This window comes from Perissodus microlepis, chromosome 1 (genome assembly GCF_051167445.1).
Source record: "Perissodus microlepis isolate ML-2025 ecotype Zambia chromosome 1, ASM5116744v1, whole genome shotgun sequence".
NCBI classification, from domain to species: Eukaryota; Metazoa; Chordata; class Actinopteri; order Cichliformes; family Cichlidae; genus Perissodus; species Perissodus microlepis.
In genome coordinates this window covers 29335127-29573205 of record NC_140461.1, presented here as the reverse complement: position 1 = coordinate 29573205, position 238079 = coordinate 29335127, and the positions used below count along the sequence as shown (strand labels likewise).

The 238079-nt window shown below is 40.0% G+C and overlaps 3 protein-coding genes across 11 annotated transcripts; all 3 read right to left on the bottom strand.

Annotated features, from left to right (window-relative positions):
- Positions 1 to 10791: 10791 nt before the first annotated feature.
- Positions 10792 to 35692, bottom strand: gramd2aa (GRAM domain containing 2Aa). Of its 5 annotated transcripts, none has more exons than XM_084940567.1 (12): positions 35391 to 35687; positions 28300 to 28404; positions 21673 to 21730; positions 20249 to 20549; positions 19403 to 19506; positions 18775 to 18873; positions 16969 to 17040; positions 16809 to 16865; positions 15984 to 16161; positions 12951 to 13044; positions 12014 to 12118; positions 10792 to 11567 (listed from the first exon to the last, which is right to left on the bottom strand). In XM_084940567.1, the coding sequence occupies exons 1-12, from the start codon at positions 35528 to 35530 to the stop codon at positions 11564 to 11566; spliced, it is 1317 nt and encodes a 438-aa protein (XP_084796693.1). In that variant the 5' UTR covers positions 35531 to 35687; the 3' UTR covers positions 10792 to 11563. The 5 variants fall into 5 exon arrangements, with proteins under 5 accessions (XP_084796693.1, XP_084796935.1, XP_084796854.1 ...); XM_084940809.1 differs by having other exon boundaries at positions 20249 to 20321; positions 35391 to 35674; XM_084940728.1 differs by lacking the exon at positions 35391 to 35687 and adding an exon at positions 34071 to 34474.
- Positions 35693 to 36557: 865 nt separating this feature from the next.
- On the bottom strand, positions 36558 to 115632 carry znf609b (zinc finger protein 609b). 4 transcript variants are annotated; one of them, XM_084940371.1, is made up of 8 exons: positions 114795 to 115632; positions 88722 to 89593; positions 59891 to 60116; positions 47675 to 47762; positions 43501 to 45790; positions 43015 to 43369; positions 41335 to 41688; positions 36558 to 40370 (listed from the first exon to the last, which is right to left on the bottom strand). In XM_084940371.1, exons 2-8 carry the CDS (start codon positions 89463 to 89465, stop codon positions 40327 to 40329), a joined length of 4101 nt encoding a protein of 1366 aa, XP_084796497.1. In that variant the 5' UTR covers positions 89466 to 89593; positions 114795 to 115632; the 3' UTR covers positions 36558 to 40326. The 4 variants fall into 4 exon arrangements, with proteins under 4 accessions (XP_084796497.1, XP_084796352.1, XP_084796282.1 ...); XM_084940226.1 differs by having other exon boundaries at positions 88707 to 89593; positions 114791 to 115631; XM_084940156.1 differs by having other exon boundaries at positions 88707 to 89593; positions 114795 to 115631.
- Positions 115633 to 126178: 10546 nt separating this feature from the next.
- On the bottom strand, positions 126179 to 204843 carry trip4 (thyroid hormone receptor interactor 4). 2 transcript variants are annotated; one of them, XM_084940411.1, is made up of 13 exons: positions 204627 to 204841; positions 203592 to 203773; positions 203349 to 203479; positions 202343 to 202561; positions 202175 to 202253; positions 201975 to 202080; positions 201602 to 201817; positions 201367 to 201496; positions 201011 to 201204; positions 200779 to 200903; positions 200104 to 200195; positions 174244 to 174346; positions 126179 to 126498 (listed from the first exon to the last, which is right to left on the bottom strand). In XM_084940411.1, the coding sequence occupies exons 1-13, from the start codon at positions 204704 to 204706 to the stop codon at positions 126434 to 126436; spliced, it is 1722 nt and encodes a 573-aa protein (XP_084796537.1). In that variant the 5' UTR covers positions 204707 to 204841; the 3' UTR covers positions 126179 to 126433. The 2 variants fall into 2 exon arrangements, with proteins under 2 accessions (XP_084796537.1, XP_084796579.1); XM_084940453.1 differs by lacking the exon at positions 174244 to 174346 and having other exon boundaries at positions 204627 to 204843.
- Between the last annotated feature and the right edge of the window lie 33236 nt (positions 204844 to 238079).

The following is a 238079-nucleotide window of genomic DNA, read 5'->3' as shown; positions in this document are numbered from 1 at the left end:
TGTGGTTTGTCAGCTTTGCAAACCGAAGCTGTCTTTTCTCTCTCTCCTGCGAACGCTCCCAAACAAGTCGTACTCGTTCAGTCTTTTTCTAATTGCACTGTCATTAACCTTAACAGCTAACATATTAACTGAGGCCTGTAGAGTCTGAAATGTAGCTCTTGGTTGGTTTGTGTTTCTCTGTGTGCTGCATGCTCTAACCTCGGAGTGATTTTGCTTGGACATTCATTCCTGCAAGAAGTGTGGCATCATGCTAACACACATCTGAATGCTCCAACTGCTAAAACCTGTTTTTATATATCAGGTAATCCTGCGCATTTGTGTACTTAATTTTCTGAGTCCTGCAAATGCTTTGTTTTTCACAGCAGTCACCAGCTCCATAAAACTGCAGCAAAACAAGAAAAAAAAACATACGCACATTCAAAGAAAGGCATCGATAAATGTCTCAAGACTTCTTTTTTGCTGTGTTTTACTTTATGTTGTTCCTGGGATTTTTCCAGTGATTTCGATATTTTGGCTCACCATACTGAAAAATGAAGTGTAATACATAGGTCATAAAAGAAAACATTCAGTGCTCTAACACAGCTGACATCTGTGTTTGAGAATTTGAGGCTTGCCTTAGCCTTAGTCTTCAAGCTGTACTTGTGTTCCTGCATCTCCAAATTTATTCCAGCAAGTATTTTGGTTTTAATTCATTTCAAAATCCTTCAATGTACACACTACACAACATTTGCAATTAATTTCAGGAGCCTCAGCCAAGGTTTCCTCTCACCTCATGTCTCAGTGTCTCCTCAGGAACATGTATGCAAACCAATGCAAACAAGTACTTACGAATGAAACATATAGTTTCATGATGGAAGCTCAAAACTGTCCCCGAGCTCTCAGAGAAAAACATATTTGGGGAGTGTTGGCTCTTGCAAATGACATCATATCCTGTCACAACACATCTGCAGCCAACTTAAACAACGTGGAGCTTCATAAGCAGCAGCATGTGTGAGAAAAGGCTTGATTAAAACAAGCAGCATCCCAAAGAGAGGCCTAAACCTGCTCAGTTACATCCTGAACAGCACAGTTTGCAGGTGTGCCCTGCGTGGCAATGCGTTTTGTTGAGGAGGTGCAAGTAGGCCAAGTCTCTATCGCAATGTCACATCAGAAATTTTAAAAAAGAGAGGAAAAAACTGGATGCTCCACTGCAAGAGCAGCACACATCCCCCTGAGATAAAGCTCAGCATTGTGCTTGGTGTTAACAGCGTGTACTAGTGAAATGCAGACGGGCAGGCCAGGCTCACACCCCCTGGGTCAGGTAGTTTTTATGTGGGACAGTCATTGTATGAGCAGAAAAACTGCTGGAGAATTACAGATTTATGACTTGTACTTTTCCAGCTGTCTTCTGTAACAAAGAAAGAATGAAAAACAAAAAAACAAAACTCCAGCTTCAAGTATTTAAAATCTGGTGTGCAACAGAAACACAATTAAGAACAGATTGATGGCTCTGAGAACGGTTGATGACTCTTACCAGCATCCTTTGGAAACTAGACAATTGGAACAATATGTTTTTAACATGTATTATGTAAATGAACTAAAAACTAACATTTATAATAGATATTATTTAAAGCTCACAAGTTCACTGAGATTCTACACCACAAATTAAAATAAATAAGTATAGCAACAAGAAACACTGAGCTGATTTGTGACCTTTAGAGCTGCAGCTACACGTGGCTTCTTTCAACCTTAAAAAACACATTACCAGTGCGTTTGTGCTAAGCTAAACTAACTAACCATTGGTAGTGACCTTACATGTGCTGTACAAAAATGAGACTGGTATCACTCTTTTTAATTATCTCTGTCCTAGAAAGAAAAAATTCCTACCACAAAATGCCAAACTCTGACTCTGAACTCTCAGCAAATTACAGCAGCCTCATCATTTGGCTCTTTATTTGGCTCAAGCTAAAAGAAAAAAATGTAAACATGAAAAGCAATTTTTCTTAGCTTTCACCACATGCGTGCGCTTGAAAATATTGTGGCCTGTGTCACTCGGTGGACACTGTTAACCACGCTGGCCGTGGTAATATATGGACACTGCGTTTTGTGGGACGCCAGATCTTTCAGCGGTCGGCTCGCTGGGTTCAATTTGTTATTGCTGGAAGGAAAATGAAAGAATCCAAAGAGCTAATGAAGCACAGATGCTTGTGTGGAGAGAGAGAAGCAGACTAAAGGATGAGAGCGGAGAGGGAAATGAAAATGTACATGTCATGTACTACCATGGTAGTTTTCACAGACTACAGTTAATCCATCTGTGAAGATTCAGACCGTCATTTCTCATCCTCTGCAAGTGCTGAGTAGTAGTTAAGTAGTTAAAATGGACTTGAACTAAAATCCTTAGGGCAAGGGGGAACCAGGACGCCAGGTTAGGGGGGAGATATCATCACCCCCACCTGAGATTGGGTACCAAGCCCCAAGTGTGCAAGGAGAAGGATCGTTGAGTGCGAGAGGCACTGACCTGAAAGATAAAATCATGGCCAAGCTTGAAACCTGGATCCCCTGTAGCCGGTTACCAAGACTACGTGAAGTACCCTCAGAAGATCTACTAGATGATGTTAATGCAGCACTACAGACGATACCTACAGTCTCCATTAACAGACTAACAAGCTGATCTACAATATGGCAGCAGTGATGAGTGAGATGCTTGGCTACAAGTTGAACAGCCACAAGGGGCAGTATCCTCCATGGAGAAGGAGGCTAGAGGCTAAGATCAAGGTAGCATGGAGGGAGGTTAGCCAACTATCGGAGTTGCAGAAAGGTGCAATGAAGAAGGTGCCTAAGAAGTACAGGAAGCTGTCCATACCTGAGGCCTTGGAAACTGCCAAGCAATGACTCACAGACTTGGCCAGCCGCTTGAAGAGGTACACCAGAGAGATCGAAGGCAGGAGAATAAACCAGCTGTTCTGCACAGAACCAGCCAAGGTGTACTGTCAGTGGCAGGGGAACAATATGAGAAGAGCACCACCAAGGCTGGAGACTGAGGAATACTGGAAGAGCATATGGGAGAAGGACCCAACCCATAACGGCAATGCTCAGTGGCTAGTGGATCTGAGGGCAGACTACAGCAACCTCCCTGAACAGGGTCCAGTAACAATCACAGCGGCAGACATCCAAGAAAGGGTCTCCAGTATGAAGAGTTGGACAGCACCAGGACCTGACATGGTTCACGCCTACTGGCTGAAGAAGCTGACTGCACTCCACGAGCACCTGGCAGCACAAATGAACCAGCTGCCAGCTGACGAGAGACACCGAGAATGGCTAAGCCAGTGGTTCCCAAACTCTTTTTGCTGGGCCCCTCTTTGTTTTACAAGAAAAATGTTCACGCACACGCATGCACAAACACATCCTCCAACCACACACACCCATATTTTGCTCCATTGCGGTTTATTTCACACCTCAAACATTTAGTAAACAATTAAGCAAATACAAGTAATCTGCAATAAATTACAGGTAGTAATAAAATAAACTACTAATTCTTTTACGCTGCGTTCGCACCTACACGGGTGATTTTGAAAACGCAGCTGTTTCGTCCACACGTAAACGGCGTTTTGAATCAGCGAAAACTGAGATTTTTTTAAAACTCCTTTTTTGTGTTTACGTGTGGACAAGGTTCATCACGCAACGTCAAAGGTATGTGCCTTTTTTCACATCACGCTGTGTGCCACGTTATTGTTTACATGAGAGGAATTGCAGAATGGCAGATAGTCAGATTAACAGTATTTTGTCTCTATCTTCAGGTTTTACACGCTTACATATAAACACGCAGTTACTGTCCCTCTATTTAGAAAGGCAGAGGCGTCACGGTGTGATTATTTTACATGTAGTTGTTTTTTTCCTGTGTGTTTCCATTGCTATCAATACATTTTTCAAAAAATGCCTCTCTGTGCAAAATGGGTTTAAAAACATAAACAACTGTGGGATACTGTTAGTCCGTGATTTAGACAGGGGGGAAAAATCGTGGCAGGATCAGCCTGATATTATTTGTATCCCACTGTAACTTTACTGTATAAAGAGCTAACATCTCCAAAATGTCAGGAGTAGTTAGTCATTACAAGAAGTGTTTGTGAACTAAAAATCAAGAATGTGGGATACTGTTTGTCCGTGATTTGAACAGCCCAGCGCTGCTCCCGACGAAGGGAAAAGCAATTCTGCAGGGGAGACCTACCTCAGCACTTGTGCAGGTGAAGCCAAAGGGAAGATATGCTTCACCATATTTTCTAGTCTTTGGCTTAGAATGAAGTTGGTTTGGAAACATATTCAGCTATGCTTCATCTCCTGCTTTGCGTTTGTGTGGGCGCCCGTGCTAGCAGTGTCCAAGCATTGTTGTTTTTTTCCCCTTTTCATACCGCGCCCCCCCTGCACTTTGGGAAGGTCTGGGCTAACCGAAGTCCTGATCTTCAAGGACCCCCAGAAGGGACCGGTCCCCTCCAACTACTGACCAATAACCTGCCTCAGCACCACATGGAAGCTCCTGTCAGGCATCATAGCGACTAAGATGAACAGGCACATGAGTCAATACATGAGTGGGGCACAGAAAGGGATGGGCAAGAATACCCGAGGTGCAAAACACCAGCTACTGGTAGACCGAACAATCAGCCGAGACTGCAAGACCAGGCTGACCAACCTGTGCACTGCCTGGGTTGATTACAAGAAGGCCTATGACTTAATGTCCCACAGCTGGATCCTGGAATGCCTGGAACTATACAAGATCAACAGGACCCTAAGAGCCTTCATCAGGAACTCAATGGGGATGTGGCGTACAACACTAGAGGCCAATTTCAAGGCCATATCACAAGTCACCATCAAGTGCGGGATCTACCAAGGAGATGCTCTGTCCCCACTGCTGTTCTGCATAGGTCTTAACCCCCTGAGTGAGCTCATTGACAAGACTGGCTACGGATACCGACTACGGAACGGAGCAGTTGTCAGCCACCTCCTGTACATGGATGACATCAAGCTGTATGCCAAGAGTGAACGAGACATCGATTCACTGATCCACACCACCAGGATATACAGCAGTGCCATCGGAATGTCGTTCGGGCTGGAGAAGTGTAGTCGGATGATAACAAAGAGAGGGAAGGTAGTCAGAACGGAGGGGATCAAACTACCAGAAGGCAACATTGCAGACATACAGGACAGCTACAAGTACCTGGGCATCCAACAGGCAAATGGGAACCATGAAGAGGCCGCTAGGAAAGCTGCAGCCACCAAGTACCTGCAGAGGGTGAGGCAAATCCTGAGGAGTCAGCTGAACAGTAAGAACAAGATCCGGGCTATCAATACTGACGCCCTTCCCGTGATCAGGTACCCTGCTGGGGTAATAGGCTAGCCAAAGGAGGAGATAGAAGCCACTGACATCAAGAACGCTCCTGACCATGCATGGAGGGTTTCACCCCAAGTCCAGCACCCTGAGGCTGTTCGCTAAGGGGAAGGAAGGAGGCCGGGGACTGGTGAGTGTCAGGACCACAGTCCAGGATGAGACAACGAACATCCACGAATACATCACGAAGATGGCCCCAACTGACAGCGTGCTCAGTCAATACCTCAGGCAGCAGAAACCCAAGAAAGAGGACGAAGGCGAGGAACCATCATGGAAGGACAGGCCCCCTGCACGGTGTGTACCACCGGCAGATAGCGGTGGTGGCTGATATCCAGAAATCCTACCAGTGGCTGGACAAAGCTGGACTGAAAGACAGCACAGAGGTACTAATCATGGCAGCACAGGAACAAGCTCTGAGCACAAGATCCATAGAGGCTGGGGTCTATCACACCAGGCAGGACCCCAGGTGCAGGCAGTGTAAAGATGCCCCTGAGACAATCCAGCACATAACAGCAGGGTGCAAGATGCTAGCAGGCAAGGCATACATGGAACGCCATAACCAAGTGGCCGGCATAGTGTACAGGAACATCTGTGCCGAGTATAACCTGGAAGTCCCGAGGTCAAAATGGGAGATGCCCCCAAGGGTGGTGGAGAGCTAAGATCCTGGGGGACTTCCAGATACAGACGGACAAAATGGTGGTGGCTAACCAACTGGACATAGTGGTGGTAGACAAACATGAGAAGACGGCCGTAGTGATAGATGTAGCAGTCCCGAATGACAGCAACATCAGGAAGAAGGAACACGAGAAGCTCGAGAAATACCAAGGGCTCAGATGTGGAGGGTGAAGGTAACGGTGGTCCCAGTGGTAATCGGAGCACTAGGTGCAGTGACTCCCAAACTAGGCGAGTGGCTCCAACAGATCCCAGGAACAACATCGGAGATCTCTGTCCAGAAGAGTGCAGTCCTAGGAACAGCTAAGATACTGCGCAGAACCCTCAAGCTCCCAGGCCTCTGGTAGAGGACCCGAGCTTGAAGGATTGACCCCCCGCAGGGGCGAGCGGGGAATGTTTTTTAAAATATATACCTCATTTGTATATATTTTGATAGTAAAATCGGAACTTGGTGCTGCAATTTATTCAAATATGTTCAAACATACATAGAAACAGAATATAAAAGGTGTTTAGTTTGTACAGTTCTAATAAGCTTAACATAATTCTTCGACATAGTTTGAACTCTCTTATTCAGCTTTCTTCAGGAATAGTTTTCCAGGCTTCTTGGAAAGCCATGTTTGCTTTACATGGCTAGGCTGTATACTTTGTCATGCTAAAAAAATGAAGCTTTTGCCAGGTAGATATATATAATGACAGAGCCTCCACTGTGTTTTACACTGTAGACACTCACTGTTGCACTGTTGACCTCCTATGTACACAAAGACAATGATTTGAACCACAAATTTGGCTTCTTGACAGCCGCCCTTCCACTGAGACCATTTCTGATGACATTTCAGTGAACAATAATCAACTGAAGGGCCAGATGCATCCCTCAGGTCCTGTTTCAGGTCTTGCTCAATTTTTTTCCCATATTTCTTAAGGACATGACTTTCACATACTGTTCATCTGCTGTAGACAGTTTTTTCTTTCTTCTTCTTTTTGTCTTCCCCTCATGCAGTTTCCTCAGATTTGCTAAAGACACACTGCACAGCATGCTGAGATATGCCAAGTCTATCTATCTATCTATCTATCTATCTATCTATCTATCTATCTATCTATCTATCTATCTATCTATCTATCTATCTATCGATATCTATCTCTCTCTCTCTCTATATATATATATATAGTCTGACTTGGTGGCTGTGCTGCTCATTATGATTTATGGCTCTCTAGAGACTGGGTGTGAATATTTAGCACTCAATCAAAATATACATATACATATTTAAAAATATAGTGAAGCTATCCAACTGTTTGAGAGCACAGAGGTATGTCTTTGGTCTCAGCCAACCTCATTTAATCAAAACATAGTTTATCATGTGGCGTACTGGCAGGGAAGCTTTAATCAGAGGTTTTCCAATACACCTCTATGAAATGTTGTGGCACAGAGGAAGCACTGATTTTAGGCTCTCAAGTAGAGCTCTAAATCCACAAAAAACTTGTAAATAAGCATTTTATATAAGGCTTAACTCTAGCCATGCAACCATGAGTAAATACTTCCCTCCACTGCAATTTCCTAGCAGACTTTTTACATTATTTGCAGACCATTTGCACAACATTTCAAAGAAAATTGTCAAACTAGATCATTTTATTGTTTCACTGTAGATTGTTTTGATAAGATGTATGCCTCTTGTAATTATCTGCTGCATAGAGATTTCGTACCAGGAGAGGAGAAGAAATATTTGTGGTGTCTTGGAGTTAAAATATAGCACCTCTCACTTCATAAATAGCAGCTGTAACAGACTTGTGCTTTCAGCGGACACAGACACATTCAATGCTCCACTGAGGCAATTTTCTTGGAAAACTTCCAGCAATGTGACTATTTTGCCGTGTGTAACAGAGGACATCAGCGTGACGTCACAGTCAGCCCGCTCCTTCACACCGCACAGGTCAGAGGTCAACAGAAGAGCATTTCAGGACAGACAATATGGCTCCCTGGAGGTATGGATGAGGCTACAGCTTGTCTAGCCATCTGCTTCAACATGCCCCCATTACTCCACAGCTACAGCTGTCTTCACACTCTCACACACACTGGTGTGACACAGTGGTCGACTCCTGCTCTTTGTGCCTCTTGAGATCTCCAGAAGACTGAGTGCTGCACAAAGCAGGTATGTTATACCAAGCTCACTTTGGTAGTTCACGGCATTGATCCATACAGCAGGACAACTTTAAATGTAATTCAATGGCATGAATTCTAGTATATTTTAAGTTAGGCTGTAGTTGCAGTCACCTGGAGCGAGGCCTCGTCTGAAGGCAAAATGCTTTAAAGTAATTAACTAAATCTGTGAAGGTCTTTCTCTATTTTTCACCCCTTAAGTTAATTCTTCAGTTACATCACTTTCATCTGCCTTTTCAAGTTGTCACAGTGAGCCTTGCAGCCTTTTTAAACATTTATTTTCATCTATGATCCTTAAAAAGTCTTGTTAAATACAAAAATCTGAGATATTACTTGATTAAAACATAAACTTCATGTGTGGTGTGTAAATATACTGACTAAAAATATAGGACAGGACAGTCTTACTTTCAGGAACTGAGATATTAAGTTTGGTCTTATTACATGAAACACAGACACACACTAGAATTACTCAGAAAGAAATGTGACTGCACAGTAATGTGAGTGCCAGCCATATTACAGAAAACTCATTACAAGACAGGGAAAATTTTGCTCTACCGTGATTTATACTGACTCCGGTCACTCTCTTGGGTGATTCTGGAGCAAAAATGAGTCAATACAGATGTTGTCCGCCAAATGAAATCAGTAAGAGTTTTACACTGAATAATTCATGCTGCTTTCACTCTTTGCTGAGCGGCTGTATTTAATTTCAGACACTGAGTGGAGTTTAGGGCTCCGTTCTGTTTGTTCACTAGATGTCAGTGTAGTTTCTTGTGATAAAGTTCTGCTAATTCTGCCCAAATCACGTACGCACATCTTTGAGCAGTAACATGAGATTTTATTTAAAATTCAAACCGATAGCTTGCTCTGTAACACACACACACACACACACACACACAGATGTTAATGATTAGCCTGTTAAATGTGCTATTATAAATGATTGATGAAGGATGCCTCTTGTTGCCTACTATGAACTTCATATTACTTACAGAGGCTGGAGGCATGGATCCGTCCTTCTTTTATATACAGTCTTTGATCAGTATAAACCCACAACAGCACCAACAAACAAAATAGCATCGACTGCAGCGTTCAAGTATTCATAATTTCAAATGTGAGACTGTTAAGGAGGGACATGTGCATAAAGCAGTGTACAGGAGGTCTGTAGTTTTTTTGTTGATGATGTAGCATGCCATTGAATATTCATTGCTGGGTTTAAATATTAACTATACTCTGAGTGTACAACAAGGTCAATTAGTCCCGTAGGCAACGAGTCCCTCTTATTCACTTTTCTCAATTCAACTGACATGTTTTTATTATGTCTGTACAACTCTGTGGGCACTGTGATCTGACTCATTAAGCGGACAGTCTGGGCTGCAGATGGCCTTTGAAATCAAACTGAACGATGCTGCAGTGGTTTGGACGTCACCTCACAGCAAGAAGCTTCTTGAGTCGACTGGAACGTTTCCGTGCGGAGTTTGTTCTCCATGCATGTTTGTGGGTTTGTTCCAGAGCTCCGGCTTCCTCCCACAGTCCAAAGGCACGAGGCTTGGATATCACCGACTGTAGGTGTGAATGTGAGGGTTCAGTTTAATGGACTACCTGGGATCGACTCCAACCCTCCGATTGTTGTATGGATGAATTTGTCATTTAATGCGCTCCTCCAGAGAAGCAGATCTATTATCTGTTTTGTTTTTATTAATTTAATCTAATTGAATTACTCACCTGTGATTTTCTGCTTCCTCAGACTAGCTTTAGTGAATATTTGTATTTAAATAAGCAAATCTTTACCCTCAGGGTAACATGTAACGAGGACTCCACGTCATTAATCAACAACACATTTGTCGCATTGCTGTTTGGCTCTGGGTTTAGTTAAAAGCTGAATTGAGCCCCACGTCATTCCTAAGGTCATACGGTTCCTGTGCAGGATGAGAAACCTCTTTCTTGAGTTTATTGAGCATCACGTGATTTTCAGTGATGATGTCTATGTGGCATGTACTCCTTTCTAAAGTCATGGTTGTTTTTCATAGTTAAAATGTTACAAAGTAGACATTTTCAGCGCATGAAAAACGGCGACAATTTATTAAATTTAAACTGATTTCATCAGAAAGAAAACCCGTGCCAGTGATGTTCGGCCAACGTACCGTATGTAATTTATTAAGCGCCGAGTGCATCTGCCAACATCGTGGGCCAGTTTTATAATTTAGCCTGAGCTGTGGAGGTTACTGAAATTTGCAGTGGTCTTGGAGTCCAGCCTTTTTGTGGTCGTGTATGCAGTGCCAATATGACAGCATGGAAAACCAGACAGTAAAAGTCTTGGCACCCAAATTGACGGGAAAACAAGTAAAAGCCACAGACTTTTTCTCTCTCTTTTGCTTATTTACACTGTTTTCCAATTTAATTCACAGGGATTTCACAAAATAGGACTTGAGGGCTACATGTCACATGTCTGAAAACTCATCATCAGCCAACAATATGACACATCAGTGTTATTTTAAGTCTTAACTCTTCATTTGAAACGTATAAAAGAACCTGGGGAACACCTGCCACGCAGCTGACTAGTGATACAATGAAAAACAAAGGAGATGCATGTCATCTAATCGTCCCATTCACATTACAGTTAACACCCACAAGGGATGTGATCGTTCCACTTTATTAAATTATATGACGTATAACTTCATTCAGTCAACAGTCTGTGCTTGCAACATTACCTTTTTTCATAAATATCATGAAAAATGATTCAAACAGTCACATACGTCTGAAATCATGTGGACCTGTACTAAGAGAAAGTGCATAGTGGTAACTAGCTTTATCCTTTGAAATGAGGTTAAATAAGAAGAATACATCTGGTTCAGTTCAGTTTTTGTCAGTCACAGTATGGTGAGATGTGCAAGCTACACCCATAACGTGCCTGACGTCTTCATTCTCAGTCTTTTTTCAAGTAATTAATGTGTTGAATTATCGCTCAGCTACTAAAAAAAAAGATGAGTGCCACAAACAGCAGATTCAACAGTAATCTACTCACTATTTCAGGATCGCCTTACACTGAGGCGTCACCAGGTTAAAGATGAAATGTCGGAGAGAGGGACAGATCCTGGGAGACAATCTAAAGTAAAAAGCTACTTTATATTTAGAAAAAAATAGACAGTCTGTTTGCATAGTCTGGAAGTGATCACTGATTGGGAACTCGTTCCCCGGTGGGAAAGTCCATAAGGAGCCCGGAGTTGGGTTGTTGTTGCAGCTTTGCATGATGCAGCTGGTGCGGAGGTTGGTCTGTTCTGGGCTCTAAGCAGGTCCTGGATCTGTGCAGAAGGGCATCGTCGACTGTGAGGCGGGAGGAGAGCAAACAGCAGCCAATCTGAAGGCTCACAGCAGACAGCGGTTGGTTATCTAGATGAGGAGAAAGCAGCCTGGTAGTGGAACTCCGACACCAGAAATGTGCTGTTATTTATCAGTCTTTACACCTGCTCCCACATACAGCAGTACTGCACAGCATTAATCAGTACTGTTCCTGCTAAACAGAATTAACAAAATACAAGAATATCATAAAATAATACAGTATAATAATCATAACTTAATAATATTGCTGATATTTTTTATTTATTTCTGCAAATTCCAGTTATAATTATTCAGATTATACTTTTTTAGCCTTTATTTTTGTTTGTAATCGTAGACAGAACAGCAGGGATAGAGCAACAGGGAATAACAGGTCGGGCTAAACCCAGTCCTCTGCAGTGTGGTTGCAAATTTAACCAGGTGAGCCATACCAGCACCCATATTACACAGTTTAACATTATTTAAATCACTGATGATGCCACTGACACCACGTGACTTACCTTTCTCTCAGGGGTAGATTTGGGTTACCAAGGAAAGACAGCTGCTGCTCCAGACTGCACACACGGAAGGCCAAGTAGCACGATGACAAGATGAGGAGAATAATACTGAAGACAGAAGAAAAGATGCACCCGTTGGTCTAATTAAAAGTGTATGTCATCTTTGCTGATAGTAATGACTCTTGTAACAAAGTATGAGGGCTGTAATGGCTTTTGATGAACACTGGGTGGCGGCATTTGGCTACACTGTCCTGCAACAACTCAGCCTAAAGAAGAGTAAGAACTGATTCTGTAACAAATCATGTCTTTTCTTTCTTATTATGCAGCCACAGTCATTCATATACAATAATAATAATAATAATAATAATAATAATAATAATAATAATAATAATAATAATAATAATAATAAAATGAAATGTTGGGACTTTTATATAATATAACTTAGCTGTAGTTTTTAAAATATACTCTGCATTATTACATAGTGATAATAACATGATGATTTACCTATTTATCTACTTCTGAATAAGTCTGTTATATCTCAGAGAGATTAGTCTCTTCCTCTTATTCAGACAGGGGACAGGGGTCAGCAACATGATAAACAGCTAGCAGATTGACCTAATGCCCTCTGGATAATGCACAGTCTCCCAGGTGGAGGAATGAGCAAATAATGTCCTAAAGATAAATGATTTATTTATATAAGAGACAAATCTTAGAAAAGTTTCATGGGAGGAAACTTGTTGTGTGGAAAAAATACAAAATAAAATGTGTTTTATCAGCTCTGACCCCCTGTGTTCACTATGAGTCAATCATCCACTATTTATATTTCTGCATTAGTGTGCGTGTGTGTGTGTGTGTGTGTGTGTGTGTGTAGCTGTGAGTCAGCTCCTGGAGGAGATGAAGGTGGTGTTGTTGGTGTCTGTATGTTCCTCAGTATACTCACAGCAGGGTGAAGAACTTGAGCAGCTGGTACTCCATCTGGCCCAACTCTGCCACTGGCTCAGATAAAAGACCTCTGTCTGTCTGCAGAGCTCGCTCTGTAACACACACACACAGTATAATAAAACCATTAATAGTGGTTGACTGTACCACACAGTCCCCTTTAAATATTGCTGCCTGTCTACCACTCATATGCAATTACAGTGCTTTCATATATTCCCTGAAAACGATATCCAGAGTTGAGGAGTCATAAATAGATACTCTAATTCTGTTTCTACCTTTTTCTTCATTCACTGTAAACAGTGCAAACAGTCTGTGTCATACAGAACCACAGCCTCCATACTGCTCTGTTATTATTACACGGCGGCTGACATGTGCATTCTTCTTCTTTACACTGTGGTGTGTTTTTGTAGTGAGATAAAACAATTGTAATATAGGTGTTGACTTACATCCCAGCTTTCCACTCCACAGGCGAGCTGTGACAATAACGTACACAAAAGCTCACGCTGATCTGACATTTAATAGAGAGCAGCATTATTGGAGGAGAGTATGCAGAAACGATATTCAGCAGATAACGCGGAAGCTGTCCTCACACAACTTGGACGGCAGACATTGCTCGTCATAATCTCTACTTAATCTGCACCCGCCCAAAGCTTTTTAATACAAGCCCCTCAAATGATTTAATCTCCATTTGAGGCTTAATGTGTTGTTGCATAAGAGGAACGTTGCAATCCAAAAGCAATTACTCTCGCAATGCCCCCCTCTCACACACGTTCTGTCTGCACAGCATTCAACTAACAATAAAAATGTTAAACAGCAAATAAGTGTGGCTCAAAAAAAAAAACAATTTAATAAGAGTATAGCATCAATTTAATCGAACTTCTGGGATATTTATTGATTCTTTTCCCTACTCATCTTTTCTGACTGTTTTTTCATTAGTTTTGCATTTGGCAAACATGGTAACATGGTTCAGGATGACTGATTGGTGGTGGGTCAGTGATGGTCTGGGGAGGCATATCCATGAAGGGACACACAGATTTCTACTGGCCAGAAAACGGCAACCTGACTGCCATTAGGTATCGCATGAAATCCTTAGACCCACTGTCAGACCCTACACTGGTGCAGTGGGTCCTGGGTTCCTCCTGGCAAGAGGATGCAGGAATTGATAACGCTGACTGGCTTCCACTCTTGGAAGCCTAAATCCAATAAAGCACCTCGGGGGCATTGTGTTTCTGTCCAGGTTGCACCTCAGACTGTCCAGGAACTCAGTGATGCCCGGGTCCAGATCCAAGATCAATTTCAACATTTTTTTCCACTTTGATTTTTGGGTTATATTTGAATTCAGCCCTCCATAGGCTGATCATTTTCATTCCCATCAAACAATGTGGCATCCAGTCCATCTTTATAGATATCCAGCACGAAGATTCTTTTTCCCCATCGAGATCTGATATGTTTTCAAAGTGTTGCTTTCATTTTTTTGAGCAGTGTCTATTAATGTTTAATCGATTAGTCTTCTTCTACTAAATCAATGACATTTAGAAAACACATAGTAACAACATGTCTTCAGTCTCTCCAAATTTAATTTACCGCATACTAAAAATGACTTACCCCTAAACCTCACACATTAACATGGAGTCATTTTTGACCAGGACATGTCCTTCAACGCACATATTAAACAAATATGTAAGACTGCTTTCTTCCATTTGCGCAACATCTCTAAAATTAGAAATATCCTGTCTCAGAGTGACGCTGAAAAACTAGTTCATGCATTTATTACTTCCAGGCTGGACTACTGTAATTCATTATTATCAGGATGTCCAAAAAACTCACTGAAAAGCCTTCAGCTAATCCAAAATGCTGCAGCAAGAGTACTGACAGGGGCTAGAAGGAGAGAGCATATTTCTCCTGTTTTGGCTTCCCTTCATTGGCTTCCTGTTAAGTCCAGAATTGAATTCAAAATCCTGCTCCTCACATACAAGGTCTTAAATAATCAGGCCCCATCTTATCTTAATGACCTTGTAGTACCATATCACCCTATTAGAGCACTTCGCTCTCGCTCTGCAGGCCTACTTGTTGTTCCTAGAGTATTTAAAAGTAGAATGGGAGGCAGAGCCTTCAGTTTTCAGGCCCCTCTTCTGTGGAACCAGCTTCCAGTTTGGATTTGGGAGACAGACACTATCTCTACTTTTAAGATTAGGCTTAAAACTTTCCTTTTTGCTAAAGCATATAGTTAGGGCTGGACCAGGTGACCCTGAATCCTCCCTTAGTTATGCTGCAATAGACGTAGGCTGCCGGGGGATTCCCAAGATGCATTGAGTTTTTCCTTTCCAGTCACCTTTCTCACTCACTATGTATCAATAGACCTCTCTGCATTGAATCATATCTGTTATTAACCTCTGTCTCTCTTCCACAGCATGTCTTTTATCCTGTCTTCCTTCTCTCACCCCAACCGGTCGCAGCAGATGGCCGCCCCTCCCTGAGCCTGGTTCTGCCGGAGGTTTCTTCCTGTTAAAAGGGAGTTTTTCCTTCCCACTGTCGCCAAAGTGCTTGCTCATAGGGGGTCATATGATTGTTGGGTTTTTCTCTGTATCTATGAAGCGCCTTGAGGCGACTTTTGTTGTGATTTGGCGCTATATAAATAAAATTGAATTGAATTGAATTAACACCTCCTTACAGCTTAAAATTTTTATACACCCCCCAAAATTAAAATGTTTAGAATAAAGATACAATACAATACTCACTCTTAGAGTGCATAATGCAGGCACTTTATTCCACTGCCCTGCTGGGAGTAGATTTTCTTTCCATGCTGCACTCCTGTGAAAATCTGTACCTTTACCGCTGGGACGTGTTATACAGAAAGATAATTTATTATTTTTAAACGGAGACTGAAAACCCGCTTGTGAGATTACTTCCCTCTTTTTGCGTCATAAAACTCAATTAGTCAAAACTCACAAGACTCTGCGATTACGTGGCCTTGCGTGAAGCCTTGACCTTTGTATCTATGATGTAACACTGCATCATTATCTAGTTTTATCACCTTCGAGTTGCTGCTCTGATTTGAAGGGTGTGTCCGTGGCACTCAGGCTGCTGGTTGAGTTCCCCAGGAGGTCGGGGAGGGAGGAGGACACAGACACGACCGAGGGTTTCCTTCTCCACTTTAACACTGATGGGAATTCATCAACCACTGGGAACACGTCTGGAGCTGGGAAGTCATCCTGTGGCACAGGAGGAAGAGAACAACAGATCAACACATGAGCTGTTAGCACACGTCTGGTTTTAAATAAATGGTTATTATATTATTAATAGTAAAGCCTCTTTGAAAGTAAAAAGCCTTAAATTAGATCAAAGCCTGTAAGGTTGCAAGGGAAAGAAATCTGGGTGTAAATAATTTTGTTTTGGTAATAATGCAGGTATAAACTTTTAAAAGCTCTTGGATGTTTCACTTTTGCCATAGTATGATGACATGATAATCAAACACCCTGTTTCCATGATTATTATCAGTCCAGGTTAGAGTATGATCAAGGACAAGTACATTAACACAACTTAATTATTCCTTCATGCAAAAGCTGTTCTGTCGCAGTGTAACCTGTGGTGTGTGTGTGTGTGTTCATGCACACAAACACACAAGGTGACTTCAGAGAGCTCTTTGATAGCATCTTGCAGACTTGGGGAATAATGCACTGTGAGGCTGCAGCTGCAACAAAATGATCTATTGATCCTGTCTGTGTAGGAAGGTTAGTCAGCCCTCTGATCAGTGTTTCAAGCTACTTCAGGGGTACACTTGCTTTAATTTTTACAGTTTTAAGATTTTTAACAGTTTTTTTAAGTGGTTTCTCTCAGCGGAAGACATGTCCTCACTGACCAGGGATAAGGTTGGCTCCTCCATGAACTGCTTCAAGCTCAGACTCTTCCCATTGACCTGAAGAGGAAAAGCAGATCACTTCTGTAACTAACATGTACACCACGACAAATTAAATTAGCAGTGTAGCTCTATATGTGTGTGTGTGTCCTCCATCTGTCACCTGCAGGTGTGTGCAGATCCTGCGGAGGACGTCATATACACTGTCTCTTGATAGCAGAGACACAAATACATACTGAGAACATAAAAAAGAGAAACATGGAAATAAACATTCAGTTAACTTTATCATTATAATTTTTACTGTGCAGTAAACACCTGAGAACAACACAGCAGCGTATACCCATGCAGCCAGTTAAGGTTTCTATTTACAATTTTGAGAAGACCCTCAGTTTAGATAAGAGATTATTTCTGTTTCACATTCCCCCTGCCTCCCCCATAATACTAATGCTTATGATGTTAGTCCGCATGCAGTACATTTATGGCTGCAGACAAGCATAAAAATATTTCGATTCTGATTTTACTGAATTGAAAAAATCTGTTAAAAGTCACCTGGACTTTTCTGATCCCATTTTGGCTCACGTACCAATATTCCTTTGACCTGGATGGAAATTTGAATCACTGTGTGTGCGTGCGTTATCAGTCGCTTTTAAGATGATAAACAGTCACGACTAATTATGTTATGTCTGTCACATGCTTCAACAGAGGTGTGTCTTTAATTCCTTAAATAAGATGATGCTATAAACTAACGTGCTGTCCGGTGAGTCGCACTACGTGATGTAAATATAACAACGATTTATCTTCTGAGGTCATTTAGTTGGTAGGAATGGATTTTAGCACGCAAAGAATGTAAACATATATTTGATCAGCTGAGTTAGTGTAAGGAGAAATAAAGAAAGAATGAAAGAAACTGAAGGTAAAGACAGAGGTTGTATATCCTGGTAGGCAGATTTTTACAGTGGGAAGATCCATTGTTAGAATACTTCTGTGATTTGGTGCATTATATAGGTCGTATAATGACAGAATAGCTTTAACCTTTTTGATTCTCATAATGCTGAGGAAGCTCCTCTTTTGTCTATATGTGTGCGGACATATGTCTGCTCCAATTAGAAAGAATATTCAGTAAAATATTTCCTTGTAAAACAAACAAACAAACAAAACATCTGTCTCTGTCTTTATCTATTTAGGTTTATAGCAGAACATTTTAAAACAGGACAACAATGAAAACAATGCTCTCCGTTCTATCTTGTCAGCTGACAGTATTTCTAACCTTGATATGTAGTTTATATGTAACGCAGCACAGTTAATGTTTGACCACATTACTCTATAAATATAGGGCAACATGATAGAGTTCAGTTGTAAATTACTAGAGTGCTGCCACTTCTGTGGGTTTTTTATGAATCACAACTTTTAATTTTTTGCGTTCACCATTTTTTTTTATCATTCCTTTCGAGTGAGCAAATCATGCTTTTAAAAATTAGTTAATTTGCCCCTCTTCTCTCCCTCAGCACAATGCGCGGTGCACACAAATAATTAATTTGGTGGAACAATTCATTAAAACATTTTTCACCCTCTGGGCCACACTGACTTCAGTGTGTTTATAGGTCTTTTTTTTGCGCAGTACTAATTGGCAGTTGAAGATGAATTACCCAGATTTAACTAGATGCTAATGTAGCTATTATTATTCACGCATTGTTGGGGCCAGGGCAAGAGCTGAAAGGTGCAAATTGTCCTTGAAAGCACCACCTGATGAGAGGTTAAATCTGGTGTGACAGGAAGTTAAGAGGCTCATCTTAACATTGCTGTAATGGTGGAAAAACCTTTCGCTCTCTTGTGTTAGCAAGCTGGGACTTCACTCTGCTTCTAACTATAGCACCGTTCTATTTTTTTCCATCTCAGCTTCAGTGGAAAAAACACCCTTGCTGAGCTAATCAACATGAGCATTTCAGTTTATGGTGACTGTAATGTTTACCTTCTGGCCGGTGTCTGTGGTGATAGCCAAGCCATTGGGTACGAGGCCTGCTGTTTTGTGCTTCTTCACCAGCCTCACAGAAACGACAGGGATGGCCACCTAAGGAAAAAAATGAAAAAACAGATTTTTAAAGCAGGAGTGATAAGGAAATAACACCCTTGTGATTTCAGTAGATGGTAGCAGGGAAGTTAGAGCTAATAAAAGCCCTCAGAGAAAGCTCAAAGTGGACACGAAGCGTGTCTTATTTCAGTCAGAATGTGAGGAATGCAGTCTGAATAAGTAGCTTATTGTCACTGAAATGTTAGGAGAGGTTTGGTTTCAAGGAAATGAAGGAAAAGGTACACTGCACAACATCAAAGAGAGAATAACATAGCTGATTAGGTTCAGTAAGTCTAACTGGTCCTCGTATATAAATTCACCGCACATACAGACAGACAGAGGTATTTTATACGTGGAAGACTGTGAAACTTCACCTCAGTCTGTAAGCCTGACTGACTTTCAGACAAATAATTTGTCCAATCAGTTTGTAAGTTTTTCAGATCCGCTTGTCAGACTCTGACAGGGAGTAACCCGGTTCAAGTTTCTCAGTCGGTTTAAATTTATTAAGCTGTCTGCCAGTCATTCGTACCTTGATGTCCTTGCCGAAGAGGTTGGCATAGAAACACAGCCAGTTTCTGGAAATGTATAGCCGGCCTTGTAGGAGGATATCTCTAAGAAGAGCGCAGGAGTACACTGGGGATAGAAGAGACAAAAGCTCTTCTAACAACAGTAAAACTTGATGAAGAAAACCTTAAAAAGCTTAGTAGTAAAAAAAATAGTTCTACTAAAAATATTTTTACTTAAAAACCTGAAAAGTAAAGTACACGCCCTCTGCATGCGCATTAATGTCTGCCAACAAAAACACAATGCAAAAAAAAAAAGAAGCTCCATTTAATTCTCACTATCGAGTTTCAGTAGAGGGAGCTATGAATGAAAGAACGGATGAGTGACTTCTGATGCAGCTCTAGTTTGTGAGGTGACGGGTGGGTGAAGCTGCAGCTCTGGTCAGGACTGAGCAGAGGCGTGTGAAGCCACCGAGGCTACGCCGTGACTGCTGGGCGGTCAGTAAATCCCTTCAAACTGTACAGCTACATCTTGCTAAACATCTTATTTTCTATTTTTACACGATATACAAAAGATTAAAGGTGTGGTTAGGGAGGAGTTGGAGATGTTTAAAGGCACCTGAAAAGCCCGAGGTTGAGTTACATAAAAGAAAAGAACAATATAAAATGGATTAAGTTACCTTTTTAATGAATAACACGTAATGACTCATTCGTTGCAACTTCAAGGTCGCCAAACATTTTATTTCTAATTCATTTACGTGATAACAGCCACCAATTAAACTAATCTTTTTCATTCTGATGATTGCTTAACTGACTCACTTCAGTTACTACAGATGAGCAGCTTGAGCCAAACAGAGTAAAAAACACAGTACCTTTCATGAGGATCTCATCCTTGGGCACGCACTGGAACAGTTTGTGGTACTGCGAGTTGTACTTGCTGACAGTCTGTGCAGAAGGACAGGGCAGAGTCATGAGCAGCTCCTTGGCGGACCGGCCTGCCTGCACAGCACCGGAACCACCACCGCCACCGGCCACTCCGGCTCCGCTCGGCGCAGACGCCACCCTCTCCCTCAAAGGACGCGAGTTCTGCACCAGGCTCAGCACGTTGGCACCATACTCACACACACACTCGCGAACATCCAAGGCCTGGAGCAAGCTGCTGCAAGACACACACTGTTCCCCTGTCGTCGGTCAGTACTGTGACAGAGGACTGCCTCTGTGCAACTACCTCTAGTCAACACGTCCTACAAACACACACGTGGCTCTAATGTGCGGACCTACACACACACAACACACACGCGCTGCAGACGCCTCGGTTTTTACAGCCACTGAGCTCTTTCACAACTACAAGGTTGTCTTTCTCTTCCTCAGATACACCTCCAGTGACACTACACTTTACAGCACCCAGCTGACACCCTCCCTCTTCTCCTTTACACACATACACACACTCTGCCCTCATCTATAAAAAAACACTGGTACTCCTCACTGCTCTCACTTGAAGTCTGCTCTTTTTCTGCCTTTACCTTTCCTCTTCTCCTCTGTCAGCATCTCGTCTGTAGTGTCAGTGTCTCACACCTAAAATTCTTCCCTTGTTCAAAGAAAAAAAACATCAATTTTCCTCCCCCGAATGCACAACAGAGCTCATTCATTCCCCACCCTCCTCTCTCGCAGCTCGACTCACTTCCACCTCTAGCTATCCCCAGCACAAGATTAAGTTTCTTCTTTTTTTGTGTCCCGTTGTAGCTCATCTATCTTTCCTTCAACTCGTAGGTGCTCTGTTTGTTATTATCTGCTGCTCCTGTTTTTGTCTTTCTATTAATAGCTCACACTAGAGCAGCTCCTGTCGTCAGGACTATGGAGCTTACAGTAGGTTACAGTAATTCAGAGGGCTCAAATGCCACTGTGTGAAAGCTGCAACCATTACTGGGGGATGATTTGTTGACAAATTTGTAGTTCAAATGGTATTATGGGGTTTAGTCTGTGGTGCGGTTGTATTATTTCTACTCACTGATGACAACGTTGCTGTAAATTCTCTTTTAATGGGGCAAGAATCTGGTACAAACGTAAAATGAAGGAGTCCAAATGTTTCTCAACTTTATCATCTTAACCACATGAAATAAAAAGGAATCAATGACTAAGCACATTTATCTGCTTTCAAATTCAATTTAGCAGTACAGAGAAAGAAAATAATGTTTTAAAGGATGTTCCACTTTTATTGAGTATTTAAAGTAAAATACAATTAACTGGACTTGAGTCACAGACACAGTTAGGAGCAAAAAGAAGAGATCCGACTCACCGACCCCCTGTAACACTTCTTCAAATCTTCATAGGACAGGTCTTCAATCAGCTGAAACCTGTGATAAAACAAAAAAAATAAATACACTTAGTTATAATGACATATGACATGCCATCTATCGCCAGCTCATCTCAATGTGCTGTTTAAAAACATTCGTTTTAAAAAATATAAGAACACTTGAAGACAGATTGATGTCGTCACGTGAGCTAAACAAGGCAAAAATCGTCATCGTGACAAATGGTTAGTTAATCATCAGCATAAATGGAGGGAGATGTGGGCTGCCATAAAAAAACAACATAAAGATAAACACTAAGCTGTTCAAACACAAAAAGTGGCCATGTCAGGAGATTATCTGTGTCACTCTTTTAATAGTAGATGAGCACACACGCACACACACATATAACTGGCATCCAACTTGCCTCAAGAGGAATAGTCAGAGTGTTGCAGCAGATGTCACAGCATGATACTCATAACTTTTGCTAAAGCAGACACACACACGCTCCCCCCAGCAGATAAAATCCAGTATAATCAGACCTTTAAGGAAAATGTCATTGAAACATACTGCTGTTCCAGTTAAGAGGTTTAAAAGGAGAAGATATGTATGCAACAATAAAGAGTAAAAGGCAGGGTGTTCTCGATGGTTTCTTTTCTGAGAGACTTGCCTTTCTTCCTCTATTTTCTGAGAGCGCTGGGTGATTGACAGCGAGCACAGCAAGATGTAACGCAGCGCTGATATGAAAAGAGCGCTGCTGAAGGAGATACTGATAAATCAGGAGCTCTGGCCAAACCAAATTGAAGCTTCGCATGCTCTGTGATGAGTTATCACACTCCGTGGAAGCCACTTCTCGCACTGTGCGAGAGTAAGAGGCTTCAAACGAAGGGCAGAAAGTGAAACTTGGTATATTCCATCATACAGAGCACAAGTCTGTTGCATCATCTCAAAGTCATTGCTCTCACATTACGAGTAAAAACATACTTGTTAAAATATGAAGAAGCCTTCAAGTGTCAGATAAATTATTAGTCAATCTTATTTTTACACAAATACAGTACAAATCCATCATTTTCAGGCTGATCACAAAATATTTATAGATGTCACTGTATTTATAACTGTATTTTGACTACTTTTACCAACAGCCTTATTTACCTTTTTTACGTACACACAAAATCTACTTCTCAACATGACTTCTTCAGCATCACATTTTGTATTCTCCTTGAGAAGCGTCCTATACTTTATACAATGAGATGCTATTATGTAAAATCCCCCTCTCTGTTGCCCTTATAGCAGCAGGGCTGTCAGTGTCCCGTCTCTCCCCCAGAGGAGAAATGCTCCTCTGGGTAAGAAGATAGCATGACCTCTGTCCCTAAACAACTCTCTCTGACTCTGGTAGTTTTTTCCATGCAGCTCTTTGTCACCGTGGAGATGAGAATGACAAAGTCTGACCGCCGGGGTGCGTGTCACGATGACGCCAAGATAATTACATCACCGTTCAATTTAAGGTTAAACAGCTTTATTTAAAAATCACCAGCATCAGAAAAAATATTCGATAAAACTGAAAAATGCAGTACTAAATATTATATTATGTACTCGAAGTAATGTGAAAAAAGCCATGAGACCACGAGAAATCAATCTGATTATCAGTATGATTCAATATTTGCTAAAATGAGTATTTAAAGATGTTTCTCACGTGACTTTAAAAAAAAAAAATTATAATACAATATAATCACACAAACCACCTGCAACTCAACACCTCAAAGACTAAGGAACTGGTTGTGGACTTCGGGAGGTCCAGAAAAGGTCCACTGCCGGTTCAGATAGAGGGGGAGGAGGTGGAGGTGGTCAACAAGTACAAGTACCTCGGGCTGTGGGTGGACAACAAACTGGACTGGTCATGCAACACAGAGCACCTGTATAAAAAAGCCCAAAGCCGACTGTACTTCCTCAGGAGGCTGAGGTCTTTTAACATCTGCAGTAAGCTCCTGAGGATGTTTTACCAGTCAGTGGTTGCTGGAGTACTTTTCTATGCTGTGGTGTGCTGGGGGAGCAGCACAGCAAAGAAGGACTCATCCAGGCTGGAGAAACTGACCAGGAAGGCTAGCTCTGTGGTCGGCATGAAGCTGGACACTCTGGTGTCAGTGGCAGAGAAAAGGACACTAAAAAAAACTGCTGGACATTATGAACAATGCTGGGCATCCTCTGCACACGGCCATTAACAACCAGAAGAGTCTGTTCAGTGACAGGTTGCTTCTCCCAAAGACAAGAACCAACAGACTTAAAAACTCCTTTGTCCCACATGCCATCAGACTGTTTAACTCCTCTCTGGAGGGGAGAGGGAGGGGAAACAGGAGGACAAGGGAGGGGGGAACAACTAAGCTGTAGTGCCTCTTCACTTCACTGTGCAATACCTTTTGTGCAATACTTTTGTTAACAGTCAATGGTGCAATAGACCTCAATACTTGAAATGTGCAATTCACTTGTATTTTTATTTTTATTCCTATTTATTCTATTTATCCCCTTCGTATATTTTATTTATATATGTCTCTGTATTTATATATGTGTGTGTGTATATATATATAATATTCTGTAACTCTGTAACTTCTGTCGGTGCTGTGCTTTTGGATACCGAATTTCCCAGAGGAACCCACCTGAGGGATTAATAAAGTTTTATCTTATCCTCTTATCTTATCTTATCTTAATATCATTATAGCTAAGGTGTATGTCAAAGCTAAAGCTAGCCGCTACCAACTGAAATGTTAGAGAGTGAGACTTTTAAAAAGCAATAAAATCGTTTGAAGAAAGAACGGGAGATTTAAAAAGGACAGAAAGATGCCTCTAAAATAATGCTAAAGGACCAAAGTGATGACTCCTTCGCTCAAATGTAAGGTGGTCACATGTTATGTAACTTCAAATTTGTAAATAAACCTACAGGGGTTTGAAAAAGTCAAAGTCCACTCGACACACATGACATGCTCTTGCTCCGTGGACAGATTGCTCAGTTGTCTTGGAGACAGATATGCTGAAATGTGAGCTCAGTAATCGTTTGCACCTTTCTTCAGTGTTTGCTTAAAGTTCTGAGTAAGAAGTGCAAACCTGAAAACAGCTCCATCTCTGTGACAACTGAGCCAACTCAAGGTGATAAATTAATGTTGTTGAAAAGATGAATCCTATATATCCAAGAAGGCTTAAAGTATAAGAGAGCAGAGGGTCTGATAAATGCTATGTCAGCCTACTGGCTGTGTGACTTTGTGTGTGCGAGCTTGTCACTGTTGTTTACACAAGAGCAAAGCTGTTCCAGCACTGCCAGGTCTCCTGCTGGTACTCCTGTAAACCTCACAGACCTTAAAGTGATATATCTGTTGTATTATTCTAGGGTCTACCTTACAATATAAAGCGCCTTGAGGTGACTGTTGTTTTGATTTGGCGCTGTATCAATAAAATTGAATTGAATACCAGCCAACTTATATTATGTGTCTGCTTAAAAACAAAACAAAACATTGACATCATCCAATCATGTACATAGACTGTATGAAAGGTGACCCAAATAATTGTTGATTATTGTAGAAGGGTCTTTAACCTGCACTCTCTCTGAGGGCCAGTGAGGATAGACTTCACTGGCTTCAAAAAGAATTTTAGATTGCATAGAAGACTGTTAGTAGCTTCCCCTGTGGTTGAATCCCACAGTAAGAATTTTTCTGATAGCATTAAATTATCAAGTTTTATTATTCTGTGTCCAATGCATCTCTTAACTCCAAATGCTAAGCTTCACCTACGGGTGAAATCTCTAAGCTGAGGCTCAAAAACAGCAGTCTGTGACACCCATCTTTTATATACAGTCTTTGACAATGAATCCAAGTAGCCAGACTGTCTCTTTATAATCTGTATTTTAAATGTAATGAATTTATACTAATATATTGTGTTGTTTTGTAGTATCTACTTGTATTGGGAGGTACATTAACTTACAAAATGTTACATGCTGTGAATTTCATAAGAAATTAATGACCCAAATATGTGAAAATTAAGTGTCATTAATACAAACGTAGAGACCAAAATAAATAATAAGTAAACCATAACCAAGCTAAATAAGAGCCATAATTTAGGCCATTAGATGAGCAAACTAACCTCTGTTCAACCTTTCAAATGTTTCATTATTTAATGTAGCTTGCACTAGATGTGAAATTCACAGTTTTCCTCATTAAGCCCCCTCCCCCTCCAGGCACCCCATCATCTTGTGACCACATTATGAACAACAGAGCATGTGTGCTGCTCTGCCTCCCTGCCTGCTGGTTCCCGCCTATAAATAGGCTACACAGTGGCTCTGCACTCTCAGGTGGAGAGAAGAGAGTGATTATTAAAAACACAGGCGGGTCTGTGGGGACTAGTAGGCTCTCTAGTATTCTATCTCCATCTGTCTCCCTCTCACTCTCTCTTTTCCACCAGATCCAGCTTTTAATCAATACTGCAGGTGCATTTGAGCAAAAATCGGGACAAAAGTGCTTCGGGCATTCCCACATGACTGCAGGATAGCTGTGAATGTGGTTTGTGTTGAGATAAAGCATTTTTTACAGTACAAACAAGGTCACGTTGGAATGATACAGATATGGACAGCTCCACTAAAGTTTTGCTTCGTGTTTATTTTGGGCATTGTTCAGAGGGTTTGAAATGTACAGGCTCGGGAGGAAATCATCAAATGTTCAGTGTGTGCTGAATACAGGAAAAACAAAGAGTAATAACAGCAGCAAAATGTGTTGGATTTGTCCTGCACACAACATATACTGAGCAGCAACAACTTTCTCATAGATCAGGGGTAGAAGACTGATCCCGACCATCACCTCTGAAGTTTGGAAATAAAAACAAAGTAAAATGCTGCCTGTGGCACGTGGGTTCGTGTGTGTATATGCATGCACTAGACTGTCACAGTGCCCTTGGCTGCAAGGCAAAATGGTGAAACTAATTACAAGCTCAAAGAATCCTAAATTGAATCCTAAAATTAGAAGGCGAACACCTCCCATCGGTGGCCAGTGTGGCAGTGGACTCGCAGTCAATAATTTAGCTGGAGGAGTGGAAACTGGGACTGGGAGCACTGAGAGAATACGTCTCTAAATGACACGTGTCCACGAGACGAGACGGGAATGATCGGGAGTTTAAAATCAAAGTGTTCTGAGTGGGAAATGAATAAGGTCACACAAGTGGGAAAAGTAAAGAACGCGTGAATTTTTTTGTCTGCGTGTCCTGAGAAAATCTGCGTTCATTTGAAATATTTCACACAGAAATCAGTAGAGCACACTACAATCAATAAGAATTCTCACTGCTTTACAATAGTGCAGTAATAAAATAATAAAATAACTCATCCTTTTCTTTCAATTGAATCCTTTTTTGCTTTTGCTAATTTTAACTGAAATAGAAAAACTACTGGTGCAGCAATTACTGAAATGACTAAAAATATATATCTGTATGAGCTGTATGAGCATTCAAACAAATGATTTTGTACAATAAAAGAGGTTAGATGGGTAAATATCTACTAATTCGTGGATTTTTAGCCCCTTTGAACGTTTGGTTTTACAGAATGTTCAATGTATCCTTCTTTAGTTACATTAAATTATTATTAACTTTTAATCAACTTACAATGATAAACACCAGGTAATGTTTAGCACCACAACATAGTGGAACATTTAACAGTTTGGAGCTAGGCACTAAATGAAAGTTATAGTTGAGACCAAAAGAGCTGTTGGACTAACAACAAAACAACAACAACAACAACAAAAAGTAGCCATGCCTAAAATCATGCTTTATCAAGTATTTGATTCTTTATGGGACTGTGTTTTACTAAATTAATATCATGTTGTATTAAATAAGTCTCAAAGTCAGCAACAGAGCTCATAAACTCATTAGTATCTACTGAGGTATTAATTGAAGTGGGAATTCAGGTCATTTTCTCATACATTTCTATAAATTCTGAGAAGTCAGAGGCTCTTCTGCACTGGCTTTACTTTAGAGCCATAAGTCTATCTTTTAGAAACAGTCTGTAAATATTTGCATGCTGGAACAGAACCGCATTGAAGTGAGCTACACACAGGAAGTGGATCAAATATAGACACACCGGTCATTGAGCTGCTACAAGTTTAAGCTAACGTGCATAAAGTGTTCAATTCCCTGAGTCCGTACCTCAGGGCTAAATCCCATCCCAGAGCAGATTCCCCCGAGATTACATTGCTCCTGCCTTCAATCCTTCTTATATAACACACCAACACACACATGCAGTATATCTGCAGATGCGCGCACACACACGTCCATATGAATACTCACAAAAAGCATGATGCATTAGATTAAAGCACTTTATTACGAGTATAACTATAGCATGCCTCCCAAGCACATATATCTTCTTAAAGACCCTAAAGGGGGAAGAGAAAAAACATCCTGTCTGCAGTCTCTTTATCCGTATGTATGCGTGTTTGACCATTGTTTGACATCAAATACAGCTGAAATAAAAGCACAAAATAAGTGCTGTGAAAATAAATCTCCTAGGGCTGACACCCGTGACCGTGCACAGGATACAGATGGTGTGTGGGATGAAAAAAAAAACATGGAAAGAGTGTGGCGGAGCAGCGTGTGTTTGTGTGTGCAAGCTTTGCCTGAAGTGGCCGTGTGTGTCGTCGTCCTTGGAGGGGTCCAGGTCCTGCGTTGAAAGCAGGCCTATTTCTTCACTCTGCTCCTGCTGCTCAGTCATGCTCCTGGCCCTGGATACACAAACACACAGCTCTGTGTTAACAGCGGGTAACCTCTCTGCTCGATCTCCATGTAGACGTGTAAAAGAAATGGTTTGTTTTTGCCTCCGTGTTTGACTTTAAAGTGAGCTATTCCCAAAAACTTTATGGGCCAAACAAGTGGACTCTGTCTTCAAAATCAACACAGAGGTGATGCAATATTCAAAGTCTGACGCAGCTCACTGGCACTACATTAAAAATATCTACTTAGCGAAATAAATCTGTGTGCTTGTGCTTGTGTAAACTGGGTCAGTTTGTACCCTCTCCCAGATGTCTACAATGAAGCAGAGCACCCCAGAGGTTGTGCAGATGGCTGACCTGATCTGCTGCTGTGAGCTGACTCAAACATTTTTAAAAATACACTTTATACACTTTTCAGCGCCACGTGCGACGTGAAATTAATTTTTCTCGGATGAGAAAAGGAGAAGAACAAGCCATGAATATGACCATTGGTTGTGCGTGAGCTGCTCAGAACAATATCTCCTCGCAGGCTGTGATTGACAACAAGCCGGGCAAAGCGTGATTCACACCAGGCTCGGTAAAGTGTGGATTCAGCAGAAACTGAGAGAACCAAATCTCAGCTCAGTGTTTACTGTGATGTATAATGAGGCTCGAGTCATTTTAACGGCTCGTTGAGATTGGTGTGCACGCAGTTCAAAATAGATGGCAGCAAATGGCTTTAAACAATCAAACACGCCTCACAATCTCCATCTATAATGAGGCTCCAAAGGCAAATGAATATAGATGATTCATCAGACCACTTAAAATAAACTAGAAAAACTTCATTCGTCACAGCATTTTGAGATGAATAAGTACCCTTAACTAATGTGACCTGTAATATTTTATTTGATGCTGCATGGTATTTAACACAACTGTTCATACGAAGAGAACTTTTTAGTAAAATGTCTGATCAATTTCCAGCTGTTATATGCTTACCTGCATATGTAATCTTTTTAGTTACAATTTCAACTTTAAATCTGTTGCACATATCTGGTTGACTTCACCTGTCTAACGGCAAACAGCTGTTAAATATTTCCCAACCTCTGCTAAATCAAACATGTGCAGCTACCATGTGACTAAGGGTGCAATCTACGTAAAGTAGCATCTAGTGGCTTTTATCTAGTCCAAGGGTTTATCCAGTACTTTAAATAGGTGTTAACAAAACAGTGCATCAACAGTATAGCAGTCCTTAGCAGTTAGCAGTTCTGACTGTGATTATCTCTGACTTTCAGCTAAACATTACTTCCATAGACACTATAAAACATGGAAGTAGCTTCGAGGTCTGACAAATTAAGAAAATGCATTAGTGCCTTTAACCTACATTTTATCTGAAGAGCACCAGATGGCAATTGCTGTGGTTGCAAAAAGACTTGCGGACCCATAGAAGTGTACAGGAAAACAACTTTCTGATTTGACCTTGATAAACACTTTCCTCCTGAGTTAATGGCCTCAGTCACTCATTTTGGATCACACTGAATGAAAAATGATGTCTGGTTTGTGAAAACCTGGTCGTACAGTGGGGGAATTCACAACCCCACTAGCGGTTTCATAGTCTGTGCATCTTTTCAAATGTATTTTTCTGTGAAAACCTTCTTCTTACAGCTCCAGCGTGGGACTTCAGAAACCAATGGATGGCTTCATGGTAGCTACGTCAGCCTCTAACGTAATTGTGTGAATGCTGAAAGGCATTCACACAATAGTTTGTCTCCTAACATTTGTCTACTTTTAGCTGACACCGCTTATTTGTTACTCCTTTCCATTAAGTCCTTTCCATTTCCATAAGGTCTACTTTTAGCTACAAATTTTACCTTTTAGTTACTTTTAAAGATTTTAGCTTTTATTTATTAATACTTTTTATCCTTTACGTTTGACTTTTTTCCAGTTTGTGCATTCGCTAGGTTCCTATGTCTATCTATGACCAGCATAATTGTGGAATCATAATTTTTTTAATATACCTTTACATATATGTTTGTCGAAATGGGTGTTTATGTATTCTCCCACCTATTTTATACACCTATTGTATAATTTGAAATTTCAGCACTGCCTTGCTCTCATTCCCACCGACTGAATAAAGATCTCTGTAACTATATCTCACTCATTTTGATTGCAGTTTGCTTTGCCTCAAAGTTCAACATCACATTCATTTGAAATGTGTTCACTTCCTTTTTTTCAATTTGGATATATTTTTTTTAAATAAAATTGTAATTAATTTTTGAATTGTCCTAGTAGTCCACAGTCTGTCTGGTACTCTTTGGGTACACAAAAAAGGTTTTACCCTTGTAGTGTTTGTGCTTTTACCACATAACAGCTTCACCTGAAAAGCTCTAGCCCATCTATTTTGTTTCCTCCCTCACCTGCACATCTTTTTTTTCACACATGCACACACAAACACATGCTTGCCCTGCGATATACCTCTGGGAGAGGGGAAGTCTTTACCACCTGCTCTGGTTTAATTACAGGTGCTGATGGATATGGCTCCTGCATGCAGTTTCCAGTATATTATCTCTAATTGGCCAGAAGGCAGAAGTTTTGCGTCAGCCGCTGACCTGTTCAAACAATAGCTGTCTGTCTGGCGCTTGAGGTTACATCTGACTTGTTGTCTGTGATCACAGAGGACTAAATGGGAGGTGAAAGGCTGAATACATAAGTATAGGATATGTGGGGTCTTCACTCCGTAAGCAGAGTTTAAAGGATTCAGGAGCAGTATTTGATCCCAGATGCTGTATTACTGTGAATTTGCATATAGCTCACTTCTTTTTTTACACTTTTTCCTCTTCAGAATCAACATATAAAGGACTTGAATTAGTGCTTACTTAACAGTGTTTATTTTAATAATTAAAAAGAAAAAACCCAATGTGTGAGACTTGTGCATTTGCAGAACAGAGGCTTTTTACAAAATATGGGTAAATGTTACTCCAAAGAGATATGGTGGAGTGAAAACCCAAAGAAGTTTAATGCAAAAAGTGAAGCTTTCTGCATCTTTATTTAAATGTTTGTATATATTATTTAGCCTACTTTGAAAAGAAATACACACTGTTATTGTTTCCATTCATTTTGCTGTAGTCTGAAAATCAGCTTGCAAAGAGATAAACTTGACTCAGTGGACATAGATAAATGGACTTTTTACCTAACAGCAGCAATTCTTTTTCACATTTGCTTTTCACATAAGGTAAGACTTTAACTCATTCACAAGCTGCGGGCTTACAGTCTAGACATTGTATAAAACATCTATAGAAATGCATCATAATGACCAACACAAACAGCCCTGAGATAAACCAACTTTATATCGCTATGAGTTTGACCGTGAGGATGTTTAGGCCATCTAAAATAGGTTTTATTTAGTCTGAGTGGGTTTCCTGGAAGTAGACGATGAATGCTGCGTCAAATACACCACAACCTGTGATTTTCTCACAGTCATCTGGCTATATTAGCATGTCTGTCTGGAAAAATTATTGCCTGCACTTAAACCTCTGATTAAAGTTGGACTGTTCATGTCATCCAGGAGCGCAAACTGAAACAAAATATACCAGGCTGACCAGTTTCTTAGGTAAATAAGAGGTGAGACACTCATTCATTATGTTGAACTCCAATGCTGCTGGAAAAAAGAAGCAGCCTGGTGAGCTCTGTCACAGTATTTCAAGACTAGGAGCATCATTCGAAGCTATCTGATAATGAATCCTTCCTGTTTTTGATGAGAAAGTTCAACACGTAGTCGGTTTATGTGAAGGAACACGCTCTCAAAGCTCATAATTCATGAGATAATGACAAAGCGAATTTGCTGCTTTTCAGTTTCAGTTTAGATAAGAATCAGTTCATATAAAATGATTTAACAGGCTTTCTCTTCTACCCGTGCTCTGCCTCCACAAAGATGGCTGGATGTCCCCACGGAGCCACGAATGAATACATAATTAATACAGAGCTGGCTAAATATTCCAACAGTAAGTTTTGCATTTTTCTCAACAAAACAGGGTGATGCATTGTGATGAATACTTCAGTCTGCTGCTGGAGCTGGGCAGGGAGTCAACGCTGCTGTAACTTGGAGTTTGTACCACGATTATGAGGCCAAACAATACATGGCCCATTCATTAAACACACTGAGCCTCAAACTTAGCTAACAAAGCAGCGTCCCACCTATCATCTTACGCCAGTGCTCATAAAGACAATACACACATGTATAAACTAAAGGTTGGGGTCTCTTCTAACCTTTGGCCTTTCTTTAGGCCAACTTTCATTCCTTCTGTCTCACTTTCTTTGTTTCTTGCATGAATGTTTTTCAGTTGAAAGCCATTCTTCTCTTCACCTCTCCTCTTCCATGTCCTTCTTTGTGTCTGGACATTTTTTGCTGTCACAAGACATCCCTCAATCCAATAAACTCTAATCTTGTTAAGGTTGTTCGTCACCGAGGTCGTCCCTGCGCTCTCTCCACCTCTCGCTTCCTCGTAGACCAGTGCACCAAGGAAAATACCTCCAAATTTCTTTTACAATCTAAAGTCACGTCCATTTTTGAGGCTACTAAACCAAGAACTTTGTCTCTGATTAGATGCGTCAGTAATAAACCATCTGGGTTGTTTACAGTGGATGTGCAGGAGAAAAGGTTTAATGTGTCTACAAAGCTGAAGGTGACTTCCTCTTATAGGGACATTGAAGCTGCCAGCAGGAGCTTTCTCTCATGTACAGCAAGTCAACCAAGAGTTTACTCATGAAAAACGCTAACCCAAGGGATATTTGTTTGCAGAGCTTTGGTGCATCACATGGCACGGGATAATTATTATTTTCTTTAGTTTTCTTTGTGTCCTTGAATCAGTCCGTCTATGAAACACATATACAGCCTTTGGACTCTGGCCTGCACTGCTTGAGACCAGACAAAGAAAAAAGAAACCCTCCCCATTGTGCAAGTACCTCAAAACAACCTTTGATGACAGAAGTATGTTTTTAAAGCAGTACAACCCTTCAAAAGTCCATCTTACCTAAGACTTAATGGAGCAGAGTGATTAGTTTAATGGGATTAGAGGAGGAAGGGGAAATTAATAACTTTGTTGAAAGGTTTCTAGTTACTTCTAGTTAGTAGCCCATTTAATAATTTATTTTTTTAATGTACGTATGTCGTGGCAAATCGATAGGCCACTAGCACCTTCAGTTTTAGTAGTAATAAACATGATGATTATGGGCTTGTAAACACGTTTTGAAAATAACTTCATATTTTAATTATATTTTTCAATTTAAGTGGCTACTTCAAGGATTTCTGCATACACATTATATTCGTGAAGTATACCCGCATGTTCAGCGCCTGACTTGGAATAAACGCCGCTTTTTACAGTATTCCCGAAAGCAGCAACGACGTGAAGCTAAACAAGACAATATCTGAATAACCGGAGCCCTTCAAAATAAAAGCAGAAAGCGTTCAAATTTAGAATACAAATAGACATGCAGTAGGCTATAAGGGGCACTAAAACACACACAAAAAAGTAAATTTTGGTAAACTCCACGACCAGCAAGTATTCATACAGACCATCGACATCTCTAAATTCCTCAGTAAATCCCTAAAGGCATCACGGGTGCATTTACTTTTTTTTAAAAGTAATTTCCGGAAGCATTGCTGTTTTTTTTCTCGCTAGCTTGATTTACATAAGGTTTCCTACCTGTAGCTCAGAGGCTGCTGTCGCTTTTTCCTCTATGTTGTTTTCCAGTAGCTCCACTAAATTCTTCAGGTCTTAGCGGTATTTCTCGTCAAATTCATTTTTTTATTTTTTGCTTTTCCACGACAAACTAACAAAAACACCCAGTTTCCCGCCACAGTAATTAAAGCTTAAGCAGGGAAATAGGGCTGAGCTGCAGCGTCTTCACAAGTGAGTCCGAGTGTGAGGTGGGTTGAGCTTACCTATTAGCTAACTGTTTACAGCAGCCGGGGGATTACACGGTGGCTATTTTTTCCCCTCGCAGACGCTCAGAACAGCGCGGCTCGTTCATTTGCACGTGCAGAGATAACGGAAATTAAAAACATGACGTAAAAGATCAAACTAGTTAGATTGTTTTTTTTAACTGGGGGAGGGGTCCTGGCTTTCATTCTATCTTTTATACGTTAACAACATGTTTCCGTTTCCAGCTGAGGAGTTTAAAAGTGTATAATGTCATTATAAAGCGTTACTCAGAGACAATGTCTCAGCTCTTAGTTATTGGCCACGTTATCCATGGAATAAAATAAAAAAATAATTACATCTCAGAAGTATTTTTAAATAACTTTGTAAAGATTATTCAGCGTATCATTGTATCGTCTGCAAATGATCAGACTGCTGTTTCAGACTTACATTCATAGTAATAATAACAACTGACATGTAATGGCTGCCTTGTTACATTGCAGATGTTTTGCACTCATATGGAAGCAACAAATGTGTCATCTGGTGCAAAACCATCAAGTGGAAGATTTAAAGGAGAATCGTTTAAGGATGTTTGAAGGGGTTTAGCTGCTGTCCCTCGTCTTTCTGTGCACAAGTACAAACAGTAAAGGTTCAAGCATCAAGCTGTCTGTGTGCATTAAGTGCTCTGAGTCCGAGCTCTAAGGTCAAACTGAGACACTTTCCAGAGAGGATGTTGCACTGAGGAGTTTAACGTTTGGAATCGCAGTCCAAACACTGCTACTGAGTTGGGTCGTTTTAAGTTGACAGTGCCGCACAAATAAACCCTGAATCACACATTTTGTGGTGTCAGTGATGACTAATTGACTTATCGTAGACATGTGATAACTTGAACTGCTGACACATTTGTGGTGATCCCTTTATCCCTGCTTCTCCTCTGCCATTCATGTTTCAAAGCAGAAGCAAAAACACTTAAATTGAAAACTGATTTTCTACTGCTGTTTAAAACAGTGATCTTTTTTTTGTTTTTGTAATGTATGCATGGATGGGATGCGTTCTTGAATGTGTAACCATCCTAAAAACACTTCCTGTGTGCTGTTCACTGACCTGGCTCCTCTGACTGCTATCCTCTGACTGCAGTTACCATGAGGGTGGCGGTAGTGGGGGACCGGATAGTATCTGTCCTGGCCTGGGGCCTCGTCGGCTGGCAGGGCCTTAGGGCTGGCTGCGTAGATAGTGCATCCCATGAACACCTCCTAGAAGTCACCTTTAATGTCCTACAGTTAGCGGGTGTGAGTCGTCCTCAAGGTATCCTTCCTCTGAGCGGCCTGTCCTGCCCTGATGCCAGCCAGCTGCTCTGTGGAAAAGCCATTGGCTCAGCACATTGGTAACTTAACCCCTCCTTCCCTCTGAATCTCTCCTCCAGCCTCACTCCCTCTAGTTCCAGCCCTCCTCCCTCTGCAGAGCTGAGAGCATGGAGGATAATCAGATTTCACATTTACACTCACCAAAATCATCCCCGGCCTAATCACTCTCTGTCACTGATGTTGCATTATGCTATTGCATAGAGTGTACTGTCAGTTCAGGGGCATTAGGGGCAGCTAAAAATATCCCAACTGCCTGATATGAATGGATGTCGCACCAGATGCAGATAAAGTTTGAGCACTGTGTGCACATATGCAAAGTGACGCTCTCAACAGACTCAACTGTTGACAGCTCGCAAGCGTTTCCCAGAGGAGCATAACATATATTCCAGTTAAATGTATGTATGCTCCTCAAGCACGCAGTGCGAGTCAGCTGTAAAACTCAGAAAGAGGCAAAAATCTGACATTTGATCCCACTGAGACAGACTGTGGTCTCTTTAGAGACACTGCACTCATGTGGCTGTGTGCCATGGTGCAGTTTCTGCAGGCTAAGAGGTTTTTCAGGCTTTTAGACTTCTTTCTCCCAGGATGGGAAAATCAATTTACGTGCAAATCAAACACTTGCCATACACATGCTGGGGACTTTCTGTGTTTTGTGATGGGATATAAATATTACATGACATATTGGGTTGACTCTCATCTGAAATAAGACTTGGTAAAAATGACAAAAGGAAACCTGTTCCGATGATGTGACTTTCAAGGTTGACAAGGAATTTTGCTGGAACGCTGCGTTACAGTCAACCTTGTCCCTGGGCGGTAAACAATAAATACAAAACCATTTTAACTGTATAATCAGCTTAAATCTACAGCACCCACCAAGCACGAGCCATTAAACAGTTCCCAAGACAGATTGTCTCATAAAAAGATTTATTTTTTTCCAGCCCAAATTTACAAAGGCAAGTTACAGAGTATTGTATAAAAAAGAACCATGGTAATGTACACTTTACACAAACTCCTGAAGGGAGGGAGAAATGAGGAGAGGGGACAGAGATCTGAATTTCTCACACAGAAAGAAAATGAAGACATTGTAAACATCCTTGCAAGCACCAGAAGTGGTACTTTTGGGAAAAGGGGTGTGTGGGAATGGGGTTCGGGTTGGCGGGGGTTTGCGTGACAGTGGGCGGGGTCGGGAAAGGACAAACGAGCGAGTGTCTCTGCATTTTCACAGGAGAATGTTCAACTAGGCACCAATTGAGACAACTGCTGGCCAATAAATATACTCTTCACCATGAAACAAATACAGTCCTGCAAAATACAAGAGCCAAGCACTTTCCAATATGTTGATAGCAAAACATTACTTTTCTGGCTTTTTCATACACTTTAGTATATATGATTTTCACTGGGCTTTGCTTACTACTGAGATAACATTACTACTCTCAGAGAGAGAACAAATGCACTTGTCACAACCATTGTTTGATAAAACTATATGTACTGTATGCAGCCTGCTGGTACTAAAAACCCACTGACTTTTAATGACAACATCACAGCTGCCTAGATTACCCTTACAGATTTAAGTACACGTCAAACACCACCACATTCAGCTTACTCATGTCAGCCATTCTTCTTGAAAATGCGTAAAAAGTCAAAATATATACCGTCCTCGCAAGCCTCCATTAGACAGGGCACTGGCAACTTATTTACTTGGAATGTCCAAGAACCTCAGAACGAAGTGATGCAGTTTGGTAACTGAATAGTGTCTCAACAAGCAGCTAACATCCGACGTCAGAGGGTGTTAGACATAACGTTAACTGGTGGTTTAGGGATTTGACCGTGTAGAGTATTTACTGAGAGAAACAGAAACGACAACAATAGGAACATTAAAAGTATAGACACCCCCCCCCCCCAAAAAAAAGGAAGAAAAAATCAATAAAATTAAATTTAATGACAACATGGTCAATATTCCACTCAGATTATAATCCTTTAGAGGAACATTAAGACTGCTCATAAGCCACAGCCCACATTGAACCTTTAACAATGCCCTATCCTGAATGAACCAGCACATCAAATCCAGCCCAGAGTGGATAATGTGCCCCTCCCCCAACACAGAGAAACCGAATCCCTCTCAAATCTATGCAAGTAGCATGTGTATAGAATTTCACTTACAACCCCTGAGGTATAAGAGAACTGTACTATAAAGCCAAGAGGGAACTCTGGTACAAGAGGACACGTCTGCAAATTAAAAAAGAAGAAGAAGAAAAAAAAGGGGACCACGTGTTAAGAGGTTGAAAGGAAAGCAGAGAGCTCATTGGGCAGCTTTGAGCCTCCCGACTCCCGTTTCGCTTTAGTTCACGATGTTCGTGTCGCTCCACATTTTGACTGGCTCACACTTCCTGTTTTGTTTTGTTTTTTGGAACATCTGATTGGTTCATGCTTGTAAGAGTAACAGCTGGATTTTTTAATAGTTTTCTTCTGTTTAATGTGCTAATAAACTGACCTTCCAGCATAGGCAACAACGTAACAATTAAAACTGCTCTGAGGCATCAGACTCATTTGCTCACTTTTCCAATCCAAAGCTAGCTGCTAGTTAAAAAAACAAAACAAAAAACCCATTTTAAAATATATATATATATATATATATATATATATATATATATAAAAAAAAACAAGCTAAAAAAGAATCTGAAGTGGATGTGTGTTAAGGTGAAGCCACATGAGCAAGCGAAGCACCAAGAGAAATTTTAAGCCTTTTCACACTGAATATTAACCTAAAAATGACATTTTGTTCCAGTTTGTTGTCACTGCAACGTACAACCACAGAGTTTGAAGACTTCACCTGTGAAACTCTGCCTGATCTCCCCGTCAAGGTCATGTTGTTGTACAGCACTGCAGGGCTTTTAGCATGGCTGCTTTTTATTCATTTCTTTATTTCCTGCTCAGACTTGTGCCCGTGCGGTCTTCACCGATGTGTTAAAATAGTCACCCTTTGACTTGATTTTTATTTTGGGGGAAGTAGAAAAAGCTGCAGGGAGCCAAATCTTCTCAACAAGGGATTGCGCTGGGTGCCAGAGCAGGTTATGCTATTTCCACCTCAGCATGCTACAGTAGAACTCCTTACTGAGACAGGAATTCATGGTGTCCTAATGTTAAATGTTGTAAAATCAGAAGCATTGCAGAAAGCAGCCCAGAAGTGCACCAGGGAATGACCCTGAAGGGGAGAGCGGCCAAATTTGAAGAAGTCCCGGAAATAACTCGTGAACTGTTGTTTTTGGAGCTGGAAGACAGCAATTCAGAGGTCTACAATGAATCAACCTGCGCACTGCTCGGTTAGGATGAGTGGAGATGTGAACCAAGTTTAAGGTCAAGCAAAGCCTGTGGGGGCAAATAAAGAAGCACACAAGACGTTCAGGAACTCCACAGCAACAGTGACCATCTGAGCGCATAATGGTAAACGCAGCAGTGAAAGCTATTTAACAGTTTTTTAAGCAGTTGCGTGCTGGGATAAATATAAACATTTATGCACATAAAAGTAGGATAAAAGTCTATATTACAGCAGAAAAATACATGGGTGAAATTTCACATTGTTTACAGGAAACAATCAAAACTTGACAAGCTTGAAGAAGCACAATCTTACAGTAAAACAAAACAAAAAAAAAAAACAGAACACACACCAGCAGCCCGATGAGCGTGACGACGGAGCGTCCCGTGAACGGATTGCTCGCTAATGTGGCTTCACTGTTTGAGTGAGTGGCAAAAACGGAGGTGACCCCTTTGCGGTGTGAGGAAAAGATGACGGGACCGATACCAGCATCAGACACATTCGAAGATGAGCGCAATGATATGGAGCAGAAGTGAAGGAAACATGAATAGTGTTTATTCTCCGTTGAGGTGTACGCGGTCCCTTCGCAGAACGTGACGACATCATCCCTGAAACACGACGTGAGGGTTCGAGGAGGATGGGGAAACGGTGATGGAAAGTTGAAAACAAAAAAACAAAAACTTCAGTCTCAGGCTCTCAAGTCTCTGAAGAAAGCAGCTGCTGCCATATTCCCTCTCCCCACGAAATATAGCCAAAAATTTGTCAAGTTAAGGATATACTGTTGTTTCATGGCATACGAGAAGCCAAAGACAGAGTTGAAAACAATTTCAACGTTAAATCATTTTTCTTTTTTTCTTTTCTTTTTAAACAGTCTTTAATTTAGTTTGACCCCTCTTTCCCATCAGCCACCCAACTTCCTAAAATCCCCTGCCAATTTCTTTCTGCATGTGACAAAAAAAAGAAAACAAGAACAAAACAAGAAACAATGCAGTCCAAGGAGAAAAAAACAACAACAACAAAAAACAACAACAAAAAGCTGTTCTGGCAGTCCAATAGTCTCTTTTTGCATTGCATTTGTTGACAGTGCAAAGACTAGATAATCAGCGGGTTGGTGTTTCCTCTGCGTGACAGGGCAGAGTGATGGCTTTGAACCTGGGTTATATTATCAGTTCTGGTACAGACCAAGGTTTGGAGAATTTGGGGTCTTTAACGAGAGGAGGGGGAGGGAGAAAAAAAACAACAACAACAGCAACAACAGTCTGCCTTTCCTTGGGACAGAAGAACTAAAAAATATAGATAGAAACACCATTCAACTGATGTCTAAAAGGTAACACCCGGGAGATCTTGTTCTCATGTGATCCAGTCATATGAATCTTTGCAGGGTTGAGGTGTGACGGTCAGGTTTTCCTGTGAAGGATACAAAGAAAAGAATTATTTATTTACACATATTACAATAAAAAAAAGTGTGTGGAGAAAATACTTTACACGCATTTGTAACTCAGTTCTACTTGAGGTTTTGCTGATCACAAAGGCTGTAATTTGTGGTGCTGTTTAACTCTGGTGCATTATGCATTAGGTATCTTATTTATATAAGTGAGGTGGACAAAATAGTAGAAACACCTATGAGTTAATGTGATACAATTTAACAGTGACTACATCCTAAAGAAGCTTGATACAAACATTTAACATCAAAACCTTTTGTGAAAACTGCACTTAATGTTAATACAGGCAACGCATTTGCAATGGAAGAACAGAGGCATTTGTCAAATTCACTGTAATTTGACTGAGCTGCCACTAGATGTCAGTGCAGTCTGCAGTGGACTTGTGTCTTGGGCTCATTCAACATCTCTATTATCAACACCATGATCCAGTTGTCCTCAGAGGACCTACTTAGGAATGGATGAGCTGAGAGGCTAAAAGTGCTGCATATTTGACTAGATTGCAACAGAGAAGTGAGGGCTTTGTTTTTTTTGTTTTGTTTTTTTTACAGGTTCCTGCATCTCTCTGAAAGCCATGACAAAGAAACATACAGTTTTACTTTTAAATGACATTCTACATCTCTGCACGTACTCCTAACTTGCTGCCTGAGTTTTTTTAAGATGAGCTGCTGTGTGACGCACATTATCTGCCACCTGCATTTGTTTGAAAATGCTGCTCTCGGTAGGCTTGTGTTTTGCCTCCCTGTCAGTTGCTGCTGGAGGGTACAAGTAAGGGGTTGCTGCTTGATGGCTGACAAGCAGTTAAAGTATATTTCCTTCTTATGCTCGTTTTTAGAAGACCTGATGGTCATATGTTTAATTTACTCTAATAGTCTGCTGCATCTGAAAGAAGTGAACATTGTATCTACAGTGAAATGGGATGACTGATTTACCTGTGGCGTAGGACAGGTCATATTGCAGGGGATATCCCAGGTGGTGGTGAGAGGGCATGATCCGCTGGGAGGGTGAGGATCGCGGTCGGTCCACATCTCGCTCCCTCTCCCGATCCCTGTCTCCCGAAGCTCCCCTGTCCTGCTCTCTTTCCCTGTCGTGGGGTGGCTTGTCACCTACTGTGGGGGATTTGCTCTTGTACTGGCTGGTATGCAGATGTAGGTTGTCCAGGGCTTTCGAGTCTGTTGCCGTTTTGGTGACAGTAGGGCTAGCACGAGATTTGTCACTGCCTTCCTCGGCTCCAGCAATTTTACTCCCATATGGGGAAAAGGGATAACCTCCAGGTAGATAAGAACCTGAGAGTGACGAAGAAGATTAGTGATCCACATATTCAGGTTCATATGGAATACAAAATGAAGATAAATACTGTTAAGATTACAATGCAATAGTTACACATTGGTAACTAACCACTTAGTTGCACAGCTCACATATCTCTTCACTAGGGATGGGAATCGAGAACCGGTTTTCATAGAAAACGAGTTCTCAGTAGACCAATTCCTTGGAATTGTTAGTCTGGCTATCCCCTATCGATCCCAGTTACTGGTTCTTGCACTTGCCAAAGCAGAATCAGTGCGGTGATTGCTTTTTTGTGCTGGCTTTCCTCTGTGCTTTGTGCGGTCAGCTTTGTTTTTTACTAAGAGAAAGGTCTTAGAGATATATGTTCTCATTGGTGTGTGGGGTTGTAGCCTCAGGTTTATTTTGTTAAATGTTGATTATAAAACGGTGAGTTTCAACTATTTTACAGAGTGACATTAAAGTAATGTAACGAATAGTATAATAAATTACTTTTTCTCTGGGAGTAATTAAGTAATGTAGTGCATTACTTTTAAGAAATAAAATGTAATAATGACTTTGAGTCACGACTCCAACACTGATCACAGCAATGAGGGTAAAAGCTTCAACAAAAACGCACAAACATTTGACCCACAGCATGCAATACATTTGCATGAATGTAATTTTGGTGGCGACTCTAAAAACAGAGCGAATGAGAACCCAAAAGACAATAATAAAATCAGAATCGCTAAATTCTTATCAATTCTCATCCGTACTCTTCACTGACATCCACGTTGGTATAAAAACACTACTCTTATTTACTCTACATAAAGACTATAATATTTGGGCTATTTACATCAGATCCTCCAGGAATGTGTGGATTAACACAAATTCAACCATGCTACTAGTATTTATAAGTGCAAGCAATCCTGCAAAATGAAGTGAATGCAATTTTTTCCCCACTCTACACCATTTTCAACACATGTAATTTTATTGATAGCCTCTTAGGGAGTAGAATCATTCGTTGACTTCAATCATGTAATTGCCTTGAAAATTACTCCATTGCCATGCTTCATTTCTAACAAACTGTACCAAAGGACTGCAATTATTTCATGAAGCTATTAAATATTACCACAATTACCAGTGAAACAACACAAAAAGTGCTGTTTTTATGATGGAAAAGAAGAAGAATCAACTAATCAGAAAACCTCACAGACTCAGCCAACAATGATAAACTCAAATGAATCTTTACATAAACTGCATTAGCAAAAAGTAAAAGAGCAAAAATTCAAATTTTTTCATGCTACATTTCATAATTGCTTGTATTTGGAAGAAATCCAAGGTCATACCTGGGTAATTCTGCATCATGACCGAAGGCATTCCCCTGTATCCAGGGTGGTTGGGGTCATAGCCTTGTCCGTAGGGGTAACCATGCATGTAGGGCATGTAGCCTTGGTGCTGTGCTAGTGGTGATGAGAACTGCATGTGGGGATTAGAACGAGAGTCTTTGCTCATAGCACGATGATCTTCAGAAGTGATTCTGGGATCACTGCTCTCTTTGCTGTCCTCCTTGGGCCCACTTTGACTGTCCTTGGGCCTGGGCCTTTCATCCTTCAATTTACGATCATGTTCCCGGTCTTTCCATCGAGCATGTTGTTGCTGGTGCTCATCTTCTGCTTGAGACTTCTGGCTCTCAGGGTACTGCTAAGGGCAGAAAAGAAGCTCCAAGTCATCTAAAATCACTATCACCATACTAGAGTGGCGCATACCTGACAAAGCATTATCACAAGTTTTACAAACATATTCTAGCACTGTTGAACTGGACTGCTACTTACCTGTCTGAACCACATGGCCTGCTCCAGCCCTGCCTGACCTCTGGATTCAAGTGCTTGCTTGGGATCTTCCTTTCCATGGTGACCTCCTTCAGTCAGCTTCATCTTTAGTCCCTCAGGTTGTTGGGACTTTGAGTCCTCCCCCTTTATGGTTCCCATGGATTTGGAGGTGGGCTCAGAGGGGGAATCCCTGGATTTGCTTGGTTGCTGCTGCGCCTTTCCAAGGTCTGACTGACTTGGGGTTTTGGAAAGGCTCGGCGGCATCAGGCTTTTTTGTTTCCACTCATCCTTCATGGAAGATTCTCGCTCTTTCATGGCCACATCTGACTTCTTCTCAGCAGCACGATGCTGCTCAGCCATCTGTCGCTGGCGTTCCTCATACTGTTGCCGGTAGGCTGGGTTGGTGCTCATCAGGTAGGCTTGATCAGGATGGTATGCGTACGGAGGGACGTAAGCATACTGGTTGTAGTACAGAGGCTGCATGTACATGTTAGATCGCTGTTGGATGACTGAGGGTTGCTGCTGCTGTTGTGCAGGAGCAGTGCTGTCAGGTTTGCGATCTTCATGAACCTCAACCTTGACTTTTTCCTCAACTTGATCCTGCTCATCATCCCTTTTAATCTTTACCTGACCTTCGGCAGCTGTTGTACCTGGATTGGGCCCACCAGGACTGGGGTTGACATAATTGGGTGAGTAATAAGTGTCATACCCGGGATAGTAAGGAGAATCTTTGTTGGGTGTCTGATTTGGAAACAGTGCCTTTTTGACACTTTCCCTGATGGCTTGGTCCTCTGTCCTGACTTTAACAGCTTCTAGTTTCCCTTCACCATCTTCACCAGCATCTGAAATGTCTGAATATGCTGGGCTGTTGGTTTTGACTGAAGAGTTGTCAGCGCCATTCTGGTTCACTACGTGAAGTGGCGTGAGAGTCTGTGGCATCCCACTACCATCTATTCGACTGGCAACACCAATGGATGGGCTTGGGGCGTTGTCAGAAAAGCTGTAAATCTTGTCGGCTTCAGCCTTTATACTGGCCAAGCGACTTTGATGAGTTTCTGACGAGCCGTTAAGAAGCCCTTCCCCCTTATTCCCCTGATCGCAAGGCTCTGAGTACGGAAGCTTTCCTTCCTCCAGTTTTCCTCCCTTTCCTGGAGGCTTGGGGCTATCAGCTTCCTTTCCACCATCTTTTTTCTTTTTGTCTTTCTTCTTCTTGTCTTTGGAGCTACTGGAGGCAGGATCTCCAATGGCAGGGGGTTTAGGCTGTGTGCCTTTCATTTGGGGACTCTTAGGGATTCCTTGCATCATTTGGGTAAGCCCCGGGGAAGAATTTGGGTTTCCAGGAGGAAAAGAGTAAATCTGCTGGGTTGCTGTTGGGCCAGGGCCAACTGGCCGTGGTGACTTCAAGTTTTTCTTATCTGTTTTTGCACTTGTGTTAGCCTTTTTAGACTTTTCCGATCCTCTCTTATCATCTATACCATCGTTACTAGCCTCATCTGTGAGGCAAGGCCCATCCTCACACCCATCCATCGGTGTACCGCCTGTTTCAGCATCCGTTTCAGCAATTTTCTTTTTACTCTGTTTTGAACCAAACTTGCCAGGAGATGGAGATGGACTTTGAGCATCAAAGTTCCTGCCTTTTGGAGTGGCTGAACGTGCTGGAGACAGGCATCCTTTCTGAGAGATAGATGCTCCATTACAGTTTCCTGGTTCAGGATGGAGAGTTGAGTCCTCCCCATATTCGCTGTCACCATCTAAGTCCAACTTAATGTCATCATCATTGTGCGCGCGGGCTTGGTGGTACTTGAGACCGTTAATGTGCTTGTACTTTTTGTTGCAGTTAGGGTGTGGGCAGTCAATAAGAACAGGGGAAGGGCAGCTACGATCAAGGGGAGGTGGAAGTGGCTCAGTCTTAATAGAAGGGATAGGAAGGCCTGTAGGTCCCACCCCTCCACTGTTGGAATTTGTCCGCATGCGTTTGTTGCCTTTTGTGTCCTCTGAACTGGAATTGGGTTCCATGTCTGAGGTTGGCTTGGTCTTTCGTTTTCCGGCTGAAGAGGGACTGGCCTTAATGTCCTCGGTGTTGCTGTTTGGTGGGGTACGGCGCTCTGATGGTGTCTGACTGCCCCTCCGACCCTTGCTGTTAGAGGCTGCGCGTGTCTTATTATTGGTGGTGCCCTTGCTGTCTGATGAGTTGCTGTTTTCGTTGAGAGGAGTGTTGCTATTCGGTCTCATTCGTTTACCCCGACCGCGACCATTCCTCATCTCCAGATCACTTGTAGGGGATTCACAAAACCTGCAACAGTGTTAAAATATCTCATTTAGATTTGTATTGTCAAGTGCCAATTATCAACATTATGGGTACATAATATAAAGGAAATTCAACTAATGATTTTTTTTAAAATTAACATTGTGGAAACTTAATAATACTACTTCAATCAATACCTCATTCAACTTTCATTTTATTATTTCACACCATTAAATTACTCTAAATATAATTGGCTTTATGACAAGAACAGCCTGTCAAGAAAAATGACAAATCTCATCAGCGGTGCAGTCAGTTGTTTTCGCTTAATGGAAATCACCCGTGTGTAATTAAGATGTCACAAATGATTTTATGATAAACGCACTTGTATCTGGAAGGCAAACCGCTGTTGCCCTCATTACTAGGAAAAAAGGGTCAGTTTCTGGCAACTGTAATGCTCTCTAAGGACCTTTAAAGCAATGGTTTTAAAGCTTTCTTTTTTGTTCTTTTTTAATCTCTCCACAAACAAGCTGTAGGGTTGTGCTTGGCCAGACCAATATTAAAACTATTATGAGGATGACTTGTTTATATTTTCACTTGCAATGTCATATACAAGGTTATCTAGTCCCATCGGTAATAACTTTAATGGCACAGACAATAATGGCGGAGAGTTAAAGTTACAATAAACAATGTCACTCATACTAAAATAGATACACTATTGTCCCCCTCTTTTTCCTCTTGTAACATAATAAACTTGATATTTGGTGCTGAACAAGCGAGTAAGCACTTTAAACAAAGCAACATGACATTCCTAATGAAAGACATGTAAGCATCATTGGAAAAGACAGCCATGAACATTCGAGCTGCTTTGGTAATCAAAACACGCAGTCATTCAAATACTTAAAATAGCAGTTTGGCCTTATCTCTCCATAACAGTAATGCAATTATCTTCAGCACGGCAGTGAAGGTTAGCAGTCTGTGACAAAGTCAGACACAGGGCTGGTATGACTCACAGCTTCCCCTGCAAGTCTCTCCAAAAAAAATTCAACCTCAGCAGGGGATGTGAATATATCGGTAGACTGACTGGTACTGGAATTTAGACACATTACAAGCCCAAGTTTACATTCAGTCTGTTAAAGGCTTTCTGATTTATTCATGGCTTGTCCCTAATGTGGTTGTGCTGCAAATGCAAGATTATCTCAGTCCAAATGCAGCACAGCAAACAACATGTACTGAGCATTATTGTAATATACTGTGATACATTAGTGTTATACAGCCTCTTGTTTTCCATTAGCACTGGTTTATCCTTGATTTCATTTGATTTTTTTCTGTTGCACTTAACCATGCATTTCAAATATAGATTTATATTTACATTTAGATACAGTGCAGGTGTTTCAAATGAAAGCGAGTGTGCCTGGTACAATCCACACACTGTGTATTTTGCATAACAAAGGCAAATACCCAGAAATTACAACAACACCTCATGCTACCACCCACATAACAGTGATCTAAGAAATTGCAGCCGTTGTGATAAAGAATGTTACAGCGTTGAGGAAAAGCTGTCAGTTCACTGAGTGGATTCTGCAATCTGGCTAATTAGAGTATCTTTGTATCTTCTACTACTGCCTCCTGGGACATCAGCTGTTTGCTAATGAATCCTGTTTCTCCAGGCTCAACATAAGGACTAACATGTACTCTGTAGGTCCAGTGGCAAGTTGATGCATTAGGTTTTATATCCTCAAGCCTGACTCTGCTACAGCACATTTATATCAAATAGAATATGAAAAGGTTAAGAGGCCGAGCACCAAATGTTGGAGAGTAAATGTAATAGTATGCAAACCCTGCTTTCTCTAATAATAATAATAATAATAATAATAATAATAATAATAATAATAATAATAATAATAAAGAATTGCATAGAGCCATGCATCTTACCTCGGGGGAGCCCAGTCATGCCGTGTACAGTCCAACAGGGTGCCCACATATGTCTTGTTTCTCCAAGTAACATTGACCACTAGCATGCCTGTAAAACAAAGGATCAAAGATTTACATATTTATCTTACACCACCTATTAGAATACATTAAAGGAAGTGGATAAAATACAGCTCATATACCAAACAGAATATTTTACTGCGAAGTCCCTACATAACAGCAAAGTGTAAGGAAAATGATGCTACAGCCATAATGCACTGTGTTAATCTTCGCTAAAGGGTGTCATATGGAAGACAGTTTTACAATTCAAAGGATCCTTTTTATAATCTTCTTCACACAGTAAAGCCGTGGGGGCAAGACTGACTGATATCTTCTAAATGACTTGGAACAGACTCAGCTGCAGTCGGTATTGTAAAACCTGTAAAAATAGACACTTGCAGCAGGTCTCGCTGAGAACGATCGCATAGATTTTACCGGGAAATACTCACACAACACCCATTCGATTTAAATAAGCCATCTCAAAGTACAAGAGAGTTCCCTGAGGGACAATTACTTAGATGCAAATATTTTCAGCAAAACTTCTATCTCGCTTTGTAGCCCAAAAATGTACAACCTTGGAGAGAATGTAGAGGCAGTACCACAGCTTATGAAAAACAAGCAACAAGCTCCTGAGCTCAACAGATTTCAGTGAGGATGGCTCATTCTGACAGACAGTACATGAATGTGCAAAGAAAGCTACTTGACTTCAGTGGCATTGCAGCAATCTGTCACACTTAGAAGCTTCTGCGTTGCCTATTTGGCTCATGTGAATATCGTAGCATTCGGTGTGAGCTACACGATCCCACTTGTGCTAAGTGTGACACCTGAGCTCACGTTTTACAGTCTAAAATGAGAGATTCTAACATTAGAGATAAAATTAAGATTCGTTTAAGATTGCATTAACTAAAATCCTTGTACGTGGATGTTTAACTGCGGGAGTACGTTTCATATTAATTCAAGCCACATTCCACACGGCGGCTCCTGCTGAAGGTCGTTTTAAATGGACGCTGCGACGGGAGGCAAACGAAGGATAATCCGAAGATTTGACCCGTAAATTCAGAAGTGAATCATCAACCAAACGGCTACAGTGGTTCAGGAGCAACGACTGTGCACAAACACATTCTGAATTTATTGCCCACACCATCCCCCCTCTCTCTCTGCTGGTGACCTCAGCTTGCCACTTCAGCACTGCAGAGAAACTGGAGGCTGCAGTGAGCTAACTTATCTAATGGCACAGGAATGCTGGCTGGCAGCTTCCATCCCTCCGAACATTTTATTAGCTTAGGAAACCTCTCTTGCTCACCCTATTTTCCCTCTCTCCTTCACCCTCACCCTCATTTCCTCTTTTCAATGGTATAACCATCCCTGGCTTACAATCTTTTCCCCTCCCACACACACACAGTTCAAGTCACAGTTCAGACCTCATTTTTCTCTTGCTGCCTCTGGCATAAAGCAGCGAGTGTATAAGGCATTTATATATGTTTACAGGAACCTGCTGACACTTGGCTACAAGTCTCTTCCTTCAATCTATGGCTCGAAAGCATGAATGTTGGGTCCAGGCAAGATCCAACTGCAAATGTCATTTGTGTGTGTGTCTGTGTGTTGCGTAAAGAGAGGTTCTCCAGTTCAGATTTCTGTCACATTAAAAGAACCCAGACCTTTTCTGAAACGCCTTCAACAGCACCCTCTCCCCACCCCCCTAAGCTCTCCAAACACTCCAGCACAAAATGGCTCTGGCAGCTGGTCGTGGCAGGATGTAAATCAAGGCAGGGCAAATGAATGAGTGGCCTTTCATGATCTGCAGGATATAGCCTTCCCAGCGTTCTCTAGAGAAGGGTTTAGAAATTACACCACGAGTTGTTAAATGATTTAAAATTAGCATTTGGTCTTTATGTTTGACTGTGTCTTCAGTCGCTGGAACAATGCATGAGTTTAAGTGGGAATTAAGTGTTAGTAATGCCAGCAGCACTGATCGAGACACTTAAAAGGGGAAAAAAGCATTCTCAGATACACATTTCTTTGCCATTTGCTTGAGTCAATAAGAATTTTGACACGACCGCCTGGAAGAGAAAGCGACACATATATTAAGCAAACAGCTTTACACAGATTTACTAGAGCTCAATCAAAGTGAATGAGTGGTATCTCTAAAACCGTTTTTGAGCCACTACAAAGGTTTTCCATCACGACTCAGGTCTGAGCTCAGTTATCAAGGTCTTTGACAATCTTGTTCTGAAGAAATTCCACGCCGCATTTTATCTTCTGATAAGCATCGCTGTCTTGTTGGAAAATAAATCTTAAGCCACAATCTATTTGACACTGGCTGTTTTGCATGAGATTTTCCTCAGGAATTTCCCTGTCTTTCCCTCAGCTGCAGCTATCATGTGTCCGCCAGTGAAAAGCAGATCACAGCGTAGGGTTTCAAATTTTTAACCTCGAGTAGACAAAGTGGAGGACAGGTGATGAGAATAGATGGTGTGATCAATTTACATTTGCAGTCTAAATAGCTTGCTGATTTGATTGGAAAGAAATATTATGAGCGGTCAGAGCAAAGGGTCAACTGATACCTTAATTATACTATAAAATGCAAAACATTCTGGAAATCTATTGGGGATGCAACAGGAAGTGTCAGAGGGTCATAAAGAATGTGTTTATCATTGTATGCTTCCTTCAGTGATGACAAACAGCATCATTAACAATGTCACAGCAACATGTGAACTATACTTCTACATCAGATCTACCAGAACCGCATTTTAACCCTACGTCACAACCTTGTATTTAACCTGACGTGCGCCAGATAAAAGGAGTTTCTGGTTACTAAGAAAGTTAGGATGCAGATTTCCCACAGAAGTCTACATCAAGCCTAAGGTACTTGATAGTTTTAATGGTATGACCCTGGTAAGCCGATATTTTGTATGCGCCTTTACTCTTCAACACAGCCTGAACTCTCTTAGGCAAGCTTTCTTGGTATTTCTTAATACCAGCTCTACTTTGGATATTGGCTGCCTTTTGTTCAGTTCTTTGTCAAGATGATCCAACACTACTTCAGTAATGTTGAGGTGTTCCTCTGTGTGTGGCTGTAGACACTCACCTCTCTTCTGACCTCCTCTGTACATAGTAACACTGATTTGAAATAAAAATGTCCAAATTTACATTCATCACTCCATTAGACCTGTTGACACTGATTTTCAGTAGAGTTCTTGTGTAATTTGGCATAACCTGGCCGTTTCTCCCTATTTCCCTTCCTAAAAAATGGTTTCTTGACAGCCACCCTTTCACTGGGATCATTTCTGATGAGACTTCAGTTAACAGTAGAAGGGCCAGATGCATCTCTCAAGTCCTATGTCAGGTCTTTACTGGATTTTTCCTCCCTATTTCTTAAAAACATGGCTTTCAGATATTGTACAACATGCAGATAATTTTTTTAGGCCTGCCGCTTATTTAGTCCTCCTCTTGTCCGTTTCCTCAGATTTGTTTAAGGACTCACTGAACACCACGTTGAGATATTCCAAGTTTTCAGCTAATAGCTCTTTGAAAATCATCTTGTTGGTGCAAAAAGTAATATTTTATGTATTGTACACTGTTATCTTTAACATTTTTCATACATTCTAAAAAGAAATGAAAACAAGTTTTGTGTTTGTTTTTTTACGGACTGCTACTTACAAAGTATCTAAGGATATTAAAATTAAAAAAAAATCTTTGCCAAGTTATCTGTCATTCCTTTAGTTAAGTGACTTTTTGCTGCCTGAATAGGTCACTGTTAAGTGGCTAACTAAAAAACAAACATTCCTCTAACAATGATTAGTTACAATGACTAGACTGAAAATGAATAAAAAAGTAGCCAGTGCCCAAAGAAAAACTTTGAAAGACCTTCAGAAAACCTGGAGATCTATTGCTCAAAATCACACCAAAACAATGATATCTGGCTACTTGGAAGTAAAATATAAAGAAATGAAGGGTGGCTTAAGACTTTTGCACATTAGTGTATTTTACTCCAATAGTTCAGAGTCAGTGACAGTGACCTTTTGTATAATCCATGTTTGCTGTTGTCTCTTTTCCCCCACAAAGGTACCTTCCTTTTGGCTGCTTTCCCATGCTGAAGCCAAGCAACCCTGTAATCCTGTCAGCGGTCCTTGGCTTCTGGGTCAGCTCAGATATCTGCTTCTAACCTACTCTGAATGCTAATAACGTAGTTCCTTGAATGTTATCTGGGACACCTCAAGGACATTTAAACAAGTTGTGCTGAAACATTTATCAAAATATGAGGAAAAAAAAAGACTTTAAGTGTGTATGTTGTGCATCAATTACACACAGTATTACCTGCTTACTAAGTAATTAAAATTCACTCCTCATCATGGGGAGTACTGGTATACGTTTTCAGTGCTGACACTTCAGTAGTTGTATCAGAGCTTGGTAAATAAAGTTGCAAGCTCCACAGTATCAGTGTGTCAGAGATAAACAAAGCCTGGTTTTCCCCATACTAAAAGCAACAAGGATTAAAAATTCTATTACACAACTGTCATCCTGCAAATATTTCAAAATTTCTTCCGTCCTGGTAATTATTTACTGTAGATGATACTTTATGAGTAACACTCTAAATTCTTCCTGCACTACCGAGTAGATGACATTTACACTTCATTAAGCAACCGTTATTGTATATTGATGGCACGAGTAGCTGATTGCACAACTATTCCATCTTTGAGAAAATTAATATTTATGCAGGTTATTAAAAAAATCTGATGCTTCATGCTTTCATTTTAATGCTTAACATTTATTACACTTTACATTGTGTAATTTTGACTCAGCTACTCAATAAAGTTTTGATAGGAGTTTCGAAATCCACTGAATTTCTTAGCCATATCAAAAATATGCCCAAGGGTATGTAACAAGATCAGGTTTCAAAGCTGGAACTGAAAAGCTGTTTGAATTTATCTGCACACTTTCATCCTTGGAATCATTTTGAAGCCGTTAGGACAAAGATGTCAATGTCATGTCTGTCTAAACACGGAAAGCCCTCGACATAACAACCCAAACAAATTTCCCTGTGGCAGAAAGCAAATTACACAAGGAGAACTTTCCATGCGTGATCATTTGTTTACACACACACAGAGTTACAGATGAGTGTTTGTGTGGGCCAACAATTCCCCCCCCCCTTCTTTCCTTCACTGGATTTGTCTCGGGGGAAGAAACAAGACTAGCGTTCAAAGATCAAAAAAATACAACTTGCACTTTGAAACTGCAGTTCACTTGGGATTTGTTTTCAAAGGGAGGCTTGCTGTGTGGTGGAAGAAAAGGGTCTGAATTATGTGGAGCAAACATGGTTTCCTGCAATTCCCCCTCTTACTCCCCTCCCTCCCCCCTGTCAACCTTAATAGGGTCACTCAGGATGGCAGAGTGAAATCCACATTAATGAGAGGAATTGACCTGTAATTTCACCACTCATTTCCTTTCAATGCTATTGAACAACAAACAGAACCCCGACTGAAGCGCCAAACTTTCCCGTTTGCTTAGCTTGTGTGCTGCAATGGTGTCCACCATGCCCTAGCCCTGCCTTCAAACTCCCTTCCTCACCACTTAACACATTTCATTAGGCCTCAGTGGGGCCAAAATATCAGGTCCTCTGCTGCTGGTGAAATCTGCGAGGGCCACGGGTTCACTGGCTGACCCCTGCTTTGCCCCATCTCAACAGGAATCCAATGGGGTTAACGGCATTTTCACTGACTGACCTTGTCAAAATGCCTTTGTTATCTTTGAAAATGTAATGACTGGGTGCGATGTTATACGACTCCCCTCCCAAAACACCAAATTAAAGGGTTCTGTTTGTCTAAGTGTGTGAAAGGAATTTCAGTTTAAAAACCAGGCAATCCCTAAAAAAAAATTAAAAAATAATACTTATGTGAACAATTACCAGCACTTGCAATTATCACCTTTTCAAACAGTTGGATACAAATATGTAGAACTTCAAAAAAAGAAAAAGAAAAAAAAGAACATTCACCATTTTCTGTGCAGTAAAAGCACCATTTATCAAGGTTGCATGAAGACAAGAAAGTGAGAACAATGAGAGAAAATAATGCCAGTGTTCATTACGGAGAGAAGATAAAAGATAGCTGTGTGCTGCCGCGAGCAATAACTGTAACCTTGACAAATGAAGTGTTTGAGCATTCAAGTGTCGGGAGTGCATTTCCAACAGCCCGTTTTCATGGTGCGGCTCATAAAACGAAGTCGAGCTCGTCCATTTGTGTCAGTGTCAGAGCAAAATCTCCTAAGGCTGACCTTTGCATTAAATGCTGGGCAAACAGCAATTTGGGAACAACTGTAGGATTCATCTGAAACACTGAAACATACAAACTGACACATTTTTTGGGGGGGGCCTACAGTACAATTTATCCATCCAGAATCCATCAATATTTAGGGGTGACTTGTCCAGTTTGGGACATACTGGGCTGTAGAGATGCCTGCCTTCTCTTGAATATAATGGAACTCGATGATGCTTGCCTTGTGGTGCTCAACACATCAAAAAAATAGAAGAGAAAAACAACTCAGAAGCTATGTCTCTCTGAAAAATCACCATCTCCCCAACCCTGTTGTGTGCAACTCCATGCAGGAAACATTTTCTCTTTACTGAACTGCATCTGCCAACCAAAAGAAACTGGAAGCTATAGATAATATTACAACTCTCCCAAAGGGGACAGCATTAAAGTTTGCATCTCATCACAACGTCACCGCCAGAAGCCTCTCCTTATGAAAAGATTCATGCTTTCTTCAACCGAGTGATCCAGTTTTTTAACTGTCCAGTATTTCTAAAGGCAACTAACAACTATTGCAATGCTTCATTGTGTATGCACATCCTCAGCTGAATATTAATCTATAACCTTCACCAACAACCAGTGAACCAGCCTCTTTTCACTTTCCTGGCCTGTTTCACCCACAGTCCAGTGTGACATAATAAAAACAAATCCTAATGTGCTGTAACCAGACGTGACCATGAATACAATATGTAAATATAATCTGACCTCGGTACAGATCTGGGAGACCTGGTCTCATTTCCATCCAGCTGTCCCAGTCTGACCTGCAATGACTACAACCATGCAACTGTAAACAGGAAGTTTAAACACTAAATAAAGGAGTTGGGACACTTCCTCATTCCTGAAATGCGAGAGGTCAGTGGCAGTCACAGTTGAACTGACCCTCTTACATCTGCTATTTTGTCCATAACAAGCAAACAGCATAAACACATTCATGTAAATTCTGTGCATCTCTACTATCCTCTGTGCAATAAGTTCCTGGCAAAGAAGAAACTGAACACTGTAAACTTTGCAGTCTTAAGCCCTGTTACAAGAAAAAGGGAGAAAAAAAAGTTGCTGACATTAAGCTGCGAAGAAAAAGTTACAGATGACTAGCGGATCAGACCAGGCTACGTTTGATGATTTTATTTTAGATTTCAGAGAATTCAAGTGAGTCCTCTGAAAAGTTCAGCCTCCGGTTCGCGAGAGGTAAAAGTGAGAAGTCGCTCTCGACAGACAAGAATAACAGCCTGTGAGAAGGTCAGTTCTCTCACAGCACTGAGAGGCAAGGGAGGATTGCATTAGTATGCTTTCCACACAGCTAGACATTATCAGACACATGCAGCAGGTTCTTCCTCCCTAAGAAGGGGGGAAAAAAACCAAGCAGCTATGCATGTTTACTCTTGCAGAGGGAGTAGATGAGCAGATCACAAACAAGCAAAGCTTGTAACAGCCAGAGGAAGGGAGAAAATTGACATCTTTACCAACTGCAGTTATTACTGGAAATAATGTGTATGAAGACAATCCCAGCTTCCTTAAATGCCACCATTGAAAAACAGTCTCCCTTAAAACAACCCCTCTGGTGTTTTGCCTTAAAGGAGATGGTGTTGAGATTAAGAGACGGGCCTGCCAAAGGCGTGTTACTCAAGTTCTCCTTGATGTGTATATAGCAAACATGATATCTTATGACAGCCACTGGCGAAGCCTTCAATTCCTCCAGGCACACGATTTACGATTCAAGACGGTTTTAAGTGCTTAAAAAAATGCAGTTGTCAGCCAGTAAGAATAGGAGCCGTTACCAGCATCTCTCTCTTTAGAGATTTGGGTTCACACATGGGCGCCATCTTGTTAACACCACCGGGGGACTAAATTAGCGACTAACAAGACGAGCCTGCTCCGTCAGACAATGACGAGCCATCGATGGCTAAAGTTCCCTGAGTGTTGTTTCAACAGCCTATTTAGGAAAACTGGCAAATTCTTTAAATATGGGAGTGTTATTTTCTTTCCCTTTTTTCCCCTGGAAATTGGCCACTTCCACTACTGCACAGTGAACACTGATGAGGGTAAAGATTGGCTGGGTGGATTGGAAACTGAAGTGACTAAGGAACTGGCAAATGAAAATGTACTGCGTGGGGGCTGCAGAAAGAAAAATAAGTATCGTTTCTACGCTTTTCTCTGAAAAGAGCCTTTAGTGCTAACAGAAGTTGGTCTTCTCTGATTGATTTTTCACTCCGTGTCCTTCTTGCTCATTGGCCTGGCAGACAGCTACAGGCCTCCTGACAACGTTCGCTCTCATTTCAAGGACAGCCTCTAAGGTGGGTTCACAGAGAGCGGCCACCGCTTGCCTTTGTAAAAACATTTCAATGAGGCCACTGACAGGTGTCTTCAAAGGAGCAAGGAAGCATAACTGGCAAGTTAACTATAGAGCCAAGTACTCCTTTCATACAATATTCCCCTTTTCAACTCTCTGACAGGGTCGGAGAAATAAAGGAGAGGGGAAAAAAGGCATCTCTCAAATGTTTATACAGAAATATCCGTTTCACACTGACCTCCATTCCATGCAGATGCCAAACGGCTTTTAACTTCTGTGCTAAAGCCAATGCTCGCAATGCTGCAATCATGTGCGCTGCATAAATAATCCAAGAGACAAACATTTATCACAAGCAGCCTGTATTATTTCTCTATTAGGCAGCTCAAGAAGCTGTGGGACCAGCTCGGGGAATAGCCTGCTGTGTACTGGAGGGTTGGTGTGTTTGAATGCCACACTGGCACTGGCATGGAGCTGCGGTGTTTGGCCAAAGGGGCCCCCCTCTGTGTTCCCTCTGCCCTGGGGCAGGAGCCAAGGCGTTCTGGGCTGCGTTTCAAGAGCAATAAACTTCTCCAGCATTATAGAGATGGCATTTGGAGGTATCAGCGTGCTAAGCCTGGGAGGGGTTGGCCCATTGCTCTGCCGACACGACCCTGGGAGCTGCTACTGCCTCGTCTGCGCCGAGGGGATTTGTGTCAGTGCCGGGCCTTAAAATACCACGGCTCTGCGTGCCTGCCTTCCTCCTGTCTACACTTCACTCACCCCCAGACTGACAGCATGACACAGACTCACTTTATCACATATTATCCATTTATTTTCATCCTGTGCCGGACTAAATGCAGTAAAGGGTGCTTTTTTAAAGCCACAGTGGGTTACTTTGGTCACTTTGAAATCCAAGTTACATTAAGGCTTCCGTTTAGATCCAGTCATAATCCAGATCCGGCTACATCTGAGCTCACATTACGCGGGATGAAAAATTTACCCGGCCCTCATCAGCCAAGATTCTTGTCACCGCTGACCTAAAGGTGCAGCTCCTGTAATCACATTTTGTTGCTTGCTTCCTCCTCATCTGTTTCTTTCACTGGCACATGTTGACTTGGGTGAGGCACAGACAATTACTGGGAGCCTGTTGTTCATTTACTCCCACAAGGCAGAAAGGCGGAGGTGATGAAGCAGCTGTTGGATGGCATGCCAAATGAAATGCGCGCGCATGCATGCACACACACACGCAGCGCATGCCTAAACAGCTCTCTGTCATGCAGAGAAGTGTGTGTGTGTGTGTGTGTGTGTGTTTTGGGTGGGGGGAGACTGCTCAACTTCACTGCTAATCAGAATGCCTCTGCTACATCTTTGGGGCCTCAGTTTTGTTGCCTCTTCCCTGGTACTCTGCCTGGATTCGCCTGATTCCCTCATTTGGTTCTCATTTGTTCGGCTGCCACACGGTGCAAGAAGTCCACGTTCTCTTAGGGGAAACGCAGCTGAACAGCAGTTTGATGTAAGCGGCATCTGGGTCTCTTTCATTTTAAAACTAGCCAGTGGGCTGTCGAGGGGGTGGGGGTGGCTCGTACCGTTAAAATGATGTAGAAGCAACACGCGTCTTTGTGTTGTTTAATGTAGTGTGCACAGTACAATGGGGGATATTGAGAAATGTCTCATTGCAAGACCCAGCCCAGATTCACCCCTATTATCTCTGCTACACTGAAGGTTTACTGCATATCTGTCAATTTAACACCAAGCAAAGGTTCAGAAACGGCGCGCATTTCAGCCACAGCTCGCAGCTCTCTCTTAAAAACACACCAGCTGGGGCCGAGTCAGTCAGCAGTGAACAAGCTGCTGTGTCTTCAAAGAGTGTAATACATTTCTAAAATACCAAAAAGAGTGCACAAGAGACAACTACAGGGCCACTCTATTTTTATCAAACTCGTTGCTTTATCCTTTATATGATATTCACCTGATCTTCTACCTTTAAGTTTTTTTGTTTTCTTTTTTTAATAAAAAAAAAAATGGCTTCAAAGCAAAGGAAGTGGGTTGATGCCTCGAAAACCTGCTGGTGTCTACAGCTCTGATAGCCACAACAACCTGTGCGCTACACCTGCTGTCTGCCCAAACCGCCCTCCAACCGGCTACTCTCCACCACGCCGCTTTTAAAACCACTCAAAGCTCCCACCAACATCCTCCCCACTGAGCCAGATAGAGTAGAGTCAGAAGAAAACACAGATCCATCAGGCCAAACCACTACCTCTTTCAGCCAAAATAGCAGCTTTGAGAGAGCGGAGTGCAGGCAAAGGACAGGCTCGGTTGGGAAAGGGAAGGGGGCAGGGCGTGCGCGCTCGAGAGAGGGAGGCTCAACCGCTCCGTGGGAGGCAGAGAATGAGGGAGCGCAAACATAGTACTGGTGCTGGCTCGGAGCCATGTTTGTGTCACTAACAGAAGTAGCCTTGTCCACCCCTCCCCCTCGCAGCCGCACCACCACCCCCACCCTGCCATAACCCCCTTGCCTTGCACTCGCTCTCTCTCAGTTTGCTTGGAAACAAGAGTCAAGGGGCGACTGGCTGGATGCTTGGTAACAGAAAAGAGCTGCAGTACAGAGCAAAAATCAAAAAAAAAAAAAGAGGAAAGAGAGGGGAGAAAAGCCACTCAATAGCAGGGACTGTGCTTTGGGAATGTTGATGAGGCAGGGACCTTTTTTTCCCTGTTTGGTTCCTCCAAGCGAACCAACAAACAGCTCTGTGGATGTGTGGGCGATTTGTACTCAGCATGCCCGCAGAGAGACTGAGAGCAAGCTGCTTTGAAGATTAGGTGTTTGCATTATTTCACATCCACAAAAGGAAAAAAAAAATAAAGTGGGGGGGGGGGGGGGGGGGCAGTTCTTCAGAACCAGCAGAACCTGATGGTGTGATAGTGATACATCTTAAAATTAAATGAGCTGTATGAGGTTTTCGATCAAAGGGAGGAAAACTCAGAGCGTATAAGATTTCCCTCGGACTGCACTGCAGAAAAGGAGCCCACTATTTTCCCAACTGGCAGGCTGGCGGAAAACAAAAAAAAGAAAAAGAAAGGAAAAAAGAAAAAGTGCTTTGTGTTTGAGGCATGTTGCTGCAGAACAGATATTTCTGTGCAACAAACTTCTGTCTGCGTACTCCTAAGAAAAAAGAAGACGACCCCCCCCCCTCTCCCGAACAACAACAAAGAAATCATCAACCACCTAAGAACTGCCTGCCAACTACTATTCTTCTTGGCAATATTACGCAGCATGTGCGCTGGTAAAGAACGCATTAGTACCACCAACAACAACCATTTCCTGAGGCTGTCTGAGCATATCCAATTACATTTTAGGAGGCAAATATGTACAGTAATGACAGCAAGATGATTTTTTTTTTAAATGACAGAAGATTCACTAAAGATTTGAAAAACCAATAGCTCTTTGATGTTAATATGCAAACACATAGCTGCTCTGGCTTTGTAAATAAAAGGAAGAAAGAAAACCTATCCCATATGTTTTTACCTATTTTCTTTAACTCCACAATCCACAGCTTATTTGTTTTACAGGGAAGAGATTTACAAAACAGCACGTTAAACTGCTCCACTTACCGTCTTCAGTTTCCTGCCACACTATGCCTTCAAGATTGACACTGGTTCCAGGCTCACAGGGCCCCAAGCACTCCGGTTCGGTAGACAGGGCCACGTCTGATGTGTTCACCGCCACCGAGCGTGTGCGCACCATTATCTGCTCGCATGGTGAGGCAATCTCACTGTTGCCTACTGTGGCCAGGAGGTGGAGGGGGGGTGGAGCTGGCGTGGAGACAGGAGATTCCATCTGTGAAGGAAGAAGTGGAGGTTCAGAGAAATAGAAACACACTTCAGAACCACTCTATAAACAGATACGGGCCAGATGTTGAGTCTCAGACCAGCGGATGCCACAATGAGAGGAAGTGAACAAAGCGCTGAATGCATCGAGGACATTCTGGTATTTCAGTGGACTTTAAAAGCTAGCTTCGTTACAGAAAGCGTGATGCAGCAGTTAGCAATGCACTGCTGTGTTTTTCCTCGCTTCAGTGGTGATTAGCAGGCAGGGAAGGCAGAAGTGGAAATCTGAAAAGGACCGTATTTGTTATACGAGGTCGGCCAAACAATCCCTCCCCGAGCTTTCCTCCCACGCACACTGCGAAGCGACGCTCGTGACACCAAATCATCTCGCAGACTGATCACTCATTAATTTCCTCAATTAAAGAGCTAGTTGTGGCAAAGGAGTGGGCTGCTCGGGGTCAGTAATTGATTCCACCTGTTCTGACACTCTGTGACAGCAATGAAGAGACAGTGGGCCGACACGGAGAAGGAAAATGAAAAGGACAGCAAGGGAGGGAGCCGATGAGAACGACTGAGGGGAAGAGAGAACTGCAGGCTGAAAAATGTAGGTGGGAAAGAGGCACAGAGGAAGAGTGATGGTGATTTAAGGGCCGGAGTGACACCAAGCTTAGTGCTCTTTATTCAAGGCAGTCGACATTAAAGCGCTCCAAATCATTAGCACTGAACTGCAGGAGGAATGCCACGCCGCAGCCAGCACCGCACATTTATTAATTGGGCATAAACCACTCAGTGCTTGGGAATATGCTGCCAATGCTGGATCCTATTAGACTTAGAAGACAAAACAACAATTGACACGCTGGACTATAAGCCTGTACACCCTTTAAATAATTGTTCTAATCTACTTACTGCTCCGAGCTGAAAACGATGTAGAGAACTACAGCAAGTCGGTGCTGCAGATGGTGAAGTTACCGCTTACATCTTAGGGATGTCCGTCCACCATTTTATCTGAGAATGAAACAGCTGAAGTGTTGGGAAACTAAACTCTACTAAAGGGACGAGCACAAAACCTACATTTATCGTTTCCAGATGATGAATCCTACTTTAGTGTAATTTTTCAAACAAGTACCTGCAACAGTAATGACATGAGCCACATCGATGCTTTTTATCCAGTTACATTTGCTGCTGATATTACCATGGTACCACGCAAATGTTGCATTTGTTCAAATCAAATATTACCGTGCTAAACAGTGTTCACCACGGTAAACAATATAATGCCTTCTCAACACTGATCATGCTCAGAATGCTGTTCAAAGCACCACTTTACTTAGGTAGAGCTTTTCACAGCCAGCAATGCTTCATGAAATGAGGGGGTTACATCCAAAACCACCATGATGCTCAATTACTGCAAATGCCAGTATGTTTTTCTGCTTTTTTGCATTTTGGGCTATCACAGTTGAACTGCTTTTATAACTTGCCTCACAAAAAACACTGAAAAATCTGTGCCAAACATGAATTAAAACCATTAGCATTTTCATTTCCCCATGTCTCTGTGCCTTTAAGGGGGACTTTTAAAATATAAACCAGGGCTGGACAATTAATAGAAAATGAACCAACATTCAGAGCCTCTAATTGATGTAATCTTGCTGGCTTTGTTTTTAAACTCTATTAATATTCGCCCCATTATATACTATCGCCTTTAAAACATACTACAAAGTGTGTTGTCACGTGACTCTTTCCCATTCAGTCCGCGACACGGAAACATCATTGAGTGAAAGTCAAACATCGAGCCAGTTGAAACAACTCCAGCTGTTTGTGCCAAATAAAAAAAGCTGTGTCTGTTGTTTGGATACATTTTTGGCATCAATAAAGACAACATTAAACAGAAAGCAGAAAGCTGTGCTAAAAATTGCTTTAGTGACCGAAGGTAATACCACCACCTGGAGTGCATCATATTAGCTAAAAAATATCCTAGCATTTGCAGTTGAGTATACAGTACAAACATAGTGAACTATGAGGACTATGATGCGTGTGTAACAATAACTGTTTATTAATTGAAATCGAGGTAAAACATTCTATTAATCGTGATTTTGATTTGAGGACTATCGCCCAGCCCTAATGCACACTATGAATTATTCTGTGTGAAGTGCATCAATCACAGAATAAAGACTCGCGCTCTGTTGTGAATCGAGTGCTTTAAAAACCAAACATTAGTCTTCAATGAAATCTAATATTAGCTCAAGACATGTCATCATAGAAGCTTTATATTTCATGGTTTAGTGAAATCAGCGTGGATAGTCCATTTCTCCCAGTGCTCAGAGGAAGAGCAAATTAATGAGTGCAGAGAGCGACAGACTCTCAGGGCTAACGACATAGTAATCACTGTGTGTCAGTTTCTGATGCATGATGTGGCCAAGCTGCAGGCCAACTGAGACAATGAGACAGGACAGGTAATCACCCAAGCTGTCACCGCACGCTGTTCTCAGGCCTTATGGAGACGCACAGGGCTGCAGACAAGACCACACAATAAACCCTCCCTCAGAGTGACAGCAAACGGTGAAAGGTGATAAACAGGTTCATGCACGGCCTGCTTTAAATGGACTCAACTCTCAAACTGCTCCTAAACTGTGTCCACAATTTAGGAGCTGACATCTTGGATACATTTCTGGCCAAAGCTAGTCGACCACATTATGGTCTGGCGATAACCGGCTTATCGCAATGAAACTACTATGAGGTCCACACAATTAAAACCTGTAGTAAAAATGACTGATAAAACAGTTCGTGGGACATGTGCTTTAATCAGCCACTTCATTATTAATTATTTACTCATACAGACTGACCCACCTTTGCTATATTGCATACAAGTCCTGCAAACCATTATTCTGAGTTAGCTGGGTAATCACTTGGAATATAAATGTCCAATTAATCCTTTTCAATTTAACAAGTAATAATGATTGTAGCCTTCTTCTCTTCATATTTTTCTACATATTTGAAAACAACATTATTTTAGCTAAAACAACGTGCATGTGTTGAGTTATAGGAGGCTAATGAAAGGCTCTAGTAATGAATTATGGAAAACGCAGGTTGAGTGTCACAGCAGAGTGGGGTTCAAGGATTCCCCTGGTTTCTAGGTGTATCAGAAGCCTTTTAATCATTGTACCTCTCTAATTATTTGTATGAAGAACACTGACTGCTGGTGATTCCCAGAACAATTATAATTTCCATTAATGAACTTGATTTCCACAGTCTCGTGCTATATTTTCAGATTAAGTAAAACCTTGCTGAGATGAGTTTTGGCTTCATTTTTTTCTGTTACCAAGCAGGGGGAGGGAAAGTATTTCATTTCAACTGTCAGAAACATACAGCAGGTGATGAGCCAGTCCGTAATGCAACTATATAATAAAAAAAAAAAAACATTTACTAGGTAACTGTATTTTTTTTTTTAAACAAAAAAAGCAGAATCACAGTGGAAACTGGAGCAGTTTTGAAAGTGCATGAATATAATTCTCCACTTCCAGGTTCTGTCTATGGATGAGTGAACAAAAGTACTTTCACTCTGAGGCTGGAGAATGCAAAACCACACACTGAAATGCCCTGTGTCCAGCCTTTTAAAAAAACCCACATGCAACCGAACTACATAACTTGCCAGATTACAAGGCTCTACCCGACTCTCAGCCAATGCTAAATTCTATGATTTCTTCCCTCCTTGCTAGACTTCACAGAAGGATTTGGAAATCTCTCCTAAAAAAACCACAATGCTCAAGTGTCACGCAAACCTTTTCTTAACTCAAACCTTGTGCCAGCTCTACAAGAAAGCCAAAACTGGCAATAATAATGTTTAACTCGCTGGCAAAAATCCCCAAAATCCTGGACTGCTCTTGTGCATATTTCAAGAGTGCTGACTTAAGGGGAACTCTGCCTGGATTTCCAGTGTTCACACAATAAATCAGCTGTGGCAGATGGATGCTTGCTGCACTTTTAACTGGACACATTTAACTTCAGCTTTAACTTGTTTATTAGAGTTGGGATTAAAAAAACTGAGCACTGAGCTTGGGTGGCGATTATTAAAAGGATTACACTGCAGTATTATAGTGACTAAGTTGTCTTGGCTATAATCGGTGATGAGGCACACACACACACACACACACACACACACACACAGTTGACTATTATAACTGTAGACACTTGAGTGCAAGTAAAACAGCTACAACCCCCGACTGTGAGATCCTTTAAAATGCCCCAGTGACAGTAACGTTAAAGTTGCTACAAGGACAGCCTGTATTTTCATTTTAACTTATGATCACTGACAGCAGCCAGTGAGAAAGGATCTGATCAGCTCCGGTGGGAGATACGGGCCGATGGGTAACTTTCTCTTTTAACATTTCCTTTAAAAGGTCAATAAAGCTGTCATGTTGCAGCTGCTGTCATTAAAATGTTTTTTTTCCCATTCTGTTAGGCAGTTTGCTAAAATAAGGGTCACAGACACTGCTGATGCACACGGGAATGAATAAATGGCAGCAGATCGTAACAGCGGACCAAGCTAAATATGATATACAGTCAGCTGGGAGAAGATGTAGTAAGGATTTTACAGATTGCAGGCTGTTGTGTATAAAAAAAAGACGTCTTCAAATGCATACACTTTAGCTAATTGTCAATATACTCAATCAATGTAAGCCTAGTCAAATGTCTCTTTGTACACACAAAACCATCTGTTAATGTTTTTTGCCATTACTGTCCCACTTGTACAAGCAGGTCACAGAGAATCATGTGTGCAACAACAGTTCAATGTGCTTGACAGCTAAATCACACAATTTACTTTGTTGGTAGGGATGCACCGATACCGGTATCGGGTATCGGCCTCGATACCACATTTTCTAAAGTACTCGTACTCGTTAAAAGTCCCCCGATACCGAGGACCGATACCACGGTCTGAGACCTGTCTATGTTTGAGCGGCATGTAAGGGGTTAATCACAGGCGCCGAGTGCCCGCACCCAGGCCCGGAGTGCCCGCCTCCAGGCCCCGGCTGCAGCTCAGAGCGGGGAGAAAGCGAGGCGAGACATATCAGCTGTGTGGAACTATTTCAAAGTGAACGAAGACGCGAAAACAAAGGCGGACTGCAAATTGTGCTCAGCGAAATTGTCCAGAGGAGGCTCTAAAGGTAGCGCATTTAACACAAGCAATTTAATCAAGCACCTAAAATCCCAACACAACAACGAGTACAAAGAGTTTACCCACGCTTATTTACCCACGCTTATTAGCACAGAGGAGCATAGCTGATGCTATAGCAGTGGGACAGAAAATAGTTGGGCATTTTAAACATTCCGCCTTAGCCTACTCCCGCCTCGAGGACATTCAGGGACAGCTCAACCAGCCAATAAAGAGACTGCAGCAGGACGTACAGACGCGCTGGAACAGCACGTATTACATGCTCCAGTCCCTCATTGAGCAAAAGCGAGTGCACGAACTCCCTGACTATCTCACCGCTCACCAATGGGCTCTTATGGAGACGACTGTTGCCATCCTTGCCCCCTTTGAGGAACTAACTAAAAAAGTGAGCAGCTACGACGCACTAGCCTCTGATGTCATCCCAGCTGTGACTGTGCTAGTGAGACTTCTAAACAGAGAAACAGACGAACAAATTTAAAATTAAATTTTGTTTTTTTATAATTATTTATTCTGTAGTATGTTGCATACAACATGCTTTTCATTTTAAATAATTGTTCTTAATTCCAAACTAGTCCCTTGTTTGTTTGTTTTTTTGTTAAATTATAGGACTAAAGCTGTTACCTGCAAATTTAAATCATGTTTTTATTAAGTACTCGGTATCGGTATCAGCGAGTACTGAAATGCAAGTACTCGTACTCGTTTCCAAAAAAGTGGTATCGGTGCATCCCTATTTGTTGGTGATTTTTCTTCCTAAGTGTCTGCGAGAAAACACAAGCAGCATAACCCTCGTTAGAAGCAGGGTCTTTGAGTCAGGCGAGATTGTGAATACTGAATTATGTGGACTGATGGCAGGAGTGGGTTATCGTATCCCTCTTTAAAAAAAACAAAAAAACAAAAAACCTTTATAAAAGCTTTATGAGTAGGTACTGCACACAACAAAAGAAAGAGGAAAGAAATGCAAGCAGATTGTGTTAGTGGGAGGTTGATTAACATTGACAGAAATGTAGATGATTTTTTTTTTTTAAATATATTACATAATTCTTAGAAATAAGCAGTAAACATACAGTCAGCTGACATATCTTGTTAGTAATTAACTGTTTTTACACAAATCAGCAACCTGAAATTATTAGTAGAATTTTAAAGTTTAAAAAAAAGGAAGTGGTCAATTTTATTACCACGTACTGTAGTTATTTAGGAAAAATTCACTTATGTTCAGTATATTACAGTAAATAGTATGTCAGCTAGCTTAACCATGACTTAGTGAAGTAGATATTACTTTCTGTTCATGCTGGAAGAGGGAAACAAACTCTAGTGTCTCTCATTCTCTGTCCTAACATTAGCAGCAGTGCTTCAGAAGAAGTGAAAGCCGCACTGCTGCAATTTTGTTTATGCCAGCTGGCCTGTGTTACACCAACCCAAGGAGACCGCTGTGCGAAAAGTGAAGGCGGGAGAAAAATATTGATATGGTAACACACAGCATCACCTCCTCTTGTGATACCTGATTGGTACACTGGTGACAAATCTCATTATTTTATTAATGGTCAAGGGACCCCCACAGCCCACCTCCCCAACTTTACCAATCAGAATCACTACTTTAGGACTCTTTGTAATGATATTTTTACCAAATGAATGAGGGCAAAGTCAAATTAAGTTAACTGACCTGGAGTGGGAAATTGGCGAACCACGCAGACAGTGGGGGAGAGCAGAGAGCTAATTAATGTAAATGACATGTCATTAAAATTGAGAATAATGATAATACACAAATGCTGACATCTCGAAGCACAGACTAAATACACAAGACGTTCTTTTTGCCTTTTGGGACTCCCCCCCCCCTTCTTCACTTCTAGCAGATATCATGATGTATCCTAGCAACATATTGAGTTTTGAAGAACTGGTGTAACATATTAGCATCATTACTGGGGTATCATTTTAGAAACTTGAATTATTCTCTGAAAGTGGAAAGTAGTAAGCGAGATAACCTGTGCATAGTTACAAATGCTGTTGGTGAATACGTTGAGACCTAAAGCCACCAACAGTGTCGAGACTGATGTATATAACCCCCAAGAATTTCCAGCCTACTAAAGCAGTAGAAATAAAACATCATTTTCGACATCAAAAGAAAGGGAGAAAAAAAAAATCTGTCTTGAAAGAAGAAAATGTAATTCTTTCTGACAATGAACCATTAAGTAAAAAAAAAGAGTCTTTGCTGACTTCTCAGCTTGGCGAAGTTAAGTGAGCCGGCTTCAACTATGTAATTCTTTTTGACTCCAGGGGCAAAGCCTGTCAACATCTTTGGTGAGTTACTGAGGTCGAAGGCCAGTCGAGATTACGCTCCTCCACTGGGACATGTAATCTGCGCAGCATTGTCGAATCCACATAATGAATTTAAGAACAGCAGCATTTAAATTCTAACCAATCAAGACGACGGGAATACGAAGTCTAATGATCAGCATACCGTCGCTGGGCGGCTTTTAGAGAGCGAGTTGCATTACTGAGATCATTGAAGTAACATGGCTATCAGCATTAAGCCACAATTGAAAACAAATGCTCAAGCCTCATCTAATTAGATTACTAAATTGTTCAAAAACAGCCAGGGGACACATACCAACAAAAAAAAAAAAAAGACACATAAAATGACTGGATTCGCTTTCAAGTCTTGAAGGTCTATCCAATTGTTTTCAAACACTGCACACTGGACTAATTCCTTTTCTAAAACCACACTGTCATTCTCTTTGAAGCTCAGATGAATCGCAGAAACTGAGAGAGAAAACACAAACAGGAACACCTGACATCTATTGTAGACCACCAGCTGGCAAAAGCCACTCAGTTTCTAGGCAACTCTTCTCAGTTTTAGCTGCTAATTGCGCTTTCAGGAAAGACTAACCACGCATAAATAATACAGAGAGGAAACAAAGCTGCGATGAAGTCGGTCACCCATGACCTACAAGCTCTTTGGCGCTATAATGAGTGAGCCAGGAACTCAGTCTAAACAGTTATTGTCTGACAAAGATGCCATTTGCCATATGACTCCTTAACATTACAGCCCTGCACCTTGCACAGAAGTGACATCATTTCTTTAAATATACGGCACACTAGAGGAATGAAGCTGGACTTCATTTGTTTTCACCTTAGAAGCCTAAAAAGAAAACAGACTCCTTTTTCAAAACATTTTATTTGTAAACATCTCAAAGAAAATGTCATTCGAGGTCCGATCCAAGCAAGCCCAGATTTTAACACTTAATATTACGGCTCGTTTTTTATGATCCAACGCTTCCACATTTGGGAACTGTTAAAGACGAGTCATAAACATGAAAAATGTCTTTAAAGGCAACAGCTTCATATGCAGCACTGAGTCGACTTTCATCTCAAAGCCCTCGTCCACAGCTGTGAAATACAGCTCAGCTATTAGAATGACATGTAATGCTTTCGCATTTGTGTAAATTTCAGTGGTAATCAAATTTAACATCTTTTCAGTGTGACAAATTATAGCTGTATGCTGCAAATCAGAGCTACTATTTTACCAAGGCCTTTGATTATACTGAAACAAAAAGGCATGCAAAGCTTTGTCAGAGAGAAACCTCTTGTGAGAGCATGAGAGGCTTACCTGTGGAGACATCTGCACTCACTGATGAAAGGACAACATACATTAGTCAGGAGACTGTTCCCACTGCTACCAGCTACATGACGGGAAGTAAAAGTGATATAAAAAGACAGAAGGCACATAGGGACCGCAGGGTAGAGGACTGAGCCAGGATAAGTAGAGCTTACCAATTTGCTCACTTATGAAGCAGTGGCCTAATTTGTTCAGAAAAGCAAAGTCACACAGAGGAAAAAGTCTTATCCATTTAACACTGTGATCAGCTGCCGAATAACACCACAGGGTTGTGACTCCTTACTTCTTTAGTACAAGCTATCTTGAAGACTGTGTTATGTTGACTAGCCAAATGCAGCTAGGTCAGTCCACCCTTAAACTAACCAGCTTATTAAATATCCGATTGTCTAAACAGGCAGAAAATATAAAAACATATATAATAACTGATCTGCTGATCATGTGGTCTAAGTATGTCGAGTCTACTTTAAAGCCTTGGGTCATGCTTTTGACAACAATTTAGGATAACAAGCGGAAATTAAAATGAGGAGCCACCTTTTAAGGATCTAACGATTGTCCAACTGCACTGTAATGAGGACACAATCTTTTTGTCTGAACTGTTACATCCCTGTGGGGGAATCATTTGTACCCATTTAGTTCAGAGATTTCTCAGGCGGGCCAGATGCTTAGTTGATTGAATGGCTAACATCCTCTTGTCTTGGTTCAGCTTGACCTTGTCAACCTAATTCCTTCGTCTCTTCTCTGGTTCAGCTAGCTGCATTGAGCCTAGGTCTGGTATTGTTTGTTAGAGGACGGGGTGGGGGTTGGGTTATGTGCATAAGTGGGGCGGGCTGTTGGGTATGAGGAATGAAAGCCCTCATGTAGAGGCAGGGTAACCTGAATATCCCTTTATGTTTACTACAGCCAAATGTTTTGAATGCCTATGGCCGGGTATAATGCAACTATTGTCCACTATACAACAAAAATAAGAACTATTCTCTTTGTTAGGCTGGGTGTTTTATAACAGCGGTCCCCAACCTTTTTTGCGCCACGGACCGGTTTATGCTCGACAATATTTTCACGGACCGGCCTTTAAGGTGTCGCAAAGAAGATTTATTCATAACACACGTGAAAAGACCCAGGAAAACCGAGTTAACGATAAAAACGATAACAAAATAACGCTGAAAACCGATAAAAACCCTCAAAACCATACATTTCACACCTTAGCCTCAACTCTCGCGGCCAGGTACCAAACGACTCACGGACCGGTACCGGTCCGAGGCCCGGGGGTTGGGGACCGCTGTTTTATAAGATCATCTGTGGTTTCTAAATCAGTCGTTTGTGGCTAGATTATGAGCAACACTTAATAACTCAACTTATTGAGGATATTAAATATGAAGGGTGTTGTATCCTCTACAAAGTGGAAAGCTCCTTGAGGCAAATAAATGATATGTGATATTAGGCTATCCTAGTAAATTTTAAGCTCTCTGTAGTGCCGCATACTGTGCCAGCATGAATTCTAACAACCGTTTTATTCTTTGATCCACCTGTTATTTCCCGTTTCTGTTAACAGTTGATTAAATGAGTAACTCTACTGCTATTCATTTCTGTTGCAACACTGTAAATATGTGGGCAGATTAAAACTATCATCTCTTTTTCCTTTTTCTCTTTTCCCATCCCCCTCGTTCTGACCATAGGTCAATTGACAACAACAGTATCTATTACAAAAATAAGCCACATTCTTGTCAAGGTCACCCACTTGCGCCCGACAGCGAGAGAAGCTGTGCTGGGAGCAGAAATCCAGATAAGCTAAGCTGAGCCTACGAGGATTTCTCTCTCACCAACCCTCTCCATAGTCATAAATCTTATCTCACAGCAAAGGGAAACCTGACAACAAACTGAGAGGCTGTCATCAACAGCTCAGCCACCGAGATTCCCACCCAAATACCAATGAGTCAGCCTTTGGCCAAACACAAGCTTGTGAGATCAGCCCAGACAGGAAAAAAAAAGAAAAAAAGAAAGAGAAGCTAGCAACCTGTGCAGTGTACTTGTAATATAATGTTTACAACTCAGCACAATGTTGAAAGCTGTGACCAAAACTCTAGCTTTGGGTACTTACTATCCTGCTTTCAAATGCTCAAATGCAGCATGCATTAGGCTGAGCAAAAATAAATGCTCCTAGACATACAATCCAGCTAAGTAGCAAAAGGCATACTACTAGTTCCACATATTATACAAGGAAAACAAGTTGTTATTCAGGCTGTGAGATTTCCCCAGAGCCCCTAACCTCAAACTATTTATAGATGTTCTGTTAGTCTCTGTTTCCCTTGTGTTGATGCTTTGCTGTGGGTGGTGCCTTCTCCAAACACTAGAAAGACAATCCTAAGCCACACATCAATAACTACACTTTACAGTTAAAAAAAAAAAAAGAGAGAAGAAAAACAATAGGGGATATGCTAAATTGCTTTCCATTATCTTATGCTACTTATACTGACAAACAAAAACAATTGAATATTACACTTGGTACACCACAGACCTGTCATAAAGTTACAATACGAGGTGATACATTAGGCTGAATTTTGCAATATTCTACACAAATACTCAAGGTAGCTACACAGCAGTCAGTAGAGAACCTTTGGGAGCTTATCAACACGCTCCTAAAATCCATTGGCTATCTAAAAAAAAAAATACAGTGCCTTAATACACCTTTGGGATAGAGAGCTCAGCTAAAAAAGTAGATAATAAAGGTGTAAAAGGTCAAGGGCATACTGTAGGAGTAGAAAGAATCTGTACACCAGAAGGAGTGTTTTGTGCTCTGCTTGGCAAAGAGTGCTCAAACTGCACTTGTGCTGCTACTTTAAGAAGGGCTTGCTACTCTGATTGACCTCTAATGCTTGCTGCCCCATTGAACCATGTCTATCTTAATGGACGATGATGTGCACTGTAACCGAGTGCCAATAGTTCCTGCACCACAGCCTCAGAACCCTATAGACTTCTGCACCTTAATACACCTTAGGGACAATGACTGTTATAGCTCGCATCACACAACATTTCAGCACTGGGGAGAGGGGGAAATTGCTGAAAATGCAGGCGAGTGGAAGAGGATAGCAGGGGAGGTTACCCTGAGTGTTTATTATCACAGCACGTCTGTGAGCTGTTTTGATATTTATAGTTTGGAAAAGCCTTTGGTATTATCTAGAGAGTTAAGTGAGAAACCTTTTCAGGAATTAAACACCAAATGAAATCTTCTTTAGCAAATCATTCAGAAAGCTGTCTGAAAAGGTTTAAAGCTACTCAGTAGATGCCCTATAACATTACAACAAAAGCAGACTGACCCCTCGAATGTTTCTAAGACACTTAACAACATGTGGCAATGTGTTAGCACAATACAGTAAAGCTTTTGCACTGTGGTTGCTTGTAGGGAATCTCTAAACAAATTATATCTCTGTGCCCTTCAGATCATTAAAAGCACTAATAAAGTCAGTCCCTGGTGATGGCCAGAGAGCACGAGTAAAGTGAAACCCACTATATCGCACCAAATCTCCCCTCTCGGCCAGCCGCTTAGCAAAGGTCTGCTACTCTCAGCCATCAGAGTTTGATGACCTTGTTAGTTTGAGTGCCTAATCTGCTAATGCCCTGATAAAAATAAACAGTCAGTGCAATCATTGTAGTCCTCCCCTCCACCCTCCCTCCGCCCTGTCTGCAGCTGCTGTCCATAAACACAGATGATACCTCCATCTTTATTTATCCTGAGGACTTGCTCTCATACTGACAATCTTAAGAGGCGGAGGCGTGAGTTAAATACCTTTTAACACAGTGTGACTTATGTACTCCATGTATCTGTGCACGTTCCTTCCCGTTAATCTGGTAGCACCTGAATGCGTTGGCTTCAACCTACAAATAACCACCCTCGTCACTTTTCTGAAAAAGTTGCTACGGTAACTTTACATACAGATTTATGCATCACTTTCAACATGTAGTCTGAACTGCATGAAGCATGGCTAAGATACGGCTGCGCACGTCCCTTTACAAGTTGCTCAACTCACTACAAGATGATTGTTTTGAAGAACTGCAAGGATATTCTAAAGATAAAGAAGGCACCACTCCCCAGTTAATTCTGACTAAAGCTGAACTTAATAGATAAAGTCTGGGATGTGATGCACCCTGTGGCGGAAAAGGGTTTGGGTTCTAATCTAAATGAGTAATTTAATAAAAATCAGAAAACTTTACTTTTTCCTACATATGTCAGCCAAAGGACACCAGGCAAAGTGCTATTTTTTATGCTATATTTGGCCTTTATAAGCTTTTCAAGTATTTCTAATGTAGTTTGAATCTTTGATGCTTAATATTTCATGGTCAACACCAGAGAGATGAGATCGAAATTAATAATTAAACAAAAGTACATGTTTAAAATTCTTCAAAAAAAACCTCCACTGACGAGTCACTGATGGTTTTTCCATGCTGACTTTGGACCTCATCAAAGAACAGTAAAACTCTGCAGCCAACAACTGTAGAACTAATACACTGTATATACACTGGTCTGCAAAATGACATGGATACACTGAGGTAACACATTTGGAATTCATCTAAATTAGACCATGAAACACTCCAGCTCATGTAGTCTAATGGTCATGCACAGCTTGTACAAAGTCAGTCAATTCAGGCATTATATTTTTTGGTATATTAAAAGCCGCATTCAGCACAAAACAAACTCCCAGGACTTTCACAAAAAAAATTTAGCTACTAAAAAAAGAACAACATTAATTGTGAAAGACAACATAAATAACTGGATTTAACATCAAAATCTCTCACTCTTCAAGGATACATGAGGCTAATGGACAGGACTGAATGTAATTAGACTTCCAGATGGACAGAGATGCCCCATTTACAAAACATAATTGAATGTGCGAGTCAAGGACTATACAACTCCCCAGCCTCCACAACAATCAGGAGCTCATTTCCATATTAACTTTACCTTTATTGATCTGATCACACATTCTCTTTTCTTGCTACCACACCAACAAACTTAAACCTTTTAAGGACCTTTTAAGATTGTGCAGTGTAGAAGAAATGCACTTAGAATTGTTTAACTGTCGTACAAATTGTGCTTATTTAGACAGCTGTCCATTTGGTGCCATGGAAAAATATGGAGTAGAATAATAATACATTTTTAACACAAGAAGCCCTGAATGGCTCACGAACTCTGTCTCAATAAAGCACCATTTGATAAATGGAGAAACCAGCTAAATGTCTTTCTGGCTTGATTTATGGCATCCTAATATGCAACAAGGAGGACTACAGATGAGGTCAAAAAATACCCCATGTATAAAGAGATTTTACATTTAATCATTGTTTTATTAGAAGTGAAACAACTGACACTGAAAACAACATTAATTATAAAAAAGGATCACCCACACAGATGGATCATCGCCTAAATCTGTAGCTTGATTAGCTTTCTAATAACTTGCAGCTCATTAACAAAGCTGTCATAAGACAGCAGGCTGGTGTTTTCACTTTTAAAAACTTACTGGACAGTAGCTGTTCAGCATCAAACAGAAGACAGAAAGCTACAGGTAGAAACCAGCTGGTGGATATAGTGGAGCATTTAGCAGCTAAGGAGCCAGGCATTTCCCACAGGATTTGGTAGAGACCAAAAACAGACCAAAAAGAAAAAGGTTGCTGTTCTTGTATTCACCAGGTAAACAGAAATGCTTAAGATGTATGAAATTTGCAATGGTTTGCCAATGTGCTCATCAAATCCTCTTAGAAAAAACACAAAAAGGAGCATGGTAGTCGAGAGCACTGTGCCACAGCACAAATACGTCAAAAGGCGCTTATATATGTTGTAAGATGATATAAACATGGCTTCCCAGAATGCATTTAAACTGGTATAGTGGAAAAGCGATGGCTCCATTGCATTCAGATCCCTATTAATATGGGATCTTGTGAGATCTACAAATTAACAACACATCTTTACTGTGACCGGTTTTCAAGTGACAAGCAAAGTCTATGTTTCCTCCTCAAAATGGTGATGAAACACTAATCTAAAAGGAAGCTGTTTGCAAGCAATACAATGTGACTTGATCGATCAAGTATTCAGTGAATCTCAACGATGCAACATTTCATCATGCAGCTCAGTTGTGTAAAAAGTACAGTTTAGTAGTCTGCATGTGCGCATATCTGATTAACTGCCAAATGACACAGCATTTCATTGCTGAAAAATGGTTGCACCAGATTAAAGTTGTGTTTTGCCTGATGACATTACATTTGTTGTTACATGGTGGAACCGCCACGGTTTCCAGCAAAACAAATAAGGGTTTCGAGCATGCAGGGCAGTTGTGGAGGCTGCATGTTTTCCCTTGCGTCCGACTGCGTTTTTTCCAGGTGGTTCTTGTTTCCTCCTTGTCCACACACATTCCTTTTTTGTGTTTTGGGGACAATAAAATGCCTTTCTGTATAAATGAGTGTGCTGACCCCGGGCAGAATAAGGCTTTCCTGTGTATCAGCCAATGGTAAGATTCCTAAAAGTTCATTGTTTATGGTGGGTGAATTATTTCCAGACGTATCACAGTCTTACCTGTGACTCATGTATAAATATATTATATGAATGAAACAGACTGCTAACCAAACAGATGTGGAATAAGGACGGGAGAAGAGCACGGCAAGATAGGATGAGCAACGTTTTGACAGGGGACCCTTTCTCTTCCTACAAAAGATAATGCAATTCTTCTGTATTCAAGGACACTGATGCAGTCTCTAGTGAGCGTATCAGCATTCATAAGAGGACTCTGCTGTGGCAGGGGTGACTTTGATGCATGTGGTACTCTTGTTTAAGGAAAGGAAACAGCATGAGAAAATCAAACCATCATACACTGGAGACTATAAAAGCCACTGGCACACAGCCAGTCGTTGGAGAGAGGCATAACCAGAGGACAACCTACATTTATCACTGATGGCATTTAAGGTTTTTAATATAGTAAATCATGGACATTCAAGTAATTTATAAGACAAAGGTTGCCAAAGTCTGGAATGCAGGTGCACAAAATTGAGAAGACTTTCTGGAGAAAGAATGCGAATGCAAGAGTAAACTTGCAGAAAATATTAAAAAGGTACAAAGTGCCAAATGTAATATTTATTTAAACTTCAGTCTATAAATTCTGTTTAAATAGTCCCCCATCCAGTAAAGCCAGACTTTGTCACTATAACTCTTGTATAACACTAAATATTCCCTGGGTGAACATGTACTTTTGAGTCACTTGTAACTTACAGCTGCTTTTAAATGGTAACAACTTTATTAGAACTTTTAAAATATATATATATACTATATAGTGTTATTTTAATGGTCTTGCCCCTTCCTCTGGCCCTTGTCAAAGAGCTTCTGCCAGCTACATAAATTTAAAATGTCACACAAACAGTGACTGACAATTTGATGCCAAAGTCAAATAGTTACATGCCATCAAGGTTGGATGGACTTGGCAGCAAAGCAAGACTACAGTTAGGACAGGAGAACAGTACAACCCAGCCGTGTTTGCACAATTAATGCACGTATAGTTTGTTTGTTTATGCCTCTCTCTTAAAGAGCATTAGGCCAAGGCGAGGATTTAAGAGCTTTAGAGGTGACATAGATTAAGTTGTTGGCGTGAGACCCAGGTCAGTGAGCCACAAGATACTTTACCTCATATTTAAATCTTCATGTGTTCAACACTGACATTGTACTCCTTTTGTTGCTGAACAAAAATATACTCTTCAAATTTGCTAGAACATAACGACTCCTCCTGAATCAACTATACTGACAGTCTTATTTCTCCGTATAACTGAGTCTTCTACACCTATAAAGACAAGTACATGTATTTCCAGATTCTGGGAATTTTTCACTAACAGCTAGTAACACTGAAACATTACATCATTAGTTTAGTATTTTAAAACAATGCTAAATATAAACCAGTTCCAAAATTATTTCAATATGTATGGTGCAAGGAATCTGTTAACCCCTAAATGTTTGACATTGGTCCTAAAGGACGGACGTATTCTCCCTTTAATTTCTATCAGCAGTATAATCCCCTTTTGAAACCCTTTTTAGGGTGAATTAGAAAGGCCCAGTATTCAAAGAGATGAGTGTAGAGAAGGGGGCGGGAATAATCACAAGGGCCTAGCTGTCTGTGTGGATTAGAATGGGAAAGAAAATCCTTTCATCTCAGATCTGTACTTCCAAGCTTGGAAGCATGCACGCACACTCACACGCACCAAACCTCCAAAGTATACTTCTCGCAGATGAAATCAAAAGACTTCTATACTGATATACAAGAAGCTGTTATTTTAAACAGACCATATTCAATTATGCTTAAAATGGGCATGACAGTCACTGGATTAGAGAAAGGCTCGTATAAAAGCTTTGCTCTCGAGGCTGACCTCTCCGTTTGGCTCTCAGGCACGACGGAGCACAGAGGAGGGCAAGCACACGATCTGACTGGCTTCTCCGATTTCTCATGCTGAAATGTCAACTGCTGCTCTATTTTGGGCAGATAGCCTTTTGACATCCAGCAAAATGTAAGGAGACGGATAAACCGGGAGAAGCTCCTCAGTGAGAAAACAACCCAACGCCCCCAAACAACATCATCTGACAGATAGGAAAATGGATTAGCCATTATGTGTATTTGCTCACTTGTCTACCTCTGCGAGGGTTTATAACAGAATGTAAAACGACAAGCCTACGTGAGCGCAACCAGAGTTGACACTAAGAGGAGAGACTGTAACGACATAAATATCTTACACACCCAGAACATAAACATTTAGTCCAATGGCGTGTGTCTTGTGTCAGTGCGATAAAAAATGGCTTATTCTGACCGGAGCTGGACAGAAACAGAGTTTGAGACAATAATGCTTTATGAACAAATCGTATTAATGGCTTTATGGGGTTTATTGACAGAAATAACTGAGAATACTTCTGCATCGCTAAATAAGACTCTGAAGAAACTGCACCCCAAAACTTAAACAGTACAAGCATGCCATACCAATCGTGCATACTTGTTTTCCCAAAAGGTTATTCAACCAGTCGAGTGGTATTTTTAGGACAATTACAGATAATCACACAGTCAGTATGGAGAGCTGTGTTATGAGTCTGACTTGTCTAAACAGTAGCGAGCGTTAATATGTAAAAATAAATAAATTCAGACTATCTCTTCTTTCCAAATCGCTTTTAATATGGGAAGAAATTACACTCGACCCAGAAAGTAGTGTATCTTCCTGACTGTGCTAGTTACTCTGTAACAGCTGGCTGTTGGTTTATGTAGTCTAACAGAAGAAGATAACCCGAAAAGAAGGGGAGCGAGGCATCATATTGTGATGATTTTAAAACACAGCAACATCAGTCTATTCAAATGGATCGCTGCATGCTTAATTCATCTCAACTAGAACCCGACTAATATCTTGGCAGGGCTTATATAACAGCCAATATTATGCATCTGCCAATCTATTGATAATATCACTTATCTTTCAAGCACTTTCTGAGTATTTATGTTGCAACAACAAGCTGATCCACGCAGAATGTAAAACAGGTCATCTGCAACTTGTTGTGATAATAAAACAATATTACTTTTAAACCTCACTGTCATGTTATCTTAGTAAGGACTCATAAATTATATATATATATATATATATATATATATATATATATATAAATAAAATGTCAGGGAAACATGTTTATATTTTATGTGTTAGCCAATACACTGAACTTTTAAAATCACTAAATATCAGTATCTGTCTTATAAATCCTATATCGGTCAGAGTCGATATAAAAATCGATAAACCCTCATAAACGTTAGATTTTTCTGGCTCTCATGTGCAACCACAATGTGCTATTAAACGTCTTGCTTTCGGAAAAAGTGGTTAAGTGAAAAGTTAACGGTTGCATGGGCAATCTGAACTTCTGAGACATGGCAACAAGGGGATGATGCAATGTGGTGAAGAATTTCACAGCAGAAAACGTGAACCCCCTGCACTCGTTTCGTTTAACAAACTGCCTGCAAACAATCCCTTTAAGAGAGTAAAGGGGAGGGGGAGGGGGGTGGTAAGAAGCAAGTAATCCTCTCTATAAACACTCCTGCTCAAACATCGCCTTGCTGTTAACTTCCTCTTTGTCACACTAAAAACGTTCCACAAGCAGCTAATCTCCTGTACTACTTTCTCATCAAATGTGCTTCATGGTCAAACCTGTTTCGCTATTGATAATCATTTTAACGAGCTTCACCAAATACGAGGGGCGGACGACAATAGAACAATGACTTGAAGGTGAAAATTCTTTTCACGTGGTCAAAACAATAGAGGCTGCGGAGAAACAAAGCCTTCTGAAACAAATGAGAAATCCCCAAACACAGTCTGCAAACTCTTCCACAAACATAGCGAGTCGGTACAAACTTGCGAGCCACCTTTTTCCTCATTGGGAGAAAATTCCTGTCGAGGGAAGATGGGGCGGTGGTGGTGGGGGAGCCACGTCTGCTCCTCCCCACTGTGTGGGTTTTGTTCTGCTAATCAGACCACATGCCTCAAGGATTCAGGAATCCGAGAACTCTCAGCCAGTTCCTCTCATTCCACATACAGCCGCAGCAGCCTGTGACAAAGTATTCAGTGAGCTGTGGAGTTAAAGACTCTATCCATTCATAACACCGTTCAGCCCTCCCTCCCTCCCCCCTCTGCTAATCTCAGGCAGTTCTTCAACCCCACCACCACCAACGCCTCCTCCTCTTACCCCTCATATGCCCTCTTCACCACAGCAGAGCCCTTTTTTTATCTGTCTACATACTGCACGCTTGGGTCTGAATAGGTTCATGGTTTATTATTAGACCATGGCACCACAGCTCACCCCTCGACATTTTAATAGAGAAACCCAGAACTGAGTATACATCGAGTTGGTGCAATGAAACTTTTTGCCTCCTCTTTGCCTGCTTGTGTTCCCCCCCCCCAATTCTTATTTTGGTTTATTTCCTCTCTGTTCTCCCCTCCTGGGCTCTCTCTTGCTACTCACGCATTGAGAGGCGAAATGAGGCACGCTGGAAATTTGCAGGCCGACAATGGAAGACAGCTGCTCTTGCTGCATAAGTCTTTCATGAGCTGAATTAGTTGTACAAGCCTTAGCTACCCCTCCCCCCCTCCCCCAACACACACACACACACACACACACACACACACACACACACACACACACACACACACACACACACACACACACACGCTTCCCTCACAGCAAGCTGATCCAGACACAGCACAACACACCTCTTAGAAAGCTTAGGGAAGAGAAAGACAGGGAAAGAAGAGACAAAGCGTGATAGGGGCTTTGTTTGACACATCTGTGATTGCTTTTTGCTGAAGTACTCCTCACATGTTTCATCTCCCTGTGGCAAACATTCACATTAATTCTTAATGATGTTTTTAAGGTTGTGCTGCACTGTGTCAGAGAGAAATAGTTCTCTTTTTAAACAAACAAAACAAAAAACAAACAAACAGAACCTTTTTTCCCCCCAATTAACCTGATGCTAAATACATTTACCCAAACTAACGCTCTTTTCGCCTGCACACACTGTAACAATCTCCTGGTCAGAAATGTACAGAAAGTACATTTTTGTCTATCCAGACTATCCACTGCTCCCTGCACTTGTATACCTTACTATAATTCCTTTGGGACAGGTATCTATAAATCTCCTGGTTCAACACGACCATACAAATGATCCAAACAGAGCACTTTGCAGACAGAAAAAGAACCCGAAAAAACCTGATGAAAACCTGCCGGTGTGGCTCATTTTAAAGAATCTGATCTACAAAGAACAACCACAACTCTTTCAAAGTCTTCTTTACTCCTGATTGCGCTTACGGTAAAGTCAGTCTTTCCCCATCCTGAATATCAAAAGTGACAACAAATCCCAACAGCGTTCAGTAAGCAGACAGATGGGACACAAATCAAACTCAACACTCACTAAGGTCAAGGTGAACACAGACTGTTTTTGTGAATTGGAAAAGACTTTCCAGTATCAAATATTTCCAAACAGAAAGTCTGCGGTCCCTCTCGACAAGGATTTCCTGTGTAACATGACTATAAACTTTGTGGGCTACAGCATTCTTCTCCTAGCTAAATATGTGAATCAGTGGTCTGGTGTGGAAGAATCGTTTATGCATGCTGGCTTGCGCAGTGACAATTCTCTAATGCAGTCTTCTTGGGTTACAGATGATGAGCAACACATATAGCAATGTTCAGACTCAGTGATGCATAGCAGAAGTAAAACTATATCCGCTCAGACAGGCCCTACAGATGCTCATTGTGATGAAAATACGATAATGAAACTACTGCAAGGAGGTTTTTGAGATAACACTTAAACAACTCCCAAAAAAACAGTGTAATATATTTTAAAAATCACTCCACATAAATCATATTACACTGAGGTCCAATGTACATCATGTAAGACACTTGAAGTGATTTGGAAAGATGGAGACTTTTCAGCAGAAGAAGAAAAAAAAATACCACAAGTGCAAACAATTTGGACGCCTAAAAAGATTGAAATTGCTTCAGTTTGGCAGGTTTTTGGGTTCGTATCAAATGACAAGAGTGAGCCAACAATCTTGGAGGCTGTGTGGAAGTTTTGTGGCAGCTTGAGATGGAAATTTATTTTCATCTTAGTATCCGTCCTCAGTATCTACTAACAACTACTCTAGTCTGCTAATCTCATAAGTATGCTAAAGGAAACAGTAAAATACTAGCTGTTAGGTGTAAAAGTAAATATACATTTAAAATCCTGTTGCAGTGTTTTAAGGTTAAAATATTGAATGCCTACACATTAAACACATTAGGTGTGTTTTGCTGTAGTTTTTTGCATTGCTGTGACTGCACTAGTCATTCTGAGATATACTAGGTTTTTAATTTTCACTGGTATGTCAGCAAAGGATAGTATACAGTAAGCCTTGAACACGTGTGGTATGCCTGGTATTCGTCATAGTCTGCAGCAAAAAGGAATTTCCCCAGGACATGGATGTGAAACTATGTAAAAATAAATCTGTGGGGCTTTTAATTTCTTAAAAACAAAAACAAAAAAAAATCCATTCTAGTTTAAAACTTCTACAAGTTCATTATGTACTTCCTTGATTTTTTAGGCAGTCTTGTGCTTTGTTTTGCCAACAAGCTCAAAGCATTACATGTGACAATGAAGGCCGCAGCTAATGGCACACACAGAAAACAATTAATGGTCAAATGGTTTCTTCCTGTTGTAGCAAGGGACTCCCTGAGGCTGCATGCTTGAGACAGACAAAGAGAGTGAGCAGGAATCATAGCACAATGAACTAAAGCTGCTCCATACTACGACATACTGTGAAAGTTTCTGTAGACTCCAACATTACTCATATGATTGTGCTGGATGTAAAACCAGAGTCTGAATGTGAATTTGATTATTTTTTTCAGAGCATACATTTTATATATCACTCAAATAGATGAGGAAAAACGTGACCTATCATTTTACTGAGAACAAAGGCACGGTTAAGGCCGATGATTAAACAGAGTCATTTCTTTATATTTTGCTAAGAAATATAAAGAAATATGTAGTGTTTGATAGTCAGTACTTGGCATGGCCACCTTTATTTATCAATACAGGCTGAACTCTCTTATTCAGCTTTTTTGTAATTTCTTTAAGTAGTCTTCAGGAACAGTTCTCCAGGCTTCTTGAAGGACATTGAGAGCTCTTCTTTGGATGTTGGCTGCCTTTTTGTTCTGTTCTCACACTGCTTCAGTAATGTTTTTCCATCTATACTTCAGCCCCTTTTTCACTAGTACCTACTTGGATCAACTGAGCACGGTTCACCACAGTTTTCAGGGTTTCTCATTAGGTGACAGTACCTGGTACCAGGTGCTAAAATAGTACCTGCTCGGCCGGGGTTCCAAGCGATACGAGCAGGTACTAAAATAAATGTTGTTAGACTGCATGCCACCGATTGGCTGGTCAGTGGCGTCACTCGCTGAGTAATGAGTGTGTCTCGTTCACGAAACTCAAAACCGCCATTTTTGAAACCCAGCAAAGAGGGAAATGAATACAAAAAAACAAGCTGGTGGTATTCAATTGTAATGGAAAACCATTCGATCCGAGTCAAGTGGTGGCGAGTTGTGGCAAGTCGATCCAAGTAGGTACTAATGGAAATGGGTCTTTTTAACTGCACTGGCAGTATGTTTTAGATCACTGTCATGCTGATAAATGAAGCTGTTGCTTATTAGATTCTTTCCACATGGTAGATCAAAATCTGATGGCACTATTCCATCAGCTTTGACATGATCACTCAAGACCACTGGCTGAAACCATGACAGATGGCTGGAGATACTGCTGTGCGCCTCTCCTGACCTCCTCCCTATATAAATGGCAATTTGAACTTATTCTGGATTTTTTTTCCTTTTCTTATGGACATGACTTTCAGACACTCTTCATCTGCAGCAGATAATGTTTTTTTTTTTTTTAGGTCTGCCTCTGCCCGTCCCCCATCCAGTTTCCTCATATTTTTAAGATGAAATTGCACGCCATGTTGAGATATGCCAAGTTTCTGGCTAGCTGCTTTTTTTTTTTTACTGTAACTGCTTTACAAACATAGACTGAACCCATCAACGTCTTAAGACACTACCCAAATGAGATCATGCAGTCAATGTAGAAATTAAACCATCTTTAACCTGCCACTTCCCTAGTTCAAAGTCTGTGATGTCTTAGAGCACCCGAGTGAGAATGTCACAGGTAATTGTCTGGTAAATTCACAGTGGGTGGGTGGGTGTCCTGTCTCCTCCGGCTTTAAACAAGCAACTCCCTTGCCTAAACTAAACAGTATTTCCAGTAATAAGTGCACAAATAAAGCAGACCATCTCCTATTATATGCTACATGCTAGCAAAGACTGTGGACAATGCCCTGACCCAATTCTCCCAACATTCTCTGTAGTTCATGTGTGAAAACAGCTTAACTTGAGACAGATTAGTCAGCTGAGCAGTGCAAGGTAATAATCAGTTCACAAGATCTGTCACGTAACCACACTGTAAATCGAAGTATTTAAAGCTCCTGCAGCATTCAGTCCTGCACGTGAAAACGTTTCTGAAAAAACGGGGAAAATAAAGAACAGCACAATGCACAGTTGCACTTTTTCACAGGACAGAAAAGGGAATTATTCTGTTAACAAAGGATTAATTCTCCTCATACAAACACAATTGGCTTTACCAGAACATTAACGGGTAAGTTAACAGGCTCTTTTTGCAATGAGCCTGTTGGTGTAATTCGTACCCCTTCTCAAAATAAATCACAGTCCTCCTTCTGTTCCACAGCCTTTAAAATCCCTGGCACTACTCAAAAGGAATGAGTCGTAACACAAGAGCAACAGTCCATCAGGCACAGGCAAAGAGAAAGAACTCTGCCTTTCTTCTCATGATATCCCTGAACTCACCGAGCTGGACATCAACAAGAATGCAGAGCTGTATTCAGGGCTCTTTCATTCAAGTGCAGTCTTTCCCTTTTCTGCCCACTTTTCAAAGTAGCATTGCCTATGTAATTTTCCATGAGAGCTGCTCCATTTATCAAGGTCGGTGGCACATCGAGGAAGCTGACGAATGCCTCACTCCTCTAGGTTTGTATAATGAGAGGTGGGAGAGTGAGACACACTCAGAGGTAGTTAGCGCTTGTACAAAGGAAGTAGACAAAGAGAAAGCTTTGGGGACCTTTAACTTAGGACATAGGCAATGAAGCCAAGCTATTACACCTCTGCCATGGAGAACAAGATTACTAGTGAGACAGATACTGATTAATGCTTGGATAAGCCATACAAGATCTTTTAAACTAGATCTTTCAGACAAGCTGTAACAAGGCTGACAAATATCCAAATTTGCTTCCTAAGAATCTGCTCTATGGTTAAACTCTACATAATATACACATTCAAGCATAACATTTATATACAAAAAGCATTCAGACTTTGATACAAATGCCATATTACCCTGTAAAGCTTCTGGATGTGATTGGGTAAAAAGGGAAGGCATTAAATAACAGTGTGCAGAAGGTGGATAAGCAAGTACTTGTGATGACTAAGGGGAGTTGTGAGTCAGTTCAGTGGTCGTTTTTCACATATTTTTCCCCCCATCAGAAATAGTATCAATTTCACAGGCAGTAAAACAAATGTCGTCAGTGGACGCTGAAAGCTGGTGAAATTGGCTTGTGTACGATGAAAAAACAAAAACAGCGTCCAAAATGCACTCAAGTCTGTAAATATTTGGACAGTTGACACTATTTCCAATTTTGCCTCTGTGCACCACCACAGTGGATTTGAAATGAAGCAATCAAGATGTGATTTATGGAATTATGGACAAACCAATGTGATTATAAATCTAAGCACTGTTTTTAATACTTCTCAGTGACTGCCAAAAAACGTTTTGCCAGACATTTACAGAATCCAGCTTCACTCGCTGCTTGTTTCTACAACTTCCTGCCTTTGGTTTAGTCTTCAGTTAGTGAAAACCATGCTTATCTGGGCTGAGGTCTGGGGACTGGAGCAGCCATTTAACATCATTCAGTTTCTCTGCCAAAGAAGCTCTCAGGTTGCGTTGGCTGTTATGTTTCAGGTCATTATCCATCTGTACAGTTAAGTGCCGTCCTATTAGTTTCCATTAGCTGCTATATTTGCCCATGCTATGATACGTTATTCACCATATTTGACAGAGGATGTACGCTTCGGATCCTGGGCTATTACAAGTCATTTTGTGGCAAAGGTCAGGTCTAATCAGGTCTTTCAGTTCCTGGGTGTTACAAATGGTTTCTATGCTGTGGTAAACCTTTTTTACTTGCATTCGCGTGCAGGACTTTGTGTAGATGACCTGTACCATGCGTTTCAATTACGTGGGGAAAAAAATGGAGCAGGGTGCGCCATGAGAAGAAGAAAAATCAGCACAAGCGTTGCAACGCTCTGGGCAATGTTTGCTGGGGTATTTGGCATTCTGGCATCTGCGTGGATACTTTTTCACAGGTACCACCAACACAAAAGTTACTGCACACGAACCACACATCTCTGAGGTACTTGATCAAAGCCAGTAAGGAGAAAAGATTTCAAAACCAACTCTATGTCTACATAAGGATTGATTATGAGCCATGAAAATGAGAAAACCATAATTGTCTACACTAACAGAATAAAAACTAATGCACAATATAATGTTCAAGCTTGATCTCCTAGTGCTAATCAATACTTGTGGTGTTTACACCACATACAATGGAAAGGAATGCACTAGCATTTATCTAGCACTTTTCTAATCTTACCACTCAAAGTGCTTTAGACTAAAATTTAATTATACATTTATACACAGCTTTCTTCTTTATATTTTAAGCACTTTATTTATCTCGCATACACGGTAATGAATGCCTTTGGATTTTAGGTAGACTGCCCAAAGGAAATCCATGTAGGTACAGGAAGACCTCTGTTATTAGACCTCTCTCTGCATTGAATCATACCTGTTATTAATCTCTGTCTCTCTTCCACAGCATGTCTTTTGTCCTGTATTCCTTCTCTCACCCCAACTGGTCGCGGCAGATGGCCCCGCCCCTCTCTGAGCCTGGTTCTGCCAGAGGTTTCTTCCCGTTAAAAGGGAGTTTTTCCTTCCCACTGTCGCCAAAATGCTTGCTCTTAGGGGGTCACATGATTGTTGGGGTTTTCACTATATGTATTACTGTAGGGTCTACCATACAATATAAAGCACCTTGAGGCGACTGTTGTTGTGATTTGGCGCTGTATAAATAAAACTGAATTGAATAGAACACGCAAGCTCTGCAGGAATCAGGAACTTCCTTGCTGTGCGGAACACTGATAATCACTGCACCATCATGCCGCCCATAGCAACATTTCTACTGCCAAACAGACCTATCGCAACTGTCGAGGTCTGTATCACTGCGATATGTACATTTAACGCAAAGCTGTAAATCAGGCATTAGGAACAGATGGTGTCCCTAATGAGGTGGCCAGTGAGTGCAAACTTTAGCTATTTAACAAAAGGAAATCAATAAAATAAATACATTTAAAAAAATATTTAAAAAGAGAATAAAATATTCCCTGAAGTGGTCCTTACTTACATGTAACAAACAGTAGGTTGTAGCCTACTTCAAATGTGTTTGAACTAGTAATCACTAATGGTTAGTTTACAGTTACTATATTAGCTGTGCTATTCACACATCAATCCAAAACAACTTTGTATTAAGAGAATTAGCAGGTTAAAGGCTGGCTAATTTCCAGTCAGGCGGCGTCACACATTTGTGTCTCTATCGGTTAAGTCCTAGAAAAGCTCAGGGCTGAAGAGCAGGGCTGAAAGCAGCTTTTGTTTGGTTTTATTCTTTGAGGTAAATGCACTTTTGATGTGTGTGTGTGTGGTTTTTAAAAACACATCCATTAAACATTGGACACCAAATGAAACTGCTCTTCAAGCCAAAACTGATGAATGCAGCAATGCAATCACATCCCTTTCTTTCCTCCACCATCACACTTTCAAGGATACATTTCATCAAGATCGATATTTAAAAGCAGTTGTGACCCCTCTCCTTTATTCAGCGCAGTGAACCAATTCACGAAACCTTTTCATTCGAAATACATCGCAATTACAGAATTCACATTGAAATTTCCTTTCGCGGCACTCGACAGCTCTACAGCTTGTGCTCATGTCTGGGTGTCCTGGATTTAAGGAATCAAACAGGCTTCCTCACAGCCCATCCCCCATGCCACTTTCAGAGCAGCAGGAAAAACGATGAAGGCGTGCTTTGCACCAGCTCCCTCCCCCACACACTGCTCCACCAGGCATTGCTGGGGCTTGTGGGATTAAGAATGGAACACGATGACAGACAAAAACAGTCCTCAGCACCTCCCTGCTCTGCTGTCTTTTATACTGCAAGAGCATGAAAAGGCTGCTATGAGGCATACAATAGAGACAGTGATAGATCAACTCTATGAGTGAACAAGATAAGTGTGGGTGAATAGCTACACGGATCTTTATATTGTTCCTGTATGACAATGTCAGCGTTGAAATTGTGCGAATAATAAAAAAACGAAGAAGAAATTTTGACATTTACTTCACTTCACAGGGATTATGTTATGGTTTTGCGTGACAGTGTGCATTACATTTTAGTCAGCCACTGGTACTTTACTGGCTCATGTGAAGCACATAATACCTTTGATTTCAACTGAGGCTTGTTGGCATTTATTTTTAACATGGAATAACCATTTAAAATAAGCAGGCAATTATCAATCCTGCTGTCAAGAACAGGGGGAAAAAAAACACTGCTGTGTGGGCCATTTCCTGTAGCTGGACTCAGCATCTTATACATCAAGGGTACCCTTTCTCATCGCATGGTAATAAAAGAGAAATCAGCAGTTGGTCTTTTCTTCTGCATCACATGTCAGACTGCTTTGGGGAATGTACATTTCCAAGCCTGCAGAAAGCAACAGGCCCTTACGAGCACAATTTCCAGAAGTCTACGGTATTAAGCACTGCTGTTTTTATTTCTCTATGATAAATAAAGCCAGTGCTGTTTCAAAGATACTTTTCACCTTATAAACAAGGCGAGCATTCTTCTTGCCAACACAGATTTTGATAGAAATAGAAAATATTGTCAAATTTAGCAGGCATTAGTTAGGATAAAAAACCATGTATGCCAATGTTTGTTTTTTCTAGGAGACTAATGAATAAAAACAACTTATTTAATGTCAAAGGTACATTTCGCTAAAACGAGAAATTAAAAAATTCTTTTCACAGGGACAAATATAACCCAATCCAGTGATGCCAAACAGATACGTGCAAAGTTAAAACCCAAAATAAAGGAAAACGTACCTTTTCATTTTTTACCTTCTTTAACGTCTTGCATTCTCCATTACCATTCTCCACCTCCTCTGGTTCAGTTTTTGTAGTCAGTGCTGGTACTATCCCAACAGGTTCAAGTGCAATATTCCCCATTTGATTGGCATCTGCCAAGTCTGCTGATTGCGTGTTCTCAAAGGATGCGTTACGACTATTTCCCAAAGCAACCTGGGCTTGAGAGACAACGTCCTTCTCTGTGACACCTATTGCAACGACAGGGGCGCCATCTGTTTTGTCCTTCTTGCTTTTCCCACTAGCCCCGTCTTTCTCTTTTTTACTGCCGAGAACACCTCTGGAGGCTTTTCCCACTTTTTCCATGTTCTTCCCAGAGGTGGAATTGTTGCCAGCAGCTGCTGCACTTGCTGCTGTGCCTGTTGGCTCCCCTTGAGTCCGCCCTGTAGTTTCTTTTTTACCCCCATCTCCAGCTGAAGCTTTGTTATTATTGTCTTTAGAGTTCTTACTGCGCTTGTATTTGGATTTACTTTCCTTGCCTTGAGAGCCAGACACTGGACTAACAAACCTGATGTTGTCAGGCAATGCCGCAACTGCACTTGGTGGTGCAGCCATACCGTCCTTGGTGCCAGACATCTCAAGTTTGTCCTTCTCTAAGTCAGCGTCAAGGTCAATAATCAGATTTCCAACACCGATATCCCACTCATCCCCGCTGTCGTAAGTGTCCACCGCATTAGAGTCCACACCTTTCCCGCCTGCAGTGCCACCACTTAGGGACATTTTAGTGCCAACGGCCCAGGATTGCCTCAGTGAGGTCCGACACCCTCTTAGACGGTTGGGACACAGGGGCAAGGGTTAGAGAATCCTCACGGTCTACTTGTTCCTGTCCCATTTAACCACATTTTACCCTAGAAAAAACAGAAGCAAGAAAACACATACATTAATCTCATATTTCAGACACAAAAATAACAGCACTATAACTCTGTGCTATAGTATTATATACATGAACACAGCATTTCAGTGGATACAAAAAATAATAATAATAATCGTTTGATCATGAGCCAGTAATTCTCTGATGATCACCGTGCAAACCACTATGGTAATACCCACTGGTGTGACAGCGCTGCTCGAAACCCTCTCTTCATAATCACTTCCCACAGTCGTCATGGCAACCATGGGAAATGTAGCCTAAATCCTGCTTTGACAGCCAAGGTGGCCCCACTGTTCTGAATGACTGGCTCTCTTTTCACAAGCCACTGCTGATAGTGCCACTGCTGATAAATAAGAAGTAGCTGGCCTCACACTCCCCCGCATGGTTTATGGAGCCGTGCCTTTTCAACTCAATAGTACAATGGTAATCTTGAACTAACAGAGGAGCTTAAAAGTATGAATGAACCAGTGTACGTCTCAGGAGAACACCAGTTTGTTGTATTTGCTTACACAATGTAGCCTAAAGGTCATCACTTTTTTATATCTTTGGGCAAATAAATATGACATTCTTGAACAGATCTTAGCTGTATCCATTTGTGGACATACTGCAGATCAAAATGGTCAGAAAAGAATGTTTAAAAATGTTTTTCTCAAAACAGAACTCAAATCTGGGTTTGAAAAAGGTAAGATAGTTATATAAATCTTTTTGTATAAAGATACAAGTTTTTGTTCTTGTTTTTTCCTCTGGAGTTTCAGAAAAAAAGACGTGAGCTCAATGTGAAAATCAAGCTGTTAGCGTGCTTGTTGTGAGTGGGCGACTGTGAAAAGAGGTTATTATTTACTATAAGAAACACTGAAAGTCTGCTAGGAGCTTTGTAAAGTACAACGATGTCTCCGTGTAATTAACCAATGCACAGCACAGCTTCACACAGTTTTACAGTTAGGTAGTTGTATTTTGACACTAAAGTAATAACTTGCCATTAGCTTAGTATTAGCAACAGGTATATAGGGGCTATGTATGACTAAATTTATATGAAAATGGTGATTAACAATAGTGACTAAAAATAAGGTGCAGAAACACCACTTAAGGTCAGCATGAAGTTGAAGCTATGTAGTAATACTAATGTAATGAATTGAGATATGCGTAAAATAACCAAAATAAAACAATGCTAATAATAGAAGCAAATAATGATGAGTTCATACAGATTGTGTTTACATATTATAGACTATTAAAAATATCTTAGTATTGTATCACATAAAAATATATCCTCAGAGGAAATCAAATATTATAATCATTATAATACAATGCTGAATTTCATGCTTAAGTCCCAAACATCTATTCCTGCTTAAAGTGCTCCTTTAAAAATGATGCTTTTTGCTACAACTATTTACAGTCAGGTGGGTCTACAAAATGATTAGCTTTCATTTTCAGCTACATTTCATAGTAAAATTATGCTTCAGCTACATCTAATTATCTGCCAGTCAAATTAGCTTGGACCTAACCTTCTCAGAAATGTAAATGTGTCACTGAGATGCAAACTGCAACAACTGCAGTTTGGTTGGCAGCAATATGTCGTGTAGCAAACAGATGTAAATGTTGCATGGGATGTTCTGTGAAAATTAATGTATATTGTAAATGCAAGTAGTAGTAGTAGTAGTAGTAGTAGTAGTAGTAGTAGTAGTAGTGGAGTAAAAATGTAAAAAGAAAATTTGATTAAAATCCAGAATAAAATTTGCTATACGGATTCAGCAAACCTTTTTCACAATCAATCAATGCGTAAATGAACAACTGGCATTAAACAGTGCTTCTATAAAGGTGAGTCAAGAACTGATGAAAATCAAGGACATCATTCACAGTGTGTGACTAGAGATATCAAACTCTGCCAGTTAAAAAAAAAAAAAAAAAGCATTTTACTTTTACTTTATTCATAAAACCTATAAATTTATAATGCAGACTTTTTTAAAAACCACAAACCAATATAATTAAAATTCACATCTGAATGTTGGACTTCTACTCGTGTGTATTTGGCTCATTTGAATCCTGTGGCATCCACCAAGAACTGTGACAGCACCCAAAGAGATTATATGGAGATATTAGCATATTTTCTGCCTCATTACTGCTGGTAGTACAATTAAATGAAATAAATGTTTCTATAATGGAAGAGCTCAAAGAATTATTCTTTATACCAAATTATCCAGTTATGACACATACCCACACAAGACTATATTTATAAGTTCAGTTACACCCTCCTCAGGGGGAAAAAAAATCTAAAGGATGCAGCACAGATGCTGGTGCACACTTACACCTACCAGCTCATTTTAACATGTACCCTGACTTAGCTCCTTCAAGAAAAACAGTGGAAACATCACAGCTGGATCACACAATACACACATCTCGTTCTGTTAAATGATCACCCCCAGCAGTGACGGAGGTAAAACTGTTGAGCAATCATTTGATCGCTGCTTACTCCTCACAGATGGCTCCCCAAAGGAACGACCATCAGTGACAGGTTTTGGAGGGGCGGAGTGATGCAGCTGTCCCTATATGACTGGGTAAACAGTTGTGAGGTCTAATTTGTCCAACACCTCGACAAAAGAGAGGTTGTAACTCTAGTGGCAGTTGACCCACTGTACTGCCCCTTTTGCTGGAGCTGCAGCGCAAGCCCCTTTTGAAAAAGCTGCACTGAGGAAATGTCCCAAAGAGTGCCCCATTGAGTGAAAGGCATGCAGGCTGTGTAACTCCCACAGTGCTTGCACCCCCAGCCTCCTCCCACCCACCCACCCCCCCTTTTTTTTTTTTTTTTTTTTTTTTTTTCACAGATCCAGTTTCATTCAGCTATCTATTAGAGGCCATGTAGGGGTGATTTACCCTTGAGAGTGTAGAAAAAGGACAGCGGGTTGTGATTTCTGGATTATTTCATGTGGAACACAGCTAATTCAGATTTGACATAATGTGGTTTTTCTACATGTGACTGCTAGAGTATGTGTCTGTAAACAAGGCTCTGAAAATGACTACTGAGGCACCAGCCAGCCTCATTTTCCCTTTTTTTGCTTACCAAGTGTGGCAGACAGAAGCAATACAATGGAAAGGTGAAAAATAACACACAGACACAATGGGAAATATGACAAGTGACTCTATTATTACTACCTGTAACTGACAGAGAAAATATGACTGCACTATTAAGGGCTCAAATGAGGGTAATTCTCCAAAATCTGACAAAAATAGCCGGCAATGGACGTCACACATTTTAAATCAAAAGTCAGAGCAGGTAATTATTGTTTGATAGCACAGACAGCCAGATAAGGACTCAGCTAAGGCATAAATGAGACGTGCCCTTAAATTAAGCATGATTATCTTTGCTAGGAACCTTCTTACTGTATCCTACTATCGCAAACCCAGAGATCCTTGAGACACATGGCAACGAAAACCCATTCATTTAGATTATTGCATCCCATGATAAACACATATTTAATAGCACTACCAGTGGGGCCCAGGGCATTGTTTGTTGCGGCTCCTGGTATAATAACAATAAAAAAAGCTTATATAATGCTATAATGGTTTCTTTTTTTTTTTATTGAGGTGCATACTTAGTCATAATGATTATTACCTCATCCTGAACTCAGTGCACCACATCTTATTAAGGACTGAAAGATGTTTCTCCAGAGTTGCTCTAAATTGTCGTGCAGGGCTGGAGGAGAGATTTGGTTTACCATAACTCACAGAGAAGAACACCTGCAAAATCTCAAATGCATTCCCTGCATAGCTGTGACTCTCTATATCAAGCACTGAATGTTTGAACAGTGAGGGATATCCAGTGGCACTTGTGCTAGGAAAATGCACCACGCGCATTCACTTCATATTTCATTCGTGTAGCTGACAAAAAAAACAAAACAGAAAAAAAAACTCAGCTCCACTATCCACATCCTAAAATCGATCATATTGCCGCTTTAATTCTCAGTTTCAAATTGTATAACAGGTGAACAAAATGCAGTGAGCATGTTGACCCAAAACAAGGGAGCATCAAAATGTGTATGCATATTTCTTTTACAGTATTGTGGAAACTAAAAGCTGAATTAAGAGAAGGAATCTGAGTGATCTGGGTGTGTAACAGTGTGTTAATCTATATTACATTAGAACTCTCTCTCTCTCTCTCTCTCTCTCTCTTTTTTCCATTGGTTGAACACAATGTTTTGTTTTTCCCCTTTTACATTTAGCGTTGTTTGACTTTCACATGCTTTGGCTGCTCCATATGTTTCTGGATTGCAGTCTTCCAATTGTGCTATAGTTAATTTGATGGTTGTGTAACTTCTTGCCTGCTTCTTCTATTGTGCAGCAGTAGTTCAATAACAAGATGTTTCCTTTAACGGAAAAAGTCTCCAGCAACTAGCTCCATTTAAAATGACTGCTGAACCCACTTTTAGCTGCTCAAATGTAATTAAACAAATGGAAAGAATCACAATTGAGGACTGCCTTTACTCTGAAACCAACACATTATTCTGAGGTTTCTTTTAACTGCCTTTATTTTGTGTGTTTTAGTTCAGGTGTCTTTTTGTATTTAATTTATCTCCAACAGGTGAGATGCATGTTCCACTAGATTGTGATCAAGTGACTGACTTCCTATTGAAGAATATTCCACTTCATTACCTTCAAAAGCGCCCGGATTGCTTACACGCTGTTTTGGGTCAGTTTCCATCTGTACTGTGAAGTAGCGTCCCATCTACTTTTCTACGTTTGGCTGAATCTAAACAGACAGTATTTTCTTTGTACACTCTGGATTATCCCACTGCTTTTGTCATCTGTCACACCATCAATAAACACCAGTGACCCAGTACCGCTGGAAGCCATGTCCAGTCTAATCTGGTCTTTCGGCTCTTGGTTTGTACCTTAAGGTAAACCCTCTGCAGTTCTTTTTGTGAAGTCTTCCCTTTATGCTATGCTTAGATAATGATATGCCAACCTCCTGGAGAGTTGTCTTCACCTGACTGCATGCTATGAAAGCAATTTTGTTTCCTTTGCAAAGGCTCCTGTGATCATGCACCACTGTTCCCTTCATCTAATGGCCAGGTCTCTATATACTGCCAAGCCCAAGCTCTCTCTCTCTCTCTGAAAAAAAAAAAACAAACTTTTAACTGGTCACCTTTAATGTTGCGCCTGCAGTTTGGGTTTTGCAGTTCCTTTGATTGCACAATGCTGACTCACAGAAAAATCCACAGCTGGAATAAACTATAGACTCTCTCACTGCTCAGCTGATCAAGATATAATGGAGGAATAACCGCTACCTGTACACAAAAAAGGTTCTGAGTCAGCTAACCAATAACATTTGGCTCTTGAAAAAAAAAAAAAAAAAAAGAATGGGAACCCTCGGGTTGAGCCCTCCAGGAGCATCTTCCTTGGAGGGCTCAACCCTTTTCCCCAGTCAAGTCTGTCCCGTATTTAGCGAAGTGAAAATAAAATAAAATAAACAATAAAAGGTGAATCAAATAGACCATTACGGCAAGGCTGGGATGGTCCATTTGGTAAAGTAAATCCGTTGGGCATCTTTCTTCGCCTTTAGACAATAATTCTCATGGCAAAAGAGCCAAACGGGACAGGCCAAAAAAAAAAAGAAAAGAAAAAAGAATGGGCCACACGTTGTAACTGCAGTTACATTTTAACAAAAACGGTGTCAAGGTTTACATATATTCGGAAACAGCTGACCATTCTCTGAAATAGGCAGAAATAATTTGTCCATGACAGGAAAAAAAAGAAAAGAAAAAGAATACTGGGAAATAAGATAAACAGTAACAAGGCTCCCTTAGAATCTGTTCCTAATATTCTGCCTAGCAACACCACTGTGCTGTTTAGCTTATGGCTGAAATTGATTGTACTGTAACACAGAAGCAGAGTATAGCAAATAAACACTCATTTGCATGCTTACTTCTTCTAAATTATTATTAAACCAAACAATGGCACATAAATCCGGTGCAAAAATAATGGTAATGGTAATTGGCTGCCCCCCATATCACAGAATGTATAGGTCCACTTATTAGTGATGTCGATGCTTCTGGCTAGCTTCACATCCAAGGGAAAATCTTTGATTTGCAATAACATAATTTAGTATTGCAATGACAGTTTGCCTTGTGATAAATAAACAAATACTAAATATTCAATGCTGAATATAAAGTCCACTTCAGCATTGGCATTCTCTAATCTTTCCATATTCAAGGCTTAGCTACTGGCCAGGTATATAAAGCTATACATATAATAAATTCTTAATATGCAGGTAGGTTTAGAAAGATCTGCCAGATCTTCATTCTGCACTGTGGTTGTGTAAGACTCTTATTATTTTTTTACTCAAGGATCTTCAGACAGCACTAACAGTAACAAATGTAACTGTTATTAACCAGAGTTAAACCTGATTTTTCACTTGACTATGTTGTCTCCACCATTTGCTGTAACGAATGTGGTAACAAACAGTAGAGAACATCAAGCACAGTTTTGTTTGTCCATTTGATCTGGGAATTGATTAAAAAACTGTTGCTTCCTTGTCATAATAGTAGGGAAACCCAACCGTTTAACCGGATGTATTCAGCCCTGATTGGTGTGATATGTCACATATTCACATGCCTTGTTTAGATGTCTGTGGCGTGTTAAAAAAAAACTAATCTTATGGCTTTAACTGCTAGTAGAAGCCCAACATGACAAAAGAAGACCAACTTGAATGCTTACTTTGTCTTGTAAAATGTCATTATGGATACTTTGGGCAGAGGGGTGGAGGTGGGGGGTTAAAACCCAACGCCTACAGATGTTCTCAGATCTTCTTAATTTCACTCAGGGCGCACATTCACAAACTAACCTCTGTGTAATTGGATTGTGTGCTTGAGCTGATTACCAAAAAATAAACACTAGCAGCCAATCAAAGTGATGGGAATCAGGAGTCTGTGGGTCAGCCAGCATCTTGAGCAGTAAAGAGGCCAACAACAGTAACTCACAATGCTAAGTAAATGGAGGCTCACTAGACAGCTGCCTTCCATATGAGTGAAGATAAATTTTACAATCTCCCATTTCTAAAAGATTGATTTTTTTAATTAATACATTATACTCAACACTCTATAACCTCTTAATATAAAGTCTTCCAGTCTTCTCTGCAGTAGTCTTCCACGATTTCTGGACTGGCAGAACAATGACTCAGACCAAACCAGATGTAGAAGAGGGTTAGGTGACAGAACAGAAGTAACACTCTTTTACATCTTGCATCAATGTCACATCAGTATATCAGTATATAAACACTAAGGTGGACAAATAAGGCAACGTAGTCATCATTTGATCACAGCTGAAATGCCAACGTAAATGTTAAACCTGACTACAAATATTTACCTCTGCTGCCTCACAGACTGTTTTGGAATATTAAATAAATAAAATCTATTATGTGATCAACTACACTGACATTTAAACTATTTGCTCACAGAAAAGGTTAGATGCATTAGGAAACTGACTTCTTGACATTACACCCTCTCAGCACCGTATCCGAGCAGGTGTATTAAAGCGTGCACAAAAACCAAGACAAGCCTTTGCAGATTCCAGGAGACAACATTTTATTTTTGCTGCGACTTATTGTAGATGTCAGGGCAAAACAAGGAGGAAAAAAATCATTTAAAACTATTGAACCTTTTATTTATGACCACTTCTGCAAGACGATTGCACAGGTCACCTGAGGCAACCCTTCCCAGTCTGACTTGGACTGACTGCAATCACTCCCAGAGAGATTTTGAAGGTTTCCTAATAATTACTGTCTGATTAATGAATGCAGACATGCAAATATGTTGCCACCAGTCAGATTAAGTCTTTGTTAATAAGCACTTGAGGAAACTCGAATATTTGGCATATCACAAAATATACCGACAAGAGCAACACATTCATAATTAACTTAAGTGATCCATTATTACTGGGGCAAAACTGACCAGGCTTAGTGTTCACTCTCATTGTAAGTTCCATGTGTGACAGGCTTATTTTTCTGTGACCACACAAACAGCAGATTCTGGCAGCGAGTTAATACATCCTGCATGATTAATAAAATTGGCATAGTGTTCGCCCTGCTTTGAAGACCAACTCTGCACTGGTGCGTTGTCAAACCGTTCCAACGTGTGCCTCGCTAAAGCTCTTGCATTTTTGTTCCAGAAGGAAATGTGAATGGACTTCTGAGTGTTTAGCTCACAGCTGATAACCAAACCAACAGAACATCATGCCAGTTCTGCATTGTTGTACCTTTACAAATCAGTCTAACTTCAGTGCCAATCACTCATATCAGTAACGGTACAAACTTTTCAAGCAACTGTTACAAGAAGAAACCAAATTCCTTAATTATAAAACCTTATTGTTAGTAGTATCTATTTAAGGCAGATGACTGCAGTAATAGGGGAAATGTCATGGATGGAAAAAGATGACATCTTGAAGTGACATGTCTAATAGTGGGGAAATGGTAACTGCCAACGGATTCAGCTGGGGGCTATACAAAAATCTACTCGCCTAGTGAAGCCACTGTAATTATGTTGTATGCTTAAACAAAGCATTTTGAGATGATCGCTCTGCACAACAAAAGCTGCCAGATTAAAGAAATGAAAAATGGCACAACAGACGGGGCTAACAACTACTTTAATTTTTATAAGGTGCTGCATTTTTACAGCTTATGCCCCTCCCCCTCCTTTGATAGTGATATCAATAGATTAAAAGAAAGAATAAAGCCTTGATCTGGAGGTTTAAGTACTTGACAGATTAAGGCAACTCTGCGTGAATTGTAATCAAATTGAGATAAATATCAGGCTTGAACTATTCAAAATAAACATATGCCTCAGATGATTCAAAGCTACAGAACATCAAGTGCGTTTACGGTCATTTGATAACGGAAACGCTTGCCCCAGTAAATCAAATTCTTCTGCCTGTCACAAAGTATTAGTGAAATGCTCTTAGAAATAACCTCAGCACAGTGTTAACACTATTCACCGCTATTCGTGGAAGAGAAAACATCAATAAAAATGCACTAAAAGATCATCTGAATTTTGTCAAGTAGTCAAAGAGTGGTGGGTACTTTAAAAGGAAATTAGACTCACCTAAGAGCAGAAATAAATACTCACACTGTGGCTTGTCTGTGGTTAGAGCTGATGCAGAGAGCGAAAAGAACACGCACACGTTGGCAAGAGAATAAGAAACCCCCAATCCTAAAACACTGACAAAGAGCCATATTGATTTTTCCTCTGCTCAAAGAGGACTCAAGCAGAAACAAGAGCAACTCCATTAACATGCCAAGCCATTCCACTATGCCATGATTTCTGAATTACCAACGCTAGTCTCTAAGATTCTCAAAACACTTCTAATTATCTCTGCTCTCTCCGTTCTATAATTGAGGCACTCTGTCTCAATGGAAGCTGATGTAGCGGCAGTCGCGGCATCTACTGTGGCACTCTTCTTTGCGTCCATGGCGAGCTGCACAATAGGCACACTGACTCCGTAATCTCCTAGTGGAGAGACTTTAGGGTTGATATTGCTAAGGAATTTTTAGTAATATATTACTGCATCCATCTATATGTTTGCGCGTGGGGCACAGGAACACTTCAAGATGACAAGTATTCATCTAGCCTGTCATCTCTGCACACCAACATGAAAGTGGAACGTCGTCACAAATACCACACCAGGGGCTTTATCACTTATTTAGCAGTGAAAGATAGAAAGAACATCTTATTACTTAAAAGAACACACTAAACCAATACTCTGCATTTCATTAAAAATAACTACTTAGCATTAAGCCTCATATAGAACAGGGTTGAGTGATATGTTCCACTAACCAGCACTTTGTGGTAGAACAATATAATCTAGACAGTTAATAAAATAATGCAGCCCAATTCAACTTTCAATTCTTTTTATAACACACATGTAAAACCTTCTAACGCCTAAAAACTACCAGCTGCGAACTCTGAATCACCAACAGCTGATATATCTGTTCAATCCCCAACACTAACAAGTCAATGAGAACAGCTGCACAAAGACATCTAGGCTATTTTCTCCTTTTATTTAAAATGTGTACAACACTCATGGTGGAATTGTTTCCAATATCTTAAAATGTCAGTGGAAAAAATAAAAAATAAAACCAATCACAGCTTTGTTTATCAGTCTTCAAAGAGCTACACAGACTGCACAGACAAGGACAAAGCGGTAAAATTAGAATGTTAATACTGCAGGACAAACTGCCTTGTTTAAGAGTAACATCTCCTCTGTGGTAATGATGATTGACTTCGACAACATTACATTCCTCCAGAAGGTAGAGACTTAAAACACTCGATGGAGCCCTTTAAGCCAAAACAGAAAAAAGAAAAAGATGGTTCCATTTGCATTACAATGCAACAGTATATTTAGCATCTGAGCTGTTTAAACACTGAAACAGAAGGGACCATAACAATAACTTCTGTGGTAATATCAGTTAGAGCTGATGAAGAGGTTCCCCTTGACGCAAAACGGTCTTCTTTCTATAGGGGTTCAAGATAATTCAACAAAGAGTATGAAATTTCATTCCACAGCTCTGGTAGTCTTATCAAGCCTAAACTAATTTGGTTACAGACAGACTGTTGGCAAGTGACAACCACTCAGCAAGACTGTGAGATAAAAAGGATCAAGTAGTACATTACAAAGAGCTGCTTAGCAACATTATCGAGTACATCAAACACAAACTAGACAAAATCAAGTGCAATCTAGACATATCTTTTTTGACTGCTATCACTTGAATAATTTCTAAATGAAACTGGTTTACTAATGCTTATTGCAATGGTAGAGCACAAACTCATTAACCGTGAAACTAAATTATTCAGACGAAAGAGAATAACAAGTGTAGATAAGAGAGCTCTTGAAGTGCTTTGTGTTGACTTTAGGTCGACATCTACAACCCCACCAAAGCAAGATATGCGATGTTGGTAAAATGAAAACCTCAGGGTATGTTCGCATTACGTGTTTGCTGTGCTGAATTTAATGTCTGGTCTTGACTATCTGTCTTACTTTGCTGTCAACATAGTGTTCCTACATGACAATCAAAGTGGAAAAAGATGACATTTTGTCATACTAGGTGCCAAAAGATCCACGTCCATCAACAGAGGTTCAAAAATAGACATATTCAAAACCAAAAAAAAGTAAACAAACATTAAGTGGAAGCAACTTCCTGATTGGCAGTTTTTTTAATCCAAATACCATAAATACTAAATACTTAAACAGGAGCTCAGTAGAGAAATGCATGCATTATGTTGAAAACACACAAGGCCAAATGATAGAAAGTGTATCCAAGAGCACCAGCATTTCAGTATTTTAATAACATTTATCAAGAGGACTAGTCCATACAACTTAATAACATCTACTGGTAAGCACACAGACAGCCCTTTTCTTCAATATCATTTTCACTTGTGCTCAGTTGCTTTCGACATGATGGGGTATGATTTCTGTTTAATGGGCATTTTCTTTTCAGCACCTCGTTGGCTTTTTAGAGATGGTCTTAAACTTGAGTCAGTGAGCTGTTGAAAATAAACAACCCAGGCTTTAGCAGTAGGAAATCAGCCTTTTATCTTCTTCTTTTTTTATTTTGCTTAGGAAGTCTGCACACTGAGTGAAATGACCCTGAAATATCTAAGTGAAATCTCTAAGAGCTGGCTGAAATCTCAAAATGCAAGGAGAGGTCATTCAATGCTTTCTTTATCATCTCCTTTAGCATTGGATATACACTGGATACACCCAGCAATCCTTTAGGACAACAAAGCATCTAATTCTATATTTAATTTCTTGTAGCAGCAGCTTTCAAAGTGGGGTGATGTCAATAAGGCACACAAGTCATGCACATGACCTGTGGAAACTCAATGTTTCCATATACTAAACTATAAATATGTTGTTAAACCCACAGTCAAACCATGGTGGTTAGTGCTCTATAAATAAAATGATCACAGTGCATGCACAGATGTGAACTACATGAACTAATACCTACCCCCACACATTAATCTAACCTTTAAGGCGAGAATAAGAAACATTACAAAACAAATACGCAATAAAAACTCTGTAATGTCATAGATGTTGGTCCCTACTACCCAAAAGCTTTATGCCAGCTATGCTGTCACAATAAGGCCAGTGTATTTTTCATTTACCTCTGGTTAAACATTGTGTACACACTACTTTGGGGGCATTACCAAAACCTTTTAATCTGTTTTGACCAAATTTGTCTGGTGATTCTTTTTTATGTCCCACTGACAAGAGAAAGTCTTGGTATTGCCTTTGTCTTCTAAGCTTAAAATAACTTCCTGTTAAGTGTTGGCTACAGAGTGGCTGACATCCTTATAAGAACTTTGTTTGGAACATCAACAGAGACCAGCTTCAACATATTATTACTTAACCTAGTGTAGCTGGATTCCCTTAGCACCTTGGGTATCTTTCCATATGACCTCACGAATTCTCCCTCACAAATTTACTTGACATCATGACATTTTCCACTAAATTCAAGAAAAGGTGTTTCAGAAAACACACACAATTTATTCTTTTTGATTATTTAACTGTAGTCAAGCAAAGAAGAATGGCTAATTTAATCAAACAAAGCAGGGCTGAAGCTTGAGGTGGTTAGTCAAAGTGATACGAGCAAGCTCCTCCTCACTTGAGACTTTACTCCGAGTATCTGCTGTCAGGCTCATCAAATTTAGATCACTGACTGATTTCTTGACTTAGACAATACTGCACGCACTAAGGCTGCACATTTCCTTTTTCACACTTTTAAATCAGAGGACAGTCAGTACACAGAAATCACAGCTACCACAAACACTTTCATGTAAACTTGCAATTGCTAGTCTGCAAGACTTCAGTTTCAGTAAAATGGCGGGGAGGAGCTTTAGTCACAGACTGGCAGGAAATTGCATCTGCATTTACATCTATGGAAAACTTGGGTAAATATGTTTGGGTAAATATTGCCAACAGCGAATATCTGATGACTATGCAGCAAGTACCAAAAAACAACGGACCAACTCTTTCTCAGTTGGCTGAAAATTCCAATGCAGGGCACAATCATACTGTCAGTAACAACAGTCGAATAACAATTACATACAGAGGGATTTCAAGATGAGGGTTGAAGGGCTTAACCCTCTCATTACACAAGTGTGTTTAGTGTTGCAAAAACCATAGGCATGAGAACAGTTTATAGAGAACAGGAAAAAAGTGATGAGTCACTCATCATAATGTAGACGTGTGGGCTGACCCTCATTACCTTTTATCCTGTTATGAAACATTTTATCCAAATGGGAGTGGTCTCTTCCAAGATAACAATGCCTCACTGAGAGAGCACGAGGTCTCACTGAATATTCAATAGGTGACAAAATGATGTGATTGACATGCTATGACCATCATGGTCACCAGATCTCAACCTGGTTTACTACTTAAGGGAGAATCTGGACCCTCATTTTAAGATATCACAATCATCATTCTGGAAGAACACTCCTGCAGCAGAGCCTCATGGACTTTGGACTTTCTTAGTTTGACACGTCAAGTGAGGTGCCTGTAAGGACGGAGCAGTAGTTGGAAGCCATCCACAAAACACCGATCCACAAATTCTACACAGAGATGCCTGAGATCACTAATTTCAGATCACTAATAATGAACATTGTGTATTTTCCCAACGTTTTAAAGATAAAAATCAAGTTTTCAGGTTGAAACTGAGAAAACTTTAGAAAAAAGCACAAGAGAAAAGGTGCACAAGTAAGAATGCAAAATTATAATGTCTTACTATATATATATTTTTTTAAAAATCAGGTGTAGTATGTATGTAGTATGTAGAGACAGTGCTGAAGCGCTTTGCACCGACTGTGAAATGTTAAAGTATTATTTTGAATAGCCGATATATGATCTTTCCCCCATCAATCAATATTAAGGTTTTCCTCCTCGACCCAGAATGTAAACTGAAAAAGGAGCTGAAATGTGCGAGCTAAAATAAGCTTGTTTTATTAACTTAAATACTGACTGACAAATGAGGGAGAAGGAAGAGATGTGAAAGGAACATGGCCTCGGGCTAAAGAGCAGAAAGTCCCTGAATAACACTGCTCTCTGTGTCTGTGTGTGTGTGCAGCAGAAAAGATAAAGACACTACTTTTTTCCCTAGAGTCTTTTGTCGACTGTTTATTACATGCATTCCTGCACGGGCAGCTCACCAGGCAGGATTCCAACAAATTCTTAGTGAAAAGTGAAATACCCATCTGCACACAGTGCATTCAGTCAAGTTAATGGTATCTACTCGCAAATTCTCTGGACCTTTCAGGCTTTTATACTAGTTTATTCCACGAGGAATCTTCTATTAACCTACTACACTGAGGATGACTGAACAATAGAAATCAGTAATAAAGCAACAACAGCACCACAGTGAACACTGGCATAACCGCTCCTACAGAGTGTCAAAAGTCCAACTATGAGAAGACAGCAGGCCACTGGTGAGTGACTAATACACTGCACTACTGTTTGTACCATAGACAGTTGTGGTGTTGCCATGTGAATGTCCAACTAGAGAAAGGCCGAGGACAACCATTAACCTCAAATAACTGCCTGCCTCTCTTCCAGCAGCTGCCTAACAGGGGCTGAGTCAACAAGCGAGGCTTCAAATGGCATTGTCACTCTAACATGGTGGCTACCCACAATCAATGCTGCACTGATCTGTCCCTCAGAGACACAAGTGTCATGTGCAAAAAATGACAAGAATCAACAGTAAGCAATAATTTGGACCCAATTCACTCTCGATCAGAGAACTGGTTTTGACAGCGTGGAATCTATTGCTGACAAATTATCTGCAGCACACTATGTAAAAATCACATTTTAAATCAGGAGTGGGCAATCAATTTCCCCAAAGGGCCAAATGAGAAACTGGGACCAACAGGCTACACTAAGTTCTGCTTAATATTAATTGTACCTCTTATAAGCTTATTGGCGTGGCCCTCCACAACAGTCCCAGTTTTTCATGTGGCTCCTTGGGAAAATTAATAGGCTGCCTCTGTTTTAAAGGGCACTTTAACTTTGCACTTGAAGCATAAAGACTCACAACGCAACTGCTCATAAAAACACACACACACACACACACACACACACACACACACACACACACAGAAACGTAGTCAGTAACATCTGACAGTAAGGCCTAAGGTGCACACTCTATCACCACCAATGTTTGCAGTGCTGGAAATCGTATGCGAGGTAAGAAATGCATTCTATGCTGCATTTCTGTAATGGGGAAAATAGCCACATTAAATCATTTTCTTTGACTTGTGTATTACACAATACCTATAATAGGTTATAGCTAACGAGTGTTCCCACTTTTCACTGTGTATTAACCTTAAACAATACTGTTTAATATAGTTTTTAATATTTGGAGCTACAGTGCATCTTCCATGCTGGACCATGTGACAGAGGTCTAGACCAGCTTTCCTTTAGAACGCGAGTTTAAATACATTCGCCTTATTTGGACATTTGACATTCCTGTTTACACATTTGCTGCCACCGTGACCACTTGGTCATCCATTAAAGGAAATGTGTTTCCGCCTCCAAAAATGCAACTCAGCTATGTCGGAGTTCAAACGCACCATCACTTAGAAAAGTATAAGAGCTGAGGTTTGCTTGCTTTGTCCTCGTGTTGTCACCAATGCAAATGATTCTCCTTCAATTCTCCATCTACCTCTCCTATTCCCCATGCCTGTTTGTTCTCCCTTTTCCCCAGCATCATCAATTTTCTTTTATAGCGGCTGCCAAATTAAAATGCAAAGCAAACAGGCTTTCTCCGGCAGATTACTGTATGTTACAAGTAAAAGCTAAAACAACCAATCACACAATATGCAGACCATACCATGTGTGCTCTTTTTTTTTTAGCTGCAGTATATTTAGTCCGATATATTCACACGTTGGAGCATCCTAATATTTCATTTCACTACTAATAACACTAAAGCTGAATTTATGCTTCTCTGGCGAGTTGTTTCTCTGCTCCTTTTTGTAGATGCCTACGGCGTGGGAAGTGATTTATGGTTCAGCGTAGGATTTAACCCGTTGGCTGTCGTGGCATTGCTACCTCATTGGATGGATGTGTTGTACATTTTTGTGCCATGCTGTGTATTTATTTCCCAACCAAGTAATATAATTTACCTTCATGTATTTGCTATGCTGTGCTTACGTGATTAAAAAAAAAGCAAATATGTCCATGTTGTTTACATTCTCAAAGAAACAGAAAATGATGGTGAAGACTAAGCTGTTCCATTACTCCCATGAACCCTTTACAGCCTGTGTTAACCTCACACTGCTACATCTTAATACAAAGGCATAAATCTGCCCTAAGCAGCTGAGTGAAACATTACACACCCATATTTTTTTGCAAACCAGTCAGGACAGTTCAAACCACTAATGTTAAAGCCACAAGAGCTACTACTTGTGAGACTATGCGCGAGTGCTGCTCCATTTGCGTGTTTTTGATTAACTGCTTTCTCTGCCCACAATCTCGACCTTAAATAGGATCTCTACTCTTGAGAGTAACCGGGTTTCTCCACTGATCTTCCTTGATCGTTTGTGAAATCGCATAACACAGTTTTATCGGGGTAAGACCTACATTTGCTGTCCAAATAAGTGAATTTGTTCCAGCGTCTTGTCAGATTAATTGGAAAAATGAACAGGGACAGATAATAATGACTTCCTGCAGGCTGATTAGATTTAAATTTCCTGATTTCTGGCATTAGTATTTTAATTCATTTGCATTTTGTGGTGCTTTCCGTCAGATTTTTTGGTTACACAAAGTAATCTGGTGATTATCTTTTTGATAAACTTATTATCAGCCAAAGAGTCTCATTATAAATTTCCCATAGCGCAGAATAATGTTGCTAACCAACACAATGTTGCAGATCTGATTTCCCCTTTGTTTTTGTTTGATGTTTGTTCATTGTGTTGTTCATTATTTGTTTTGTGTTTTGATTATTATCATAGACCTAAGCATATTTTGCCAACAGCACACAACAGCCCCAATCTAGTTGGCCTAGGTAGAAAAAGGACAAAAGAATCAGTGTGCCAGTTAACAAAAACTGCCAGCAGACTACACAAAATAGTTGGAAGTGATCCAAATGTGGTCACCCAGGGTAACCAAACAACTAGTACTGTTGAAGCCTGAGGCCCCAAATAAGATTTCCTGTAACTACATGCCAAAGCTGACTGTTGTATACAGGGAGTGCAGAATTATTAGGCAAGTTGTATTTTTGAGGAATAATTTTATTATTGAACAACAACCATGTTCTCAATGAACCCAAAAAACTCATTAATATCAAAGCTGAATGTTTTTGGAAGTAGTTTTTAGTTTGTTTTTAGTTTTAGCCATTTTAGGGGGATATCTGTGTGTGCAGGTGACTATTACTGTGCATAATTATTAGGCAACTTAACAAAAAACAAATATATACCCATTTCAATTATTTATTTTTACCAGTGAAACCAATATAACATCTCCACATTCACAAATATACATTTCTGACATTCAAAAACAAAACAAAAACAAATCAGTGACCAATATAGCCACCTTTCTTTGCAAGGACACTCAAAAGCCTGCCATCCATGGATTCTGTCAGTGTTTTGATCTGTTCACCATCAACATTGCGTGCAGCAGCAACCACAGCCTCCCAGACACTGTTCAGAGAGGTGTACTGTTTTCCCTCCTTGTAAATCTCACATTTGATGATGGACCACAGGTTCTCAATGGGGTTCAGATCAGGTGAACAAGGTGGCCATGTCATTAGTTTTTCTTCTTTTATACCCTTTCTTGCCAGCCACGCTGTGGAGTACTTGGACGCGTGTGATGGAGCATTGTCCTGCATGAAAATCATGTTTTTCTTGAAGGATGCAGACTTCTTCCTGTACCACTGCTTGAAGAAGGTGTCTTCCAGAAACTGGCAGTAGGACTGGGAGTTGAGCTTGACTCCATCCTCAACCCGAAAAGGCCCCACAAGCTCATCTTTGATGATACCAGCCCAAACCAGTACTCCACCTCCACCTTGCTGGCGTCTGGATAAAAATGACTGCGTCTCTGTGCAATGAACTGCTTCAAAGATGGAGACTAGGTTTGTAACCACTATTCAAAGCGACTTTGGTGTGTCAAGATGGTGATAAAACAGCAATGAAACAGAACCAGTTTGTTATCAGTTTGTGATTAAATAGGTTCAAGCTGGCAATTACATGAAATCTCTTTACGATAATATAGTGATTCACTGTAAGAAATCTGTAACAATCGCAAATCTGTTGCTGTTTACATACACAAAAAAAATCACATTAAACAAAGTCCAGTCAAGACTGGAAATTCCCCCTGAATAATGATGTAGTTATGGCAGGGCGGGGCTTAACTACAAAATGATAGATGTTTGGCAACCTTGCTTTTATATGAGAATATAACCAGAATACAACCACTTCGCAACTAGATGACAACCAGTTGAGCGCCGTCTCCTATTGCAAAACAATGCATCACAGATAAGCAACTCATCGGCACAGACTGTCTCAGATCAATTGCGAATTTTTGGCAATTGATTTGTGTCTATAAATTGGACAGCATTCATTCCCAAACCTCTGCTAATCTCAGAGTGATTGCAGTCAGTCTGAATCAAAACACAAATTTTTGTGAACAGGTTCCCTCCCCAAAGGCGACCCTGGCAGAAAGTGGTCGCCACAAGTACTTGAAATCCGTCACCAGTAGCAAACCAGGTCAATGGATTCACTAAGATTTTGGACTCCACTGACCAAGAAGCCAGCTTTCCTAATTTTTTATTCTAGTGTTACTGAGCCATTAGACAACAAAGGTTTTCAACAGTGATATCGGTCAATTAGCACAAGAAAGCTCTTTTTAAATTTGTAACTACTACATTAAACTTTTCTAGTCAACAAGCTGTCTAATAATACACGTTTCTAAATTAACTCAACATCTTTTTGTATTAAATTCTATCAAAGAAAAAACAATTCATATCAACACATTAAACATTTACACCAACACCAATAAATCTGCAATACATCCATTTCCAGTTTGTTCTATCCGATAACACAAGTGTAAAGCACATCTCAAATCACTGTACAATTTAAAGCAAAAATAAAAACCTGGCCTATTACTGTTGCTCGAAGATCCAGCACTAAATTCTTCAGTGATGTCTTCACTAGTGAACAGCTGAAAATACATAATGCCTACTAAACTAGCCCCATGATATATTGAGCCCTGCAAAAATCAAACAACTACAGCCTTTAATCCCAGTTAATTCTTTATCCATGCACAGTAAAAAGGAACTGGACATGATCGCTGTGCACCTCGAACGACAACCCTTTGGTGGGCTTTAAACCGAAGCCGCTTTGATGGGAATGCGTTTCAAACTAAAACAACATTAAAATTCTATACATCTGCTTCCATGCATGCCCGGGCAGAGGGATGAAACAGGATAGTAGATCTCTGTTAACATTTGCACAGTTTTAGACTGACAAAGGAAATGGTGCTCTTTGAAAGTGGTTGCCGTTCCAATTGATCATCCGTGTTTTTCACATTAGACTGCAGCAATTGTGGATGTTCTCTCATTTACTCATCAATATAACAAGCAAGGCTGGTGTCATCTGAGAGCGACAACAGTTTCTCTTTGATTCTACAGATGACAGTGGATTCTGCTGTATGATTAGGGCAACAGGGATAGAGCCTCCCACTCACTGCCACCACGCTACACTATTGATGTGCTCTGAGGAATTCCCGCGCATCACTTCAAAGACCTTTCTTGCTCTACACTAAGCTCAACTCAAAAACATATCTTCATAAAAGACCATGACATTCCTACAGCTAAAAGCGAGCTTATATCTGGGAAAGACATAATTGCTTCGCGTCAATAAATGGATACGCTGTATGTTCTGTAGAGCAACTTAGAAAAAAATAATATTATATTGTAGCATTTTCTTTACTATTTTAATCAACCATTTATAGATGTGCATGTAGCAGCGAAAAGATAACCACTGTCAGGAACAAGTGATGCAACACTGATTAATAAGGTCACACTGCTTATGAATGGAGGAGTGAAAGCAGCACTAAATGCAATGGTGTGGTAAAAAACCCCAAAGGTTTTGTAATAACAGAAACACAACTATCCTTTTGAATCGACCCCCATAATTGCTGTGGCTTTCCTTTGTACAATCACACGGGACGATACTTCAAACCAAAAGCAAATGAGACAGCATTTCTGCAGCACTCAAGTCTGTGCTGCGCCACAAAAGCTGACAATATCTTTATAGCCTGTGTGGGGGAGACTTGAGTGTAACCTGGGCTCACATCCCAGGAAAAGATGGATCACTGGTTTCTGGCAAAACAGCAGCTGTGCAACAAGCATTCAAAGTGCCCCCCCTCCCCCGCTGTAATGGGCAATTCACAAGTGAGAAAACCAATCAAAGCTGCAAAACCTGAAGCAGAGCTGCATATTCTGATACAACATTACAGCCCGCACGACAACTGTCACATCCTCAACTTTGTCAACAAAATGGTAGCCTCAGGAAATACAGACGGCGGCAACATCCACACAATCAGTTTTCATATATAAAATCTATTTTGGGGGCCAGATGAGGTACATTTTCCCCCCACTACAAGCTTCCCTAGCCCACCCACACAATGGATGGCTCAATAAATATTGCCATCTATTCTGACTGTCAGTTTCCATTGTCCTGCATTTACTATGCTTGAACAAGCAAATTAAAAAAATAAACAAAAACACAAAAAAACCCCACCATTTTAATAATTGCATTACATAATTACGCATTTCAGTAATATTTCGCAGTTTTCAGGTGTATCGCAGCTTTTAAGCCTTGCCGCGGCCTGTTACATTATAATCTCGACAGTCATGTTCATATCGAAAGATGATGGAAATTACATAAGCACGTCTGAACCGTCCACCCACCTGTCTTTCCACAAGCTACGAAAACAACACAGGACACTCCACGGAGCACTTGATTGATTACAGGAACTGTTTAATCAAAGTCTGAACTTACTGCAGACCCAGTCAGCTGTTACAAGCAGATACAGCATAGTCAAAATTCACAGGTAGCCAAGTGTGCAACACACAGCGGCACAGGCTAAAAATATAAACAATCAACCGTTTTCTTAAGTTGTTGTCCCCCCGAAAAAAGGATTTAAATATGCCATCAGAACATATTGGGTTACCAAAGCCTATGCTACTTTCTCTTCATGCTAGAAGTGTGAAATGAAGTCCCAGGTGTCTCTCTCACTCCTTTTCAACTGTGTGCACATGCAAAGGAAATAGCGAAAGCTGCACCTCTGCAGGTTAGCTGTTCCAATGGAACACAGTATGCACTATGGTAGGTATGTAAGTAGCTATTTTAACCAAGTGCTATATTGCATTAACAATTACTGACTACAATTTGGAGGTCAGGTCATGTAGGTAATGCTGTTTTTCTGAAGGCACTCAAGCGTTCCATGTTAGAGCTTCCCTGCAGTGCTTCAATAAGCCCATCCCCCCATCACTCAGAGTGGATCGCTTCAAAAGAATCTTAACCTTGGAGAAACGCTGCATGTATGTTTTAAAGTACAAAGATTTTCATCTAATCACAACCTGCCTATTGACACTAACTACATTAAAGCACTCGCCACTTCACAAAGGGAACTGTGGAATGCATATGCGTCTCATTCCTCATGATCCATTTCATTGCTAATGTAAAACCCAGGAGTATAATTGAATATGTGGATATATGTGCACCTGTAAAAAAGGCTTAATTCAAGTGGTTTGAAAATAAAAGGCACCATAAGCCTTCAAATGACCAGCTACCTTCGAGGATATAGGTTAAATCCTTTCTGAGTTTGCTATCAGCTGGTGTGTGGCCACGACATGACGGCAGCCTTACAAAGCCAACATAATCCCCTTGTCCTGGACTAATCTAATGCCCTGGACCTCAAAACAAACACTTTTTAATGCTCTTCTTGCACAGTGTTTCTTTGGTATATAGTCTGAGGCACAACAGATTTTTAAAAAGGTGAAGGGCTGGTCACAGTTAACGCAAAACAAATCTGAGCCAAAGCCCAGTGCCATCATGTACATTAGTCACTTTTACAGTCAGTTGCTGTCCTTTAAAAACATTACATACCAGCAGCTGAGTTATCAAGGACATCAGACTGTTGAATAAGGAAATGGGAATTTCCTCAAGTGGCGTTGTTCTCATGTTCAGTCACTTCACAAGCTATGGTCTGTCAGACTGTATAAAATCTATCTGCCATGCTATAACAAGGATCCTAACACCCTTATAATTATTAAAACAAATTACTACTAAAAAAAAAAAAAAAAAAAGGTAATCAGATGGAGAGGAACTGCCTTTGAAAAGGTACTGAGCTAGAAAGAAAGCTATGCCAGCTCTATGCCTTACAGTGAAATTGCTCAATTTTGTCCACCAAAAGAAAAAATAGCAAAGGACATGTTTGCTCTGTGGAAACATTGCTATTATTAAAAGGGACACCAGTGCTTTCACATGTATGAATTCAATTTCAGGGCAAATCCTCTGGGCTTAACACTGTTATATTACCGTCTTTTGTATTGATTTCAATGTGACAAAGACATGAGAAGAATGAGTAATAAACCTCTAGGTAAAACAAAGTGTTCAAAAAGAAATCAATACAAAACAAGTCGGTAATAATACGTAGTGACCAAACACTCTTCCAGCAAGCGTAAAAGACCTCAATCATTTATTGGAACCACTAGCAAATTAATGTTAGTCTGGTTAAGGTGATCCTTTTGCTGCCCGCTTTGATATAGGTTATTTGGCTAGCTGTACTGAAAATAATATGAACCGTCACAAAACCTCAGAACGAATGCATTTTATGCTGCCTTGGGTCACGTGCGTGACTTTCTATTGACCTGACATTATTTCACATAAGTCACTTGAAATCATTAAGTCCCGTCAGGCCTTAATGACTGCATACCAAGTCTTAAATGAGGAACTCTTACACCTCTATGCCAAAAAGCTGGTATGAGAAAACCACAGGTCTGCTGCAGACTGGCCTGGACTCAAACAACTTCCAACACGTTTCACATTGCCGAATAGGGAACAAACGCTTCATGCACATTATTCCAAAGTAGCTTAATATTACAGTGCAGAAAAGTGTCTTCAAATGGTGTCCAGAGTTTTTCGCGAGACAATGTATCCAACCTGATTTAATAGTAAATGAAGCATTAGCTAGGAATGCCTGAGGCTCTTGAGAAACCAGTGACATGTTTAATGATTGAGTATTCAGTTACTGTCAACTGTAGTAGATTTGTGTAAACAAATACATTTCATTAACAAAAGAACCACTCATTCCACTCATTTGCATTGGTTTCACCTCATTTACGGCTTGGGTGGATGGTACAGTCGATGGCTCAGACAGTATTTCACTCTTAAAGTAAGAAGATAGTTACTTCTATCACTAAATTTAAACTGTTAAGGCTTCATGGTGGACAAATTGTAGTTTGTTTCATTTCTGTACTTCAATCTCATAACCTATTATTGGAAAATGACATCAGCTTCAGCTACTTATCTATCTACCTCGAGTACTCTGTAATAATATCTGAAGTTTGGGGTTCTGCAGCCACTTGCAAATATCTCATTGCGAGATCATCCACCCACGCCAGATATCCTTACACTTAGGCATGCCACATGGAAGACCTTGAGTGTTGTATTGTAAGCACTTAGCGGTTGTGCTTGCAAAAACAGAAATGTGCAATACAAATGACAAATGTCCTCAACAAATCATATTTAATTGACTGCCAGCACTAGGTCATCGTACACATTAAGCAGGATTGTGCAAAGCCTGTGACACGTTTATGTTGCAAGCTTGCACAACAATTAAAACCATGTCTCACTTTTTCCCCAATGAACCCATGCTGTTTAAAAAAATAATAATTTCTGCACACTGGAGCATTTTTGATTTATATATATATATATATATATATATATATATATATATATATATATATATATATATATATAATAGATTTGACACTACTGCAGTCTTGTATCTTGACTAATGAATATGTTGAACACTTTAACCTGCAGCTAAGTACTAGACTGAGACTACTTTGCTAGTCTTTAATGTGGTCCTGTTACAGTCCATGGAGCAGCACAGACCATGGGGTAGAGCACAGGGTTAGCCCACAGTGGTCTTGTTAAAAAGGAAATCTTGTGCTTGAGCTGAATGACTCAATTCACTGAGATGGGACACCCCCAAGAACATGAGCTGACAAAACGTGACTTGTTTTTTTTTTTTTTTTTTTTTGGGGGGGGGGGGGGGGGGGGGTTTCCATGGAAGTCCTAACCATAGCTACATATTAACATGATCCACCATTTTGTAAATTTTTTAGCTGTAATACAGAGCACTTTGTCTGAAGCCACAACCTGTAACAAGAGTTGTAGCACTTGTTTACACTGCTCTGTGTGTGTGTGTGTGTGTGTGTGTGTTAACACCAGTAGACGTGCGGTTTCAAACAGATTCACACAGATCCTACACTCTGCTAAATCATCACTAGTAACACGTTAAAAGATGAGGCTTTCATTTTCATGTCTTCTTAAGTGCCCCTCGCAATTCACTAACGAGACCCCCTGGGAGTCCCCGGTACCCAGATTGGGAAACACTGTGGTCACTTCACTGGCGGAATTTGCAGCTTCAAATCTGCCCAGATCCTTATTTTATCTCCAAACATTGGGGGGGGGGGGGGGGGGGGTCGTTTAAAAACAAAAACTATTAGTGAAGTCAGCCAAGTGTATTCTGGGGCTAATAAATATTGCAGTCCCCGAGGTTAACTGTCACGACCCGTGAGCTCAACTTAAAGAATCTGTTAGCAGTGCTTTAACGGTTACGGTACCAGCTTCACTTTCACACGTTAGCTGAAGTTCAAGAAGCAGATAGAGCTAACTTAGCTCGGTGTAATGAGCTAATCTAAGTGTAACGTTAGCTCTCTGGCAGACTGAAACAATGAGCTCAGAGTGCAGTCAGCCTTGGCTAGCTTGCTTGCTGCTGCATGCTGTGTTGGCTACATAACGTAAAGCTAGCCAGCTTGCCATGCACACAAGGCTAACGTTAAATGGCTAACGACTCGTAGCACTATCAACAATAAGAAGAAAAAAAGAAGAAAAAAAATGTACTTACTTACCGACTTAGCTAGACACTCCTATTCCAAACCGTGGTCTGCCCATGGTGGTGTATGCTCCATAAAAAGAACAAATCAACGGTAATTATGCTTTACTTATAAGAAAACCTCTAAAAAAAAATCTGAAGCACCAGAAAGCAGTGGCAGCGCACTCCCCAAGACATCCAACACAAGAGAGGAGGGGAGGCCAGCGATTCACTGGACTTCTGCCATCACACTTCGAGATACCGTCCACAGCGTAAACAGCCGAGTCCCGAGCGCATTTTTATCGGTGCCGTCTCAAGCCAGACACAAGTCCGGTCCTCTCCAGCGACCCTCTGTCAATTATTCCCACAGCGAATAGCTTTCAATCCAGGTTAATTCCTCCGTATTCACCGTCTCTGGATGAGCGCCGTGCTGGTTCTTCGTGTGGGAACTGATACAATGTAGCCAACCAGCAGCAGCGATTAGGAAATCCAGGATAAAGAAGTTCCTCTCGGAATGGACTGGGATACGTCAGGTACAATGCATGGAACTGGATTAACCAGCCTGGACTGTGACTGTGTGCGTGGGTGTGTTAGTTTTCAGCGAGGGGATATGCACCAGCTAGTCCAGCCCCCACTGAATGCGTTGAGTTCTAGCCGCTGCTGTGGTTTTTACACAGAGACAGGACCGTAGCCAGGATTTAAAAAAATACTGAGGTCGTAAGTTCAGTCTTCTCCTCTCTCAGTTCTTATAATGGAGTAAGGCTTCTTTAAGCTATCTATAAATAATACTGCTTTCCTATAAATAACACCGATTTCAGATTTATTGTTAAATGTAGGACAGAGCACAATTACCAAATGCAACTAGCAGCCCAAAACATCAAAATGTTAAATGTAGCCTTCCGTGATCCAGAAAAGACACCAATAATCCTCCATAAATTGTCTGTAGTTTACTCACTGAAATAACTCTTCATTTTTTAAAAATGATGTGATTTGACATTAAAAATATTTTAAATAATGTCTTCACATAAAAGTGTCTAATACATTAGAAAATACCAAATAGTAGACAATAGACCACTGTTTTGCTACATTACAGTTCAGGGATAGAAATGCTAATAATCTGATGATGATGATTTGTTGATGACTGTGTGATAATGGGAAGTCAGACATAAATTGTCTGGCCTTCATCATGTGTTTATAAGACACAACTAATGATATTGTCAGTACACACCAAACAATATGCCAGTCACTCTTGGCCTATCAAAAGGTCAACATCATAGGTATATTTTTAAATCAGTCGTGTGACAGGACTCTAGCTACCCTTACTGCTTCCATAGGAATTAAGATGGTCAGTCTCAAACAAGTACTGCCAATCAAATGTACTTGAAGTAATCATCAGCAAATCCGACTGCCTCTTTAAGTGCAGATGTTTTAGCAGTTTGCTGGTCTGAGGGGTTCAGGTGTGTGTAGATACGATTTTCTAAGTAGTATGACGTCCTAGCAAATTCACCACAAGGTCAGACCCTACAATGCTCAGGGAAATTGTAAAAACGGGGCAGGGGGGGATCCAGGTGGTACATTTTAGTCTCTAGAGACCTCAGTTAGCATGTTAAATGTGTAAAACATGTTTCAAACAGTATCCAGACCAGAGTTTGTCAGTAATGAACAGCGGCATATTTAGTAAATACCAAATCAACAGAAACACCTCATACTAACTGTCAAACACATGGTGAAAACAAGCCCACAAACTCAGTGAATTAAAGGGACATTGTAGAGAAAAATGGACCAAACTTTCTTGACAACAATATGAGACACTGATAAAGTAGTTCAGAAAATTATTACTTCAAGATTTTGCTGGTAAAAGTTGTTCTAAAAACTACTAAATCACACTTAGTCTGTTAAAGAGTAATAACACACATACACATAACAAAACTTATTAACGGAGCTTGGAGTGACCATGTAAAAAAACTGAATTAATTGTGTATAAAAAATTCATTAGGGAATTATTAATTATTATTATTAGGCAGTCACATATGGATTCATCACCGTGTAATAAGCCATCAGATCTGCTGGGGGAAACTGATAAATGGTTTTTAGAGTAATCCTGGTCTGCCCTGGAATGTTACATGTTTAAAAAGTGCATTGTTGTTCATATTTTCCCTACCAGCCTTTTCCAGAAGGAAAGTGGCTGAACAGTTCAGTGGAGCGGTCTACTTGATGAACTAAAGAGCTTACCTAAACAATAAAGCAGGTGTTACTCTGGACAGGGGTAAACACTGACCAAAGGGATTTGTCACAACCTGGCAACCCAAATGTTCACGTAACTGGCTTATAAATGATCAAATACACTTAGTATGTGACTTATTCAACCTGTACAAGCCCATAGGGATGTTTTGTCGTTAGAAAGTGGCAGCACTGACGCATCATGATGAATGTACTCTAACTTGGTTTTAAAAAAGGGGAACCAAATGTACATTTTGTTGAATGACAACACTTTTAAATCTGTAAAAACTGTGATTCTACACAAGAAAGCAACACGGAGACAAAAACTTGATCTTCACGCTTGAGGCAAATTGGACATGTTACCTTAGTGACTGCCAGCTGGGTTCAGATTTTACTGAAGTGAATCTATAACAACAACTGACGGGGAGTTTCTCAGAAAACATTAAGCTGGGAAAGGAAAAGATTCCAACAATAAGACCCTTAGACATGTCATGAATCCAGTTCTCCCAGCTCCACGGATAACCTTTCATGTGTACCAGCTTCAAACACCATGAAGGCTTTAAGTCGTTGTCTCACTCAGTGCTGGTTTCCCAGGCAACAAGAATATGATAATGTTGCCTTTGACATGACAGAAGGAATCATCTCGCTAACAAACAGAGACAACAGGCACAGGGAGGGCTCGGAGAGAGGCAGGGGAGGGGGCTGAATTAATGGACTCATTTTCACACAGAGGGAAACACAGCGGCAGCAGCTACTTACCATCCTCCATCTTCCTCTATTGCCTCCAATGCATTCCTGCTGGCAGGCACACTCTTGCTCTCCCGAGGGAACAGCCAGCCTCCATTGGAAAGCTAAATAACAGTCAGTGGCCAGTGGGGACCGGAGGGGGACAGCTTTCTGATGAAGGCTGCCCTTCAAGGCTGTATGGCTCCAAACCAAGTGCTCTCGCTGCTTAGCGTCACACCAGCTAAAACCTGAAATGAACAAGCTGTGTGGACGCCATGTGTTTTCCATCAGTGAAGAAGGGTTAATCAGCCAGCCATGTGGAATCACAGAGGGGCTGGCTTGATTCATGTGATCATCTTTCCATTACTCTATAAAAGAAACTGTAAAGCCCCAAAGCCCATCTGTAAGAAACTTGTTCTTTAGCACATGTTTGAAAATCCATATCAGCTAACAGCCTTGTTGAAGAAACTGATGCAACAGAATAAAATGACATGAAATAACACAGTCACAGAAAATAAAAATGTATCGTCCTTACCTAGATTAAAAAGGCAAAGCCTACTGAATGGACTGTTTTTGTCATACACATTTATGCTTTCACATTTTAGTCCTCACTTTGCTCCAGACTGAAATGTCCCATCATTAATGTTTGCGCTAACAATACATCTTTTAAACTGCAAGGTATCTCAGCTTAATTTTTTTACTTAACATCTTGTGTTTTGAACAGATTAAGTCTAAATGTAAAGATACAAATGTGACATGTACTGTTAACACTGCTGATTTAATCTTGTTACATTTACATCTGCTCAGATTGATTTTTTTTTCTAGTGCATCACATTAACTTGTTTATTGTTTTCTTTGACTGAAATGTTCCAAGCATCTGTTACATGCAGGCATTCATTCCCCCCTTGAGAATGAAGGGTAATAACCTTGTTTCTCAGCGCCATCATTGTTGAAATCTTTCATTTGGTTTACAATTAAATTCCTCACGAAACCATTACAATCCCATCATCTTTGACTGTACTTTGTGTTTAGTACCACTTAAAAAATATTAGCACCAAATGAAAATGGCGATGGCGGGAGTGGTAAGAGTTTTTATTAATCCAAGTCAATTCAGTTTTATTTAGATAGCACCAATCACAACACCAGTCACCTCAAAGCTCTTTATATTCCAACAATAATAGAGAAACTGTTTAAAAAGTGCTTTAAACAGGACCCAGGCTCAGGGAGGGACAGCAATTTGCTGCGTCCATCAGCACACCAGCTTCTTCTTTGAGGATGTTAGCCCCACAAAGGTCGGAGATTGGGTCTAGTGTAAAAATGGCTGTAATTAGCCATAGGCAAGACTACAAAAAAGTGCTCTAGTCCACAGTTTTATGCCTCTAAGTGTATGCATAATATTTTCTCTATCTGTACCCATATAAACTATATGGACAAAAGCAATTGGCCACCTACATGTTACACCTACAGGATCTGCTCCCATCATAGTAACCAGTGCCATGAAGCTCCCAGTGCACGGTTTTTGTGCTGATGTTAATGACATTTGAAACCCTGCAGTTACTGAGTCACCAGAGTGTTAGTGACTTTTATGTACAATGGGCCTTAGCAGTTGGTGACCCTGATGTGCCACTTTGTGTCCGAGTTCCTGTGGTTCCTAAACACTTCCAGTATGGAATTACACCACTTACAGCTGATGGTGGAACATCGACAAGTGAAGAAATGTTACAAATTGACTTGCTGTAATGGTGATATCCTATTACAGCACCATCTTCCAACTCAGCGAGCTCTTTACAACCATCCATTCTTTCTGTCTGTGTAGGCTCTTGGTCATCCAGGTCATGGTAGCCTTCACAGCTTGGAAAAGGAGGAATCCAAGAGGCTTTTTCGGTCCCGTGTAATAAACCTCTAGAGGAGGCTGTCTTCTTTGGAGGTGGTCCTGAGGGTCGTTAACCTACTATTGATCTTGTGAGTAGTCACGTAAGCTGAGGTGTCAAAAAAGCCGTGGGTCATCCCCATCACCCGGGCAGACAGGTGAAACCTCTGTTAGACCTTACCCCCACCCTACTATCACGTAAACTATTGAGGTTACCTGAGGCAAGGTGTGAATGGGGGTTGAAATCCCTGGGAAGGGATTTAAGGACTGCATTGCAGGTGGCTCATAGCTGATGTCGTAAGCCGACACCTCTGTTTAATGATGGTCGTTCACGGTGGACATAGATGGTCTCCTTTACTCCTCTTTCAAACCTTCTGTCTTCTCAGTCCAAAATGGGCGTCCTTGAAAGACTGACCTTTGTCCTTAAGGTGCCTTCCATGCTAACTTTACATATAAACAAACTATATTTCGACACCTTACTTTATAAATACGCTGTACTTTTCAGGGGGCAGGCTGTATTATGGAGCTTTCCTTTTTACATCTTTATTTAATATTAATTATATTGATGTGCAGGGTGGATATTGTGTTATTAATCTTTTGTACAATCCAAATATGAAAAAGGACTCTCAGTCTCACCAAGTCACATGAAAAAATAAACGGCATCACATTTTGCGGACTTGTGTGACCTTATGTAAATCTAACTTTATATTTTTTCTTTCACAGTTCAAACATAACTTTTAAAAGGACTGCACAGGAAAGGAATGTTTCTTTACCTCTAAAATACCTGGAAATTAGGCAATAGTGTATCCCACTATTATAGTATTACTATAACAACATAAGATGGGGAAATATAGTTTGTTTTTCAGCAAAACTACCAAGAAATTTGGCAGTACTTAAAATTATTTACAGTATAATCATTTCTTTGTTTCCTGTAAAACTTGTGAAACTCTTTTTCTAGTTTACCTACCTTTAAGTGTTTGTAGGTAAATATATTTATGTTCTTATTTCACATAAAGTACATTGAAATGCCACTGAATTACAGGGTAATTATGCTTTTAGTTGGGGGCTGTATTATAAAGTGGTACAGTGTTACTCTGTGTACACTCCTCTTTTTCACAGGAAGCAGTGAATGAGTGAACCCCGCGTTGCGAGAGAATGAGACGGACAGAAGATGAGTTGCAGTTGTTGGGATTTGATGACCTGACTTGTCTGGTCGTAGCCATCAGTGAAGGTCGTGTAATGGATTGGAGTCATGCAGACAACAAAGTACATTAAGACGAGGAGAAATCACCCTTGTTGAATATAAGGTCACTTAAGAGCCACGAATTAATCAACATAATGAACATGGACATCAGTAAAGTAATATCGGATACATTATACTAGGGAGATTATTTTAAAGCAAAGTTGTAAGACCAATCTGCTTCCTAGACTAATCTCAGGTCAAATACGTGACCTAAATAATGCATAAAAAGGCTCAATCAAAGGAAACTGTGAGGTGGGGGTTCAGACTGTTAAAGATGTACTCTTTTGTCTAGATTGCGCTCATAGCAACGTGCCCCTCCTCTGACAAGCAAAATGAGATCAAGCATGAAAGCAATGACATCTTTTACTGCATGTTCTAAATTTGTATGAAGCATCTAATTTGGGACAAACTTGGGGTTTGACCCAATTAGTCAAACAGAAATCATACCACAGTCATGAGGCATTTGCAAAAGACATCTTTGCAAGTAAGAGACTGAGAACAAAAGCTTTATTGTCAGTTTGGTGATTAGAAGACAGTTGATTTTTTTTTCCCCCCTTCCTAAAAGTTTTAATCTTTCGTGTCCTCAAATTGCAGCAGTTTTCTCACACATCTGCAACTCTTTATACAAACAAGCTGTTGGCAAAAAAAAGTGTTTGTATTTATTGTCTATCATATAGCAATATGCAAATAGTTAATCCAGAGTAATCATGTTATGTATCTGTTACAGTGCTTGCTCCTGAGAAAACAGAAGCCTGGAAGGGACTATTTTACATATTCAAGAGACTAAGGCTTCACAAATCACTATGTTCAGAGATTTAATCCTCCTGACAGAGGAGTACATGAAGACAGACGGTCTACAGTAATGTCTACAGTGTGGCATTATGTGAATTAATAAGACCCGAAAGCTGTGAAGACTTCTTGGTGGGGGATTCTGTAGGTGGGCATTTTATTCTGATTTAAAGACCCCAGAGTCTGTTTAGTTTGGAGTTTTGGAGCAATTTCCCTCGGCGCTTCTGTCGGATTGACTTTGAGAAAAATCAACATGGCCATAATTTTAAGCATCACCTACTCCATTTGTGTCACTACAGATACCCTCTCATTCAGGAGCACAGCAAGGTCAAAGGTCAGGGATTAAATTGACCTCTTATCAGTGGATCTTTAGAAATGGCCAGCAATTGAAAGCCGTTTGTGATGGGAAATCCACTTTTAATTGAACTGATGCGACTGCACTCCCTTTGTGAATCCTGGAAGTCAGGTCAGCAGGCTTTCGGAATCTGAGATAGTTTATTTTATTTATTTATTTCTCCGATCAGGATTATTTGTGGAGAAGGTCATTTATAGATCTGATATGAACATTTACGGTGGCCCATCTTTTAAGGTGCAAGCAGGTCATAGCTCTTCTTGAGCTGTGGTCACATAAAGAGATCCACTTCTTATCGCTCCCACTGTGTGTATTTCTCACTGCCCTTGAGGGAATATAAGCTTTCAAAAGATTCATGCGCCTTCCCTCCTCCAATGGGGCCCAACCTTAGATCTATGTAGAGTCTACACTGAATGGAAAAGATAGCAATTGTGCTCTTTTAGTTTATACATCAACATCAGTTGTGATGAAGGAATGGGATTTCATGCAACAACAAAAAAAAAAAAGCTGTGAGGACTGTGAACAAGTGGGTGTGAGCTATAGAAATTAATAGTGCAGCAGTTTGGGAAATGCCAAGAGTTAAATGAGAAGTTCAGTGGCTGCACAGTAAATACGATGCTACAGCTGAGTTGGCTTAGTGGAGCTGGAAACACCTAGCTAAACTCCCTCCAAACATAATTCCCCTACCATCAAATGTGCTAAATTAAGTTTACAGATCTATCTTCAAGTGGCATCTGGCTTCTCAAGTCACACACAAACCATTTGAAAGTCCTGATGGCTTGAGATGAAAACACCGTCTTAAATCCCAGGATGTTTTTGAAGTAACGAGCGACCATTGCATCAGATTTTGCGGATTTAAATGAGCAAATATTGACCCACTCATTCCTCAAAATTTCCTTTTGTACAACCACCATGGCTTGACAGGCAGTGATCCATGACAGATTATGAGATGGATGAGCCATAAGCTGTTACCGGGTTTGTATTGTTCCCCAGCCTGCCACCACCTCTTCTGAAGTGCTGCGAAGCACTAATTCCTCTTCCAGGCCTGTGGGGATGGGGGTGGCGGTGGAGGATGGGACCCTGTGCCCTCAGACCAATCAGTCTCTCAGCAAGCACACAAAGGTCCTGCTGCTTCTACAACTGGAAACTTGGCTCGACGGTGAGGAGGGCATGCTGTTGGAAAGGAGTCAATTACATTTCTTTTCATTTAGAAAATTCAGTTGGGCATCATTTCAACCCTAATGACAAATAAACAGATTATCCTATTTATGTCTAATTTAATTTATAACTTCAGCTAAACGGATCAAAGTTGGAGGGTGGCAGGAATTGTACTTGGAGTTCCTGCTTCTGAAACAGGTGGTGCTCAAAATTGGATGATGCCATGCTTGTTATATTGCTTCATCTACTCTGATTAGTTCCTCTCCCTTGTTCACCAGCAGAATTAACAGCAGGGTGGTTGGTGTGTGATGAAGAAGCTGAATCACTGACATTATGTTACTTTGAAAACAAAATAATTTCACAAAAACTACCAGAGTCAAAATGATTAACTCCCCTGATGCTAACAGTCATTTGTGTATCCTTTTAGCTAGAAAACAGCCACAAGGATACACGTGTGTGACAAAAGTCAGACACACATCTCCTGTGCAATCCCAGCCCATTCTTATTTGGCGAATCTCTCAATCTCCTCAAATTCAATGGTCTGGTATGAACCTGTGTCTTTGACAGTCCGGTCAATAACATTCACTTTGGTTTTCTGGTGGTAGCTCTTGACCAGGCATGACACATGTTGGGGGTCACTGTCGTGTTGGAAGACAAAGCGACAACACAGACACAGTTTTGTTGCTGAAACTTGTGGTCACATATCCTGCTTTATTCATGATTCCTTCCACCTTGACGAGATTCCCCAGTTCCAGATGCACTGAAACACCCCCACATCATAATACCCCCACCACGTTTCACTGTGGGGATGATGCTCTTTGCATTGTTCACCGCTCCCTTTTTATTTCAAACACAAACAGCCTCTCTGTGGGAAAACAGCTCTAGTGTCGTCTCATCTGACCAAAGGATGAGCTTCCAGTACGCAAAATCTTTCTCCAGGTTGTCCTCAGCATACTTGCATTTTGAATTACGTTGAAGTTGCTTGGGGAGGTCTCTTCTGTAGAAGTTTTTCTTGGTATGCAACCTTACAGTTCAGTCCCGTTCAGGGTTCTAGTGATTGTCTTCTTTGAGACCACAATTCTAGTGTCTTTGCAGTTGTTCTGGGGTATCATTAGTTGTTTTTTTTTTTATCAAGGATCTTTGAAACATTTTGCTTCTGTCTGGTTTTGTCTGTTCTTTGAATTTCTTGATGATACTTTTCTCTAGTTCTTGATCCCCCCACCCCCACCCACTAAAATTGTTTTGTGATTGTGTGGAAATAGAAAGAAGTCACGCTTTCTAGAGAAAACTAGCATGTTTAGAAATGCTTTGAGAAAAAACACTTTACAGACACTTTAAAATCCGGATGATTTGCTGCCAGCACTTTCATCTGTTGCAGTTCACCGTGGCTCTGACTTCGTGTCAGGTTTACTATATAAAATGGATCACCTCGAGCATTTCCTCCACACATCGCATCATCTTTTGTGCATGAAAAACCAACAGCATATGATCTCATGGTGTTTATCTAAAGAGGCTTAGTAAAAACTGCATGTGCTTAATTGTGCAGCGTAGCAGCACAGAGCCCTTGTTTATGTGAACTTGGATGTCTGTTCTCATCCGAAGAAATGCCCCCGATCCCGAAGACAGAAGAAAAGGCCACCCACAGGGCAAGTAGCTGTCATCGTTGATTCACTGCAGGATGAATATAGTAAATTCTTAAGCAACCTCTCTTGAAAAAACACCTATTGAGAAACTTTACAAAAGAGGCCTCTTACATTCTCCGGGTGGGAGATTACTGGGAGGGTTGGTGCAATTATGCCTCCTCGTTCTGAATGAAGTGGAGCAGAGAGTTGTAGCTAATCTGCAACTCAAACAAGAGTAAATCTAAGCTAATCAACGGAGAATTACAATGCCAGGCACAGGCGAAAACATAACAACTCGGGATGGGTGTGTGTGTGTGTGTGCGTTGGTGATTCATGCTATGCTTTTCATGGTGAAATACGCCCCAGGGCAAGAAACAGCTTAGTCAAAGAGCCACTCAACACATTTGCAAGGAAGTAAACACGCAGCAGCTCAAGAGCAGGTAGAAATGTGCATGTCAGAAATATCAATCAGAGCCTGTCACAGCAGCACTTAATAACAGAGGTGTCAAAGACTTTATGTGTGCCTGAATATAAACTCAATAAATGATTTCACTGGTAGTTGTCTGAGCATGCAGGTCTGGAAGGCTCGCTGGAGATTTGGTGTTTTTCTTTTTTAAAGCAAGAGAAGATGTGCGACGAACCAGATCCACGAGAAATTCTTACCCTTATCGTTCAATCAACTGAAAAGAAAAAAAAAGGTGTTGACTTTGGGGAAAAATCTTTAAAAACTAGTTTAAAGTCATGTGGTGAGCTGGGAGCACAGACACAGGCCAGCTAATCTGTGGTGTTATGACTGAAAATACCCCTGCTTCCAAGGGTTTTCCTCCATGTGGGCATGTTGCTGCAGGTACGGCAGAGGAGACGAAATACCATCCGAGCAGCTGAATGAGTTGCCGAGTCTGAGGGCTTATCAGACGGCGGTTTAGGGTTGAGGAGGGACTCTGAAAGGTTATCGCGGCAGCAATAACTCTCTCTGTGCATTTAAAGACTGCGGGGGAAACAAAGTAACTGACACAATGCTCAAGTTTACAGCGCGTGGACCAGCCGTATATTTGATTAGTCTAATCAGTGTGTTGCTGGGTGATGTTAGATCACGCTGCAGGAACATGATCAATTTTTCTGCCTTTCCTCCTGCTGTGCCAATGAAACGGCTTCATTGAAATTAATGAGAGGGCTCTGTGTATGTGTGTTTTTTTAACACTGCTATTGTTGGTCTAAATGAGGCTTTAGGTGTGAGAAGGGTAATGACAGGCTTGCTTCTGTTGAGAAGAGATGAACCGCATTTCTCCTGTGGTTATTATGCTCTCAACTAAAAATAAAGCTGAACTCATTTTTCCCCTGTCACCTCATTTAACCAGACAGGTTAATAAAAACATTAAAAAAAGAAAATGATCTCTTGCGCCCTGAGAAAATGGCATCATTGAAACATTTCAAAAGAGTCTTTTTCCATTTTGCCAAACGCGTTCTTTAATTGAAACAAGAAAGAAAATTATTTATGCATTCACAAAAGGTGTAATCGTACAATTTTGTATTCTATACAATTAACCAGGATTGATTAATTAAATACAAATACCAGGAATTCAAAACAAAGACCAAACTGATACTAATAATATGTCAGCTCTGGAAACTCCTGGCAAAAATAGTGGTGGGGGGAAATAAGTTGCTTTTTTTGTCCTCTTCAGCTTCTCCTTTACCGTCAATCTGCAGCTGATGGGACCAGTCCCTTCTTGGCACCCTGGTGGTAGTGGCTCTCCAGTTTCCCTGTGAGAAAAAAATGGGGGTGAAAGGGAAGGGTGGGAGTGGAGAAAAGAGGAAGGGATGAATCAAAACACCATCAAAGGGACAGGGTGACCTTTCTGAGAGCTCAAGGCCTGCTGATTACAGGCGGACTCGGGTAGATGCACAAAGACAAGCCGAGAGAGATGGAGGCAGTGAGATGATGAGGAAAAAAGACCAGGGAGACCTTTTATTCACTGACAAAGAGAGATTAGCCCACAGCCTTTTAATATACATATATAGCCCTGATTTGGATTCAGTATAATTCAACAGCAACGATGGCTAAACACACAAAGCTGATAAAAAGGAGTACATGTATGGATCTAACACTACCTGAAATGTAAAGGAGTTTCGTATAATCCTCTCTTTCACCACCACAGTGGATTTAAAATGAACCAGTCACGCTTTAATTCAATTGGTTTCATATAAACATCGTAATAACTGTTTAGAATTAAAGCCACTTTGTATAGTCTCATAATTTTTAAAGGCTCATTGGACAGTTAACCCCTGTGTAGGTTAAAGATCAAAATCGGCCCTCTTGACAGAAATCGTCACTACGCTAAAAAACAAAAAAACAATTAAAAAACAAGCAGAAAACGTCTGGAGTTTCCAAACGATCAGGTGAACAGAAGAAGGTACTTTCAGCTCTGCTCCATTATTTTCCAAGGGGTCGCCATAGTGGATGGGCATCTGGATGAGCATCTGGATGTATAACAGAGATTTTTTTTTTTTTTTTAAGCATTGGATGTCTTTCCTGATGCAACCCTAACATTTATATAGTCTTGATCACACTAGCTTGTTTGTGTCTCCTCCTGGTCTCAAAGTGGGGATCTTTCGAATGTAAAGTGAAAAGTTGAGGCTCACTAGAGCGCAAAACCACTGGTGTGCATGGTCATATTACTGGTTCCTCAGTTAAGAAAACCTCCTTCACATCACACGTCAGAAAGAGAAGAAGCGACCCGTATCATTGCCCTGGTGTACAATCATGAGGAGGCGTCAGGATGTAAATACTGAGGGTTTACCTCAATATGCACAGCTCTCAAGGACAGGAAGGACTGATTAGACTTTGCTAAATTACATAAAAAAAAAGCCTGGCCAACTCTGGCACAAGATCCTTTCATCTGATGACTAATTCAGACTTCTTCGGGTAGTAACCTGACGTGCAAATCCCAAGTAACTACATGTCAGGTCGACACTGCCAGCAAAACTACTGTGGTTCACCTGTTCAGCAGCGTCATTTCCTTCTGTGCATTTACGCCTTCACAGTTTTTGCATTTTTAGAGAGACAGTAAGAACCAGAAAGAAAAAGACCACAACTAGGAGCGGCCAATTAGCAAGGCTGCATCGTAGGCTCTACAACAGCTAAGTCAGGCCTAAGATAGCCCAAGAGGAGCTTAGAGGAAAATAACGGGATGAGCCTGGAGAACCACATCATCTGACAATTTTATGGAAATTTTCATTATCATGTTGTTGTTATGTAATTAGTTGAGCTGATCCTGTAGCACTAGCTTGGTTTAGTTGATTTTTTTCTACAACTCCTGTATCCTCACTGCCCTAACAGTCGGCATAGAAACTGGATACTGCAGTGTGCAGAAAAATAAAAGTTATTTATGTGTGCAGTAAAAAGTAAGGAGGCTAATATTGATCCTTGTGTGACACCTCTAACACCCAGCTTGACTTAAGTCCATCTGCACAGTCTTATCTCCAGCAGAAAGACAGAATTTATATCAGTAGCAAACAGAATAGCAGGAAGTCAATGGAAATCAGGAAATATGAAAAGTCAGTAGTAACAAATAAATATTACAAATTTATGTCTGTGCATGTCTTCCAATCTGCCAAGAATGCATCAGTGAAGGATTTCTTGGTAATCTTTTGGATTTGGTAGTTGAAGCAGCACCTGCACAAACTTGCTGAATAATGCTCTTCTATTTGTAAAACCATACACCGGCAGCCGCTTTTGTTGTGGATCCACGGTTACAACTTGTTGCTCACCAAACTCATGGGAACCTCTGCTGCGACTGTTTACACCGATGAAACAGCTGAGAATGTTGAAGAGGGATTTTATCGAGTTGCTATTTATACGAATGCCTGTAGCTATGGTGCGTAAACAAAAACCCTTGCAGCCACTGACCGGAGCTGACCTCCTAATCTATCGTGAGTGCAACTTGTTGTCTGTCAGAACGGCATTCCAGATTTTCATCACATTCAGAATTTCTCTATTACAGCCTGCGGACTACTGCTCCGTCCCTATTCTGCCCAGGACAACCTCTGCCGGTTTTCGATACCCCTTGTTGACCTCGTCTCTTACTGCGAAGCAAATAATAACCTGGCGTCTCTCAGCCTCACACAAGCCTCCTGTTTGTCAAACTACGACATTAACTGGCTGCTTCCCCCCCACCCGGTGGCTGAGGCAGGGGGAAAAAATGATACAAGTGTGACAGGCAGGGGCGGTGGTTGTCACTTATGCTTTCTTTTCATGTTGTCATGTTATGGCTGAACTCTGTGGGTAGTAGCAGCATAAATAAGGTGTTAAGGAGAAGTGCTGTTTGCTCACCATTTCCAAACCTCTCTGAATGGCTGTCAGTGTGTGTCTGTTCTGCCAGGAGCGAGTGCTGCTTAGGTGTGGAAACACCCCTGGAATTTTGTTAGGTGAGTGCTGCCAAAAGGTTATCCAAGATTACTGTAATGATACATTCACCCACACAGAAACGCAGCCTAAGTTAAAAAGGCTTTTCTGAGCCACCCAGCAGACGAGGTCTAAGAGTGGTTATACTGTAGCATGTATTTTAGGAGGAAAATAAATATTAGATGTTAAGAGCGCAATGACTAAACCATAAAATATCGAGATGGCAGCTGAACTCCGAAGAGCTGAAGTCAGAGCGGTGTTGTGCCAGCGTAAGCAGACTTTATTTTCCCTGAAGCATTTTCTAACACTTCAACTTCTCTGACTTGTTCAGCCTTTAAAAAAACCCAAAACAAAATCACAAAAACTTCCTTTTAGTGCTGTGTGAGTGACAGCTGGGATCAAAATCGAGGAAAAATTGCCACTGGCAATTTGACACAGTGACATTTGTGTATATTTTTACTGAAACAAACATGATATCGAAACAAGCACTTGAAGCATTCGTTAACTAGACTGTCCATGTTACTTTGTGTCGGTGACAATGGCAACCTGACGTAAAAACAAAGCCCCCACCCTGACACCCTCTAAAAGTGATAGGTCATAAAATCCTGTTAGTCATAATGAAAAACACATACAGTTCTCCAGGCTTTCTGAAAGTCTTTCAAATTGCTTCTTTGGACCAGTGTTGTGTCTTTACATGGCAGACAACTAAGCAAAAGAATTTTATTTTATTTTTTTAAATTGTTGTCAACACGTACAGAGGAGATCAGAGAGAGGTACAACAGTAACAACAGTAAATAACGCTTGATGGAGGCTCTGTCATGGTTTAGGCTACATTTCAGCCAGTAGTGTTGGCAATCTTGTCAAAATTTATGTAATTATGAATGCAGAATGGAAAGCATATGATTAACAAAAGCTTCATTTTTCAGTATGACAATGATGCTAAACACACTGCCATAGCATTAAAAATTATACTTAGATAGAAAAACACACAGCGGAAGACTATCAGTCTTTTTGGATCAGCCTCCCCAGAGCCCGGACCTCAACTTTTTTGAAGCAGTGTGGGATCATCTTGACAGAGAGCACAACAAAAGGCAGCCAACATCCAACGAAGAGCTTTGAATGTCCTTCAAGAAGCCCGGAGAAATATCCCTGAACACTACTTAAAGAAAGCTAGCTTAAAAGAGTTCAGGCTGTTGCCAAATACTGAATTTCGAGCTTGTTAAATTTGTACAAGCTCTGTTTTTGTGTTATATGCTGCATTACCATGCATGTTTCCACATTTCAAAAAAAATAACTGCACCTCAATTACTTCCCATTTTCCTAGCAAAAAGTTTAGAATGAGGGGTGACTCAAACCTTTTTCACAGTACTGCATAGTCATGCTAATTTCTCTCCTCTGCTGTCCAAAGACTTCAGTCTATGGCTGTCACTGTGTATGAGAGGGGGAGGGATGGAGCAGAGCACGTAGCAGACTAACAGAAGAGACGAGGCACAGAGTTACTCAAGCTGATTAAAACTCTTTGCCTACAACAACAGTTTTCCAACCTGTGTTAATTCGTCTAAAACCAAAGATGGAGCGATGCTGGCTGACTCCAAATATCTGTAAGCCTGATGAACACAAACCACCCAACCGCACCCCAAAGAGGTCAATCTGTGGGAAACATTGGATTTCCTTATAAAATGACTAGTTATGCAATTTTAAGGACAGCCAGCGTGCTGCATTTTAATTCATTTTGTGAACAGTTGAGTAAACCAGTAGTAGGTTGAAGACGGCAGGTTATTCAAAAAAGCTCCAATACTCAGTTTAATTCAGAAAATGTGGGCTTCTTTACGTGACACTTAAGCTGCAGAGATCGTCTTAAGGTCTCAACTTCGGGAGGATCTATTAATGAATCTTTAAGCCACCTGGGTTCAGTGCAACAAGGTGACAACGCAGCATTGACATATCACCTCCTGAAGGTGTTATGGTGAATGTGTTGGCAAACAGGTCCTATTCACACCTCACCTCCAGCAGACACGGAGAAGGATTAGCATTTACTACAAATACAGGCACCTGGTCACTGTCAATTCAATCTTCACTTTGTTTTTGAGTCCATCCAGCCCTTTGGCCGATAAATGCTCTGCTATGTTCCACTTACCAAAGACAATTTCAGACCTGTACTGCAAACCTGTAAACAGCTTTAACCACCAAGCTCACAGTCTGCGATATCAAATTGTGCTCATGTGAGAACACTTCACCTAACTAGACAGTTCGTAGTGAATGGGTGTATTTTGTGCTTCATCTTGCACACGCTGTGTACACAGTAGCCTCGGCTCACCCAAAAGGAGAATTCTCAGTTAGAATGAGTCTGAAGCAACGCTGAAAATTTACTTTTAGAAATGTAATGCTGCGATTCTCCCAATATTGTCCAGAGTTTATGTGTGAAAATGGATGTGCCAAACAACTTAAATCTGTTTTCAAAAGCCTTTTCTCTGAGCACAGTAGAGTGCTGTGATAGAACCTCTGATAAGAGAAGGTGAGAGAAAACCAAAACTCTTAGGGAAAGATATCAAAGAAAAGCTCTGTAGAGCTGAGGAGAGCTGTTCATTTGATCTTGTGTTAATATAAATATATCCAAATATATTTATATTTATCCCAGCTACCTCAGGGCGAGAGGAAGGGTACACCTTGGATAGGTTACCAGTCTGTCGCGGGGCTAACCCAGGTGATGCGTTCTAGATAAGTCGGAACTCAGATGTTGGGACTCAAGATGACGTCATTCCAGAGTTGGTGCTTTCCAGGACTTGTTTTGGTTCTTGGCAAGGTAGGCCCATGCACGTAACCCTAGCAACACAGCATAATACTTCTATTTTGTGCTTAAAAAAACGCATTCACGGATCGAGCCTGGTCAGTGTTCAGTGACTTATCAAGTCAGTCGAAAATACACAGCAGTGGCAGTACAGATCCAAAGATTACTGTTTACATTCAGTGTCAGCATCTTGGATTGCCAACTCAGGGTATGATGGTCTACTCGGATTTCCCACTCGACTTTCCGAGTTGAGTTCCACAAAAGATTTCCGACTGGGAACTCAGAATTTTCAACTTATTCAGGAATGCACCAAGACAGACACACAACCATTTACACCTATGGGCAATTAGGAACACCAATTCACCTCACCTCTTTGGACTGTGGGATGAAGCCGGGGTACCTGGAGAGAACCCACGCAGACACAGGGAGAACAGCTCTACACCTAGCGTGGTGGTGGATTTGAACCCAGGGCCTTCAACAGTGCTAATCACCTTGCCCCCATGCTGTCCTACATAAATATAGTGATTATAAAATCAGGAAAATGAAAGCTGTTTCTTTTGTTCAGTTCAGCCTTTTTAAAAAGTTATTTTTTTTTCATCAGTACCTTCAAGAGTTAATCTGAAGAATAAACTCTAAAAAAACTAAAAAACTCTTTGACCCTTCGGTATTTACTTTGCTTTTAGACTAGCTGTTAGAAACCACTTGGTACTTAGTCTGAGAGTTTGAGAAGTGGCAATTTTGTAAACCTATTAAAATACACCCTGAAGCGAAATATGGAAAAATAACATTGTTTTATGCAACTGGGCACAGAAAACCAAGGACGGCAACAAGGAGCACAGACGCTGGGCTTCACAACAAGTTCGACTCTCATATTCAACAGGAAAGTCGGTCCGGTAATGTGACATGTTCCATGTGTGAAGGCGACTTTTGTTAATGGAGCTGCTGAGCTGTCGCATTTCAAAATAGGCGCAGCAGAGCTGAGAGAGCTAGAGGAAATGCAAGTGAGAGGGGGCTGGGGGGGTAGGGGTTGGGGGAGAGGGAGTGAGTGGAAAAAACAGAGACACAGCAAAAATGAGACAGAAGGGATGAGGAGGAGAAGAGGGGGGAGGGTGAGGGGGGGGTGTACGGGGGAAAGGGGATACATACAGAAGGACAGCAGGAGAGGTAGACAGAGGGAGGAACAGAAAGCCTGGCCCATCGATTGGCTGAGATAATTTCCCATTGATTGCTGCACTGTTTGGAGATTGCTGGAGAAAGGTTTATTGCCCACACGCTGCAGCTGGGGAGGAGGCCATAAAATAAGCACCGATTGTCTGCAGAGGGCCAGCTCCATCATCAGCCCTGTAAAACATACTGTGCCAGAAAGACGGATACGCACCGCACTTGGATACTTTCCTTACGTATTAACAAATATGACTGCATGCATACTATTCCCATTACGCGCAATGGGAGAACACGGCTCACCGTTGATGGAAAGCACTCTTGCATAACCCCCCTTGAAAATCCAGGGGCAGCAGTGCAAAGAGTATTTATTGGATTGAAATGGAGGTCCATTGACATCCTTCCTGACATCAATAACATGCAGGCCCATCCGCTCCCTTGCAATAATAATCGCAAGAATAATTGGCTGGTTGCTGTTTCTCTTTCTGTGAGAGTAACTGCCTACGCACTCAAAGATAGAAAAAAAAGGCTGATTTTGGTATTCTTATTGTGTCTTTTTATTACACACAGATCCCAGTGCACCTGAATAATAAACCTTAGAACAGCTATGCATATACACATTAACCACATGTTGACACACCTTATGAAGACAGTTTGACAAGAGGAAATTACTTTATGCCTACAAACGATGACACCGCTGAAAAGGAAAGTGGAAAACCATCAGCGCTGTGATTGAATATAACACCTTCAACAGTATCTCCTCCCCACTGGGATCTCACCATAACCAGTGCAGAGTCTATGACAGGCATAGTGCTTGGAGAGCGGGGCTGTGACGGTACACAGAAATCATGGTTGGATATTAATCTTTGTTTCTGAGTCACAGTTTTGTATGTTTTCAGCACAAAGGATAAAACAAAAATACAATTTTTAAACTGGATTTTTTTTTAAATCTAGCTTCTTAGAGGACCATTTGAAGAGCTTAAATGTTGCTGAACTCGTTAGTAACCCATTTGTTAAGTCACTTTATGCAAGATAAAAAGTCCCATCCCTCTTTTTGAATGTTACCCTGACACGAGACGTCAACGAAATAAACCAGACGACGCGGGAAGCCAGGAAAATCAAAAATAATCCAAAAGTTTGAGTAACTTTGAACTCTATGAAGTTTATCATTAGCCAATTGATACCATTTTTGTAAGATGTTCCCACATAAAGTCATTTGCAGCCAAATGCAAGTTACAATAATAGATGGTTGGAGGAACCTTTTTATCTGCTGTTGCGCCTAAAACATGGCTGAACTGACTGATCACTAGTTCCTCACTGAAAGCTGACTGGACTGTACTGACCGGGTTTCAGCCACAAACACAGAGCTAGAGCCTTGGGATGAAGGACTCTCTTGTGATCTATGTGATCGAATCCAGCTGCCTCGCAAGGTGATTTGAACATGTGCGAGGTACCAATGCGTTATCCAGGGTAAAGTCCAAAATTCTCCTTTATTACTTTATGTTATCAAAGATTTAAAAACCTCTAGACTAACATGACAAAAAAAGTCCTAATTTTTCTTTCAATTTTTAACTTGAAGATGTCAAACTGTGTCTTTCCTTTAAATTATTGTGGTTTAGTAAATGGATAAACAGTGCCAGATAAGAACTCCACTGGGTTTACGAGAAACTGTTGTTTGATCACAATCAAACAACATAGATATGAAAAAGGAAAAGTCACCAGCATCACTACGAGGGGCAAACTTGCGTCTGCCTGCACTGAGAGGGGATTTTTGCTTGATCACTGAAATGGTTTGTTGCTCAATGATTTGGGCCAAAATAGTGCAGCCTGTAAGTGCACTCACGCACCAGAAAGTGATCAATGAACTATATTTTTTAAATAGTTTTCAATCTGGTTGTTATAATTCCGTCATTGCCTGGCTGTTTTTCTTTGACTGCATCTTTGGCTGATTTTTGGGTTTTGCATCACATATAAATGATTTGAGCTGGTTAACAAAGCTCAAATGTTTTAGGGAAATCAAAAATGGCAGTGGTGTTTCCCATATCTCAGTAAGTATGACGCTGGTCCAGTGGTTTTTGAAGAAGGAGAAAAAGGGCACCCAATTAATCACAAATCCTGTAGCCTTTTTCATGCTACTCCAGTTCAGCAGATCTGCCCTTTTATCTTCTTTACCATATCTGGCCTCAGCTTATGCACCTCCAGCTCAAGTCATTCTGCATGTGAAACCAAGCTGACAGCCTGCAGCACTGCAGGAAAGTGGATGTGTACAAAGCCCTCAGTAGCCAGGGGAGAACAGCAAGAGAGGAGGGGAAAAACTGCCTGGATTCCCATCTTGCTGTTAGTCACACCTAATTTACATTCCCTTCCTGTGCTGCCGAGCTGGTGAATTTACAAGTGGATAGAGAAGGTGCTGTTTCAGACTTGTGTTGGCATGCTGTTTGCAAGGGGTTAGGGAGACGCGTCAACCATGCTTCCCACTGCAGTGAAAACAGTCTCTCTCTATCTCTTGGTCTGTCCAAATCTCCTGCCTGAAGCTGTTTTCACAGAAACTGAGGGGCCGTAATGGCTGAGTGATTTCTCCAACCAACAGCGGGCTGCTGAGCCGGTTTAGTCACGCACATGACAGTTCGTCACAACTCGCTAGAGAACCAGTGTCTGACAAGGCAGGGACAGCAAAGGTGCTGCTGGTTGGTGGGAGAATGTAGAGCAATGAGGACATGATGATAGCTCATTCATATCGGTGCTTCGAAAATCCCACACAAAACAGAGCTCAGACTCTGTTACTGCTTCATTTACCTTTTCTTCTTCAATGTCGTGCTGTAGTTTGAATTGTAAGAACAAGTATAAATAAAGAGTTTAAATAATTTAGCGATCTTGCTGTAATACAATTTTGTATGTCTTTAAAACCCCCAGTCTGGAATTCATAAGCACCATGTACATGTATAGAGTCTGGTTATAAGTAGACATACAGTACTGTGCAAAAAACAGAAGTGGGAGGCCTAAAAAAAAAATCTATAGCAGAACAGTAAACAGTTTCTGAAAGTCATGTCCTTAAGAAAGCGGAAAGACCTGACAGACTTGAGAGGTACACCTGGCCCTTCATCTTATCCATCTAATCATCACAAAGGACCTCAGGTTGGCTTTATAGAAGGGAAACAGGGAGAAAATACCCCAAATTACACAAGATCTGGGCCAAAAGAGACAATGGGGTCTTATGGGGTGATGAATCCAAATTTGATTTAAATCATCTTCAATATGTCTGAAGGTACAACAGTGAGTATATACAGCTATCTGTAAAACATGGTGGAGGCTCTGTAATGGTTTGGGTCTGCATTTCAGGCAGTGGTTTTGGGGATCTTATCAAACAGCCCCTTCATTTTTCAATGTGGCAAAGATCCACAGTGATCAGGAGTGTGTTCAGGCTTTGTTAGAGAATGAATGCTGACTTTCAAAATCAATGTACAAACTTTGCTTTTCCTTATATGCTGTACGTCCTCCAAGCAAAATATAAAGAAATGAATGGTGACTTAAGACTTTTGCACAGTACTGTAAATGTTCATTCATAAGATTAGAGATGAAATACACTTACTGATAGTACAACATATGTTTTCATATGAAACGCTGCACATTGATAAGCACTAAAAAGCTGCTTATTAAGCACCTACATGGCCCCAAACAGGGAGACTTAAAGTGCTGCCAGTTAATTTTCAAACTTGCCAGTGGCCAGTCTTAGTCATCCACAATCACACAGCTCCATTAACATTTCAAGCAAAACAAATAAATACTGAGCATTCCCTCATGTTAGAGCTGTTAAGTTTATATTAATTTTTAAAGCTGCAGGGTAAAAACTGATTGCCATTGTAAGGTGAGTCTAAATTCCAATTTCTTGCATTTGACAGAACAAAGACTGATGTCTGTGTACTACCAGCTGTGTCACTCTGATACAGAAACCTAAAGTAAAAAGATGAAGGGGGGAACCTGAATATCGCTGCACATCAGTCCTGGTTTTGTTCGGAAATTGTTTTCAATTTCAGTCTCACTTCTCCTGCTTCTTTTCTGAAAGCAGAACAACTTAATCGCTGCCGGCACTGAAAAAAGCGTTACAGTTCACCTGCAAACATAAACAGTAGCAAAAGCAGCAATGTGAGGAGTTTGGAGGAAAAAAATAAAAACAGTTTGGAGCTCTGCCCATTTTTACTCAAACACAAACCTGGCTAGCTTCTGCGGAAAGCGAGCATGACTGTCAGTTTCTCAACGTTACAAACTGAGTGATGAAGACATCCTCTGACAAACTGAAAGTAGACGGTTGGAACGGCATCCGTCTGGCCCCACAGGTTAACAGTTCAAACTTCAAGATAAGCAGACAAAAACTGAAAGTGCTGAATCCTAACATCTTCGTCGTTAAAGGGCTGCATCGGGAGATAAGACATCTGGCCTTTGGAAAATGTCTTATAGCAGAATTTTTCTTCAAACAAACTACAACTCAGCAAAAATGAGCTAAACTAAACTGAGACAGAGGTGGAGTTTCTGCAGACGTCTACACAAACATCTGTAATAATGGCAAGTTTTAACCCACCCCCAAAACTGAACAATACAAAAGTGTCATTACTTTTAGGGAAAGAGGCCCATTGGGAGTAATCAGTCCAACAGTGTAAGCTTGAAGCAACATTGACACAATTGTGCCACACAGTCTACATATTGATTACACAACGGAGGCGATCCTGTGTGTGAAAACGAGACCATGGTTCGGTTTTCACAGCTTTCAGGGTTGTCCGACAAAGAGTACTCTGACCATCATCAATGCTGCATATTTCACATTTCACTTTAACGTCTTTTCAAATTAAGGTGATGTCATAGTTAAAAACTTCACACAAGAGCACAAAAACATCGCCTTTTCAATAGCAGCTGTTTTCTCCTCCAACAAGGAAAAAGTGAGGCCTCTTTTTTTTTAAAATACAGATGGCCAACACTGATATAGTCCCTAATAAAGACTTTATGATTTACTAATTTACAAGATCAAGTACAAATTTTGCAAAGCAACGTTTTATAAGACATTTACACAAAAGACTCTTAAGAAGCTGCCCCTGGAAATTATTAGGAAAAGGGCAAACGACTGGATACGCATGTATCACAGGGTAACTTCAATCTGAGGAGTCTGAGGAGCTCTGAAAGCCAGTTACCTTTTTAGCACGTTAGCATACAATGAGTGCTATCTTTATAAGAAAACACTGCACATAAACAGCCTGCTAAATGTGTCTGCTTAGATCTTAGGAATACATTTATTAATTTTAACACATTCTTCTTCTTGTCCTTGCTTTAGACTCGTTAGCTCAAAAAGGTTCATGTAACTGTTAGCAAGTAAAGAGAAATGCTCGGGAATGTGCGATTATGATATATGAATATTATTGTAGCACAAAGGAATTGTTACTAAAGTTTTACTAATGGCAGAAATGAGTTACATTTCGTGAATGTATTTCTAATAATTTTACTTTACATCAAACTATCATCATCACTCTGGTCCAGTTGTGTTCTTGCTTGCCGTTGATGAGCCAATCAGCTGTTCCCTGTGCTTTAAATCTCATTGATCTTCTCTCACTCTACCTGTTAGTGTGTCATTCATACGACCTGGCTCCTCCTCATCCAAGTCGCTGTCTGCTTTTTTGTATGTTTAATAGTTAGCCTGATGTGACGCAATAACTTCCCAATTTTGGGGATAAATAAAGTTCATCTTATCTTGATCTAATCTTATAACATGTTCCAACCTGTTCCAAGCTTCTCATTAGACGCATCCTTTATGTAATCGTGGTTCTAGTGATTGTTTTTCCTTCCCCGTTCGTCAGCAGTCACACAGCAAAGACAAATGATAAAGAACGTCCAAAATGTAGCTTAATCTTCTGATAAACTGGACAACCAGTAGAGCCGAGCTTAAATCCTGTCAGACAAAGAATTTCAAATTCCCTGCATCTATTCAAACCTCTGGAGACAGATGATAAAAGTTTCAGGAACTGCTTGGAGCTAAATTAGCTCAGGAAATTAACATTCACAAATTTTTTGCTCTTCCACATTTGATGAAAATAATGTTTAATTTGATGCCTTGCAGGTGATACTGCCGTGGAAAAAAATATATCTTCTCAAAGTTGAAAACTTCTATATCTGCCTGAGACTACTACACATTTTTACACTTAGCTGCATCCACACCATAAACAAAAGTAAAGAAAAAGTAAGTGAAGTGGCAAACACACATGAAAAACATAAAAAGAACACTAGGGGCGTGTAAGCTAATCTGTTATCAGCTTCAAGGTGAGCGATTGAAGTGACTACCAATGACAGCGAAGGATATCACTGATTGACATATGACAAGGTAGTGTGGTATGTTACAGGGTTACCTAGGCAACTGGAGCCTGGAAAGTCCAGTGGGAGCTGACAGTCACCTTCAAAGCAATGCACGAGTAGCAAACTGTTCCCTGTGTGGATGTAGCTTCAATCAAAATAAAGAAATAGCTCAGGTGATGAATCTGGTGTGCTGGTATGACAATTTACGAACGCCTCTAAAAATGTTTTACACTTCTTCGATAAAAGATATAAAAGCTCTTCTTCATCTTTTACTGTCACAAAAGAGAACAAGAAAAAGTGACTGCAAAGGAATTTTGAGCAACCAAACATTTGTTGTAACAGCTTACGCATTAATGAAGTTCATCTTGTTCATTTTTCCTTTTACAAACTTTGCAACTGTCTTTCACACCAAATGGCAAATTGTTAAGAACAAGAAGAGATTCAGAGGAGTGTTTTTCTTTCTCCAGAATTTTACTGTTTTGTTTGGTATTTGCTCACACCTCATATCCTGCTGATAAAAGTGAATGAGCAGATGGATGTTCCTTCTGGAAGGCGTGCATTACATGTCCTACTTTGCCACAGCACTGCTGACGCCTGACCTGTCTAACTGACGCGTCGTTAGTTTAACGCCGCTGGTTTCAAAGAAATAATAATGCCGGTTTTTCAAGCACAATTACAGGGGAGCCTGTAATGAGGTTTGTCACGTTCTGAGAGCTGGCTGGCTAATGTGCCACAAAAGATTGAGCAGGTTCCTCCAGAAAACACCATCAGACCGTCACAGATTAGCATGTGTGGGCAGTGTAAGTTTGTGCCTGCTGCAGAACTGTTTGTTATTGAGAATTACTTCACAATAACTTATTTCCTTTAATCACCAACAGACAGAGGAGTCTGCAAACACAGCTCTGAATTTGGTAACGAAAGCTTTGCAAAAAATTTCGACCAATTCCATTTCGATTTTTTAATCACTTCATTTTGCCTTTTGGAGTGAGCTTTATTGAGGTTTTATGTGGTGTAAAATAAAGCATATGGTTTTATTATGTGTTCCTTTCAAGTAGATAATATTGTCAGGGCCACAGGGTTCTGATTCTCATTCGCAATAGGAAACAAAGGAAAGTCAGCTGGAGACAACATGAGTGCCGCAGAAGAAAATAAAATGAATTCTGCAGACTGTGTCACTTCTTGTTTGAAGTATAAATAAATTGTAAGATCACTGACAGGGGCTCACTGTGTTTTATGGATCTATTTAGCATTCCCCCACAGAACTGTGTCTAAGCATTAATGTCTTCTTTAATCTTTGACTAAAATCCCAGAGAAAATTAAAGACCCTGAGATGCAGCTTAAACAAATTAGAGTTTCAAATTTACTCACTTGAACCAACTTTACCATTTTGGCTTTGTGCTTTACAAGAAAGAGCCACAGTTAGAATTTTATCGAAGCTACTCATTATATATTTAAATTGACAGACTGGTTCAACTGGTTAAATGAAAGAATACCGTATTTTTCGGACCATAAGGCGTACCGGATTATAAGGCGCGCTGTCTATGAATGGGTCTGCTATGCTAACATAGCTGTGTTGCTAGCGATCACGTAGCACTTCATTATATACCAGCTAGTCCAACTTTAGTAACCCTACAAAAGTCACTGCTGTTTAGTTTTCTGTCTTCATTTATGTTGGAAGTGATAACAGAGCTGTACGCTTGAAATTTTTCAGAAATCTCTCAGTCAGAACATACTATATCATGTTTAGGTGGAAACTAGCGAGCTAACTTCCTGCTAACTTCTAACTCCGTTAAATTTAATAAATTCTGTTTTCATGGATGCATGGATGTTAAACTTAATTGTTACACCTGGTAAAGCAGCAACACTGATAATTTTATTAAAGATGAAAGAATTTAGACAGTTTTTAACTCTCAGTGATGCCGCAGTGTTCGTTTGACTTTGGGACCTGAAGCGGACGGAGTTTAGGACTCAGATTACTCCGCGAGGCTCCTGACTACGGTAGCTGTAATGCTCCGACAATCCATCAAGCGGTGCAGCTTCATAGCTTACCGAAGTCGTACTAAAACATTTTTTGACAAATTTGTGAGCGCCGTGTACCACATAAAATCGGTTCGAGGTCAGTAAGCACAACCAGAATTCATACATGAGGCACACTGTCGATTTCTGAGAAAATTAAAGGATTTTAAATGTGCCTTATAGTCTGAAAAATACGGTACACCATGAGCTATACGAGATGTATTATGTGAAGATAATTATCCTCTGTTGTTTATTTCCATTTCCACTGTATCACTATACACTGTAATCTATAAAGGTCATATTAGACCTAACGAAGAATTTAGAAGCCATATTGGACCACCCATTTTTCTTATAGCTGAATTAAAAACCAAATCAGTTTCTTAAAGTTACAAACACCTTTTCAGATTATTCCAATTATAGGTTGTGAATGTTTACACCTTTGATTAAGCCCTTACATGTAGAAAGCTTAACCCAGTTGCTGTTGACATGTGAAGGCTTAAAGAAATACAAAAAAAAATGCATTTCTGTACTAATAAAGTCAAAGAAGTCATATTGTAATACAGACTATATTATATATATATATATCATATTTAACCTGAAGACAGTGATCACAATTTCCAAACTTAAATAACAGAGTATCAAAGTGTAATGAAGTACTGAATAGATAAAAACACTGCTGGTCATTACCTGCAAATGCCCCAATATGACATATTATTATTATTGTATTGCAGCTTCATAGTCACGTCCGCTACACCAGATAACGACAGGTAATGAGTGGTCTGTCGCTTTAAGAAAGTAAAACAAAGTGCAATAGTGATTTGGAAAAATGACAGCACTTCAAAATTATGACTCACTAATTGACGAGAGCAGAAATTCCTCTTACCGTTTGTGCTGTTCAGAAGACACTAACATCACATTTCAACTGGTTCAAAACGAGCTGTGATGTGTGTCGAATAATTTTACTTTAAAGCCGAGAATGACATTGCTGTTCATTTTTAAACATGACTTTTGTAATTAGAAATACAGTTAAGAAGGAAAACCACCAATCTTCTCCCACAGCTGGTGAAAGCACCTATTGCCAGCTCAAAATGGAAATCAGGCTTGCCACCATTGAGAGAGCATTTACAAGAGTGAAAATGAGGGCAGTCATCCAGAAGATGTTTTATTCTTTTCACATTAGCTTCTATCAAATTCTCTTGTTAGAGCAATGCGTTGTCACCAGAACACCAACACAGGCAGCTATATCCAAACACTCTGAAAGCCCTGTCACTGCGCGTTGTTTAAACAGCTGTCAAGTCTCAGCAAATTAGGAAGGACAATTTTCATATTAAAAGAGCTGCTAAAAAACACCTAAATGCTAACAGTGAAAGCAGGCCAGACTGATACAGTGACGAATGGATTCAGATATTTCTTTGAGATTTTTCGTTTTAGCAAAAAAAGGGAAACAATTTGTTGAATTACTGATTAGATCAACCCCAGTTTATATTTTGATGACTCACTGGTTAAATGTTAAAGTTAGTTTTTTCGAATAGTGTGAAAGAAAAAGTGAAGCTTGAACACTAGTCGATTGGATTAGATACTCATTCACATCAACATCGATACAAACAGTGCTGTCTTCGCCTCTTCCAGCTGACACACAACTTCACATGACACTGCTGCAGACAGAGAGCCACGCACCTCGCCTCGCTAATAAATTAAGTAGTTAATGTTCATAACACTGGCAGCACTGGAGGAGGAATTTCAGAGGTCAGTAAAGCTCCTGTTTCAACAACAATGAAGTATTGAAGAGTTTTCATCAGTGTTAACCTGGCCGGCACTCACATTAACATTAGCCATTTAACTTTTAGCAATTACCCCAGTAGCCACATTAGCTGTCGGTATAATCATCGCTAATGTTGGAGCAGGGCAGCAAATGTTATCAAGTCCTGCCCGTCTGCAACATTAACAGACAGTGTTAATTTAAGGATAACACAATTATGTGTCTAAAAGGCTCCATGTTTCTCTTAAAGCCCCAGACTGAAGCTGAGAAAAGACTGGGAGTTTATCTAACCTACACTATTTAAACTGACGTGAAAATACGGTGCCAAGTTACAGCACGACCTCAAACAAACCAAAGAATTTGGTTTTTGGGAGTTTTCCCCCCAACTTTAAAAAATCTTATTATATCTGATGTATGTATAACTCAAAATAATGTTTTTTGGACAATTTGAAATGACTCGTAAGCAAAGCAATCACTGATGTATTTTTTTAAAAAAGCTGCTAAATATTTAGTCTTTTACCTCCGACTGTGACTTAAGTGTACTATTTCTCGTTGTATACGTTCACGTGAGAAAGAAAAACTGTGGAAAATATGCAAACCTATTTTTCTCTTTTGGTTTTTGCAAAGGAGAAAATACTATGTTTTGCTTTCATATAAAGATTTTTATCATTTAAACAACTTTTAATGGGTCAAGAAATGAATCACCGAATTTAAAAATGAGCTTCCAGCAGATTACTAATGAAATCTTTAATTTCAGTTTAAATTTGTTGGCATTATTAGAAAGAAGAGTCAAGTACTTACTTAAATAAATAATATAACCGATTCTGCAGGGACTACAATTAAATGTTCTTTATGCCTAATTATGGACAAAATGGAGCCGATGTGTATAGTCTTATCATTTTATGCCTGCGCTGACACCACATCTCCATTTCTTACAATTCTTTTTATAATTCATGCTCTAGAGACAAGAAAACCTCTTGTCAGGCTACACACACTCATGTGCCAAGGGCTTTGAAAAGCTACTTAAATCCTCACTAGCCACAATGTCAAAGGGACAAAATATAAAGTGTAGCCTACTTTTCTACAGCCGCAATGGGACTCTGAAAAGGTGAATACAGCCATGTTATTAAAGAGGGTCCTTATAAAGCGGCCTTGGCCACATCTAATTAGAATGTAAATGTAGTGCGGGATGGGGATGGATCACAGAGGATAGACATTGGCATTTAGATTATGCTGAGACTAGATTACTGATGACACTGTGTGTTGGTGAGATAGCCTTTTTGAGAGTGGCTTGGCAACTGACTAATTGTGTTTCACCACTTGCAATGTAGGCCACTGCTGTTATATTGCTGGTAATTAACTAAGCGAAAGAGAGGTAGATTGCTGCATGTGCACAACGCTCACAGTCGTTAACGCTAAAACATACATATCCAAGCATGCATGCACAGGTGAGAATATATGAACTTAAACACACACAATCAAGCAATCCGGCTCCTCTTGTTGTACTAGATTGAAAGAATGATGTGCTTCTTTGCGTCAAGCTTAGGCTGGAAGCTGCTCAGAATAAATCCTCCCTCAATTCCTCACTGAGGGCATATGCCATGAACAGAAGACCAAACAGAAAACCAAAGACAGAATGGAGACAGCTAGAAAGAGGAGGAGACGGGGAGAGAAAGAGACAGCGGCGAGAGCGGAGAGGGAAGGAGGGAGAGTGAGTGCAGAGAGAGCAGAATGGAATAAATTGAAGCTGATCTGGTGCTCTGCATTCTGAGGAGGCTGGATTTGCATATCTGTGCAGCGGTGCAGAGGGAGAAATGTGTCGGTGCTGACAGCAAGCTGAATATCTTAAACCTCCGCTGACACCCCTGCAGGCACTCTCTCCTCACGTACTCTGATACACGGTGGAAGGAACACAATCACACACACACACACACTAGATTTAAGGTCAGGAGATGGGAAGCTTTGTGCATTGCTTTGTTCCTGCACAGTGATGTACAGTAGTGCCTGTTGTTTAACAGTCAGTTCAAGTACAAGACTCATCTCTAGGGAAAGGAACCAGTGAGGCAGGCCATTCACTGCTGCCACTCAGAGACATAACTATTCATATATATACACCAATGTGTTTATATATATATATATATATATATATATATATATATGGTGTAAAGTAAATTGCATTTGTGGGTTGAGCAGCAGAGTTGAGTATGTGGGTTACACCCATGAAGACTTGCCGTTGCCAAACAGTTTATTCTGCTACTACCTTTTGTTCTGAGCTCGGTATCTTGTCCACACTTTAACCCTGTGATCCAGCTGCTGTAGGCAGAATGTGGGCTCATCGCTAAAAAGTGCTAATCAGGCACCTGATTGTCTGCACCTGGGGTAACAGAGGCTCAACCCACAAATGCAATTTCCTTTACTGTATAAATAGACAGACGGAGCTATACTGTATACATATCGGTATATTAAGCCATTTTTGGGGGGCATGACGCTTGGCTTTCTTTCCAAGAGTTTGATGATAACACTGATGTCAATCTCATGCTTGTGCAGTATCTCTAAAATCAGCTTTGTGTAGAATAAAGGGATGAAGAGCTAGCCTTGCACTTAAAGAAAACAAGTTCTTCTAAGTTCATTAAACAATGTTTTTGCAGAACAAGTAATTACCTTTTCTAATTTTCATTACTTTTTCTCAGAGTAGGGTTAGGGTTCAGTCTTAGAGGTTCCATAAATCTGCACCATTTATGAATCTTGTGTTTCTCTTCTGACTGAGGAGGATTTGACCAACAACAAGGAGCAAATGGACAGAGAGAACACAAGTACATTATTGATTTTGCTCGGATAATAGATATGTTAATGCACTATACTAAATAATTTAGTAACATGTATACCACTATAGGTTTTTTTTGCTTTTTTTTTGCAATATGGGCAAATAGGCTGTGCATTAGCTGCTGAGCTTTACACCTAATATCCTAATGTTTTTTATTTTTGTAGTATCACACTATGTGTCTCCGGGGTCCTTTCACAGGATTATATGATATCTGCATAATGTTAGCATGAAGCTCTTTGCAGCACACTTGACGTCTTTCAAATACTTAAAATCCTCAGTGGGTGAGTGGAACAAAAACCTCTGCTTCAAATGTCTGAGACAAGACATTTGACGGGGATGAATTATTTCTTTTGACAGACAATTTCAAAGACCTAACACTTTGCCAGACTATCTTCATGCTGTTTATCAAAAAAAGCCCGGAGGGGATTTAATTTGGCAAGTTGTGCTCTTGCACTGCCATCAACAAGAATCAGGGGAACACATTTTATTTGCCTGACATTGTCTAACAGCCACCATCATTCTCTGATTAATCTTACACTGCTCGAGGATTTATCTATCTGTGTGCTCCATGTGGTGCTGCACGGCTCAAATGGGAGAGAAGAGCACAGGCGGTGCCAGGGTTGGTGCTTCACACTCCCACTGCACATAATTCTTACTACTTTGGACAAAAGCCTGCACCAACTGGTGCATGTGTGTGTTAATGTGTGGGTGAGAGGAGAAGTTCTGACAATAACAACAACAGTTGAGGCTTTAAATGCGACCAACCCCGTTAGTCGCATTTTTCTACAAACGCTTTAGCGTCAAGTTTGAACTCATTTCACGACTGAGCTCGAGCGCCCATCTCTAATATCAGGAATCCCTCCAGTCTGGTTAAACCGATCATTCAACTCAAGGTTACAACTGAGTGTCTACGCAGCTGAGAAATTGCCGATGGACCTGTCACACGTGCTAGAGATAGCGAGAGAAGAATGTGAACTTGTGAAAAATGGGAGTATGAATATCAAGGTGTAAGTACTTGTGTGTGTGAGATTATGCTGAAGACAGTCTAAAGAAGTGGACAAGCTCCCTGGCATGCCTGAGGCAGAATGACATTGATCCAGCAGATCTCTCTCCATCAGTCTCCCTGACAGAGGCTTGTTCATAAAAATGGAAATTGAGCTATGATATTTTCACATGTGCAGGCTGACACTCGGCACGCCGGCAAATCCATCCAAAAATAAATATATCCACACACTGGTGTGCAAAAATAAGGTGTGCAGCTCGGCAAAGAAGTGTGCACATATTCTGTGCAAGATTCATTAATATCGTGGCCCCAACGTCTCCCAACAGTGAGGGGAAATGTGTGGTGTTATTTGCACATATGGTAAATATACAAACATTTCCTCCACCACTGTTTCCCTCTGCAATTCATGCAAAGGAACACTTCAAACATATGGAGAGCAAATAAACTGAGAGGCAGCTGAGAGAGGGAGCACACAGGGTTGAAGGAAGTAAGAGCCCTTTGCTGATTAACAGATTGCTGTCACATGTATGATGATTATACTTAAAGGGTCTAACATTTCAGTAGCGCACGGGTGGCTGCAGAGGTGGGCGGGGTCGATAATTATGGCAAATATGCCACAACACGAAATTAGCTCTGTTATTTGCATCATTTGTTAGTTTAGCAATGTTCCGTGTCACATGCTAATTACCCACAAGCACTGCAGACATGTGACAAACACTCAGTGAACAGACACCAGGCGTGCCGACACCGTTTCATCATTATTTCAAAAGCTGCGGCAGGCACGGGTTACACGCTCATGTTTATTTTATCGCAAAGTTACAGCAAATAATGACCTATAAAGAAATCCCGAGTGTGAATGCATTTATCACCTTTTACATTTTACTGTCTCATCAACGTGGACAAACTGAGGATCATCTCTAAAAATAGACGGATACTTAATCAATTTAGCTCCCCCTCAGTTTGTCTCCTTCAGCAACGAAGCAGGCTTAACTGTAGGGTAGCAGATGCTATTGATTTTTTTTTTCTTTCTTTAAGAGTGGGGGTGGGGAGGCACAGAGGAGGTAAGGCTAATGATGGAAATTTTCAAAACGACTCGATGCTTTTACAGGGAGCGGTGTTAATGGGGGATCCTCAGTTCCGCTGGACACGGTGTAACCTTCAGAAAGGAAGCGTCATTGAGACGGGACTTTGGGCAGCATCAGCAGAGCAAGCATTTTTATAATTGCTGCTGAATATTCCAGGCTTTATTGTGCCTGAGCCGAGCATGATGGGCACACTAATATTTACTTCACAGTGCTAATAAGATGCACTGTTGTCTCTGTTTACTTTGATGTGTAAATATTGATGTAGTTAGTGGCAAAGGAAGGGGAGTACAAGAGATTAGCTCGAATTCAAATGGGCTGCCTGTGCTTCACTTTAGATTTTTTTTTGTCTTTTGAAATCTAATATCTAATTTCTAGTGTGAACAACACATACATACACATACATACATGTATATGTGTAATATATATATATATATATATATATATATATATATATACATATACACATATACATACATATACACACATATATATATACATACATACATATATACACACACACACACACATATACACACATATATATATACATACATACATATATACACACACACACACACATATATATATATATATATATATATATATATATATATATATATATATATATACATATATATACATATATCTATATATACACACATATACATATATATACATATATCTATATATACACACATATACATACATACATATACATATATACATATACATATACACATATACATATATACATATACATATATATACATACATATACACATATACATATATACATATACATATATACATATACATATATATACATACATATATATATATATATATATATATATATATACATATATATATATATATATATATATATATATATATATATATCAGAGATTAGTTGCCATTTGAGATGTATTTTACCCAGCTAAATGGTGTCAGGCACCAAAGTTTGAAGCAATTTGTTTCACTACAGCAAATATGCAAAATGATAGACTTGTTATTTGGAATGAAAGCTCAACATTTAAACAGTGGAAAGCCACACTTGGATCAAAGCAGTGCAATACAGCCACAAATGTGTTTTGGGTAAAGGGTGTGTCTCCAGCCATAAAAATGTCACATTTGTGATTTAGTTCAGTTACTTTTAATGCCCGTGTGGCCACAGAATTTTAATGTCTATAAATACAATTTAGGTTCATGTCCATCACAAAATAATTACTGCTTACATTTAAGAATGAAGAGTCTTTATTAAAACTGAACGACAGATTTGACTTACGTTAATGCTTTCATGAATAAAACACTTCGATGGTGGATGAATCAACTACAGGCAGCGTCAGACCTTTTCTATGGCACCTTTATTTAGTTCAGTTCCCAGCAGGATCACAGCTGCTTCATCCACTGGGTTGTGCATCATAACTGAAGTGGAAACTAAATGAAAGGCCAGTGCATGTTTATTGCATGCTGGTGAATGATCGCAGACACTTCTATTGCTCTACAGGGGTATATGCTTTCACAGGCGAGTACACATAAAATAGGAAAGCAACAAGTTGGAGGTGGTCTAAATAAGAGCTTCAAATGGGACACAGAACATACAGTAAACATACAGCACGTGAAATGAGCATCCAGTGGGCTTTTTCTAGTGGTTTGTTGAGCTGCCAAGCCTTTGCAGTCACAGATTTTGGGACATCCCAAGACCTTTTTACTTCAGCAAATAATAAATTCTCTTTTTGCGAACCCGCAGAAGCTCGAGGACTTGGAAACCATGAACTGGCCTCAAATCTTAGATATGAATCACCAGAGTTTAACTTAATTTGTTCTACAGTATCATAAAATATTTGCTACCAGGACTGTGCGATATGACCAAAATCTCATATCCCGATATAAAACATCTATCGTCCGATAACGATATAAATCACAAAAATTTAAAATTTTCTGTAAATTCTGTGAATCTCGGGTAGGTGAAGTGTTTCCAGCTGGGCGTCGTGTATCTGGAGTCAAGTGTTTTAGCGATGCATTAAACTACACATTTTTAGACATAGGTTGTAACGGCCGCCGTTTTCTTTCTGAGTATTTATTACACGGCGTGCTGCGGGGAAAAGCCTGTTCTAACGTTTGAGTCTAAGGTTTATTTTTTAGCACCTGACGGCCCTTTTTTACTTCTCATCATCATACTCTGCATACTCTTTCACGTGATTCAGTTTATTTTGAAAAGTCTCAGCAGGATCTTGAGCTTTATTGTGAAAGGTTTATGTGGAAAATAAACAAGCGGACACGCGATGGTTTTACCGTCGTTGTTGCTAACGACAATGCATAAAAACAGGCGCTTGTCCATCTGTAGTGTGGTTATATATAATATAAGAGAAAGAGAGAACTTTAGGAAATTAATATAGCCACTACAGTGACCATCAAAACGATGAAAAATTAAACAGTTTATTTTGCAACAGCACAAAACAAACGATAGCGTAAAATGAAACGATAGACGTTTTTATATCATCATCTGATATATATCGTTATATCGAACAGCCCTATCTGCTACCCTAAAAATGCATTGTGAAAAGAAAAAACAGGGCATGGTATAATTGTCCCTCATCCACTGCACCTCAGCATTAAGGTTTTTTTGCAGTGATTTATTACAGAAGCATTTGGCACAAGCACTTACAAACATTAGAGTGCCGTGCCTTTTTTTTTCTCTTGTTATTTTTATGTCTACAGCACACTGTAACAAACCTGCTCTGCTATGAACAATATGGCTATATATCATTGCGCTTTCCCCTTGCAGTTTTTTTTCTTTTTTGTACCTCAAATGCAGGTTTTGTGTCTAATATATAGAGTGTTGTGGAGCTCACTAGGAAAGAGAAAAAAGGAGTAATCAGCGGGGCTTTAGCCTACAGCTCTGCATGTAAAGTGGGTCAACTGTGCTCCTGGAGAGCTTAACAAGCTGCTAGAGGAATAAGGCAGTGCACTCGATAATTAGCAGGAAGAAGAAGCAGTGTGTTTGAGGGAATTGGGTGCAGATGAGAGAACGACTGGGTGTAAGGCTGGACTAGCAAGCGACAAATCTAAAAATCAGACTATTTCAATCATGCGCTTCTATTTTTCTCCTATGAGATTCCCCTAGTTTTACAGCTCAGCCACTATTGAATCAATTTGTGTGCCAATATTCTAGTTCACATGCCCTCACTGAACTTCATACATTTTATCAGTCTATAATAAAATGCTGTATTATTTCAGCCTTCTGTGATCATTTCATTCAGCGTCATCTGTCAAAACTGTTAAGCTGTGTGAACTCGCACATATACGTTTAAGTTTTCAGAGAACTCTTGCCCTTTTGTTTTGGCTGCTCTGTGAATCTGACACTGTTTCACATTTGCTTTAACGTAACTAAACCATAAAATAAAAAGGGAAAGATTTCACAGTAGCAAGGCGATGCAAAGCTGATTTTGACCTTTGAGGAAGCAGCTCTGTTTGATGTGAGTGCAGACAGCAGAGGAGGAAATAGTTTCAGAAGCAGTCGTTGTCACATATGCTCTGGCAATTCTTCTTTTATTTCCTACACTGAAGCATACTTCAGTGAATTTTTTTTTAAATGATTTGGGCTTATATAGTTAGGACCTACTTTTAGTAAAATACACAAAATACAAAACCTAATTAAGACCAGTCTTTCTAATCAGAACGTCAGGTTTTGAATTTTGCTGTTGGTGTCAAAGTGAATCCACAAAAATGACAAAACAAACATCAGTAAGGGACAGTTGGTGCACATCACCATGAAAGGAAAACACCAACCATCAGGGTTAAAAACACAAAACACACCAGTTCCTGAAATAGCCACTCCAGACTGGCTCCATCATGTTTCTTTTTTAGATAAATTACTAATTTCAGTTGTACTAAAAGGTCAAAGTTATCGGTTTCAGGTGTGCGGCAGCTTTAGTTGACTAATGTTTCGATAAGGCTGGTAGTTAGCTAGGCGTTGGCACCCCTCCTCTCTACCATGTTCAATGTTTGCAGTGTTGTTTTCTTTTGGAGCATTTTTAATTACATTTTCTATAAAGTAATAAGGCTCGTTTTGTTCTTAACTGCACCAACAGCAATTTTAAAAAAAAGATCTGTGGTCTATCTTTAGTGAGTAAAATTCTAGTTTTTTATTTGTATGTTGCTTAGGGATTATCTGTGCGGTGTATCAAAAAAGTGTATGGATGCAACTTGCTAACTAAGCTTGGCATCACTGCTTAGAACTGAAAAACTACTCCAAATGTGTCCATATATATATAGAATATATATAGAAGGAAAGACAAGACATACAGATGTAGTGTAACAACATTATATTGACTGATATTTTTCAGTAGCAAACCTGATGGCGTTGGGTCAAATCCATTCCCAGCCATCAGTAATCAGGCTATTTCCACAGCTGAAGGAGGAAGATGCAGTCGTAACACCACTATAAGCAGGGGAGCTCAGCTGGAGTTGGTGTGTATGTCTTTTGTGTGTCTGTGAGAGTGTATATATGTGTCCTTTCCTAAAAGCTCAGGTGCTCTCAGGCGAAGTGTGAAGAGGGTTTTTTGAGGCAGAGAGAGAAAGAGAGCGATAAAGACTTAAAAGCTCATACAGTGAAAAGCTGCAGAGCCAGTTGAAGCGAGAGAAAAAAGTCACTTCCTTCCCTACTCCTGTAAGCTTAAGAGACCTCACTGCCACTGTTTCTACTGGAAGCTGACTCAAATCTCAAATCATACATCTTTCCATATTTGCCTCCGCTATCATCAAGCAATATACATTTTATTGGAGTTTTCTAAACCACAAACTCCCCTTAACCATCCATGTGTTTAGGTGTTCTTGGTCCCACAGCACAATGAATGAAATATTTTTCATTCCTGGACTGACATTTGATTAAATCACCCAATATGGAAGCATGGAAGATTATTTAGAGGTTAATAAAAGCTTAGTCACGTATTTGCTGGCTCTTTCATTATGTTAGAAAGATCTTTCTGAAGACTAGAACACATTCACATATTCCATCTTTTATTTCCTTTCTACTCATTTTTTACACCATTGCAAGCAGCAATTTTTCAACTAGCATGATACACATACACATCAATATCACAAAAAAAGAAAAAAGAAGACGCATTAAATGATAAATGCCTACTATTAGGGCTCCAAATGCTCAAAGGGAATCTGTTATACTTTTTCTCTAATATATTATATCACAGTGTTAGATCTTCATATTAAATGTAGCCACAATTTCAAGTGACTAAGCTTGATATTTTATTGAATGTCTTTATTGAAAAAGTGTCAGATGAAAATGTGAAAACCATTTGAAATGGGTCACCTGTACTTATGGCCCATCAGTTCCAGTAGATTCAGCTGCCTATTACGCTGTCTAGTGACTTTAGTTTCAGTTTATTCATAGTTTCCAGTTCTAGGTGTCAGAAAAAAAGATTTAAAAACCACTGTATACTCTATATTATCCATCAAATGACAGGCCAGCAGATTAAGTGACAAGCTAGGGAACATAGTGGAGGCAGCCGTTTCAAAAACAGAGAGTACCCCTGGGAGACCGGAGCATTTCCACGTGAATGGCAAAGTGCTTTGATAACTGCTGGATGTGTATAAGCAACAGTTTGCTGACTCTAATTTTGACTGAATAAATGAAGAGAAAAACCACCATCGTAGGTTTAATGACAAACTAACAGCATAGAAGAGAAACTCACATTACTCCACAGACACACCACAGGCAATGAAAGCACCCCCGGAGTCGTGCACGACGCATACAGAAACAAAACTGACATCGATCAAGCTGTGCGAGTCCAAGGAGCCTTGAAGGCAAATATAATCAAATACAAGCAAAATCAATAGTCTTTTTACTCTGTTATTCTTCAGAAAAAGGGGTAAGATTAATCCTCCTTTCAAGCGCAGTCCGCAGACCATAATCCACTCGCTGCTACAATAATGTAAATGTACCATCGTACCCTCACTGCCACTTTCTCCCTTCTTTCCTCTCTAGTTCTAGCGTACCCAGTACAAACATCCAGTTCATTACACTTTTGTTTTTAAGCCCTAGACAACAATCAAAGAAAGAACAAAAAAATGAGATAAGACAATTTGGTCAGATCAACAAAAATGATATAATACTGGCTTTGCCAAAAGTGAGATTGTTGACAGTTTTTAACATTTAAACTGACATGAACAAGTCTAACAGATAAACTAAACACCACACTGATGTAAAACACACACACGCAGCATCTGGGTGCAATAAAGCAGGGCTGCACAATGAATCGATTGAAATCTTGATCACAATTTCGGCTTTCCACAGTAAAACGAACGTGATCGAGTGATGTTCAAAATGCGCGCTCCACCAAAAGACCGCAAAGTGAAAGCAAACCAAGCGCTTCATAAATCAGTGCTCGAACACGTGCCTGCAATCATAGCTGTTCCCTGCAACGTGCAACTCCAAGTTTCCTGGACTAGTCTGTACGAGTAACGCTACGTTAAAAACAGATTTATGCAACAAAATTGAAAAGCAATAAACATCTTTTTGTTACCAAAGTCAACAATGGTGACAAATAATTCTCGATCTGATTCTGATCCCAATACTGATTAAAATAATTGTGAGACTCATTAGGGCCATAATCATGGAGCCCAACAAAACAAGTGTTGAAAGATTATTAGATAGTATTCCAATGCGATACTTGAGAAATAGTCCCTTGACTTTTCCCTCGACAGTTAGTGTTTATGTTATTCACCAACAACAAACAATATATATCACAGTGTATAGCTCCTGTGGAAGAAGTTATGTTCCCAGGGAAATGGTATGCCGCTATTATCCCTTATATTGGGATTCTTTATTCATGAAATCATGGAGTTCACATGCTTTGTGTGTGCTCAGTATGGAGTAAAAGGAGATGCGTGCACTCACACTGAGAGGAAAAGGAGAACCTAGCGTTACTGTAAATAACAGCTACGGTCTAAAAACTCACACTGGGCTGAAATGAGACTAGTGGATATAAATCCAGTGAATACATTAGCTTATTTTTAATTCATTTTTGTCACGTCACAATTTAGAATATTATAAATAAATACCAGTTCAGTAAAATTGTGTTCTTGGATGTATTTATTTTACCTTATAAAGTCATGAAAATGATGTCTAAGTAAAGTCTGATATTGCTTTCCACATAAAGAATGACTTCCAGGCACAGTGAGGACTACAGCTTACTCATTTAAAACGTATCAGAGCTACAGTCAGTATGAGTAAATGTATCTGCATTAGATCAGAAGTGGAAAAAGCTGTATCAGTGCATCCCTATCTCAAATATGGCTCATTTGAAATGCACAAGCACAGTTTGGCAGAAGCATCTTTTACAGTCTTATGTGGTGCTTCACTGATTCATTGAGGACTTTCAAGTGATTTCTCTCTGTAACCAGCTGTAACTTTAGTACTGGTTTGGGAGAGTACAAGTGGGACATCATTTTACTGTCCAATCACGGTCCTAAGAAAGAACAATGTTTCTCTATCTATCTATCTATATATATATTAGGGGTGCAACGATACACAAAATTCACGGTTCGGTTCGATACTTTGGTGTCACAGTTCGATATTTTTTCGATACAAAAAAAATGTTCATGCTTTTTTCATTTGTGATTTATTAAAATTATAAATATATATTTTAACTCAAAAGTACAGTTTTTAAATTTAATGTTGCTGAAACAACAAAGTAATAAAAAAAATAACTATCTGATCGAGAAATCACTCATCTTTGGAAAAGAGAGTTTATTACAGAGAAATGTCTCTTTCCAAAATAAAAGCTATACTATACGCTTCTTCTGGGCTATATTCTCAGCAGCATATTAAACATATCAGGTCCCCATAAGGAGAATCATGTGCTAACGGCTGTCTAAATGACTCGGTAAAGTTTGTAGCATGCGTGCTTGTTGTTTTTGTCTGCTTCCACTTGTCTTTGCACTAGGATGATGTCGGAGTAAATGTGCAGTCATATTCGTTGTGTTCCCACTAGTGCTGTCAGCATTAATCTCGTTGAAATGACGTTAACGCCACAACACGGCAAATCTCCGTTAACGAGCTACCACGGATCGCCCCGTGCGTGGGGCTGGAGGGCGTCAACACGTTAACGAGCAAACTGCGCTAACGCAGTAGTTCCCACCCATGTAATTGACACATCAGACATACTGTTTTACTTTAGTCCATGACGCACTTACCTTCAGGGTCATACTTCACATGAAGACCAAAATAGTTCCAAAGGCCAGATCTGAATGAGGGTGGGGGAGGTTCAATTTGCCATGTTGCAAGGAGAGCTTAACTTCTGTCTGGCTAGCTTGCGCTGCGCTCAGTGGATCTGCACTCGACAGTGCAGCCTAGGCGGAGTAGTCGAACGCAGATCCACTGAGCTCTCAACACAGACAGCATCGTCAGAAGAAAAGTTGATAAAATAAATTAAAATTTTTGTATTGTTCGATACATATGCGTACCGAACCGAAAGCACTGTATCGAACGGTTCAATATCGATACGAGTATCGTTGCATCCCTACTATCTATCTAGCTATCTATCTATGAGATTTGAAACACACACAAAAGAAGTATCCTCTGTACTCTGGAACATGCAGCAGATTGCCATTGTTAGATTTTTTGTGTCTGGCCAGAGAGCGCACACACAGCCAGCTCAGTAGAGTGAGCCACTTACAGTTGCTCAATAATCCATTTACTTGCATTTGCTGCTGCCATGACTGTAATTTCAATCACACAGACACGAGGCAGATAAGTGGGGAGCTCGCTACTGAAAGGTGCCTGGTGGTGACATGGGTTGAAATTAACCAGTGGTTCCTTGCTTGCTCGTCTGGTACGCCACAATGATGGGAACAGAAAGGCGTAAAATTTAGGGTTAGAGCCTGGACTTCATTCATTCACAGTAACGGATGGATCGGAATACAAAGCTGCTAAACTTGGCAATGGAGCGATTCTTTACCTTACTTATTCCAGCAGACACCAAGGACACTGTAGAGATTTCTTCTCATTATAAACAGGCATACTTTTATCCCCCTGAATAAACTATCAACCAATTTTAAGACTGAGAACTCATTCCCATTATTAATAATTTAGATTATGGATGTATGCTGGATTTTTCAATGAGCCATTATTTCTTGTGTTGCATAAACAAAACGTTGGTACTGCACTTCCACACCTCATTATAAAACTGTGATCACTCAAGAGGTTGTAGATTTGGTGACCACTCTCATATCATGCGATGAGATCTAGTAAAAATTTACATGATGACAACATGTATGCAATAATATATTGCCAAGAGAATATTGCCTGTGTGCCATAGTGAGCCACAACACCACTGCACCGTGTTTCCAGGCAGCTTCTTTTCCCCACAAACCATTTCTTGCTGCCTCGCCTCATTAGCATTGCAAATAGCACCTAAAGCAAGAACAGCGATGGCAGCAGCAGCAGAGGAAATGGGACAGAATTAACAAATTATGTAAGAAGTGTGGAAAGGAATGAAGGAACAGAGTGTAGCAACAAGAAGGTGGGTGACAACGAGGAGGAGGTGGGAAGAGCATCTTACAAATCTGATTATACCTTAGACTTGACAGTCTGAGATGACATCCACTTTCACTGGTGCCATACCTCAATCTTGCTGAGATTAGACACCTTTCTGTACACTGCTTTTCTGCACGACAATAAAAGAAAGATGCACCAGCGCTCACAGTAAGATTATGTAACAAACGACTTCTACAGAGTGGACGATTTAGTCTGATGTTCTCTAATATTTACAGACAATTTAGAACTTCTTTCACGAGTACATAATGATTTAAACACATTTTCAAAGTCACATTATTGATTTACGATCGAGAAAAGAACAATATTTTATGCTACGGTGCCAGAGAACATCGCCTGAGAGCAGGAGCCTATTTCTCTGGGAGAAAAGACTCAAAGACTTGAAAGCGTTATTCCTTTAAGATGCTCATGTTTACCTGCCATATGAATATGCCTGAAAAAGAAATTCTAGCAGCTATTAGGGTTAATACAACTGTACAAGCAACACACGAAAGGAATCAATAGATGTGGGAGTTGAATACATTAAGCAGACAAAACAAAAGCGACAATAAAAGACACCAACAAGATAAAAAGGTAAGTTGGAATGCAGCCTATAACCTGTTTATTGACACTTCCTCTGCTGTCAGACAAAAACAAAAATAACACTTTGGTTTTTATGTTATACACCTACTTTATGTGGACTTTTCATCGTCGCTGACTGAGAGTCTCCGCTGTTATTTAAGGTTGTATTATTTTCTCTACTTACCACTGAGTGCCTGTTTTGCTGTGTGTACTCCTCGAAACACACGAACCTCGAAAAGTAAAGATATCTCTAACTGTCAGAAGTACAATATCAAGGTCAGAGGTAACCAGAGCCAGTGCTGGTTATCTATTTGGAGATACGCACATGCACCACACTACTACTAAAAGTTTTGAACCACCCCTCATTTCTGGTCTTGAGCAATAGTTCTTCAACGATGTTGTTGTTGTACGAAGAAAGTCTTTGTTAAGCAACTTAACACCCACCTACGAATAATTCAGGCATAAAACATCCACCTAACTCAAAGGAAGAACCACTGTTGTGGTGTATCTTTAGTCACTTTGTTGCTTGCAGATTGTCACAAAAACATGAAATTTGTTCCCATTTCTTTAGCTGAATCTAAAAAAAGATCATGCAGTTTGACAGACACAAAATAGTATTGTTGCACCACCAAGTTGATTCCTAAAGCGCTATTAGCTAAAACAAAAACACTAAACGAAAAAGAAGCTGCAGGCCTAAAAGCTACCTATACTAGATTAGTATCTAAAGGTTATGTCCTTAAAAAAATGAAAAAAAAATTGACACAGGACCTAAGAGATACATCTAACCCTTCAGTTCTATCTACTGTTGGTCTCAGTGAAAATGAAACATGGAGAAAAAGCTCAGGTATGCCCCCCCAAAAATACAAGACCTTGAATGAAAATCAATGCTAATATGTCCTTTGGGGTAGTGAATCCAGAGGTCACATTTCTGGTTCAAACTGTCTTTTTCTGTATTTATGGTGAAGATCAAGAGAAGCACAACAGTGAGCATCTACGGCCATCTGTAAAACACAGTGGAGGCTCTGCCATTGGGTTGCATTTTAGTCAGTGGCGTCAAAATTGATGCAATTATGAAAGCAGACAAAAGCTAACAGACTTTGATCCAAGTGCAATACCAAATTGGAAGTGTCTGATTGGCAACGCCTTCATTTATCCGCATGATAATGATCTAAAACACCCTGCCAGTGCAGTAAAAATATACCTCGGTAGACAATGGAACACTATTAGTCATGGATTGGCCTCCCCAATAATGCAACATTATTAAAACAGAATAAAAAGGCAGACAACATCCAAAGAAGAGCTTTGAATGCCCTTCAAGAAGCCTGGTAAACTAATCCTGAAGAGAACTTAAAGAAATGACAAGAAAACTGAATAAGAGTTTGAGCTGTGTTGAAGGAAAAAGATTCTACTGAATAGTGACTTTGAAGCTTGTTCGAATTGTACAAACTCTGTTTTTGTCTTAAATATTATATTTCCACATACTATTTCCTATTTTCTTAGTGAAATATATGGGTCAAGGCTTTTGCATACTACTGTGGATATATAAATATTGTATTTTAAACACTATGAGCTGCAATCCTAAAGAGGCTATACTGCACAGGAAAAATACTGGCTGTGCTGAAGTGAGGTCATGTACTAGTGGGTAATGCACTCTGAGAAATGCTGTAATGAAACGGTATTGAAAACGAGGCCAGAAGGAAGAAAAGGCCAGGCCCTGATGTAAGTGTCACTACTCATCATCTGGTGAAGTCAAGGTCAGGACCCCATGTGGTCCCATGGTATTTCTGTTTAGCTTTTAAAGAAATGGCCAGAGAGAAAGATTGGTGCACCAAGATTGCTAGCCAAGGCTCCAGTTGATTGCCCTTTATTTCACTGACCTTGCTCAGAAAGCTCTCTTTTAACAGAGAGCTAAAACATTTCACGATAAAACCATTTTCAATAACTACGGCTGCTGAATGTTGGCGTTTCCTGAAATCTCTGCTTTCCTTTGCTCAGTCACTAGAAATAATGCCAATGGAAAAAACCCCAGCTTCGTCAAAGATCTGACGGCAAAGAAAAACAGTAACAATGGTTTTAAATGTCAGCAAATATTTCTGTCTCTGCACTTATTATAATTGCTTGTGACATGTAATGAAGCAGGGTTCTCTCTGAATCAGTCTGCCAATTATGTGGCGTGAAAGTTGGTCTGGTTTGTGTGGTGTGTCTAACAAAATGTGGAGGCCCCTCTCGCAGTGGGGGCTGGCTTGACTCGGATGCTTCTGCACCGTGGCCGCAACTGCTCAGCACTCAGTGGGGGTAACACAAGGAGCCCTATAGTGCGGTAATGCAATATTCATGGTGGGGTGTGAGCAGAGCAGTTAAACACAGCAGAGTTGTGAGAAGACCTTGCAGCCCTCTATCAGGGAGCAGCTGCAGCTCGGGCTTGTTCCCCTCTCCAAAGCCGATCCTCATGCTCAAGTATTGTGTCTTTCTTTCTCTGCCCTCCCCTGTTCCCTCTCTGCTGCCTCTCACTCAACCATTAATTTTTAATCACAACTTAAATGGCTGCCTTGGCTGCGGCTGTGGGGGCAGCGAGTCAAGGGCTCTTGCCTCTGGTTACAAAGTAGGAAATAAATTTGAAGAGATCAAGCTAAACATACATGGAGGGTGAGGACTGACTAGGGAGAAATGTAGAAGGAGGAAAGATATCAACTTGCTGCTGCCATTACAGCTTAATTAGAATTTCAACTCTTTCATCTTAGACTTTGCATTGCAACAGCTACAGGAAATTGAGATCAAATTAAGATAGAGAATTGGATATTTTTTCCTTTTTTGAAGGATTTTTGGAGGCCACGAGAAAGAATGAGAAGATGAAATGAGCGGATTTAGATAATATAAGACAGATATTTAGATCTGCCAAATAGCAGACACATGCTGATACCAGAGCTTAAAACAATGAATCGATTAACAAAAAATAATAATAAGCAACAACTGCATTACTCCAGCTAGTAAATTACAAATTTGCTTCTTCTCTTCGCAATATGCAATTTTAGACTGTGTGTTTTGGGGTTACGCAGTTTAAGCAAGCTCAAAATATCAATTAGGACGTGAGGAAATTCTAAGTGTTGTTTCATAGACACAACAAATTAGTTAGCTGTGATGATAATCAGAAAATAAACGCTCTCAGAAGCAGCAAAAAGCAGAAAGTATAAAAATACCGCTCACAGCAGGAGTATATAAAGAGCTGAAGCACTTCTCCATGAAGGACGAGGTTGTATCGATGTTGTCATGAGGTGGCAGCACTCAGGTTTTCCCCTGCATTATTTATTTTCCGTACTGGGGTGGTCTGACCCACTCTTATAATGAGAGCTAGAGTCACGGTCTGTTTGGAGTCCCGGGGCAACGGCGTGCAACCGTGTCCCTGGATCACTGCTCAACCACACAGGCCTCTACACAGCCACTGTTTGCTCAGACTTCACTTGGACTGTAAAAGTCAAGCCTTGTTGACACATCTGTGCCGTCTCCCCGAGGCTAATAGCTATTACATCTGTCTGCTTCTTTTCAGAGCGAGAGGAAAACTACAAGAATCAAATGCTTTTTTGAAAACAGGCAAAGTGAAAACAGTGACAGATGATGGAAAGCTGACAGCTGCCTCTGAGGGGAATTACCGCTGCTGATGTTTTCTCGTAAGCGCAGTCAGATGATCACATTAGTTAAGATGTGCTTTGAAAGAAATGTTGATGGCTCTGTAGCAGCAGAGTGTCAGTGTTTACACTAATACCACTGTGCTTTTCACAAGTCTGTCTTTACATTAATAGGTAACGCAATATTTCTCTCAAGGGCGCCTAACATAAACATAACAATATAATAACATCTGGCTACAAAGCGCTGCAGGGAGACCCAGGATATTAACGCTGCTGTAAGACTATTATATAAACATTTAATAACACATACAGTTCACTCTTAAAAAGTACATTCCGTTTTTTTTTCATTCATTTATTTGACAATATAAAAACCTCTTAACAAAATGGATTTCATAAGTCTGAAATTCCGTACATAGCAAACCTCCAGAATTTGGCATAAGTCGAAGTCGGATTGCATGTTCTCCCTGCGTCTGGGTGGGTTCTCTTCTGATTCTCCAGCTTCCTCCCACAGTCTAAAAACATGTCTAAAAACATGCCTGTTAGGTTAACTAATGACTCTAAATTGGCTGGAGTTGTGGGCGTGGGTGTGAATGACTGTTTGTCTCTCTGTGTTAGCCCTATCATAGACTGTTGGCCTGTCCAGGGTGTACCCCACCTTTTACCCTTGATAGCTGGGATAGGATCCAGCCTCCCTGCAACCCTAAACTGGAAAAAGCAATTAAGGAAATGGGTAGATTATATGCTATATGTGCACTTGGACCTACACTTATACGTGAATTGAAGTGCTTAGATTTTTTTTTAATTACACAAAAACGAAGTATCCCTGTAATTCCATTACTTCAGACAGGCACGAGTAACCTAACTAACATCTTAAAGTGAATACGCAATTACAGCTATTTAAATGGGATCATTATTCATGCATAGAGCCTTATTAGGAGTGATTACTGACTCTTGACAACCATCAGCAATACTTCAGAGATCTTTCCTTTCTTCATTTAGCAGATTGACAGTTAATCCCGCTACCCAATTCGCTGATAGTGTTACAGCTTTGCTATTCTGACATGAAGGGGAAATAAAACACACAGTCAGCATTTGAACTGCCAACATAATGGGACCGGCACAGTACAGATCAGTATCACAGAGCATGCATAATATTCTAGCTAACATCCATAATTTTCTACTGCATGCCAGGAAGTTCCCTGACACACCACATTTGGATGCTATAATATTAATGTAAAAGTAGATCATTAATAAAAAAGCAGTCTGAAAATATACTTTTATGTGGGGCTTATTTTAAAAAATGGCTCAATTTATTAAATATATATTGAGTTTCATCACCTCAAAAAGGGAAGTTTAATAAAGTAGAATTTTAAATGTTTTCAGGCTACTTCATTGATGAGATTATGACGTGTTTATACACCACTCTGCAATCATTAGATTATCAGTAGTTATTATTAATCTCTGGCTCTTTTCCAAAGTGGGTCTTTTATCCCGTCTTCAGCCCCTCACCCCCAGCTGGTCGCAGCAGATGGCTGCCCCTCCCTGAGCTGGTTCTACTGGAGGCTCCTTTAAGTGAAAAGGGAGTTTTTCCTTCCTACTGTAGCCAAATGCCAAAGGGGAGTGTTGAGTTTTAAATATATATATATATATATATATATATATATATATATATATATATATATATATATATATATATATATATATATATATATAAAATTGAACTAAAACTGATTTCCCTTGAGTCTCCCTTTACAGTGACCCCAATCAAACAAGCTTAATTTGACCACATCTTGCACAACTGTTCACTGTTGATGCTGTTATTGTGAAGCAAGGTCAACATCGGCAAACAGCTGAATATACTCATTAATTCTTCATGATTTATGATACATTACTAACTGGCTAAGATAAAATGGATCAGCTCTAATTTTAGACAGCGTTATTACAGTTTCTGTTATGTTCAAACTCATTTCTTCAAATGTTTTCTTTGACCGAAATAGCAACATCGAAAATTATTCAAAAACGTAAAAACACATAGCAGGGTAGCTAAACACTCACCAACAGCTTATTGGCCATGTCTAGTTTAACATCCTCACCTCGATCAGCTATTCGAACTGTGCAAATAATCCACCCATTGATCTTCAGTTCCTTAACTGACAAATAAACAAAATCAGGGCCGCAGCCCAACTGCAGTCTTGCTAACTAGCAGACCGCTCGTAATTACTTCAACACAAACACAGAGCCAAATGTCTGCGCGCACACCTGCTCATGCACACACGCATGCAGACACACACACACACACGCAGACAGGAGTAATCGCTCACTAATCAAGGACATTGATTACATCGCAAAACACATCTATCTGCACTCTACCCCCATCCCCCGCCGTGCTGACACCGATTGAAATGTGGGAATGAAAACACAAAACTGAGGGCACACAACATAAAGGTGGAGCTGAAATGGAGAAGAAGGCCAGATGTTTTAAACCGGTCTTTTGAATTATACATTTCACAATAAGTAATCTGTACTAGAGTGTTATATATTTACAATGCAGCTAGAAAAAGGTGCTATTAATGTATAGTGTGTTCACCAAGTAATATAAATGCTGCACACGAATGGAGACACAGAAGAAAGTGTGTTGAGTTTGCTGCTTTGTTAAGTCGATGAGTAGCCGAGTGCTTGAAACCCTGGATCTGGGTAGACTGTGCATAAATAATTAGCTGTGTTCTCTGTAAGCCTCAGGTAAGATTGAAACCAACTGTGTGATGAGCCAAGCAGCCATGTGAAAAAAAAATGGTTTTTTTCCCCCTTTCGCCTGGAAAAAAGTGAAGACTATTTGTAGCATTAAAATAATTTGGTTACAAAACCTCTAATTTGGAATTGAGTGTAAGGTACAAGTATTACTCTCCTGCCTGCCACGTACCTGATGAGAAAACTAATTTTTTTAAGTGTCACCCTCTCAGATACCATCAGAACTTGATCCAGAGATAATCTATAACTACTCGATGCATCTCGATGAAGGACACAGTGCAGTATATTCAAATGCCTTTATCACACAGACAAGGATACAAGCTGTTCAAACCAGTGCCACATATGGTGTGTTCACACATTCACTGTAAAGATTAAAATAACAGTAGCAATATGAATAAAAAAAAACAGCCATATGAATTGTACAGAAAGGATGCTGCACACACAGCGACGTGACACTAAAGACAGCAGTAGCACGTCAAATGCTGATTGATATGTATTTTGTAACGGCGTCTGATAAAGGCAACAATGCTTGTTAAGATAAGAAAAGACAAATCTCTTGTTACAACAAAGAGCAATTTCTTTACACTGCCTTTTCACCCTTTAGTAAAATACAAAGCCAGAAGGTTTCATTACGAAGGGCAGCTGATAAAACCTCTGAGCTCAACTGCAATCAAATGCTACAAAGCTCCGAGGCAAAGCATGTCCTGCCGGGGCTACACAATATTTAAAAATGGTTTTTTTTTTTTTAAAAATACGCTCTTAGTTAATTTTCCAAACCAAGATCTAGCTTCTACTTCAAAGCATCTTTTCCCTTACTCAACTCAGTGAAGGGAAACAAACATAGCAAAAAAATATTCAACATATCGTGTCTCAAAATGTAAAGACATCCTTTCAATATCCTGTCAGCACCAAGACGAATCGCTCGCTCTTTTCACTGGGGCTGGGCAATTAATCAAATAACTCCATTAATCAACATTATGACTTTCTAACCGACCTAATTTTACTCATGTCGATATATTCAATAAATTAAATCTTTCACGCAGGCAGTCAGCCAATCTGTAACTACTGTAGCTGCCTTATCGTGCCCAGTTAGTGTATGCTCATAACCTTTGTTAACTGGGGTGTAAAACAAATCTATTTAAGATATTAAGCCAAAATGTAAATAAATAAATACTTAGTTGGGCTCAAAGTCAATTTTGTTTTCTTATTGCACTGTAAAAATGTAAAAATATATACATTAAAACATATTTTGTAGTGAATTATGTAACGGTTACATCACTGTAATATGGATTTTAGGTAAAATCTCCCATCACTATCACTGTAGTCTGTTAGGCTTTTGTAATATCATAATGTGCATAACAAGCATAACAATCAATCCCTGAAAGCTCATAAAGTTAAGAGGTGGCAAAAGATGCTCACCAAACTCTGTGCAGACCTGCACGTCAAACATACGTGGAGGTCAGGTGAGTTTAGACGAGCAAAGAAAAAACGCGTAATCCTTTCCCAACACAAGTAAAAAAAGAAGGCCATGCTTCATTCTTCATACTGAATTGGATGCCAGCTAACACATTCCTCTGTGTGTAAAGTCTTGACTAAGTATAGTCTGGAAACGACTGATCGCAGAGCTTTCTGCCAGTGTTCATTTTACTGAAACATCCCAATTTTAAAACAATGCAAAAACACATTGTTATTCATTCAGTTATTTACAGTTCCTAATTTAGCATGCAGGAGTGTTGTTACTGAATCTGTAAGGACAAGCAGATCTAGCATGGCAAAGTTTATTGCTTGGGGCTCTCTCTGGCTCCCATGTCTGTGTGCTCTGGTCTCTACTCAGCAGCTCAGCTCCCTCCTCTCTCTTCTCCTCTACTCTCCCCATTAACCGGCTGACAGATCAGTAATAAACACAGCCTGTCACCTTCAAGGCCTGCCTCTCATTTACTAGAGAACACATGAAACCCCACTTGCTCATCTATCTCCCTCTCTCTCTTTTTTTCCCTTCATCTGCTGGGCTCATTGGAGCTGAAACCCGATTTTTGGTCCCTGCAGCCTCCGAGGCAGCAAATTCTCTTCTGCACCCAGATAGTCCTGAGAAAGGCATGAATATTAAATGGAAAATCCATGAATAAATAACCAAAAAAGGACTTCCGTTGCTCTAACCTCTTTCTGTCTCCCAGCAGTGGATGACAGAAGAAGAAGAACAGCACAAGGGAGAAACAGAGGAGAGAGAAAAAAAAGAAAATCACGACTATCTCAAGAGAAAAAATGGACATTTGTTAGGTAATTGTCTCTCTGTTTGCAATCCCATGGTGCAGTGATTTCACACTTAAAACAAAAACGGTAATCACAAGGTAACAGTGTAGCTGATGGTTAGTAGAACAAAATTAAGATGCAGTATTTTCTCAGGGTATATGTTGTGTGATTTCCATATTGAATGATATGGGCTATACATATTGCAAGAGCTCGATAATGTATGCACACAGAAAATTATAATCACTGAAAGAAGAGCAGGAAGTGAGATGTTGAATGTTTAGCAAATAAATAATGAGAAATGTGTATTTTTGATGTATAGTCCCCGGGCTTGTGGCTGTTACACAGAACATGTAAATATGGATTTCTTTGCTTTAAGCAATTCCCTCAAGAGTACTTAATAGGTTCTGCATTTTTTACAGAGCAACCTGGAGACAAATCATATGATAAACATGCAATGGAGCTACGACACAACAAAGTACTGTCTGTGTGTTACTGGGATATTATGCGTTTCTGTGGGATAGTGTTACATACACTGTTAATTGAAGTACCATCTCTAATACAATTCACTTAACTGAATATCAGGAGTAAAACAGTAGTTAAACTTATAATCTCAGCAACAACCCTGGTGCAGCTGAGCTGTATTAACTTACTACGAATGGAAACTCCTCTGCATAAAAAACCCAACTGATTACAGGCAGAGTAAACTGAGAAGCCTCAACTGTGTTGTGTTTTCTTCTAAAATAAAAGGTAACACAGGAGAGAAAAGGAATAAACAATAACCTGTGTTTTTGGCAGAGGTAAACTGATGGACTTATCATTATCCGAGCAGTGTTTTACTGTTTGCTAACAGCACGTGTGTTCAAGTAATTTAATTTTCCCCGCTGACAAAGAAATACCAAGTTAGACCTTTCCAAGAGTGATTAATGTAAGCTTATCTGAAACCACGAGTTACTCGAGACATCCAATATGATCTAGTGCTACATCCAATCTAGGGAAACCGGTGGCTGGACATTGTGCTGCAAGCACAATTCTTCAGACAGGAAATAGCCTTACAAGCTCACTGCCTTTGAAATGATTGCTTAAAAAAATAGTTTGCAATAATAATGCAAATACCAGGTTAGCTTGTCTGCAAAGAGACAGTTTATGGACAAGTTGCACTGATTACAGCGTGTTAGCAATCTGTCTGGTGATCAGATGCAACTATTTGTCAACCAATTGGAAAAAATTCAGTGCGATCACTGGAAAACCACAGATTTTTCCTTATGAGAAGGTTGTTTCTCATAAGGACAGTCAAAGCCATAACTAACAGTGGTATTATAATTACTAATAACATCTCTCAAGAGTGCGTGTTTTCATCAGCATTCAACAATTTAAGTTAACATTTTTATCATAGTTTCTATCAATGGTTCACTGGAGAGAAAAATATTACTAAATACTTTGCCGAAATTGCTTTATTGTATAATGTCAGCATAAAAGTAATGCTGTGATATTATGCTTTCCAACTATTTAGAGGGCTTTTAAAAAAGATGAAAGAAAATGTTGGTGGCACTTCAGGCTTAAAGAAGAACTACACTGTCAACCTTGAGGTCCTCGGGGGAAAAAAGACTCCAGTTTCCAGCAATTTTCAGATTATATATGTCAATGAATTACACTACTTGAGATTCCATCGTGACCTGGTGTCGAAGCTGAATTTCTCATCTTGGCAATTATACCCTTGACTTCCTTTCTTGTCGTGAGAAACCTGAACAAAAGAGAGCTCTATTGTATCTGCTGGAGAGCCATCAGTGTGACTAATCTGTGTAGCAGAAGATAAGCTTTGTTCACAAAGTACTCAGTGGAGTCATATGTTCACAAGTTACTATATGTTCAGTGGAAAGTGAATGAAGAGCTCTTTAAAAGCTGTTAAAGGACTTTGTATTTACATCTCTAATAAGGAACAATTGCATTTTGGTTCTGTACTGTCCAAAACACTGCATGTGGTTACAGAGATTCATTTGCATATGTAGCTTATGTGCAAATGAATTATTTCCATCATACAATACTAAGCAAAAGACTGGAACCTTCCCTCAATTCATATATTTTGCTAGAAAAAGGGAAACATGTGGGACATAACACAAAAACAAAGTTTATACAGTTCCAGCAAGCTTAAAAGTTAATATTTGAGTATTTAAGTTTAAGCAGTCTTCAGGAATAGTTCTCCAGGCTTCTTGTAGGACATTAAAAGCTCTTCTTTGTATGGCTGCCTTTTGTTCTACCCTCTGTCAAGAAGATCCGATACCGCTTCAACGGTGCTCTGGGGAGGCCAATCCAGGACTGAGAGAAAAACAAACAGTGGAACACTATCAGGTATATTTTTACTGCATTGGCAGTTTGTTTGGGAACCAATGCCATCTTTTCAGATGGTATTTTATGGTGGATCATCTGTGTTCATAATTTCTGATGAGGCTTCAATAGATGGATCAACTCCAGAGCCAGATGCATCTCTCAGGTCCCGTGTCAGGTCTTTGCTGGATTTGTTCCATAATCTTTAAGGACATGACTTTTAGATATTGTTCATAATAGTTTTTACGTCGCCAATTCTTTTGTCCAGTTCGTCTGATTGTTTTAAGGACACCCTGCTGAGACATGTCAAGTGTTCATCCTGTTAGACCAAAAATACCATTTTAAGCCTGTCAAACTGTTTTATTTTTTTTCCATTGACTCAACAAAAGAAATGGGAACAAATTATGTGTTTTTGCATCAGTGCCTAAAGACAGAAATTAAAATTGGTTTGTTGCTAGTTGCCTGTTATTTGCAGACACAACAGTGAATCGTACTTTAGTTAGATGCTTATTTCAAGTTTGAATGATTCATAGGTCAGTGGAAAAACAAAAAATGACTGACTGAAAATGAAGTGAAAGAGCAGCCAGTGTCCAAAGAATAACTGTAACTGTGAACTACTGCTCAAGACCAATGCAATATAAATACTATATATTTTGCTTCTTTAAACCAAAGTACAAAGGAATGAGGGGTGGCTAAATACTTTTGCACAGTACAAATACACACTGTAGCACAATCAGCCAGCAGTTCTTTGAAGCAAGCAAATTAATGCAAGATGGAAGCAGCATTCGCTGCCTGGAGCTAATGAATGAAATCTGTACACTGATCCTCAACTGTTGCACTTCTAAATCATTGCTCAAGTCAGATGAATATAGGAATGCTTGTACATTTTTTTCTCTTATTTGAGAACTCTTAGACAAAGGCTTAAAGCCATGTGATTCACTCATGGAGCGTTACACTGGGAATGTACTCCTGCTTGAAAGCAATTGAATTTTACATTTTTGGATGCATCATAATAGGAAGGTCAACCCTGTATCTCATTACTTTGTTCTGCAAAAACTCAAGCAGCAGCTTCAGGCAGTCCAGTCAATATATCTGACAATATAAGACGTGATGGAGAGTTTAAGATAATAAAGGGCACAAACTACCTGTGCATGAAAGCAGGCAGACTAATAGTTCAGATCTCCAGCAGGCTACAGCACCTACGATTCTTAAATCAGTCTTGTTTGGTGGCTATTTGTGATGAATCCAACTGACTTGAGGTTCAGTTGCAGGACCACAGATTTCCTGCATGGATCCTTGAGTGCTACGAGACAATAAACTGTTCAGTGGTATTTGTTCTATTTCTTTTTATAATGCTGAAATACAGCCAGCTGTTATGACCCAGTGAACATTATGATTGCTTTTCACATCCTTTACTTTGTTTACGTCTGGGTTATTTTATGTAAGTGTTTAAGACAAGCCCCTGTCAGTTAATATTAGATTTATCAAGCAGTGTATGGTTAAATGTCTTAAGTAGAGCGGCATATGGTCTGTGTTTTACTTTTCCGGCGCTGTGTACGTAGCCACTTCAGAGGATGTCAGGCTTAGAAAAACATAGGGGAGAGAAGGTTATCTACATGAGGTATAGGAGGAGGAAATCTGGATTCATGTCACAGAGTCAAATAGCTTTCAAAACCCAAACTGACCATAAGCTCACAAAGACGCACACATACAGATACAAATGTACACAGGATGTGACCATAAACCTTAATGCACATCCCTTATTACATGAGTGAGTCTTGACTGTACATCATTTTAAATGTCACAGACTCTGCAGGGTAATGACTAATCAACTGAGTTTGCATCTCGTATTGCCATCACATACCAAGTAATGCAAATGGCTGCAGAAAAGGGCAGAATTCGATTCGATCTCAATCTCTGATTTGGGTATCGGCTATCGTATCCAATATCGTTCCTGTGTACAGTTTTTGGATATGCTAGGTTTTGCCTAGCACAAAAGAGCACAAAAATGATGAAGAACTAAATGACCACTGCCTGGTGAAAAAAATCCTGCACGGCAATAAGATGATAATATTTAATTGTTTCAGCTGTCTTAATAGGATGGGATAACTACTGTTTCCATGAAAGGGACTATAGATGTTGCACATATATTTCAACATAAACCCTAACAGAGCCTGGCAGAAAATTTCAGCAGTTAATTCCTAAAAAATGGGAATCTTTAGAAAGAAAAGCAGCCTTTGCAAGCTGGCTGACATTCGTTCAAGCTATATTTCCACAGTACTGATAGCAGAGTCCATCCATCAGTTTCAACAATTCATTTTATATACAGAATGACACATTGCAGCACATTATAGTTTATTAGAAATAATTTTTAACCATTATGTAAGACAGCAGCAGCACTGCTGTTTGAAAAGCTGTTCATCCCTTTTCTTGCTCATTGTGATGAGGTGTGACATAGCCGGCAATAACAGTGACAAGCAGATCTTGTCAGCGTAAACTGCTTGAGGAGCAAAAAAAAAATAAAAATACTAGTGCTAAACCCCGCTGACTAAGATGAGTGGCAATGCCCTGCCCCGTGAGATGTGGTGGGAATTGAGGTAGAAGAGGGGGCAAGAGAGCAAGAGCATGGCAGAGTGAAAAGCTAGCTGGTGACAGAAGGATAACACAAGTGGGACTGTGTAGGTCAAGATAACCAATTTAAAATACTGAGCTAACATGCACAGCTGGGAGCATCTTGTTACACAGAGTATAACATGAGCCAGTAATGCGTGACTTTAATACTCCGTGTTACAAACAAGGAGAAAATGTAATTAGGAGATAGGTAAAGTGACCTTGTACACAATGAAATAACTTTTGTGTACTTACATTTTGTTATTTGACATTATTTGATACTGCCTGATGTTTGTGCCCATTTTAGGTTATATTAATGTAAATAACTTATTGGGTCTTTGAAAATGATTTGAGATAAGGCAAATCAAGTGTGCTAATGTTCCTGGACTAAACAGTCATCAAACATCTGTGACTGTTTGGATAGTCTAGATATCGCAAATTAGGCGTGAGCTGGAACAAAGCAGGAAGGGACCTTGACGACAGACTATTACACTGTCAAATATCTTAGCAGGTAAAGACATGACAACATAAAATTAACCTAATAGACATTTCTTTATGGGTAACAGAAACGTAACGTCTTAAAACAGACCACAGGTTAAGGGCTTGCTAAAGTGTGTGTCTTCTGTAAGAGGCAGGATATGGTGATGGATTATTATTCAGACCTGCGACGTTCAGTGTTTGACACACAAATCCAGTGACGGATGTTAAGGACGGAACAAATAAAATGGAAAAGACGCAGGCTGCTTTTTCTCTGAATAAAGCACAGCTTGGAGCAAAAGTTGCTTGAGTCAAATACTGTTAACAGCATGCAAAAGGGCCATTAAAGGAAACTGGGGCAAGCAAAAGACCTCAACAAGTTGCTGGCAGCTGCTGAAGACATCTTTCTAATGGAAAACAGTCACATTTGTGTTGAGCAGCAGAGGGAAATTCAAGGTAGTAAGATGGGATGAAGCTGAGAACAAACATCAGCAGAATAAAACCAGAAAAAAAACTGCAGCATGACCCAAAGAGGTCTGTTCAATCAAGACGTCCCAGAAATATCGATGAACTGAAAGATTTTTAGGACAAATATTCCTCCTCACTTTTGTGCAGGAAATATCTACATTATACAAATCTCTAAATCCAAGTCCTGACATGCTTTGGCCATTTTGTCATGACTGTCTTCTGAGTTTGGTTTTGTATCTTCTTGAACGAAGCTCAGGTTGTATTTTATTAGCAATTTCAGACTGTTCACTAATGTGTGCATGCAGCTGTAGCAGGAAAAAAATTGTCTCCAGGTACCATTAAAATTAAGAAAATGAAATCTATTAGTGGTTATAATTTCCAGCAGGGAACTTTAACAAAGCCATATTTATTTATTCACCAATAAAAAGAAATCTGCTGATTCATAAACAACAACCTACAGTCAGTTTAAATATTGCAGGACCAGATTTTCCAATCTGCGTCTACATCAGCAAGCTTATAACAACGTGTCAGCACGTTTCGACCTTTTATTCAAGAGCATCAGTTTAGGTTCACTGAAATGTGAAAATTAAAATAAAAGAACAGGCGTACACGAGCCTTTTTCCACTTCACGTGGCAGGAAAGTGCGGAATTGTGAAAGACAAACAAAACAACCCACAAAAAAAGAGCTTTAAAAGTACTCAGTACAAAAAGTAGACTTTTAAAACCCTCCAGACCAGTAATAATTTCTTTAAGACCTGCTGACATCCTACTTAACAAGAATTTCATTTAATCCTTTGATGTTCAGGTCTGAGCTACACCTCCAAAGCCATTTTTAACTGCTCATTATGTTCACAAAAACCGAGACAAGGCGATCATATCCAGTTTTGTAGGGAAAAAAAAGGGGGGGTGTCATGGCTCCTGCTACATTTTACCTCAAGAATCTCAAAAAGAATTCTCCGTCGATATCAAACGATCTGAGAGAGGCACAGCTGCATAAACAATCCTCTCAAGTCTTTAGAGGGTTTAGAAATATTAACAAAGGAGCTTGCAGGTACATCATTTTTGCAGTAGCAGCTATGGCAGCAGAGGGAAAATGTGTTTGAGCTCTCTTATAAATCACACAATACAGCAACAACATTGCACATCCAGACCTAGTTAGTCCCCCAGGCAACCTGACAGCAAAATCCTGTCTTTACAGATGGCTCTCAGAGAGAAACTGCGTGTGTGTGTGTGTGTGTGTGTGTGTGTGTGTGTGTGTGTGTGTGTGTGAGCTTTGTGTCCATGTGTGTAATTTTGTTTTTATTAATGACAATATAGTAATTGTGAATTGTGTAGCATTATCACTTTCACCTGTCTTTTTTATGAATAGGTGTAAACATACATACTAAAGATGATTTTGAAAAAAAAGGAGAAGAAGAAAAAAAAAAAGAAAGCAATTCTTAGTTAGCTCAGGCTAATTTCATCCACTCCACTTCCCCGGACATGAAAGAAGCAAGACTTACAGATCTTGTGCTTCCCTTTCATGGGGAATTTCACGAGCAACTCCTGGGGGTTGGTGCAGATGAAGACGAATGGAGAAGCAGACTCCTCACAGGTATCAGGGAACTGCAGGGATGGTGGGGGGAGGGATAATGAAAAGAACAGTTTAGCATCGCCTTACACAGGACTAGCATGTCAATACTGTGCACAGAAAATATGTTGGCGCTCATGACAGTGTTACAGTTATGAATCATTCAGCGAGTCCCTGTTTATACGCCTACGTCGTGCAAACTGTCCTCCATGCTTGATGTAATACTACGGGCCTGACAGCAACTGATAGTTATGAGTCTCGCTGGGTCTTATGCACTATAATTGCACAACTAATGATGCAGTCGCTAATGAGAGCAGCTGCAGCACTTGTGAGCAGTAAAGACGACGCAAAATATATGACAACCGGCAAGAAATTCCTTTTTCAGACGCAGTGTTGTGCGCACATACTATTCAACAGAAAATAATGAATATCAATTTAAAAAAGAAAGAAACATGTATACAATGTTTGTGTTCATTTATTAATAAGGAGAATAAGGAATAATTCGAATTTCAAAATCAAACACATTCTTCCACATCTACAGAAATGCATCGAATTTAAAACACACCTATAACATATTTATCTGTCTCACATGCTATAGCACATTCCTGTGTAAGAGTGGGCGTTTTACAGCCTATAAGTGACAGCAGCCCACAGCATACAGAGGCCAAGAGACAAGGGAAAACCTCTCTCTCTCCCTCTGTTATTGATTAGTCTCTCAGGTGAGAGCAGGGAATTGACTGACACAGTGACAAAGGAGTCATCTTTCCCATCACAGGCAGCCAACAGTTCTCAGCTCATCCAATTTCCTCCAGCACTATCAGATAGTGCCCATGATTGCATCTAGCCAGCCAGGAAGCAGCTCTTTTCATGACAGCATGCTTTTTCCTCTCCCCCCCACCCCCTCTCTTATTCACAGCCTCTCTATCTCCCTCAAAGGAGCACTGAAGGTTGTGACAAATTTGGGGCTTTTAAAGGAAATCAACAGAGTCTGCAACCTATCTGTAAGGTCCCTGCAAACAGGGGACAGATGATAGAGATGCTTATTTCTGATTAAACCCCATGTCGACTTGAATCTCACTCACGGCTGAGTGATAAAATATGTAAACACTCCTGAAAGAGCCCCTTGATTGCTCCCTTCCTATGGCAAATGACACAGTGATTCCAATTAAATTAGATTCCCCCGTTGGAAAATTCTCCTGACTGTCCTTGAACAAAATTATCTGTAATTTTGCAGGGTTTAAACAAGGCGGAGGGAACGAGGGGACGGGGTTGGAGATATGGAAACATCAAAACCAACAATGGAAATTGTTGGCAGCTTATTCCTGTGTGCCAAAGACGTTCCTTCACTACCAGAAGCACAGGTGTTGGAGCTTATTTCTTTGTTTTGTTTATGGGATGACTTAGGCACATTCAGAACGTCTTGGTCTTGTGTGAACCACTAAACTTAAATGTGAAGCATACAGAAAAATAAAACAAAACCAAATGATTATAAATTATATTAATAAATAATAATGAGCAATTTTCATTAAAAAAAAAAAATCTCTCTATATAAAATACCTATGGTTCCTTAATATGGAATATTAAATAGTGGATATAGGATGGTTGTAAATCATCATTCTTAGGGAAAGTGAAATACATCACTAATGTGTAATTTGGCTACTGGACCAGGACTGTTTTCCAAACTCCATCTTTCTACTTTAGAAGATTTAGAAAACAGTCCTCCAATTACAGTCTGCCCATACATCACTTTGCACACAACCACAAATAGTTATATAACAAATTAAAAGAGCAAAAACTTCAAACGCTGCACAGTTGGACTTCATCATATCCTTCGATACAGCTGAGTTCTGAAGTTAGGCGTTCCCTATGTTCATGCAACAACCTTACTAAGTGGGATTTATAAGATGGACGTAGCTACAGTGATGTCACTCCTGGGTTTCTGAAATTGTGTTCTTAGGCCTTGAGATAAGCGCTTCAAGGTTCAAGGTTCAAGGTTCTTTATTTGTCACATGCATAGTTATACAAGTATAACACACAGTGAAATGTAGCCTGACACGCTCCTCGACATGTGGGGGGGGGGGGGGGGGGGGTAGAGGAAGAACATATATATATATATATATATATATATATTATATACATTGGGTGAATGTGCAGTAGTAGCAGCAAGCAGGTGAATTCTGTACATTAATATGAATAGACATCTGACTATTTTACAGAATAGACAATATAAACATATTTAAAATTAAAGGAATTTGGAATGTACATTGTGCCTTGGTTTAGAATGTCTGGAAGAGAGTCCTGTCTCAGTCAATTATAGATGATGTGAGAGGGCAGGTGTGTGTGTGTTTAGGGCCCGGATGGCTTGGGGATAGAAGCTCCTCTTGAGTCTCTCTGTCCTTGCCCGGATGATGCGGAACCTTCTACCAGATTGCAGAAGTTGGAACAGTTTGTTGCCAGGATGGGACGGGTCCTTCAGTATCTGCGCTGCTCTAGTCCGGCATCTCCTGGTGTAGGTGTCCTGAAGCGGAGGGGAGAGCAATCCTGCAGCAGCGTTCTGCTGTACGGATCACTCTCTGGAGAGCTTTTTGGTCCTTCACACAGCTGTTCCCAAACCACGATGTCATGTTCTGTGTGAGGATGCTCTCCACAGCGCCTGTATAGAAAATCCTGAGGATCTTTGGAGAGACCCTGAACTTCCTCAGTTGTCGTAGGTGATACAGGCGCTGCCTAGCCTTTTTGGTCTGGACCTAAATGTGGGCAGCCCATGTCAGGTCTGAGGAGATGTGGACACCATCTTGGTGATGGTGGTGATCAAAAAACTGAATATGATGAGGAGAGGAGGGTCTGACTGTGAACAAACAATCGATGAAAATTTGTAGGTGGGCCCACACACTTTTAAAATTCTTTTTTTTACTGTCTATGACGGGATCAAAGTAAGCAACATTTCCCTACCAGTAGTGGTTAACACACTCAGCTAACACATGGAAGATCCCTGTTTTGAGACTGAGAAGAGACACTGTTATATCAGGAAGTGAGCAGCAGCCAAAGGAAACTTCTTCTTAGTCTCAGTTAAATCCTGCCAAAGTATTTTCCTGTAATGGTTCTATTGAGGAGATCAATTATAATTAAAGCTCTATGGTTGAATCATCCATGTGAAAATAAAAGGCACCAAAAATCAGTATTGTCAGTTTTTTGGGTTTTCATATTCCTTTTGTTGGTTAGTTTTAGTTATAGTGTTATTAAATGTACGAAACTATTTGGACATGAAACTTTAACTTCATAATTTTGTTCCCTTTGACATTTGTGAACATCAAAAAACAAATCACTCTAACTAGCTCCTCCAAGTCCAATATTTACGCCAATTTTAAAAAATTCAAGAAATGATTCTTAAACACATTAAAACCCTTGAAACATAAGAAGAGCCTTTTACACACCCTTCCCTCACTTTATACTTTCATACTTGCAAAATCCATTAAGTCTAGGCGACAGAGCTGCCTGGGTAGAGTGCGGGAGGCAGAACACAGGACAACCACTCACTAGCTGCAAACACAACAGACTTTAGCCTAGAGGCACGCTCTCATCTGTGCACATCAGTTACATGGACTACGAACTTGGCAGGTTAAAGGCCGTTTAATGTCTGACGGAGCTACATTAAAAATTTGTGTTCATCAGGTTATTTCTGCAAGACTTTCATGGCTGCACTGCATGTGTGAAAATGGCTTAATACTGCAGCTTTTTACCAACAATACAAAGTTCCTTGAGATCACTTTTGTGAAATGCTGCTACAAAGACAAAAATAAAACTGTATAGAAGAAAGAGAGCGCATTCATCATGCTTGCAGTGGTCATTATCACATTAACAGGAAAACAAGCTCCAAAATCCTTCAATAACGGAGCCTGTGAAAGGTAGTCTTCCTCGCTATTCTAACATTGTTAACACACCACTTTCTCACACAGCAGATGCAAAGTACTGTGCAGGCATGCTGCTCTTTTTTGTCTGAGTAAGACTACAAGGAGCAATAATCTAAAAAAAAATCACTTTAACAGCATGATGAACAATGTGACTTGGGCCACAAGTGAAAAGAGTTTATCTCTGTGTATAAGTGGGCTGCCTGCAGCATAAGAAGCACATAAAAGAAAAACTATACTTGACTTCAACGCCTGTGAGAATATTCTGTGATCTTAGAATAATTACATAAGACGTGGCAGATAAAAGAAGAATATATCACAACTAAGAAGTGAGAGATAAAAATTGGGAATAAGAGAAGATTCAAAAGGAAGAAAGAAGCACAGAGGCATTTAAGATCATTACAAAAAGAAAAAGAAAAGAGAAATCTCTCGTTACACAAGATGGCTGTATTGTCAGTTGTACTCAAGGAAACAAAATGGTGGTGGTCTGAATTCAGATGAAACGAGCCTAGCTGCAGCCAGTGCTCGAGTGTGCTCATGTGAGACCCTGCCAGTTGCCTGCTCTTTCATCCTCCATTAGCTAATTAGCATTTAAAGCTGTTGAATGTGCTGCTTTGCCTCACTACCTCCCCCACTTAATTGTTTCCATTCCACGTTAATCAAAAGGGCACGAAACGTTGTGGTTGTGTGACAAGAAGGTTTTCTAAAGCCCTCCATATTCATCAGGAAGGATCTAAATGTAGTCTGAGTGGACCTGCTTACAAATACAATTAAAGTTAAACACAGGTATTGAATTAGGAAACTGTTAAGTGAATTTACACGAAAACACCGTGGGTGACTGTCACGTGACCTCGCAGTGGCACACTCGTTCGTTAGTGAGTCAGTTTGTTAGTATGGTAGGTCATGCTTACAGCCCTTGGGCATTCTGGGTAGACTGCCTAATGTGTTCGACATGGGGAGAGATCTGAGGGCCTGTGTGTACAGCTGCATTCAAATGCCTCAGCTCGAATTGTGTATCACTAGTTGATCTCTAATTTACTTGGCTTACTCAATCGTGAGACAAAAAGCTTCCGCTCTGTCACAAACAACGCATAGGAGTGCACGTCCGCTGCATGGCTGCGTTCCACGCCGCTTTGAAAAGGTGGATGCAAACACACCTCGACCCTTGTCGGCGTGACAACTGTTGATAATTCTTGCCAGTGTTTCAACAAAAGTGCAGCTCCACTGTCCTAGCTGTGGATCAGACTGAGTGTGCATAATTCAATCATCTGGTTAGCACTCTTAGAGCAACAGCTTGACATTTTGGGAAATGTACTTATTATTTTTTTCCCCCTCAGAGACAAGAATGATGTCACTCTCACATCTTCACAGTTCATTTGAAGCTACTAACAGCAGCCATTTTGCTTTGCTTAATGTGTTCAACATGAAGAAAGTTTTCTGGTGTGATGTTAATAACCCAGAAGGTTCTGGACTCCACATTTTGTATCCTCAACTTTAGTGTTTTAACTGATGCTATGTTTGTTTTTTCTTTTTTTGGAGACACAAATGATAATATCTGGATGACAGGTTGTTAAGATATCAGCTAAGGTTAGCAAGCTTTGATAGCCACCTGCATTCATAAACTATATGGTGTTACCCACACACAGATATTGGCACTGCTAAATCACAGAATTATGAAATACTAGAATTGTACTCACCAAAGTTAAAGCACAAGCTTCTTGAGCAGGTGGTACAACACAGCAAGTAATTCCTAAATCCTTCTATATACATCTTCGCCCAATAGTTTGCAGGCAAAAGCATGAGCTACATAGACCTAGAGACCAGTTGATGACAGCTGGCAACCTCTGGTTAGGAATGCATATTTTACCCTAGTGAACTAGTTGGTAGTGGTTGCTGAGAAAAACTGGTAGTAGTTGACAGCACACAATGTTGTCTGTAAACACTGAGCAATGTTTTTAAAGTTGTGAACCAAGCCAGAGGGTGAGAAATTTCACCTTCAAAATAAAAGTTGTGCCTTTCCACTGCAAACAACATCAACGTCATTCAAATGGCACAGCTTTTGCTCAGGATGTTCTCCACTGACTGTTTCTGTTGCATGTTCACTGTTTCTCTAGTTCTCTGCGATTCTCAGGTTACTGGTTGTAGACAAGTCTGCATTTTCCATGCAAGCTATGGGCAATCCCATGGCAACCTGTTAGCAACCAAAATAATCACAAGGACACTTTCACTACAGCATCATACACTTTTAATGGACTCCATTTTTGTAGCAAGAAGCTGACAATGTAAGGTCTGTTATATGTTGGCGTACTGTTTTCATGCACAGCGGTGTACACAAAAAAAAAGGGTATTTAAACATCGCAGAGGTTGTTTAATCGTTTGTTTGTGCCAGAGGATAAAAAACAGGGCTCCAACAAACTGAAACATCTTTTTATTTGCAAGCTAGACATACTGCAATGCTTTGGAAGTACATGCTGAAGTGGGATGTGTGGGAGTTAAGCAGGCAACACGCTGCAAATATGGACTCAAAATATTTAACAGGAGCACAGCTGAATGAAGGCTGATATAACATACTAAACAGCAAAATGAAGAGGTGAAAAATTCATAAAGCATCACAGCCTCTTCAGAGACTGCCAGTTCAATAAACTGCCCACTATTTAATTTGCTGGGATCAAGCCGGAGGGGATTCAACAATAACCAAGTGCAATAATATGAAATTCACAAGTTCATTGGAAAAAGTAAAAAGGGTCTGCTGGAAGGAAGCCTTTGGCCATAAAAGAATAACACTGGCTTAGAGGGCAGTGAGAGGACACAGTGACCCCACTGCTCTTACCACACATCTTTATATTAATATAACATGGACTGAGGTTTATGAGTTTTATATTTCACATGCGTACTTTATCAGCTTTCCTTCCTCAACAAGTCATCTGCGTTCGATATACTGTACTATTTATTCAAAATACAGTCCAAATACCATGAGCTAGCATCGGCATTTTAAGTAAACAACATCCATCTTAATAAAAACAGCTAAAACAGAGTCAGGATTTGACAGCAGGAACACAAACCTTTAAGCCCAAGCTTGTCAAGTAACAGCTTAACAAGCCAACACTGTTCCCTCTCCTCTTTCTACAATGTCTCTCTCCCTCTCTCTGGCTCTTTTCAGCTGCTGTCGGCAATTAAGGGCAGCAGAGACAAGTAATCTCCTTCTGGGCGACAGGGCCAGACCAGAACAGGCATGTGGAGTGGGCTGTGCAGTGAAAGGGGGAGGGGTTGGGGGACTGCGAGGCTGGCCCCTGCCTCAGCCCTAGCCAGGCCCTGCTTGGCTGCACTCAATCTCAGCCCAATAAAAAGCCCTTCATTGGCAGGGTGCAACTGAGCCAGACGGGCTGGGAGCATGTGGCTTTTAAAAATGAGGAGGGTGGAATAAGGGGAATGGGAAGGGGGGGGGGGGGGGGGGACCAGAGAGTAAAAATGAGGAATACGATTCGGGAAGAAAGACAGATAATAAGAATACAGAGGCGGAGACTCTGATAGATAGGGAACTACACAAAACCAACTGCGTCTTCCCTGAGAGGACACTTTTGAAATACTGCTTAGCCAGTTCTGTCAAGGCTGGTTTCACCCTGGGAATGCAGAAACAGATGGGTTGTCTCTGAGCTATGGGCTACATGTGGGAGGTGAAAGGGTGTTGTTGGGAACTGTATGCAACAGCAATCCTTTGCCAATCGTTCTTTAATCTATTGTGTTCCCCAAACAACACAAGCATGTTTCTGGCATTCATTAACCCGCCAACAAATGCAGCTGCCCCGAGGAAACTTGTACTCAAACTGCTTTTCAGCCTTTTACACGCACTAAGTGTGTTATTTGTTTTTCCATCGCCGAACAACACAGGAACACAGCACATGCAGGCAGCACAGACATTCAAAGACAACAAAATGCACAGACATGACTGCACAAACACAGACACACAATTGTACATTTTCCTGCTTTAACTGAATGACATCATGAGCGGTGCCAATTTATTTTCATGCCGTCTTGTTACATTTCTGTTTCAAAAAATTAATTAATGAAGAAAAAACAAAAACATATAAATGTGATAAATTCAAAATAATTTTAAAGGATCCCATATACTGTAATGGTCTATCAATAAGCAATCACTGAGATTGGTGCTACTTGGACTTTTACAATGTGACTCTACTTCTGTCTCTATCCTAAAATCTGTAACTGATGAGCTGCATAGCAGTGCCTGTAAATCTGATTTATCAGCGATGAATGGAATTTTTCTTTACAAGCTTCTAACAACTGAGGACTAGTGTGGTGAACAATAGGTGCTCAGATAAGACTGAAAAGCTGGCAATGCTCCATTTCTCTACGCAGAAATGCACTAATTTCCGCTCCACTGCCTATAATCTGGGTGGCAAACTCATAAGCATAGACTTTTGTTGTCATAGTAAGGTAACCTGTTTTTTTTCTCCCCGCAAAGTTGGCATGCAGCCTTATTTGTGTTGGCAAGATTGTCATCGAAGGTATGAAGCCCTAAAGATGTTCACACATCGCTTTTCTCTTCTGTGTTTGAATAATCAGCTCAGCAGAAAATGGCCCTTGATATTTTCTTCTATTTATTAGTTCGCAAGTCGACAGAACATGTTTAATTTGATAGTGAATTCTAGATTGGATATGAAACGTTACATGAATTAGACACACGTATAAACATCTATACCAGATTTAACACTGTCCAGGGAGCTATATTTAAAAAATAGGTGTTTAAAGGTAAAGTTTTAGAGCTTGTGTGTGACAGAACCAATTAATTAAATGGAAACCAAGTACATGTAAGCTTAAAAGCAGTCTGCAGGAGGTCACTTTTGTACTGCCCCTGTCTACAACAATGAATGTAATGTTAAAAACCAAGAACATGCTTTCACTCTTTGCCTCTTAGGTAGTAAATGGTTCTTCAATATTGGCAAGCTGCACTGATATGGGAGACTACACCTATTAGCCATAATGTTAGGGTTCATAGATCACTTTAAAAATGAGGAATCTGTGGAGGAGAGACTGTTTGAGCCAGGTGCAGCGGTTGTTCGCAGGGCCGACAAGTTGAAGTTGATGTGATCGTTTATGCAACATTCAAGTTTAAGTTAAACCCCAGTTATATAGAGGTTAAGTCTTTCTTTTCACAAGCGCATCCAACTACGTTAAACATGAAAAGACCCCTTTTCAGGGCATTTCAGGCCTGAAGTTCTCTAGATATTCCTTTTTTTATAGGAGGTGGATGGACATTGGGCATTTGTTGTTCCTTACCCACCACCTCCACAGTACAGATGTAATGGTTTTATCATTTCACAGTGAACAAGTTATGCGTCCTGCCTCCTGCACACTATTTAGGCAGCATCCTTAACCAAACTAGAATGCGAATTTCTACCAGTGAGAATGTAGCGGACATGAACCATCTCCTGTGACAAAGGGCAACTTCAGAAAATGTCAGTCTAGTAAAATTTTATTTCCACAGCACCTTCCAAGATAAATATCACAAAGCGCTTCACAAAAAATGCTAGAACATCGAACTAAAAAGTCATCCAAAAGCAGTTTCAGCAAAGATCTACATCACCGTTGAAGTAAAGCACCAACAATGAGGTGCGGCTGTTTAGCTGCTGCTGCCGTCAAAGACTGAGACGATTTTAATATTTACAAAAAACGATTCCAGTAGTTTAGCAGGGATCCTCCATGTTTTCTGATTTGCCACCATCTGTCGTTTGCTGTTAATTCAAACTCGCGCCTTCATCTGTTTGACATTAAAAACCTTCCAGCAGTTGAGGAGAAAAAAATATTTTCACATCACATTTACTGTTAAACATCTGCAGGAAGTGTTGAGTTTCATTAAGAGAAACTTAAAATGATGAAAGAGCAACAAAGAGGTGTTGACTGGAATGAATGAAACAGCTTTTCTGTTTGAAAGTGAAAAACAGCAATAAGTGCATATGTCTTAAATGTTCCTTATAAATATAAAAATGTATCAGTGGAGCCTTCACAATGAGAACTACAGTTCACACACCAAGCAAGTTGTATTTACAGCTCTTCCTTCTTGTACATCAGTTTTGATATTCACTTATGCAAATGTATTAATGCATCAAATGTAATAACAGATGTTACTAGCATTAAAAAGCTGACTTTTTGTATTTAGTGGCTACATCGATAGACATTAGAATGCAGGTCAACCATTTGCGGGCTAAACAGCTCAGGTGGATAGGAATATTGTGTTAACTGGTTTATTCATGGTAACAAAGTCACTCAGCTGCACGGTATCAAGGGTACATGTAAACAGCTCTACCAGAGTTTGGCTAGCGGCCAAATTGCACAGTACATGTAAGTGTAGCCTGTGGCCTCTTTGCAGACATCATACGTTTCAGTTGTCTTTTAGACTCTCAGCCACCATTTTTCCAATAAATCCCAGTTGGCTGTCAGCAACTATTATGATAAACCCATAACTGTCATTAATTAATAATTAATTAATTTTTTTTTTTTTTTACCAATGACAAATATACCCAGGTTTCAACTACTTAACGTGTACCAGCAGCAAATCCTTTCAGCTATGTTAAAACCATGTAAGAGTTGTTTTAAGAGGAAATAATGTGATCAACTGAACAGCTTGCAAGTTAATCTATGAACTGACACCTTATAACGATCAATGTTTTTACCTTTGCTTACAGAACAATAATTCTCAAACCTTTGTCAAGACTAAAACGAGAAGCCCTCAGCTTGTGCAAAACACAGGATTAAGATCGTACTTGCTCATAACCCAAACCGATACCAGCTACTGCAGCTCATTTAGTCTCTTTCAGTGGAGCTTAGGCACAGAGTTGCATGGTGATGATTAAAAATTTAGCATACTCCTTCACCTACAGAATCAACTGGTGTCAAGTTGGAAAGTGAACATTAATTATCCAGGAGTGTCCAACACTGGCTCCTGAATTTTTTTACATTATTAATATCCTCAACGCAAGAGACATGTCTCATTATTAGAAGCTCGGCACCAAGGCCACGATTTTCCAATTACTGCCCCCGTGTCAGTCTGTGTTCAACTAAAAAAAATTCCCTAAAAAAATACTTCCGGTTTCACTAGATATGCAGGGTCAGACATAAGTTTGCACTTTGCCATAAATTAAGTTAAAATTCATTTTCAATTCTAATCAAACCATCAGCATTAATGTGAAATTCCATTAAACCTGGGGCAGCCAACATATTTTTGTCATCACTGGACAGAAAATGCATCGTAAACCCCGACAAAGCCTAACTCCAGCGCTCTGAGAGTGAATTAAACTGCATTTAGCCCATGACTGGGGAAGTAAGATTTAGCGGCAAAATGGGCTATATCTCGATTCTACCCAAAAGTCTATGCAAGGTTTTACTATATTAATTGTGTGGTTTTGTGGTTTTGACTCAAGAATCAACTCAGCCAGTCAGTAACTCATTTTTTTATTTTCATGCAAATAACTTCAAGGTGTCACCAGCCCAGTACTGAGTTATTGAAATTTCCCATAAGGACTAAGGAGCAAAAGGTATTTATCAATTTTCTACCATTGTGACTCATAAGCAAACACTTCAGCTCTGCAAAAGAAATGTTGGTAAAGGGCAAGCTGCACATTAGGCTTTTCGGCCAGTTCCAGTGCTGACAGGTGTAGTGAAGTCATGTGTTTTTGCAGTGAGATTCACACAGACTTCCTCACTTAGCCCAGTTCCACTTTCCCAGCCATGTTTATGACTTCACCTCCTGCGGAGGCCTTCGGGCAAGAGGAAAACAAGACTGTCACACAACAGTCAAAGCCTTTTAGACTCAAAAATACAAACTGCTGGAACTTTCCAAGAAAAAGGGTCCTCTCTTTTACTCATAGTCAAGCTTCTGTTTGATGACTGCTGGACTCTGGCAATACTGAAAAATAGAGTTATTTCAAATGTGCAGTGAAAAATATAGTGGGGATACAAAACAATGCATTTAACAGTGCAGTTAAGAAGCTGCAAGTACCAAACATGGAAAAAGTGGATGTTATAATTATCAGACAACCTCATGGCAAGCGCTTCTACTTGGTGGTTTCCTTTAAAACACACACGCACGCACGCACACACACACGAACCCCTGGAGACAATTACTATGTCTGCCTTCAACCCTCGACTTCAAAGAAAAATTCCAGGGAATCTAAGGCATTAAAACTTCTTATTTTCCACCACAATCTCCTTTTATCGGTGCCACAAATCCACCTCTCCTTTACACAGGTGCTGTCAGCAAAAATGCTTGTATTTTAAGTAAGGTAACAAACCACTTCACAGTGGGCATTTGATTTCATAATGTGGAAATTGAGAAGAACTGGGGAGTTTATGAACACGTCTGTCTCTTGAGGTGAATATTTGCTTTGATATTCTGACGTCGGGGTGCAGCCCTGCCATCTGTGTTCACTCAGCCTCTGTGGGAAACAACTGTCTCTTCCCTCCTTCCTTCAAAGCTGGCAGTAAGCATGGTTTGAGAAAGGAGCACAAAAAGAACCCTCGATTCTTATCAAAGGCATGTTTTAGGTTTCTCTAAGCCCATGGGTTAGTACTATACCGTACAATAGATAAGGTGATCCGACTGATATGTTCTAAAGGAGGGTACAAGGGTGCTGAATAGGAGCCCCTTTTCAATTTATATCTTTACAGCCTTTTCCAAGTAATCCAAATTTTTGAGTGGATAAATACAGCTAAGAGATGGAATGAATAGTTTAAGTTTCTTTGCATTATTGAATTATCCTTCGCTTTAATAGAAAAAACAAATAAAAAAAAGATTAGGCAATTGCTATACATTTTTCTGCATTGCACATAAGCACCTGACAATAATACAGGGACAGTTATCACCTACAGACCTTCTTGAAACTATATCCTGATGACAATTCAAGTGTTCTTTTTTCATGCGATCTGCTGTTGCTCTTTGTGGATTTACGCATCTAAATTCAACCACATGTAAACAGATGTTTCGTGAGTTGTCTTGGCCGATTTCCATCCATCCAGTATACTGTTTACTGGTTTTATACTCGACAGTATACAGTTGGTGTGAAGTTAGAATTCAGTCACTGAATCTCAGCATCTTTAGCTAAAATGGAAATTCATCTCTGCTACACTTTATGTAACCTAACTCTGGCCACGGAACATCAGACACTCTGAACGAGACCAACACGCTGTTCTCACTTTAAATCCATCAGAGTACAACAAGCTAACCTGTTTATCCTGCACTACACTGCAGAGTATTTTCATGCAATCTCCATATCAATCCAATTCAATTATATTTATGTAGCACCAAATCACAACAACTATTGCTTCAAGGGGTTTTGTGTTGAGAAAAATCCAATTTAAATAGCACAAAGTATTTAAGTATACATTAATTTGTTTTGCAGGACGTTTCACAATATGAAAAATCATAACTTCACATCATATACAAAGCCAAGATCTGGTTGAAAACAAACCCAGGACTTTACATGAATCTTTAAATTCCCAGTTTATCAAATGCCACTGAGTAATCCATATCCGGTCGCAGCAGATGGCTGAGTCTCCCTGAGCCTGGTTCTGTCAGAGCTTCCTTCCTGTTAAAAGGGAGTTTTTCCTTCCCACTGTCGCCAAAGTGCTTGTTCATAGGGGGTCATATGATTGTTGGGTTTTTCTCTGTATGTATTATTGCCTTGAGGCGACTGTTGTTGTGATTTGGCGCTATATAAATAAAACTGAATTGAATTGAATATCTTTAAATATAAGCTCTTTTCTATTCCCCGTCTCTCGTGTCCTGTCTTTCTTACATCTTTGAGAGAAATCAACAGACACAGTGTGTGACAGACTGCACAGAAAAAGTTTGTACGTTTGCTAATATTTGTTGAGCTGATAGAAATGTTACATTTGAAATTACCTGTCACTTAAACTTTATGAACTTTACTCCTTTTATTTTCACTCCTTTTCCATAGGGCTAGCTAGATGCTGAAGTACCGGTACCATGGCTTATGGACATCTACACAAAACAAAACATCCGCCCACTTTAACCTGTAACTATGGCGATATAAATTATGCATAACTTACAAAGTTTTGCCTCTTTCATCTCTTTGCATGCGATTGATTGATACACCATTAGGATTGCCTTTCCTGTGTTATTGTTCAGGCTCAAATCGGTTTGATGTTTAAAAGCTTGCAGTGATGTGAAACAACAACTCCCCTCAAATGTCTTAAGCCAAACGTAATGAGCCTGTTTTAAAAATGTAAGGAACAGAAAGATATTTATGTGAAAATGCACACAGCAAAATAAAAACGCTGTCAGAAAAATAAATACAAAAGTAAAGTACAGACACCTGAAAGCTCCATTTAAGTACGGAAACGAAGTATTTGTACTTGGTTACTTCCCAACCCTGCTCTTGATATAGCCTAACTGATACCAATTTTGGCTGGCAGAGATAATGTATGAAAAAACAACAGAAAATCAACAAAGAGCCATAACTTTTCTCTGTAGTCTCAACAGGACCTTGTCAGTACTCAGCTTTGCGACTACACAATGTTCTATGTAAATGCCTGCTTCTTATATCACTTATGCATGATGGATTAAACTTCAAACATATTAGATAAAACTGTTTTCCCAGACACAGTAAACATTTGAGTACAAATCCGGACGATAACTTTCTGTCTTGTGCATTATCCAACTTTCTGTTAAATATTAAAACTGCATCTTTATTTGAACAGCAGACACAAACCTTTTAGCTTTTAGGAAATTCCAATATTATTACATCTAGACTCAAACAGTTTGACAAAACAGCTCTTAGAAAAAAGGTCATCTTTCAAATGGAAGAAAAGATTCTTTCCTTATGGTGATAACATGCCTCCGCACAGACCATGTGTTGTAATCATGTTGCGTCATATTCTTGCATCAATGACCACAAAAATGGTTACATTCCAAGGATGATCTGACATGTAAATCAATACTTCACGCAGTTGGCCAACAACAGCAAATCGTGTCATATTTGCTTCTTGAGCAATGGCAGAAGGGCTTGTGGAGTGGGTGCGCCAACAAGCATCGCTAAATATAGGAAAAGGCAGCAGAATGAAACAGTCCCGGCTGGCGGTGGAGTAACACTGCAAATTCCTGAATATTGGATTTCCATTGTACTGCAGAATACATTTATTTCTTGATGTAAGCTAAAATACAGAAACAGGAGATCAATCTATGAAGGCCTTTAGCCAAATTCTAAAACGAGCTTAATGTGATAAAACCTCTCCAGTCAAGGAAACAGTTTACATGTAACTTACCATTCTTTAAATGTACATGTGTCAGAAAATAGTTATTTTCTCACAAAGTAGACCTCTGGACTGGCCGTAAACAGATTTATGTTTTGCGTTACTAGATTTAAAGAAACAAACGTCTGACTGCCATTGCTCGCTAGACTCTATAATTCCAACAGTAACACTGTCGAGCACAAACATACTTCTATGACTCATTAATCACTTGATGACTAAGACATAAAACGAGATTTGAATGAAGTGTTCAAACTCACTATGTTTTATTATGAATAAGGATGATAAGCAGAGAGATATTTGAAGATGCTGTCAGGTAAAATCTGGTCAGCTATAAACATACGATTGCATTTCTTATGTTAGACCACTTAATTAGATATATAAGATAAGATAACCTTTTTTAGTCCCACACGTGGGACGTAATTTGTTATATTAATATGACACCAGCCTTGATTGTTCTTTTTTTAAATATTAAGAAAAATCTATCTACTATACATCTCATTTGTTCAGTTCTTTCCCAAGAAAAACATAAAACAACATGACACTGGGCCTACTTTTTAAAGCCTTTTTCTGTTTTTGTGTCTCCATTAGAAACTGCATGAATCAGTAAACTCACACTTTCTATCAATGCTTTCATCTTCATCTTCCTACACCCCTAATGCAATGACTAGCTATAGTAACTTGTTTACACAAAAAAAATAATACTAACAGAAGAGTCCAGTTTAGCACAACCTGGGCCTCTGCAACAGCGACTGCAATAGCACCCAGGCCACTTTAAGTGAAACCAACTGATCTTTAACTGAGTTTGAAAGCTTCACTGGAAAACTGAAATCTCCATGCACATTTTATCTGCATAATAGCTTTATTAACAAGTGAACTGCCTTTTTTTCTATTAAAAAAACTAAAATAAGATAGTGTCTGTGGCTACTAAGGCTAAATTATGAGGAAAATTCTGTATTTTTATGTTGTCGGCTTTAAAACCGAAAGCCGATGAGTTGAGCACGAAGACGTGTCACGTTTGACCTAAATTCTACTTGATCACACACGAGTACCTAGTGGTGTGTATGGGGCAGGCAATCAACTCCCTGCCTCCCACAGCACATATCACTAGAGCCTCATTTAAAATAATCACCCCGCTCCTCCTGCCATTTAAACCGACAGCACCTCATATCAAAAGCACAGTTCCTGTGTTTTGGAATTAAAATGTTGATTGAGTGAGATTAACACACCAAAGACAAATACACCAAAGATGAGCTGTCACAGGCATTCTGACGAATACTCCGGATGACACATGGAGAAAACCTAGATGTGGTTACCCAACATAACAGTACAGACCGATACAGAATCAATTTCCATCAAGATGGGAGCGAGTCCAAGTCTGAAAATAGCCCGCTGTGTAACAGGCATGTGGCAAAGATGTTATCTGCACTGTGACTGCGCTTTGTAAGGATGGCTGAACTGAGAAGCCAAATGGCAAACGGCAGAGGTTGGATCGACTGAAATGAGATCATCCCTACTTCATGCGATGAATATCATATCCACACTTAAGAGACAGTTTTAACAGACAGAGAAAGCCATTGTAAATTAACTCTGGGTAAGTACTGATTTGTTATTTACAATAAACAAATGCCCACCCCTACTTTCCATTTATCTCTTGTCACTACCAGGAAGTTGCCGAACAGACGTATCGCCCAGTGGAGTACAATTGAGTTTGTAATCAGTGACCCTGCAGCAGCAGAGAGTCTCACGCTCTCCGTCTCTCTCTGGTTCTCTCTTGAGAGGAGATACTTGTGTTAATACTGACGCTGGGTTGGGCTGGGCTGGATAAAGATCTTTTCTCAAGTGAACACACACACAGGCATGTGTGACATGAAGGAATTGCATAGACATGCCTGGGGAATGTTGGCAAAAACACTCAAACTCAGCTAGACATAATGAGAGAAGTAATGCCTGTTCTCACATTTGGATGTGAACAGGCATAAAGAATAATGATTAAACTGAGAGCTCTTCCGATTCCTGATAATATCGTAGCAGGGAAACATGGTCGCCCACTGACTTTGCACAAGTACTTACTGACTACAACACACAACCTTCATTCATTTTCCCATTCCAAAACAGAAAATTGGCACGGACACGGGCCTCATGAGGAGCGATTTTGGGGCATCAACAACAAACACCAGATGTGGAGTTGGGAGATAAATGTCAAACATATTTATTCTATGCTTCATTAAAGCTTATTATGGGGGGTAAAGTTTGCCTGCGGCAATGGTAATAACAGATCACAACATCAACCGAGGTCTTGTTTTATGCAAACATTGTTTAACACAGTTGGTGCCATTATCAAAGAGAGTACAAACTGAGAGCCAGAACACTGCTTCATAAAGTAAAAACAAAAAATGGTGTTTCTGTTCCAGCTGAGATTTCAAAACTGTTTGCAGAGCCAAAATGAGTGATTTGCAAATGCAACTTGTCAAAAATAGCAACAGTTATTTTATTTTATCTTTTAAACAACAGATTTCTGTCAAGTGACTGAATTTGACCTAGAACCTTGTTACACTCAAAGAGTCTCAAAGGTAAATGGACACTTGACAGCCTGTGACACTGGAACTTGTGACTCTTCCCTTACTCTTCTAATACAAATTACCATATTTTTCAGACTTTAAGGCTTAAAATCCTTTAATTTTCTCAAAAATCGACAGTGCAGCTTATAATCCAGGGCGCCTTTATGTATGAATTCCGGTTGTGCTACCTGACCTTGAACCGATTTTATGTGGTACACAGTGCTCAAAAATCTGTCAAAAAATGTTTTAGTACGACTTTGGTAAGCTATGAAGCCACACCGCTTGATGGATTGTCAGAGCATTACGGCTACCGTAGTCAGGAGCCTCGCGGAGTAACCCGGGTCCAAAACTCCGTCCAAAGTCAACACTGCGGCATCACTGAGAGTTAAAAACTGTCTAAATTCTTTCATCTTTAATAAAATGATCAGTGTTGCTGCTTTACCAGGTGTAACAATTAAGTTTAACATCCAGGCATCCATGAAAACAGAATTTATTAAATTTAACGGAGTTAGAAGTTAGCTCGCTAGTTTCCACCTAAACATGATGTACCATGTTCTGACTGAGAGATTTCGGAAAAAATTCAAACGTACAGCTCTGTTATCACTTCCAACATAAATGAAGACAGAAAACTAAACAGCAGTGACTTTTGTAGGGTTACTGAAGTTGGACTAGCTGGTATACAATGATGTGCTACGTAATCGCTAGCTACACAGCTATGTTAGCATAACAAACACAGTGAAGCTGGAGGATGAACGCCAACTTTTTTCCACTCTATAAAAGTTAACGTGAGGGTTCCCGATGGTTAAGGACAAATGCAATCGCATGACAGGATGCTGTAAATGGACCAAACTTCAGTCAGGAGAACAACTCAGATAATCCATCCACAATACGAGGTTAGTTATTAAAATACTGCAACAACATGGGAATAGAGCAGCTGCGAGAGAATTCAACATTAATGAATCAATGGTATGGAAGTGGAGGAAGCAAGAAGAATGAGTTGAGTAAAGTTTGACTTATCTGACTGTTTTGTTTCGCTTAATGCGCCTTATGTATGAAAACAGACCCGTTCATCGACAGTGCACCTTATAATCTGGTGCGCCTTATGGTCCGAAAAATACGGTAAGTAAATAGAGAAACTGGAGTTGATTCAAAGTGTCAGAAAGACCACTGAAAACAACTAAACTAATAACTAAGAAAAATAACTTCACAGCATCTAATGAAGTCAAGAACACTCAAATTGTTAAGCAATCATTGTTAAACCATTAGACACCACGATGAATGGAAATACCAAGGGTTTACAACAAGGTCCAAACCACCAACTGCACTCAAGAACAAGAAGGTGAGATTAGACTGCCAGAAAAAACGTTTTTTATACAGAAGAAACCAAGCTTAACCTGTGACAGTATGATCAGGAGGAAAAAATATGAAGGAAAGAAACAGCTTATGATCAAAAATATACACATCATCCGTCAAACATGGCGGAACCAATGTAAGGGCATGTGCATATATGACTGCTAGTGGAACCGAGTCACTAGTGTTTATCGATGATACGACTGCCGCAGCAGTGTATAAAAGTGGCTGTAAATCCTAAACAGTTATTGTAATATTTTTGTTGAATGCTTGAACCAAAGCTGAAAGTCTGCACTTCAATCACACGTTGACTGATTTAAATCTACTCTGATGGTATACAGAGGTAAAATAAAGCGCCTTGAGGCGAATGTTGTTGTCATTTGGCACTATATAAATAAAACTGAATTTATTGAATTGAATATTAAAAAAGTTTGTCATTTGCCAAATACTTACTAACGGAATTTGCGTGGAATGTGTTGCAACGACTAAAAACTAGAGATGAATCCTGTCAGTGTGAAAACAGAAATATTTCTTCCGCTTTTGCTGATTTTTCTTCTTAGTATATTTTATACTTTATTAGACACCATGTAATTAAGTACACCCTCACCATTTATATTCCAGGAGACTACAGTTTAGAAGTGACTAGGACTTCACTGATATTTTATCTCTTCAAAAAAGGGAAAAGACTGCTGTGGATTAGAAATATGTTGAAAAGCTCTGACTTAAAAGAGCAAAAACACATCACACCATTTTTAAAGAGAAAAGAAGGATTTGAACCTGTTTTGCATTCAAGACTTCAAGTAAGTTGATATTCAGTTACTCTCTTTGATTCTGACTTATTTTCATCAACGGTGCTGTCTTTCAAACCATCAAAAGGGAGCTGCGTGAAATATTCCTCGCATTGGCTTTATCATTGTTCCGAGTTCCTGTGATCAGCATACTGAGAGAGGAACAAGTCCTATTAAATGAGCAGAACAAAATAGAGAAGAAGCAGAGATAATAAATGGGTATTAACAGGCAGTTTCCCCAACAGTAGAAACTGTGTGACATTTAATGAAGTGGTCTGTGGACTGCAGTGAAATTCTAAACGGTGTATCAGGCCATTTCGAGTCTGGCAGATGGTTCTATGTATTTTTCATGCTGTGGAAAACCTGTGACTGAGGTTCGGTTGGTTGTCATCCAGTGCCTGGGGACCCAGAGCTGAATGCATTCTACACACCACTGCAGAATCACATGATGTCTGACCTCTCTGCCGTGGCAAACTGCCCAGCAAGGAACAGGGAGGAAGGGGAGGAAGGGGAGGAATGTCAGCGTGTTAGTGTGTGACTGAGGTTGTACAGAAAGAGGCAGGGAGAGAAAGCAAGACCCAAAGATGCATGATTGAGTCTGAGCTTGCATGTCTGTTTACTGAGCGTAAACTGAATTCTCTGCACCCACACACAACTTCACCGCACTGACCTGTAAAACATACTGTTAGAGAGGGAAATATATGGATGGAATAATGCAGGGGGGAGGAGAGGAGGAAGAGAGGGAAGCAACCACTGCTAAGGATTCACACAATGTTACAGAGAAAAGGGGCATGAAAAAAAAAAAACCAGCATTGCCTGACTTCCCTTCCTTTGGAATGCATCCAATATATCCTGTGAGTGTGAGTGTATGTGCGTGTGTGGCATGCTGGCAGGAAGGCTTTCAGCATATAAATATCACATTACCACACAAGGAAACGCAGGCATCAGTTTGAGCTTCCAGCAGGCCTAACAAGCACAGGAGCTCCACTCTGGAGGTCAGAGGCAGAGCTTACACAAATGGAATTCCACAGGAACCAGCACTTCTTTTAACAGATAAGTGGCTGTAGCCTCGCAGCTGTGTGATGTGGTATAAGCCTGGTTTCAGTTATCTCACATGTGCTAGTGTGCACAGATGTACCAAGCTGCAGCATATATAATATATATACTGAGATAGAATAAGATTACATACACAATTCCACAAAAATAGGCTTGAAGCTACAGTGACGAACAACTTAAAGCCTCGTTTTATTAACTGACCAATGCACAGCAGATTAGATGAGATGAGATTAAGGTAGCAGGAAAGGCAGACATAGAACAACGCTCGGCTTTTTTGGCAGTATGAGTCTGCAATCAGTAAAATCTGAACTGTGAAGCATCTGACTCAGCAACCCATGTTCAGTAAAAGGGGGAAAAAGATGTACTGCAGTATATTCAGAGAGACACCTGATCGTCTTAAACTCAGCAGGTCTGCAGCAGGACAAATACCCCAAACATACCACAGCGAGGGCCATAAAGAATTATCAGTGACAAGAAGACCGAGGAGTCCTGCAACAGATGGTATGGTTCCCACAGAGCCCTGATCTCATCAACACTGAGTCAGTCTGGGATTACATGAAGAAGCCAAAGGCACTGAGGCAGCCTAAATCCTCCGGAGAACTAAGATGCTGGGAAGAACCTGCTAGTCAAAAAGTGCTCACACCACGTTCTGACTTTAGATTTGTTGTTTTTGTGTCATATGTGTCATGCTGAGTGGGTTATTCCAGAATTACTTAATTTTATATGTGCTTTTTTTTATTACTGTTAATTATTGCGGTATAATGGCTCTTTGACTTTCTCACTAGTGTTCAGATGCAAACAATAAATATATGCATATGCCGCTGTTGTCAACTAAACATATATGCTGATGGTATACTATAACATATATATCTATCCATGCAGCAGATGAACACCATAAGAAAACCATTTTATATTCTTGCTTTTTATATAAAATCTTCTTATCTTTACTTGCTATGCTGTAAATAAGAGTTTCACCTGAGTTAGCACTCACTTCAGTGCTTGTATTTCCTTTTAAAAACCAAATGTAAGTTTTGACTCAGTATGTTGGCAAAGTATCATTAACTTCTAACATTAATATTTGCTTTATTCTAGTAATGAAAGCGTGACAGTGAGCATTGTCAAGATCAATACCCTAAAAGTGAAGCTAACTGAAATTCCTGATTTCATCCTGATTATTTTAACTTGTGTTATTCCTGTTGTGACACATCAAAGCCTGTTCTTGTCTAACAAAAAAAAAAAATCATTATCATTTGTGAAATAAAGGTACATTTCTTTGCTCTTAAAGTGGAATTAATGACAAAAGAAAAAACAAGTCTTTAACAGTTGGTTTCAAGTCATGTCACGAATATGCATTTAACTGATACGTACGTGAGCTGGGAAATGTGTTACATACCAGCCGTCAACAGTTCTGAGGTCAAAAACATCTGCTTATTTGAGATACCACAGACTGGATTACTGCGCAAAAAAAGAATGATGCAACTTACAGATTACTATGTTAATATTTTATCATTAGGAAATGTGTAGGGCTCTTTGTTCAGATAATGCATGTACAAACCTCCCTCACACACATGCCCACTTTGACTTCTTGTCCTCTTAGTCATATCATATGAATGAAGACCTTTTTTTGTTTTCACTAAGACATGTATCTCTGCAGCTGGTGATCTGGTCTTTGAAACAGGGTAACAAATCAGACCTTAAATGAGAGTGTGGATTGATCCAATCAATTTTTTCACTGCAGGAGTAAGTAGATGTGTGATTCAAGCTCTGCATGGGGTCTGATGTGCCTTTGTCTGTGCTAGAAGCTTTCATGGAGATAGAGAACGCATATGTGGATGTGTTGATTTATGTATAAAAAAAAAAAAAAAAAAAAAGGAAAAAAGAAAAGAGAAATTCTTTTTGAATTAAAGCAGCTTTACTCAACATAAAGAATCTGTAACATTTTTACCACCTATAAACCTGCTCAGATTGGCTGCACCTCTTTGTTGATGCTTAATTATCTCACTTAGCCTTTTGCTGCAAAAACATTCCCATTTTCAATCTGTAACATACCCATCTCTATCCCAACCCCCCTCTGCAGCAGGCAGGTCAGGCATACATCTCCACCCATTGCTGAGTGAGCACTGGGGGGTAGGAGCGGAGAGACAGAATACAGATCATAATGGCTGGCCAATTATCAGTACTAAGGGGGGGATGGGAAGCTGGGAGGAGTGAGAGATTACAGGGAGAACGGATCAATACACCAGTCAGTTTCTAATGAGGGAAAGAATTGGTCCAAGTCAAGCAGATGGAAATCCTGCTCTGCCTGAGGTGGTCTTTCTGCACTGTCTGTCAGCAGGGTTTCCGGGTTTTGGTGTTGTGCAATAGCGCCCCAACAGAGGAACGAGTGCAATGACACAGAATCGTCGATCAGTGACATTTAAGCGTTAAAAACATTTTTTTCCATTTCTGTGAGTCAGTAGTGTTTCTCTCATGCTCGCCTGATCTTCCCACATTCCACTTTCCCTGAATATTTCATACATCATGAAGAGACAGATTTAGAAGAGCCTGAAGAATAATGGCTGTCTGTCCTTCACCACCCCCCTTTTAACCACCCACAGCTGCCAGCACAGGACAGTAAATCCTACACCTCACCCACTCTCCCAACCCAGCAGTGCAGCTATGTGCTGCTATACACTTGCACAACATGCCCTCTTCTACTTACACAAAAGGAATCAAGATTCAAACGCTAAACCATTAATGGCTTTTCCTTTTTTCCAAAATGTCGACTCCAATAGGCAATAGCTAACAGTTCAGCACCATCATTAGGCATTTGGTGCTGTTATTCTTTTCTATTCTTTTCTAGTTGGTTCACTTTTTTTCTACATGTGTCTTGCTTTCTTTTTTTCTGAGGGGCCTTGTGTGAGGTGGGGGTGTTATTTATGGCTGCTCTGTGCAAGTGGTCACACATACACACACACATACACACACCCTTTCACAGGATGAAAGGGCAGCCACACTGCCTGCAAACATGATTTTACAGCCCTGGGTGGAATGAGTGGTGGAGGAGAGAATGAGGACAGAGTACAAAAGGGGAAAGCCCTTAGATTTACAGGTCCCAGCAGTCAGAATGCAACCATGAAACAGGACACATTTTTAAGGCTATTTTTTTCTTTCAACCAAAAACACAGCTTCTGAGAAAAAAAACAACAACAACAACTGCCTTTATGCAGGGAGATACTGTGTGTGTATGCAGAGATGTGCAGAAATACAACAACCCACAAGCAGATTATTGCCTTTTTTGTGTGTATGCGTCTTTATTTTAAGACTGTGCAGTTTCCAAATGTGATCTGCTTTTGTTTATCACTAAAGATGGCAGAAGATCATGTATGCACATGTGCAAGAGGTTTTCCAGCTTTGCAGGGTGAGAGCATGTTTATGCAATGTGTAGAATTTGACGAATTCCCCCACTTAAGTAGTTTAACAAGACTATTCTACATGGATGCGAGTGTATCCGTGTGTTACGATATATATGGAGTATGCCAGGTAGAGGTGTAGAGTACAGAATAAAAAGTAACTAATGTAATCAAATAAGGCATGTACCTAAAGATGAAAATTTAAAGGAAAAAACACAACGTTTCTTGGTGAAGTGTTATAATAACATATAATACACACATTTAATAGTCTGTAAAAGAATGATTTGAGACGAGCAGTGTCTTGCAAAGCCGGGGGCAAAACAGCCAAAATGAAGATGGCAATGCAATTAAGTTTAAATGTGTTCCATTCACAGCAAATGGGGAGAGCCACTCTGTTTCCACATAATGCTGTAATGGAAAGTAGGGTGCATTTTCCAGCTTATATCTGGTAACACTGCAATTAATTCAACTGATTTAGGTGCAAAAGCTCAAGTAAACAGTTTATTAGTCCTACAAGGCAACAGTGACCATGGCACTAATGGAGCAGCAGCATTATTTGCTACATCACATGTTCACAGTCACTCTAACACTGTGAGCTAAGGGGGGGGGATTTCATTTCAAGTAGAATCGTTTTCTCCTGTGAACATATCTCAAATACACACAAAGACTGGTACCACTGTAAAATGTACATACCACCACTCTGGTGGGAGGTATTTTGGTGTAATGAGAGCTTGTATTTGGTTTCTATGGTGGATACTGCCCCTAGTGTAACACTGTAAACTGGCAGGGAGGTGTTGTGAAAAGGGTGGAGTCTGCTCTCTGCTGACAGAAAGTGGCACTGCACCAAATTACTCACAATTACACAGAACAGCCAACTACACAGTGACTAAACAATACTGACATGAAAGGACTAGAGCTTGAGATCATACTTATTACTCAAAATTATCCACTGGGCATTTCAAACACAATGAGAAGCCTCAATGTTTTTACAACCACTACTGTTTTTTGCTATAACTGGAACTGAGTTATTACTTAACAGAGTTCTGAATGAAAAGACTTATTACAAAACTCTGTCTCTAACTTAATACAAGTTAAGTGTTTGATGCGTCACTTTAACACTGTCTCCAAGGCTCACATGGACAAATACATAAACCCTATATATGGCCTTTTCATGTACAAACCCAGAATTTATTGACATTTTCTTAAGTGAATTCATTTATACTCCAAATGTGCAACTACTTTAGATCACAATGAAGCACAAATGATGACAGGAAGGCTGTCATCTTTAATCCAGTTGCAGACATTTCATGTTTCTGTGAACCCACGACTGACTTCAAACAGAACCCATAATATCAATTGGTCATAAGGAAAACGTTGAGAGTAGTGAAACCTGAGAGTTTCACTTTTTGGGGGGGGTTTTTTTTTTGGTTGTAAAAGTAAAATCTTTCACTAACCTGTTCTCTGAATTGCTGCTGAGATAGACAGTCAGTCACATTAACACAGCCCAGCAAGCAGCCAGTGGGATAGTCTTTAGGAAGCATGGGCCCTGTGGAGATAAGACCAGGATCACTGAATCAACAATGTGTGGAATTAAAAGCAATCAGTATCACTTTATGACAGCAACATGACAGAGCCCAGTTTAGCATTAATATTACTTGTATCAGCGCTAAATTATGATACCATTATGACATGTTATTAACAGCATTTTATCATGCCCATGAAAAGAAAGTTGTGCTTGTTAGCAAATTTAAACAAATATACTTTTCTGCTAGAAATACTTTACTGTGTGAAATAAAAAAGTTTATTAAATATGCCCTAAGGACACTATGTCCTTTCACAGCTTTCACAGAGAAAGGCCACAGCTTGGCAATAAGATCCAAAGGGCCTATTACAAAACCGCTAATGTTGTTACAACAGCCTTTAAAAGGGCCCACACAAAGCTACTGGGAGCATTTTTAACATAAATATTTCTATATTATTTTTTCCTGAGCCAAGGAAAACATTACCCATGCATTATATTTTGTAGCAGCTTTTTTTTCCTCTCCTCAGAAGCACCATATTTAAATCTGTTTAAACCAGAAATACATTTTTAGTATTCACAATCTGATTCCTTTGTACAGCATCTGCACCTTTTTTATAAATGTGGCGGTACATGGCTTCCACCTCTGCAATTTCTTGAGGGGTGGGCTTCTTTGCTGCAGCTGCAATCCAAAGTCGCCCACGGTGTGACGTGTACCACGTTCGTCCTTCTACCCTGCATACACACATAAAATGTCACATATTACAACACTTTGCCAAAACCCAAGTGTCTACAGGAGTTTATCATACATACAACACACACACACACTGCACAGTCCTTACCTCTTGATGCCCTTTACCAGTAGCGAGGCCCACGGTTGGTGCATGCTGAGGCACCAGCCGCCATCGGACATCTCCTGCAGCTCTTTGTCTTGGAGCCTCAACCGGTGTCGTTCTTCTCTTCCCTTGTCCTCCATTGCACTCTTTCCCTTCTCCATTGGTTTCTTGTAGCTTTCACTCCCTCCAACATCAACCCACTGAAATAAGCATTCGTTAGAAACATCAGTAGAGTCTGTATGAATGCTCTGTTTTGTGATGGGCTAAAGTGCAGAGCAAACTCATGTAATTTGACTGATATTTCATTTGAATTTATAAAATAATACAAATGACTAAAGAAGAATTATTATGGATCAAGTTACCTCTGGTGCAGATTGCATTATGTTGGGATTCACCAGATCTCTGAGGCCCTGCCGTCCACCCTTTCTTTCAAAATACATTGGTGATTTAGACACCGATTCATTGCTCATTGCCTTGAGGGTCTCATCCAACCTGCAAATTATTGGAAACATTTCAGAAAGTCTGGCTGTTTAACACAACCACATAACATAAATCTGGGATTGCTGTTGTGATTCAGGTGCTATCAGATTATCTTACTTGTTGTAATAATCATTCAGGTTGTTTCCCTCTTCAATTACTTGTCTACCAGCAAAGTCAAGTGTGATCTTTCTGTCTTTGCGAGAGGCATGGCGAAGCTCTCTCAGCTCCTCTTCCCTTTTCTTCAGTTTCTCTCGCTCATTGGGTGACAACCACTGATTGGATTCAGTGGCAAAGTAATCAGACTCGTCATCCAGAACCTGTGTTCTTTTGATACTGGGGTTAAAGGGAGGCAGTGAAGTGTTATTACCAACTTTCATCACTATCTTCTACAGCAATCAAAATGTCCTGTTAAAGTGTAAACACTGCACACAGAGCAGTAAACCTATCCATTCTTGCAAAGCTCTTTTCTTAACTGTGTGTTTTATGATACCTATTTCTGTCATATTCCAGCAGTTTGTCTTTGTGCTGAATTGCTTTCTCCAGCCCAGTCTTCATCGTGGCCTCTTGGTGTGAGAGATATTCTCTTTCTCCAAAGTCTGTCACCAAAATAAAAACAAACTCACAGTATCAAACCAGTTGATCTTTTCAAAGAGTTTCTTTTCATAAGTCCTGACTACTTAAGGCCCTCACCGCCCATGAGCTTCTTTCTTAGTTTCTGGCTTTTGTTGGAGTCTCGTTGGAGGATCTCCTGTTCTTCTTTTGTGCAGACCTTAATCAGAAAACACTTTTAGCACAAGAAGAATGACAAAAAAAGCCCCAAAACAACAACGCAATCTAAGGACTTAAAATGATATGTACCAGGTTGCCACAGAAGAAACAGGGTCCTGAGCCCTCTTGCTCACACACAATACGGCCACAGGTGATGCAGTTGTTAATAAGCTTGTGCTTTTGGGCAAGGCATTCACAAGCATGCCGACCTGGGAGTAACACAGCCAGCCTGTCCTGACCCTCTTTAGCGTAGAGATTGACAAACTTTGTTTTCTTCTTTGATGATGATGTATTACTATTTTCCTGGGCCTGAAGAACAATTGAATGAAGAGAAGTAGAAAGGAAGACGTCTGTTTAACAAATGAACACAACAATAAAAATGGCACAGGACATGTACAAATAAACATGATATTGATATCAGTTACAAGTTTGGACCCCGCTTTTTTTTTTTTTTTTAAGGATTCTTTATTATTTTTATTCTTCATTGTATCAGAACGCAGAAATATCACCTGAATATATGAAGAGAAAACAATGTTTACTTTAAATTATTCAAAGCAGGACTTGGGATGCTATAAGCGAGATTCTATCAACAGGCCATACTTTTGATAAAAAGATAAAAATGATTAAACATTAAAAAGCATGTCTGTGACTCAGCCCTTCATGACTGAATAGCAAAAGCAAAATCCACTACTTTAAACAACAAGAAACAGAGTTACAAGTAATTTTAGAAGTCTGCTCATTACTGAACTGGATATTACACCAGTGGAAATCCATCCGTTGCTTTGATGAATGCAGTTTTATGTCTTTGTTAGATATGGATATTGTGAAAGGCTGTGAATGCACTGAATTGACACACCATCCCATCTGACTACCATATTAAGTTACTTCACAGGTTTGATGTCCATATTGTTCTACAATGTAAAAAATATTTAAAAAAAAAGAAAAATAAAACAAAAGAAAGAAGAAAATCACACACTGATGAGTAGGCATGTCCAAACGTCTGACTGGTATTTTATAAGTTCTGTCAATTTGGTAACAAATTATCTCCATAAAGCAGGTGAGAAGACAACAAAAGTGTGGCATTATTTGTACTCACCCTCATCAGATCAATGGGGGTTTTTACAGCCTCTGGCACAGGTTCTGCTTGGCTCACGGTCATCACCTCCTGTTTGTTGCGTCCTTTGCGTTTAGATTTCTTCTGGGTATCTCGGGTCATATCTTGTGCATCTAAAATATTTTAAAAAATTACCTTCATCAACGTTGTTTTAGAGCAACTGAGGCGTTTTTTTTTACTGTAGTTCCTTTTATGTAGTCTATCTGAATGAAATTTGTTTCTTACCTGGTGATGAAACAGATTCTTTGAGAATGAAAAGACCTGTGGTATCTGCTGCCTGTCTTTGAGTCTTCTTCCATCTGCTGAGGAGCTCGTTAATGAACTGCCCCTTTTTCCCATCTGTGCCCTGCAGGAGGTCTCCCACATATTCCTCAATCTCTTCAGCCTTCTCGATTGATAGAATGTATCTTGAAAATACAACGGCACAACTTCATTTATTAACGTTTCTATACAAATTCATTGCCTAACATTTTAAAAGACCGGAAATAGCGACAAACTGTCATTTAATTATCAATTACTTTTAAAATATGTTTCTTTCAGTAATTTTAGAAGTATGCTAATATATCAGGAGCTTAGGTATAAAAAAAAGCATTTGTACGAATGTGTGTGTGGTTGGGTGAACGAAACTTGTAGTAATATATACTGTAGCTATATAAATACCAGTCCATTTACCATATTAGTCTACGAAAAGCTTTTCATATATAATTGGTTAAAGTTGCTTATTTTAGGGTACACATTTATGCAGTTCTTCATCTCTGTCTTTATGATAAACTATCAGCTTTCAGGCTGTTGATCTGATGGGTGGACTCTAACTTTGCTTGGTTTAGTGTCCATATCATTTGCTTATTACCTGCCAAATGAAAAACGTTATGATTTCTCAACAGAAAACTATGTTCACTGTTTCGCTTACATACACTAAACCATGTAAACCACGTAAACCATGTGTGTAGATTTTTAATAGTTAAAACAAATAAAAATACATAAAGACACAAAGTCCCACTCGACACTTGTCATGTAGAAAAAGGTTTAATCTGACTTTTTAGCCAAAACAGCTTGTTCACGGTGAGCCACTAAATAGTCAATACACTGGCATACAGCTGTAGTGTCACAATTAATTAGCTGTATCAAAAACGACAACGACACGTCATATACATACATAAGTACACCATAGCGCAGCCTAGCTTACTAGTTAGCTGATCTGCAGATGCTACAATTAGCCAGACGGCAGACAGTAATAACAGGCAGGTAAAATTTTCTTACTGGACGATTTCTTCACCCGCCTCCAATCCAAACTTGTGATGTAACTGTTCCACACACCACTGCAACAACTGCTCCGACATTTTTACCAGATGACAGGCTCCACACCTTCAAGTTTAAATCAAAGAGACCGGCGTGTCAAGCACAAACTTATAGCATAAACGTGTTTCCAGTCGGCGAAAAAAACAAATGCGCACATAACATTGGCGTTTACCGGGAGTACGTGGCAGAATCCCGTCCTGAAACAACTCATGCTGTGGTGTAAAGGTTCCACCTGACCAAACAGCAAAGTAAAATAAAGAAAGAGGGGGAAAAAGACTTGTGTAAAATCATCTGTCTTTAATTGTAACTTTCTTTAATTATACGCGGGTGTTAGTGAAACTAAACACTCCTTTATCAGTGAAATACGGATTGGTTGCACTTTTGAGTTCAATCACTAGATGGCAGGTTTGCAGTAACTTTACAGTTTTTCTCAGTCGCTTTGGTGTGTTTCTCAGATCAGAATTGAAATTCTCATAACTATTAGTTCAACCTCCACAACACTCAGTCATTTGTGCACATCATAGTAGCAATTTCTCCTCTCTCTGAACAAACTGCAAATGATTTTGGACATGAATCAGTTGCTTCCATACATTTCCCTGCTGCTTTCTGACATTTCCATTTGCTTATGTCATGTCAGTCAAAAGTAATCATACCTATGGATGCTGAATAGTCGTTCCCAATAAAACTAATAGTCATACATCCATTGCTTGAGTCATCACACACAAAATTGTTGAACTAGTTATCACATGCCAAATATTGGACATCTGTCAAGCAAATCCTATACCTTTCTGTATCATTTTTCCTGGAAATGTCTCCGAAATTGAACAATTGATCTCAGGTGAATCACAGCTGTCACTCATGAGGAGGCGTGTGAAAGTTTAGTTGTAACCACTGACAAACAACTTGTTCACTGTCAATTATGGATGAATCCTGTGAATCCCCAATTGGCAAGCATATATAAACTGCGCAGGAGCTAGTGTGTACCATTTCTACACTTCTGTGACACAAAATGGAAGGTCAGCACCGTGGAAGAGGGGTGAGGATGCGGGGAGGAAGGGGAAGGGGAAGAGGGAGAAGAGGCAGATATAGGCGGATTCCTAATGAAATAAGGGCTACAATTGTGGACCATGTTGTCAATCACGGCCTCACCATGGAGGAGGCTGGTCGAAGGGTGCAACCCAATATTGGAAGAACTACTGTCAGTTCAATCATCCAAACATTCCGTAGGGAAAACAGGTATGCAAACAGTAATACACTGTACTGTACTGTGCCATCTCAGACACATCACATGTTACTGTACTGTATTTGCAATTTCACAAAAAGTTCACTCTGCACCACATAGGATTGTAAGACAACCTCGCGGAGGCGGAAGAGGGCCCCTTTTTACCCCACAGCAAGAAGAAGCCATTTGTGCAATGGTCATTGCAAACAATGCAATAAAGCTGAGAGAAATACAAAGCGCTGTCATAGAGAATCACACGGTATTTGGCAATATTGAATCTGTTTCAATTTCAACAATTGACAGAGTACTCAAGAAAAATGAAATCCACATGAAGCAATTGTATAAGGTGCCATTTGAACGAAACAGTGACAGGGTGAAGGAGATCCGTCACCAGTATGTGCAGGTAAAGCTGGTCTTCTATGTTCTGCACTGCAAACTGTTTTACAGTACTTCGTAGTTTCATGCAGTACACTTGCAATTCCACAGCACATACTCTACAATGTGTTTTACCAAATGCATGCATTACTGTTTGTTACTGTACACAGGCATATTGTGACATTGCATTTCTGTCTCTCTCTAAAGCGTGTACTGGAGCTGGAAGCCAGGGAAACACTGCACACATTCATATATGTTGATGAGGCAGGTTTCAATCTGGCCAAAGGCAGAAGGCGTGGAAGAAATCGCATTGGACAGAGGGCAACCACTGAAGTCCCTGGTCAGCGCGGAGGGAATATTACCATGTGTGCAGCCATCTCAGACAACGGCGTCCTCACCCATATCCCCCTTCTTGGTCCATACAATACCCAACATCTCCTGACATTTTTAGACACTCTTTACAGGGACCTAGTCCCTGAGAATGAGAGAGGTGGAGGCCAACTCAGCAAGTATGTTGTTGTCTGGGATAATGTCCGTTTTCACCACTCCCATCAGGTCAGAGAGTGGTTTGCAGCACATGACAGACTTCTGGTTGAATATCTCCCTCCATATTCCCCATTCCTTAATCCAATAGAGGAGTTTTTCTCTGCCTGGAGGTGGAAAGTTTATGACCGGCATCCACATGAGCAAATGGCCCTGCTAGCAGCCATGGATGCAGCATGTGACGACATCACAGCAGGGTCCTGCAGAGGATGGATTCGCCACTCCAGGAGATACTTTCCTCGCTGCATTGCGAGGGATAACATCTGTTGTGGCAAACCTTCTGGAGGAAACCTGGTCTTGTTAGGAGAGACGGCATCCATCCCACTTTGGATGGAGCAGCTCTCATTTCTAGAAATATGGACAAATTTATTAAACCCCCCAAAATATGACTATCCAGAGTTGGGACCAGGAAGCAGAGTTGCAGTCTTACACGCCTCTCTGCAGCTTCTCTCCTCCTGCTACCCCCCCCAAAAACCCATCTCCATAGAGACTGTGTCAGCTTCCAAAAAGACAAAAAACAAACTAAAAACCAGCAACAAACAACTTAAACATAAACAATCAAAAAGAAAGAACAATACAGTATCCACATCTGAACCAAAGAGTAAAACAGTGAAATGTGGATTATTAAATATTAGGTCTCTCTCCTCCAAGTCTCTGTTAGTACATGACTTAATAATTGATCAACAAATTGATTTACTCTGCCTTACAGAAACCTGGTTGCAGCAGGATGATTATGTTAGTTTAAATGAATCAACACCCCCGAGTCATTCTAACTACCAGAAACCTCGAAGCACAGGCCGAGGGGGCGGTGTGGCAGCAATTTTTCACACCAGCCTATTAATTAATGAAAGACCAAGACAGACTTTTAATTCATTTGAAAGCCTGATGCTTAACATTGTCCACCCCAGCTGTGAAACTCAGAAACCAGTCTTACTTGTTATCATCTATCGTCCACCTGGGCCTTACACAGAGTTTCTGTCTGATTTCTCAGACTTTATATCTAATTTAGTTCTGAGCTCAAATAAAATAATTATTGTGGGTGATTTTAACATCCATGTAGATGCTAAAAATGACAGCCTCAACATGGCATTTAGTCTGTTATTAGACTCAATTGGCTTCTCTCAAAATGTAAAAGAACCCACCCACCACTTTAATCACACTCTAGATCTTGTTTTAACATATGGCGTAGAAACTGAACATTTAACAGTGTTTCCTGAAAACCCTCTCCTGTCTGATCATTTCCTGATAACATTTACATTTACAATAATTGATTACACAGCGGTGGAGAGTAGATTTTATCAAAGTAGATGTCTTTCTGAAAGCGCTGTAACTAAGTTTAAGAATATAATCCACCCACTGTTATCATCTTCAATGCCCTGTACCAACACAGAGCAGAGCAGCTATCTGAACGCTACCCCAACAGAGGTCGATTATCTTGTTAATAATTTCACCTCCTCACTACGTATGACTCTGGATACTGTAGCTCCAGTGAAAACTAAGGTCTCTAATCAGAAGTACCTGACTCCGTGGTATAATTCTCAAACACGTACCCTAAAGCAGATGACTCGTAATCTGGAGAGGAAATGGCGTGTCACAAATTTAGAGGATCATCATTTAGCCTGGAGAAATAGTTTGCTGCTTTATAAGAAAGCCCTCCGCAAAGCCAGAACATCTTACTATTCATCACTGATTGAAGAAAATAAGAACAACCCCAGGTTTCTCTTCAGCACTGTAGCCAGGCTGACAAAGAGTCAGAGCTCTGTTGAGCCAACCATCCCTTTAACGTTAACTAGTAATGACTTCATGAACTTCTTCACAAATAAAATTTTTATCATTAGAGAAAAAATTACCAGTAATCATCCCACAGATGTAATATTATCTACAGCTACTCTTAGTACCATTGATGTTAAGTTAGACTCTTTTTCTCCAATTGATCTTTCTGAGTTAACTTCAATAATTACTTCCTCCAAACCATCAACGTGTCTTTTAGACCCCATTCCTACAAAACTGCTCAAAGAAGTCCTGCCATTGATTAATTCTTCGATCTTAAATATGATCAACCTATCTCTAATGGTCGGCTATGTACCACAGGCCTTCAAGCTGGCTGTGGTTAAACCTTTACTCAAAAAGCCATCTCTAGACCCAGCAGTCTTAGCTAATTATAGGCCAATCTCCAACCTTCCTTTCATATCAAAAATCCTTGAAAGAGTAGTTGTCAAACAGCTAACAGATCATCTGCAGAGGAATGGTTTATTTGAAGAGTTTCAGTCAGGTTTCAGAGCTCATCACAGCACAGAAACAGCTTTAGTGAAGGTTACAAATGATCTTCTTATGGCCTCTGACAGTGGACTCATCTCTGTGCTTGTCCTGCTAGACCTCAGTGCAGCGTTCGATACTGTCGACCATAATATCCTATTAGAGCGATTAGAACATGCTGTAGGTATTACAGGTACTGCACTGCAGTGGTTTGTATCATATCTATCTAATAGACTCCAATTTGTGCATGTAAATGGAGAGTCCTCTTCACACACTGAGGTCAATTATGGAGTTCCACAGGGTTCAGTGCTAGGACCAATTCTGTTTACATTATACATGCTTCCCTTAGGCAGCATCATTAGAAGACATAGCATACATTTTCACTGCTATGCAGATGACACCCAGCTCTATCTGTCCATGAAGCCAGATAACACACACCAATTAGTTAAACTGCAGGAATGTCTTAAAGACATAAAGACCTGGATGGCCGCTAACTTTCTGCTTCTTAATTCAGATAAAACTGAGGTTATTGTACTCGGCCCTGAAAATCTTAGAAATATGGTATCTAACCAGATTCATACTCTGGATGGCATTACCTTGGCTTCCAGTAACGCTGTGAGGAACCTTGGAGTCATTTTTGACCAGGACATGTCCTTCAACGCACATATTAAACAAATATGTAAGACTGCTTTCTTCCATTTGCGCAACATCTCTAAAATTAGAAATATCCTGTCTCAGAGTGACGCTGAAAAACTAGTTCATGCATTTATTACTTCCAGGCTGGACTACTGTAATTCATTATTATTAGGATGTCCAAAAAACTCACTGAAAAGCCTTCAGCTGATCCAAAATGCTGCAGCAAGAGTACTGACAGGGACTAGAAGGAGAGAGCATATTTCTCCTGTTTTGGCTTCCCTTCATTGGCTTCCTGTTAAATCCAGAATTGAATTCAAAATCCTGCTCCTCACATACAAGGTCTTAAATAATCAGGCCCCATCTTATCTTAATGACCTTGTAGTACCATATCACCCTATTAGAGCACTTCGCTCTCGCTCTGCAGGCCTACTTGTTGTTCCTAGAGTATTTAAAAGTAGAATGGGAGGCAGAGCCTTCAGTTTTCAGGCCCCTCTTCTGTGGAACCAGCTTCCAGTTTGGATTCGGGAGACAGAAACTATCTCTACTTTTAAGATTAGGCTTAAAACTTTCCTTTTTGCTAAAGCATATAGTTAGGGCTGGACCAGGTGACCCTGAATCCTCCCTTAGTTATGCTGCAATAGACGTAGGCTGCCGGGGGATTCCCAAGATGCATTGAGTTTTTCCTTTCCAGTCACCTTTCTCACTCACTATGTATTAATAGACCTCTCTGCATTGAATCATATCTGTTATTAACCTCTGTCTCTCTTCCACAGCATGTCTTTTATCCTGTCTTCCTTCTCTCACCCCAACCGGTCGCAGCAGATGGCCGCCCCTCCCTGAGCCTGGTTCTGCCGGAGGTTTCTTCCTGTTAAAAGGGAGTTTTTCCTTCCCACTGTCGCCAAAGTGCTTGCTCATAGGGGGTCATATGATTGTTGGGTTTTTCTCTGTATCTATGAAGCGCCTTGAGGCGACTTTTGTTGTGATTTGGCGCTATATAAATAAAATTGAATTGAATTGAATTGAATTGATGTAGATGAAAATATGTGGCCAGACAGACAGGAACGTCTGGATGTGCCAGAATGATTTACTGTACTGTTACATGTGCTGTTTATTGTTCACATTAGTGCACAGCTCTACCAAATGGGTGATTTTATGTTTACATGTATTCTACAGTGAACAAGTGACTGTAGCATATTTTTCTTTTGCACAATTCTGTAGGATTACAAACACTTCTACACAATGGAAATGTGAAACGTACGTATTCAGTGTCTCAGTTACTCCCAAGACTCCCATAACATCTACAGTGACTTTACTGCACATTTCAGATGGCTGTACAGGTAGGCCATAGTGCTGTCGTCAGCATTTTCAGGTGTCACCAATTGTTTTTGCAATGGGAAACACTGAAATTATAAACTGTCATAGTGGAAACATGACAATGCCATTTGACTATCTTGTTCATAAAGATGGTGTCAAGACTTTTCATTTTGATGGCACTGACAGTTTCATTGACATGGATACTTGCTTTTGAGGTATGGATAATCAATTCTGTGCATGTGACGTGCTTTTGCAGGCTATCCACTAGGTTTTGCAGTTTGCACTAATTGTTTTGGGAAATGCACTAACTGCTGTGCAAATGTTGATGGTGTTCTGAGAAACGCACCAAAGCGACTGAGAGAAACTGTAAATACACAAGCTTTAGCTGTTGCTTAAATCGACAGGTTCCACCGAATAGTCCCACAATAGGCTTATACCTGGCATAGGTTATTATCGTACATGAGCCAATCAAGGTTATGCCTGAAGTGACTGTATTATTAGTAAAACAAGTATATAACAAGACTATAAAGTATAGTCATCACCAGTCTGGTTTCAATGACTCCAAATAAAACAGAGATGTAATTAAGATTTTTATTCACTGTTATTACAGTTTATCAGTATTATCATTATTTGGTATTATAACTCAAATTTTTATAATTTTATTATTTATTACTGATTACTACTGAACACTTTTTTTTTGGCTGTAGGAAGACAGTAAGTCCTCCACTTGTGAGGTTTTATTTGTCATGGCCCTGAGTCAGTGATCCAGAGTTTATGTTTTGGATTGCTTTGCATCTGAAATAATATTCTAAATTTAGTGTTTTGTTTTGTTTTTTTGCACTTTTGTGTTCTTATTTGATCATTTAGTTTCTGGTTAGGTTGTAGTTTTTCGGTTCTTCGTTATTATTTCGTCTAAAGTGTGTTTCGGTTTGCCTTCAGTTCTTTGTGATTATAGTTTTCTCTCCCTCACTGCCTAGTCTTCTCTTGTGTTTAGTAAATCTTGTATCTGTGTTTTTGTCTCCCAAGTCACTGTGCCAAGCTCACATGTCTATTAATTTGTTTCCCTGTCGTGCCTCTTGCTACCCCCTGCTCCCTGTTTAGTCAGTCTGTGTCTCAGTGTGTGCCTCTTGTTTCCTGTTGAATTTTGATAGTCTTCTGTCCTGTGTTTAGTGTATTCAGTTTTGCTTCCTCTCTGTCTCGTTATGTGTGTTTAGTCCCAGCTGTGTTCCCGCCTGTTTCTCCATCCCCTCCTTATCCTGGATGTGTATTTAAGTCTTCATTCTCCCTCTGTTTATTGTCCCGTTCTCCTTATAAGGTGCATGTTTAGTTATTGTTTCATGGTCTGCCGTTTACATCTAGTCATGAGACTGAACAAACCAAAGTAAGAAAATAAAAACTACTTTAAAATCTTTTATTCAAAGAAAGAAAAGCGTGAAAAATGAATGATGGTCAGACTGTTTTGAGTTCAACTTAATTCAGCCAGAGCAGGAATGGGAATAGGAAACTAACTACATTAATAAAATACATCAGCTCCTTGGCTCACAGCTAGCGAGATCCCACCAATCTAAAATCTAAAATGAAATATAAAATTAGCTAACAATCTCTAATAAGATTAGTTTATGTTTTTGACGCTATTGATTAAATAAATTACAATCAAAACATGCTTTATATGCCACAGCAACAACCCCATATTAGAACAGTTTTGCACTTATTCTAATTTTCACGTTTTATATTTGCATTTGATTTGTGCCATGAAGCAACGTTGTTTTTGGTCTTATTCGTTAACAACTAATCATGCTTCTGTGTCAAATGGTCAGTGAGCATCAAGACTCCAGTCACTGCAGGCAGAGACAGGATTTAGTACAGCCTAAGTTTTATTATTTTTATTTATCAAAGCTTTCATTTACGAGCTCAACATGGCCGCTCTATGGAAGAGTAGTGGCTTCTCCTAGCAAACCAGCAAACAAATTGGTTAATTGTGAGCCCTTTATACCCTGCTACCACACCTTGTTCATAACCTGTCTGGCGTTTGTCCACACTTTCCAAAAAAGACAATTAGCCATGGAAACATTTACATATAATACTTTGTAGTAAAAACTAACTAAAAACACCAAATGTCAAGCCAAATGAACTGTCTGGTGAATATATAAAACATGCAGGTGTTCACTGCACTTTGTGTTGTTGCATTCTTTGGCTCCGTACCTTTTCATTAGGTTATTACAATTATTCCAAATAAATTTGGAAACTGAATGAAATGTAAATAAAACAAATACAATAATTTGGAAATCATCTAAACCCTATATTTATTTATTTTTTAGAATAGTACAAATGTTAAGAATTAAAAGTGGGGGACTTCCGGTGTCATGGTGGCGAGAGTATCAGCATAAACAGGAGCTCCTGCATCGATAGCCAAAATAATCCGCAATTCAAGAATATAATCCATTAAAAGCGACTTTCCCCTCAAGAATAATGAGCGGAGATAAAAATAAGAAGGGACGAGCCCCAGGCCGAAGCTTAGAAACGCGACTTGAGAGTAAGACAAATGAAACACGCTCCGAGCAAGAGGGCGAGAAGATGGCGGCGGAGGCCACAACATCAGCGCTAGGCCCCCTCAGACAGGTGGTGAGTGAAGTAGTGGTGGAGGGCATGCAAGACCTTAAGGCAGAGATGAAGAAGGAGCTATCGCTCGTGAGAACAAGTTTGAAAGAGGACATGAAAGCCCAAATGAGCGAGTTAACACACGAGATAAATCAACAGGTTACCGCCGCCACGAGCAGGATCGAGGAGGTGGGGAAACGTCTGGAAGAAATGGAAAGAAACATGGTAGGGAAGGAGAAATGGGACACTGGAGTGAGGAATGCCATTGTTCAGCTGCTGGATAACCAGAGGCAGCTCCAAGAGAAGGTTACGGATTTGGAGAGGCGCTCACGCCGTAATAACATACGGATATATGGCATCCCTGAGAACAAAGAAGGCACCTCCATGCTAGGGTATGTGGAAAGCATGATGATATCGGAGTTGGGGGACGGCGTGGACTTGGGCAGCGAGAAGAACCTAGGGATAGAGAGAGCTCACCGGGCGCTGGGAGTGCAGCCGCCGCCGGGGGCGCCCCCTCGATCAACGGTGGTGCGCTTCTTAAAGTTCAATATTAAAGAACAAATCCTACACGCTGCATGGAAGAAGTCTGTATATATAAAGGAGAAACGGATTTTCTTTGATCACGACTATGCCGAAAACATACAAATGAAGAGAAGAGTATGGCCCGGTTAAAAAAGTACTTAAAGAAAACGCCATCCGGTTCCAGACCCGCTTGCTAAAATACGGGTTCATTTTGACTCGGGACTGGTCTTATACAATAGCGCGGAGGAAGCTGCGGGGGATCTAAGAAGACACGGTGGGACCGGTGGCCACAAGAAAGCCCAAAGGCATTACGGCGGAGATGATCAGCAGTATGCTACCGACGAGCGTGGTTGGACCGCAACGCGCCGGGAATACAGCTGATCTACGCGGGAGCGCACGGGAAAAGCTGAAGGTTTTCCAGCGCACGGAGGACGTCGGTACGGAGGAGTAACACCTGTGCCCCACCGGCCCCGTTTCGCTGTTAAGACGAACATAAGACCAACGGAACAACAGGTGCACCGGGCTGCTGATCAATACAGGGGGGTATATGGTTGGATGGCCTCCTCCCCTGGCCGTGATGGAATATGGCACGTCGATCCCCCTTTGATCATGGAGTGGTGAGGGTCCGATGCAGGTGACTCACATGTTTTTTGTTTTTTAGTTTCCCTTTTTCTTTTAAAATAGGAAACGAGAGGGGTCCCACACTGTGGCATTTCCCCCCAGACTGAGAGGAGAGAAAAAAACCTCTCTTATGGAAGACCTGGTTTATTTGGTTAAGACAAGTTCTGTCTTTGTTCATGTGTGTTTATTATGTGTTCTGAGGGCTGGGAGTATTGTTATGTTGGTGCAGGAAAATAAGTTGGAAATACATAGAACATATGCGGTATTATAAGGTATTGCCTTTGAATGTAAATGGTATAAAGAATCCCATTAAGAGGAGTAAGATAGTTTCAAAGCTAAAAAGGGAAAAAATTGATATTGCGTTTCTACAAGAAACGCAATATCAAAGGAAGAACATGAGAAGTGGAAGAGAATGGGATTCAAAAATATTTATTATGCCTCACATAGATCTGGCAAAAAAAAGAGGAGTGGCCATTCTGATACCGAACAAGGTTGGTTTTGAGTTTACTGGAGAACATAAAGATAAAGAGGGAAGATTTGTGTTGGTGAAAGGGAAAATGGAACAGGAAGACGTCACGCTGTGTGTATATGCACCCCCTGGTAGTAGTACAGGGTTCTTTAAGGAGAAATTCAGTCTTACTGCCGCAGAAAGTGTTGGTACATGTATATGTGCAGGAGATTTCAATTTACTTGTCCATCCAAAATGGGATACAACTAGCCGAGACCGGAGTACGGTGTACATTTTAGGACATCGTCAGGTCTCAAGAAAAAAAGTTGTCAGGTATCAGACAAAAAAAATTGTCAGGTCTCAGTTGTCAGGAAAAAAGTTGTCAGGTATCAGACAAAAAAATGTCAGGTCTCAGTTGTCAGGAAAAAAGTTGTCAGGTATCAGACAAAAAATTGTCAGGTCTCAGTTCTCAAGAAAAAAGTTGTCAGGTATCAGACAAAAAAAATTGTCAGGTCTCAGTTGTCAGGAAAAAAGTTGTCAGGTATCAGACAAAAAAATGTCAGGTCTCAGTTGTCAGGAAAAAAGTTGTCAGGTATCAGACAAAAAATTGTCAGGTCTCAGTTCTCAAGAAAAAAAGTTGTCAACAAAGAACGGAATTTGAATGAAAACAACGGAATTAGAATGTACAGAACAGACTTTGAATGAAAACAACGGAATTTCAATGAAAAGAACGGAATTAGAATGAATAGAATTTGAATGAAAACAACGGAATTTGAATAAAAGCAACAGAATTTGAGAACAAACAATGGAATTTGAACGAAAACAACAGAATTTGATCAGAAAACAACGGAATTAGAATGAAATGAATAGAATTTGAATGAAAACAACGAAATTAGAATGAAAACAACAGAATTTGAACGAAAACAACGGAATTAGAATGAAAACAACGGAATTTGAACACAAACCACGGAATTTGAATGAAATTCAAATTCCGCGAGGTGCGAGGTGCAGGAGAAATTCAATTCTCCTGCACCTCGCTAGTGAAAGAGCAGCTGCTTGGCCTGCCTATTACGCGAACACCGCCCTCCAGTTGGACCTCAGGCTCTCCGTGCCTCCTCGTCCTCCTTGCTCTCTCTACATCGTTCTCATGCTCCTCGCTAGCGTACGCTTAGGTCTGCGGAGGGCGGGTTTCGTGAACACCCCCTTCGGTGAGGACCTAGGGATCTCCGTTGCTCCTCGTCCTCCTTGCTCCCTCTACATCGTTCTCAAGTGCCTCGCTAGTGAAAGAGAAGCTGTTTGGCCTGCCTATTACGCGAACAACGCCCTCCAGTTGGATCTCGGGCTCTCCATGCCATCTCGTCCTCCTTGCTCCCTCTTCATCGTTCGCTCAATACCGAGGGAGATAAAAAGAAAAAGATGGACTCTGCACCCCTGCGTCGCGACGAGGAGGACAGTTCCTCGGACGGCTCAACTGACAGTTCCTCGGAAGAGGGAGAGATACTGTCTGAAGAACTGAAGAACTGAGACTCCTTCTGGTCGGTAAAACAGGATCGGGAAAGAGTGCGTCCGGAAACACCATCCTGGGGGATGCGAACGCTTTCAAAGAAGACGTTTCGCCCGAGTCTGTCACCGACGGCTGTCTCAGAAAAGAGGCAGAGGGCGAAGACGGAAGAAATATCGCTGTGATCGACACTCCGGGGCTGTCTTCTGGATGAAATAGATGAAATGGTGGATTTCAGTGGAGGAAACCACTACACCGACGAGATGTATAAGGCAGCCCAGAAGAAACTCGAAGGAGAAAGGCTGAAGAGGAGAAAGGAGGAAGAACAAAGAAAAAGGGAAGAAGAGGAGAGGATCGAATTGAAGGAGCGGTGTAAATTCTTCGGCCTCCCTTCCTTGGGATTATTTGGCGCAGGAGCGTACTTTACATCTTATGTTCTCATGGGGCTCGGTGGAGCCCTTGTATATTCTCAGTTAAATTGTACACTGTCAATGTTCGCTTAGCTAAACCCACCCCGTTTCTCCTTGTTAAACTATGAAGGCTGAGTTTCATTTCACTTGTTTTCTAGGATTTCTAGTTCCAATGCAGTCTATGTACTTACTTACTTACTCACTGAATGTTTGCCTATGCTGTAGCTGTTGTATGAAGTCGCTATAAAACAACAACAAAAAAAATAAGCCCCCCTTTCTAGTATTTTCAATAGGAGGCGATTGTCTCGTTCGTTCAGCTCCTTTATAAGACGGCAGCTCTGTGTTTCTCGTCGCTGGACTGTTGCCGACCCGCATTCCCTGGACCAACCCCTGTGTTTCCTGAGTGATTGAGTGTGCGAGGAGTGGAGTACGTCATCGTGTTTTCTGTGGAGTGTGGAGAGGAGCGTGAGGAGTGGACGGAGTGCGTGTGGACTTTCAGCGTCTTTTCCCTTTGTGTGTGGACCCCCGGAGCCCGGCTTCCCCCCTCACCTCTGTAAATAGATCACCTGGTGTGCTGTAATAAAGATTCTTGTGTTTCCCAACTCAGAGCCTGCGCGTGTGTCCGTTCCGTCCCGCTGTGACACTTGGAGGATGACTTTTACGCTGAACATTATTACAGCATCAGGAAAAGACTCCTCACGCCTCGTTTCATTCCTTCCATTCAACGTCTCCTGATCATGTATTCACAGCCACCGGAGGCACTGTACAGCACCGAGCACCTGAAACACGGACAGTTTGTTGATATTGTAATCAAAAATACAGCCCCGGGGGGGAGGGGTGGCGTTTTAAAAACGCACCCCCCCTATTGCGCATGTCCCTAAATGGTATGGCCTTCCAGATTGCCTCAGTTGTATCGTGAGTGTAATTTCAAATAAAATAAAATAAAACTCAGAAGCGTCTGTGTGTTGTATTCTTCTTTTTCTTCTTCTTCATCTTCTTCTTCTTCTTATTATTATCATTATTATTATTATCATTATTATCATTATTGTGATTATACTTCATTTTCATGTAATGGGGTATCAATGACCCCCACACTGCCGCAGCAGCTTCTGTGCGTGGCCCCCAAGTGCTACGTTTTTTTTCCCGATCCCCTGACGAACCCATTAGAATCGCTCTGGGGCACTCTTCGACCCCAAATGATCGTTCTGTTTTTTTTGATTTTCATTCACCTGTCTCTACTGAGGGTGGGGTACTTTGGGACCCCCGGGGTCTGGGGCTGCCCCGAAGGGGAGCACAAGGGTTAAAAGAACAAAATTTGATCAAAAACCAAAGAATTTGCATGAAAACAACAGAATTTGAACGAAAACAATGGAATTAGAATGAAAACAACGGAATTAGAATGAAATGAATAGAATTTGAATGAAAACAACGGAATTAGAATGTATAGAACAGAGTTTGAATGAAAGCTACAGAATTCTAAAACAAACAATAGAATTTGAATAAAAAGAGTAGAATTAGAATGAAAACAAAATCATTTGAATGAAAACAGAGGAATATCAATGAAAAGAATGGAATTAGAATGAAATGAATAGAATTTGAATGAAAACAACGGAATTAGAATGAACAGAACAGAATTTGAATCAAAACAATGGAATTTGAATGAAAACAACAGAATTTAAATGAAAACAATGGAAGTTTAAAACAAACAACAGAATTAGAATGAAAACAACGGAATTTGAATGAAAACAACGGAATTAGAATGTACAGAATAGAATTTGAATGAAAACAACGGATGTTACGTGCCAAGAGGCGTGGCTTTGCTTTTGTGTTCTATTTATCTTTCAGGTGTCAGGCCTCCACCTATTGGCCAGTTCGAAGTTGATTGGCAGGTGTCTATTGGCTGGTCTGGGCACAGTTGGCCAATCACACTCCAAGGAACACTACAAATGAGCAGCTCCCTGGCCAGCTGCTGGCTGCTGGCTTCTGCTTTGACAAACATTTGCGAACAGGCTTCTTTATATTGTGTGTGGTGGGAGGCTGGACAGGTAAGCTGGGGTACCCTATACACTGGTTGTAGGTTTTATTCTGTTAGTCACACTAGGTTATGCGGTTGATGCCACTCTTGTATGTTTTCACTGACCTTTTGTCGAGTAGCTAGGTAGGCCTTTTGTTTTGCATTTTTCTTTCAGTTAGGCCCTGGAAGCTATCGACCTCTTTTTGTTTTATTAATTTCTTTGATTTGGATCAACCGCCCAGTCCTCCTCCCCCACCTCTTTTCTGTTGTTAAGTTTGACTATCCAGGCAAGCAACCAATAAATCCTGCCTGATACTTAACTGTTCTGTGGTCTTCCTCCTTCATTGATTGTGGTTGTCCAGTGTTGCTGTCTCCTTCCTACCTTTGCCTCCGCCATGGTGGGGGGGACGTAACAACGGAATTAGAATGAACAGAACAGAATTTGAATCAAAACAATGGAATTTGAATGAATACGACAGAATTAGAATGAAAACAACGGAATTAGAATGAAAACAACGGAATTTGAAAACACACAACGGAATTTGAATGAAAACAACGGAATTGGAATGTACAGAACAGACTTTGAATGAAAACAACGGAATTTCAATGAACAGAATAGAATTTGAATGAAAACAACGGAATTAGAATGTATAGAACAGAGTTTGAATGAAAGTAACAGAATTCTAGAACAAAAAAGTAGAATTTGAATAAAAAGAGTAGAATTACAATGAAAACAAAATCATTTGAATGAAAACAACGGAATAAGAATGTACAGAACAGAGTTTGAATGAAAGCAACAGAATTCTAAAACAAACAATAGAATTTGAATGAAAACAATGGAATTTGAATTAAAAGAACAGAATTTGATCTACTGTACCTATGAGTCATTTCTAATGGACATTCAGGTGTGTCTCAACTCTACTGACTCAGGTTTTGGTCTGGTTTAGGATTGATTCCATAACCACATGGTAAGATTAGACCATTTCTTCTTTCTTGCATCACATTACTGTATTCAGTGTTCAAAGAAACGGACATTCTAGTGAGTTCTAGTTCCTTTTAATACACTTGACAGTGAAAAATGCACAGTACAGGTGAGCATTTATGGCTTTTTTTTAATATAAACTGATAAAGAGTTCAGATATCAAAATCAGTTGTTCACTGTACATTATAAATTACACAGTATGTTTTGTTTATACTCGCTACTGGTACAAAAAAATTTTGTAGAAAAAATTATTTGAATTAAGATGTTACACTACTGTACTGTGTTCATTGTATTAAATCTGCTCAGAGTTGACATGTACTGTATATCCAACCAAGAGATGAATATCATTAAAGTGACAGCTGTATAAAACAAATCCTGTTTTATTGAAAATGAAATTGGTTATGCTGTTTCGAGTCAGTATTAGCTACAAAGCCATAGATGTAGAAATTAAAAAAAAAAAAAAAAAAACATCCTCCTGACATAGAAACTGATTAAATGTGATAGTGTCTTTCTACAAGTGATTTTGAAGTATGGTTATGCAAGAAATAGGGTGTGAACATATTGCACCTGCTTACTTTGAAGAGTTAAGGTGTGTCATCAAACATAAGTTTGAGTGACTGAACAGTTTCACAGTAGGCATCCAAAGCTTGACTGAGTGAAACGTTGTTGTTTGGTAGCACAGCAAGCCCTCGTTCATTCAGTGCATGTGGGAGCTGAATCTCAGGAATGGTGATCTCATTTGATGGGCGGTGATTATGTGGTCCTGTCCAGTCCACACCATAATCCTCATCAACCTGAAAGAGCATGCACATGTTTTAAATCTAAACTGAAGAGGTGTTTCCTGCAGCTGTTCCTAGATGGACTTATTGAGTCTGCCAGGGCCTATGTGAGTTGCTTAGGCATTGGCTACCAACTAATTATTCATTCACCCATTCTAGGTCAGGATTGGTTCTCTTCAGGTATAACAAATTTAACTTTGTTTAAAGTATTGCCATCTATACCTGACAGATGGGATAAAACGGAGAGAATGGCTTGGGAGACATTTCCACTTACAGGAAAAAACATTTTGGTACACCAACTTGCACAGTAGAAATAAACTCATCTCCACTACAGAAAGCAGAGTTTTACATACAAGAACAAATATGGATCAAATCGTCATGTACCTGTGACAAATCTTGTCCCTCCTTTCTGTGCAGCAACCAGAGGTGCAGGGGTTACTGGTTGTTTGCTTTTCTGAGTCCGTGCTGATTCCATGCTTCCTGGAATGACTGAAGATGATGTTGAATGTGATGCAAAAAGCATCTGTGCAGAGCAAACAAGTGAATTTTTTCACCAGGGTTGAGCAGTCCTTGAATCTCCAGCTGGGTGAAGATGTTTTCATATACATCCCTCCACAGGCGCTCAATGCTGATTTCCATCTATATGCCAAAGGTGATTTGATGCTGATACACTGTACTGAAAACGCCTTGCAGTCTTAATAGATAACCGTCGCATCTTGACCCCTTCTGGATTGACTCGTCTCATTGGAATCCATCAGTCGAAATCCTGATTAACAAACAGATCATGTCTTAGTACTAACAACTACAAAAAGACTGTATTGTAAACACTGTAATGCATATGGGACAGATCATCATTGCGTCAGGTAAGTATCCAGGTGCTGTACAGATTTAGTGAGGAGAGAGAATCGTGTACAGAGTGGTTCAAACAGGAACACAACTGCATAACAGTGATAAGAACATGCTAGTCATTTTTGATGGCTACATTAAAATATCACATCAAGGCCACACTAACACATGCTTTCCAGGCCGGAAACTGGTGTTTGGATATTTTAACAATATCAGCTTACTGGGATCACGTGACCCGTCGGCAGGAATGCTAGCATAGTTTTTAGCTCTGCACACATTGTCACTGTTTATCACTATCCTGTCATATAAATTAGTTATCTCGACGCCGTTCCCACTATGGACACCTCTTCAACCAGAGACTCACGGAAAAGGGAGATTGCTCAGTCTCCCTTAAAGAAGAAGTTTAAAGATTCCTCCGTCACTAAGGAAGACCTCGACGAGGCTATTGCTAACGGTGTAAAGCTAGCACTTCAGGAACAACAAAAGTCCCTCGATTCAGTGGTTGCCTCGGCAGTCAGGGAAGCTATGGACTCTATCTTGATTCCTGCTCTGCGCGACCTACGCACAGACCTTCAAAAGACCAATGAAGTGGTAAATAATGTTAGCGGGGAAATCGAGAGGGTAGCTGCAATGGCTAAACGCACTCAAGACCGAGTGGACTCAGTGCAAGCCGCCGCGCGTGAGGACAGACGATCGGTTATCGATCTGAAGAAACAACTCGACCTACTCACGACAAAGCTTACAGATCTGGAGGACAGGGGTCGCAGGAATAACATCAGGCTTGTTGGCTTACCTGAAATGCTGGAGGGCTCGGATACAATTGGCTACATTAAGGCTAATCTCCCCAAGTGGATTCCGTCGTTGGAGGGGCGCGACATCGAACGAGCGCATCGGGTGTACGACGGCCGCGATACTAATACCAAGAAGCCTCGCACCCTAATCTTCAGATTATTACGGTGGCAGGACAGATCGGCAATTCTCAAAGGGGCACGCAAAGCATATCCAGTGAAGCATGCCACCAACACCACTCTTCTTTTCTTCCCTGACTTCAGTCCGACTACAACAGCAAAGAGGAAGAGTTTCTCTCCTGTCATGAAGAAGGCTACGGCTATGGGCCTGGAACCATTCCTCATTTACCCCGCCGTGATGAAGATAGAGCACGGTGGTAAGAAGATGGCATTCGAATCCCCTCAACTGGCAGAAGATTTCATTAACTCCCTGCCGCGAAAGCTGAATCCTGCAACGCTGCAGTGTGTTGATGGGGCCCCCGCTTTTCCTCCCGATCTAAACAGCGCGGCCAACAACGCTGGCAATCAGCATGCAGGAGAAGGCAACTTAGTGGACATGAATGACTGAACGCCGGTTAGTTGACCTGTTTTAGTTGCAGCAGGCCTCAACTAGGTTGACGGCAGGATCACTTTCATGGGTTAAGGTTGGTTACATTTAATTTAGCGACTTGCTTCGCCCCTACCGGGGGTACTTCTTATTTATTTATTTATTTTTGTATTTTATCTTATCTTATTTTGTGTATGTATGCATGTGTATGTATATATGTATATATATATATATATATATATATGTATGTGTATGTATATATATATTTATATATATGTATTTTTTTATTTTTTTTTTAATTAATTATTTATTTTACTTTTCTTTGAGCTTATCATGGTCAAACATTTGCTGGCTGTTGTTACTGTACATATATAAGATACATTTGTATTATTTTATTTTATTTTTATGCAAATATTTATATTTTATATTCATTTTTTTTTCTCGCTTTATAAGATAATTTCACTCAGTCGGGAGGGTGTGGGATATACTTACCCACTTAATTTTCGTTGACTATGTGTGCACGTCTGACCCTCAAGTTTTTTGTGTTGGAGTGGAAGGACCGGTTACGAATCAATCAGAAGTTTGTGTTTTAGCAGACCTATGGAGGGAGCTCTGTGCGGTCTGCACCAGTTTTTGTATATAGTTTTTTCCTCCCCTGTCCCCTCCCTTGCAGACATATCTCTATGCAAAGTTAAAATTCCAGTAGCACTAGTGAAACATTGCAGTACTTGGCAGGGGTATGGTGGCCTTATATTTTACTACACATTGACGTTCCTCTCTTGCTATCTTCACATTGGGACCATTCTTGGACACTTGCCATACCGATGCTACCATTGATTATTCTGTCACTTAACGTTAATGGTCTTAACTCCGCTATTAAGCGGACACGTGTCCTTGAGTACCTATACCGTAAAAAGGCTGACATTGCTTTGATCCAAGAAACACATCTGAAACAAGGTGATGTGGCACGTTTTCAAAACAAACACTACAAACTAATAGCTTCGTCCTCTGCCCCAAATAAAACCAAGGGTGTCTGTATCTTGCTGAAGAGAAAATTCGACCTTACTACCAGGTATAGCATGAGTGATGAAAACGGCCGGCTGGCACTTGTAACTGGCAGTATCTTAAACCATAAACTGGTATTCGTATCTGTATACTGTCCAAATGAGCCAGACAGGGACTTTTTTACTTATATTGCCAATACACTATTAGAATACAATGATTATTCCATAGTGTTGGGTGGAGACTTCAATGCCGTCGTCAACACCGTTTTAGATGAATCTCATCCAGATGCAGTAGCTAATCTCTCATCTTCTCTGTTGAATACACTTATAAAAGATCTTAATCTCATCGACCTTTGGCGGATGCAGAATTTCGACATTCTTTTCTAATAGACATAAGACATTCTCTAGGATAGATTACGTTTTTGTTAGTCCTTCCTTAGTTTCAGGTGATACATCCATTTCTATTCAGCCAATCTTGATATCGGATCATTCAGCTTTGTTATGCTCTGTCGATCTGCCCAATTTAAAGAATAGGGCCCCCAGGTGGCGCTTTAATACGTCCCTATTAACTAACTCTACCTTTCTCAGCCTGCTTAAGCTCCAGCTGAAGGATTTTATAGATATCAACGCTAATGAGGATATCGACCCACAAGTCTTATGGGAGACTACAAAATGTTTCATTCGTGGCTTTTCCATCTCATTCTCCTCCATGTTGGCAAAAACAAAACTTGCTCAGGTGTCCAAATCAGATGGAATCTTTACAGAATCTGCAAAAACTTAGCCGGTCGGATGATCAGTCTACACTCCTAGCTTCACTAAAAGAAGAATATGATGCAATAACCTTGTCCAAAGCAGAGTTCATCTTGCATAGAACTAGACAGAAGTACTATTTTGAATCAGAGCGTCCTAGTCATTTGTTGGCACTTATGCTTAAAGAATGTGAAACAAGGGCACATATTCCAGCTATAACAGCTGCAAACGGTAAAATCCTCAGTCCATTAACACCACTTTCTCGTCATTTTTTGTAAATCTGTATAAATCAGATATCAATTTTAAGGATACTATCTGTAATAGCTTTCTCGAAAATCTGGATCTACCTCATATTCCACAAGCAGATCAGGATGAGCTAGAGGCCCCATTAACTCTAGATGAGCTGCATAGAGCGCTGAAAGACCTTAACAAAGGTAAATCACCTGGACTGGATGGCTTTCTGCCAGACCTATTTCTAGAACTTTGGGATACAATAGGCTCGCTCATGCTTGGCTCATTTAATTTTGCAATCCGGAACGGGTCCTTCCATAGAGACCAGAAAACAGCACTTATTACCCTTCTCTTAAAAAAGGGAAAGGACCCTCTTGAGTGCTCTAGTTTCAGACCGATATCTCTGCTCACAACTGATCTCAAAGTATTTGCAAAAGCTCTCGCATTGCGCTTGGAAAGAGTTATTCATGTTTTAGTCAATGCAGACCAGACAGGATTTATCGCTCTGCGGTAGAGTATCACTTCCTATTCCTGCTCAAACACAGTGGTGTTTCTGAGTAGCTTATTTGCTTAGCAATTTAATTAACAACTTTTAAATACATTCTTCTTTCATAGTATAATCTTCACGTGCTTCATCCGAAGCACACTTTCTGTGTACTCACTACCTAATTTATAGCCAAAGTATTCACTCACTGTCTCTGTACTGTTTCGCTAGCTTAGCTTAGCTCGTAGCCGACTCGTTAGCACCATGGCTACTTCACCTGTCCCTCCTGCACTTTCTTGCTCATTGTGTCAGATGTTTAGTTACTCCTCAGCCTCCTTTAGCAGTAATGATATCTGTAACAAATGTAGCATATTTGCAGCTCTGGAGGCCAGGATTACTGAATTGGAGACTCGGCTTCGCACCCTTCATTCACCCGTAGCTAGCCAGGCCCCTGTAGCTGGTGCAGCCGAAGATAGCGTAGGCCCCGCTAGCTGTTCCCCGGCAGACCCCAAGCAGCTGGGGAAAGAGGGCGGCTGGGTCACGGTGAGGAGGAAGCATAGTCCTAAACAGAAGCCCCAGGTACACCACCAACCCGTTCATGTGTCTAACCGTTTTTCCCCACTCAGTGACACACCCGCCGGGGGTCAAACTCTGGTAATTGGTGATTCTGTTCTCAGACATGTGAAGCTAGAGACACCGGCAACCATAGTCAATTGTCTTCCAGGGGCCAGAGCAGGCGACATTGAAGGAAATTTAAAACTGCTGGCTAAGGGTAAACGTAAATTCAGTAAAATCATAATTCACGTCGGCAGTAATGACACCCGGTTACGCCAATCGGAGGTCACTAAAATCAATATTGAATCGATGTGCAACTTTGCTAAAACAATGTCGGACTCTGTAGTTTTCTCTGGTCCCCTCCCCAATCAGACCAGGAGTGACATGTTTAGCCGCATGTTCTCCTTAAATTGCTGGCTGTCTGAGTGGTGTCCCAGAAACGATGTGGGCTTCATAGATAATTGGCAAACCTTCTGGAGGAAACCTGGTCTTGTTAGGAGAGACGGCATCCATCCCACTTTGGATGGAGCAGCTCTCATTTCTAGAAATATGGACAAATTTATTAAACCCCCCAAAATATGACTATCCAGAGTTGGGACCAGGAAGCAGAGTTGCAGTCTTACACGCCTCTCTGCAGCTTCTCTCCTCCTGCTACCCCCCCAAAAACCCATCTCCATAGAGACTGTGTCAGCTTCCAAAAAGACAAAAAACAAACTAAAAACCAGCAACAAACAACTTAAACATAAACAATTACAAAGAAAGAATAGTACAGTATCCACATCTGAACCAAAGAGTAAAACAGTGAAATGTGGATTATTAAATATTAGGTCTCTCTCCTCCAAGTCTCTGTTAGTACATGACTTAATAATTGATCAACAAATTGATTTACTCTGCCTTACAGAAACCTGGTTGCAGCAGGATGATTATGTTAGTTTAAATGAATCAACACCCCCGAGTCATTCTAATTACCAGAAACCTTCAAAGCACAGGCCGAGGGGGCGGTGTGGCAGCAATTTTTCACACCAGCCTATTAATTAATGAAAGACCAAGACAGACTTTTAATTCATTTGAAAGCCTGATGCTTAACATTGTCCACCCCAGCTGTGAAACTCAGAAACCAGTCTTACTTGTTATCATCTATCGTCCACCTGGGCCTTACACAGAGTTTCTGTCTGATTTCTCAGACTTTATATCTAATTTAGTTCTGAGCTCAAATAAAATAATTATTGTGGGTGATTTTAACATCCATGTAGATGCTAAAAATGACAGCCTCAACATGGCATTTAGTCTGTTATTAGACTCAATTGGCTTCTCTCAAAATGTAAAAGAACCCACCCACCACTTTAATCACACTCTAGATCTTGTTTTAACATATGGCATAGAAACTGAACATTTAACAGTGTTTCCTGAAAACCCTCTCCTGTCTGATCATTTCCTGATAACATTTACATTTACAATAATTGATTACACAGCGGTGGAGAGTAGATTTTATCAAAGTAGATGTCTTTCTGAAAGCGCTGTAACTAAGTTTAAGAATATAATCCACCCACTGTTATCATCTTCAATGCCCTGTACCAACACAGAGCAGAGCAGCTATCTGAACGCTACCCCAACAGAGGTCGATTATCTTGTTAATAATTTCACCTCCTCACTACGTACGACTCTGGATACTGTAGCTCCAGTGAAAACTAAGGTCTCTAATCAGAAGTACCTGACTCCGTGGTATAATTCTCAAACACGTACCCTAAAGCAGATGACTCGTAATCTGGAGAGGAAATGGCGTGTCACAAATTTAGAGGATCATCATTTAGCCTGGAGAAACAGTTTGCTGCTTTATAAGAAAGCCCTCCGCAAAGCCAGAACATCTTACTATTCATCACTGATTGAAGAAAATGAGAACAACCCCAGGTTTCTCTTCAGCACTGTAGCCAGGCTGACAAACAGTCAGAGCTCTGTTGAGCCAACCATCCCTTTAACGTTAACTAGTAATGACTTCATGAACTTCTTCACAAATAAAATTTTTATCATTAGAGAAAAAATTACCAGTAATCATCCCACAGATGTAATATTATCTACAGCTACTCTTAGTACCATTGATGTTAAGTTAGACTCTTTTTCTCCAATTGATCTTTCTGAGTTAACTTCAATAATTACTTCCTCCAAACCATCAACGTGTCTTTTAGACCCCATTCCTACAAAACTGCTCAAAGAAGTCCTGCCATTAATTAATTATTCGATCTTAAATATGATCAACCTATCTCTAATAATCGGCTATGTACCACAGGCCTTCAAGCTGGCTGTAGTTAAACCTTTACTCAAAAAGCCATCTCTAGACCCAGCAGTCTTAGCTAATTATAGGCCAATCTCCAACCTTCCTTTCATATCAAAAATCCTTGAAAGAGTAGTTGTCAAACAGCTAACAGATCATCTGCAGAGGAATGGCTTATTTGAAGAGTTTCAGTCAGGTTTCAGAGCTCATCACAGCACAGAAACAGCTTTAGTGAAGGTTACAAATGATCTTCTTATGGCCTCTGACAGTGGACTCATGTCTGTGCTTGTCCTGCTAGACCTCAGTGCAGCGTTCGATACTGTTGACCATAATATCCTATTAGAGCGATTAGAACATGCTGTAGGTATTACAGGTACTGCACTGCAGTGGTTTGTATCATATCTATCTAATAGACTCCAATTTGTGCATGTAAATGGAGAGTCCTCTTCACACACTGAGGTTAATTATGGAGTTCCACAGGGTTCAGTGCTAGGACCTGTTTACATTATACATGCTTCCCTTAGGCAGCATCATTAGAAGACATAGCATACATTTTCACTGCTATGCAGATGACACCCAGCTCTATCTGTCCATGAAGCCAGATAACACACACCAATTAGTTAAACTGCAGGAATGTCTTAAAGACATAAAGACCTGGATGGCCGCTAACTTTCTGCTTCTTAATTCAGATAAAACTGAGGTTATTGTACTCGGCCCTGAAAATCTTAGAAATATGGTATCTAACCAGATTCATACTCTGGATGGCATTACCTTGGCCTCCAGTAACGCTGTGAGGAACCTTGGAGTCATTTTTGACCAGGACATGTCCTTCAACGCACATATTAAACAAATATGTAAGACTGCTTTCTTCCATTTGCGCAACATCTCTAAAATTAGAAATATCCTGTCTCAGAGTGACGCTGAAAAACTAGTTCATGCATTTATTACTTCCAGGCTGGACTACTGTAATTCATTATTATCAGGATGTCCAAAAAACTCACTGAAAAGCCTTCAGCTAATCCAAAATGCTGCAGCAAGAGTACTGACAGGGACTAGAAGGAGAGAGCATATTTCTCCTGTTTTGGCTTCCCTTCATTGGCTTCCTGTTAAGTCCAGAATTGAATTCAAAATCCTGCTCCTCACATACAAGGTCTTAAATAATCAGGCCCCATCTTATCTTAATGACCTTGTAGTACCATATCACCCTATTAGAGCACTTCGCTCTCGCTCTGCAGGCCTACTTGTTGTTCCTAGAGTATTTAAAAGTAGAATGGGAGGCAGAGCCTTCAGTTTTCAGGCCCCTCTTCTGTGGAACCAGCTTCCAGTTTGGATTCGGGAGACAGAAACTATCTCTACTTTTAAGATTAGGCTTAAAACTTTCCTTTTTGCTAAAGCATATAGTTAGGGCTGGACCAGGTGACCCTGAATCCTCCCTTAGTTATGCTGCAATAGACGTAGGCTGCCGGGGGATTCCCAAGATGCATTGAGTTTTTCCTTTCCAGTCACCTTTCTCACTCACTATGTATTAATAGACCTCTCTGCATTGAATCATATCTGTTATTAACCTCTGTCTCTCTTCCACAGCATGTCTTTTATCCTGTCTTCCTTCTCTCACCCCAACCGGTCGCAGCAGATGGCCGCCCCTCCCTGAGCCTGGTTCTGCCGGAGGTTTCTTCCTGTTAAAAGGGAGTTTTTCCTTCCCACTGTCGCCAAAGTTCTTGCTCATAGGGGGGTCATATGATTGTTGGGTTTTTCTCTGTATCTATGAAGCGCCTTGAGGCGACTTTTGTTGTGATTTGGCGCTATATAAATAAAATTGAATTGAATTGAATTGAATCCGAGGGCGGCTTGCATCTGATAACATAAGACGGCTGTTGCGCATCATAGATGCCGCTAACAGCTATCAAAATCCATGTGCAGTATTTTCACTTGATGCAGAAAAAGCCTTTGATAGGCTAGAGTGGGACTATATGTGGATGGTATTAAAATACTTTGGGTGTAAGCAGAAATTTGTTGCTATGATTCAAACACTATATCACTCACCTCTTGCTAGTGTCTTAACAGGGGACCTGGTCTCTCCCCCTTTCACGCTGCAGCGTGGAACGAGGCAGGGTTGCCCTCTCTCTCCTCTCCTGTTCTGCCTCTCTCTAGAGCCCTTAGCACAAGCCATTAGACAGTCCACAATTTCTCCCATAAGAATTGGTGGTCAAAATCATATCATATCTCTATATGCGGATGATATTATTCTGTTTTTGGACAACTATGAGACGTCCATCCATCCATTAATTAAAAACTTTGACCATTTCAGCTCTCTATCTGGCTACAAAAAAAACTGGTCGAAATCTTCTTTGATGCCTTTGAACGTTAAAGCTACGAAAGTTTCCTTACCCGGTTGTGTTCAGATCAAAAGAACTTTTACTTATCTGGGCATTTCAATTCATAATAGTGTTCCAAAGATAATCAAGGACAATTTTACTACTATGCTAAATAAGATCAAATCCGACTTTCAAAGATGGGACAATTTAAAAACTTCGCTTCAGGGTAGAATCAAGTCATGTCCCTAAATGGTATGGCCTTCCAGATTGCCTCAGTTGTATCGTGAGTGTAATTTCAAATAAAATAAAATAAAACTCAGAAGCGTCTGTGTGTTGTATTCTTCTTTTTCTTCTTCTTCTTCTTCTTCTTCTTCTTATTATTATTATTATCATTATTGTGATTATACTTCATTTTCATGTAATGGGGTATCAATGACCCTCACACTGCCGCAGCAGCTTCTGTGCGTGGCCCCTAAGTGCTACGTTTTCTTTCCCGATCCCCTGACGAACCCATTAGAATCGCTCTGGGGCACTCTTCGACCCCAAATGATCGTTCTTTTTTTTTGGATTTTCATTCACCTGTCTCTACTGAGGGTGGGGTACTTTGGGACCCCCGGGGTCTGGGGCTGCCCCGAAGGGGAGCACAAGGGTTAAAAGAACAAAATTTGATCAAAAACCAAAGAATTTTCATGAAAACCAAAGAATTTGAACGAAAACAATGGAATTAGAATGAAAACAACGTAATTTGAAAACAAAAAACGGAATTGAATGAAAACAACAGAATTTGAATGAAAACAAAGGAATTAGAATGAAAACAACAGAATTTGAATGAAAACAAAGGAATTAGAATGAAATGAATAGAATTTGAATGAAAGCAACGGAATTAGAACGTATACAACAGAGTTTGAATGAAAGCAACAGAATTCTAAAACAAACAATAGAATTTGAATAAAAAGAGTAGAATTAGAATGAAAACAAAATCATTTGAATGAAAACAGAGGAATTTCAAAGAAAAGAATGGAATTAGAATGTATAGAACAGAATTTTAATGAAAACAACGGAATTAGAATGAACAGAACAGAATTTGAATGAAAACAACAGAATTTGAATGAAAACAACGGAATTAGAATGAAAACAACGGAATTTGAATGAAAACAACGGAATTTGAATGAAAACAACGGATTTTGAAAACAAACAACGGAATTTGAAAACAAACAACGGAATTTGAATGAACAGAACAGAATTTGAATCAAAACAATGGAAATAGAATGAACAGAACAGAATTTGAATCAAAACAATGCAATTTGAATGAAAACAACGGAATTTGAAAACAACGGAATTTGAAAACAAACAACGGAATTAGAATGAAAACAACAGAATTTGAATGAAAAGAACGGAATTAGAATGAACACAACAGAATTTTAATCAAAACAATCAAATTTGAATGAAAACAACAGAATTAGAATGAAAAGAACGGAATTAGAATGAAATGAATAGAATTTGAATGAAAACAACGGAATTTGAAAACAAACAACGGAATTTGAATGAACAGAACAGAATTTGAATGAAAACAATGGAATTTGAATGAAAACAACGGAATTAGAATGAAAACAACGGAATTAGAATGAAAACAATGGAATTTGAATGAAAACAACGGAATTAGAATGAACAGAACAGAATTTGAATGAAAACAACAGAATTTGAATGAAAACAACGGAATTAGAATGAAAACAACGGAATTTGAATGAAAACAACGGATTTTGAAAACAAACAACGGAATTTGAAAACAAACAACGGAATTTGAATGAACAGAACAGAATTTGAATCAAAACAATGGAAATAGAATGAACAGAACAGAATTTGAATCAAAACAATGCAATTTGAATGAAAACAACGGAATTTGAAAACAACGGAATTTGAAAACAAACAACGGAATTAGAATGAAAACAACAGAATTTGAATGAAAAGAACGGAATTAGAATGAACACAACAGAATTTTAATCAAAACAATCAAATTTGAATGAAAACACCAGAATTAGAATGAAAACAATGGAAATAGAATGAAATGAATAGAATTTGAATGAAAACAACGGAATTTGAAAACAAATAACGGAATTTGAATGAACAGAACAGAATTTGAATGAAAACAACGGAATTTGAATGAAAACAACGGATTTTGAAAACAAACAACGGAATTTGAAAACAAACAACGGAATTTGAATGAAAACAACGGAATTAGAATGAAAACAATGGAATTTGAATGAAAACAACGGAATTAGAATGAACAGAACAGAATTTGAATGAAAACAACAGAATTTGAATGAAAACAACGGAATTTGAATGAAAACAACGGAATTTGAATGAAAACAACGGATTTTGAAAACAAACAACGGAATTTGAAAACAAACAACGGAATTTGAATGAACAGAACAGAATTTGAATCAAAACAATGGAAATAGAATGAACAGAACAGAATTTGAATCAAAACAATGCAATTTGAATGAAAACAACGGAATTTGAAAACAACGGAATTTGAAAACAAACAACGGAATTAGAATGAAAACAACAGAATTTGAATGAAAAGAACGGAATTAGAATGAACACAACAGAATTTTAATCAAAACAATCAAATTTGAATGAAAACAACAGAATTAGAATGAAAAGAACGGAATTAGAATGAAATGAATAGAATTTGAATGAAAACAACGGAATTTGAAAACAAACAACAGAATTTGAATGAACAGAACAGAATTTGAATCAAAACAATGGAATTTGAATGAAAACAACGGAATTAGAATGAAAAGAACGGAATTAGAATGAAATGAATAGAATTTGAATGAAAACAACGGAATTTGAAAACAAACAACAGAATTTGAATGAACAGAACAGAATTTGAATCAAAACAATGGAATTTGAATGAAAACAACGGAATTAGAATGAAAACAACGGAATTAGAATGAAAACAATGGAATTTGAATGAAAACAACGGAATTTGAATGAACAGAACAGAATTTGAATGAAAACAACAGAATTTGAATGAAAACAACGGAATTAGAATGAAAACAACGGAATTTGAATGAAAACAACGGATTTTGAAAACAAACAACGGAATTTGAAAACAAACAACGGAATTTGAATGAACAGAACAGAATTTGAATCAAAACAATGGAAATAGAATGAACAGAACAGAATTTGAATCAAAACAATGGAATTTGAATGAAAACAACGGAATTTGAAAACAAACAACGGAATTAGAATGAAAACAACGGAATTTGAATGAAAAGAACGGAATTAGAATGAACACAACAGAATTTTAATCAAAACAATCAAATTTGAATGAAAACAACAGAATTAGAATGAAAAGAACGGAATTAGAATGAAATGAATAGAATTTGAATGAAAACAACGGAATTTGAAAACAAACAACGGAATTTGAATGAACAGAACAGAATTTGAATCAAAACAATGGAATTTGAATGAAAACAACGGAATTAGAATGAAAACAACGGAATTAGAATGAAAACAATGGAATTTGAATGAAAACAACGGAATTAGAATGAACAGAACAGAATTTGAATGAAAACAACAGAATTTGAATGAAAACAACGGAATTTGAAAACAAACAACGGAATTTGAATGAACAGAACAGAATTTGAATCAAAACAATGGAAATAGAATGAACAGAACAGAATTTGAATCAAAACAATGCAATTTGAATGAAAACAACGGAATTTGAAAACAAACAACGGAATTAGAATGAAAACAACGGAATTTGAATGAAAAGAACGGAATTAGAATGAACACAACAGAATTTTAATCAAAACAATCAAATTTGAATGAAAACAATGGAAATAGAATGAAATGAATAGAATTTGAATGAAAACAACGGAATTTGAAAACAAATAACGGAATTTGAATGAACAGAACAGAATTTGAATGAAAACAACGGAATTTGAATGAAAACAACGGAATTTGAATGAACAGAACAGAATTTGAATGAAAACAATGGAATTTGAATGAAAACAACGGAATTAGAATGAAAACAACGGAATTAGAATGAAAACAATGGAATTTGAATGAAAACAACGGAATTAGAATGAACAGAACAGAATTAGAATTAAAACAACAGAATTTGAATGAAAACAACGGAATTTGAATGAAAACAACGGAATTTGAATGAAAACAACGGATTTTGAAAACAAACAACGGAATTTGAAAACAAACAACGGAATTTGAATGAACAGAACAGAATTTGAATCAAAACAATGGAAATAGAATGAACAGAACAGAATTTGAATCAAAACAATGCAATTTGAATGAAAACAACGGAATTTGAAAACAACGGAATTTGAAAACAAACAACGGAATTAGAATGAAAACAACAGAATTTGAATGAAAAGAACGGAATTAGAATGAACACAACAGAATTTTAATCAAAACAATCAAATTTGAATGAAAACAACAGAATTAGAATGAAAAGAACGGAATTAGAATGAAATGAATAGAATTTGAATGAAAACAACGGAATTTGAAAACAAACAACGGAATTTGAATGAACAGAACAGAATTTGAATGAAAACAATGGAATTTGAATGAAAACAACGGAATTAGAATGAAAACAACGGAATTAGAATGAAAACAATGGAATTTGAATGAAAACAACGGAATTAGAATGAACAGAACAGAATTTGAATGAAAACAACAGAATTTGAATGAAAACAACGGAATTAGAATGAAAACAACGGAATTTGAATGAAAACAACGGATTTTGAAAACAAACAACGGAATTTGAAAACAAACAACGGAATTTGAATGAACAGAACAGAATTTGAATCAAAACAATGGAAATAGAATGAACAGAACAGAATTTGAATCAAAACAATGGAATTTGAATGAAAACAACGGAATTTGAAAACAAACAACGGAATTAGAATGAAAACAACGGAATTTGAATGAAAAGAACGGAATTAGAATGAACACAACAGAATTTTAATCAAAACAATCAAATTTGAATGAAAAAAACAGAATTAGAATGAAAACAATGGAAATAGAATGAAATGAATAGAATTTGAATGAAAACAACGGAATTTGAAAACAAATAACGGAATTTGAATGAACAGAACAGAATTTGAATGAAAACAAACAACGGAATTTGAATGAAAACAACGGAATTTGAATGAACAGAACAGAATTTGAATCAAAACAATGGAATTTGAATGAAAACAACGGAATTAGAATGAAAACAACGGAATTAGAATGAAAACAATGGAATTTGAATGAAAACAACGGAATTAGAATGAACAGAACAGAATTTGAATGAAAACAACAGAATTTGAATGAAAACAACGGAATTTGAATGAAAACAACGGAATTAGAATGAACAGAACAGAATTTGAATGAAAACAACAGAATTTGAATGAAAACAACGGAATTAGAATGAAAACAATGGAATTTGAATGAAAACAACGGAATTAGAATGAACAGAACAGAATTTGAATGAAAACAACAGAATTTGAATGAAAACAACGGAATTTGAATGAAAACAACGGATTTTGAAAACAAACAACGGAATTTGAAAACAAACAACGGAATTTGAATGAACAGAACAGAATTTGAATCAAAACAATGGAAATAGAATGAACAGAACAGAATTTGAATCAAAACAATGCAATTTGAATGAAAACAACGGAATTAGAATGAAAACAACGGAATTAGAATGAAAACAATGGAATTTGAATGAAAACAACGGAATTAGAATGAACAGAACAGAATTAGAATTAAAACAACAGAATTTGAATGAAAACAACGGAATTTGAATGAAAAGAACGGAATTAGAATGAAATGAATAGAATTTGAATGAAAACAACGGAATTTGAAAACAAACAACGGAATTTGAAAACAAACAACGGAATTTGAATGAACAGAACAGAATTTGAATCAAAACAATGGAATTTGAATGAAAACAACGGAATTAGAATGAAAACAACGGAATTAGAATGAAAACAATGGAATTTGAATGAAAACAACGGAATTAGAATGAACAGAACAGAATTTGAATGAAAACAACAGAATTTGAATGAAAACAACGGAATTTGAATGAAAACAACGGAATTTGAATGAAAACAACGGATTTTGAAAACAAACAACGGAATTTGAAAACAAACAACGGAATTTGAATGAACAGAACAGAATTTGAATCAAAACAATGGAAATAGAATGAACAGAACAGAATTTGAATCAAAACAATGGAATTTGAATGAAAACAACGGAATTTGAAAACAAACAACGGAATTAGAATGAAAACAACGGAATTTGAATGAAAAGAACGGAATTAGAATGAACACAACAGAATTTTAATCAAAACAATCAAATTTGAATGAAAACAACAGAATTAGAATGAAAACAATGGAAATAGAATGAAATGAATAGAATTTGAATGAAAACAACGGAATTTGAAAACAAATAACGGAATTTGAATGAACAGAACAGAATTTGAATGAAAACAACGGAATTTGAATGAAAACAACGGAATTTGAATGAACAGAACAGAATTTGAATGAAAACAATGGAATTTGAATGAAAACAACGGAATTAGAATGAAAACAACGGAATTAGAATGAAAACAACGGAATTAGAATGAAAACAATGGAATTTGAATGAACAGAAAAGAATTAGAATGAACAGAACAGAATTTGAATGAAAACAACGGAATTTGAATGAAAACAACGGAATTTGAATGAAAACAACGGAATTAGAATGAAAACAATGGAATTTGAATGAAAACAACGGAATTTGAAAACAAACAACGGAATTAGAATGAAAACAACGGAATTTGAATGAAAAGAACGGAATTAGAATGAACACAACAGAATTTTAATCAAAACAATCAAATTTGAATGAAAAAAACAGAATTAGAATGAAAACAATGGAAATAGAATGAAATGAATAGAATTTGAATGAAAACAACGGAATTTGAAAACAAATAACGGAATTTGAATGAACAGAACAGAATTTGAATGAAAACAACGGAATTTGAATGAAAACAACGGAATTTGAATGAACAGAACAGAATTTGAATCAAAACAATGGAATTTGAATGAAAACAACGGAATTAGAATGAAAACAACGGAATTAGAATGAAAACAATGGAATTTGAATGAAAACAACGGAATTAGAATGAACAGAACAGAATTTGAATGAAAACAACAGAATTTGAATGAAAACAACGGAATTTGAATGAAAACAACGGAATTAGAATGAACAGAACAGAATTTGAATGAAAACAACAGAATTTGAATGAAAACAACGGAATTAGAATGAAAACAATGGAATTTGAATGAAAACAACGGAATTAGAATGAACAGAACAGAATTTGAATGAAAACAACAGAATTTGAATGAAAAC

Excerpts from the sequence above, each read along its gene's own strand:
- gramd2aa (XM_084940648.1), bottom strand. The coding sequence starts at position 35,530 with ATGGGATGCACTATCTACGCAGCCAGCCCTAAGGCCCTGCCAGCCGAC. Across the intron at positions 20,550-21,672 it reads AGAAGTGTTACAGGGGGTCG|TGTGTGTCTTGCAGCAGCTT; the intron begins GTGAGTCGGATC and ends ACAGGGGAACAG. Across the intron at positions 17,041-18,774 it reads CCACAGACACCGGCCAGAAG|TATGTATTTGTGTCTCTGCT; the intron begins GTAAACATTACA and ends TTATGTTCTCAG.
- znf609b (XM_084940226.1), bottom strand. The coding sequence starts at position 89,465 with ATGTCCCTAAGTGGTGGCACTGCAGGCGGGAAAGGTGTGGACTCTAAT. Across the intron at positions 45,791-47,674 it reads CATGACTGGGCTCCCCCGAG|GTTTTGTGAATCCCCTACAA; the intron begins GTAAGATGCATG and ends ACACTGTTGCAG. Across the intron at positions 43,370-43,500 it reads AGGCCATGTGGTTCAGACAG|CAGTACCCTGAGAGCCAGAA; the intron begins GTAAGTAGCAGT and ends TTCTGCCCTTAG.
- trip4 (XM_084940411.1), bottom strand. The coding sequence starts at position 204,706 with ATGTCGGAGCAGTTGTTGCAGTGGTGTGTGGAACAGTTACATCACAAG. Across the intron at positions 201,205-201,366 it reads TAATGCAATCTGCACCAGAG|TGGGTTGATGTTGGAGGGAG; the intron begins GTAACTTGATCC and ends TGCTTATTTCAG. Across the intron at positions 200,196-200,778 it reads CCGCCACATTTATAAAAAAG|GGCCCATGCTTCCTAAAGAC; the intron begins GTGCAGATGCTG and ends TTATCTCCACAG.